General features: G+C 44.5%; 9 protein-coding genes and 2 long non-coding RNA genes across 22 annotated transcripts; 4 read left to right on the top strand and 7 right to left on the bottom strand.

Moving 5' to 3' along the window:
• Nucleotides 1-7,573: 7,573 nt before the first annotated feature.
• LOC137449102 (uncharacterized) lies at nucleotides 7,574-28,578 on the bottom strand. Of its 2 annotated transcripts, XR_010989311.1 has the most exons (6): nucleotides 27,430-28,578; nucleotides 25,975-26,158; nucleotides 23,085-23,180; nucleotides 12,434-12,537; nucleotides 10,625-10,683; nucleotides 7,574-10,255 (listed from the first exon to the last, which is right to left on the bottom strand). It is a non-coding gene; the product is annotated as an uncharacterized lncRNA (long non-coding RNA). The 2 variants fall into 2 exon arrangements; XR_010989312.1 differs by lacking the exons at nucleotides 7,574-10,255; nucleotides 10,625-10,683; nucleotides 12,434-12,537 and adding an exon at nucleotides 12,739-14,561.
• On the top strand, nucleotides 24,895-31,652 carry FAM3D (FAM3 metabolism regulating signaling molecule D). The gene is made up of 10 exons (XM_068154233.1): nucleotides 24,895-25,064; nucleotides 26,639-26,698; nucleotides 27,455-27,562; nucleotides 27,868-27,888; nucleotides 28,572-28,695; nucleotides 28,945-29,003; nucleotides 29,336-29,386; nucleotides 30,688-30,772; nucleotides 30,910-31,036; nucleotides 31,250-31,652. Exons 2-10 carry the CDS (start codon nucleotides 26,683-26,685, stop codon nucleotides 31,337-31,339), a joined length of 681 nt encoding a protein of 226 aa, XP_068010334.1. The 5' UTR covers nucleotides 24,895-25,064; nucleotides 26,639-26,682; the 3' UTR covers nucleotides 31,340-31,652.
• Nucleotides 31,653-34,055: 2,403 nt separating this feature from the next.
• FAM107A (family with sequence similarity 107 member A) lies at nucleotides 34,056-66,761 on the top strand. Of its 2 annotated transcripts, XM_068154235.1 has the most exons (5): nucleotides 34,056-34,549; nucleotides 47,684-47,747; nucleotides 58,148-58,322; nucleotides 62,764-62,920; nucleotides 63,236-66,761. In XM_068154235.1, exons 1-5 carry the CDS (start codon nucleotides 34,526-34,528, stop codon nucleotides 63,341-63,343), a joined length of 528 nt encoding a protein of 175 aa, XP_068010336.1. In that variant the 5' UTR covers nucleotides 34,056-34,525; the 3' UTR covers nucleotides 63,344-66,761. The 2 variants fall into 2 exon arrangements, with proteins under 2 accessions (XP_068010336.1, XP_068010335.1); XM_068154234.1 differs by lacking the exons at nucleotides 34,056-34,549; nucleotides 47,684-47,747 and adding an exon at nucleotides 48,542-49,174.
• A 2,037-nt stretch (nucleotides 66,762-68,798) lies between these two features.
• On the bottom strand, nucleotides 68,799-70,357 carry LOC137449099 (uncharacterized). The gene is made up of 3 exons (XR_010989310.1): nucleotides 70,173-70,357; nucleotides 69,898-70,021; nucleotides 68,799-69,554 (listed from the first exon to the last, which is right to left on the bottom strand). It is a non-coding gene; the product is annotated as an uncharacterized lncRNA (long non-coding RNA).
• On the top strand, nucleotides 69,712-88,473 carry ACOX2 (acyl-CoA oxidase 2). Its single transcript, XM_068154228.1, has 15 exons — nucleotides 69,712-69,822; nucleotides 70,539-70,813; nucleotides 71,951-72,113; nucleotides 74,590-74,741; nucleotides 75,217-75,324; nucleotides 76,006-76,125; nucleotides 76,676-76,791; nucleotides 77,625-77,797; nucleotides 78,907-79,069; nucleotides 79,755-79,945; nucleotides 81,046-81,207; nucleotides 82,167-82,272; nucleotides 85,175-85,392; nucleotides 86,990-87,122; nucleotides 88,093-88,473. The coding sequence occupies exons 2-15, from the start codon at nucleotides 70,666-70,668 to the stop codon at nucleotides 88,153-88,155; spliced, it is 2,016 nt and encodes a 671-aa protein (XP_068010329.1). The 5' UTR covers nucleotides 69,712-69,822; nucleotides 70,539-70,665; the 3' UTR covers nucleotides 88,156-88,473.
• A 2,004-nt stretch (nucleotides 88,474-90,477) lies between these two features.
• On the bottom strand, nucleotides 90,478-97,987 carry KCTD6 (potassium channel tetramerization domain containing 6). Of its 3 annotated transcripts, XM_068154232.1 has the most exons (4): nucleotides 97,558-97,987; nucleotides 92,360-92,468; nucleotides 91,113-91,180; nucleotides 90,478-90,989 (listed from the first exon to the last, which is right to left on the bottom strand). In XM_068154232.1, exons 2-4 carry the CDS (start codon nucleotides 92,384-92,386, stop codon nucleotides 90,494-90,496), a joined length of 591 nt encoding a protein of 196 aa, XP_068010333.1. In that variant the 5' UTR covers nucleotides 92,387-92,468; nucleotides 97,558-97,987; the 3' UTR covers nucleotides 90,478-90,493. The 3 variants fall into 3 exon arrangements, with proteins under 3 accessions (XP_068010333.1, XP_068010330.1, XP_068010332.1); XM_068154229.1 differs by having other exon boundaries at nucleotides 90,478-91,180; XM_068154231.1 differs by having other exon boundaries at nucleotides 90,478-91,180; nucleotides 92,360-92,433.
• A 144-nt stretch (nucleotides 97,988-98,131) lies between these two features.
• PDHB (pyruvate dehydrogenase E1 subunit beta) lies at nucleotides 98,132-103,144 on the top strand. Its single transcript, XM_068154227.1, has 9 exons — nucleotides 98,132-98,306; nucleotides 98,491-98,598; nucleotides 98,668-98,730; nucleotides 98,814-98,849; nucleotides 98,938-99,223; nucleotides 99,908-100,018; nucleotides 100,626-100,717; nucleotides 101,192-101,333; nucleotides 101,670-103,144. Exons 1-9 carry the CDS (start codon nucleotides 98,166-98,168, stop codon nucleotides 101,813-101,815), a joined length of 1,125 nt encoding a protein of 374 aa, XP_068010328.1. The 5' UTR covers nucleotides 98,132-98,165; the 3' UTR covers nucleotides 101,816-103,144.
• Nucleotides 102,948-141,647, bottom strand: PXK (PX domain containing serine/threonine kinase like). 4 transcript variants are annotated; one of them, XM_068154225.1, is made up of 19 exons: nucleotides 141,445-141,647; nucleotides 129,220-129,270; nucleotides 128,516-128,563; nucleotides 123,469-123,655; nucleotides 121,476-121,553; nucleotides 121,250-121,323; nucleotides 120,316-120,390; nucleotides 118,996-119,100; nucleotides 118,741-118,842; nucleotides 118,131-118,292; nucleotides 116,663-116,780; nucleotides 115,942-116,020; nucleotides 114,326-114,374; nucleotides 113,525-113,602; nucleotides 112,645-112,731; nucleotides 111,967-112,036; nucleotides 110,981-111,043; nucleotides 107,346-107,427; nucleotides 103,961-104,048 (listed from the first exon to the last, which is right to left on the bottom strand). In XM_068154225.1, exons 1-18 carry the CDS (start codon nucleotides 141,544-141,546, stop codon nucleotides 107,372-107,374), a joined length of 1,584 nt encoding a protein of 527 aa, XP_068010326.1. In that variant the 5' UTR covers nucleotides 141,547-141,647; the 3' UTR covers nucleotides 103,961-104,048; nucleotides 107,346-107,371. The 4 variants fall into 4 exon arrangements, with proteins under 4 accessions (XP_068010324.1, XP_068010325.1, XP_068010326.1 ...); XM_068154226.1 differs by having other exon boundaries at nucleotides 110,981-111,040; XM_068154223.1 differs by lacking the exon at nucleotides 107,346-107,427 and having other exon boundaries at nucleotides 102,948-104,048; nucleotides 141,445-141,646.
• A 2,060-nt stretch (nucleotides 141,648-143,707) lies between these two features.
• On the bottom strand, nucleotides 143,708-144,265 carry HTD2 (hydroxyacyl-thioester dehydratase type 2). The gene has a single exon (XM_068154218.1). It carries the CDS (start codon nucleotides 144,263-144,265, stop codon nucleotides 143,759-143,761), a length of 507 nt encoding a protein of 168 aa, XP_068010319.1. The 3' UTR covers nucleotides 143,708-143,758.
• RPP14 (ribonuclease P/MRP subunit p14) lies at nucleotides 143,988-147,040 on the bottom strand. Of its 3 annotated transcripts, none has more exons than XM_068154220.1 (5): nucleotides 146,708-147,040; nucleotides 146,535-146,619; nucleotides 145,714-145,790; nucleotides 145,020-145,098; nucleotides 143,988-144,075 (listed from the first exon to the last, which is right to left on the bottom strand). In XM_068154220.1, the coding sequence occupies exons 1-5, from the start codon at nucleotides 146,791-146,793 to the stop codon at nucleotides 144,052-144,054; spliced, it is 351 nt and encodes a 116-aa protein (XP_068010321.1). In that variant the 5' UTR covers nucleotides 146,794-147,040; the 3' UTR covers nucleotides 143,988-144,051. The 3 variants fall into 3 exon arrangements, with proteins under 3 accessions (XP_068010321.1, XP_068010323.1, XP_068010320.1); XM_068154222.1 differs by lacking the exon at nucleotides 143,988-144,075 and adding an exon at nucleotides 144,253-144,340; XM_068154219.1 differs by lacking the exon at nucleotides 143,988-144,075 and adding an exon at nucleotides 144,278-144,365.
• A 2,125-nt stretch (nucleotides 147,041-149,165) lies between these two features.
• Nucleotides 149,166-219,246, bottom strand: PRKAR2A (protein kinase cAMP-dependent type II regulatory subunit alpha). Of its 3 annotated transcripts, none has more exons than XM_068154217.1 (11): nucleotides 218,817-219,246; nucleotides 193,150-193,185; nucleotides 173,021-173,073; nucleotides 171,629-171,712; nucleotides 167,138-167,244; nucleotides 163,085-163,238; nucleotides 159,899-160,000; nucleotides 158,025-158,099; nucleotides 154,481-154,546; nucleotides 153,673-153,811; nucleotides 149,166-153,134 (listed from the first exon to the last, which is right to left on the bottom strand). In XM_068154217.1, the coding sequence occupies exons 1-11, from the start codon at nucleotides 219,085-219,087 to the stop codon at nucleotides 153,001-153,003; spliced, it is 1,221 nt and encodes a 406-aa protein (XP_068010318.1). In that variant the 5' UTR covers nucleotides 219,088-219,246; the 3' UTR covers nucleotides 149,166-153,000. The 3 variants fall into 3 exon arrangements, with proteins under 3 accessions (XP_068010318.1, XP_068010316.1, XP_068010317.1); XM_068154215.1 differs by lacking the exon at nucleotides 218,817-219,246 and adding an exon at nucleotides 214,770-215,679; XM_068154216.1 differs by lacking the exons at nucleotides 149,166-153,134; nucleotides 153,673-153,811; nucleotides 154,481-154,546; ... (6 more) ...; nucleotides 193,150-193,185; nucleotides 218,817-219,246 and adding exons at nucleotides 212,314-214,362; nucleotides 214,770-218,196.
• Nucleotides 219,247-225,694: the final 6,448 nt, after the last annotated feature.

Here is a 225,694-nt window from a genome sequence, read left to right as displayed (position 1 = left end):
GCATGTCAAAAATCACATGGCAAAAGTGATCTGTAGGCATTTCTGGTGATTCTTGTTCTAAGTTTCTACTTGGTTATATCCACTACTATTCCACTGTAGTTATTTGCAAGCTGATTACTCAGTGAATTTTTTAAGAATAATATATTTGAATGTCATAAAGTGAGCTTACTAAGCTCATTGGCAAGTGATTTAAAATTATATGCCTGTAAATTATATGTAATTATGGATCTCAGTTAATGAATATCCGAGAATCAATTGAGAATGCAGTTGTTAATAGTGACTTGGCATAGGATCAGATCGTGTATTTGGCTTCTGTGGCAGGTGCAAACATATCATCACAAATTGATTCGAGTAAGTGTAGCACTGAAATCCACAGAAAGACAGATACTCTGTTGAGATAATTTACTTACCCTGCCTTAGCCTGTTTCTACAAGAAGGATTTGTACCTGTCCTTGCTAATGCCACAGTCAGTTTAAAAGTTCACAGAATCACAGAATCATAGAATCAGTCAGGGTTGGAAGGGACCACAAGGATCATCTAGTTCCAACCCCCCTCCCATGGCCAGGGACACCTCACACTAGATCAGGCTGGACAGAGCCTCATCCAGCCTGGTCTTAAACACCTCCAGGGACAGGGCCTCAACCACCTCCCTGGACAACCCATTCCAGGGCTTCACCACTCTCATGGTGAAGAATTTCTTCCTCACGTCCAGCCTGAATCTCCCCACCTCCAGCTTCATTCCATTCCCCCTAGTCCTATCACTACCTGAGATCCTGAGAAGTCCTTCCCCAGCCTTCTTGTAGGCCCCCCTCAGATACCAGAAGGCCAAGTTCAATGAAATCATAATTTTGACCTTCAAAAACCAGGTGCTAGATTGTACATGCTTGCACATATCTAACCACTTCATTTTTAGCATCACTGAGTGATCAGGATCAGACTCTTGTGTCTGTGACTAGGGATATTTAAAATGTGGTGTTAAATTTTCTTTCATAGCCACATCTCTTACAGGAGTAGTTGCATGTCCTAGGACACCATTGTGAATTTAGACTGGGTCACTGATGCTGCTGAGATAACTGCTCACTTTGGAGGTGAAAAGAAAAATATCTCCAAAATCCTGGCTGCAAACTGGTGCCTTCTGTTTGTGTTGCAGAAGACTGCAGAGGGCCAGCAGGCTGTCTGCCAGTGCCCCTCTGGGCAGATATGCTTGTCCTGGCTTCACAGAAGGCTGTCACTAATGTGTCACAGACAAAAGTGTACCATTGGACGTCCAAAGCCTGGACAAAAGGGAGTCCTTGGAGACTCCATGCTTTTATCCCCACCTTAAATGAAATAAGGAGTCAGGTGACACTAGGTTCAGGGTAAGTCTGTTGTTCCAGACAGGTTCAGAGGCAAGTCCAGATACACTCTGTTTTCCTGTCAGTAGCACAGTAGTATTTTATAGGTAGGTCCTCCTTCTCAAAATCAGCAGTTTGGGATCCTTGCCCTTTGTGTTCTATTTAGCAGCTTTAAGTCTTCAACATTCCTGGTGTTGATTGCTGTAATGCTGTGAACACCTGTGGGCTGAGCAGCACAAAATGCTTAGCTACAAGGCCTGTAGGTTCTGCTCACAATGTTTTTCTTCATCATCATCCTGTGAACCTAGAACTAAAGCACTGCTGGCACACAGCATGCTTTTTGTTTAGCCAATTTGTCAAAGCCAGCATTTATGGCAAGTGATGAAGAGCACCAAGATTTGCTCCTAGCACTCATGTGCAATGTTTTAGTCCATGACAATCACATAATTCTCACTAGAGTGTGCTTTCCAACAGGTAAAAAGACCTATGTCTGAGCATAAAATTCCAGGTCAATGAAACTGTCTGTAGGGATTTACTTCTACTCTGCATAAATTGCAATTTTGGGGAACACAAATTTTTAGTAGTAAGGCTTCATTAATGTTTCTTAGATGTGCATTGAAGATGGAGGCATTGAAATTAGCTTGGGAGAGTTGCTGGAGTCACCAGATCTCATGTCAATCAATTGGAGACTCTCGGGCCTTTCTGTATCCCTTGCACATGTGAGGTGTGACCAGGCATCTCTGCTTTGTTTCCAGTTGCTAAAATCACAGTCAACCAGCTTGCAGATAGTTCCAGATGAGTAAGAAATCCTTAAAACAGTTCTTAGCCACAGCCCAGGGTAGCATGTTTCTGTGTTCTCCCCATTTCTCTCACTTTTTTTGCCTTAGGTCTATCTACTGAGGTTTTCTCCAAAGCCCAACCAAATAACCAAGTTCCAGCCTTTAGATCTCCATGGGCTGCAACAGTATTAAGTTGGAGCTCACAGACAGCCTGCTGGTACATAGGAGCAACAGCATGGACTCCTCCAGGCAGCTCTAGGACTTTGTAATCTTTGATCTTGCAGTACTGTCTCTTGTACCCAAGTGTCGTCTGTACATGTGAGCCTCATTGTGCCAAACAAAGAGCATAGTCTGTCCTAAGGAGCACACAGTAGGACATCAATATTGATTTTTCCTCTCTGCTGCTGTGGTTATTAGGTGAGAAAGCACGAACAGCCATGCTTTATTATTCATATATCCTCCAGCTGTAAAGTCTTGTGTTTAGGGACACATCCTCTAAACTTTGGGTCAAATGACAACCTTGCACAGGCTGAAAAAATGCTTGGAAAATAATTCTTTCATAATAATGCATTTCATATTCAAGTTATTTTCCCATGTTATTTCCTTATTTCAGGACAAGACATAGGGCTACATGTAAAATGAAGACAATCCAGTCTGTCTTTCCTGTGTGGTATTGCTGATAATCACCTCTTTTCTCGTGGTTACTATAGTAACTTGGCATCCTTATCTGCCACCTTTTTTGGCACCTTGAAAAAAAACTATTTAAATTCAGTTCCCTGATAAACTGAAAGCTTGGCTTCACAATACCCGTGGGACTATGTAAGTGCAACAACAATAATTGTCATGTTTTCTTATTCAGTGTTTAACTTGCTTGTTAGCAGCTGCAGGGGCAGCTCTGGCTGTGGTGTTTGGGGATCCTGCTGCAGGCGTTATAACCAGCCTGAATGCAAACGCCCTGGATGAAACCCCAGAAACAACTGTGAGCTCCCAAGGGGTCACATGCAGCAGCCCAGGATGCAAAAACCTGAGCAGGATTTTTGCTCTTATCATGCCACTCTAAAAGCAGTTCCATTTCCACGCTTACAGTTTTCAAGAGGAGACATCATCTGTGGATGTTCAACTACATGGTAAGAATTATTATGAAGGTTCCTGTGGTAAATCAGTGGTGAATCAACAGCCTTGTGATGCTTTTAATCCCTTTCCAAGTGTGTGCCATCCAGTCTGCATGACAAATTAAAGTGGACTTGGGCTGGGGATGCTGGAGAGCTGAGAGACATTTTTGGAGGTGAGTTCAAGGCCAGTACAAACACCAGGTGCCCCAACTGAGCGAAGCTCCCCAGCAGTTCCACTTCATTTTTTGCTCTAAGGGCACCAAAATGATGCTTGTCATAAAGGTTGTTCTTCTAGTTTTGTCAAAATGTGGCCAGATTAGTCCCTCTGCTCATGCAGCCCCTGTGCTGGTGTCCTTAAACCTCTCTGTGCAGAATTACCCTCATCACTGGAAGAGAAAAGCTGTCGTCACCTGAGCAGCTGGTGTTAGCTCCTGACCACCGAGCACAACAGCCTGGCATATCTGCACAGGGGCTGAACATTTTGATGAAGCCAGAGCATTTGGTGATCCATCCCTGCAGCTGTGACCTCTTCAGCAGATCTCAGGGTTTTTTCATTGTTCTTTGCCAGGAGTTTAGAAGAGCAGACAGGTTTAAAACACAGCAGAGGAAAAATGCTATTGAGAGCTGTTAAATAAAAGGCAGGTTTACTTTTGCAGCATGGCTGGAGTGGTCCTGGGGACTGACAGTGTCTCCTCACAGGCATCTTCCCCAGGCTGTGCTGACAGCAAGTCCTCTGTGCTGACCAGGTGCAGCCACAGTGATTTGCTCTCATAAGGAAACTCAGCTAGGCTCCTAGTAGCACTGTTACTGCACCAGTAGTGCTAGGGTACTTCAAGTGATGTTTACATTGCACTGCTTAGGATTTTTATCTATTAAAAACTTTATTATTGGATGATTGTGCATTTTATCTGCGTGGGAGACCAAAAAACCTTAGGTCATGGAAATTACAAACGTCGGTTTAGAGCGCTGCATATTTATTAGGCCATCTGCTACTGCAGTGCTCAAGGCAAAAATCTTCATACAGGCAATCTATTCACAGCTACTGTTTTACCACCTGATGTGCAAAATATCTAAGATCTGGATGCATTTATTATTGTGCTGAGTAATTTTCTAATGAATTCATGAAGCTCGGGAAACATCCCATGCAAGAGTTTCCTTTACATTAGGCTGCTGTTTTCTTACCAGGGCCTCTGAGGAGGAATCCTATCACGTCAATAGGTTTGTTGTGCTGAACACACAGCTGGGTGGCATTGCATTTTGTCATGCCAACCCCAGATTCTGGCTAGAGGTTCTGGCAGATACCTATGTGGTGTTTTCCATATATCCATGTGAAGCCTAAATTAAAATAACCATTGTTGTCCCAAGGAAGAAAAAAAAGTGGGAAGTAACCTGTCAGAAACAGGCAGGTCCAAAGTAGCATCAATGCTTGGGCAAGCTGTGTGACATTCACAAGAATATCAAAAGATGATCCAGCTTTTGAGTTTTCTTGTTAACCATTCTAGTAACTGGAGAGCCTTCACATCAATATCAACAGTTCCAGTGCAGCCCACAGCCTGGGCACCACTGCAGCCCCTTTGTGGCCTGAGCATCTTTACCCAAATGCATCCCATGTCCCCTGGGACCAAGTCAGGATCAAACCAATGGCTATACAAAAATTACCCTCGGTGCTGAGGTAAATACCTTGTGTTCAGAGACATGCTGATCATGGCATAGCAGCCAGAAATGGACAAGGGATGGACAAGGGCTGTGTGGGAAAGCCTGGATACCCACAGAGGGTCCACACCATCCCCAGAGAGCTGCTGGTCCCCTGCAGTGCCACATAGTTCTCCCCTAATGCATTGAGGTTTCCAAGGTGTGCAGCCCAGAGTTGTCTTCTCTGGGGTGATGCCAAAGGGACCAAAGCTAAGCATCTGCCTTGTGAGGCTCCCAGGGCATTGTGTCCTGAACAGCAATAATGTGTTATTTAGAGGGATGTGTTTCATAGGAGTCTTCTCTTGCAGCAACAGACCCTTTCCCTGCTCTGTTCACACACAGCCTTCAACCCCATGCCAAACAAGAGTCCTCTATCTCTGTGCTCAAACAGCTTCATCCTGCCTTTGGGTGTCTGCCACAGCAACAGAGCTGGAAGTGAGTGCCTGGCAGTTCTTGTGCTGTTGATACATTACTCCACAATGCCTTGATCTCTTGCATTCCATTGCACCTTACTTAATATGATCTATAAATCCTCACATGCCAATAGAAGGAAATGTCTGATTGGTCTGTGAGGTGTTCAAAGGACACATCTTTTACTGACATCTTCTGTTAACTTCCAGCTCGTAAGCAAAGCCAACACACACCAGGTGCTGAGACACCCAAGAGGAGCATGTCAGCTCCCATCAATCTGTCACTCCATCTCCTGCTGCAGCTTCCCCTCGAGAGCCACCTGCAAGCCACACAGACAGAAGGTATTTATACCTTCCTCCAAGTGAAAAATGAGGCTCAGCGTTACTTTGTGCACTGATTGTGTTGAATGTTACCGTGGGAACACTTTGCCACTGTTAGGAGTTAATGACTCGTTGTTTAAATGGAGAAGAGATGTTTAAAGTCAAAGTTGTAGCCAGAGTGGTAGCACTGAACCCCTGGCACAGTCCTTGTGGCGCTGAGCCACAGTAGTGTTGTGTGGCTCGTGGCAGTACAGCCCCGCTCAGCCCTGGCAAGGCTGCCAGCTCAAGGGAGCTCCTGCCCCAGCCTCACTTCCTGGTGCACACTGTGGCCCTCCCTAGTCTCTGCTGACCCAGACCCTATCTGCGTGCACCCTGGGGCACCCACAAACCAGAAAGCCTCAGCCACAGGCATTTGCAGGTTCACAGAATCAGAGTGGTGGAGGTTGAAAGGGACCTCTGGGCAGCATCTAGTCCAACCACCTAGTTCGCATGGATCAGGTTGCACAGGAACACGTCCCTTGTTCCTGCACAAATAGCTCCAGTGAAATAAGAATAACTGCTAATTAATGAATTTGCTTTCCTTTGTTGGCCCTCTGGTATCTCCAGCTGTACCATTCTTCTCAGCTGTAAACTCAGTGCCAGGAGATTAAAATGTACAACTATGTGACAAATTATAAACCACATAAATATGTACTGAGAAGGCCCCTTAACAATGAAGGATTTTGCACAAAATCTTCAGGCACCAATTCTCAGGGCTCTCTTTCCATTGCAGTGGGTATGCTGTGTGATTGGGAAACCTTGACTGAATTATAACTTTTTGGTCTTCTAAGGCAGCTCTCTTTGTTTTTCCCCTTGTCTGCAACAAGGTTTTATTTTCACCCAAACACAAACATTAAAAGCATAAGAGATACAAATGCGTTTAGTGATAGATTTGTTTCCTCTGGAAAAAATGTGTGACATTATGATGCTAGGAAAGCAGCTATTCATTTGGAGGTTATTTTAAAGCTAATGGACAATTATTATTCTGTGGAATATTTTTTCCCCCCCTCCCCAATGAAGAGTTTAGTTTGCTGAACAGTTCCTTTCCATTTGCAGTGCTGCTGTTCCTCTTCCCTTGCCTTAACATCTTACCATCCAGAACAAATGGCTGTGCTCCTGGCTTTGCATTTTTCTTCCCCATTTTTGACAATTGTTTTTTATGCCTTGTGTAAATCACTGTAACACCTGATAGAGTCGAGCACATTCAGTGCCTGTGAATAGTTAACTTACTGTTTCTCCTTTTGCAACAGCCCATAACTATATTTTTAAGCAGTTACAGTCTTTTATCAAGCACAGGTATTGGCACATTTTTGTAACTGGATTGCTGAGCATACTCTCTTAAGCAGCTCTGGGAGAGTAGCATGTAAATCCTTCTTAATTCACAGTTTACTGACCACAGTTGTTCTGGATGAGCATCTCATGCCAATTCCCTCCCATGGGCAGCGTGCCACCTGCTACCACATCACTGTGGAATTTCTCAGTGCTCCTCTTGAAAAACCACTCTGTGTGTTGCAGGCTGTTGCTGCCTCTGTAGGAAAGACAAGCTGGAGAGGTCACACTGTTTGCAGTGGGTTGGTGACTGGAAGAGCCCACAAATAAGCAGACAGAAGCCACTTAGTCCTGCAGGCACCCAATCAGCCTCAGTCCTGTGTGGAACAAGGGATTGGGAGTGTTGCACTCCCAGGAGCAGGAGGGTCAGGTCCTGGGGAGACAAAAGGTGGGGGACATGTAACCAGCCTGACAGCACCCATGTCTGCAAACTTCCTGGGGTCCTCAGTGAGTGTAGACCAACACCCAGGACACCATTGCTTCGCGCAATCTGCAGTCAGTGTGGATGGCAAGGGGTTATTTTGCTCATTTTATGGTCTGATTTATGGCTTGTTTACTTGGATGCCTCACCCACATTGCTAATGTTGTAATTAAACCTTGTTAAAGTGCTCAGGCCCCCCTCAGGCATGTAGTGTAACATTTTTTTTCCCCCTGAATGATGAATATTATATAGGGGGATAAAAACCTGTGTAGTGAGGAAGGGTGTCAGGCAGGCTTGGTTGTAATAAATACCTATTTAGCAGGCAGAGGATGTTTAGTCCTAAATCAAATTGTATATTAAAAGTGGAAATTGCTGAGACTGGTGTTTACCTGAAAAGCCAAAATTACTTTGTGAAGAAAATAATTATAGACAGAGGCTCTCTAAAGAAAGCAGTTGTGAGTCTTTATTAAGTAGTTAAGATGTTGCTGTGAAATGTGGTATCAGCACATCGTGTGTGGGTTGGCTTGGAGGGATCTCTGTGGCAGAAGCAAACAAGTGGGCTCTGTGTGTACATACCCCACAGGGCTCCACCCTGCCTTTTCTGGTGCATTGCAATGCTTTCCAAGTTTAAAGTCTTCTAGGAGATAACAAACCCCATGAAGTTATATTAAATCAGATGAAACAGGGCACAAGGGAGGAATCCCATTACCAGAAAAGGCTGATGGATTCAGGGAATTAGTGGAGGGGAAAAAAATGAAAACACATATTAATAATAGTTATTACCTGTGATGAGGCACCAAACACCCTAAAGAGTGAGCAGGGAGGCACAGTGCTCACCTATGGCCATGATGTCTGTTCTGCAGAAACCCTTCCCCTTATTTTAAAGCAGCTTCAATTCATCTTAACCCAGAGCTGGATTTGCTCAGGGACTCCTCTTCCGAGGCAGAGCCAGGAGTTACTGCCAGCAGACAGTATCTATAGATTGTATCTATACTGGTGCTTACCCAGCTAAGTGCATGTGAGCGCTAGAGGGCCAGGCAGGAGAGCCCTAGGACACTCTGGGGGAACCACACATACAGCACCTGAGGTGTTGGGGCCTGAGTGGCAGTGCTGATGGCTCCACAGCAGAAGCCCTATAATGCCTTACAAGGGAATATTTAAGACTCTCACAGGGCCAGGAAGCTGCTTGCTGTCACCTAAACCTGCTGTCTTCCTGTGGACACAGAGCCAAGAACAAGGTGGCCCTTTCCTGTAACTCCCTTCCAACACTGCATTATGAGATGGCTCTTCCAGGAACGGTCTCATCACACTCAAGCTTTATGGCTGAGGCATGCTGGAAGCTCACCAATGACTGCTTGGATGTGGCACTTTTTTTAGTCAACCCTATCCAAAAGAAGAGTCTTGGTGTTCCTCCTGAAGAGTGGTTTAAAGTCAGATCTTGGAAAGTCACTCAAAGGACAAAGATGCTGACAAGTGCCCAGGCAATGGTTTGGTCTGAAGCCTGTGCAGTGCATGTTGATGCAGTTGTCCAGGCACAGCCAGCAGCATTGCTTTCAGCATGCATCAAATGCTGGGTCCTGCACTTGGCTCACAGCAACTCCATACAATGCTTACACACTTTGGGAAGTGTTTAAGGAAAAGGGCCTGGGGGGAGCTTGGTGAACAGCTGGCTACAGATGAGCCAGAAGTGTGGCCAAAAAGGCCAAGAGCACCCTGGCTTTCATCAGGAAGAGCATGGCCAGCAAGACCAGGGAAGTGATTGTCCTGCACTTGGCACTGGTGAGGCTGCACCTTAAATTCTATATTCAGTTCTGGGCCCCCCACCATAAGACATTGAGGTGCTGGAGCATGTCCAAAAAAAGGCAACGAAGCTGATGAAGGATCAAGAGCACAAGTCTTACAGGGAGTGGTTGCAGGAACTGGGTTCAGGAATAGTGTGGCCAGGAAAAGCAGGGAAGTCATTCTGCCCCTGTACTCTTCACTGGTTAGACCACACCTTGAGTACTATGTCCAGTTCTGGGCATCCCAGTTTAGGAAAGATGTTGAGTTGCTGGAATGTGTCCAGAGAAGGGTAACAAAGCTGGTGAGGGGTTTGGAGCACAAGCCTTATGAAGAGGGGCTGAGGGAGCTGGGGTTGTTTAGCCTGGAGAAGAGGAGGCTCAGGAGAGACCTTATTGCTGTCTACAGCTATCTAAAGGGTGGTTGTAGCCAGGTGGGGGTTGGTCTTTTCTCCCAAGCAACCAGCAACAGAACAGGGGGACACAGTCTCAAGCTGTGCCAGGGGAAGGGCTGGACATTAGGGAGAAGTTTTTCACAGAAAGAGTGATTGGCCATTGGAACGTGCTGCCCAGGGAGGTGGTGGAGTCACCATCACTGGAAATGTTTAAGAAGAGACTGGATGAGACACTTGGTGCCATGGTTTAGTTGATTAGATGGTGTTGGGTGATAGGTTGGACTTGATGATCTTGAAGGTCTTTTCCAACCTGGTTAATTCTGTGTTTCTGTATGAAGGATGTGTATTCACTTATCACAATGTCCCTTTCTCAGTGATTCCTTCTGTAGAGAAATGTGACTGAGATTTTCAAGCCAGCTTGAACTTTTTTTCCTCTGCATTTACCACCAGGAAACATAACCACACTGGAGAAGATGCAGTCTTTGTCTGTCTGTTCTTTATGAAGTTTGTCTTGTGATACATAAGAATTGATTCTCACTTTCCAACCTGCCCCTCTTCCTGAAGGTTTCCTCTTCAGAGTTGGTTGATAAGTGAATGCATTTTCCAGATATGCTTGATTGGTTTTCCTCTTTTCCTTCCTTATGTCTGAAAAGGAGCAGTGAGGGGGAAGAAATGGTCTGTAAATGAGGCACGAAAGCAGAGATTTATTGAACGATGAGAGCAGACTCAAGGGGCCTCCAGGTAAAAATAGTGTAATTAGCATAACATCAAATGACTAAACAGCTCCTGCTCCGCCACCACCATTTTTGCAACCATCCCAGAGCCAGAGACAAGACCCTCACCAGCCAAGATACCACACAGAGGAGCTCAGCCCCAGTAAGGAGGCCAAGCCAGCACCCATAGATGATACTGGAGGGGCTATCAATATTCTTCCTACCTAACCGGGGGGCCACCAGGCCCCCCGGCCTTTGTTGTCACCACCACCGTCACCCAGTGTGCACCATGGGCACTCACCAGTGATGAGAGGAGGATCCTCCAGCCCAGATGGGCTCAGCTTGGGGCTTCTGCCTCTCCTGGGGGAGATTAAAAAGGGGAGTGGGTGGGGAGGGCCAAGTGGCCACACCTGGGGGGGGAGGAGACTCAAACAGAGCCCAGGTGCTCTGGGATTTGAGGTGAAAATGGGGCAGGTGAGGGCCTTTTAGAGTGTCAGATAATGATAGGACTAAGGGGAATGGAACAAAAAGTATAAGTAGGTAGATTCAGATTGGATGTTAGGAAGAAATTCTTCACCATGAGGGTGGTGAGACACTGGAACAGGTTGCCCAGGGATCCCTGGGAGTTTTTTAGGCCAGGCTGGATGTGGCTCTGGGCAACCTGATCTAATGTGAGGTGTCCCCATGGCAGGGGGGTTGGAACTGATGATCCTTGAGGCCCCCTCCAACTCCAAAAATTCTATGATTCTAGAACAATTTTGCAGTTTAGGCTGGAGGTTGGGAAGAAATTCTTCATAAAGAAAGTGATTGGCCATTGGAACGGGCTGCCCAGGGAGGTGGTGGAGTCACCGGCCCTGGAAGTGTTTAAAATAAGACTGGGTGAGGCACTTAGTGCCATGGTTTAGTTGATTAGATGGTGTTGGGTGATAGGTTGGACTTGATGATCTTGAAGGTCTTTTCCAACCTGGTTAATTCTGTATTTCTGTGATTCTGTGATTCTATGAATGGAGGTTGAGGCAAAGTTGGTGTCAGCCTCTTCTCCCAGGTTAACTACTTACAGGGCAAGAGAAAATGGCCTCAGGTTGTTGCAGGGGAGGTTTAGATTGGGTATTAGGAACAATTGCTTCACTAAAATGGTTGAAAAGCAGTGGAAAAGGCTACCCAGGAAAGTGGTTGAGTTACCATCCCTGGAGGTATTTAAAAGACATGTAGATGTGGTGCTCAGTGACTTGGTTTAGTGGTGGACTTGGCAGGGCTAGGTTAACAGTTGCACTGGATGATGTTTAGGATGAACCTAAATGATTCTATGATTCTATGAATAATGTGCTGGGACATTCACTGGCAGTTTGACACTGCCTTAAAAGTTATGTTGTTCAGGAAAGAATTACTGAGGTGTTAGGAACAGCAACTCCCCACCACAGTGCATGCATCCTGAGAGGCTCGTATTTTGTGAGCTGAAGAAATATGACTGTCTTCAGTATGGATCTGGACTTTCCTCTCCTGAGGATGACAGAGCCATGATGGCAGCTTGAAGGGGAGCATGCCACAGGAGCTGCACCACTACTCCACACAGTTCCTGAATGGATGCTCAGTAACTGCTGGAGGTGGAAAAAAAGGAGTGAGGAAAAAGGGCAATTTTTTCTTGTGGAGCTGCAAGAAAATAATTTGTTCTAAGTTTTTTCAGGCAATTATCCAGCAGTACCAGATGGCACATGGAATCATTCCTAAAAATGAACTGGTCACAGTGCTGCCCTGCGTAGAATTTAATGGATATCAAAGCCAGACAGTTTTCAAAGCGCTACAGACAGAAGTGCAGGCACTTTGCAACCTGCTTGGCACAGCTGTACACTATGTGAATGTGGGTGTGTGTTTGCTTCTTAAGGAGAACCATTCACTTTGGCTCCAGATCTCTAGAGTCAAACACCAGAGACCAGCTGTAAGGAAACCCAGCAGTCAGCTCTAGAAATGCCATTTGTTGACTGGAGAACAGCATCTTCCACTGCCTCAGTCATGAGGGAATGTCTTTAACATGTGTTACACAAGTGCCCCTCATGTTTAGCCAGTCTGGCCTAAAAACCTCTGGAGGAATTTACAGCTTTGCAAATTTTACCATTTCCTCTAGTAGCATCATCCGTTCCCTCCAGGACCAAACTGCTGCTGTGATGGCTTTGAACTGCATCGCTGATGAGCATCCTCTTGTGTACAGCAAACCTACTGGGAAAACATAAACTATTGAAATACAGCAGGCAGAAGAAAGCCTTTTCACACTCTAAGACAGTAATACTTGAAATGTTGGTGCATTATCACTGTAAAGGGCACTGGGGCCAGGGCACAGATCTTCACACTCTCCTGGGCACCTCTTTCAGAAAGTGAGGAAAGCGAGTGCAGCCTTTCACTCATCAAATCCCTCAGAGTACTTGCCTTAACCAAGAGTAAAGGCTAAATAAACACATCTAAACAACTGAAAATCACGTCAACATCCAACTTCAAAGTAAAATGCAGTGAAGTGTGAAATTATACCTCTTATTCCATAAATCTCCAGCAACTGGCACAGTTCTATAACTTGTATCACACTTTAATACTGGCAGAATTTAACATACCGTGCAAACCCCATAGCATAATTACATTTCATCTCAACAAAGAAACAAAATCCCAGCTCATTCAATCCCCCTCCATCTAAGGATTGTAGACAATTCAGTGCACATAGATTTCTCCTGGTGATAAAAACCAAAGCAGGTCACCAATGAAATGATAATGCAGGTTCCCAAGGCAGCTGATTTACAAGGGAAACTGGAGATGTTATTTGGTGTCCTTCAAGACAGTTTCACCCTGCTTTCTGAAACTCCCTGAGGTTTATTCTCTACATAAATGAAGCTTTACAATGTAAGTTTACCTTGAACAGACCATTCTTGGACATGGCAATTGCCTCTGTGCAAGTTGGTTATGTATTTCACACCAGGTTCCCATTTGGCTTTTAGAGTTATTTCATTTCTCAATGAATAGAATAGAATAGAACAGAACAGAACAGAACAGAACAGAACAGGTTGGAAAAGACCTTTGAGATCATTGAGTCCAATCTATCACCCAACACTATCTAATCAACTAAACCATGGCACTGAGCACCCCATTCAGTCTCTTCTTAAAGACCTCCACTGATGGTGACTCCACCACCTCCCTGGGCAGCCCATTCCAATGGCCAATCACTCTTTCTGTGAAGAATTTGGTTGGATGAGTGATGATGATGATGATGATGATGATGACAGAAATCCAGCAGAAGATACCCTTGGGCCCACATCTTGCAACACCAGCCCCAGAGGTTCAGGCACTCCAGACACACAGGTCAGGCTGGAATTATTTGTCATCAAAGCATGTGTTGGCTGTCCTTCTGAAAAACCAAGGGTATGTCTGTACAGAACAAACCACAATTAATTTAACTAATTAATCTATTAAGTGCCCTCAAATAAAGCCTCCAAACGTTAATTAGAGTATTGTGATTAAATGCAATTAAAACCCTTAAAGCGAGTCAACAAGGACTGCAGGCACTCTCATTTCCAAAGCCCAGCATGGTGCTAGAAACACACAGAGGAAGAGGTAACTGAGGGTGATAGCATAAGATATTTTTCCCCACCAGACACAAAGCAACACAGCACCAAAGACTTTCTACCATCCCCAATTCAGCCCCTGCAACAGCACAAGACCTTGGAAAGGAGACAGGACACAGTGGCTTCCTGAGGGATGGGAATGAGAGATTTGAAGTCCTAAAAGGGGAGATGAAGACAATTGCCTGACATGGTCTGTGTTGGTGCATCAGCTCAAAACACAATCACACCCCTCAACAGCACTGGCAGTGATGGGGCTCAGTGACAGCACAAACACAAAAGAAACCTGCACTTTTTTTCCTTTATTCATTTAATTCACCGGGCATCAGCTTGCTTCTCCCATGATGTTTACTATTTGCATCTCAGACCCAGCCTTGCTTCCTTGCATCTGACCCAAGCTGATTCTAATAAATGTTGCTCAGTGACGGGGAACATGGTGAGGAAAAGCCATTGCAGCTTCCCAGTATCTGATGCTGTGGTATAAAATCCAAGGCAGACAATGCAGAGAGAGCTTGCCCAAGTGTTTCCACGCTTTTTCAGATGATGACTCATGAATGTAGTTCAGTTCCTGGTTCACTCCAAGAAACCAAAGACTTGAAATGATGCACCCAATTGCATTGCCATAGTTGAGTCGTGTGCCTGGAGAGGTAGGAGAAACCACCGTGACTGCAGAGACAGAGAGGGCAACAGTGGCCATTGCAGCAGAGAGGATTAAATTACACTATGCATCATCTGAACACACAGTGGTGAGAGACATAAAATTTGATGTGAAAGTTTAGTATGAAAAAGTTCACAACCTTTCTGGGAGACTAGGAACAGTGGAAGACCAAAAGGAGGCAAAATACTGCAAGGTGAGCGCTAGTCAAGTTGCAGAGGGCAAAGAATTTGACGATATTGTGATCAAGTATGATGAAACAGGAAAACAAACTTAGAAAGGGCTCTGGGAGGCCAGGAAATGTCATTAGGCATAGGGTGGGCAGCAAGGAGGTGAGCAGCAAGCAAGGAAAAAAATCAGGTTTATATGTATAGATAAACCCAAGCCAGGTCACTTGTTCCAGCTCTGGTAATTTCTTTTGCCCTTTAAACTTTTCAAAAAGCTGACACTATGCTATAACTTTAACAACCCCAAACCATTCCTCCTAATGGCCCCTGTATTCAGATTTATATTCTGTAGTGAGCCAGAGTAAAAGGAGAGTTGCAATAGGCACCCCGCGGCACACCGGCCACCGCAGTTCGGTGTGTGTACGACCCCAAGAAAAACCCAGCAGGTGCAGAAGAGTTCCCCGAGTTATTTCCTATTCTCTGCCTAACAATAAAGACACAGTTGCACCAGGTGGTAACTCTTAGCAGATGGTGACTTTTGAAAGTTGGTTGCTGTATAAATGATACTTTCTGAGTTTGTCCCTTTTAATTCAGGTTCTCAGTAGCGCGCTCAAATGTCAGAGAGCATCGCGTCTCTACCTTTTTGTTTCCTTTGTGAACAAAAATCTTCAAGAAGTCTAGGAATTACGGCTTGGGAGAACAGAGAGGCTCTCTTCAGAGAGGTGATCTACTTTACAAATGTTACAGAATACAATAAAAACAGTAGATGCAAAAAGCCCCACTGGCTTTGTTCTCAGTGGAGAGTTTTAATTTCTATTACACTTCTTTAAAGAGACATTTTGTCTGCACCGCAATGGTTTACTGGATCAGTGAGGTCCATTAGCGGCACGAAGGCAGGATTTCCTCTGCTGTGAGTACAGGGAGATTGGAGGAGTGGGGCTGGAAGATAGCTAATTAATCAGCTACTACTGTAGGCAAACAAAAATAACAGGATAGTTGAATGAGTACCTTATTTACCCCCTGGCTACCTTGCAGCCCCAAGCTATGGTGGCTGCATGCCAGATTCCCACAGCATGCAGAGATTTTAGGGCTGCACATGAACTGTACTGGCAGACACAGGCCTTTAGGCTGTGCTTTAGCATAAACCATATTCAGAGAAACCAGATCCAATGCACTTTGGCTCTGGCTAGAAATTTGCAGCCTGTGCAATGACTCCTGAGGGCAAGAGGGCTTTTACATTGCTTCAAGCTACCTACCACCCATGGGCAGTGGGTTCACCTGCTTAACCACCCTTCTTTACTCATCTGAGCAACATGGCAATTCACTGTGGTCTCAAAGAGCTATACCTGTACCTGGAGGCTGCATTAGGTTTTTCTGGTTTTCTGCAAGATGTGTGTGCCTGTTGTCTTTCTGATAGTGGTGTAGCTGGAAAGCAGGTCCCCCACCCAATCTTTGTGGCAAAGGAGGATGTTCAAACCAGCATGGGCTGCTAACACAACATTTATGAGAATGCAGCTCTCTCTCCCAAAAAGGAGTCCCTGTGAGGGCAATGGTTTGGCTCTAAAAGCTTTGCTCATCCACCAAACCAGCAAAGCTTCATCTGTCAATAACTACATTATAATTTACTGCAATTTGATGGCACCACTGCCAGCACCAGGTGCCAGCAGCCTCTGCACAACCCTGTCACATACGCTAGACCTGGCCTGTAGGAGTTCTTCCTGGGGGAAGCATAAAGGAATAAATGAACCTCAAAAAAGTCCACTTCAGTAGCCAATCAGCATGCTGAGGCACTCCACATCACCCCAGTGAGGAATCCTGTACAGCCAGGAGAACAGCCAAGGGCCCAGACAGTTTTCCATCCCCACCAAACCACATCCCCACCTGTGGGCTTGCTCACTCAATGTCACTTTGTTTCCCACTGCTGTTCCCAGCATGAGATAGCCCATAATGTTCACTCTGCCTAATTACAGCAAGTATCTGGCAGTCTTGGAGCATTCAGATGATGCATCCCCATAGTCCAGCTCTGCCATAACCAATAAGCAAATCTGTCCAGCCCAGCACATAGGACTGCCGTATGCTCCTTCAAATACTGCTTTTCAATGACACAGGTGTATCAGAAGTGGCCACAAATAAACTCACCCCACTGACCCAGCACCAAGAACCATCACCTTCTACTAGCACCTGAGTATTGTAGAAAAAAGTGGAGGTGACAAATAGATGAAGCACCTATATGATTTTCATGACTGCAGACCCCTCACCACCATGGGACATGCGTGTGCCCCAAGCTCAGGGAAAGTGCACCAAAATTGGTGCCACTGTGCCATCAGGGAGATTCAAAGGGCTTTGGTGCAGCCACTAATTGGCCCTCTGCACTTCACCTCTCCTTAGAGCCTGTGTCTTTGCCTGTTTATTTATTGCACCTCATTGGCAAAAGAAGGAAAGACATCCCCTGACCAGAGGGAAATGTCTCAATTAAAAAGCAAACGATGCAGTAAAGCAGCAGAGGATTCTTGAGAGCAGTGGTAAAAGCAGCCACCTTTTGTCCTCAATTTGTGTTGCTCCCATCAGCCTGGGCATTATATTTGTGCTGACAAGGATCAGTTTAACCCCTGCCTGCAACCTAATAAAAAGCTGGCATGGTGGAAGCATGCATAATCCTTCTTCAATGTCCTAGGAATGGGTGCAATAAAAAACTTCTGCTGCTGCTGCTTGGTGGTTGCAGCCACTGCCTGGAATAAATTATTCACCACCCAATGCTGGCAGTGGGAAGTGCTTTGGATCAGAAGCTTCTTGGATCTTCTCCCTTTGCACCGCCTTAGCCCAGGGTGGGCAAATCATGTCCAAATAGATAAAAATGCCAGAACTGCTGTATGGGTCAGGCCAAAGAGCCTGCAATAACTCTGGAGCTTGTGGCCCGTGTCAGGGAGCCGGCAAACCCATCCTCTCCTCCTCTCGCACAGCCACGGAGCACTCAGCCTAACACCCCAGCATATTCATGTGCAGAGGATGTGGCTGGGGGCTGTCACCCACCGTCCCTCAGAATTTACTAGGGGCAAAGTAAAAGTTCCAAAGGCTCTGCCATCAGAAAATGACAGGATCTTTCTCCCTCTTGTCATTAATTGACCGAATCAGTGCTGCAGAGCTGGCATTACGCTCCACTACACTTTGTAATGAAATCACTGCCTGCGCCCAAGAAACAAATTTAATGATATAATACTAACAGGGTTGGAAATTTCCCGTGCAAATATTAATATAATTTATATCTACATCCCTTTTTTTAATACTGCTTGTAGTCTGTAACAAGAAAATACCGAGGTCTGCCACCCTCTCTCACAGATCTTATCTGGGGCGGGTGCAGCTGTCACGGTGCAGGAGACAGAGGCCTCCTGCACAGTTTCACTGGAGGTGCAAATTAGCATTTGGAAATCATGTCCTGGCCTGCAACCATGTTTCAGAAAAGAGATGATGCTTAAAGCAAGAGCACTGCTTGCATGGCACCAACCCACAACAGGAGATGGACAGAGAGCTTTGGTGCTGCCCAGGCCTCTTCCCATGGGCATCCTTCAAACATCTGCAGGAAAAGCCAGGGCTGCTAATTCCTGTGCAACAAATCTGGGCAAAATGACATGTGGCCTAGGGGCTACAGGTCACACCAGGCACCTCTCTTTGTCTTGAGGCAGCTAGCAGGGAAAGGAACATCCTTTGGGCCGCAGAGCCAGACGGATTTGGGGCTTGAAGGGAGGCATTTTGTTGGAGAAGTTGAGAGGGATTTGTGTTAAATGTCCTCTTTTTCAGCAGTAAAATGCATCTTAAAGGAAGGGCAGTGACTAGGGACCTGAGGGGTTGAAAGAGAAGCTAATTCCCTCGGACAGGCATAATTGCTGCAATTCAGAATGCTAAAAATGTGAAATTAGGAATAATCAATGGCTGTTTATGATCTGTGAATTCAGCTAATTCGGAGTAATTACACTCTGCTAATTCCTGGTATTTGTCATCGTTTGGTTGCAGAGGAGTCCTACAAAACAATAAAAACAGATTGGCTGTGCTGGGCCCACAGACTGGGGGCTTAGCAGGGCAGAGCTCCTTTCTCTGTTAATGGTAAAAGCAGTTTTGATTTCCTTTATTTATTTGCACTCCCAGCAGCAAAGCCTGCACCAGTGTGCTGTGCTGCCGCGGCTGCGGTGGATGCGCTACCCAACAGCACCCCCAATAGCCAGCACTGCTGAGCACACCAAACCCTCTGCCGACCAAGCATCACCTTCCTCCTCCCGTGAAACGGCTTTTTCACCTTTTTTTGTCCAATGTCACTATATCATCCCTGCTATCAAACTTTGTCCTCACACATCTCTTCTTCCAGCCCATCTGGCAGAAGGTAATCTCACTCTCATTTCACCTGGATGCTCAGGCAGCATCCAGTTGCCAGGGAGGCCTATGGGATGTGTCATTAATTTGCTGGCATAATTCACTCTTTGGTCAGCAAAACGCTGCTGTTCATTAACCTACACAAAAGTGAGAGAGGACAGGTGAGTACCAGAGCAGAATGGGTTGTTGGTGGAGGAATAATCCACAATGGTGGCAGAGGTGGGGAGGTGTGGACAGCACGGTAACCCTCATCCTCATCCACCTCTCACGTGCAGGGGATGCAAGTGGTGTCTAACACTAGATAGAGAAATAAAAGCCAGTTTCCTTTTAAGGGTGCTACATCTAACTTCTGCAGCACATGGTTTAGCCTGGCATGAGCTGTCTGAAACCATACAGCCACAGCACTTTTCAGGACAAAGTTTGCAAAGCAGCAGTCATGAAGTTATCCCAGCAAGCACCTTGAAAAGCACCATGTCCCCTGTAGGCACTGCAGAGCCCCACAGACAAGGGATCTTCATGGGGGAGTTTTCCCTCTGTGCTGAGCTTTTGTAGGAAACATTCCCAGAAAGCTAATCCTGCAGCCACTGGGTTTTCTGGCAGGAGCTACTAGCACCCCAATGCTCCCAACCACCCACTTGAGGTCCAGCCAGCACTGGCAAAGAAGCAGTAGGCTGACAAGGACAAGGATGAGAAGGAGGAAGAGAGCAGATCCTCATCCACCAGCTCGCTCCTGACGATCCTGTTGTGTTGCTCATCACAGCACAGTGGCTTTGTACCACAGATTATTCATTCCCCAGCCTGGCAGCTTTTTGATGTCACAGCTATCATTTTTTCCATAATTTCTCTGTTTCATGCAGAAACCTCCTGGGGGGAGCCTGCAGATGAAGCTGATCTAATTCCATTGTGCTGCACCAGTTAATTACTCACTGAGTTGAGACCAAGCTGACACCCTGTTCCCAGCACTTGATGTGTTATGTGTGACTTAAAAGAACCTTTCTGCTGTGCTCGTCCAACAGTAGATGGGCAAAACCTGGGCTGCTGCAGGACACAGGGACAGGATAGACCAGCACCACGCCAGCACCAGAACTTGGGCTGTGTCACAGCCATGTCCCATGAGAAGAGCACACAGCTCCCCATCCTTTCCTGTGGTTTCAGAAAATCATCTTGGCTGAAATGTGCACTTGCAGAGAGCAGAAGCACTTCACACAAGGTTTCCTCATTGGTATGACGAGGCCCCCCCTGGCCTTGCTGATATTTTTTGCTCATTTCCTTTGCGAGCAGCAGCAACATCTCCATCAAGGACCCAGGAGGCCTCAGGTCCTTGAAGCAGGAGGAGAAATTCATCATGGAACAGGCTTCCTCCAGGGCACTACAAGCCCCATGCCATGGGCCATCTCCTGCACAGGCAGGAAGCGAGGAATGGAGCAGAGCTGCATGCTGCAGCTCTTGGGGCACTTCGATATTGAGCCGAGCCAGTTATTGCCAGCAGCTAAACAAACTAATAGGAAGGATATTTCCCCAGAGAGGGAGGAGGTTTCTGATTTAGTCTGTGCTGTTTAAACCCAGACTCTCACCACAAGCTAAAATTTCCTTCCAAGGGCAATAATTATCCCCATGTAAAGCCCAGACCTATGTTTGCTTTTCTGCTGCCTGTTTGAGAGGTTTTGGTTCAGAGGCTACAGTTTCCTTTGGTTCACAGGCTGCATCCTGTACACCTTGCCCAGCACTGGGGACCAGAGCTTGGAGGAAGCGAAGAAAAGCTCAGGACAGAGTTTTGTGGGTATTAACTAAGGACCAAGGAGCAGCACTGGTTCTGCAGGGATCATTCTTCTTCAAGTGGCAGCCCCAAAGGCAGTACTGTCACTGCCAGCCCCACATCCCCTCCACTTTTGGATGAAAATTGCTTTAAAAGCTCCAGGAGAAGCTGTTTGTTTCTTCTAAGTTATAGGGATGGCAAAGAAACAGGAAAAAGGAATGGAAACACTTTTGGTCTTGGCTGCCAGGTAAATGAGGTTCAGCTCTGGAAAATGCATAGGGCCGCTAGCACTGACTGCAGGGCTGGAGTCTCCAAGGAGTGATTTCTTTCTCCAGAAACATAATTATAACAATAAATGATTAAAAAGAAAAATTACTAAATCTATGTCTACAGTTAACTCAGGACTCTTTTGGAGTTCAGGACTGTTGCTGGATAAATAAGTGCTTTTTTTGGAAAGGGAGCCTCCAGCTTCCTGCCCATGAGAGGCAGTGAAGCAGTGCTTAGGAGCAGCCCACACACCTGCAATGCAGCCCAGGGAACCCCCAATGGGTCAGGTTATTCCAGATTTATACCATATCAGGGAACACTGAACTGCCTTTGTGCCTACCTGCTCCCATTGCTGCTGCCCACCACCTGGCACGTTACCCCATCAAACACAATGCATTGGTTTAGTGCTAGCACAGCAGGTCAGGCTGGTGCCCACCCTGAAAGAGGTTTTCCTTTTCTGATACCATAAAAAACCAAGTGCCAAAGCGGAGAAAACTTCCCAAGGAAAGGCATGAGCTCACAGCCACAGGAAGGGCTTGTTTCTCTCCCACAGGACAGCTGCTCCCAAGCACTGTGGCCCACTATGCCCTGACTTGCTGGCAGGTTGTCCAGTGGAGGTTTTAGTTGTTCCTCCTTGTAGCATGGAGATGAAGGATAAACCCCATGTGATGGCATCCTTTCTGTGAGGTGCTGGTTTCATAGACAGAACCAATGACCTCCCTGTGTTAATGGCAAGGGTTAAATCCACATTTCCACCTCTGTGGGATATGTGGTGGCATCAGCTGTGTGATGTGCAAACCAGGTCAAACCTTTTTATCTATCATGGGTTTGGATAGATTTGCAGGGCGTTTACTATGCACAACCCTGGCTGTCCAGACGCCTCCCAGGTTGAGGACTGGGAGCCCTCATCATGCTGGTAGCCAGGGCTTTTCTACCTGCCAAAGGTGCTCCTATTTGTGCAGTCACTAAGAACCAGTTCCTTTCACCGTGGCTGCCCCATGGAGGGACTGCCACATGGCTCATGCTTACTGTGTGCTTTCAGCCCCAAGAACCACATCTTCCTAGCAGACAGCTTGTTGGCCAGAGCAGATCACCAACATTTGTGTCCCTCTTTTGCTCTGGAGTTTGGTACAAGCCACTTTGGTACAACCTGCAATCCACGGCATGGGAATCCCTGCCAAGCTGCCAGCCACCATTTCTGAGCTGGAGGGCACAAAATACAACTGCTTCCCTCCATCTTTCATCACTGCTGCAACTCTTTCTTCACTGCCTGGGGAAACCTCACTGGAGAGGTGAGCTCATAGTTATTTGGCTTCGTGCTCAGTGACATGTACAGAGAAGTGGACAAGCGGCTGCAACGACAAATAAGAGTGAGAGGCAGAATTGGTGCCAGCCACAGGTGGGTGATGCTCCTCTGGCAGCAGCAGGCATCCTGCACTCAGAGCAGGCACCAAAACCATTCTGTGCCCTTTGCACCAGCCCTGCAGACCACCTTCCCAGCAGCACCTCCAAGTGTCATGTCCCACCTCGGCTGCAGTCCTGCTCCTAAATGGGGCTCTGCCATCACAGCTGGCCCCAGCCCCACACCCCTGCCCGCCACACTGTGCATCCTGTTTGGCTTCTGTTTCAGGATCAGGGCCACACCTTGGTTAACTATTGACTTGTGCTGGTGGCAGTTTTGCCACCAGACTCTCCAGGTGTTTGGTGGATGCAGCAGCTGGCCAAGCATTTTTGTGAGCTCTCCAGTAAAGACTGTTCTCTTACTGAGCAGCTTGGTGAAGATCAGCCAGACTGACTCCTTTTGAGACTCAGATTAGCATTGTAGCATCCTCCATTCTCCGGGTGGGACCAGCCTGGACACACAGTGGATGCATACCCACCCTGCACAGGCCCCTCCTCTGCACCCCTGTGTTCAGTTTTGCAGGAAACCCCTGACTTTTGGAGGGGTGACTCACCAGGTCTGGGCACAGGTGACATCTGGCAGCCACCTTCTTTGGAGCTGCATCCCAACCCCACAATAAAATGATGTCTTGTTCATTGTCAGGGACCTACTGGAAGAGAGAGGGACACGTGAGGCTCAAAAGCAGAAGAATACACCATCAACTAAGACAAAAGTTGCTGGGAAAGAGAAATGAAGTTTTTCTGCAGCACTGGGAAGAAACATGCTGGAAAACCTCCCCACAAGGGCTGGGATCTGCCCAGGTCTCTTCTTGGCAGCAGTAGCTCAGTGCTGCCACACAGCACTTCAGTGTGAGCCGGCTCGGGGTGGAGCCTTTGCCCTGCAACACCACAGATCTCCTTAGCAGTATTTGTCTGAGAACCTTTTCCTGGAATGCTTTTAAAGCAAATAGGTTTCAGGTTTATTAGACAAATAACTCCGTCACCTACCACTGTTCCTTCCTTTCTCCCTCTCTCGAAAGTCACTTCCTGGCAGATCCCAGGGCACAGTCATATTTTTACAGCACAGCCCTGGCAAAAAGGGGGAAAAAAAAGCCACCACCAAAAGCTCAATCCAAACAATTACAAGATAATATAAAATAGAAATCCCAGGACAGGGCTACCCTCCTGCAATGCAGTCAAGTTTCAGGAATTTCATCACCCAGGGACTTTCCCAATAATTTTTCACCTGGGATTAAGGCGAAGATAAATAGCTCAAATAAATATATGCCCTCTCTAAAGCAGTAGTTTTTATCAGTTTATTTTCCCATTTCTCTGCCTCTGCAATGAAATCAATATGTGCATAGGGAAAAAAAAAGACACCTGTGGCAAAAGGGAGCCCTGTGCACTGGGCCCCAGTAAGGTCATTTTCTCCAGCAGTGGTGGGGAGAGTTTTGTAAAGCCATGACCCAGGTCCAAAGCCTCACCAGCTCCAGGTTCTGCTCGTGGCATTTCAGGGAAAGGAACTCAACAAGTTCCAAAGGCAAACCAATACCAATTCTGAAGACTTTGTAGCCTGCCAAGAGGGATTTTAAGGGCTGGTCTTCTGCTCCCATCACACTCATCACCAGGTCAGTCTGGGCTGGGAGACAGTGATGGGAAAGGCTCCTTGCATGTAAAAAGCAAAACTCGATGCTGAAAAGAGCAAAAGGTAAGAGCCCAATGCTGCTGCTCCAGATCCAGCCACAGGCATAATTTTTTTCTCCAAAGCCTTTAAGCTGTCCCATTTCAGGGTCTGATGGCCCTTCTATCAGCTCAGTGAAACGGGCCTGTTCATGCCAGTTCTGACACAGGTTTAAAACCCATTTCAGGGATCATATGCTGGGCTCCAGACAGCTGCACCACCATAGTGGGGCTGCTGTTCTAGCTGGGCACCAGGCACCCTGCCCAGCTGCAAACTTGCCCCAGGGTCTTAGGCCAAACAGGAAAGCAGTATCTTTCCTCTCACAATGCAGATCATTTTCCTTCTTGTTTTTAAGGCTGCTTAAAAGCCCCATAGGGTGATGCTGCAACCTACCCCAGGGTGCAAAGGAAGCCAATGGGGGCATCTCACCAGGGTGCTGAGGGAGGATGACAGGTCCCTTCCAGCCAGGGGAGATGTGGGTCCATCCTAGCCAGGGGGACAAAGGAGGACACTGCACCACAGCTACGGTCAGTCATGTGGCTGCTGGTGTTTTCCCCAAATTCAAGCCATGGGAGGGGACCCGGAGCAGGGCTGGGGCAAATTTCTTCTCTTCTTCCTTGTGACGCAGCAGCCTGAAATCAGCTTTCAGCCCAGCCCTGCTACAACCTGTTTCTCCTTATTTACCCTTCAAACAGGAAAAGCAACTCTCAGCGTGGCTCTTCAACAAATTTTCTGCGGCAAGCCCCAGTAGAAAGGCTGCTTTCGTTCACACAAGGCTCTCTGAACTCACATCTCACAGGTGACAGTTTGCCTTAGGACTCCAGGGTGATTTCCAGGACAGACATTCATCAAGCTGCAGCCACAAATTCTGAAGGTAGGAGTGGGTCCCCAGCCCCTGGGAGCCTGATGCATGGGGTGGGAGGTTTCTATCCCATCCATTGGGGTGACAGCAGGAGAAAGGGGGGCAGATGGACTCATTCAGGTAGGAAATACCTCATGCTCTGCATTCCAGCCACTCCCCATTCACATGGGTGAAGACACCACAGGGCTTGGATAACTGGAAATATTTTTGCCAAACACCCCCAAAGCCACCTGCTCTGCCCAGTTCAGCAGCACTGCCCTTCTCTTCCCTTTCTGCTTTTAAAGGAAGATGAACTTGTTCCTGCAGATTCCCCTGACTGGGCAAGACCAAGCCACAGCTTGTCCTCAGATCACATTTTGCAGCCCTTAAGATTTGAAACCTACTTTGCATCATCCGTTACTGAGAGATTGCACAGGGCAGGGGACAGTCACAGGGGAGGGTTCAGAGACTTAAAAATGCAGCAAGCACTATTAATGCAGCCTGCTCCAGTGCCACAGGAGCCAGGACTTCAACATCAGGGTGAGACCAAGCACATGTGCCTGATAGGAATTTCTACTTTAACGATCTCTTAGTTGTTGAAGACATCATGTTATGGGTAAGATCTTGTCTCAGAGTGCCAGGACTCTTACTGGAACTAGTTGGCAAAATTAACATTTCCCTCTATTTTCCAGTTCCTTGAATAAGGACTCTCACTGACACAGGTTCAGAAAGTTAAAACAATGAAACGTTTTAATGTATTAAAGCAACACATACAGCCAGGTTCAGGACTGCCAGTGTCAAGGCATTAACTGCAGGGTGATCTCAGGTTAATAAATCCTGGGTAACATCTGACACAGCCACAAACCTAAATATTAGATTTACTTCTAATATATAAAAGAAATGGAGCAAAAGTTAAGCCATATATTGAAGGTGTAATTCTTACCATGAAATGTGTGGAGGGAAAGGAGCACAGACCATTGACCATCATCATCTCTGCCTTTCCTTCCCATCTGCTGATGCTGCCGATGCAACTCTTCCTGCTGGCACTGGTGCTGGTGCCCCAAATGATGTTCTTCTCGTGGGTTTCATACCATAGCCCCAGCTGTCTCTGCCTTCTAGATGATGCTCTGCATGATTTGGGTGGAGAGTTAAGTAAGATAGTCATATATATGTTTAGCATTTGGCTCATTATCATACTGAGGGGTGTCAGCTTTAACATTAAAACTGCAGTTAACTAGGCAAAGGTCTTTGCTTGGGCACCCTAGCCTTCAAAAATCTGTTTCAAAGCTGGGTTATTTTAAAGTTTATGTTATTTCAGTTTCATCACTTTTAGCCAAAAAAGAGTTGTCTTATCTTCACAAGGCTCCCTTCTTCAGCCATTTGGCAGGCCAGCTTTGTGGATCTTCATTTATCATAAACACCTCTTGGTTGCAAATGACCTTGGTCCTGAAGCACACTATATCAACTTGCATTCCTATCCCACAGTCAGCTAAGCAGTTACCCCACAGCAGATATGCCTAAACATAGCAATTATTATTTCATCTGATATCTTCCTGGCTCTGGTGGGTTACAGGTGTGCATTACATTACCTCTTTCTTCTGCCTCAGGGTGACTATTGGCCATCCCCTCAGCTGTCCTCACTCTCCTGACCATGATGCGGGTGACAGGTAAGGAAGGAGACAGAGGTTTACTCTTCTCTGTCCATTTTCCTATAGTTCTTTATGCCTCCTTCTCATTTACACAATCTCTTCCAAGACCAGCTACCCTGACCCTCCCCTGCCAGGGCCATGGGAAAGGGACTTCATAGAAGTGTCAGGTTTTGAAAAGATTTGCATAAATTTCAGCCTGCTGTATCTTTCCCAGTGAAACCCTTTGCAGCTGGGAAGAGATGGCTATGGAGGTGTTTCTTGTTCCATAAGAGCCATTCAGCTGCAATATGAGTATATTTTTCTACTCTCTTTCCATGCAGGACTGGAACGTTTTGCTCCGATGAGCGCTGCTTTAAAGCCAAATGCCAATCACATTGGTATTAGCAGCTGCTCAGCTGTAGCTAGTGACTAATTGGGGGATAGCAGCCTTCCCAGCACTGGGAACATATGAAACACTTGAATTTACATAGCTTTCTGACTAATTATCAGATTCACTTTAATGCAGAGAGAAATATGAATAGTGTCTCCCAGTAGGAGGGTAATGCCTATCTGGGCATCGCCACACGCTCTGGAGGTATTAATTAAGAGATCAGAGCCCTCTTAGAGGATGAAGGAAGGAGTGTTAGCTGCCTTCCCACACCACACAAGCACTGTCACCCTGCACCTGATAGCCTGGGAACACACAGACCAAGTGCCCAAGAAGCAAGAGGGATGCTGTGGTCTCCAGCCCATGCTGCTGCTGTGCTCACCTGGCTGCTCTCCCACCGCTCGCAGGCCTGATCCGGTATGTGGCTCTGTTCCTCACGCTGCTGGGCACATGGTACCTCGTGCAGACGTACTTTGATCGGAGCTGGAAAGCCATCAGCCTGCGAAGCTGGATCGGTGAGGCACTGGCAGGATTCCAAGCAGGTCAGGAGGGAGGGTGCAGGGGGGCCCTTGCAAGCCAGACCTCTGAGCCACATGTAGTTGCCATGAACATTTGCACTTCCAGTCCCTGTCCAAGGCTATAGCCACCAGCTCCACCATCAAGTCAGCAGAGAATAGCGTGATGGGAAGCAGCGCTGGGGTGCTTACAGCCACAGGGAGCAGTTTTGGAGAGTCAGTGCCTGAATGGCTGCTCCTGGCTTGAGGAAGAGCCAGCAGCTCTCCAGGATGTCTAACCTTCCTCATTGGTTCCACCTCCACAGGTGCCATCAGCAAGTCTGACAGTGAGTACTGCTCTTGATTTCATCTTCATGACACAACACCACTCCAGGGCCAAGGGTGATGGTGGAAATGTGATAGCTGCCCTCAAGAGCAGCATTCCCAAGGCAAAAATCCCACCCTCCTAAAAATAGGGGAATTTTATTGCTGCACACAGCATCAGTGTCTTTGGTGGGCTCTCCAAGCACACAAAACTTCACATGATTCCCCATGCCCCCGCAGAAACATCCTCAAGTCACAAGCTATGGCAGGGAGCTGGTCACAGCCCTGTCTGGGCAGCATGGCACAAGTCCCTGCCCTGGCCAAGAACAGGGAAGCTGCAGGCATAGAAGCCCCAAGAGGCTGGCCTGCCTCAAATGAGTGCCAAATCCAAATGCTCCACAACACAAAACCCTCTGCAGTGCCCATGGCATCAGTGGTGCTGTCTCACTGCTCACACCCAGAACTGGCATCCGGCACTCTGGCCAGATCATCCCACCCCAAACCTTGGTACCATAAACCTCAGTACCATAAACCTCAAACAAGATCCCAGTCCCAGGGCAATCTTTCATGCAAGAAACTAGTTTAGGAACTGCCCACTTAATGGACCACTGTGCCCATGCCAGGCCTGCTCAGCCCCACAGGGACACAGACGGTGTTCCCCCATGGGGCCAGTGCCATGGCTTGCAGCTCCACTCCTCCATCACAGACAAACAACAGCCCAGGCACAAGTGCGGGAACCAGAAAAGCTGCCCCGAGAACTATTTTGCCTTCAAGATCATCAGCGGTGCTGCAAACGTGGTGGGACCCTCCATCTGCTTCAATGACGAGATGTAAGCAGCACGTGGGGGGAGTGGGACAGCTGTGGCTGGTCTGGGCTTGAATAGGGCAAGTTTGTCATCTACTGAGCATATCAACAGTCACCACAGGGCATTCATAGGAAGGAAAAAATATGTTTTCCTTGCTACCACTTCTGGAGAGATTTTGAGATGTGTGGCCACTTTGCCCCAACACAACTTCACAAGCACCAGCATCTCCAGGCTATCCCTGCACTTACTGCTGTTCTCTGCTTTCCTTCCCAGCCTCATGAGCAGTGTGAAAAACAACATTGGCAGAGGCCTGAACATTGCACTGGTGAATGGTGAGTAGGGCAGGCACTAATCTGCCTCTCCCCACAGCTGGGGTCAGCACCATGGCTGAGCCAAAAGCACATCAGTCCAATGGTGCAAGGGTTGCATACCCACAATTATGTTTGCAAGCACTGCCAAGGAGATGGGAACAAACCCACCTGGGTCATGCCTGATGGGTCCATGAACTCTACCAAGCAGGACATTCACCATCACAGCAAATATGAGACACACCAAGGGAAGAGCAAAGCACCTTGCAGCAGAACTCCAGGCTGGTGACCAGGCAAAGCCTGGAGTCACCCCAGTGGGAACTAACTGAGGGCTGTTTTAAACTTTAACCTTTCAGGAACGAACGGACAGCTCCTGACAACTGACACGTTTGACATGTACTCTGGAGGTAAGTGCTGTCACTTTGCTGCCTGGTGATTCCCAGCCAGGGCTCACACTGGCACTGCTGGCTGCTGACTATGTAGGCTGCTCCTCTGGCATGTGTTTAGTGATAAAGTTTAGTGGACTTTGACCAAGATTGCCAGCTCAGGCAGGGAAAGCTCAGCTTCCCTGAGGCCACTGAGCCTGCAGTCCTCCTAACTAATCCACATCTGAGGTTGGCTTCTCTCTCCTATATGTGTGAAAAATAGCATTCCACTAAACTGAACAAATCAGAGAGATCAGGCAGTTACCCTAATCCTGGGATTTTGCAACTTTCCACTCAGTTTTGGAATGTTGGTGGTGTCTAAGCAGCAGCTTGTTTCCCTGCCTTTCACAGGAGGATGAATGAAGCACTCAGAGCATAGAATCATAGCCTTGCTAGGGTTGGAAGGAACCTCAAGGATCATCTAGTTCCAACCCCTCTGTCATGGGGGATGTGGCCCTCAGCCCCAGCAAGGCTTGGCACTGGAAGCAGAGCTCGGTGACAGCAAAGTCCACACCCCTGTGGTCTTCAAACAATCTTCCTATCATAGAGAAGATGTCCTGAGCTGGGGCAGCACCCCCTCACAGCCCGGCTGGCATTGACTTGCAGGGTGCTGTAAATGCCACCATTGTTGCAAAGCTGTCACTGAGTCTCTCCAGAGTTTTGGCAGGACTCCCCAAATACACACTAAACTACCCCTACAGTGCTTCTGATTTGCCCTTTGCTGTTTGAGCCTTCCCCAGGGGTCAATCACTCTTCCTGCTTCTTGGGTTTGCAGCCTGTTCTCATTAACGCTAGAGTTTTAAGGAGAAACACTCATACTGCAGCATCACGGGCTGCTCGTGAGTGACACAGTGCGAGAGGCACTGGGAAGGAGAAGGCAATTGGCTTCTATGCCACTAGATGGGGTGTTGGACTCGAGCATCCCACCAGCGCAGGACGAGGAGTAATTTGAAGGCATGGCAGCAGAACAGGCAGCTCTGAGCTGAGCGGGTTCGTCTCCGGGAAGCAAGCTCATATAACAAGATTTCACAGTCAGTGAGAAAAGTTTAGGAGCTAGTCCACCCCTGCTGCTGTACTGGCAGGGGGAAAGCACCAGCCCTACAGGAGAGCCCAGGTGGGAACACAGGACGAGGTATGCAGTATCTGGGAGCCCACCTTTCCACAGACCCATGACCCCAAATCCAGCACAATCAGGATATTTCCCACTGACCCAGAGAAGGTTCCTCCCTCTGCCACAGAGCTAAACCCCCTTTTTTCTTTCCCCTAATGCTTTTATCTCCCAGACATCAACAAACTGGATACCTTCCTCCAGCAGATCAAGCGCGGCACCATTGTGCTGACAGCCAGCTATGACGATGCTGCCACAAAGTGAGTTTGCTTTGAACAACACCTGGCTCCCCCAGAACGAGCTAAGGGAGCTGGAGGTTCTGCTGCCAACAGCAGAGAGGGGACAGGAGGAGACACACACCTGGCACCACACTAACACTTCCTTATATTGTCTTAAGGATGAATGACAAAGTAAGGGCACATTTTGCAGAGCTGGGCAGCAGCCAGGTGAGCCAGCTGGGCTTCCGGGACAACTGGGTCTTCTTGGGAGCAAAAGGGCTGAAGAACAAGAGCCCCTTTGAAGAGGTATGTGGCCTTCCCCTACCACCAGCTTTGGAGGGTCCCATTCTGTTCCTAGCACCTCCTGAGCTATGTCTATCCACAGATGACATGAGCCACTAATGTTATCCCCCATGCCAAGCCAAGCTGCAAGTGTTGCCATGTTGCAAGCTTGCACTGTGCCACCAACATCCTTCCTTAGTTTCTATCTCTTCTTTTTTTTTTTTTTTTCTCCTGCAGCACATCAAAAATGATGTGGAGACAAATAAATATGATGGCTGGCCTGAGCTGCTGGAGATGGAGGGCTGTGCCCCCAGGAAGATGGATTAGCACTAAGCTCCAGCCTGTCACAGAGGCAAGACTTGTCACACAGGGATCCCAGCCCCACAACACTGACCTCAGCCACAGCTGCCTGCTCCCAGGGACTGGCCACTTCACAGCAGGGGCTGCACAGGGCTTGGAGAGCTATACAAGCCTCAGCAAACGCCTGGCCAGGCTTCAGGCAAGTTGTCTTTATCTATGGATTCATCTGGGGTATTTGAATTTTCTGTCCTTAAACAAAGCAAAGCAAAAAAGTGTAGAAGGTTTTTCAGATTTCTTAATTAAGATATCCAGTTATAAAACAGTGCTGTCACATTTCCTTTTTCAAGTTTAGTGTGTACTTTTCCCTGCAGGCACAGCATGACATATCCTTTGCCTCCAACCAGGCACAACCACCATCCATCCCACAGGTGCACCCCCTCCATACATGGCAGAGGGCAAAATCATCCCTGGGAATGCTCAGGTGGTTTCATCTGGAGCTCGTGCCAATCTCTCACTGTCTCCTACAGCCACAGTAAGGCCAGATGGCCACAGGGATGGCTTGCAGCAATGCAGGGCAGTATTTGCAGGCCAAAGCATTTTCCCCACCCCACTGCACCTTTCCTAGGTTGTTTCAGAGTAAAACCTTCCAAGACAAGTCTCCCAAAGGTTGTGATAACATCAGGAATGCACCAACGCAACTTGTCCCAGAAAAGAGGGAGGAGGGATCGACGGGTGGATATGCTTCTCATCAGCTTCAGCTGCAGCTGAAGTTGTGCAGCGTAACCGATAGGTGGGAGCCTTTTACCAGGAGAGCCAGAGCCAGCATCAGTCTGGAGCTATACAACACTCCCAAGACAGCACCCCCACTACAAGCACCTCCACACCCACTTTGCTCCAGGAGCTGCATCCCAATCCAGGGCTGGCTGAGACAGCCACGAGAGGAGAGAGTCCTGCCCAAAGCCAGGCCAGGAAAGCCCTGCAGATATCTTTCCAGGGTCATTCCTATACTGCTGCCCAACACTGAGAAGGTCCTGGGGAGTATGTGCTCCCAGCTCACATCCAGATGCAGCATCTGTCCAAAACCTCCCTAAGCGTGAGCTCTGCTGAGATCAAACAAGCTGCATGGGTGACAGCCCAGGGTTATCTGTTATCAGGGACAGGGACAAATTTGCATCATATACAGACTTTAATTTCCTATGATTGTATCTGGGTTTCTCCCCACTCTTTAAAGCAGACCAGCAGTTTTGCAGAACATGAGGGCAGAGCATTTCTGCTGGAATGCTGGGAGCCAAACAGAATACCAGGTTCTCCTGCACAGCCTTTTCTGCCTAACAGTAGGGTCTGCCCCAGCACAGCTTCTAACAGGCAATCACACCAGTTATCTGAGCCCTCAGCTTGCCCCTGGGAAGCAAAAGTGAGGAGCACTGGCAATATAAGGTCAGGAAGAGACACAGCCAGTCCTGCACCAGCCACCTTAGAGATGAAACCTTGGATCCAGAACCCAGCACCTCAAAACCAGAAAGGCAGCCAGGTTTTGCTGAACAAGGAAAACCCCTACATGAATTGTGCGACCTCTGTAAGTACTTCCAAAAGCAGAACTGAAATAAAACCCCAAAACAGTCATCACAGAGGTATTCCCCAATAGCTGTTAACTATTTTATCCCAGTTTATCCTCCTGTGCTCTTAATGTGCACCTGATCCCACCGAGGGAAGCCTCTGCCATAAATCGATCCCTGAATCTGCTGCAGCAGCAGCAGCAGTTAATCCCGAACGCTGAATCATCGCTACCCGCAGCAGCAGCAGCAGCGAGAAAGAACACAACAGACACAACAGCCCTCGCATCACACAGCCCTGCCCGCACCGCCAGCATAAATATGCCAACTATTTTAAGCCCCCTCAGAGGATTTAGGTTCACTCATAAGCCAAAACACAAACAGCCCAAGAGCTGTAAAGGCAGCTGCATGGGGCAAACCAGTGCCCAGCATCAGCTACTGACCAGGAACAACCAGCCCCTTCTGACCCCAGCAAACTCTTCCTAGTCCTTTGCAATGTACAGTAGAAATTTGGTTTAAAGCTAGAATAAAGGTAAATTATCTTTCAACAGGCTACAGGTGGTTAAAAGTAGCTCTGAATCCATCACAGTGCAGTTACTAAGGTTCATCACTGCTCTCAATAAATAGGGAGAGCTAAAATTGCAACTCCTGAGCAGGGTCCTTAATCAGCAGAAGGTGTTTGGAAGAAACATTCCTGCCAAAGTCACTATCTCCTGACAAATAGATAGGAGCTTTTCAAAAGTCCATAATCTGGGAGGCAAGGGAATAAATATGGCTTCAGGAGTCAAATTAAACTTGTTCATTTATAAAAAACCCAACCAACCAATCTTCAACGAGAGATGGGTGCAGGGACAGCAGTCCCCAAATGAGTATTGTTTAGTGCCTTGGCAATTTGAAAGCTGTATTACTGCAGAGGCAGGCACCTACCTTGCTGATTTTCACCGGGCCACATCCCCCAGAGACTTCAGCAAACACCAGCCCTGACCTGCCCGGCCTCCCATGGCACAGCTCCAGGTAACCTGGGCTCAGCTGGGGTCCGTGGTGGGCTCCAGTGCTGCAGCAGCAAACAGGCAGCCTGGGGTGCTTGCAGGAACAAAGTTTGCAAAATCCAGGGCTGCAGCAGGAGCCAAGAGCCAGGACACAGACAGGTAGCAGAGACATAATCCTCCTTTAGTTTTGGGGTACACAATTACTTCGGCAAAGCACCAAAGGAGCAGCTAGGAAGGACGCCAGCGGCGAGGAGCGATGGGTGCCGGGGCCCCGCAGCCGGGCGAATCCGCGTCCTGTGACATCTTGCCCTGTCAAGTGCAATTACTGTAATCTTCCACAGCTTCTCAAAATACGGATCCCAGCTTAGAAACCGGGCATCCGCGGCATGAAAGCTGCCTTTGTGCCCGGGCAGAGCCTGGGCGCGAGCCAGCCGTTAGGTGCATGAAGAAAATGAGTTCTCCACGTGCTGGGAGAAGGGAGGAAAACCAAGCTTTCCCGCCCAACCCTGCCGCACACAGCCTGGAGTTCACCCACGTCTGCCCGCAGCAGCCGGCGAGGGGCTGGGAGCCGCACGGCCACGCATCTCCCCAGGAGGAACAGAGCTGGTGACCGAGGCGAGCCAGCCAGTCCCGCACCCCGGGGGAGAGGAGCACGGCCAGCGCTGCGGACCATGGGGGCGGCTCACGGGAAAAAGGTAACGGCAGGGGTTTGTGGAGGGCCGCTCCGGCAGCGGCAGGGTGATGCAGAAGGCACCATCTGCTCACATGGTGCTTGTTTTGCCCCACGCGTGCTGAGGCAGCTGATGACAGCGAGGGATTAGAGGCAAGGGACCCACTCCTCAGTGTGGCTGTTGCTCGTCAGGGCCAGATTAAGTAATTCCATTTGATGGGCTCAGCACTGAGGCCTGCTGGGGCTTTCAGGACAGTAAGGAGGGTATCAGAGCATTGCAAGAGGACAACCAAAGTTCGGCTTTCTGAGGAGAGACATCAGGCTTGCTCTGAGCACATCGGGCAGCCTGCGGGCTGTCTCCCACATAGGCAATGCAGAGCAAGCCCGAAGTATTTCTGGCTTGTGACGCGCGACCAGCTCCCTCCCGGGACGGGGAGGAGCCAGGCCAGGTCCCACAGTACCCGTTTGCATCTTCCTTTCCTCCAAATTCTTCAGGGAGAGTGGTCAAGCAGCTCCAAAAGGAAACAGGGCTTCACGGAGACAGAACCACGTAGAGGCAACTGGAGATGGCTGTGCCACAGATGCTGTTAGAAGTCCTTTTGCTTTCATGCCTAATGACATCAGTGCCTAGAGGCACATCATCAGTGTTCAGTTGTGATGTCCTGATCTGATGTTAGACTTATGTAGCTTGTGTGGACTTTCTTCTAAAACCAGAGCTGGACACTGTTGCAGGAGAAACACATAAAAGCAACCCACTGGTAACTAGTGTTACCAACACCCAGAAGGAAAATCAGGGCTGATTTGGGACTAGTAAACATTTACCTATTGTCTTGGACCTCAGAGAGGTCCTGGGTACAAGAGGTGCTACTCTCAGCCAGCCCTCTGCTTCTCCAATATCCATCCGGGTGCCAATGTCGCACTGGCTGTAGCACAGAGGGGAGCCACAGTGGTTCCTGGGTCTCAGGGCTCCAACAGGACACCTGGAAGTAGCCACACTCTGCCCACAGTGATCCCCAGATCTTTGCTCAGGTGGCCACAACCGACACGTCTCGGCACATTTGTACAGGCATTACTGAAAGCAGAGAAATAAGCTGGTTAGGTCAGGCTTGGCTCAGAGCCAGTCAGCTCAGCCCTGCTGCATGCAAAGTGATCTGTGCCAGCCTCCAGACCACCAGACCGGACGGCTTTTGAACAGCTTTCCCCATTGCTCCCTCCTTCCAAAACACCATGATCCCACCACAAGCCCAGCACTGAAGGGGCTGGCTCTGAAACACTCCCAGGAGCTCAGGCTGTCCTGCCACAGCGGCTCACTGGCAGCCCCAGAAAGCTCCGAGACAGTTTTACTTTCATGGGCACCAAAAGGTCAGAAATTTCACTTCTTTTTCAGCCTCCCTAACATTTGCTAGGTTGACAAAAGCCTGTGCCACTGCCCAACTGGCATTAAGCAAGGATGGTTGACTGGCAGCTCCTGGGCCATTGCTTTACCTTTAGGCTGAAGCTGATGGGGGATTGAAACGTGAAAGCTCCTTTTAATGCACTTCCAGGGTGGACGTGACCAGCAGTCTCCAGCCTTCTGTGAGGACCAGACTGCATCCAGGTGACAGACAGGAAAGTTCACCTTCCCCCAGCCCTTAGAGAATCAGCATGGCTCAGGGCACAAGGAGCTGCCAGGCATGACCCCATCTACCAGCTACAGCCCAGAGAGGACCCTCATGAGAGCATGGAGTGGGAGGAAGGCTCAGCACCCCTCGCCAGTGCTGCCTGCATTAGCAGTCTCAGCTTCACCCCTTTTAAATTTAGACCAGAGCAGCACTCCAAGGGGATTACAGTAGTGGATTGTGGAGTGCAAGGCAATCCTCAGCTCCACAACAAAAGGGACCGGAAAGGCTGCCAGCGTGGCTCCAAGGACATTTATATTTTCAAAGGCTGCAGCTGCTCCCAAAAAACCTGTTCTGGTATCACCACTGTCCTGTGGGTACAAGCCAACAGCAGGGCTCCAGCAAGACACAGTCCCCCGCCAGGGTACCCATCACTGCAAGGCAAAGGCTTTGTCAGGGGCTGGGTTCAGGGTGCTGCAGAGCCTGTGATTCCCTGCTGATTCTTCTGCTCTGCAGAGCACCAGCCCTGCTGGGCACAGGAATGGGAATAACATCCTTCTAACCGCAGCACACAATCTTCAATTAACCCTGCAAGAGCCTGAGGAGATGCTCCCAGACTTCTGGCAGTGTAAGGGGTTGCTTCCAGCACCTGCACTTCCACTGCTTTTCTCCCCAGCTTCTCAAGGCAGGCTTTGCACAGTGACTGTTTCCCCAGGGAAAGTTTTCTGTCCCCAAATTCCCAAGAGTGTCAGTTTACACTAATGTCAGATGAGCTGAGATTAGCCTTGCTGCTGAGCAGGGAGCTTTGCTCTGCGGCTGGTTTAAAATAACAAGCGGCAGCACGCCAGGGAGAGAGGCTCTGCTTGTTCAAACCATGGTACCTGGCTGCTCATGTTGAAAACTGGGGCCTGGAGAGCATCCTTTAAATCCACTTCATGTGAGCATTGCAGAAGGATGGGAGCAGCATTGCTGGATGCTGCTGGGGGGATATCCCCATGAACAGGACTCACCCCACTGGTGAAGGTATCCCCACAACCTGGCCAGAGAAGTGCTTTCACCTGTGTCCCAGCTCACACAGGACATACTGTCTGGTCTTTCACCTTTCTCTTTAGGCACAAGGGGCCCAAGAATCGCACCATGTCCCTCAGCCACCATGGCTGGCCCAGAGCAGAGCCCCTTTTCTGACCACCTTTCACTTCTGCCAAGCTGCTCCACCAACACACTTACCTGAACCTCATGAAGTTTTCTCACCAGTGACTGCAAATGTTATTCACAGTATAACTGAGGTGAAGGCTACAAAAAAATCAACACTTCCACTCCAGAATATAAAGCAAGGCCTAAAAATATTCCTCTGCCAAAAGGTGTGAGGGGGGAATAATTCTTTTGCTCTGCCCCTTGTTAGCAGGAGGAGGTTCTTAAATAGGCACTGCTCATCCAGCAGCAGTGCTGCGGGTAACAGCAAGATCATGTTCCTACTAAGCATCCATTTAGAAGTCAGTCATCTGGTCTGTCAGGACAATGGTCTCAGCTTTGAAAAGCCATCTGTATGCTGCTGTCACAGGGCAGGGAGAAAATATGAGCTAAAAGTTGTGATTTTTTAGGGGGTTCCACTCATCCTGAAGGAGGCAGGAAGCAGCAGTCATATTTTCCCAACATCACTTAATGCTGAGCAAGGGACTCCTCTCCCCAGACCCTGTGAGAGGTGAACACCCAGAAACAGACATCCCTCTTGTGGGACTAACCCTGACAGTTCAGCTCTACAGGCATGTATGCTGCTTGACATCACCCCAGCACCAGATCTGTGCATGCAGGGCAACTCCAGCTACAGCAGCACCCACCATGCTCAGCACTGTCGCTTTTCTGAACTAGCACCAGCTGCAACAGGGAGCAGAGCTCCAAAATGCCAAGATAACATTTAAAGGGAAACTTTAAAATGTCTATAATACTGAATGAAGGATCTACATTGACCAAAAAGCTGGTTCTCAATATTCAAGAGCTTAGAAACTCTTATCCCCACTACAAAAATCCTAGGGTCTTGTTTTGGAAAGCACAGGAGCAAGGTGAACACAATGAGCTGCACCCATGGTTGGGAGGAGAGGTTTACAATGAGAAAGAAAAGGGTAGTTTCATGCTGGTGCAGCAAATGACAGGGAAGAAACTGCCACAAAGGGACAAGCATGGTGGCTGTCCTGGTACAGGTACACCAATTGCACAAGGCCAAAGGAGGCACCTCCAGGACTTGTCATCACCAACCCCTTCAGCTACCAGCATGGGCAGCAGTTGTAACTGAAACAGCTTAAAAACCAAGATGAGGAATAAGGCACAAATTGCTCCCAGAACATAAAGAAGAGCTTGACCACAGAAAGATAAAGAGGCATAAATGTAGCAACTTAAAACACCCAGGAAAGGCTCCATGGTCCAGCAGCCCCTCTCACATGAGAGAGGACACTACAGGGACACAGCCCACAGCAGCGGGCTGGGGCATGGCTGCCCCGTTGTGTTCTGCAGACTGGCAGGCACAGCAGGATTTTCCTGTCCCTCCCCAACAGCTATTTCAGAGCTGGGAGCTGATGTTCCTGCCAGCTCTTTCACAGCTATCCCTGTGCCCAGGCTGCACAAGTGCCCTCCAAGGGACACTGCCTGCTCTGCCACTGGAGCAATATCCATCCCCCATCACTGGCCAGGGCTCCTGCTATGCATTCAGCAAGAGGAGCTGTGGGTGCTAAGGGTCCCACCAACAGTCACTGAATGCCACCAGTTGTTTGGTGGCACTGGCCCTGGGAGCATATCCAAAAATCAGATGGCAACTGGGAGCCACGAGTTTTCAGAGTCTGAAGCATTGCACTGCTCAGGGAAGGATTTTGCCTCATGTTGCCTGCAACAAGCCTTGGTTCAGATGGACAGAAGAAGAGCTGATGACTGCACACCAGGAAAGTCCCCAAGTGTCTCATGAGAGTGGGGAAACCACTGAAGAAAAATCCATTTCTGGGCAAAAATAACATACACCCAGAAAACAGCAGCTCAGGCTCATGAGACAGAAAACACCTGTAAGTGCTCTCACCTATCTGACACAGCGTAGCTCAGAGTGGGAAAGCTGGGTCAGGGCTGGTCCCAGAACCTCCACAGAAGCTCTCTAAGATGTCTTTATCCTGCCTCTTCTTGCCTTCCTCTTCATTAGCCCTTTTAAGTCTCACAGGTGGTAACATCTGGAGACCCAGAATAAACAGAAACACTGCTTCAGGGTTTTGTAGCTTTCAAAGAAACTAAAATAAAATGCTGTAGCACCCCAGCCTCAGAAGCCAAACTCATTACAATGGGTTGTTCTAGCTCCTAGAAAGAGACCACAACTTTATTTCTTACCTCTTCATCCCAAGTACCTCGACAGCACAGGTAAACCAGCTCCAATGTCTAATTCAACCCACTCTCTGCCTCCATAGAAGCTGACATTTTGGTCCTGGGAGGGCTTGCACAGGCTTACTGCAGGCAGGGAACTAATTTGGACACAGCAGCCCCAGTTTAAGTTTCTGCCTTCCCCAGCCTTCGTGTTGTTCCTGCAGCTGCACGGGACCAGCAGCCTATGTGCTGCACCCTTCATCACAGTGCAAAACTGCTGTCATGGTAGCCATATGAATCTCTAAACAGTTGATTCTGCCCTGAAGCAGCACAGGGGTGTGAACACGAGCACAGGATATGCAGCCCACATGCCAGTAAGGCAACTGACTACACCTGAGCAGTCCATGCATGGGAAGCTGTGATATAGGGGGGCTTGATCTGTGGTTTAAGGTGCTGGGCAGGATGTAGAGGAGCATGCTGCCAGCTTCTCCAGAGGAAGGGCAGGGGCTGGCTGGCACCAGGCACTGCTGCTTACAGCATCTGAAGCTGTAATGAAGCCATGGAAGAGAGCTCAGACTGAAGGGAGTTGCACAATGCACTTGTGAGGGGACCAGGAAGACCACTGCATGGGAAATGCAGCAGCTGCCAGGTCTGGGATGGCTCAGCAGTCCTCAAATAAAAACAGATTACAGCAATTAAAGGCTTCACTGCTTTACTGCTTTGCTCTGCTCCTGTGGGGAGCTTGTTCAAGTGATGGCTGCTGCCTTCTCATGACCCCTGCAACAACAGGGATGCTTCACCTCCTCCTCTGCTGCCTCCTCTTTTTGCAGCCCATTGTGGCAGGCAAGCTGGCAGGTGGCATCTCATCCCAGATGACAACCAAACCTCCTCCCTTTTGGCCCCTTCCCTTTGGGGTCCCACCTGCACAGGACCTGGCTGGCTGCTGCTGGCATACACTGCCCACAGGGAACAGACCACCCTGCTCTGCCTTGCCACCCTGCTGACAGCAGTGCCTGGAGCTGCTGGGGCATTTCTGCCCTAATTTTTTACAAATCCCCTTTTTTGAAGCTAAGGACCAATTCTAGTGGCCATGGCTAGTTAAAAAGCATGACAAAGAGGCATCAGAGGAGCAGATTTCTGATGGCAGCACTATCCTTGGCCCCTGGCATAAAGTCCCTAGTTGTGAAATAGAGTAATGATGCCACTACAGCCTGGTGCCTCTAAGACAGCATGGCACAGTGCCAGAAATAAATATTGTCTCTATTATTCATGTAGCATAAGCCTTGGATTTTGCAAAATGTCATTCTTCAAGGCACTTTAGAGTGTCTTAATGGTGTCTCTACAGCATGACAGCAATTCGCTCCCAAACTGCTGGAGCCCTTTTGTGCCAGTGACTGATGCTCTTCCTGTGCAGCAGCAGCAGCCCCAGAAATAGTGGAGCAGTCTTTCACATCATCAGTGGTAGCAGACCTCCAGCACTGGGTGAAAATAAGCTCCTGAGACAGATGAAAAATGACTTATCCTTAGCAACAACTTAACTGCTGCTAGGAACAATGAGGTGGATGATGCAGGTATTGCCAACAGGTAGCCCTATGAGAATTTGGCCTTGTCCTGGCATGCAGCACTTATGTGCTCTGCACAGTGCAAGGGACCAGATTTAAAAGCACTCAACTACAGGTGAGGGCTTCCTTAGGATCAAGGGAGAAGAGCAAATCCATCAGCACCACACTGATGGATGGATGCACGGATGAATAGAAGCACTGCTCGGATTTGTGCTGGGGAGCTGGCGAGAGCCTCCCCCTGCCCTTCACAGTGGGACATCAGGCTTCACAGTCAGCTTGAATGCTGACAAATGAGCCTCACATGCTGGCTGCCGCGGGGCTGAGCCCTGTCACTGATGCTGTCATTAATCAGCAGGAAATTTTCGGCAGAGGTCTGGAGCGTTGCACTCCATCTCCCCACGCCGCAGCCAGGGAGCAGCATTTGCTCAGCTTCAGCGGGGAGGTCGGCAGGGGTCCCTGCCCCGCAGCTGGCGGCTCTGCAGAGCTCCCCTTCCCATGCTGTCGCTTCCCTTCTTTAGCCTTTCTTGCGCTGTTTTTCCAGGCAGTCTGTGAAATCAGACTCGATTTGCCAGCCTTCATGGCTGCAGGAGGGCTGGGCTTGCCTTCTGGGGCCAGCCCCACCCGGAGGATTTGGGAGAGGAGCGGCACTGGTAACAAAGACAGGCAGAGGTCAGCACTGCACTCATCTGGGTCAAATTGTGTTTTGTTTATGAATAAAATAACATCAAGTGCTATTTGAAGCATTTGCAATTTTCCATTTGACTGGGCAGCAAAGTGGCCACCTGGCTGGTGCTTCCCGAGAGCAGCCTGGGAGCTGCAGTAACGTGAGCCTGGCTCCCTGTCCAGACTGAGAGCTCAGCCTCCTTCTGCAAGCCTACATTTACAAACTGCATTTGCCAAAAAAAATCAAAAACCAAACCAAAAAATTTTCAAAAGAAAATCCCCCAGGCCGATGGTTGCTCTGGTGGAACAGCCACAAGCATCCACCCTCCTCCTCCCAAGAAACGCTGCAGACTTGCAGAGGTCAAAAGAGTGGTAATGAAATGTTACACCAATAACTTGATATTTCTCAGACTCCTTTGCAATACGATAGTGAAATCAGCTATGGCTGTGCCCAGCGACCAGGAGTAATACAAGCCCATGGCATCACTTGAAAAACCTGCTCACCCCGAGCAGGTGTGCTGTGTGCAGGGCTGGAGAAGGGCAGCAGGCAGCCTGGCACAGGGAGAGATGGGGCTGGGCACCGGGCTGGAGCAAGCACGGGCTGCCGTGGTGGTTCAGAGACCCTGCTGAGACCCCTTCCCATGACAAGGGCAGTGTCAGGGCAGCAGATTTCATAGCTGCTGGCTCAGGAATGCTGGGGATGTGCCTGGACATCAGCTCCTGGGTGCCTGCCAGTCCCGATTGCAAAACCTGCCAAAATAACAGTGTCTGACAATGAGCTGGGAGCAGAGGAATGTGCACGGTCAAGCTCCCTGCTGGAGAGTAACTCTCCTGAACCCAGCATCACTCTGCCCCTGCCAGAGAGAGGCACTTGCAGTTTCTCTCAACAGCCCCAACAGCAGCTGCGTCATGACCTCCACCAGGAGGGCAGAGCAGTCTGCCAGATCCAGAGGGGGACCGCTGCCTTTCCTAGCCCTCAAGACATTTTGGAAATTCATCCAAACTGCAGTGCTTTATCCAGCCAAAGGCCAGCAGGGAGTTAACAGTGATTAGGTGCTGGAGCATGCTGTTGATTGTGCTTCTCCTTAATGAGAACATGGTTTCATCTCAGCAAACATGTGTGCCAGCTTGCTGAATCAAAAAAGCCTCAACACATCACATGGTGAGACTGTGCAGCAAAACAATTGAGCTGACAGATCTCTGTGCATTGACATCACAGATGGGAAAAAGTCTTACTAATCCTCAAAAGTTTCTTCCAGTGATTTCACTGAGGTCCCTGGATCAGTCCCAGATGCTGCAAATGAACAGACAGACCAGAATTCAGCCATAACACAGGAGATTTGGGCAACAGCTTAGAGGTATCTCAGCATCCAGGAGCATGTAAGAGACATTTTTATACAGAGCACTGGGAGCAGCAAGAGCGTATTTGGAGCTAATTGAAAGCAGGGGTAGAGTACAATTTGGCTAACTTCTAAATGGCATGTTTTGTGGCTTCATCACACAGAGAAATGCTGGCTTCGATCTGCCAACCATCAATGCCTTGTTCCAGGTCATGACAACTTCTTTCACAGCCCCTGGGTTAAGCAATAAGACTATTTTAATCAGTTCATTCATTGAACACTGATGTCAACAGCTGCTACAGCTCCTTATGGGCAAAGTACCATCCTCTGAGCTCATGCACTGGGTAATTTTCAGCCCTGCTAATGGTGCTTCCTTCCCAAAACCAGGTCTGTAGGAGATTCACATCAGTTCTCAGTCTGGGTGACATTTCACCCACTATAATACCTCTTTATCACCATGATCTGATTGCAGCAATTTCTTGCCTAATTTATTAGCTCAAACATTGGCTACAGCACAATGTAGATGTTACAACACTGCACCTTAATGGCACCTGTATGAATCCGTACCTGCCTGAAGCCATCCTCCTCACCTCTTCTGTGGCTCACACTCTGACCACACCAGCAGCTCATTTCCCTAACCACTTGCATCAAAGCACAAACATGGTCCAAAATTATCAGCTATCAGTTTTGCTACAAGTAGATATTAGAGTGCCCACGTGTGGGACAGGTAACACTGATTAATGGTTTATCCAGGGAGGCTTGCCTTGAGCTGCAGCAGGAGCATTGCACTCCCTGAGCAGGGAGCCGTGGAGGCGGATGCCTGCTTAGAGCTGGTGGGTCCAAGCAGCCCACAGCTACAAAATTGCCTCCAAACTCTTGCTGCAGGAGTTCTTTGTATTGGAGTCAGGGCCAGGAACATTCCTGCTGCAACATAATGATGCCCAGGATGTTGGGAGTAACATAGAACAGTAAAAGCAGAACATAAGACTACCTACTGTCGATACTTCATGTTGCTTTGCTACATTTAACCCCACCTAATGGCCAGGCTATTTTCAGTTCAGGTGGTAGGGCTCCTGACTGACATGGTTGAAGCAGGCTGGGGATCTGAAGCAGGAGCTGGCCTTTGGGCCAGGGGTACCTGCTCCCACCAGCATGATCCCATCCAGGATGCTCCCCCTCTTGCTGGAGAAATTCCCTGGCCAGAGTCGCTGCGTTCTGGATGCTGCTGCCACCTATTGAAGCATCGTGTGGGCTTGGGGCAGTTCCTTCTCCATCTGCCTGGCATACTTCATCTGTTCTGCTCACCTACAGAGGGGCACAGTGTTACCATCGGATGCCAGGTTCACTACTTCCTACTTCTGGCAGCATGCAGTAGCAGTGGACACAGAAGCGGTTTTCACGTGGGGGCTTGGGGATGTTTTGGGAAGTAGGAGTCATTTACTACAGTACACCCTCCCTGTCTGAACCCTCACTGTGACAAAGGAAGATCTCTGACTCCTGTGGTACTCATCCTCCTGCCCAGCTGTGTTGGGGACAGAGTCCAGTCCCTTGCTTTGTCCTGTGGGGAGCAGATAAAAGTCTATCATCTGGGCAATCATTAACTCCCCTCTGTTAGCTGGCGAGGTGCAAGAAGCCATCCTGCTCTGCAAACACAACTCATGGCTTGTGTGGAGATTAGCAGAAGTGCGTTCCAGCCATCCCATAGCACAGAGGTGACAGAGTATCAGGGCAAAGCGCTGCCATTGCCAAGGTCACAGTACAACCAGTACAACTTCTTAGGTTGTAATGGAATTGCACCAAGTTTGTGCTGGGGCCCAGGGCACAGGAAGCCTTAGAAGGCAGGGCTGGGCCGCCTGGCTGGTCCCCACCATGACAGGCAGCATCTCAGCCACTGTCTAGCACGAATGCATCAGAGGAAACATTAAACCAGCCCCCAAGACCTCCCTACGGTGAGAGGCGAAATGCTGTCTGCCTTCAAGTCTCAGCCCTGGGTGACTTTGTTGGGGCCAGAATTTTGTCTGCAGATCAGGAGACCAGTCATGACTGGCAGCAGAGCTGCACTCCCAACCCCACACTGAGAGTGGAGATTTAATAAAGATAGAGACAGGCAGGGCCAGGCAGAGCTGTCTGCTCTGTAATTCACAGCTTGCACCCAGGCTCCTTGGCGCGGTGGCCAGGAGGACAGCAAGCCCAGCTTGGCGGCAGTGTTATCTCTCTGCTGCTGCATTCACATCAGCTGGCTGCATTACACAACCCTGGAAAAGCCACTATTTGTGTTGGGCACTCACTTGACATGTCTGGGGGTTTTAAATACACAGGAGACCTGTCTACACAAGGAAGCTCCTGGTGTCACAGCAGCTGGCTAGAGAAAGGACAGCCAGCAGCCAACATCATTTGGCAGAGTCACTCAGCAGTTCAAAGTCAATCTAATGTACAGCCACAGTAAGGAGGACCTGGGGTGGGCTCCCCCCCCCGGGGTGGGCTCCCCCCCCAAGCCACCTTCCTCCTCCCAGTACTCATTCATTAACCACACAGTCACCCATCAGTAACAGCCCAGGGGCACATTCAGCACAGCCATGACAGAGTTCCAGCCAAACCAATTCTATGATTCTGCCAGCTCCTGGCATGAGGACACCCACCTCATCCCCCTGCCCACCCCCCCTTTCCTCTCCCCAATTCCCCCTTCACCCAGATTATAGAATCATAGAATGACTTGAGTTGGAAGAAACCTTAGAGATCATCTAATTCCACCCCTGCTGCCATGGGCAGGGACACTTCCCACTTGCCCAGGTTGCTCAAAGCCTCATCCAGCCTGGTTTTAAACATTCCAGGGATGAGGTGTCCACAACTTCTCTGGCCAACCTGTTCCAGTGTCCCACCACCTTCATAGCAAAGAACTTCTTCCTAATGTCTAATCTAAATTTATCCTGCACTAGTCTAAAACCATTGCCTATTGTCCTATCACCACATGACCTTGTAAGGAGTCCTTCTTCAGCTTTCCTGTAGGCCCCCTTCAGGTCCTGGAAGGGCACTCTGAGGTCTCCCTGAAGCCTTCTTTTCTCCAGACTGAACATACTCAACTTCCTCAGCCTGCCCTCACAGGACAGGAGAGGTGTTTCAGTCCTCTGATCATCTTTGTGGCCCTCCCCTGGACCCCCTCCAACAGGTCCATGTCTCTCTTGTGTTGGGGGCTCCAGCACTGTACACAGTACTCCAGGTGGGGTCTCGGAAGAGCACAGCAGAGTGGCAGAATTGCCTCCCTTGACCTGCTGGCCACACATCTTTTGATGCAGCCCAGGATACAGATGGCTTTTTATGGTGCTAGGGCACATTGCCAGTTCATGTCAAGCACCTCACCAACCAGCACCCCCAAGTCCTTCTCTGCAGGGCTGCTCTCGATCCACTTGTCACCCAGCCTGTACTTGTGCTGCACGACACCTCGCCTGCAAATCCCCCACAGCACTCACAGCAATACAGGATCACGCTGAGCACAGTAGACATAATGAGGGATACTGGAGTGAGCTCCCCATGTCACCTTCTCCTAGGACATGAAGGTACACCATCAGGAACATGGGGGCAGTTGGTGAATGACGCAACTTGTCTGCAGGAGCCACTCCAGATAAATATCACCCAGCAATGAGCCGCCTTCACACAATAACTTGCAGGGAGCTACAGCAGGAATACAAAGGCTGTTTGTTAATCTCAGAGACTCAGGAGCACAGGGTGAGATTGCTTACTAATTTAGGTAGCAAAGACAATCGTTGTGCAAGGAGCTCCTAGCAAAACAATTTTGCCATTAAGAGTCCTTTGCTTCAGGACAGGAGGTCCTAAGCACCCTACAAACCCACTTCCCTGCAGAGAGGACCCCAGATGTGCAAGTGGTCAGGCACTAGGGCTTATCAGACAGATATGTGTCCAGAAATTTTAGCTTGCCTGTTCCCAAACTGTTTTACTCAGTTGAGAGAAGATGTTGGTGGATCACAGACCTTTTCTACTCCCACATCTACCAGCCATAACCACACTTGCTCAGGAGGTCAAGACAGGTCTACATTTACGCACACACATCTTCAGTGAACTGACAGACCCAAAGCCTAGCACCAGGTGTTGAGCTTTAGCCTATTCAAAGACAACTTGAGGGCAGACATACAAATGTGCATCTATCTCTTTTTCAGTTTAAAATTGAGCCAGGTGATTCTTTGGAGTGTCCAGTGAGCAGCCAGGCTACAAGGCAATGGGTGATGTGAGGGGAATCTACACAGCCATGAAAAGCTCATGGGGCACATATGGGCTGCAAGGCAGGTGCAGTTTGAGCAAACTGCACACCCTCCCTCCCTAAAGCCCTCTCCTCCACCACACCCTTGGTCTAGGGGCAAATGTTGCATGGTATCTTCAAAATCCTGTCTGTGTCTAACCCACAGCTGGTCAGGATGGGCTGACTATGCTTGCACAAGGACACGTATGCACTCACCAAGCACAGGGGAATGCAGACCAACCTGCCTCTCATCTCCTGGATCTGATGCTCCATGTCAATTAGATTTAACAGCTTCTGGTCAGGAGATGGAAAAAAAATGTTTAAGTCTCTAGTAGCAGATGACCAGCAGCTCCTCCCACGTTTCATCTGTAACAGAGCAACAGTCATTTTCATTTCTCTCTTTTCTTCTAGAAAGAATATTCCCTTCAGTCCAAATGTCCAAGTGGAAGTGGGAAGCCCAGGAGCAGCAGCTCAGGTGAGTGCCAGCAGCTTTGAGAGGTGAGCAGGGAGAGGCTGGGGTTTCTGGTCACATCCAGCACTGATGAGACTTGGCTGGAAAACAGGGCTGGAATGGAAGAAAATACTGGGATGTGGGGAAGAGCAAAATGTGGAGAGGTGAAAATAAGTGAACAAGCACCCCTGGCCTCTTTCTCCAGTCCTTCTCAGGGCTAACAGCATTAGACCAAGATGTGACCCATGCCATGCATGCACCCATGGGTGCCACAGCACGTGAATGTGACTGTACACATGCCAGTGCCCTCCAGCTTCCCTTATCCCCTTCTTCTGAGTGAATATGGTTTCACTCTGTCTCTGCCCACCTCCTGGGACCAAAATGCTGGCCATTTGTAGGCTGACATGGGGCAACTTGGGCAGAGCTGGACTGCTGCATCCACCTAAAAGACAAAAGGACCTGCTGGGGGAGTTAACTCCATCTTCTCCTCTAGCTTTGCAGCCTCTGGTTTCCCAGGCCTGTGGTAATTCAAAGCTAACGAACATGGTACCTTCAGCCACACTGAGGAAGGGAACAAGAAGCCAAATCCAGGCAAGGGCTGCATCTCAGAAGCATGAGACCTTGGGGCAGTGATGCAGGAGCATCACCCAGACCTTGTGCCAGCAGGATGCCCCTGTTTCCATGCAGGGCCTGCTTGTGCCTCCCGCAGCCCTAAGCCATGGGGTGCAGCAGCTGCTCCCCCGGGCCCGTGCAGCAGTCGGTAGCTGACAGGGTGTTGCGACACTCCAGGGAACAATCACGATAACTCGAGCGGTTGCCCTGGTGCCGGGCTTGGCTGTTGCAGTGGTTGCTAAAGAGAGTGGGCGTGCGGCTTCCTCTGGGGCGATCTGATTTCTCCAGGAGCATGGTTAGGGCATGCTTAGGAGGAGAAATCGTCCTCCGTGGAGCAGGGACACAACCTCTCTGCCGGCAGCAGCAGTTGTGCTGAGCGGGCTGCTCGGGCGCCTGGGCACGCACAGAGCTGTTTACTTTGGGGGAAACAGACGCTCAGCTTGTTCATCTGTCCTGGGAGAACATCATCCAGCAACGAAGAGCAAAGGCACAAAGTTTTCAGGGTGGCAGAGAGACCTTTGGGACTGAGCACTGAGGAGTGGGCAAAGCCACTGGCACCTGCCAGGTGAGCTCCAGCCCTTGGTGTGGTCCCAGTAGGGTGGTGAGAGCAGCAGAGAGGCAGCACCGGTGCAGCAGCCACCTCCACGTGATCCTCCGTCCCTGTTCCTGCCAGAGAGACCTGGCAGGAGCCAGGCAGCTTCGTTGGACCCTGCCAAAAGTCATGCAGGCGCGAGCACAGCCGAGCAGAAGTGCCAGCCTCAGCCCCTGCAGCCCCATGGCGTGGGGCACAGGGCAGCACCTTTCCCCCGGGCTCCCCAAGGCTGCTCTGCAGAAATCAGGTAAGTCCAGGGTCCCTCACTAGCTGCTCCAGGGTGGTCTTCACATTTCTGCCAGGTCCTCACCACAGGGACGGTCTGCTGGTCCCCATGGGATTAGTCTCTGCTGCCTAAGTGTTTACACACAGGTGACTTTGGACCCTGGCTTAAATTTTATTTGCAATATCGTGTTACTTTCATACTTCAGTAGCTGCTTCTGCTTCTCAGAATCCTTCTGCTTCTGCCTTTCAAAACAAACTCCTATCCCTCAAGGAATTTTCTAAGCAAAGCCACACTGCAATTCAAACCCACTGGGAGAGGCACTGGGCTGGACAGGGGGCTCCGGCTGATACAATCGCTGCAAATCAACGTGGGAGAATTTTCTCTGTGCTCAACAAAATACCTTTGAGCCGCGTTAAAACATTCATTAATGATTGATGTGCGTCTCCCTCAGGGGCGGGGAAGTGCACAGAGCAAATATTTGAGGAGAAATTAAAAGTAACTTTGTGACTGAGAAATGCTGATAAACATCTGTCACTGCCTGACAAAACCAAACAAGCCACTCCGCGTGGTGCCTGCAAAAGGCAGGGGGGGTGAGGTCCCTGGGGGACTGCTAACAGAGTGGGATCCCAGCCTTGTTATCTTTGCTTGGCATAGTCCAAGATAATTAAATGAACTTCAGGCTGAGGGGATCTTGCTGCCTCCTGACTGTGCAAGCACTTCGAGAACTAGCTGACATGAAACAGGGAACTGGTAACTTCTATGTAGCAAACAGCTCAGCTAGCCCCAGACCTGTTGGGATTTCGCTCTTCCAAATAGGTGTGCGTGAAGCACAAAGCTCAGTGGGTGACCGTGGTGACATCCAAGTTCATTTACATTTGCAGTGATTGCAGGTGGTGGTGTGCAAGCTTCCCAGACTGAGCCCAGAGACCCCTCTATGCCCCGCTTGGGTGGGTAAGGCGAGGGTGTAAATCAGGGACTCCAGCTGCACGGGCTGCAATGCTGGTATGGTATTTGGCTAGAGTAGGCAGGGCTGGGGGCAATGGCTGGACTGGAGGGACTGGCTATACTGGTGGGAGAACACTGGCTGTACTGGTGGGGAGCATTAGCTGTACTGGAGGGCAGTCCCATCCCCAGTGTGTACTCAGCAGAGAGGCAAAGGCAGGAAGAGTGGTGACATCCTGGCAGTGGGGCCAGGAACTGCAGAGCCATGTGCCCCTGCCTCATTTCACATTTCCATCAGGGTTTTATTTCTGTGTCCACCCTCATGACCTCCTGGGGTTTGCTCCTGAATGTTAGAGCTGAGAAAAGCTGAGGAGGATACCCAGGGTGTGCACACCTGCTGCCCTGAGGCACTCACCCAATAGCTGGGAACTGCTGCTGATGGTGGCCACTGAGTCACATTCACCCTATTGCATTATAAATACCAGAATTAGCCTTACTTAATTATTAAGAACTATAGATTAAAAGCAGACAAAGGCTCTTTGCTTCCTTTCCGGAGCACACGTATCGTTTGTCGGTGACACGGTCACCCGGTGACAAGCCATGGGGAGTGTGCCAGGTGCCTCCGTATGAGATCTTCCTGAGCTGCTGGCACCACAGGAACCAGAGGAGGGGAAAATCACAGTGAGGATGGGAGCTGGGATCATCTCACCCAGAGAGGACAATGATTAGCATCTGCCAATCTGGGCTCACCATATGATTATTATAATTATGATCATCATCATCGTTATTAAGATCACCATCCATCACCAGGGCAGTAAGCCACAGCAGCCATTAACCTGATGTGAAGGAATGGCTACACGACAGTAACACAGGGATCACTTGGGGTGTTAAGGCACATTTTTGGGGCTCAGCTGTTAGGACCCATCCATCAAAGGGCTTCCAGGCACTGTCACCCTCCCTGTCAGGCAGCACCCACATCTCACCCTCTGAAGTTAGCACCTGGGTGCCTCACTCTGCCCTGAATGTACCAACCACACAGAAAGTGACCTTCAAAAGCAAGTGTCCAGCTCTGAGGTTGAATCACTTGTCCTCCCAGCAGTATATCCAAAGCGGCTGCACACCCAAAAGTTGCTCTCACCACACAAAGCTTTGGGGCTCACATGCCAATGTTTCACTGCTGCATGATGCCAACCACAGCTGTTCTGTGTTTCTAGAATACAAATAGTTACCTATAGGAAAACCATGCAAATCAGCAAATGCCATCAGCAGTTCAAGAATCCAAAGTGAAAGACAAACTCTTAGCTTCCTTCTCTGTAGGACTGAACATACAGCATGACCTTTTCTGCCATTACACTCTCATGGGAAATGCCACAGGGCCAAACTCCAGCCCCATTTCAGACAATGGAAATGCACTGACTGAAAGTTCATGCTCTGAACTGGAAAAAAACTGTTAACTTTTGGTTAACAGGAAGGAGTGTGCATGTCCCAGTGCTTAAAAGGAGCTGAGGCTGGTTTAAAGATCCCACACATCACTTACACATGCAAACCCTGGTAAGGTGTAAGGGCAGGCTGGCTTCTCTCAGCCTTCCCAAGGAGAAGGGGTGTGAGGTATGGTTCCCTCACACTATTAGAAGGTGTAGCCCAGAAAAGGGAAGGTTCCCTCCAAGGATTGCAGTTAAATGTGTCAGAAACTCGCATTGTTTCCCAGGGTCAGGTTCCTTGTGTAAATAGCTTTAAACCAGCTCTGCTGGCCTGTATGGAGTGTGTTTGCTTTGCAGTCTCCTTACCTGCAGGATGTGTATGACCAGCTTCTTTCAGCAGCCCCTCATTAATCTGTTGGTTCTTTTAAAAAGACACATTCATGAATAAACCCCAAGCACCCAAAAACCAGAGGTTCTTCTCTGTAGCCATAGTGTTAAGTAATCATTTCTGCCCAGGAAATGGTCCCTTAGGTCAGTGGGTTTACAAACCTAGATCCAGGGGTTTGACTCTGGGTGTCCTGAGGATTTTGCTTGGTCTTACCCCTTCTACCAAGCGACAGGGTTTCACAGAATAACAAAGAGCAATATCCTCTGAAGTTAGATCCCATTCCCAAATAATGCCTTCTGCCTGCTTTGATGTGGGTGGTATTTGACAGAGGCCCATTCTCTTCCCAGAAAGGACACTTTAGTAATCATCTGCCCCTATCAACAAACCTCTCCCCAGATGCTCTGTTTGGAAAATCAGCTTACAAATGACACAAGCAGCAGAAGTAAAAGACAGCAAACTACTTTTGCATTATAGCTTGCACCTGAAGCTAAACACTGAGCTGTGCTGCAGAAGCTGGCATCAACAATAAGAAACAGATACTTAGGGATGTTGCTGCTGGGACACCATCCCTGGAGGTGCTCAAGAGGGGATAGGATGTAGCACTTGAAGCCATGGTTTAGTTAGTCAGGAGGTCTTCGGTGACAGGTTGGACTCTCTGAGGTCTTTTCCAACCTTATTGATTCTATGATTCTAACAGTTCTAGGCCCCTCAATTTAAGGGCATTGAGACTCTTGAACTTTCCAGAGAAGGGTAATGAGGCTGGGGAGAGGCCTCAAGCATAAGCCCTACGAGGAGAGGCTGAGGGAGCTGGGGTTGCTTAGCCTGGAGAAGAGGAGGCTCAGGGGAGACCTTATTGCTCTCTACAACTACTTGAAGGGAAGTTGTAGCCAGGAAGGGGTTGGTCTCTTCTCCCAGGCAACCAGCACCAGAACAAGAGAACACAGTCTCAAGCTGTGCCAGGGGAAGTTTAGGCTGGAGGTGAAGAGAAAGTTCTTCACAGAGAGAGTTGTTAGCCATTGGAATGGGCTGCCCAGGGAGGTGGTGGAGTCACCATCCCTGGAGGTATTCAAGAGGGGATTGGATGTGGCATTTGGTGCCATGGTTTAGTAGTCATGGGGTCTTGGGTGACAGGTTGGACTTGATGATCTTTGAGGTCTCTTCCGACCTTATTGATTCTATGATTCTATGAACAGCTTTGTGAGTGAAGGATGCTGACAACCAACAGGGCATCACTGCATGGGGCAGGGCATGCTGCAGAGCAGGGATGCAGTGCTGATGGAGGAGAAATGCAGTTTGCAGGTGGCTTGAAAAACCACAGGGGAAGGGCCAGCAGGTCACAGAGGGGCAGAATGGCACAGAGAGCTTGGCAAAATAAAAGTCAAAAGGTGAAGAGGCATTTCACATGAAACCCTGCAAAAAGCAGCTTGTGACCTGCTGCACCCTCCCTTCTCCTATACAGTCCCAAATTGAGAGGTGCTGAGTATGACCCCAGACCTCCACCCTACAGCTTTCTAAACCCACCAGCTATGGATTATTTTCTTTTCATCCTCTTTTGATTTTCTCCTTGAGAAGAACAGCTGGAGCCAAGCAGGCAGCCGTAAGCAGAGCTGCACCCCTCGGGTTACCTGCCCTTTCCAGGGCCATTAATCCCCTTAACATTCCTGGGGATTATTTCCCTCCCAACAGGACAGTGAAGCAGGCTGCCAGTAGCAGCACGGGCAGCAGCAGACAGCACTCAGCCCTTACAGAGAGGGGTTCACAGGGAAACCCACCACAAAGTGACAACTTGTTTATTCCTAAATAAATGCTCTGTGCAGGGCATCTCCTACGAGTGAGGGAAAACCAAAGAGCTGCAGCAGCATAGCTCTGCATAGCTGAGCTCCAGCCACAGCTGAGCTGTTCAAGAGGTCCCCATTCCTCAGCCTGGGCATGAGCCACTCCTCCTCTTCCTCCTCTCCAGGGGCAGGATAAAATCTTTCTCCTTGCCTTGGGCTGCACAAAAGCTGCTTAGCATCCCAAGCTGCACACCCTCCTAGTAGGGTATACTTAATGTATTGCTTTCAACATTCTGGTTTTCAAATACATTTAATGCTGCACCAAAACTCCCTGATGCCTTGTTGACCGAAAGACTGCAGCTGAGCATAATCAGAAGTGGAAACTATATGCCCCAGGATCGCAGGCTGATGATTTTCTCCCAAGGCTCCCAGAGACTAGGGTGTTTATAAGCATTTGCAGGCAGTCTGATCAGAAATTTAGGGGTTGCTTGAGGGCAGAACAGACCAGGATATTGAAATGTCATTTTTCTCCTCCAGCCAAACCCTCAGCTTGGGGCAGGAGGGTGGTTGGTTTCTGGGCCCTCTCAAAGATGTTGAATATTCCCTGCGGGGTCTCCTAGAAAACTAATCAAGACCGGGAGCTTCTTTCACAGCTACGGCTGGGAGAGGAGATCACACCATACATGTAGTGCAAGTACCTGCCAGTAGCCCTGTAAGCCTGGCCTTTTACTTACAGCAAAGTCACTTGGAAATGTGCCTTTCCTAGAAAGCTTCAGGTTTCTAGAAGTAAGGAAAACATTTAAAAGCAAGCAAACAACTGAGTACATTGGAGCAAACAGCTACCTTTTATAAGCAACACCTGAAAGCAGATCTCTTTCAAAGGTCACACTGCCTTTCTCAGTACAGCAGAGGGTATTAAAATTCACACTTTTTTTTTTTTTTTTGGTTGTGTAGATCTTGCCAAGAACAATATAAAAACGTCTAACACCTTTTGCTGATTTATGGTGGTGGCCAAGGAGGTGCCAGAGCAGAGCCTTGTTCATTGATCTACAGCTGAATCATGCAAAACCAGGCATCCTGCTGTAAATCCACTGCAGAGCCCTGGCTTGATTTATACCTCTAGCACTATAAATAATGACAAAAAGCAGCCTGATAGCAGTCTGTCTCCCCTTACACCGACATGAATTACATCAGATCTTGAAGATGATAGATCTATTACATGAGAAACATTTTGCACTGAGTCCCTATCTGCCAACCTGCAGGAGGAAGGATGCCCTGTCCTTACTCCCAGCATAACCCCAAGCTGTGTTTCAGGCACACCAATATTTTTATATTCTCATTTTTCATTTCCTGCTCAATGCAAATGAAGACATTCCTTGAATTGTTCCAGACTAAGGTCTTCTGGAGGTTTAAAGTGTTATTCTTGTAGTAAGGCTCCTTCCAGTCCTAGGCAGGGACAAGCTCAAGGTTTTGACTTCGTCCCGGGGACAGCAGTATGGACACCCACTGGAAGCCAAACCCTCCAGGGTCGGTGTCTGCACACTCCTAGGCACATCTAGCACAGTGAAACTAAGCTCAGAGCCACCTGCTGTGTCCTGGCCTCCACAGTATTGTTCATTGTGAGAACATGCTGATTTAACAGCCCCCTGGTCAGAAACACTTCCAGTCAGTTTCAATTCCTCCCACTCTTTCCTTCCAAGTATATTCATTTCTACTAGTCTCAGGAAAAAGCTCCCCATCTGCCTTCAGTGAATAGACTAATAAACTGCTGCTGCTTTGCAAGCCTCAGCCATGCAAGGTTAGGTTGAAAATAACCACTCTAGCCAATTCAAAACCTCCAGGCTCACTGTGGTGCTCCCCAAAACGTTACATAAGCAGAAGGTCTCCCAAGACAGGAGGGATCCTTCCCTGATCATCCTCAGTGTATGGGGGATGGAAACACCACAAGAACAAACTGAAGGGCTGGGTGACACTGTGCAACAGTGCTATACACTGCTGGGCATTAGCACTGTGTGGATGTGGGGACAGACTGCCCCAAGCAAAAATCCCAGGACCTGGGACTTGTAGGTAGGGAATAAGGGACTCTCACTCCTGAGCTGCAAAAGCAAACACGTACATCAAGAAAGCAGGGGGGAAAACGTACTTTACAAGCAAAAGTGCTGCACCAGTGACCCAAGAGCTAGTACAACTTACCAGCAGAGCCTGAGAGCTACTTGGTATAGAAAAAAAAGAAAACCAAACACCAAAGTCACTACAGTTACAGCCACTTACAGCATCCAGGCTGTTCCTTCAGGCTTGGTTGGCTGTGTAATCCTTCCATGCTCGCTGCTTGCTGCATTATCCCCTGGCAGAGCACCACAGGTGGATTTAAGATGGGCAAATCCAAGATCGATACGCCTCAGCCCTTCTGCCATGTGGCAGGAGCTGGTGTCCAAGCACACAATCACTTGTGGGCATCTCTGTCACCAGAGGCAGCTTCTGATCTAAAACAGTGGCACAGGAACAGTGGGGAAAGGGCGACAGGACAACACAGTGATACTGAGGCTTGTCTGTTGGCATAGCTGTCCAAAGCCTGTTTCCATTGAAAACACCTGGCATCTGATTTAAGTCACTCCATGGAGAGACTTTTTTGTTTGAAGAATTAAAACATTGCTTTGCCATTTGAAATGGGAGCTCATCCACTTCATTCATGCCAAAACAAACCATTGATTCTTGTACCTTGTTTCTTTCTGTCTCTTCTCCCATAGAAAGCAAACAAACAAAAAAACCACCACCAAAAAACCCCACCAGAACAAACCAAAACAGAGTAAGTAGAAGAGGGAAGAAAAGAAAAAGAAAAAAAATCAATTTTACTCCAGTGCAAACCTCACATTTTTCCCATTGCTCCAAACCTGGCTTTCACCTAACAAAAACTAGCCATGAAATTGTGCTGCATTAACCCCTGGCTGTTCTTCAGTCCCTGCATCTCTCTGGACGGCAACACTGAGCCCATGAGTTTCAACCTGTGGAGTCCGATCTCACAGGGGTCTGAGTCAGCACGGCACTTGCCATCAAACCACGCTACCTTCCCCTCTGCCAGAAGTGATGTATGATCCTAGAGGAAAATAATTTGATCCAAGAAATCACTGGTTCCAGCTTCCAAGCACCCTTTAAATATGTACTGAACTATTCACCCCAATTACACTCTTGTAATGGTCTCTGATTTGTTTTTCTTTGTTCCCAAAGCAGTAGGGCCCCGGTCACATTAACATTCAATGAGTTGTTTGATATTGAATCATTTCTTTAGCAGTATTATTCCTTACACAATTCTGTTTGATTGCAACCCACTTCACATTTGGTGAGCACTTACTGACTGTGAAAGAATGACCCAGCCTGCTTTCTCTTGCCTTTTTTATTGATTCCTTCTTTTAAAAGGGGTTTTATTCCTTTTATACATGAGATTGCAATAAGAGAGAGAGGCAACATTACCAAACAACTGTTTTCCTTGCTGCTCCATCAACCCATAAAACTTCACACTAGGCCCCCCAAAATACTGCAATAACGAAGCACTTACAGACATGGGAGCTGCCTACACCCTTTTCCTAGGACTTTTTGTTCTTACTGGTAAACGTCCAAATTGCTCAAGTGAATAGTCAGGAATAAATTGCCCTTTCTAGGCCCCTGATTAGACCGTACACTGAATAATTGTAGGCAGCCCCACTGTGCTCTGCATTTAAAGCCACAGCCCACCACATGCAGTTCCTCTTTGCACTCACTTTGTATCGGGGGTTTTGTAAAGAAGCAATGTAGAGCGCTTGAAAAATGCCAGCAGTGAACATGCCCTGCGGTTCGCCTGAAATCCAAGCTGCCATCAATCCCAAAGCAGTGGGCTCCTGCTCTTACACCCAGAACATGCCCATTGTTACAGCACGATCACACACTGCTGGGGAGAATTGTGCTTCTCTTGCCACGGGGCTTGATCCTGATTATTAGGCCACCAGGACAGCAGCAAAAAATCTTTCCTTGACATTTCAGATAGAGCAGCACTTCCTCAGGCTTGTTTTTTTGGAAGCCCTTCAAGTTCCACCACGTATTCTTGTGCTAAGGGACCCCTCAACCTTAGCCAGGACAGCCAAAGCAGCAGCTCAGCACAGCCCACAGCCGTGGCTGTTTCCAGTTTTAGTTAGACCTATCTTGCATTAATTAATCCTTGGAACTAAGCGCTGCAGCCACTGAAGCAAGCGGCTGGCAAGTCATTTAAGTGATCCAATTAATAAATATCTCATCAACAACACACAGGGAGTAGTTTTTTAAAACCTCTGAAAAACCCACAGCAGGCAAGTGCACACAGACATTGACACAGGTTTCGAGCAGCTGGGGCAGGCACCAGCTCTTCTGCTCTGTCTTGCCCAGGAGAGAAAAGCTCCAGCAGGCTCCCAGCTCATGGAGGGGTGAGATTTCTCACACAAACACCTCTCTTTTCTTCCAGCATCGATGTACACTGAACTAGAGCGGGAGCGACCAGATGGCGGGAATATCCTGACTCACCCAGACTACATAGATGGAAACCCAGAACTTATCAAACCTAAAAAACTCCTCAATCCTGTAAAAGCCTCGAAGAGCCACCAGGAGCTGCACAGAGAGCTGTTGATGAACCACAAAAGGTAAGAAGAGGTCACAGCTTGCCACTGCAGCGCTCTAAGAGGTGCTGAGCTGTTGGAGCTCAGCAACCAAGGCACAAGTGCCAGTGACAACCTGAAGGTTGGAAGGGCACAATAAATCCCTTCACTTGCAAACACACACAGCATAAAACTTGCTGTAGCCCTTTCCTCTTTTCTCTTAGGTGACAGTTTCTTTTAAAACTAAAGCAGAACGAAAAGCCCCTGCTCTGCCATCCTGAAGCACTTTCTGGTGCTGCTTGCTATTCCCATATTTGAGCCTCAAAACCTCAAGCCACAAGTGCAAGAAGATGCAAAGCATCTCTACAGCCCCTTGCTCCATGCCCCATGCATGTTTTCTCCCTGTTTTGCCCCTGGTCCTGGGTTTTTTTATATCTCCATCACTGACTTGCCAAATGCCTAGCAAGGTACAGCATTCTTTGTGGGCTTTAAGTTCAACCCAGAGGCAGTAAGAGCTGCAGACTGGATGGAGCCATTGAAAGACGGGGGAACAACAAGTTGAGATCATCTGTACAAGACCCTTATTTCTGACTTCTTATACACTGAAGCTTATAAAACTATCTCCCTAAAAATGAAACAGGTAAAGTTAGGCTGTTTTCATGGTCCTGACCTCCCACCCCATCACCCCAGTTTAACTCTTTAGGGGTAGAGATCTGACATCAGGAAAACGTCACCAATGACTGTGAACTTACAGCCACATCATTCCTCTGCAGCAGCTGTCTGAACATCAGTGCAATAAAAGCACATTCAGATCAGAAGCTTTTAAGCACAGCAGGAAATCTTCTGGCTTTATATTAACATTTTCTGAACACCCTGAAATATCCTGACACGATAGCGCTTTGGCCACCTAATTAAAAGGAGCACTGCCTCTGTTCAAAAGGACTAAAGTAATCACAAGAAGCAGACACATATTAATTCAGCAAACAATCAAGCCTGCCAGCAGGTTGCATTAATCAGTCCTGGCAATGGCTGGGCTGGGCTTTGATTTGATTTTCCCAGAAACAGAAGAATTACAGGACCATACCCAGGCTGTTCTCTGGCATCACAGCAGATACAACTATACCACCCAGATATTTTTAAAACTCTCTGGGATGACAGTGACCACATCCTGCCTAGGGATACTGCCCAGTTTAAAGGCCCACCCACCAGCATTGGCTTTGATCATTCGAGTTTAACCAAGATGGAACAAAGATTCAAGAAATCCCTGCAACAGAGGTAGCAGAGACAAATGGCAGCAGACAGAGTACAGACCCCTCGGCGTGTGACAAAGCTGAACTTCAAACTGGCAAACAAAAAGCACATCAGAACTTTGTACTCTATTTCTGTGCCTCTCACCACATTACATCCACAGGTGCTATCAGGTCCTGGTAGGAGGCAGCTCCACCAAAGCCATCTTGCATCTCCTGGTGCCTCTGCTTATAGTCTTGTATGGCTCAGGTGTTTACACCTGCTTTGACTCTGGCCTCCCAAATATTTTTCAGCAAGTATGTGAAACAAACCCTACTGCTGGCTTCTTGTCACTCCTGACTCTTCCAATTTTGCTTTCTGCTACAAGTTGTTAGAGAGGGGAGGAGGGGAGAGGGAGAATGATCTACAACTCACTCCTGTTTCTGCTTTGCTGTTGGTTTATTCCCTTAAGCAGCAGGGAGAAGCAACTCAAATTAGCACCTTGTGCAACAAACCCTAAATCCACAGGCAGCATTGCAAGCTGGATCTCCAGCATGCCAAGGCAGGTTTGCTTCCTCTGAAGCCTTGAGAAAAGCATATCTGCAGTATACAGTTCTTCCTGCCTTGAAAAACCATCATGACAGCTCTGAGGCCAACACTATTGGTACCTTCACTGATACTGCCATGAACTTTGTCCTGTCATAAAGCAAAAAAAAAACCCAAAACCAACCAACCAAACCACAAACAAATAGGAAGCATTGTTAAATGTGGCACTGGAAGGATGCAAGTACCAGTCCCCAGTGACAGCACAGAGGTTTGCTGCACCTGGAGAGTGTTTCCTTCTGCCTGCCAGTTCAGTTTCTGATGTGAGATAGCACCTCAGTGCTTGTCACTTTGCCAAGAAAGTTCTGTAGTCCACTGGGTTTGATATCTCTGCTTTAAAATGAGCTTGGTAAGAATGAACCAACCAACCTTTGGTCAACAGAAACCTCCCAGTGCCAAGGAGAAGCTTTGTGGTAATAGCACACCCTGACCCACCAAAACCTTAGCACAGACATGGGGAGGTCCCCGCTTCACCTCAAAGCAAACATCCACTCACAGGAACCAAACAGCTCACATTTTACAGCAGGGTGTGGTAAATGCTCTCAGCCCTTTAGTTCAAACAAATGTTAAACCCATCCCACAAAAGTGGTCAGGCCATACTGCTTCTCAGACCTTCAATTCCTTCCTCTCAAAAATACAACTTCAGTCAACTCATTCTAGTCCTACATTTTTTTGGAAGCTTGCCTTTCAGCTGCTGCTGCAGAAGTTAGATGAATAAATTTAGCCTTGACCACTTCTTAATGATCTATTCTTCAGCAACACAAAACTGTGCAGTTGCAATAGTCTGCCCTGAATTCATGGAAAAGACCTTAAGATCTTTGAGTCCAACCGTAGCCTAACATCTCCCTGTACACATCTGTTACACCATGTCCCTAAGCTCCTCATCCATACATCTTTTAAACACTTTCAGGGGTGTCCCACTTCCCTGGGCAGCCTGTTCCTGTAGCAAATGACCCTTTCAGTGAAGAAATTTTTCCTAATATTCAATCTAAGCCTCCCTTGATGCAACCTGAGGCCATTTCCTCTCATTCCATTACTTGTTACCTGGGAGTAGAGGCCAACCCCACCTCCTTTCAGGTCACTGCAATGAGGTGTCCCCTCAGCATCCTCTTCTCCAGGCTGAACAACCCCAGCTCTCTCAGCTGCTCCTCATAGGACTTGTGTTCAAGATCCCTCACCAGCCTTGTTCCCCATCTCCAGACATACTCCAGGACCTCACTGTCCTTTTTGTAGTGAGGGGTCCAAAACTGAACACAGTATTCAAGGTGAAGCCTCACCAGTGCTGAGTACAGGGGTACAATCTCTTCCCTACTCCTGCTGGCTACACTATTCCTGATACAAGGCAGGACACTGTTGGCTGCCTTGGCTGCTAATCACACTGCTGGCTCATGCTCAGCCAGTTGTTGACCAGCAGCCTCAGATCCCTTTCTGCCAAGCTACTTTCAAACCACTCTTCCCAAAACCTGTGGCATTGCATGGGGTTTTTGTGACTGAGGTGCAGGACCCACTCAGCCTTGTTGAATGGCATACAGTTGGCCACTGATCCAGACTGCTGAGATCCTTCTGCAAAGCCTTTCTCACCTCCAGCAGATGGACTTTCCCACTAGGTGTCATCTGCAAACTTGCTGAGGGTGCACTCAATCACCTCATCAGAGTCATCAATGAAGATGTTAAATAGAACTGGCCCAAATACCAAGTCCTGGGGATGTGAGTATCAGATTATGTTCAGCTTCCCAGGAGCTTCAGGTTTTGGTCTCTGGCTAGGGCTCCATAAGTACTCCTATGCTTTCAGAGGAGCAGAAGCTGGTGGGAAGGCAGCTGGGGTCAGCTGCAGGAGGTACATCTTAGTGTCCAAATTTAAGTGTGGCTATATTCAAAGTGTTAGGTTTATGACATCCATTTGGAGAACTTCTTTCATCTCTTTTCCACTTATTTGCATCTTGCCTGCATGCCCTTGCCATGCCTCCTTTCCCACGTTCCCTCACAGAACAGAGCTTGGAGTAGATCCTCTCCATCAGAGAAGCTTTGGGTGGCCGAAGGGGAGCCAGACGTCTGCCCAACCAGCAAAGGCTCTGGCTTCCAGAAGAAAGGGGGTTTTATTTTGGCCTCTTGACCCAAACTCTCAATGTCAACAGAAGGATCGCTAGTCCCCAGCTATAAAGCAAAACTGCGATGCGACGAGTAGGAAAGCAACGTCCAGGACAATCATTGCAGATCAATGACTACCCCTGCTGGTGGAAAAAAAAACCGTCCGTGTTTAAAATGCCCTCAACGCAGCTGAGTCTGTCACCGACATCATTGAAACTAGTGACTGCAGAAGCCAGTGGCGGCTCCCCTTTCCACACCCGACCCAGACAGCTGTAGCACCTCAATGAAATGGGACTAGCAAAACTTCCAGCATCAGAAACCCCACACTCAGACAGCAAACGCAGTGCCCACCCAAGGCAGGCAGCTGAAAGCACCATCCCAGCAGTAAGGTGCTCTCAGTAACACCTTTAAGCCTTGTGGATGGATTCATAGACCAGGACGTGTTTATGGACCAATGTCCTATGTTTCCATTTAGGACTGAGAGGAGTTTGGGGGTTGCCAAACTGGCAGTGGTTACTCTCCAGGGTGTAAGCACTCTGGCCCTGATTTACCTGCTTTTTATCCACAGAGGTTTGAGTATGGACAGCAAGCCAGAGCTGCAGCGGGTGCTTGAGCACCGACGCCGAAACCAGTTCATCAGACAGAAGAAGGAAGAGGAAGAGGCAAAGAAATTGCAGTCTCCTTTTGAAAAAGAGCTGTTAAAAAGGCACCAGAGGCTGGATCAGGTAGAACTAATTTTTTTTTTCCTATCCCTTAGCTATCCTAACTGCCTTGCACAAGGCACAGACCATGGGGGGAATGGGTGAGCTGAGGCTCAACCCAATATAAATGTTTCAGTGGGCCAGAAAAAGTGACTAAATGAAACATGGCTCTGGTGTAATGGTTTGGATAAAGACAGCACTGACATGCACTACAGACTCGTTCAACCTCAGGCAGTAATGACTGGACACTCAGCAATAATGAAGCCCACAGTTATGATGTAGCTAATGAACTTTTGTCCTTTGGCATGCACAGATAATAGTGGCCCTTCTTTCTTACAGCTGGAGAAAGAGCAGGAGAAGCAGGAAGACCATGAACCAGAATTCATTAAAGTCAAGGAAAACCTGAGAAGAACATCGACAGTGATTGGGGATGAGAAAGCAGCATAGCTTCTGCCAGCATCCAGCAGAGATCCTACCAAGGCCGGCGCTTACACACACATGCTGATGTCTCTGTACATGGTGGACATTCATGGATGCATCACTGGGGTTGCTTATGGTTATTAACACTTGCCCCAGCAGAAGGCACAAAAAAGGTTTTCCCAGCCCAGGAAGGTATCACTGTGGAAAAGGTGCAGTATTCACTGAAGAAGTACTCACACAAGGAGATATGGAGAGAAATTATGCTATCCCACCCCCCACCCCACACCCCCAGATTGTGGGTGCATGCTAACCTCCAGCTAACTCTTGGTTAACCCTTGAGACACAGTGACTGTTTAAGCCAGAGAAGTCTGTTTAAGCAAGGGAAATCTGTGGAGGGATGGTTTGGGGGACCCCTGCTTCTTCCTGGAGGCAGGTTTGCCAGGCATGGGGTGACAGGAGGGAAGCTGCAGGTCTAGAGACCCTCCTGGAAACCTGGCATGGTAACTGAAAGGGACAATCTGCATATTGCTGAGAACAGCCCACGTGACCATAACAGCTTTCCCAAGGGTCACCCATATTGCACCAGTGTGCAGGTCAAGCCTGGCTAAGGCTGCATGTCCCAGCAGCACACCCATACTATTAGAAACATCCAACTCTGTGTGCCCATACCACTGCAGCACAGGCAGGTACAGCTGCTCCTCACAAGCACCTTTAAATTGCATTTTGAACTTGTCTTTGGCAGTTCCATGATCAGACAGAAAATACACTGGACTATGCCCCAAGTGAGAGGCAAACACTGTGCAGAAAGCAAGGGCTGCTTGTTTTCAGCATGAGTGTTCATGGAAGCATTCAATGAACAGGGAGCAGATCCCTACAGATGTAGCAGACAGACAGGCTGCTTCTTGCCCCAGACTGCTGGGCTTCAGCCTATCACCCAGCAGCTGGACATGTGCTACCATAGAGACCCACAAGAAATGTCCTCTGCTTGAGAGGTGGTTAATGTGATAATGTCATGATGGGATCAGGCCATTGTTCTGTTAACCACCTGCCCATAGCTGGCATTGGCAGGCACCACGGGCTACAGGGCACATAGGTGCTGATGCAAAACTATTTGTCAATATGATCATTCCCTTTTCCAGGGGTCAGAGCTGCCTCATTTCAACTGCCACTTTGTGAAGTTAAAAATCTTCTTGCTGCTGGTGCAGCAAAGCTGAGATAGACAGTGCACTTGCACTTATAAGAGCACCCATGTCCTGAGGTGTCCATATCCAGAGTGAAAATTGTACCTTTAGGAAGATTTCAGCTTCTTTCTTCTCACATCAGCCCTGCTGCAAAGCCTAAACATCACAACTCACCTACTGCCTTGGAACGCTGGCTCCTGAATGGCAACCCTCAATGGGACCTAGTCAGCTGGGAAAGTAACACTTGGTTAAACAATATCTACTATCCACATCTTCAGTGAATCCATCCATACATTAAGGGAAACTGGGCTTTTATCACATATTTATTAAAAAGTTACTAATCCACTCCCTAGCCTCCCTGTACCAGTGGGGTATTTCACTTCAGATCAACCTGGCAGCTTGAAGGAAACATCTGTGCCACACCTCATGTCAAGAGCAGTGATAGGGGTATGGGACTTCTACAACATCTTAGACTATAAAAGCCCTCAACTCTATTTAAGTCTTTGAGAGCCCCATCTCACAGCAATGTCTCTGCAGTAGTATTTAAGCCCCTTGCTCATCATGCTTACTCTAAACATAGAATCATAGAATCAACAAGGTTGGAAAAGACCTCAAGGATCAGCAAGCCCAACCTGAAACAAGCTTTTATTTCAGAGGTGCCATGGTTTAGTCATGAGGCCTGTGGTGACAGGCTGGACCTGATGATCTCTGAGGTCTCTTCCAACCTTGGTGATTCTGTGAAATCCAATGCTTATGGTCACTACCTGGAAGGATCTATTATGTCCTTTCTAACTGTGAAGATTTTCATTTGGGTTTATGATCAAAACCATGGTGAAGACAAAGAATCAAACCTTTTTGTCAGGGAGGAGGGAAAAAGAAAAAAAAAGGAGCCATATTTCTCCAAGAAAAAAAGAAAAAAGGTGTTGCTAAGGATGCTTGTACCCAGCTGTAAAGAATGCAGTGTGACACTCCACTGGTAACAGCAGTTTAAATAACAAGCCAGAAATACTGTGCTGGTGTTTTGTGAGGGGTTGTGGCACAGGTTAAGTAATCCTGATCAAAGTGCTCAACAAATTTCAGCAAATTAATTTGTAATTTTGCCACAGATGGAAATGAACTCCAGGAGAGGCAATCTGTCACTCCATATGCACCAGTGAAATCTGTGTTATCAGCACACCCAGGCTGGGATGGGGGCTTTTACGCAAGTCTAGTGAGGTCTGAGTAAGATGAGTGCTCAGTTCAGCAAAGAGAAGTTGAAAATAGTTTGCTGCACTCAAACACACAAATATACATGGGAAAAAGAAAAGAACAAATCATAAGCAAGGTTATGATTTAGTGCTCACCAAGCACTGAATGAGGCTGCACACCAATGCAGTCCGTGATAGCTAAGGGGTATCTGGGTCATTTTCAGCAGGTGTCCAGTAGGGAAAGGAAGGGCCAAGTCATACTGTCCTAACTTGGGATGAGCTAATAAAGCCACAAAAAATTCCTCCAGCAGTGGAGAGACAGCAGAAAGCCCTGACCTGGCTGCCCGCTGGGATCCCCCAGGCTGTGAGCCAGGACCCAGCCACACATGCACACACTGACCCTCCAAACTAGCTGCAAGCACTCAGCAAAGGCAGCTCCCAGGGGGCCAACATGGGCTGTAGCAGCCAACGGCACACAGTGGGGCACAAGATACTTTGTCCCCAGCATGAACTGCAGGCTCCATGTGATGGCACATGGGAAATTATGCTTGTACTGTTCAAGCATTGGCTTAAAATTCACAACATTTGCCAGCACAGCTCTTCTCACCCCTGCACACTGGCAACTGCCTTCTGGATGGGCCCAGACCCAGAGCCTGTGCAGCTCTCACCAATGCTCTTGTGCTTCATGGCGTGGCAGCATGGAAGTGGCACCCAAAAACCTATCAGTATAGGCATCACCAGGAAGATTTTGGGATATCTTTGTGTCTCTTTTAAATAAATTCTTCCCAACATCCCTAAAACCCATTCCTGAATAAAGGTGATGTATCCAGAAGATAAAAGGTTATCAGAGTATTGATGGAAGGTAAGTTTTTGCACTGTGTATGTTGCCTATGTGGTGTACTGTCTGTATTCTGTGTTGGTGTTTATGCATTTCCATAAAAATATGTCATGCAACTCTACTTAATTAACTCACACTGTTTAATGTGGACACTGCTGAAGAAATAAACTAAACAATGATTGTACATTTTGCTCTATTCCACAAGAACAGCCAAATAAATGGAATAAGCATAAAACTCAGTGGAGTCTGACAGCAACACCTTTGTTACTGCTGTGTTAACTTACTCATCGACAAGCTGCTTTCATCATCTGCACCCAGTGCTGCTTATCCCCAGATTTCATCTCAATTTACTCAATTGTGGAATCAAGTTTTCTGCACTGAAACTTCCCTAGGTTTGACTTCTGACTGGCCACGGATGTCCACAGGTGTGGGTAAGACCCACAAAGCTCTTGGATTTAACTTTCAAGCTCAGATTTGAACTGAGAATTTCTCCTCCCACTAATAAGCACACCTCATTACTCACTTTAAAGCGTTTCAAAAGCATTTTAGCAGCAGCCGTAGACCACAGATTAAATAGGAAAAGGAAAATAGGACAGGAAAAGAGAGGCTGCTTCATGCATGCAGGTCACACACCCCATGTTCCCTGAAAGCCAGGTCTAAACCTGAAGGCTGCAAAGCAAAGGAAAGAACTTTTCTGTCTGATTACTGATATCCTTAACAGCAAAGATGCCTACCTCCCACTCAGGAAAAGAGCAGAGATGGTGCCTGGATGTGTCTCTCTGACACCAGGTATCCACTGGGGTTGCCACCCACACCCTGTGGCATCAGGGGTGAGGGCTCACTGACCAAACCTGTTCTTCGGGTCAGGTTTCCAAACCATCTTCCCACCTTGTTGCCACTTGTAACAACAGCTCACTTGTTACCCTACCACAGCAAGTTGTGTTCTTCATTTCCTGGCACAAACCACACAAAGAGAAACATTTCGCCTGGAGAGAGAGTGGCCTTTGGTGAGACATGAGACCAGGCAAAGCTTTGTAAAATGCTTTATCAACCTTTCACAGCCCCAACCAGCAAGGTTTCCAGGGGCTATGCTGCAAGACTGCTTACACTAATCACATACCTCCTCTCACACACAGATGCCAAAGCAGTCTTTCATATCATGGCAGTTCCTTTTCCGTGGAAGACAGGAACAGACAATCATTTCTGTTCTTTAAAGATATGCTGGCTTTTAGCTATGCACAAAGTACTACACTGCCTGGATTCTACTTTCTTTCCCCCCCCCACCCCCACCCCCCTTCTTTTTTTCTTAACTGACAGAGTTTTCAGTATCTGTTTTGCAATTTATCCAGGTCATGCTGAAGTCTCTTTTCCTATGCACTCATTCCTGAAGTGTTCCTTGATAGTTTGCTGCAGTTTAATTTCCTGATAAGGAACCCTTATATTCTACTGCCTGCTTTACTTCCCATTACTGCCCCAGAAGTGGCAAATTTTTGATTTCTTCCTCAGGCTAGCAGTACCCAGACTGGCTCTTGCTGAACATCCCTTCTCAAGAACTCTCCTCTGCCTATTCTAGGTATTTCTTTATATTTAGAAAATGTCTCAAAATTATCTGAAACTGCCACAGGCTAACCACAACGTTAATAAACACATCATAGGAAACTTGTGAGTCAGATGTGGTACTAAGGATATCCAGGCTTATGGGAATGGAGAAAAGAGTAACATTATCTGCAACATAAAAATTGTGGGGTGCTCCAACACACCATAACCAGGTGTTCCTGGGGATTTGTAATGATTCCTACCACAGCCCATGAGATCTCTGTGCACCCTGCAGGCATGAGAAGGTTTGCTGGGTCCTCAGATCCCCTAAGACAGACCTGGCAATGACCCACTCAGACAGCACCCAAACCAGCCTGAATATGAGCCTGCATAAACATCAGGTTGCAAACAGGTTCAGGCACAGGTTTCTTCCAACCTGTTTTCCCTCACTCTTCCTTCAGAAGACTTGGACCTGCCAGTACAATTTCAAACAGTGCTCAGGAAGCACGAGGCACAATGCTTCTGACTCCAGCAGAAGAACATAGCAGAGCAAACAGGGAAAGCCCATTAATACTTCAGAAAGATGTTACTGCCTCCCAAGTGCTGGCAAGCCCAAGTCACCCCAGGATGTGGTGCTGTGCTGTATGGACCTGAATGCCAAGCAGCACGTCCATATGACACCTTATTGCTCTAGCAGGATGACAGAGCCACATTAATCTAGCAGACTCATCCCTAACAACAACATCCACTGCCCATGAATACATTCACTGCATTACAGTCAACTGATTTATTGCTGTTTCTCATGACTTCTGGGCTTGGTTCACTCAGGCTCAAGCTTAAAATTATAGTTATATAAGTCTACATCAGATTTCTCATCCCTTCTTTAACTTCCCACGTTAAAGCAACTCTACAGTACAGTGAATTCTGCCCATTTCAACTGCTTGCCTGGTAAAGCAGTTTCCAGTAAGAGACAAGTCTGAAGCCACAGCACATAGACATCGATGCGCTGTGGGCAGGAAAGGCTCTTTCTGATACAGCCTGGGAGGGGGAAATTGACAGCTCCTGCCCTGAGGCACCAGGACAGCCTGCAGGCAGGATTGCTGGAGATGAAGGCAGCACACACTCCGTGGCAACCTCCCACTGCCCTGTGTGCTCCCATAGCACTTTGCGACACGGTTTAGTAGGCATGGTGGTGGTATGCTGACAAGTGGACTTGATAGTCTTAAGAGATTCTTTACAGCCTTACTGATTCTATGACCCAGCCTGCCAGTCACATCCCCAGTCTCCTGGCTTGCACCCCAAACTGCGAGGAGGGCCATAACCGAGCCGGGAAAACCCCGAGCAAGTCAAAACCGCAGGCAAAGGGCAGTGAGAGCCCGAGGAAGCTCTCCTCTATCCTGAGCAGACTACAAAGAAAAATCGATTAAAAATCCTGGGAGAAGGGCAGGACGTTCCTCGGTGAGAGCTGAAAGCGCAGCCTCAGAGGCACAAACAGCCTGAAGAGAGAACAGGAAAATGTCATTTTCAGAGCGCAGCGGCTGCGGCGCTCCCGGCAGCGGGAGCAGCGGCACCCTAAGCACCCTGAGCCCGGGAGGCGCAGAGGCCGCTGGGCCCCGGCAGCCTGCCGCGCACTCGCACACGCTCAGGGGCTGGGCCAAGCTGTACTGGCCCCGGGGACAAGGTCCCTGCAGCGGGGCCGGGGGAAGCTGCGGCCCAGGCAGGAGGGCGATAGCTGGACGGCTCCCGTAGGACGCGTGGGACAAGGTAAGTGCGCGGTTGCGTTCGAAAGGCGCAGACAGACAGACAGACAGACAGACAGACGGGTCTGCCTTGCGCTACCTCACGGAAGCGGGAGCCGGCGGCTGAGCCTGTCCTGGTACTCCATCGGGCGGTTCAAGGGCAGCTCCGGCTTATTTCAGCCTTGTGTGCTCAGCACGCTGTTCTTGCCAGGACACTGAGACACCTTCATTTAAGAGTCCGAATATCAGAAAAGAAGGAATTAGGAACATATATGCAAGAGTTACCAGAGTTTACATAGCTTCAGTATTAAAAACAGTTCGGAGAGGCAGGCAGCCTCTCCAAGGGAAATCCGTCTTTCTTCCCACACATCACACCTTTTGGGTTTTTTTCGTTACTACTATCCTGCAACAAATGCTCCGAAGATGGGAATGCCGAGGGCAGGAGCTGAGTAGGGCCCTGCGGGAAGGAGGCTGTGGCAGCAGGGGCAGTGCCTGTCAGTCTCTGCGGCAACCCACGGTGCACGCAGTGGCTGCACCCAGCATAGGGAAGCATGGGTTCAGGGTCGGAAACTCCCTTAAACATTAACGCGTAGTTGTTGGATATTCCAGCAGTAACTTCTCATAAAACACTGGGAACAGATTGGTGAAAGAAAGGGATTTTACATTTAAAAGAAATGATCATAAACCCTGCATTTTGAGTTCTGAAAGTGCCTTAAATTTTTATCATCCATTTCATTGCAGTGAGGACAAAACAGTGGTTAAATACTTGTGCAACCCCTGTGCAGAAAGAGCATCTTGGCCAGGCTGCTGAAACCACACCTCACTGTACTCACAGCCTGTGCCTCCCCAGAGCAGCTCAGCCTCCAGGATGGCTCTGCTGGACTTGCACGGCTCCGTCCTTGGCAGCGTGAATCCCGACCTTGCCAGTGAGAGGCAAACAGCCTCCTTCAGTGTGGAGAAGCTCACAGCCTGGATGGATGGTGGTGTGGAGAACACTCGGACACGGAGGGCAGTGGGTGAGTGAACCTTACACATTCCTTGGCCACAGGCTGGTACAGAACATGCCTACATCCCCGTTGATTCGGCTTCTCCTGTGCGGCACGACAGGTTTTGTGCCCCCAAGTATTTGCTATCTCTTCACGGGAGCATGGAGATGGAATCCCCTGTTAGTGTAAATCAACATGTCTCCTTCACAGCTGCTCCTGCTGTCTGAAACTTTCCTTTCTCCATGCTTCCATCCCCCCTACCTCTTGTAAGACTGGCTAAACTGGGATAGAAAGACAGGTGAAATGCTCCCACAGGTGAGCATCTTTGTGTGAGGGCTAACTCTGCTGGGCAGCAATGCACACCATGCATGAACTGCAGCCAATTGTCATGGTGTATGACCATAGCCAGTAGTCCTGGTGACCCTTCGTGGCACATCAGGCTCATCCAAGTGGGAAATTACTTGTGTCTTGGCTCAGCCAGGCTGCACTGCTCTCACTCACACTGGGCATGCCAAAAAATGACTGTGTGCTCTGAAGGAACAGGGGGAAAATAATCTGTCTCTATAAATGCATCCATGTTATATCCTTGTCAGTGAAAGCAGCACAGGACACTGGGATTGCACACGTCATGGTGCAAGTGGAGTTCAGCCTTAAATGTGAATGGACCCAACATTTTAAAGCAAAAAGAAAGCAGCAGGATCATTCAGGCTGACATAGAACAAGTAAGCTTCACAATGCTGTGCAGGATTGGTAACGTCCTGAGCTGAAGCATGGGTGCCAAGCAGCACATCCAGCAGGTCCAGCCCTTAGCCAGTCTCCAGGCAAAAGACAGCTCTTGCTGCTATTGATGCATGGGAACAGCAGTTACAGACAGGGATCCACAGCATTTTCTACCCGAGGCACAAAGTCACCTCTGATGCCCTACAGTGACAGTGACAGTGACTACCTGCAGGGTCACTATTTTCACTCAATAGACCTCTCTTAGGCTCATTCAGTCCCCTTCCTCTCTTCCTTCCCCAAACCTGCTGTTTTTCAGGATCAGGCAGCCCTATTAAAATAAAACCTGCCTGCAGTCACCCTGAAAATCACAGCACTGGTAGGCACAACCCCAGCTCTGCCCATGCTCCCCAGCTCCAGAAGAATCGACTCTTCTGTGTTGCTTTGCAGTTGAAGCCATCGAAAGTGACCCTGTGTTTAGCAGAGAAAATCAGTATTTCCAGAGCCAGAATGAGAGATATGAAGCAGCAGTCAGAAAAGCTGTTCACCTCCAGAAAAAGATGCATGAGATGGGGTGGACTGAAGATGGACCTGAGTATAAGTACATTTACAGGTGATTTATGTTTGTCTGGGCTTTCTAAACAAAAGGTACAACTAATTGTTTGTTAGAAGTTTTGTATGCCAACAGGAATCAGCTCTAGCAGTGGTTGGTAGAGGCCAACAGTTGACAGACAAGATTTTGATGCAAATTTACTGCAGGTTTTCACTTGAGCAGCATGCTCAGGAAAAGGGAAGAGGATGATACACATCAGGGAGGTGATCTATCACAGGTACAGCATGACACATCACAGCACTCCCTATCCCCAAGATGATATTTCCACCCTGGCAAGCTCTTTACCTGTGCTGCAGCTCTCACATTTAAAAATGTGTGAGGGGTAGCAGATGACCAGAATTGGAAGAAAACCCATATGATATTTAAAAAGGGGGGGGGGGGAGGAACCCTAAACCTTAATTTGTAGGTAAATGGAATAAAGTATTTTTCACAATCTTTTCCTTACAAAAACATGTCTCAACACTCTGTATAGGGTTGAGCTTCCACATTTTCATTTGCTTGCCCCTTTTTCTTTCCCCCTTTACTAGTACCAGCTTGCTGTTGCCCACTGCACACTGTTAGTGTGATGGGGTTACGTAGCCACTCAGAAGATGCAAATTCAAAAGCATCCTTCAAAAGGGCAATGCCCACACCTTACAAATCACTGCTGATGTTCAAAGTCACTTCCCAGTATTTCATCATATGAGATTATCTTTTTTTTATGCTAAGCTCTTTGCTGCCTACAGTGAGTGGTCCTGATAAAGGGGGGGAAAGCTTCCATCTACAGCTCTTTGGACCAGATCATTAAATTCCCAATAAAAAGCACCTCTCAATTCCTTCTGCAGGGGGGGAAGTAATAATAATAAAACACATCAGATTTTTAAACCTGACAGAACTCAGCCACCTCTCCCACTGAGACTTGCTTTTATCAGGCCCCCTGATGCCAGGGGCCAGCCGCATGCTGCCTCATTTTGCTGGATTAAGAGCACAGCTGCCTGGCAGGGCAGCTCTTCTCTGATGAAACACCAGGTGAGCACTGAGCTCTTAGTGACAAAGTCCTGGTGCCAGCCACGATGAACCCCTTGCACACATTTAAAAACCAGCTTACAAGAACTGCAGTTAAAGTAACATTATTTCTAGACAGGCTGCCAAGAGTTCATTAAGTATTGTTCTGTCAAAGCAATTCCCCTTTAACTTCTTTGTTCCTATTTTTGCCCCCCGACATTTTCAGTGTGACTGATTCTCTCTCATGGTTGATATGACAGAAAGGTCATAGTCTCTGGTTAATAATAAAAGGTATCCATCTAGAATGAGATGCTCATGGAGCACTGCAGTAAAGCAACATGCTAACAGCCATACAAGCCACTGAGAAGAGCAGAGCCACTTATTTTTATGAGCGCACACACACTTTTATCTGTGAGGTGACTCAACCATATTCTGAGAAATCCCAAGAGGAAGAACTATATTCCTTTTTCTTAGGATTTCTCTCTCTCTCTCTCACACACATTAAAAGAAACTTAAAAGAAACATTCCTGATTAGCCCCATGGAAGTTGCTGTACCCAGGCTCCCATTAGCAGTTTCTTGCATACTGCTTTTTAGGATGTACACAGCCCTGTTACCTGGGTTATGGTGATGGAACTGACCAGCAAATAAACCAGGTGTTACAAGGATGTATTAGACATTTTCCATGACAAAATCCCATCTCAAATCAGGTTAAATCTCCATGAACCCCAGTATTGATCACTGACAGCAAACACCCAGGGAGCAATATAGGAATGAACCAAATATACTGAAGTACTTCCCTGGAATGGGAAGGTTCAGGAAGTGCAGGTCTCAGATGTCTACATATGTGATTCAGTGTAATGTGTCCCACAGAGAATTGCCTGGCTTTGGGCATTTTAGGGTAGGGTGGTGGGTTGGTTTTTTTTCAGCCTTAAACATTGCTTAAATCCGGAGAAATTCTTCATAGAGAGAGTGATTGCCCATTGGAATGGGCTGCCAGGGAGGTGGTGGAGTTGCCATCATTGGAAGTGTTTAGAAGGAAACTTGAGAGGGTGCTTGGTGCCATGGTTTAGTTGATTAGATGGTGTTGGATGATGAGTTGGATATGATAATCTTGAAGGTCTCTTCCAACCTGGTTTCTTCTATTCTAAAAAGCTCCACAAACTCTGAAGCAGAACAAAGATATGAAGCTTTGATACAACAGCTTTGGGGCTGGGCTGTGCTTTTAGGAGCTCAGCATGTGCTACTCAACTGATAATTCCTTCAGAGGAAGTGAAATAATGAGCTTAAACACTTAAGCAATCTACATTATGAAAGAAGGGACACAAAAGCAGCTTGGAAGAGCAGCTTTGTGGCAGTACCCTGTTGAAGCCAGACAGGTACAACAACACAGAAATCCAACGGTGCCACTGCCTGGTGACCGCCACAGTGTCACTGCCTCATTCATCACATCCCTGGAACTTCCTCTTGTAACCCCTTGTGCCTTCTGTGCAGGGCAGTGGCAGGAGACGTGGCATTCCTCCTTCACCGTATCTTCATGAGAAGTATTTCAATGCTGGGCTCTGACAAACAGATTGCCAAATGGATTCCTCTCGCCAGCCAGCATCAGCTCATTGGAAGCTACGCCCAGACTGAACTGGGGCACGGTAAAGCTGCAGAGAAAACACAGCATTTCTGTAGGATGGAAGGATCAAGTCCTGATGCTCAGGGGAATGTAGTGCAAGCTGTCCATAGTTCACTAGGGGAGGGGTGTGGCTGTTAAAGGTTCGTGTCCTCAGCATTCCTCTGCAGGATAGAGATGCACTGGCTTTGGTTTTGCCAGTGTGGAAAAAAGAATGAGTGAGGGGGAAGGCTTCTGGTTAAGTAGCTATCAGTCAGCATTGATGGAGGGGATCAGCCAGGCAGTCTGCCCAAGCTGATGGTTGTCACCAAGAGCCAGGCAGCTTGTCTAAGTATCATGTAGCTCAGGAGATGGTGTGGGGTCACTGGGAGCATCGTCCTAGAGTTCTCTCCAGAAGGGTAAACCAGAAAGCCCTGGTAATAGCCAAACCAGCTCCAGGGATCCCCTCTCTCTCTCCCCCCTTATGATACACCACAATTCCTTTTAATATTTTTTTAAAGGAACTTACCTTCAGGGCTTGGAAACAACAGCAGTCTTTGATATCACTACTCAGGAGTTTATACTGAACACACCAAAGATCTCTGCCATGAAGTGGTGGCCTGGAGACAGTAAGTACCACACAAAATATTTTTGGCTTTGCTCATTTGCCTCCTTCAATTATTTGGACTACCCTGCTCAAGCTCTATGTTTGAGGACCAGGTGATAGCAGAGGACTTCAATAAGAGATGCAGACATCAAGAAGCAAGTAAGAGAACAAAGGGTTTTGTACGAGTTCAAAGGCCAGAAGAGAGCCACCGCCATCTGTCAAAAGCCTTTGAGTGGCAGGGCTGGAGAACTTCACTTAGGGAAAGTCCTGCCTCTGCAGGAATCAATCTTCTCTTCTTTGTAAATAATACCAGATGACCAAAAACTGCAGGGAGGTCATCAGCATAAAGGATTCAAGTCATCAGCTAGTCTCAGCACAAAGGATTTAAGCATGAAATGTAAGGCTTGCTTCAGGAAGTGTTTCACAGAAAGTAACTCTAATAGCTACAGCACTTCTCACTCTTGCAGCACTGCATGATGCAAATGCTCACCCAAGTCTCACAGGTAGCAGAGGCAGAAGGATGATGCAACTTCTGAGCAGGCTCAGAGGACAGATTTAGGCAATCTTCATCTTCCAGTATCTGTGGATCACACCTATGCTGATCTGTATGTTAGCAAGACCTAATAGGCACCAATTGCTGTTAACTGTGGAAGTATTTGTACTATGCCTTGTCCTAAGGCAATGGGGCTGTTTTATTTCTCAGTGGGAAGGTCAGCAACTCACACAGTGGCCTTTGCTCAGCTCTACGTCCAGGGGAAGTGCTATGGTGTGCATCCCTTCATCGTGCAGATACGAAGCCTTCAGGACCATTCACTCTGCCCAGGTAAACAGCCCCAGGCATTGCAGCACTTTGCAGGTGCTCTGCTTATTGTGTTCTTAAATGTTTCCTAAAACATGGAGCCCAGGAATCACAGAATATTAGGGGCTGCAAAGGACCTCTAGAGATCATCTAGTCCAATGCCCCCGCCCTGCCAAAGCAGGATCACAAGAAGAGGGACTTAAAATTGCCAAACCCAAACCAAGACAGGTACTCAAGGCATAGTTACTGTTAATCCCAACCTTTAAATAAAAAGGAAGGTTTAACCTATCCTCTGACATATCCCAATCAAGCCCTCTTAACCAGAAGCCTGGGCTGCTCTGAGCAGGTGGTCATTAACCCCTCATTCTGACCCTGGCCATCATGGAACAGATGGATCACCCAAACAAATTACCAGAAGGCATTTGAATGCCTGTTTCCTCACTCAGGCAAGATTATCCATACTGGGGAAGAAGCAGGGATGAACTTGCCCACCCTTTAGATCCCCAGCCTGACCCAAAATGGGGAGAAAAAAGTGCAAGTGGAAGTAAGCAGGCTGTGGTTTCTCCTGCTGCAGGCATAATTGCAGGAGATATTGGTCCCAAAATGAACTTTGAGCATACTGACAACGGCTTCCTCATGCTGCAGAACGTGCGTGTCCCCAGGGAGAACATGCTGAGCAAGTTCTGTGAGGTATGTACAGGCTCACTTCACAGACTCGTCTGTCAGACTCGCATCACACAGCCAGAGAGACAACAGGAACCTGCCTAAATTTAGGACAGAATTCTTCCTTTGAGGTGCAAGTCTTCGTGGTGGCAGAAATTACCTGAATCCTCAGTGAAACTCCTTGTGATGGATTTCACATTCCAATCTTGGGGATCACAGGCCAGGCAGAACCTCATTCACAGAATCACGGAATTAACCAGGTTGGAAAAGACCTCAGAGATCATCAAGTCCACCCAGATCATCTAATTGAGATCATCTACCACCCAGCACCATCTAATCAACTAAACCATGGCACTAAGTGCCTCATCCACTCTTTTTTTAAAACACTTCCAGGGACAGCGACTCCACCACCTCCCCAGGCAGCCCATTCCAAGGGCCAGTCACTCTTTCTATGAAGAATGTTTTTCCTAACATCCAGACTAAACCTGCCCTGGCAGGTTGAGACTCTGCCCTCTCATTCTGTCACTGGTTGCCTGAGAGTGGATGTGACAGTTTTAGGGTATGTCAAGCTTTTGTTAATGTGGGTGGGTTAAACCATCACAGAGCAGACTGACCCCCACCTGGCTACAAGCACCCTTCAGGTAGTAGTAGAGAGCAATAAGGTGTCCCCCGAGCCAGAAGCAGGAAGAGTTTGCCTCATCCAATGGGTAGGTTTCACCCATCATACATAAAAATACTTAGTTTTGCATTCAGTGCAGGATTTTGATGTCCATTTTATTCTATGCACAGAGGTCACACATCCATCCTAGTGCTGAAGTATTGAAGAGTGTGGCATCTAAGATCCTCTCTCTGCGCTCTAGGTTCAACCAGATGGCAGCTACGTGAGATGGGGGTCACAGAAGATTAATTACTTCACCATGACCTCGGTGCGCATCTCCCTCCTCTCGGATGAGGTTATTCTGCCTACCATGAAGGCTTGCACCATCGCCATCCGATACTCCGTGGTTCGCCGGCAGTCCAAGCTAAAGCCTGGGTAATGCCACTCCAGCCTGCAGCAGTGGGAGGGGACAGGACACCCTGTTAGCCCACACCAGTCTGTATTTCAGCTTTTCACCTTATCTTTCAACCCATCGCTGGCTTGTTGCCTGGCCCCGACAGGGTATTACAAACACGCTTCCCCATTATTTACATTAACGTGCTTCAGTCAAAGTACAAGGGAATGTTGACAGTTCTTTCTAAGAGAAGTTTCATCATTTGATTAGCTCAGAGGTTCACAGAAGCAATTTATTTTTCTTATAAGTGGCCTTCCCTTGTAATTGCATAACTTAGCAGAATCCAGACTAGGCAGACAAGTTGCTGAATTCGTACTCTTAGCATCCTTCTAGTGGGCACAACATTAATGTACCTTCCAATATCCACAGTTCCAGTATCCACACTTGATAACACTGCATTGTATTAGTCTGCTCAGAATCTCTGTTAATTTTTAGATAGATATTTTCATTTGAATGGCTTTCCAAAATTTCCACTTAACACTCCTTTCCAAAGCGAGAACATGGTTTGGTTCAAACACAAGCCAAACATGAGCGCAGCATGCTGAACCACTGTAGTAACCAATTCCATCATTTGAAGTCCTCATTGTACTAACCAAAGTGGTAAAGAACTTCCCCCCCCAAAAAAAAAAACAACTCAGAAAGCTTGAAATAATTTAGACTCAAATAGTTTCACAGAAATCTATCTACACCCAAGGCCACAAAGACTCAGTTTGAAAAGCAGAAGTGTTTCAGGGGGTAGTACCACCATTTCCACTGTAACACCTTAAAACTTGCTGTCCTTGAAGGCTTCATCCTTACCTACAGTACCTGTCCCTGCTCTGTACCAACCAATCACACAGAGCTTTTTCTACTCTGTTAGGCTGGTTCACCAGAACAGCAGAAAAACCACTTTTTTTTCCCCCATAGTTGTGTTTGCTTTTCTAAAAGCTTGACAAGCTGGGCAGATTTGCTGCCAGGACATCAGCTCAGTCCTGTTCACATACTGCTGCTTGATAGCAAAAAATACTGGGTTTCATTGTGCGATGGGTAAATAATCAGTGGGTATGTCCATGTCTGCACTTCCCCTACTTCATCAGCTATCCTCCAACAGTGCACAGGAAGCAAAAATCCTCGACTACCAGACTCAGCAAGAGAAACTGCTGCCCCAGTTGGCAGCAGCCTATGCCTTTTATTTCATCAAGGACTACCTGCAGGAGCTATTTGACACCGGGTACAGAGAGATCCAGAAGAACAACTTTGACATGCTGCCAGAGGTGAGCTGCAGCAGGATTAGCTTGTACAGCACTTCTCATCTCTAAATATCAAAACTATTTTAGCAAACTAGACAAGCATTCCTAGACAAGCATCAGTAGGTGACTGGAGAAAAAGGAAGCACTAAGAAACTGAACGACATGTCCTAGGTCCACAACCAGTCAGCAACTTCCTTTGCTTTACTGCCCCCAATTCTTTGTTTTGGGAACTATTGCAGAGTGAAAAGTCCTTGAAAAGCATGATGGTTTGATGAAAGCCTTGTTCCAAGCAGCTGGTGGCACAAAGCATTATTTCACAACTTCATCTACAAATGCACGTACAAATACTCACTTCTAAGCCAAAAGGGAAAAAGTGACATTTTAGGTAGAAGATTATGCAACTGGAAGCCTGAAACACAAACACTCTGAACAAGGGCAGCCAAAGCCACTGCTGGTTGAGAAAAAAAAAACAACCAAAAATGCATAAACTGACCACAGCATGCCCAGCATGAGGGCATGCAGCCTGCCAGGCAGAAACCAAAGGCCAGGCTCAGGGAGCTGCGGGTAACCTCCACAGGCAAAGGAAGACCTGACAGGGATTTCATACCCAGAAATGGCTCAGAATTTAAAATAGGAAACTTCCTCTGAGGATCACTTCAGAACACTTGACCATTAACAGTCTGCCTTTTTGTTTGTTTGTTTAAAACAGCTCCATGCATTTTCTTCAGGCTTTAAAGCTGTCATTACTCAGTACTGCACTTCAGCAGTGGAGATCTGCCTGCGGGCCTGCGGAGGACATGGTTACTCCTTGCTGAGTGGACTCCCTTCCTTGTATACTAAAATACTTGCCTCTTGTATTTATGAAGGGGAAAACACCATTTTGCTCCTGCAAACTGCCAGGTAACAATTCAAATCTGTTCATTTAAAACCCTCCCCCCTAATTTATTCAGCCTCTACCACTTCTCCAAAACCAGTAAAACCAGCTACACCTTTCTCACAGCACCTTCTAAAAATACAGCTCAGGACACAAACTATTCAAGTCTTCTGTCTCACAGGCATAGAGGTGTGTGGGAATCAGATTATCTCTTCTATTTTTGGGTTTGGGATATATGCAGGTGGTGTTCTGCATAACCTCATTTTCCTCTTTGCCTAGTAGTGCAGCAAAAGCACTGCTACACAAGTTTTGTGGTTCATTTTCTAAGCAACTGATGCAACACGATATTGGTGAAGTGAGGCTGATTCAGGGAAGGCAAAGTTACTGGATACTGAAAGTAGATGAGTCACACTCCCAAGAGCACTGCTTGCCTCCAAACACACAGACTACTGATTATCCAGAGTAGATGAAATACAGGAGAAAAACCACAGCTGCTTGAACTTTTAATAATGTGTGTTTTAACTAGAAGGAGAAAAGCAATGTGCTTCCCAGGGACAGAGGTGCTACCACATAGCTCTGTGCTTGCATGCAGACACTTCTGTACTCCTTACTTGCAAGATCAATAGCAAAGCCAAGAGAAATGCTGTAATCTTTTACTTCCAGAGCTAGTCAGTCTAGGTCATAGCAGAGGTGCCAAAAGAGGGAGTGAGGAATGCTTCTTGGAATGAGTTTAGCTCTAAGAAAGTGTCTCATGTTTGTCAACAGTGTGATTGCATGTTAGGGATCACAGAGGGTAAGACCAAACCACCATCAGGACTCCCACAGCATTAAGACTGAGGCTGTGAAGTTGATAATGTATCTAACCACTCTGCTGCTGAGACTGCTAACAGCCACAGCAAGTTTCTTCCTAAAAATTCCTTACTACAGATTGCTGTAGCACGAAATATGGTACAGGCTACCCCTGAGACCACAGATCAAATGACTGTGAGTAACACAGAAAACAAAAGGTCATTCCTTGTTCAAGTCCATTCTGGACTGCTGATCAGTTGTGTCACACCTTTTGCATGAGCATTTACTGCATGTGGATCACAACCATACCCTGCTCTGATTGTTACCCTCTTCCCAGGTTCTTGATAAAGTGCTTCATGGCAGCCAGTGCTGGCCAGCCTGTTCCACCATCTGTCACTTACCTGGCTGCAGTGAAACCCAGGAAGTGTCCAGCCAAGAACAAGTTGGATTTTCTCAGTGCAGATATTTACACTGAGGCCTATCAACACATGGCAGCCAGGTCAGTATGGAGGATGGGAGATGAGGTTTCTCTGACATCAGAAATGCATTAAGAGCTCACCTTCTTCCTTGCTTTAAAGGGAAGTAAAATAACTTAACTTACACAAGAATCAATATCATCTGCTTCAGACAAAGAAAAGAAAGACTCACAGAGGATTAACAGCCATAGCAAATGCTCAATATGAAGCCTTTACATCCAGAACATGAGAAGTTTAAGCCATGTGCTTAAAACTATATTCAAAAGAGCTGATTCTATACTGAGCTGATGGCACCATTCAAGACCAAATCACTGTGTTGCCATCCAGTAAAACCTTTAGCCCTGGACCCTGTGCAATTCTAACCAGAAAGTAAAAATTTCACATACCTGTGAACTGATGTTTGTTTCAGTGAACACCACAAACAGCCTCCCATTCTGCCTGTAGTTGGAACAACTACACATTGAACTACTCATTACAAGTAAAAATGGTATCATGAGTGGTCTCATTAGTGTTATGTGCAAAGTTATAGGCCATATAGATGCCCTCTCTGAAAACCAGGTAAAGAGACAACCCTGCTGTCACTCAAATCAATGTGAAAATAAAGCTGATGTCAATGGGAACAGGATTTGGATCTGTGTAGAAAAGTGGAAACATAATGTAACATCGGTCTACTATCACAACTTTATTTAGTTTTGCAAACTCTCCTTACATGCATACAACTCAAGAAAAATCCAGCAAGATACCCTGGTGAACTACCCTGGAAGCTGAGAAGGCAGAAACCCTTCAGTGCTGGGGTGGTCTGGATGCTTCTCCCAGCTGGTACTTAAGATTTTACATAATCTTAAGTTCACTCATACTGAGTGTAAATAACTTCAAATGTCAGAAATGCCATTTTGCCATATGATCACATACAAGTCTGAGCGTGAAATGAGTGCATGTGGGCTGCTATATTCATACACAATATGCTTTTCCAATTTTCCAGACTTGTAAGCAGCACAGCAGCTAAACTACAGGATTTGATTCAGTCTGGAGTCAAGAAGCACGACGCGTGGAACCAGTGCACAGTGCAGCTGGCACAAGCTGCAAAGGTTAGCAAGTTTTAATCTGCTTATTTCATGTTTGTCTTTATGATACAATATGGACAGAAACAGCATCATTAGCTTAAAGCCTCACTGCTGTTTATTGGTTTTGTTAGCACCTAGGTGACACTACAAAGACCAGGGCACCACTGTGGTCTGCATGGTGGAAAAATCGTAAGAAGCATTCCCCATACGGAGAATTTGCCACCTGAATAAGCCAGGCAGAAAAAGACTAGAAGGAGTAGAAAGGAAGGTGAAAAAAAACCCCAAACAAAACCATTCATGGTTATGCTGCCACTACTAGCAGAATCACACCTCCCATCTCCTGTAACAAGAACCTATGGTGTCTCGCCAGTGCTCACCTTTTTGCAAGAATCCAGCATTTCTGGCTTGCAGACAAAGCCTCCCCAGAGCCACCCTGCTGGAAGCTGGTGGAGTCACAGCAAGGGTGAAACATGCCTGGTATTTCTTACATCTGCTGTTCTCACAAGGAAACATAACTGCAGGGGGAAAAAAAACAACAACAACAAAAAAAGCAGTGATAAATGGAATGTTAATTACTACTGAAAGAAAAATCAAATCAAAGTCAATTTAATAAGAGATTCAACCCTAGCTCCCAGTTCACGTGGATTAGCTGCCTTCAGCTGAAGTGGGCTCAGGACAGCAGTATTTATTCCCCAAAAGTGGGGTTAGGAGGGAACTAAGCAGAAAAGAAAGCAAATTTAAATGAAAACCAAAGCCACTGATACTTTAGTATCTCAAAACACCCAGAACTCTCTAATGTGCAATTAAGTAGGATTCCTCTACAGTTAGGGTGATGGTCTTCCTTCCTTCCTTTCTTCCTAAGCCAAGGAAATGAAGATTTTGAAACAGATCCACAACTTATTTTAAATTCATTCAATTTTTAATGAAAAACATCTTGCTTGCAATCTACCATTCAGCCTGAGCCAATCCAAATTGAAATGGATTTAGCAAAAAGCCCCTGACAGGGAAAAATGAACCCTATACAAACCTAATAGTCATGATACTTTCTTGGTTATTTCGTAGCAGGGAACAGCCCCTTTGTAGTGTAGTCAGTCAATTAGGTAAGTCCTTGAAGAGTTAAGCTCTTCCTCAGCAACAGCTGATATCCTTCAAAACCATCAGAAATGTTGGTCTGCTCATACCAGCGAGTACAGTTACAGTCCTTCAAAGCCAGAGCTCACTGAGTAAGGGAGCAGACTTCATCTCAGCAGCAGCAGCATTTTGTGTGGTCACTTGTCTGTCATGCATCACCCCCCATTTTCAGTTAGAGTAAGCACAGAGTAAGGTTTGGGTTGGAAGGGAACTTAAAGATCATCCAGTTCCAACCCCCTGCCATAGAGAGGGACACCTTCCACTAGCCCAGGTTGCTCAAGGCCTCATTCAGCCTGGCTTTGAACAGCTCCAGGGAGGGGGCAGCCACAACATCGAATTACTCATTGGAAGCAGCAAGTATTCAATGCTGTAAGCTTGAAAAAACAAACAGGGGAAAAAAAAAACCAAACATGTAATTGCCTCAAAAATAATGGAGGCTACTTTTGAGAATTACTTTCCCAATAATTGTTTAAATGTAAATCCATTTTTAGTGGAAACGGAAGCAAAATGTTCCTATTGGAGCTTACCTCTAGAAAAGGCTCTGCCCAGCACTTCCCACACAGACCTGAACAAGCTGTTCCTTCCTGCACCCACTCAAATGGGTGGCCAAGGTCTCTGGACTGAACTGCAATCCAGCTCTCTGAGAAGCAAGGAGGAGAACCTAGACACAGAGCTAGTCAAAAATAAAGTACTTTGAAAAGCCTAATACATGCAGAGGCCTGGCTGTGGTACTGGCAGTGGTGATTGTGCTGCTGGACTTCTCAGAAAGTGGACCCTGGGCACTCAGATTTCTTACATGCTTCATCGAGAGGAAAAGTCACCCCAAACACTTGAGCTTCCCCTGTAACTTTAAACCATTGATAGCCTGCTGTGTTCTTGGGGCACTGATGTATTTACTTCTTATTCCACATCTTCCTTGGAAACTCAGCCACCCGACTGGCACAGCAGGTATATGATGAACTGATATCTGCCAGTGCTCAGCTGAGTGGCTCAGACACTGGGTATGGCTTTGATGCAGACTCCACATAGGTTAATTGCTTGAGTAAACACTCAGCTTCTCAGGCAGGTTCTGTAGTCCATGTTGGTCTCCACACAAGGCTTGCTTGACCATGCCAGCAAGAAGAGTTGCAGTGCAGGTGTGCCATGCTTTACACCCACAGCTGGGAGGAGAACTGTACAAGTGTGGGAGTAAACTCACACAGATACCAACAGTACCAACCATCTGCAGTGATGCCAGCACAAGTCACCTCTACAAACAGGTGGAGTCAGCTTGCTTCATTTGCTCTGATCCTCAGCTAATATTTCTGCACTCTACTGGTGTCTGACTTAGGAATTAATATTTCTTTTTAAACCACAAAAGCAGGAAGTTTGGTGGTTGTCCTGTGACAATGGACATTTTCAGAGCTGAAGCCCTATAGACACTGAGCCAAATATACCATGAGCCTGAGGTCTTCAAGAAGAGTTTTCTCCAATATACCAAAGTCAACACAACCATTCCATCACACAAACTCTTTCAGGAAGTCATCATAAATATTTAGATAAAGTAACTACCACGATTTCTGAAGTGGTTTTCTGGAGTTTACAAATGCAGCACTGACCATTCACAACCCCAATTCTCTCCTCTGCTGTTCCTGTAAGGCATGAATGCAAAAGGCCTGGTCTACCAATAGACAAAGAATACAGACTGGCAAAGGAACTGAAAAGGTTTTATATTCGCTGCAAGAACATTTGAGTCACTTGGCCTACTAAAAAGTGATGGGAGGTGCATTCACTGTTGATTGCATTTGTTTTCCAGGCTCACTGCCACTACATTGCAGTGAAAAACTTTGCAGAAACTGTGGAAAAACTCGAGACCCAGGCTGGCATCCAGAAGATTATGAAACATCTTTGTGACCTCTTTGCATTACATGGGATCTTCTCAAATTCAGGAGTCTTCTTGCATGATGGATACATATCTGGAGCACAAATGGACATGGTCACAGCATCGTACCTAGACCTCCTGCCTATCATTCGGTGAGCTGCTCCTGCATGGGAGGAGATACATAGCTATTCAGTTTGTCCCTGTGACAGATACCAAATGGTGCTGCTGTACCTATGGCAACATCTCCAAAGTCAATTGATCTTGTTCAGTTTTTATTTTCCTTGCCTGGCAGCACTAGAAATGATTTGAAACATCTACACAGAGCTCATTTTCATAGCAAAACAGACGTAAGTGCCCAGCTCATGTTCTGCAACATGAAATCTTAGATTATAAAAATCAAGAAATCCTGAGCTCATTCTACCATTTGCGGCAGAGCAAAAGCATGAAAAGATGTACCCAGAGCAGCCCTGGCAGGAAGCAGACACAGCAACCCATCACACTGCAAAATCTGCTTAAGCCACAGCTAATACAGCCTACTCTGTTGCCATGGCTGAGTTGCAAGTGGTACCCAAACAATCCTGCCTACGGCTAGTTCAGATGCATCTGCTCGACACCACTCACTACTACCTACGTGAATTCCAAGATAAGCTGAAGTTTAACTTACCACAGCACTCACAAACTTGTTGACAGAGTTCATCATTCACTACTGAGTGCTCTCCAAGGACAGATTAACTTAGGGTTCAGAGAATTGACCTGCTAATGAATTTAACATTCTCCTTAGGCCACGTAGGGAGAAACAAGCCTACACCATAGTCAAGAGCTGAACAGCAAGCATTTTCAGAGCTGATCACAGAAATCAAGTTAAGCAATAACATAAGTTAGCACAACATTTTCAAAACACATTCACTGCAGCTTCTCCATGTTAGTCCATACCTTGTTAACAGGATTCAAGAATGGAGTGGGTGTTTACCTGGGTAATTAGAGTCAGTTATTTGCAATTAGGAGAAAGGATACAAACAGTTCCCAGACTGGGGATTAGAGAAAGGCTGAGTCTTTGACACAGAGAGCCCTTCCCCAAAAGGAACTTGTAGGTGCAAATGCCAACACTTGAGCAAACTGCTTTTCATCCTTGTACCTCAAGTGTGGTACAACTTTCTACACCTAGGATAGTGGAAGGATGAGAGAAAAGAAACTATCTCCTGCATCAGAGATGCTGTCATCACATACTTGTTCTTATGCAATAGCTCGCTGATGCTGACTGCTGTCAGATTTGACCGTGGGACAACTCAGGGTTGTTTTGTTCTTACAGACACAAAGAATAGAAGACATTGACACCCCACGGTGAAGTAATAGAAATACTTAAAAGCAGATGAAGTTTAGAGATCAGCAAAGCACTTTATGTCAGTCTGGTGGCGACCTTATTCCATTTTGTAAGGCAAACAGAGCAGAAAAAAAAAAAAAAACCAAACAAAAAAGCCAAAAACCAAAAGCAAGAACTAGCAGAGTCTGCTGAGAAAACACCTGACATGAAATTGTGTCCTAAATTACTCAGGGCCTTAGTAGAATGTGCCTCTTGAGGAATCAAAACAACCAGGATTTTCCCCGTGGTGTAGGCAAGGGGGAAAACTGGCTCAGACTTTTTAGGCTGAGGACCCTGGACAACTGAGTTTTGAGTTTAGCTTTGCCTTTTCCTCCCTTACAAAGCAAGACCTGTTCCAGTAACATGAATGCCTTTCATCTGCTCCATAGAAAGGATGCTGTGCCACTAGTGGATGCCTTTGACTTCACAGATAAGAGCCTGAACTCTGCGCTCGGCAGTTACGATGGACAAGTTTACCAGCGGCTTTACGAGTGGGCTCAGAAGTCACCCACCAACAAGCAGGTATGGCTGCTGGGCTACAGCCAGGCCTCTCCATCAGCCAGAGCAGAAATTGTTTGTTTTCCTTCTACTAAAAGCAATAGAGATTAAAGGAGAATAAGAGCTTTTAATTCACAGTATCTCACACCAAATGATGATTTGCGATACTCCAATTATGCCACATCTAAGTCTCAGCTCAGGCAGCTGCATTACAGCCCCCAGAGTACTAGAGCTTGTACCAAGGAGTGAGACTGTCATATGCCACCCATGTGGTTTGGCTTTTAAAACTTGAAGCAGAGTACAAAGTAAGCTAAAATAAAAGTCTTTTTACATAATTGACATATTCTGGAACACCACCAGACAGCTGCAAGGGCTGCTAACTGCAGGGTTTTCCATACGCTTGTGATTTTTCTACTAATGCAATACTTGGGCTTTTAAAACATTTTTAACCAGAAAGTATAAATGTTAAATGAGGAAAATTTCATCCTTTGTGGTCTTCAGCACTTTACTTGCACTTCTTAATTCATCCCTATTGTGGAGCAACGTAAAATCCTACACGATGTAAATAGTTATTGCTCTGTTTGAAAACTCATTTTGCCCGAAGCAAGGTTTTTACTCTGATAATCAGTAAGCCTTTGAAATTCTCCAGCTGAAGACAAAATTTGCCTTCAGTAAACATTCAAATCCAAGCACTTTTTGGTTTTTTTTGCAGTTAAATACTGTGCTACCCCATTTGGGATGAGTATTGTGCACTGGTTATGAAGGACAGCACATACGAGAGGGAAAGAGCCCTTGCATGTAGCTGAAGTAGCTGATGGCTTAGGGTTTGGTTTTATCTTGTTTGGGTTTGTGGGGGGATTTTTATTTGGTTGGGCTTTGTGGCTGTTCTTCACAGTCTAGTTATGTGTATTTCAAAGCTCATTCTTAAAAAAAAAATAATAGCCTTTTCCTTAATTACCATTAATACTTCTTTCCACGTTTCCTTTTTGAACAGATGAGCCCAGCCTACGAGAAGTATTTGAAACCACTTCTACACAGCAAGCTATCAAAATTATGAAGACCATGACTTAAGTGAAGGCTGCACATTTCCTTCTGTTCTTTCTGCAGCACATTGATGAAGCATCAGTAATGACTAATGAGAATTAATAATCAGTTGCTTACTGGCAGTTGCAACAAGTTTGAAATAAGACTCTTTGCCAGCCATTTGCATTTAATCAGACAGAAGCCAAACAGTTCTGAGTGCTACCCACTGCTTCGAGGCAATCAAATCAGAAATAGCCTAGGGATCGGAGGGTTTTAACCTGAAGTGTCCTGATAGCATCAAAACTACACCACTTGGCTTTCTTGTTCTTTTTCTAAATCCACTATGTGGCAATTAAGGGGGAAAAAAAATAACCACCACCACAACAAGCACATTATGAGCTCCCCCCTCAGTGGGTTATAACTGCACAGTGCCTTAAGGAAAAAAAACCACCACATTACTGGAAAAAAATCCAAGGAAGGTAAAATTATGATCCTTGGTCTCTTCTCTTAGATTGTTAAGTATTTTAGAAAGTGTATTTGTTTGGACAATTAAAGCTGTTCTTGACTTGCTCAGGAGCCACTTATTCCTGAGTAATGAAGATTCAGATAAAAGTTGATGCCAGCTCCAGTCTGCAGACTGTGCTTTTCCATTAATAGAGAGGCTCATGCTGCCTTTCCATAAATCTTGAGCTCAAATAAAGTATTATTTGGAATACTGCTTCTCTAATTATTGTATTTCATGATTACAGAATGGCAGGCTGATCCAGGCCAGTCACTAATTTGCTAGTAAATGAAGTGCTGCAAAGAACATCTTGTGATTTTAATTCAATGCCAGTTAACACAGATATTTCTTACCACGTGCTGCTTTTCCTGAGCTTCATCAGTTCAGCTTTTCTCCCCCCGCACTGCAAGAAGAATAAAGCTCCCACTGCCTCTTAGTACAAAATTCCAAAACCCTGCAAGGTATGAAGATGGAGGGACAAAATATGACAGAGAAACACACCCTTGAGACAGGCATTTTGAGTGAGCAATGGGATGGAAAGCTCCCACCTTCAGGAACCAGCAGCTACCATAGAAATCCAGACCCCCTGTTACATTCTCACAGCCCAGAGAGCAAAGCAGTTGCATTAAGGAACATTTGTGGCAAGAACCTCACAGGAGAAGTGGATCCATACATCAAAATGGCTATCAACTCCCTTACTCCCAACAGCATTCAAGTTAGAGCACAACCAGAAATTCTATTAAACAACTATGACAAAGTGCCCAAGGCAAGCAGAAACAGCCATGTAAAGTTGAGCAAACCCACAGAATTTGAATGGCTTGAGTTAAACACCATCAGCAAATGCACTCTACAGTTAAAATCGCTGACAATCACTGAAACCAGGTAATGCTACTTAGCTACAGGTATTTAGGCTCCTTGTTTCCCCTATCCCTGCCTCTTTAGCCAGTACAAATGCCTGCCATCTTGCTATCCTAACAGCTGAAACAACTCATTGATATAGAAAGGAGAAAGCACATCAGTAATGGAGGAGAATGGAGCCCTACCAAAGCAGCTGAGTTACTCTGCAGCATGGAAAAACAAGCTTTGGGGTTTTAGGGTTTTTTTTAACACCAGACAAAGAGAAAATACAAAATAAGTGTTCTGTATTTCACATTTTTATTAGCTTCTTGCTGGCAGGCATTACACTTGGGAATAATATTGCACCAGGCATTAAAAATATGAATTCTACCACAGGGACATTTTGCATTTGGAATCCAATATAAATATTTCTAATCATATTCCATGGCTACAGATAATATTTGGTTGCTTGATTTATATGCATAGAAAGAAACAGTTGTCATAACTGTAAGAAACTGTACTTATCAAGTACTTTTTTAAAAGGGTAGGATTTGCTTCCCTAGAATATTACAATACTGTTTATTGATTTAGGAACTAAATTAGTCTACATGATAGCAGCTTTTCCCCAACTGCATTTGAAAGTGTTTCTTGCTCCCAGTGTCATAGCATTAGATGAATTAGAAACCATTTACACGGAGGTAATTTTAGCACTTTAAGTGGCGTCAGATAATTGTGTTAATGACACAAAATACCCTATTGGACTAATTCTTCGGACTCCCTCTTTCAAACAAAAAAGGTGTCTTAACAGGCACATGCATGGTTGGGTTGGTTTGTTTTTTTCTCTTAACAGGACAAAAGGACAGAGCTGCTAGAGAATGAAACTTCTCCAGTCCTTACTGATAAAACAATAAATAGTCGTATAAAATAAAAAAGAAAAGCCCACACTGCTGGGCTTTAGTCAAAGCCCAGACTCTCTTGGCTTTACTGTCCAATGGAGTTGCTCATCACTGAAGTGGCTCCTGTGGAGTCAGAATCAGTCATCTGTTTTCCGTGCCAGTCTACAGAAAGTCCAGTTGTGCTCCACTGTGTTCTCGTTGGCACGCTCGCTCATGTGATGGACTCTGGTATTCCTGATCGTGAAGCCTTGCTTTGTGATGTACTCCATCAGGTGCACTCTGAGGGACACTTCCTGGTGGTAATCGCACGGCCCAAACGTGAAGGAAACCTGGCAGTCCCTGGTGTCCATCATGTGCTTATTCCACTTTGTGAAGTGGTTTGAAATGCCTTCCAGCAACGAATGGACTTTAGTCGTGATAGTGAGCTGCGTGATGATAACTGCCACTGGGTTGGAGTACTTGGAAAGCTTCCGTGTGCTGGACAGCTCCACCACCTCTTCAAAGGTATCCACGGGATACAGGGGTTTGGGGTCATTAAGACACTGAATTAGCGGTTCGATCTGATAGAAGTCTGCTTCCTTGCGAAGTAGGTCAAACTCCTTAAAGTCCAGTGGCAAAGTGAGCTCTGAGGTCCTTAAAAAGTTAAGAACATAACGGAAAAGTGGTCCATCTCTGTCAATAAAGTAATTGCCCTGAGAGTCCCTGGCGGTGGGGAAGTCTCCCCTGAACATGGCCCCAAGCATTGAGTCAGGATACCTCGTTAGAGTCGTGAGGGATGTCGTATACATGTGTCCACCCACATTTAGTGTGACTGGATCAGTCATCTAGAAAGAGAGAAAGGCAGAGTTTATCAAGCCACCACAGGAAGATTTGATCACCTCCCCGACACACAAGGCAGAGTTCAGAAACTGCAGGCTTGGGAGAAGATCAGGCTTCTCCCATTTGAAGTCTTTAAGTGGTGCTTAAACCTGAACAAATCCAAGCCACCTAGCAACAAGGCACAACTGGCAACTAGACAGGATGATACTTAAGATTCAGAATGCACATTTCCAGAATGCTTTAGAAATGTTAACAACTGAGCTACTGTCACAGAAGCAAGTTTTGCAGTTAGGCAACAAGGTTTTTTCCTATTCTACCGAAGGGGAAATAAGAACAGAGATTTCCTGCAGAACAAGTTAGTCTGAATGAGGCCCATCAGTGTTCCCTACTTCACAATCTGTCTCTCATTCTAGAACAAACAAAAAAGGAGGGGAAAAAAAGAAAAGAAAGAGTCAGCTGAACGAATCTGAAGCCTCAAAAGAAGGTGACAGTGCAAGTTTAGACACAGGACCAAGAGATCACCCAGAGCATAGATTATTTTGATTGTAAGAGGTACTATTAAAACAAGCAAACAAAAAAAAAAAAACTTTCAGCTTTTAATTCTAAAAAGACTTATTTATTAGCAAATCAGTATGCTGCATAGAAGGGGGGGCAAAGCACAAACCAGTCTACATCAGCTTCCAGATAGCACACAAGGAAGCAAGAGAGAAGGGAACATAAATCCCATCTGGCTACCAACCCTAACAACTAGGACTGAGGCCAGCCAGAAAAGAGAGACATATGCACAGCAGCAGAATGTTTAGAGAAAGAAAGGAGAAGAAAAATAAGATGTGTTTGTCTAGTCCGAGACAGGGTTTACAAGGAAAATTCTTCTTTATAAATAAAATTACAAAGTCCTTCAAGTTACATGCAGGAAGCACAAACTTTCAGCTCTTGTGTGTTTGTAAAACACTAACAGTGAGCTTAAGGCATCAGTCAAGTATTCACTGATTGTACCTAGGAAATATCAATCTCTCCACACAAACACCGAGCGAGGCAAAACACTCCAGAGAACACAAGTAAGCTGTTGTAACATGCAGAACTTTCCTTTCCACATGACTGACACTCTGGAGCTACACAGGACAGACCTGGAAGGATTCTTACTTCATGATCTTGAAAGCCCAGTTGAACTGCACAGCACTTACCATATATCCCCAGTCTCCATTATCCATCTGTTCAATTGCTTGAACTGTGGTGCACCAAGTTGAACAGAAGGCTGCTGAAAGGATACAAGATACACCTCCTATTATTCCCCTGCAGGAAAAAGCACACACAAAGAACAAAACATGACAGACCATCAGTACCTACAAGGACAACCCAGGGGAATGCTTTCTAATCAAAGGCAGGCTCTCTGCCAGGAGAGCAATCAGCTACAAAGCCACATCAGCAGAAGAATCTACAAACAAGAGCTTTTCCCTCATTCTCCCTTCACAATACCCACAGGATTGCCTCTGGAGCACACAGGCCATCGCACCATCAGATGTCTCGGTGTCATCCCAGTTTTGTTAAATAACAACAAGCAATGTCCCTCTGAGGATAATACATGTTCACAAATGGACTACCTTTCACCTTGGAAACTAAGCGCTTTGAAAGACAGATGTCCTTTTGCCAATTAAAGAGTCTATTTAGCCACCACTGAGGTTATACACGGAATCCATTAATATTAGTCAAAATTCCTGTGTTCCAGTTTCAAACTGCACAGAAGAATAAATCAAGCATGACAGTCAATGGGCAGTAAGATGAAAAAACACATCTAACTGCAGAATTAATAATTCAGTAGTGAAGAACTGCAACTGATAGGAGGAACATCAATCTGCAGACAAAAGAGTACAAGTAGACCTCACACTCTTGAAAGAAATCTTGTTAGGGACAAGCCAGAGGACATGGAACATGTTTCCACAACTCTCCAACAAAAACAATTTGAGAAGTGGTTCAAGCTGTAACTTCCCAAAAGATGCTGAACTGCTGACTTGCATAACAAGAGAAGTAGCTCCACACGAGTATGGCAAGGGAAATCCACAGCCCAGGTTGTGCAACTTGAGGGGGAGGAACCAGTGACCCCAGACACCAGTGGAGATTTCCCAAAGGTGGCCTTTAACCATGTCAAGCAATGCATGGACAAGGCAGGCACTCATCAGTAAGCCTTTATCCTCTACCCAGAGCCAGCCTCTTTGCTACAACTGCTGAAAATTTAGGTCAGTCTGTTTTAAGTAGGGTACAGCTTCTCAGCTTTGTTTATTTTTACATCTTAAAGACCGCAGTTACCAAGACTTCTGCTCCTATCCTCTTTACTAGCAAACTTCAACACAGAGTCACTCAGCTAAAAGCAGAACCAAAATTTAGCCAAGCCAGAGCCTCACATTCCAAAACAACTGAAGGTTCACAGTTCATTCCCAGCCAAAAAGATTACTTGCCCTTCTCATTCCTAGTAAACAAGGTTGGTCTCATTCACCACAGAGCAAGGCAGCACATCCCACCTCTCCGAGCTCTGCTACCCCACCCATATCCACAGAGTAGGCACAGCAGCACCCAGCAGATTAGGCCTCCAGGGGCCAGCAGCACAAGCAGAGCCTCAGCTGCATCTCAGATGTATTGAAAAGTAGAAAACCCAAAACTGGTATATGAAAATTGTGAGGCCAGACAACAGGAGACTAAGGACTACTGAGATACAAAACCAGTCACACCAGGATCCTGTTTGCACAAATTAGAGATGGAACCTGCCTCAAGAAAGTACATGAAAGCATCCCCTCGAGAGCAGACAAACCCGGAGCGCCAGCTCTTTTGCCAGCCTCTATAATTATTTCCTTTTGGCTGCTCACAAATCAAGAAGGGAATCCATTCAAGTTTTCTTTACTTGGAAGTGCCATTCACATACAGCTCATTAACTTTTATCAATAGCCCAGACCTTTTCAATTTTAGCACTTCCAGGTGTACTTGACCAGAATAACAACACCTGTATAACCTGCAGAGGCATTAGAACCCTAAAAGCGACTGACATATGTTTCTGATATTCAAGGAAAAGATTCACTTGCAAGTGAAATGATCCAGACAGCCAGGAACTGCACTAGTAATCATGACAGAGTATTTATACATTCAAAGACAGAGAGATGTCCATCTGAGTTATTTGAACTGGTGGACAGATGCTAACCAAAATAACATCGTATCTAAGTCCACACACTACAGGAGAACCAAGACTTTATCTGGGAGAGAAACAGATGACATCACTTGTCTGCACAAGGGCACGAACTAATCTTTGATCACAGCACTGCTATGCAACACCAGAGTGAATGATTTAAGAGAGCAATTAGCTGGAACAAACCCAGCACTTGACATGTAAGTGGCATTGAGAAGTCTCACTGACCTTTGTGTGAGGACCCAGAATCATCAGGCACAAAAACCTCCCTGGCATAGCCAGCATGGGAGCAAGATGCACAACACAAAGCGATGATACTGGGAGGCCATCCCAAAAATGCTCAAGTGTGATTGCAACCACCTGCTGCTACCCTGATCATCCTGAGAGCTCTGAATTCCTAAGCAACTTCACAGGCAAAAATAGCTCTGTTTAGAGCTAATCTGAGAGAAGGATGAGCAAACTACAACCCAAGAAGGGTGGGATGTATGCCTTTCATGACATAAGCCCTTTCAATGATGCTTTAAGTTCTCCCTGAATGAAATGCAGTGATGCACTAGTGGAGGTGGGCACACACCTTCCATACCCTGGGGTAGGCAGCCTCAAGTCAGTCTGTGTGTCACACAACATACTGCATGGAGGGACAGCCTCACTAATGTGCCTGCTTGTATCCTGACAGTAGACAACCAATGACAGGCAGCTGTATCAGCCTGCTTTTGATAACCATGAGAAATAGTCATTTAAGATGAAATTCAGCTAAACTGCTGACACCATATAAGCCAAACAGGATGTCATCAATGAGAGCAGAAGTGCACCAACTGTGTCAAACCACAGTCCTGCTTTCATTACGCTGCTTCTCGAGCAGGGAGAAGACACCATCACTAAAACAGTCAGCACAGCTGCTGCCACAGCCCTGCACCAAGCACATCCAAAGCTCAAAACGACACAATAAGAGTACCTCTGAAGAAAAGCACTTAAGTCATCATTTTGTACTTAATACACCAAACAGGATACCTTCATTTTACAAAATGCTCACTCTTATAACTCAGAGTATTACAAAGCAACACTATTGCAACAGGTAAGACCCACCAGCTTCAGCAGGGCTTCTCCCACAACAGAGCTACCAACGTGCAACCATTTTGCGAGCTGGAATTCAGAGAAAGCAAATGAGAGGCAGCTGAACATCCATGTCTGTGAACATAAACAAGTTCAGGACAGGACAGGGGATGCCAGCAGCCCTGCCAAGCATTTGCACTGCTGGAACCACATGTCCACAGGCTACTCACTGCACCTGGAGAAAACTACTGCACTGGTGTCACACACAGTCACTTGAAGGAGGAGAAGAAATACACCTAACACTTAAAGAAGTCAAAGGCATGCACCACTTTATATTTGCTCTGAATGTTTTTAATCTCGTTTTGCCAACAAAAAGAGTTAAAGGATTCAGTTGTGGCACTAGTCTTTAATGAACAGTTTGGCAGCAACATTACAACACAAGTTGTATAACCTCAACAGTTACTTTAGAATTCTAGGTCTGTATAGAGTTGTCAGGAATTCTACCAGTGGCAACTCCAAAATTACAGAGAGTAATTCTAGGACTCAGCTTGCACAGACATATATTTAGTATTTCAAGCTACTCACCTGCTCAGTGAGCTCCCTGTCTTTTACATTTAAATCTCCAAAGGTGAGAAAGAAACTCCTGCCCTCAACACAGTTATGGTGTATACGGACAGGCTCTCTACTCCCCAGCCAGTCATAACCCTTGGAAGGCAAGTTTTTAACGCAAAACATGATCAGTGACTCATCTCAACCGACACAAACTAAGCTAGCACCAGTGATGTCTGCACACCACCAAACAGTACGGCGAGATGGCAGGCTGAAGAGCAAATCCAAGGCTCCAGCACTAAGCTACCCTAACCAAGGGAGCAAGGAGGAGGCAAGCTCTTAAAAACCAATTATCAAATGTAGTAATTCAGATCAGCTTCACTAAGGAAGGCATCCATCATCTTTACACATGTCAAGTTTATCATGACTAATACAGCTGATTAAAAATTACCTTAGCTCTTGCTTTTCTTTAGTTGACTTTTACTAATAGCTTAGTCTTCACCTCAGGCAAGAGGGAAAAACGCTCACAGCAGCCACTCAGCCCTTTCACTCCTTTATGTCCTAATTGCTTTACTATAAATTCCAAACTCCTTAAGTTTCCTTCCCTCTCCTGAGGAGCATTATGACACCCTGGTTTAAGTCCAGATTCCAAACTTTCATTTGAATTGCTACTTGTTTGAAGAGCCCATATCACAATTTCACTTTGTACCACCTTTAACATGTACCTAGCCTCGTCCTGCTGCAGCAACCCCAGGCATCCAGGCTTTCAGCACCCACGACCACGGCTGGGGTTTGCCCTTACAACTAACTAACCAGTCGTCGGCATGTAGAAATGCGTCTCCAAATAGTTTTGGAAGAAGGCAGACGTCAGAAACACTGAGCCTCTCTGCACACACCAAAGGAGCTCTGCATGGACCAAGGAGTGAAAGCAAGACAGGGGCAAAAATCCTTCCTGTGAGCCCTCGAGAGAGAGGGGCTCAGGCCTGCAGCAGGAGCCAGGAAATGCCGATTTCCATCACAGAGGAGCCAGAGAGCTCACAGTAAAAGAACTCTCCCCAGGATCACAATGATTCAGCAAAGATGCTGGAGATGAACCAAGACATTTTGCCTCTGCCCTGCAACTAACCCACAAGCCCACACCCTCACCCCCACGCCAAACCAGTGGCCCAGCTCCGTCTCCTCTCCCCGGTCGGGCAGGAGGGGTTACTCCCCTCGCAGCGTGGGGCAGGATCCCTATAACCCCAGACTGTCCCTTCCAGAGCTCACCGCCAGGCACGCCGTCGTCCTCCCTGTCCATCCCCCAGCCCAGCCGGGACCATCCAAGCACCAGCTGTCCCATCCTCACCCTAACACCGGGGACCCGGCACCCTGCCCCGCAGCCCTCCCCCAGTACTGAAACGCCCGGGGAGCCCAGCCCCGCACCCTGACCCTCACCCGGGATGCGACCATCTCATCTTAACGCTCTCCCCACAGTGGGGACACCCCGCCCTACGCGGGCCGCGGGCGCCAAGCCCCTCACCGCTCCCCCCAGCCAGCGCCAGCCCCAGGCGCCCAGCTCCGCACCCTCCCGCCCTGGGGTGGCCCGGCCCAGCCCAGCCAAGCACTCACGGGCGCAGCTCCCGGTGCTGAGGCAGAGCTCGCCGGCGGCAGCAGCAGCACGGACGACTGAATACGAGCCCGAAGTTGAGCCGCTGGCGCGGGAGAAGGCGGAGCGAGGGTGTGCCCTAACTAGGTCACGCCTCCCCGGTCACACCCCCGCCGGTCAGTGCTGGGAACGGCTCTGGGGGCGCATCAGCGCCGCCCCCGTTCCCCTCAGAGCCGCCAGCCGGGTGGCTGCGCTTAGTGCCCGCCTCGGACCCGCAGCCTGACACCCAGCTGCGGAATCACGAAGGGGGTTCGGAGGGGCCCGGCCTAGGCAGCCCCAAAAGGCGAAGCCGTGGCTGCGAGACAGGCGTGCGAGCCCGGGCCATGCGCCTCCCCGCCAAAGCAGGGCGGGCGCACGGTTAGCCCCAGCAGGCTCAGGTACTCCTACCGCCGCCACTGCGGGGAGAGCGGAAGTGACAGAAAAGACCCGCGCCGCGCGCTTCCCGCCGTCGCGAGCGCCGGCTCTCGCGAGAGAGGGGGGGGCGAGGCCTTTGACAGGGTGCGTGGGGCGGAGCCTTGTCACCGGCGGCGCGCGGCGCCCCACTGCCTCCTCACTAGAGGACACGGGCAAGATGGCGGCGTCTGCGGCGGCACTGCGGCACCTGGCGCCGCTGGGCGCCTGTCTTGGCCGCCTCTCGCTGCAGGGCCGCGCCGCCGGGAGACTGCTCCAGTCGCGCAGGGGAATCCGCCTTTCCGCGCCCGCCGCCGTACAGGTACCGGGGCCGCCGCTGGGAGGGGTGCCCCGAAAGAGTATATCGGGGAAATGTCCGGCTCCGGGACTGCGAGGCAGCCCGGGGGCGGGCGGCTGGTGAGATGACTCCCCACGTCCTTGGTGTGTGGGGAGCCTGGCGGCTGCGGGCTGTATCCCCGCCCTGCCCAGCTGTCGGTGCCTCGCAGGTGACGGTGCGGGATGCGCTGAACCAGGCGCTGGATGAGGAGCTGGAGCGAGACGAGCGCGTCTTCTTGCTGGGCGAGGAGGTCGCCCAGTACGACGGGGCCTACAAGGTATGTGGATGCCGTTTCCGCGCCGGGAAAGGGCCTCCGGCAGGCTCTTAACTCCTCTCTGCCCTGCAGATCTCCAGGGGTCTCTGGAAGAAGTACGGGGACAAGAGGGTGATCGACACCCCGATATCGGAGGTAAGGCTGCCCTGTCTCTTATCCCGGGGATCCCTTCGTGAGCCCCTCCCCTCGTGCTTACTCTGGGTTTCCTTCTCTTTCAGATGGGCTTTACAGGAATCGCTGTCGGTGCTGCTATGGTTTGTAAATTTGCGTTCCTCTGCTTCTGATCTGAATGTTTAAAACAACCATTTTTAATGCAGAAACTTGTTAACGTGCACTTTGTAGGCAGGGTTGAGACCCGTATGTGAATTCATGACCTTCAACTTCTCCATGCAAGCAATCGATCAGGTTATAAACTCAGCTGCCAAGACCTGTTACATGTCTGCAGGATCGATCGCTGTGCCCATTGTCTTCCGGGGCCCCAACGGAGCATCAGCTGGAGTGGCTGCTCAGCACTCCCAGTGCTTTGCAGCATGGTATGGGCACTGCCCAGGTCTGAAAGTTGTTAGTCCTTGGAGCTCAGAAGATGCCAAAGGTCTGCTGAAATCATCGATCCGGGACGATAATCCAGGTGAACAGAAACAGCTCATGGCAACGTCTTGCTCATAATCTTGAAGTGACAGTTAAAAGACTGTTCAACCCTAACACCCAAGGTTGCTTTACTGCAACTTTAGGGTATTTACAAAGGCACAGAAGCATTTACCTTGTTTCCTAACAGTCACTTGCTTTGCCAGCAGAAGACTAGTTTTGTATTGCTGCCAGCTGCATACCTTTGCTGCTAGTCTGGTACCAGTTAAGATGTATAGGAACATTTACGAATCTTTTGCAAAGTGGTAAAAAATACAAAGATGAGTCAGGAAGAGTTCCTGCATATCCAGGGCCTCTGTGACTCCTTTTTGCAGGTTTTGGAATAAAGGTGGTAAATGCAGAATGTCATTAAAAACAGGGCAACTTTTGTCTTTGTCACATACAGGCATGCAAAATCTAAGGCCTTTCTAAACCAAGAAATTCTTCTGACATGTATTCAAAGTTAAATACCTGATCTCATTTAAGACTAATTGTAGACAATCTTCTTAAAATATTCCAGCATTGAAGTAAAAACTCTGGTTTATTGTTTAAGTGCGTCTGCAAACATACCAAAGTCCTTGCCTGGAGGGGCCTAGTATCCTGAGCTAGCGTAATGCAGTACTACTTATCATCAGTACAGTCCTCTGCCTGCAGATGTACATGTTAATCCAAGTATGTTTTCTTCTAGTTGTGGTGCTGGAAAATGAATTGCTGTATGGTGTTCCCTTTGAAATGTCTGAACAGGCACAGTCAAAGGACTTCATAGTTCCAATTGGGAAAGCTAAGATAGAAAAGCAAGGTGAGCTGGGAATAGTTTCTTTCCTGATTGAACTGCTTGGTGGCTTTTCTTAACCTCTTGGCTATTCAGAATACTCCTGACATGGGGGCACAGAAAAGTATCTTGAATGTCAAACATTCAAGTGTTATTTTATCCAGTAGTATACCTTACTGTTTTGTTGCCCATATAGGGAAAGATCACCTGGTTCTCTGTGTCTCATCTAAAACTGTACCCTTCCAAAGGCTTTGTTCTGTAGCACAGAGATGAGTAGAAAATGACTCAAGTAGCTGCTAAAATACATTTTCCTCACCTTAATGTGTAATTTTTGTGCAGAATGCAGAGATCACTTTAGTATTTCATCCCACTTGTTTGTAATTTACTGCTAAATTATATGAATGTTTGAAAAGGATAATGAGAACTGTATTAAATATCTTCTTCAGTTCCCTGAATTAAAGGGTAAAGTTTGTGTCCTTCTGCTATCACTCTTCATGCTAAGTAATGGGTGTAAAATACTTAACATTTCAAACCAAGGCAAGGAACTTTAATTTACCTTGAAAGGAGCCCGAGGTCTGGAAAAAGCTTTACATCTTAAAGGTTTTGGTTTTTTCAACACTTGTTTCTGTTCTAGGAACTCATGTTACATTAGTGTCACACTCAAGACCTGTTGGACACTGTTTGGAAGCAGCTGCTGTACTTTCCAAAGAAGGTGTGGAGTGTGAGGTGGGTGAGGTTCCTGTGGTTTTTCTCTGAAGTGAGAAAACCAGCAGAAGGTCTTGTTCAGGCTCTGCAAAACTTCAGTGTAGTAACTACAAGGTTCTGTATTTGTTAAATGCCTTAACAGCATATGCATTTCATGTTTCTGCATTGAACCTTTTTGTCACAAAATTGAGGCAGAACTACATGATTTTCCAATTGACCCAGCTGTACGGTAGGCAGAACAACCACACTGTATATTAGCGTGGCTGTATCTCAGTAGAGCAGTACTCGCCTATCTGGGATTTTCCAGGAGCCCCCAGAAACTCTTCTGCACAATCTCTGCCAGAATAAAGAGTTACAAGTTTTAGTAACTTTTAAGTCTTGTCTTCACAGTCAGAATAGGCAGAAGTGCTGAAGGGCACTGTACCCAGACAGTGGTAATTGACGGGCTTTGATCATAGCAGAACTCACAGCCTGCACCCCTTTTCTTCTGACCAGGTTATAAATCTGCGAACCATTCGACCAATGGACATTGAAACAGTGGAAGCCAGCGTTGTAAAGACAAACCACCTTGTAACTGTTGAAGGAGGTTGGCCACAGTTTGGAGTAGGAGCCGAAATCTGTGCCAGGATCATGGAAGGTACTGAGTTTGGCAGTGTGCATGTTGATCTTATTTCCTACTGTAAATCCTGACAATTTCATGATAAAGCCAGGTGAAGGCAAAACTAGGGAGCTGTATCTTGGGAGCCTGAGCCTAGCTGTCTTGCTCCAGACATTTCCATAGGGTGGATCCAGCTCGGCTCCTCTTACAAGTAATCCTTAACGCTGGCAACTTGACTGTGCAAAAAGCAGGATGGAAATAAACGAGCAGGAACAGCTTTCTCTGGAATATTAAGAGCTACAGGATCAAAACTGTTTCAGTAGATTAAGAGAAAACCATAGTGCATGGCAACCTGAGAGCTGTCTTCTGTTTCAGGACCTGCCTTTAACTACCTGGACGCTCCAGCTGTGCGCGTTACCGGCGCGGATGTCCCGATGCCTTACGCCAAAATTTTAGAAGATAACTGCATACCTCAAGTCAAGGATATAATATTTGCAGTGAAGAAAACTTTGAACATCTAAGTTGTAAATATATGTTTTAAAATCCTGCTTTTCAAAAGTATTAATGTTGTAGGGGGCAAGCTGTATGTATAACTTTCATTGTATGGTTACATGAACTTCTGTACAGTGGGGAAAGTAGAGTGACCTTCCAGAATATTTATAGGGGGTTACCCTCTAAGCCACACTTCATATAAACAACAATGTGGTAATGCTTGCTTGTTCAGCAGTACAGGTGGGCTGGTGCTACTGTATGTGGTCTAAATCCAGAGCAAGGAAAAATTCCCCCATTTCTGCTTGGCTTGTAATTACTGGCTGTAGTGGCAGCTGAGTGAAGAGCTGTAGTGAGCAGGATGAGCCCTTGAGTCCAGCCCTGGAATGCTGTACAGCTCTCTGGGAGCCCATGGTTGCAAGGCTTGTTAAAGGTGAATGATGCAACTGGGGTGGGTTGAAGACTTGCTTTCAGTTAAGTGCAGCTCTGCCCAGAGCAGCTTTGAAAGCCTGTGGTATAGGATTATAGAGGGCAAACATGGTGAATTTGAAGAACAGTCTATTGTGCAAGAAAGTTCTGCACAAGAATTTAAATAAAAGATCCTGATCCTCTTCAGTAAGTGATGGGGAAACACTACCTAGTTTTTCTTTACTAGCTGCCATATACAGTGTTAAAAAAAGTCTTGCCCTGATGCCTTGCTTTTATGTTTTGGGGGTTGGTTCTTTTCAATCTCATTGCTACCAACAGCACACTCAAACTGCAGTTCCTACAATGCAAAATAAGTTACTTTATTCAGAGACCCTGTGTCTGGGTCTGAAGCAGCAGTTGTGTAGGTTGTGCTGGAACAGCTGAGAAGTAGTTACAGCATCCCTTTGGCAGATCACCACGTACCAGGGTGTAGCTTTGTTTAGCAGCTTCTGGTACAGAGTCAGTGCTGCCCGTGGGAGCCTGTGCAGTGTGGCTTGCTCTATCAGGCTGCCCTTTCCCTGAGCTGCTGGAGGGGAGACGCTTAACCTCTGGCAGCAGACAAGAAGAGCTCGGGTCCTGTTTCAGTCGAGGACCAGGAATACCTTTCAGAGTACTGCAGAAGTGCTACTGGGTTCTCAGGAAGCCTGGCTTGCAGGTGCAATCCTAGCTGAACACACCCACCACCACACTGCTGAAGGAATTCCATTAACCTTTTAATAAAAATGACTGAATATCACAGGTTACATGAAACTTTGTACAGACATTCTCTGCATAGTAACAAACACTGATGTACTTGAATTTTAAAAAATGGATTATCTATAATCCTTTAAAGTGCAATTTGTTTAAGGTTTTAAATCAAAAAAGGATCTTTCAATAAAGTTTAAGCAGTAGAATTAACTTGAAGTAACTTTGCATTTAACTAAATCAAGAATAATATCCCAGTGCCCTATTAACTCCCATTTCAACTGTTTTGTCATTTAAAAAACTTTCCCTTAAGAGTTACAGGTAGATGTCCATTTAAACAAGTCTAATGAGACAGCATTTTTACTCCACCAGCAAACATGGTGGCAATAAGATTTAATTCTCAGGTCCCTCACCTGTGCAGTATGCTTTAAGGTTGGGGGGGAGTGGATTACCCAAAACAAAATTTGCTGATTCAATGCAGCCAGAAGTAAGATGAGTTACAAATCCATGAAGAGTTGAAAAACTGAGCAGACAAACTACAATTCTATAACTGGGGAAAAAAAAGGAGTGGAATAGATCTAGGGAAAATGCATTAATGCACCATGGTTGTGGTCATTCCTATTTTCAGATCTTTATTCAGCTATACAAAAGTTGCTGTACTCCTCAAACTGTAGCTAGAGAACAAAATTCCTGAAACCAAATAAAGAATAGAGTACTTGGCACAGCATGGCAACACAATTCAGACAGGGCAGTGCTGCTACTCAAGGAAGGCTGAAATCTGGGTAAACAGCTGCAGTGCGATTAGCTGCTATGTGCTGGTAGATCAGTCACTGGTCGGGAGGCTCTTGTTCCAAGACAGCACAGGATGGGGAGAGAGAATTCAATCCTGGTGTGATGAGTGGCCTCAGCTGATCCTGGGAGCACTGTAGTCACACGTCTGTGTTTTCTTCAGAGTTCCTTTCTGAAAGTTTTGAATGGAGCTGAGTAAGGCTCCTCGGCTTGCACTGACATCAGGCTGAGGGCTTGGCTGCATTGGCACCTCTGTACGAGGAGGAGGAGGCGCTGCTGGTGGCAGGGGCGGTGGTGGTGGTGCTGGGGGTATTGATGATGCTCCTGTTGACAAGAAATGTAGTTTATGTCAGGGAGGTCCTGCAGCAGAGGGCTGTAGCTGCTTAGCTGGACTTGGTCAGTCCTGCACTAGTCACATCATTCCCTGAATGCCAGTGGAGTGTGAAAAACAGAACGGATGAAAAATGCCAGTGATCAAATCCCTCTATCTGCAGCTGTGTCCTCTGAGACACCTCTGAAATGAAGCCTGAAGTTCCTCAGTACTCAAGGGTGCAAAACATGAATCAAATGTCATCTTGGACTGAGTGAATTGGGGACCATTTAACAGGACATTCTGACTTGAGCTTCCCCTGTTTCTCCCCAGTGAAGCAGTTTGCTCTTTGGGTCACGAACAGCAACCAAGACTGGAAGCAAGTCTCACTACCTTCTCTTATTTACCATGAATTTTACACTCTTAACAAAGGATCACATCACTGTAGTGTTTGTGATGACTTCTTGGGCAGATTATACTCCATTATTGAAGTATTAACTGCAGATAGAGTTTTCTGGGAGTGTTTTACACTTCCACAGTATTGCCAGACTTTCTCCAAACATGTAACAAATGCTTGTTTCGCAGGCTGAATGAATCACAACCATCTGCCACTCACGCCTCTTGCCTGCCTCTCACGTTCCCACCACTTACATTTGCACTCTGCCCCTTGCTTCCTACCCCTGTCACATCCGTCTCATGCTGTTCATCACACCTCATCCTGACTCTGGGAAGCCAGAGCCCTCAGCAGTGCAGGCAGGCAGCTAGTCCAGCAGCAAGGGTCTGCATGGAGGTGCTTCCTGACAGATGCAGGCAAGTGGCATTGTTTTCCACAAGCAGCTCTCAGACAACTTGATGTTTTGCAGCATTGCTGCTGCACATTGCACCATCCTTTCTACTCAAGTATTAATCAGATACAGGCAGGAGTAAGAGCAAAGGGCTTTAGAGGTGACCACATGACATTCCAGAAGATGTGAAGGTGGAACTGGCAAGGTGATGACTTGCTGCTATATGGAGAATGATGGGCCTGTCTTAAATACCCTGGACTGAACAGGAGCACAGCAATTAGTATCTTGGAACTACTCAGCACTGAATTTTAACTCTGTCATCTAGATCATGAGTTATTGCACAGTATGACTAGAGAGACAAACAGCTCCTAAAGTCTTGATTTGCCTCTGGTAGCTCTAACCTACGAAGAGGAATGTACTGGTAAGTAGCAAGAGCTACTATAATAACGGACTACAAAGCAAAACAACATGGGGCCAACCATGAGTCTGGTTGCTGGAATAGAACTGCTTGCTAAAAAGTAAGCAAATACCAAGCACTTAAAGGACATTATACCACATGGACTCTAGAAGCATTTGATGAAGGACAAAGCTCAGCTACAGAAAACAAGAAGCTGGACAAGTTCTCTGTGCTCCCCTCTCAATTCCTCACTAGCACTCACTCTCAGATTAACAAGCAATAATAAAAAAGTAACAGCTGTAATCAAAACAAGCATTTATACCAGATGAAAGACCTAAATCAAAGCTCCCTCATTTTCTATTTGTACCAGTCTTTGGAGCAAAACTTTTTCCCTATGGAAGCAAGCTCAAAACACAAAGTATTCACACAAAGCATCCAATTTTGCCAGAGTACGTTAATACATGCTGTGATTGTCACACTTCCAACTCTTCAGAAGAAATTCTCCTTGGCATGAAAACCATCTGGGACAACAAAACATGGAAGCACATACTGGGCTCATCTTCACTCTCCTCTCTTCCAGGGGAAATACTCAAGCCCTAGCAGAAATATCAGAGGTCAGCTGAAACAATTTAATATGCCTGTTGCATGTGGATCAGCTGCTCTCTCTTAAATAATAAAAACATCACACAGTGTTAGCACAAATTGAAATTGCATATTGATGCCTTGGGGCCATCTAACTTTCCCACATCTACTTTCCACACTAGCCAAAGTAAGGCTGTTTATTAATAGATATACTGGAAAACCATCCCCTAGGTTAGAGGCTGCCTGTTTCTCATGTGTGTACAGATTGCCAGCAAATCAAAACTTGATCCTTTGCCAAAGGAAGAACAAGACCAAGAACAACTCAAGTAACCACTTCCGTGGTTAAAGTGGTCAGAAGGACTGGCATACCAACACTATCACAAAACTGATCAGATCAACTGCTGTAAAAAAGCCAGGACCATAATCATAAATGAAATGGCTTCAAAGAGATGCAAGAACTGCAGAGGACAAAGACAAGGGTTTGGGCTGGAATTTCAAGGTGAGGCTGAAGGCACTATGCAAGTAGCTGTACAAGATGCAATAGGGATCAACTGTGAAAAGAGCAGCCAGGATTCTGCACAGAATACAAAGACAGGAGTACTGTGCAGTGAAGGAGGGTGCACGTTTGCCAGAGAGGGGGGCAAAAAAGCCACAAAGGGCTGGAATCACTAAGTTATATTAGGCCAAAATTCCATACGTTATCTTCATATTTTGATGTGGTTATTTTACAATGGGGATAGAAAAGATAATCAATGGCCACCTTCCTTCCTGGAAACTTGTTTAATTCCTCAGGACTCACTATTATTGAAATTGAACTGCTGACAACAACATCATACAGTAAAATTCCTGGGAGACTGATTGATTACAAGCAATGGACCTCTCACACCTGAGCTCTCCCTTAAAACATAAACACACAGGTTTTAAAATGGTATTTGTCTAGTTATGGGCATTATGCAGAGCTACTAACCATTGGAATGTGCTGCCCAGGGAGGTGGTGGAGTCACCGCCCCTGGAGGCGTTCAAAAAGGGATTGGACGTGGCACTTGAAGCCATGGTTTAGTTAGCCATGAGGTGTCGGGTGATAGGTTGGACTTGATGATCTCTGAGGTCTTTTCCAACCTTATTGATTCTATTGAACCTACTCATTAAAAGCATGATTGTGAAAATCTGCAGTTCCATTTGTTTCAGTTCATTAATCAAAACCAAGCTGTCCTTCCCTTTCTGATATGAGTGGTGGATGCAAAGGAAATCTTAGTTCATGCTTGTGGAGTCAAATGCAGTTACATCTACAGATTAAATTGTTCTGTGCAACTGTACATTTTTTCCTGTATTTAACAAAAAAAAAAAAAAACCCAAGCCGAAAACCAAACAAAAAACCAAACAACAAACCCACACCAAAACCACAAACCAAACCAAAACACAACCACCACGTTTGTGATAAGCACTCAGACCATTCCAATATATACATGTTGGAAGAAGCTGCCTGAAAACACACATTGTGCTCATTCATGCACCTATAAGAACAAAACACTCAAACAAGAACTTACCAACGTTTTTTACAGGGACATTTTTGTTAAAAGAGTGTGTTAAAAGGAATAGGAAGTAAATCAGATGCTGTAAACTTGATGCCTGAATTGAAACAAAAACTTAATTATGAATTTCAAGTGACAGCAGTTGTGCAAACAGCATTAAAAACTTGGCTGAGAATGGGGTGCAAACAAAGTCATTTTAGTGGTAGAGTTTTTAAAGATGCTGTATTTCATTGAAGTAATCCATATGGATGTTCAGATCTTTTTTTTTTTTCCTTCTATTCCCTCCCAATACTAAGCAAGGTCAAGGTTTGGATTGAAGTTTCCCATAGAGAAACAGAGCATCTTTAAAGAGATAAATCAGCATTAGCTTACTTTTCCGAAAATTCACGTTCAAAATGATGCATGCTCTATTGAAAACAGCAGAGAGAGAGAGAGGACACAAGTTAATCATCCAGTTCTCGTGTCACAGTGAGAAAAACAGATACTGTTAGCTGAAAAGTTACTACAAAAACCAGTACAGTCTTATTCACTCACAAACAGGAGGGGAGCAGAGCAACTCTTTCATGTTACATATCCAATTCTTTTTCTGGTTCTGAATAGTGAACCAGAGTTTTCCATGCTATAAAAGCATTGCTATACTTGAACAAATACAACACACATGCTTTCAATTGCACATGCCTTAATTCAAGCTTTACAGGATTGAAGTGCATGTAGAGAGATTTAGCAAGAGATCTGCAGGAAGACTAGCCACAGAAGATGGCATCCATTCAGCTCAAGGACACACTTTCTGTTGTATTAACACCTCTGTTTACACTGCATGGGTCAGAGACACTCATGAAGAGAACTTACTAAAGCATTCAAACTCTCTCACAAAGAGGTGAAGAGCAGAAAAGGTGCACCATCTATGAAACATGTCTGTGAAACATGTACTGAAGGATTCAGAACAACTGGCACAGAAAAAGGTAGCTGAAGTTAGGTACAACTCTGGCAGTCCTCGCAGGGAAGCAAAAAGGGCACCCTCCAAACTTCTCTCTTTTCTAGAGAGCACTCAGTAGTATTTTAAGGGCTTACTTTATTTAGAGAAGATGCAGTGGATTTTTAAATTACCTATATCACAATGTTCTGAAACCCTCCTGATCCCAACCATAGCTCACAACCACAAAGTAAAATAACAGATTTTCAAGGAAGCAAAGGATTGTGCAAGTGGAGAAACAAGAATCAAATATTCAAGAGAAACGTCAGAAAAAGTGAGAAGTTACATTAGAATCACTTGCCACAATCTAAAAACCCCTATTTTAAAGATGCCACTGAGCCAAGTATCTGCAACAAAACCAGCCCACAGCTTTCTAGTCAAGGAGAATCTGCATTTCTAGTAGATACCTATCCTCTTAAAGCAATCTTATGGTCAGTTCTACAGCTGTGCCTGTCATTATGAAGACCACTGAAGCCAGGGATTGTTTTATTTCTTAGCATGTGTTGCACTGACTATACCAAAACCTGCAACAAGCTGTACCTTACAGGGCCTTTGTTCAGAAACAAAGCACCTCTCTACGTGTGAGAAACCCCCTGAATGAGGTTGCTTCCCCAAGGTATGTTAGCCTGAAGCCTGCTCCCCCTTGGCCAGTGTCTCTGGCTCTGCACATACACACACACCTCACTGATTTGGCTGGTTACAGGATAGGACAAGGACAAGAGCTTCTGTTGGGTGCATTTTTCCACATCAGCCTTTCATTTTCCTATGCACTGCATCAGCAGCATGCTTTCAGATGCCATGATTCTAACATAACAACCAAGCCAGCACTACAGACTGAAAGCCCTCTTTTAAGAGTCATCTCACCACACTGATACCCACAAGCAATTTTGATTTAGAGGTAAATATCCTGGTTGGTACCAGGAAACTGGAAGAGAGACATACAACCTATAGATGAATCAATTGTCACAAAGTCAGTCCTACCATGGGGCTAAGGAGTCTTTCATTGAGTCAGTAATAATGTACTTGCTTAGAATAACTAAAACGACAACACTGCTGGTGAAGAGAAAAAAAAAGGGGGGGGGGGGAAATCAGACACACTACATTTCTCTGAGAACTACTACCTGAAGTCTCTTCTATGACTTCTACTCACAAAAGGATTCCTAAAATGGCAATATTTGCCTTTATACCCCATCAAAAGGATCAAAGCCATTGGCACACTTTAGTACTTTCCAGCCTGGATGCAGGGCAGGGCCATGAGCACTGTGTCAGACACCAGCACACTGGCAGCAGCATGAGTGACACCCTGTGACAATGTGGTTTGAAAAACAGAGCCAAGGGCTGAGCTCAAACTTGAGCATTTTTAGCCACTCTGAACCACCTTTACACACAAACCTGCACCATATGCTCAAAGCTTGAAAAAGCCCCCAAACAAGTTCTAACAGGTTCAAGTTAAAACATAAGTAACAGACAGTTTTATTGCAGAAAAAAAACATAAAGTTTTTCTAAACACCTGTCCATTTTGTAGGCATAAGGTTTTCTTTTGCAATTTCAGCTACTTCCTTACTAAAGCACACAGAACTTGAAATAAACCCTCCAGCTAACAGGCAGTACATCCAGAAAACAGCACTGTTATTGTGCAACACACTAACAGTAATTATCTTGTTTATGCTGACTGGGAGTAGTTCATAATATGCACACTTAACATACCCTGAGCTTGAGGGAGAAATGACTAATTTGGCTTTCAGCATGACTGAGTTACATCACATACTGCTGTGTCCTCAGAAAGGCCACCCATAGCAAACATTACTTTGCATCACTTTAACAAGCTGTGCTGTGCAGAAAGTTTCTGGCATGAGTCATCATAACAAACAGCACTGCTATGGGCTCATCCCTTCAAGAAAGGAATTCCAGTAACACCTTTTGCTGTTGATGTTTTGCAAGGGCTCCTCTTCTAGCCTTTCAGGCTGAAGCACACCCACTATCACCCAATATTCAGAACTGGGGAGATTTATAGAGTCATAGAATGGTCTGGGCTCAATGGGACTTTCAAAGGTCATCCAGTCAGACCTCCCCACAGTCAGCAGGGACAACCTCAAACAGACCAGGCTGCCCTTGAATATTTCTAGGGAAGGGGCCTCAACCACCTCCCTGGGCAAGCTGTTCCAGTGCATGTATGTAGCCTAAGCCAATGAAATCGTCTCACCCAATATTCCTGACACTGCAGAACAGGCACAAAGACACAATAAACAGAAATGAGGGATTGACAAACATCATTTTGTCCTCAACAGACCAATAACATCAGAACAAATGCATACTGCAACATGAGGCCCAGAAAATGTTTGGAAAGTAGCAGTGTGGGTAGGACTGGAGTGATAGAGGTAAGTGCTTGCTTCAGAGTCTCTATGGATAAATCCATGTGTATACCATGTACATCTCAAGAAAGGTTATTAAATGAAAAGAGTGTTAAAATGCTGTCTATGGCCTTCAGAAGAGAGCACGTGCCCACACTCAGGCTGACAGAAGATAAAATGTCATCTCTGTGTTCCATCCTTGAAAAGCACCATCCCTTAACCATCCTTGGGAATAACAGCCACAGTTAAGGGACAGGGGAGGAGAAAGGGGGGATTTAACAAAAAAAAAGAAGACAGACTAACACTGTAAGGACTCTTGAACTTACCTGCTGTAGAGGGCGGAGTGGGGGATGATGGAGACGTTAATGGGGAACTCGCCCCAGAGCCTGCTAAATAAAACAACAGTCTAGTAACTAAAGCTGTGACATTAAAATTCAACAGTCAGACAAGACAGATTGTTAGAAACAGGCCAACTTTATTGACTGAAGATCCAATCCTACTTCCACTGAAATCTTGGGAAAGATTCCCATTCATAGGCCCAGTGTCACTCAGACCCAATCTGAACAGAAGCTTTACAGTACACAGTACCAGAGGAAGTCCAAACACATAAAAAGCACACTCAACAGCGTTCCCCAATTGCTAATACTCCTCTGCTGCTTAAGCTGTTGGATTTCAGCGGCCAAATTGTGTTCTCCTTAAGGAGTTGTGCCACTGCTTGGATTATTTTCAGTCAGTTGCTGTACTCCACAAGTTATTCTGATATTTGACTATTCCACAACAGGCTGATTTTGGACACATTTTAGCCAAGCAAGTCAATCCACTTAATCTATTCAGTAGTACTGACTGTTCCTTTTAACTAAATGAAGACCTGTTAAAGACTCTGTTGTTTTAGAATTTGGAACTGAAGCAGCAATTAAACATAATTTTCACATTCATCTTAACACCTTACTGCAGAACATAGATCACCTCAGATTTTCTCCCTGAAGGCTGCATTACCAAATGCCCCATTATTCAACTCAAATATTAAACAGAATGAAGAGACTGTTTTGTTTGGTTGGCTTTTGTTAGCAATGAGACACAGAAAAGAGGACACATTGCTTTAAATTGAGTGGCTGAAAAATCTAACACTGATGATACTTTTAAGGCCTTGATTTATCTATTATATTAAATACTCACACCAGTGGTATCAGGCTTTGGTAGTACAATATTAATATGTAAACTGATGGTGACCCTGGATCTTGTAAGCCAGAAAATGACAGCAAAAAAGCATTGACACAGCTGTGTAGAAGCAAGCTCTTCTCTCTGTAGTTACCTGAGTTATTTGAGTTGCTGTATTTTGCTGAGTGTTCTTCTCCACTTTCATAGGCAGAGCGTTTCGACTTCTTTACAACAGAGCACAAGAAACAGAAGATGGGAATGAATAATTGCTGTCCATGCTAAGGACTGACCTGACACACAGACTTGCAACAGCCATCCATTGTAGTGCAAGAAACTTATCAATGCCCAACCTCCCTCTCCCCACACCCAACATGTGCTGCCATGACGACAACAGCAGCAAGGCTGTTCTATGCCCAAACATCTCTAGGAGGGCAGCTAGACCCTCTGTCCATCAGGGTCATGTAGCAAACTGACCTACCAAAAAGGAAGAGAGATGCAGAGATGCAGACAGTGCACTGCCAGAGATGACTTAAAAATGCTACAATGCCCTCCCCATGCAGCAGGAAGCAACACAGATTGTCAGCTGTGTATGAAGTAATAACTTAGACTGTTTCCATACAACAGCCTCTCACAGGTTAAACCAATACACAAGTCAGCTACTATTGTAGCTGTAACTTCTCAGGAAGTCTGTCACTAAGTGAAAACAACCAAGGAGCAGTACAGAAAAACACAGGGCAGAACAGAGCAGTGTCACCTGTGGCTGTGCATGCTACACAGTCAGAAAAGACACACATCTTTTTCTCTGTGAGAAACCTGCTTAGAGATTGCTTACTTTTCGTGCTAAGATCTTCCTTTTCTTTTTTTCTTCTTCAGAGCCATGATGAGACTGAGCTCTTGTCAGTCTTCTGTGTTGGTGAATCTTTGAGAGGAAGGGAAAAACAGAACAAGACCATGGTAAAATCCTACATGTTACAGTATCGCCATGGTTGGAAGAGACCTCAAGGATCATCGAGTCCAACCTGTCACCACAGACCCATGACTAGGCACCAAGTGCCACGTCCAATCTCCTCTTGAACACCTCCAGGGATGGTGACTCCACCACCTCCCTGGGCAGCCCATTCCAATGACTGATGACTCTCTTGGTGAAGAACTTTCTCCTCACCTTGAGCCTAAACTTCCCCTGGTGCAGCCTGAGACTGTGTCCCCTTGTTCTGGTGCTGGTTGCCTGGGAGAAGAGACCAACCCCTTCCTGGCTACAACCACCCTTCAGGTAATTGTAGAGGGCAATGAGGTCACCCCTGAGCCTCCTCTTCTCCAGGCTAAACAATCCCAGCTCCCTCAGCCTCTCCTCATAGGGCTTGTGCTCAAGGCCTCTCACCAGCCTCAAACAAGGGATATGTTTGGGGTAAAAGAAAATACAATAGTCACTTTGTAGGTTTAGTTTTCCTTTTTCCCTTCTTCCTTGGTGTCTTTACTCTTGCTGGCACAGCATTGAGCATCATACTGCAGTTAACTTAGGAGCCACTGCCTGTGAAGCTGCATCACGTGAAACAGTGACATGCCACATAGTCACCAGATGTTTTCCAACTTTCCATATGAAAGCCTTTATGACTTAAAATCACTGCTGAGTAAAAACTCACTCTCCCCATGTAGAAGTGGTAAGAGCAAATAGAATGTTTGTAAAAAATATTGTAAAGAAATGCAGACATTACCAATTTCTGCTCTTCTGTTAATCGCTTTTCTATGCATTCCTTGGAGGTTCTCAGTGCCTCTTTTAGCTTAGTAGGAATCTAATACAGAATGGGGGGGGAAAGAAAAAATCACAGCATGAAACATGATAAAGGAAAACACAACTTCTCCACTCAAAACTCACCATTCATGTGATCATCTTGCTCATCTAAAGCCCCAAGTTCTGACACTATGGCTTTAGATGCTCTCTCTAGAAGTGCTTTGGGGCAGCTCCCTGGTGGGAGCAGATGTGGATCCCCAAAAGTTCCATCTCTGCAGCGCTGGAGCTGGCAACAATGTGCTGATGGACTCACTCAGAATCAATTTCCCCAAGTCTTAGCAATTTGCTGCCTCTTCCTGGGGGTTTTTACTCAGTGAAGTGTAGCAGCAAAAGGCCTTGCAAAGGGACCTGCAGGAGTTGTCTGGGCTCTTCTCAGTGTGCCCAGAGACAGGACAAAGAGCAGTAGGTACAAACTAGAACACAAGAGGTTTCACTTAAACTTGAGGAGAAATGCAAGCCTCTGTTCATAGAGAGCTTCATCAATGGTCACATAAATGAACTCCAGGACAGGAACTGCACTTGAACACTCATGGGTCACTCTATGACCCCCTTCCAAGGAGTGATATAATATTCTCAGATACAATGCAGCAAAGGATTCCAAATACTGATGACAATCACCATAAAACCATATTAAGCTACCTCTCTTCTACTCTATCTGCCAATTAATGCACAGCTGCCCACAGCCCGGCACTTCCACAAACAACAAATCAATGTCCAACTCTACCTTAAACTGTGGTTTCTCAGAGCTCGTTAGCAGAACATCGCTGAATAATCTGTGAGCGGATGAAAAAAAGCAGTATTAAAAATCAGAATATTAGTCCCAAGAGACAGAAGCACAGTGAGAACAGTACTGGTACTGTTTGCCTAATTCACTCTTTCTCTATTTCTTTCTCTGCCCTCACCCTCAGGCCACTGGTTGGGTTTTATTCCATAGGTTTTTAGGTACTGATTTTAATCCTCCAAGTGCTAATGTAAAATTAGCAGCATCCAACCCTCAGAATGTAGCCACTACTGATGGAAGAGTAAGCAAAACTATGTGAAGTATTCTGAAAGCAGGACAATTATCAAAGACAGAAAAGGGTTCCTCCAAAATAGAAAACCTTTTCCTTGAAAGCATATGAATTCTTTAATGAAAGAAGGGACTTCATTTTAAATTTCACCTAAACTAAATTACTGCTTTTTAAAGAAGACTCTCCTAACACTACTTTTGTAGCATTAACAAGAACACTGTGAAATATCAAAGAGTGAACTCAGCATCTGCAAACACCTGCATTCTTGTCTGTACTCTGGCAAAGGCAACTAAAGCTCTTCTCTCTATGGTATCAGAAGCAAAAGCATAAATGTTTCATCCTGTTCCATCCAAAACAAAGACACTAGAGGGCAATGGTAGTCTGAAAATAAACTGGTTAGTCCATTTCACCACACTTTGTTCAGGAGAACATACTAGAAAACTGTCCCAGAATGAGATGTCAAGCCTGGCTCAGAGATAAGTATTTCAGAGATCTTTTGTGGCTGTTCACTATGGAAAGTTACCACAAGCCTGTACTGCAACGTGTCATTTTTAAGGATATGACTCTGGCACCTGGTATGAATTAAAGGACTCTTTACCAGGAACTGTTTCTATGCTCAGCATGCTGGTGACATGTCACAGCACACTGACTGCAGAACTTCCCTGGTTGTGCTGTCTCCTAATTGCAGGCATGGTGGCAATACAAACAGGTATGATCTCCAGCTCAGTCATGCACTGACATTGCTTCCTTTCAGCATCCCAGTCTTGCTCCATACCTGCCCTTACCATGTCACTACATCACTAGGAGGACAGCCTGTAAGGAAATTAGTTTTCTGTATGCTTCAGAGAATCCTTAAGCTAACCCTGAAAGAAACCACCCAGAACTTTTACACAACATTTCATACCTAGGCCAAGTCTAAATGTCACTGCTGAGCAAAGAAAGAGATCCCTTTTATTAGCAAAAGCTATTGAAGTAGGTCTGAAGGGTACACACAAAAAGACTCCTTATTCTAAAGGCTTTAAAACAACCTGTACATGCTTGCATTGCTTTTAATAGCTGGGTCAATCTAATCCATAGCACCACGCTAAATAAAATGCGTTTATAACAGCCCCAACACACCAAGAGACAAAGGAACTTTAAATGAGCATCTGTCATATTCACAAGGGATGGGTTCTATAAAGCTCATCCATTTTAAAGCTTCTTTTGAGATGCATTACACAAGCCTCAGAACAAGAAGTAAACCTTTCTAAAAAGGAACAAGAGGGAAAAAAAGTTCTTCCCCTTAACAGAATTCAAAGCATTGCCATAAAACAAGCAAAACAGGACTTACGGCATCTGTAAGAGCCGCGAAACAGTTGGCATGCCATTCTTCAGAGCTTCACAGGTCAGAATGGACTCCAACACAGCAACTACCCCAGAAACAAGAACAAAAAACCACATTTTTGCACAGCAGGACAGCGAATGATTTAGAATGAATGTCTGGCACTGCTGCGCGATGTTCCCCTAAGTCCTGCCTCAGCTAAGCAGCGATGAAGCTGTCCGGCATGTGGTTTTTGTTATAATGTTACTATTGCACACACAAACTTTTCAAGAATGTTAGACATGAGGTGAGGGAATCCAGGCATCCAATTACTTACTACACACTGCTTTATCCCTCAGTTTAAAAAAAATCTAATTTAAAAGCAAAAATTAATTGTCTTTCTATGCTACATATTTTTCATGCTGAACACATTTGCTGTTTTTACAAATTATTAATTCTTTCCAGTTACAGGCTGCAAAGATCTGAGGCTGCTATTACAGAATCACAGAATTATCAGGCTTGGAAGGGAGCTCAAAGATCATCCACTTCCAACTTCCCTGACATGAGCAGGGACACCTCACACTAGATGAAGCTGCTCAGAGCCCCATCCAGCCTGCCCTTAAAAATATCCAGGGATGGGGCTTCCACCACCTCCCTGGGCAACCTGCTCCAATGTCCCAGCATTAGCAGCACTCCAGCTTAGATAACAAGCAGGAAGCCAAGACTGACACTTTCCAGACTGCATACTAACCAACAAACACTGATGGTGCAGGAGGGAAGTTGTCTACTGGAATTGTATCTGGGGGTCTTCCATATGTCATTTCATACAGTAAGTGTCCAAAGCAATGTACATCAACACCTTCTAAAGTCTGTGGTGGAACAAAAACAAAACAAAACATAGCTTGCTAGAATGAATCAGTTTTTCACAACTGGTTTGAAAACATACAATAACCCATCAAAGAAAAAAGAGTGGTCTTGCATTTGAACATAGAAAAGAGAAACCACTAAGACAGTTCCTAACCACAACCATTTCCCTGCATAACTTTAGCTCAAATGAAATCTTCCCGCCTTAAGCTAACAAAACTACTGCTGTCTCTCTGTACATGATGATACAAATGGGCTAGCAGAATAGCCAGTCTGTAAAAACATGTAAAGTAGTACTCTTTTCATACACAACAGCTGAGAATACATTGATGTGAATCACAACCAAGCATATTTTCCTGCCTAAGTCAAAGAGCAGAGAATGACATTCATAATATGACCAGCTGTTATTTTTCAGAGAGGAAGCTAAAAAGACAGCAAAATTACCTACCAAACAAACCTAGGAGAGTCTTTGTCACCCCTCCTTAGGTTGGTACAAGCTGTATATACATGCTTTGGTTCCAGACAGCACATACCTGAGATTTTTTAATCATGTTTAAATGGAAATGGCTCCTCTTACTGGAAGAGGTTTAGAGCTTTGATGGCACTAACAGGTTTGGACTAACCATGAACTTTTGATTGTTTCTTTGACAACACAGTAGAACTTGTTTAGCAAGGTCAGCAAGCAGCCGTCTCGTGATTGTGTACGGAATTCATTACAACGAGCACTTGAAGGCCGGGCAAGATGCTGGCTAAAACACTGCATTGCTGCAACACGAAAAAACTGGTTTTATATGGTCAGAGGAAGGTGATACTTTGCTCTGCAAGCCTGCAGTTAAGAAACACACGTCAAATAAGCAAAGTACAGCTTTTAATGGCTACATATCTGCAAGCATCTAATCAATTTCCACAGTATTCACTCCAGACAAGGCTGGTCGATCACTACTCCCAGCTAAGAGCCAGTAATAAGCTGTGTTTGTTGCACAGACATAAAAGTGACAAAGAGTGGTATGCAATATGCATGTTCCTATGAAATACAAGATCAGGGTGGAAAGAGACCTTAAAACAACTGCAGTTTACCTCTATTTGTGCCAGCACTGCTGTCACAAAACACTCTCCTGCACTCGCCTTCTACCTGCTTAGCTTTGGCCCCAGCCTCACTTCAGTGTGCTGCAACAAAACTTCTGTGCAGCCAGACAGAGAATTGGAAGAAGCAGAAAGAGAATTTGATGGAAGAAAGCTCAGATTAAAGGAAGGGGATTGAGGGAGGCTTTTTCTCATTCTAGTCAGTTCTCCACAAACAGAAGTTAAGGATAAAGGGATGCATGGGTCAGCTGAATTAAATGTCCGAATCTTACATTAATCTTCCGAAACTGTGAGAAGTATGATCGATAAAATGATGGAAGTCCCAACAAGGAATTTTCTAAATCCATTAACTTGCAGGTGTCTCCATCCAGCATCACATTGGCAGAGTGAAGATGGCCATAAGGAAATCCTTTCTCATGTAAGAATTTTAATACCTGAAAAAAAAATTCAACATAGAAGCAGTGAGGCAAGATGTGCTCTGACCATCTCAAGATCTTAAATGCTCCAATATGAAATCAGATGCATAACAAATTAGGCCCCTCTTTGGAATGCTTGCTCAGCTTCATCTTCCACCTACATCACCTTTGGCTGAGCTATTCACTTCCACTTCACTGCTAAGGTCTGTCACACAACAGGCATTTGATGCTAACGCTCAAAGCAGGCTTACTGACACCCCTCAAAGAGATATACAAACTCAAATGTTTTAGTCAGAAATGGCCTCACACATACACATCCAAACCCAACTCCCAACACCTAATCTCAATTTACATTTAGCTTTGAAGTCTGTTGCTGAAATAAAGCTTCTCTGCCCACTTTCTAGTTAAACCAGTGGGCCTCAAAATTAAAAATCATACAGGCTGGTAATCAAAGGAGAAAGAATACCTCTAATATTTGCCTTCCATATGTTTTTATTTGCTGAAGTTCAAGACCTTGAATTTTTTTAGGATTGCAATACTTCTTCAGGAATGGGTCTTTTGGCTTTGCCTTCAAAGGAAACACACATGTCAAGTATCATGCCCAGAAAAGTCAGTAAAAGTCTTAGTTTGCTTAGTGATAGATGGTAAACAGCTTTGTAAAAGATGGTCATTCCACCAAACATTCTTCCACTTCAACTGGGAGCAGGGGGGGAGACATTACCTTATAAATAAGGTCCTTTAGTGTCCCTTTTTCACTGAATGGTCTAATAACCAGCGCTGAAGATTCATTGGCAGTGGCAAAAGTGATTTTGTAAATATATGGATGCTGCCAAAAGGAAAAAAACTGTGGGTAAGTTATTGATGACAGATTCTGTAATTCATTTTTGCTGGATTCACAAGTAAGAAAAACTCTGCCTGAAATGCGTATTTAAAGTACCAAACTAGATTCTCGCAGTGACATTTGCTCAAGTTATTCAGTATTAACCTGGAATAAATGCAAAGAAAGTTTCTAAAGGACACTGTTCCATTTCCACATAAATTGAAAAAAAACCAAGAAACCTAATATATTTTTTTAAACAAAAGAGACTGGGAGTTTAGACAAGTGAAGAATCCAGCCCCATCAGCACTTACACATGAGCAGCTCTGCTGCAGGTTTAAGTCATGCTAAGCCAACAAATTCACTCATGGTTTTACACAGCTGAGGCACGTAAGGAAACTGGCATTAATAGATGTCATAACACTTTGATGTCTTCAGAAATTACTACAACTTCCTGCAACTTCGTGAAACCAAATGAGACAGCACAGTTGGGAATAAATGACACATGCAACGCATACGCTAATTGAAAAGACCTCCTGTTTAGGTCTTATTTAAAGCATCAGTTGAAGGCTGGTTTGCAGGCTGAGAAGCCTAATTTTAAAGCTCTTCTGTTTTGTGCTTCTGCTGAGCTCCAGGACTGCAGAGGTTTAGCAGTTTACATGCCAGTCTTCTCAGCCAGTCTCTCACATGATTAACATCCTTAAAGACAAACTCCTTTTGGAGTCAAATACCAGTTTTTCAGAGACATCTATTGGATTTCTAACATGCCACTGCAGAGCATCTTGATCTGTACAGCCCTGTTCTAGCTCCACTAAGACACTTCTGTCATAAGTTCAAAGAACACCACTCATCCCAAACACCTTATCCAGTGCTGCCTGGTAACATCCCCAGCACATGGCTTAGCAATGAACTTCTGACAGCCCTACCCTAACCACTCCAAAGTGGGGAGAAGCTGAAATAAAAGCTTGTCATCTCACAGCACTGCTCAAGCAGGGAAAAAAAATACAATTAACCACAATTCTGAATCTCCTGTAATAATCCTGCAGGACCATTATACGTGCTGAGAACGTTACCTCATTCTGTGTTGGAAATGTAATTAAAAGGTTTGCACATCTTTAAATTAAAGTAACTCTAAAATGACAAACTACATCTACTAGGCTACTTGTGCTTTTGCAAGATCAGCTCTTGACAACCACAACTCAAAAGTCTTCAAGTAGTACTCACAGAACAGGAAGAAAGAAGTTTTACGGCATACTGTAAGTCTTTGTCAGACAAGTACTTATCTGGGCCAAGATCAGCCTGGAAATAAATAGGAAAAGAATGGCATCGTTATAGATCTTGCATTCCATAAAGATGTGATCCATGTTATGCTTTCACAGATTGAGACAGCTGCTTGAAGGTGTGTTTTGAAGAGCAAGTAAGGAAATTACACATACAGAATGTAACTTGAAGAGGATGAATAACGCCCTGGTTTTACAATACAAAGTGTCAGACCATAAATAAGTATTACAGCCTCCTTCCTCCCCTGCGTCTGACGTGCATTTCTACCACTGAATGAACTCTGCCAACCCCAAACTAAGGGATTGTGTGCACTCCGAACTGATAAGACTTAAGCCACCACCCAACTTCTTCCTCTCCAGCTAAAAACCCTTCCCTTCTACTCCAAGCTTTAGTGATGTCTGCTCTGCAGTGAACTCTTACAAACAGCTATGCTTACCTAATTAAGATGGCAGCACGTTTCAGCACAGGAGCCTAAATGTGTTTAGCAACAACAAACTGTCTGGTGTTGATATATGTCTACCTTAAAAGAGCAACTTAAGCCTCTCTCACTAGTTTCTCAATACAACTAAAGATCAAAGCAAGAACCCCCACCACTTTAAAAAAGATCACCTTGTTATTTTCAGTGAGCAAATATATACTACAGGTGACAGCTACCTGATGTGCAGGAATGGGACAAATGACCAGAAACTTGCAAACTGGATTTGCCACCAGAGGAAAGAAATACAAGCAGCTCCCACACCACACATCCACTGAAAGGGCTTTCAAGGCTCTTTCAAAGCCTGAGCTTCAAGCGTATCACTCACACATGGGAGTCAATATAGATTAAATAAGCCAAGTTCATTAAGAAAGATTTGAGTATGAGAGAAAGTATATATACCCAGCTTAACACTAGCCGCTCCTTTGGTTGATTCTTAATCTTCATTAAGAAATATTTCTTACGTATTCGCCAACCTACACACACAGAAAAGAGAGAAGTCACCAGCAGCTTTACTGAAACATACAGCTTACAGGCAGGACAAGGTCTGTAAGCAAAGCTAGTACTGCAATCTTAGAACAACTCATAGTGGGGCAGACAAGCTTTCATGCATACATGTTCTTCTTACCTATGTCTTTTAACGGCTCCACCACTTCCCACTTTGGCTCTGATCGGAAGAACATTGAAACATGCTGTAAGGCAATTTCTGCAAAGAAAAAGGAGGAAGGAAAAAAAAACCAAAAGAAAAGAATCAAATGTTTTTAAGACACTATATAATGTATTTATCCACACAGTAGGTAAGTTGCAATGCCAGAAGGAAGCCTGCAGGAATTCAGACTGAAAGTCAGCAAAATCACTTTAATAAGGAAACCAGATAAAAAACACAGTTAAAGGGCATTTACATCTTTCAGTTGATAACTCAGACCCAGAGAGAAAACAGAGAAGGCACTGCCTTTGGAAAACTTAGCTTTCTAGTCTGCATTCTAACTGTGCTAGATCTATATTCCCAAGTCTAAATACAATGCTCACAGCTAAGATTTCCCACATGAGGTGTAGACTACATTAGATCATGAAATGCTTCTGCTACACCAGCAAAGTTCTTTTACATCTCTTTAATGTGATCTACATTGCTATTACTACATGTAAACTGTGTAAACTACTCAGTTCTGCTTCACTACACATTTTTCTACCCTTTTCTGAGCAGGCAGAGGTATTTTGCTAGCTATCATAATCCTACACACATTTTGTGGGGGTAAAGGAAGGACACCCTTCTGGTTACTGAATTCTCTCACAGCTGGGAACACAACTGGTTTATTCATGAAGCAGTTTGAGGGGAAATCTCAGTGAGAAGTGTTGACAGTAGGGGAAGAAAGGGAATTGTGCCAACAGGGCAGTTTTCTCTAACATGGCTTATTCTGGCATAACAAACACTTTGAAAAGGTAAGGATGCACTGATCTTTCTGCACTGTATCTTCTCTAACAATATGTCAGCAAAGAGAGAACAGTGCAGTATGGATCAGCTAACTGCTCCAGTATTTAAGCAATGACAAACTGATGGTGTCTTCAAAGATCACAACCGAAGTCTTGATTGCTACTGATTTCCCAGCAACTTGCAGAAAAAAAAGTCTTGATGAAAGCACTCAGAATTATCACAGAAGTCAGTGTCTCTTTGAGGATTCAAATTGCTTGGTCAGCACTGTGATTAGCCAGACAAACTGCATCCTTAAAGAGTTACTAATAATTTACAGCTCCTCCACATCTTGTCATAAACATCCGGGAAATGTCGTTTGCACTTTGAAGCCAAAGACAGAAGAATGTTACATAAAGGGAAAACAGTAAGGCAAGTGAAAAGGAAGCAGTAAGTTCCTGCTTCAGTAGGCTCTGCTCTTCTGAAAACATGCTTTGCATTTTGCAAAGAGTCAGTTTGCCTATGAACAGTGCCGTGGGTTTCGCCACTAAGAGGAAGTTTTTTTCGGTCTATTAGGGAAATGTTTAACCATGTTCAACAGCTGAAGCTGAAGTCAAACAAAGTCTAAGAAGAAACATTTACTAATGATGAGAACTGATCCCTGGGATAAGATTTCAAGGGATGCTGTGATTTTCCAGTATTTGCAGGGAGAGGGTGTGTGACTTACTGAAGCCCTGAAAAAGCCTAGCTCAAACAGCTCTAGGAAGTCTCACAACCCGAAGTGACAGACGAGATGACCACAATTGTTCCTGTTGATTTGAAATACCTCAGAACCATGATGAACACAAAATTCAGTGTTCAGAAGACTGGGTGTTTTAACAGAAGCTTACAAATGGAGTGACAAATGTAACCACACCTTACACTCTGGTAGACAAATTCAAACACCAACCCTCCCCATTTAGTATAAAAAAGTTCTGCTTATACAGATCCTGACTCTCATCCCTCCTCTGTAAAAGAATTCAGATATTTAGATTGGACAACCACCACATGATTCGTGCACAGAGCTGGAGAAACAGTACCATACACTATTACATGCACAGTATGATCGTTTGGAAGGTTGTTCCCCCCCATACTTCAGTGTAAATCCTTGCCAGCATTCATGGAAGATACACAGACATGCCAAAGTGAAGCTGTACTGCAATTCCTCACTTACCAGTGTAGTTTACAGAATAGCTGTTTGGATCCAAGAATTTTTTTACCAGTTCACAGTTAGATAGTATGTGATGGGTAGTAATGACATCAAGATAGGCCTGGAGTCCCTTCTGTCTTTCGGCTATAAATTCACGCTCCATATTTCCAATCAATTTTTTTGGAGGAAGAGGTAGACTTAGAGCTGAGATCTTAAAAAGAGAGGAAAAAAAATATATTAACCTTGCTTTGAAAATGCATCAGGAATATAAACTAGCAACACAGAAAGTAAAACTGAATAACTCTTTTTGTACTTTGTATAGACAAATTTTCATGCTTTTTCTAGGTACCGTTATCAAGGTGAGCTAGTGAGACCACAGCTCACACCTCGCTCTGAATTAAGTGGAATGACACTTAGCCTGGAGAAGAGGAGGCTCAGGGGAGACCTCATTGCCCTCTACAACTACCTGAAGGGTGGCTGTAGCCAGGAGGGGGTTGGCCTCTTCTCCCAGGCAACAAGCACCAGAACAAGAGGACACAGTCTTAAGCTGCACCAGAGGAAATTTAGGCTGGAGGTGAGGAGAAAGTTCTTCACAGAGAGTTGTTAGCCGTTGGAATGTGCTGCCCAGGGAGGTGGTGGAGTCACCATCCCTGGAGGTGTTCAAGAGGGGATTGGACATGGCACTTGGTGCCATGGTTTAGTAGTCATGAGGTGTTGGGTGACAGGTTGGACTTGATGATCTTTGAGATCTTTTCCAACCTTATTGATTCTATGACACTGAAAATGTGAGAGGGCAGATTTTTGCTAGTGAGTCATACACAAAACTTTCCAATACTAAATGGCTACGACTTCCAGCCAAATTTTCTGAAAACCTCTACCACAGCACAAAAGCCAATTCACCATTTGTAATTTTCTCCAGATCAGATTTTTTGTTTTCTTATTTCATGGAGTGCAGATTAATACAATTCCTCTGCCTCAACCGCCTTTACAGGCAATTTAAAGCCCTTTGCAGTCAGCAGTTTAAATCTGTAGCTTCAAGTATGGTGCAACTTTTCCATTTTCTCTTCTGAAATTGCTTCTCTACAGTTTTTAAACAGCTGGATGTCTTCCAACCCAGAAATAGCTGCAATTTACCAGTGGATACATGGTAGTTGGTTTATGATGACATAAGTGAACCAAAATATCAGATAAAATTTGAAATAGGACGATGAAAAACTGTAGAGAAATGCAAAGCCTTATGTAAGTCAGATCAAAGAGATCTTCTTCGGTGTTTATATCCAATTACATCATGTGAATTGCCAGAATACATTTTTCATGTTGTTAACACATCGCTGTCCTGCAAATCAAAGCAGCATACCCTGCCTTGGGTGTGCTGAATCTCCACTGGGAGTTATCTTTAAGAAATGTGTATTGCAGGAATCAATTACAGCAGTTGCAATAACCTAATTTCTACAGCAAGCAGCTCACCAGGGAGAAGAGAGGGACTTTTGGTGTTTTAACAACTTTCATTTTAACTAGTGGAAACAGTAAAGGATTCGTGCAACAAACTGGGGCACAAGAAGCAATCCTTCTCCCTTTTTTACCACCTCCTTTTGAACACAGCAGCTGTCCCTCTGCTAACCTTGGCACTTCTCCTAATTCTCCAGTTTGAGACTGCGAATCTTGGGCTGAAAAAGAACTATAACTATGCTGGAATTACAGAAGGTGTTAACAAAAATTATCCTATCCGCTGTGCATGTTTTAATGCTCTTTTACATTCACGGGGAACACACAAAAATATCCATGAATAAACCCAGAGGCACCACTTACACACAGTAAATTTACCACATTAGTTTCAACACCAGGGCCATACAAAACTTTCACTTGACAGACCACCCCAATTCAAAAATAAGTTTCTAAACAAAAGCTAAATCCACTCCTGGTATTACTCTTTTGAGAAGCATATCAATCATAATCACCTTTACCTTCCTGACCTGACAGCTAGACACCATCAGAGAGAAAAGGACTTTAATTCAAGCTGTTTTCAAACTACTAGTATTTATTTTAAAACTTCTTTCAATAAACCCCACATCTGCTATTTTTCAGCAGAAAGTAACATTGAGGTTTCTGTAGCAATCTGCCAAAACACACAGCACAGTGAGAACGCTGTCTGCCACAGAAGAACACCTCACTGAAGTCCTGACCTTGCAAAGACCTCGCGTGCTTTCAAAGATGAACACTTCTCAGTGGCCCCAACTCTGCACTACAGTCAGGATGAGCTTCAGCACAGAAAAACCTGGGAATTAACATTCTTATCTTCAAACCACAGCCTGCTCAGGAATGTCTGTTCAAAAGCTGCAATAAAATGTTTCACAAAAGCCAGATATCTTGCTGTGAATACTGCTCCAGTAGTTCATTTGACAAAACAGAAAAGCAGCCAATGATCTCCACAAATCTCCGTCAAACAGGCAAAAAGGAAGAAATGCAGGATGGTCTGGAAGGAGATTTTCCATCCAGTACACAGCTGAGAGTTAAGGGAATTTGGCTTGAAACTTTCTGATGCTGATCGGGGTCACAGGCACAGACCTCTCATTTTCCAAGGTGTTTGGTAGGACTCATTCCCTAGCCTAGACAGTTTTGAAATTCTCAATTCTTACTAGCATTATATAGTCAGCACCAGATTAACAGCAGGAAATTTGCATTTCAACTCAATTGCAGCTATGTGGTCAAACACAGCCACACAAATCTACAGTGAGGCTAAGTGTGCCACAAGAAGAATTTAGCACTTTACACTCAAAAGAAGCTCCAGCAGTGTTCCAGCGACATTTTAGTTCTGAAGGAAGGAGACTGGGGTTTAGTTTTCTTACTGTTCATTGCTTTATACTATTTTGGGAAGGGTTAGAGGTTTTTTGCTTAGAGGGTTGTTGTTTACTCGAATTTCAATATACACAAAATGCAGGTTTAAAACCAGTCCTGAATATTGGGATAAAATATTGTTGTATAGAATTCTGCATGGGCAGAAAACTAAGGAGTGTTGCAGGTCTTGATGGATCAGAAAACTTCAGCTACAGCATCAAAAAGAGCAACTTATAAAAACCTCCTGAACAGTGAGAGAAAAGAGCTGTTTCAAAATGCTTCTCACCAGCTACTGTCTGCTGCCCTGACGCAGGGAGCTGAGCTGAAGGAACAGGGGTGTTTGTCAAAAGCAGAGTTGTACATCTTTGACAAAGGCTTAAACCTCTCTTCCTCTGCGGGGCACATAATGAAAAAAATCACACCTCTTAGGGTGCTCTTCATACTAGCCAGAAAGGGCCATCTCCAGGCAGAGATATATCTTTGCCTTTCTAGACTGTGGAAAGCAGAAACAGGGTGTGGACATCAAGGGGCAAGCAGCAGTCTTCGCTGAAGCAGACCAAGTGCTAAGGAACACTGCCTGTTCATTTAGTTGCTTCTGCATCTCCTCCCATTCCAGTCAGAGGTATGTCCTGATGATATTGTTTGATCTTTTCTAGCCATCAAAGCAGGGGGCATTTTTGTACCAGATCTTAGTATCTTCTATCTGCAAAACCTCTCATTTCAAATTTCTCCTTGATCACTTTGCAAGTTGTTGCCAAATAATTTCCCAAACCCCACACTTCTATCATTCACTCCGTCTCAGACACAAAAGTCTTTTCTTTCTGTAGTACATCATACATAAAGTATTTACCTTTGTTTTCTAGATCTTCCACTTACACTTGAACTTTTGGTACCTGTCATTTCTGAATTTTAGTCTTAAAGGTCCACTGCCCTTTCTACTAAGGCTGCCTCATTTGAAAGTTAAATGAGAAGGCAACAAAGGTTTTTCATGTCTTAACACACTCTGTTACCCACGGTTAAGAGGAGCTTGCTATAGGTGGCAGCAGAAGTGAACTCTCTTCTTTTTAAAGCTCTCTCCAAATTCCTCCTCTGTGATTGCTGCCAGAACTTCACTATGGTTAAGACCACAATGACCAACTATGTACTGTGACAACTAGTACCATCTCATTTTCCTGTATTCCCATGGGCATTTATTTAATCTCAAGCCTGGGATTCCTTTGGAGCACAAGATATCTTTGCATTACATTTATTCAGCACACCACATGAGGTTTCTAGGTCACGATGAAAGTTTCTATGTGCTACTGCACGTTCAATAAAGTAACTCTACAAGGCAACTATGCTGCATCTGTTGAATGATGACTAATTTCTCCCTCGCCCATCCACCTTCTAGCACAGGAATCAGTTATAGCAGACTATCAGAGTGCACAATTCAGCACCCTTACATGTTCTTCTTCACTGAGGTTCATTGAGCAAATAGCTGATTTGACTGGGGGATGGGGAGAGGAAGTAGAAGCAGTATGAAGGAAGCTCTTGAGCTCACACATTTAACAGTAAAAAAATTTCAAAGTCACAAAAAAAAAAATCTATCCTCAGATTGCACAAGCATTCACTTTTTATCTTGTTTGCCTGGTACTGTGGAAACATCCAGTAACAAGTTTCTCTCCTGTAAATGCCAGTCACTGCTGTTTCCCCCCTGCTCCCAAATACACTCTCTATACATATCCTGCTTTTTCCCACACAAACTAAAAAGAAATAATTGTCCTAAAAAGCAAAAGAAAGCACACAGTAAGTCCAGTGTTTAACCAAGGAACAGTTTCCAGTGATACAGAAAACCATCACATGATAAGCAGCATCTGGTAGTGCTTCTAGAGCAATATAAATAATGAGACACATAGCACTTCAATGTTGGATTTCTAAGGTTGGTTCTGTCTTGGCTTTCTTCAAATCAAAGGAGGAGTGAATAATAACACATTAAACCGGAACAAGTCACAGTGCTGAAGGGAAAGATTCAGTATTTGCCAATTTCAATATAAATTGGTCCTGCTGATGCTAAAATTGCAAGACAAAACATGAGTGAAAAGTATGCATTCAAGTCACATTTGAAGTCACAGTTTCTTCTACAGCTAAGTGAATTTGTGTTTTTTTCTTCACTGCAACACATAGAAAAAAAAATCATCACAAGACATACATCCTTCTCAAAGACATTTGATATACATACCACAGGGGTGAAAATTACCTGCAAGCTATTGTTAAGCAAGTCAAAGTCACTGTATCGCCTCACAATCTGCAAAATACAAAGACAAAGCTCAGGAATCATATTACTTTTGTCAAGATCATTTTGTTCCTCACAATCCCATCAGAGAAAAGCTATTCCCATTTATAATCTTCTTTGAAGCATTTTTGGACAAATGCATAATTTGGATTTATGTCACACTGCCAGACAGCAAAGACAACCCCAAGGAGAATGAAAATACATTTCTAAACATTATCTTAAAACAGCTTAAAAAGTATTTGCAAGAAAAGCTGCCTGCAAACAAAGCATTTTTGCCACATCAGATGCAACAAGTTTTCATAGTCATCTTCATTACTACTTGTAGGTTTTATTGGTCATGCATCAGCAGGGCAGTGATTTCAGCCCTGAGGAAGGCAGACTGCCATCTGAGATTTTAAAATGATGGCTGTACCCACACACACTGACACGTGACAGACCCTTTTTCCTGGAATATTCACAATGGCATCAGACAACGTGCCTTCAGCTGCTGGCAGTAACACTGTTTTTCTCCTAGTTTCTGACCAAAAGTATTCAAGTACTTCATGTTCTCCATTCCAAATCAACATTTTCCCTCTCCAGCTCAAATTTTAAAAGCTAGAAAGAGACAATTTTCAAACTGTTCCTAAAAAGGGCATCCTGGTTACATGAACCACAGTTTAAGGAATTACCTGCCAGCTGTTTTCTGCTGAAACTCCTCTCTGAACACGGATTATGTATTCCTAATAAAAGGAGAAAAATGTTAGAAATGGGAACTTCTAAGCTGAAGAAAGTTATTAGGTACTTTGTCAAATATGACCACTCTCCAATTATGAAACATGCAGAAACAGAAAATTCAGATCCTGAGTTTAAGTGTCGAGGTGGTGGTCAGAACTGCATTTGCTTGGACCCATCACTAGTAGCTGTCCCTCTCTGCATCATGAAGTAGAAGTCAAAGTGAGGTCCAAGACTTGTGAAGCACTTGAGCAGTTTCATTTAAGCAAGAACATAGTAAGAGTATATTCAGCACACATCTAAACCAACAAGGACTGATGAAACTTCTCCTCACCACACCTCCACTATCTACAAGTAGCCCCCAGGAATCACTGCTACCACCATAAAAGAATGTATCAGTAAAACACTCACAGCTGCCAAACCTCTAATTATCTTGTACAGGAGAGGCCACCACAAAACCTTTAGAGTAACTAGAACATATCAGCTTCTTAGGATGATAATTCTTCATTTATAATGCATGCTTAATGTTAATTACATATTAATTATGCAGATATATCTAAATCTCAGTGAACTACTTTTACATTAGTAATTCTACCACCGCAGTTACATTCATAATGCACAATTCAGTCTCTTCATTTCAAGCTCCACTGAACCTTTTATAGACTAATACCTGATCAATACAGCAATATAATTATTTGGGACTTAGTTAATTATTATTATATTAGATATCAAGAATTTTGTATACCTACTCAGACCATACTGCAAGGAATCTGTTACTTTGTTTACCTCTACTCATGTGTAAGTTTGAAAAGTCATCTAAAATCTTTTGTCATTTAAAAGATCACAGACAAGGCAAGTCCTTTTCCCAGAAAGCTCACTATCTCTGTTTTAGATACTGTTTAATTAGCAAGGAAATAAAATGTATCTAGGCTAAGTGCAGTAACAGATATTTGCTTTACCATTTGCATACACAAAGCTGTTCTTGAAGTTTATTACACAGATTACCCCATGGCAACATAGCTTACATTGAAAAGCATGAAAATGAAGGGCCAAAAAGTAAGGTGCTGCCTGAGAATATGCAACTCCTAACACTGAAGAGTTGGAGAGTGTGTAGGCAGAGAAGGGGGGATGAAGCCATAAAGTTATCTGTTCTTTTACACTTCCCCTCTAATTGTACCAGTCTGACCTAGAAGGAGAGGTCTATGTCCCCAGTGCTTTGTAAGCACATACACCATCTCTGCTAGGCTGGGCCAGGGGTGGCAGGACCCATCACCACTGCTCAGAGTACCACTAAACCCCCAGGCTTCAAAACTGAACATGCTCACACCTGCAGCTACAAAACCCAAAATAAGAGCTCAAAATTCTAAGACAAACACAAATTCAGGCCACAGCTCAGAGTATTTTGAAGCAGTAACATGCAAAAAGCTCTCTGCATTTGTGCCCAGCGATGTGTGAGCAACCCACCCAGTTACTGCCTGCAGTGAAGCCAGCATCATATGATAAACAATTTGTTAGTCAGCTCAGATGACTTTGTTCACCCTGGTACAAACTTTCAAACATATTTTATGTAAAGTGCTCAATAATTCTCCCATTGCAAATGCCACCCCATTTTTCTGAACTGCTTACATCAATAGCAGCCTTACACAAAGAAAAATAAAGGTCAAAGCATTTTGTGCCCTTTTTTCAGGTATTAAAGTTAATGCTGCATTCCAAATGATCATGAATAGACAACAATGAAATAACAAATAAAGGCATTTCCAGCACCTTCAGTTTGTGCACAAGCCCTATGAGGAGAGGGTGAGGGAGCTGGGGTTGCTTAGCCTGGAGAAGAGGAGGCTCAGGGGAGACCTTATTGCTCTCTACAACTCCCTGAAGGGAGATTGTAGACAGGTGAGGGCTGGTCTCTTCTTCCAGGCAACCAGCACCAGAACAAGAGGACACAGACTCAAGCTGCACCAGGGGAGGTTTAGACTGGATGTTGGAAAGAAATTCTTCATACAGAGAGTGGTTGGCCATTGGAATGGGCTGCCCAGGGAGGTGGTGGAGTCACCATCACTGGAGGTGTTTAAGGAAGAGACTGGATGGGGTGCATGGTGCCATGGCTTAGTTGATTAGATGGTGTTGGGTGATAGGTTGGATATGACGATCTCGAAGGTCTCTTCCAACCTGGTTTATTCTATTCTATACCAAATTTGTTCATTCTAGAACAATAACTCTATCTGGCATGTACCTGTAGTAACTAGGTAATTCAATCAATTGCTCCATGAAATATTATAAATTCAGCTTCAGATTTAAAAATCCACAACAGGTAGTTATTAGTAACTTCTTTCCAGTACTGAGAAGCATTTTCTGGTTTTGGAACCTGCCTTCAAAACCACACACTAATTCTCCACTTTCAAATGAAATGAAATGAAAACTTGTACACTGAAAAACATATGTGCCATTGGATGCAAACAAAGAATCCCTCTTCTAACATTTACCACGATGAAAAGCAAGTACAGTAAATCAAGAACTACAACTATTCCAGAGAAGCAAAGGCATCTCTTCTCAGATGGCCCTGTGCTTTCAGCCTTAACTAATCTAGAAGTTATTTACTGAAGTTTCCTTCCAAAGCCCAACACTGCCCAGGCTAAAATGCTATTCCACTTTCTAAAATTCATTTTTAAAAGCCTTTATTATCAACAGCTGTCAAATACCTGTAGCACTTTTGAACCATCTAACCTTGAGAACAAATTCTACACCAGAAAGCATGAAAACCAAAGTGATTTAAAACACCTCAAGTCCTAGCTGCTTAGTTGGAAATGACAGAAATGACCAAAATACCTAACTATTACAGTGCAATTCAAGTGTCTGTTTTCAGAAAGCCAGCCTGACATGCTCTCTTCATGTTCTCTTCCCTTACTCATTTGAAATGAAAATTAAAGCCTTTTCCTTCAAAACAAGAAGCCAAAATCCTCATAAATAGCAACAAAAATCCACAGAGCTGATTGCAATTCAGCCAGCGTAATTATGTTTGGAAACTGTGAGACAGAAACCAATTAAAGGGACACCTGGAATCCCAGATTTACCACTAACGTGGCTTTTCCTGTTTTGTGATCATTGGGGAAGTAGGAAGAGGCTACTTCACACTCAGCCAAAAGAATTGCAGCAACAGCTTATTCAGCAAGTCTCAAAGGAACGTTGGTCGTTTCTCTGAACAGCCATGTCAGTGATGATTCACCACGTTCAGTCATTCATCTTTTCTAGGACTTTGAAAGAAGCAGAGTTATTGCTCAATCCCTTCTAGCACTTACTCTATCCAGCAACTAGCTTCTTCAATTGTACCCTCAGCAAACGCTCTCGGGCAAGCAGAACACACAGATTCTTTAGACAGACTGAAGGAGTTGGGGCTGTTCAGTCTGGAGAAGAGAAGGCTCCCAGGTGACCTAATTGTGGCCTTCCAGTATCTGAAGGGGGCCTACAGGAAGGCTGGGGAAGGACTTCTCAGGATCTCAGGTAGTGATAGGACTAGGGGGAATGGAATGAAGCTGGAGGTGGGGAGATTCAGGCTGGATGTGAGGAGGAAGTTCTTCACCATGAGAGTGGTGAGACCCTGGAATGGGTTGTCCAGGGAGGTGGTTGAGGCCCCGTCCCTGGAGGTGTTTAAGACCAGGCTGGATGAGGCTCTGTCCAGCCTGATCTAGTGTGGGGTGTCCCTGCCCATGGCAGGGGGCTTGGAACTAGATGATCCTTGTGGTCCCTTCCAACCCTGAATGATACTATGATACCACCATCACAGTATCTTATTGCACACAACCACCGGTCAATATGACAGTCTTCTCTTCTGGAGAGGCCGGTGATACAGAACTCAAGGCTCAGAGGTCATTCTCACAGCAAGACGATATTAAAAAGTCAGATTTGGGCCACAACTATTTTCTCCACACATAGTCAAGGAGCATTGCTCCATCTAGTTCTGGTTTGGAGTCCTAGAGCACTAATCAAAACCCTTCTTTATGTGATGGGGTTCACCACCTGAAAGAAGAGAGCATAACTCTTCAGATGCGGTTATTAGTTCTATCTGTACAGAAAAGCTAAGTCTGCACCATGCTCTTCCTGTCACCACCAACCACAACAAAGAACTGAACACCTCAGCCCTACCTTGTCAGTACAACTAATGAATGACTAAGTGGTCCTCTGGGCTTTTTTAGGCTCGGGAATAAAGTCTTTAGATATGGGAATAAAGTCGATAATGAGACTGAAAGTCAAAGCATAGCTACAGTAAAAAAAGCCAGGATAAGAAATACAATCCCATTCCCAATATCTGCCATGGCTACACATAATCAGCAGACCACAGTAAGCTGAGTTTTAGTGAGAAGTTGATACTTCCTATTGCCTCTGCACAGCAACAAGCTTGTCTCGGGATTATAATTAGCACCACTGATATACGCTTCCCATAGGACCAAAGAAGAGCTTTCAGCTCTGCAAGGCAAAAGCCTAAATGGGCATAAGCATTTATTACTCTGCCAATTCTGTTTTGTTTAGGGGGAAAAAAAAAATCTGGATTACCACAATTTTCTGAGCCAGCTTGATTTGATACTGGGACTGAGACTGTGCCCATAGGAAATAAATGAAAGCGCAAGGAAAACAGGCACACTAAAAGTCTTTCTGTTTAGCTGTGTCATCTAGCACAGGCAAACATGATGGAAAAAGCTTAAGAAAGGGCTAGTGATTACCAGAGGTCATTCCTGCCAACAATTTTAGGGATCAACAACCAGGCTCTGTGTGGTCTATGTTAGCTACACTCATGCAGAAATTCCCATGGCATCTTTCACTCCTACACGAATGGTTCAAAACCTTTCCTATGACTCAGTTTCCCAAACAACTTCAAAGAAGCCCTAACAGCTGCTGGCTGGCAAAGAAAGGACTCAGCCTGCAGAAGAGTGACAACTTCCCGCTAGTGATTCTACCCTGGGGCAGCAAGTCTACTGGATAAAACTACATTGGAGCCACCAACAACACAGGCCATAAAATCATTCCCCAAGATAACCTCTCTAAGTCACTCCAGGCTCCCATACAGGTAAGGCTTGTACATCCACTGCTCTTCCCATCAAAATTGCCAAGCCAGATCCTGCCACAATCTCAATATTCCAGCAGCAGTTCCATGCACATTGTTAATGATGCCAAGCAATGCAGTTTGACCTATGGGATCATTTTCCAGAAGGTGCTGGGAAGAGGAAGTGAGGAGCAGGGAAAGCTGTATGACCCCAGTTGCGTGCTATCATTACCTAAAATCTTCTTCCTACCACTACAGAGTGCTGGATAGTTTCTGAAAAAGAGTGTTTTCCAACATCCATATGGATCAGTGACAACCATGCTGCACTTCTCCATCCTGCTGCCAATAACTGTTTCACAATCACTGCCTGGGATTAAGGTTATCCTGAACTTACCCATTTTCACACACAGCAAACATTTAGGTGGTTCCCCCCACCCCCCGCCCCGGTATTCTAGCACTTACTAAAATATCAGCATCAGCAGCTCACAGCTACTCAGCTAATTTTGCTAACATTCCTAGGTGAAAGTTGCACAGCAAATCACCTCCAAATGTTTAACAATTGCTGTTTATCACCTCTCCTTGTTTTTGAAACAGAAAGCAAACAGGAAAGGCTTTTGCTGAGGTAAGTGGTGAATTTAGAGATTCATCTAATAAAATGCAGAGTCTTGCCAGTGTTGGGTAATACATTCTGGTTTACCAAGAAAACAGTGTCTACATTTCTGGCTCAGCACAGGCAGCCTGTTTTTTCCACAGATTTCTTCTTTACATCTGTTTAATCCAACAGGCTGGAAAAGCCAACCATTATAAAGATCCAGGTCACCTTCAGGTCACATCAACTGAAAGTTTGAAAGGGCTTTATTTTATAAGCATTAAAGAGAGGAAAGCCTAATTAAGCATGAATACAATCCCTGCTTAAGTAGGCTGGCTTGGAACAATTTCTAGTGAGAAGCTCTTTTAAATGTTTATTTAGAAAATCTCCCATGTGCAAAGTAGAAACAAAATCAGGAAAGCTGCTCAAGCTCAGAGACCTCTTCCTTACAGGGCACAGTATTTGCTATTGCACAACCTGCCATTAAGCCCATCTGAGGCAGGAGCATTAAGGGCAGCGTTCACCTGCACTGTAAACAATGCAAGTGTTTGTCCGGGGACACGACAGATTGCACATGCCCCAGTATCCTTGGTGCAGCAATGAGTGAGCCACTAGAGCACACATTTGCATGCAATGAAACCTACTGAACAAGAAAAGTTCTGGAAGGAGACATGAGAAGCAACAGCTCTTTAGTACCACCATGGCCTCCACCAGAAAAGCAAAATCCTCAGTGTTTTTCAGGAAATACCCCCCAGCCAATAAAAACATCCTAATTACACTGCAACAGTCTGCAGGGCAGTGGATTTACTAAGATATGATACTCTGGTAACATTTTGACTGTGATCTTTTGCTGGAGTTACACATGCAATGCTAATTTAGTAAGTTTGCTGGTGGAAACCTTCAGTATTGGAGTATCTGAAATTAGGTGTGATAAGACAGCTATCTTTTTTGAGCTCAAGCTAGAGGGGGAAGGTGGGAGGTGGTCAAGCTTACTTAGTAAATGCAATGGAAAAACTGCTTTTCCAAAACCTCTCTAAGAGTTCCCTGTCTAAAGCCACCCCTAGTTGTAGCTTCATTTTTTGTTGTTGTTCCAAAGTGAAGGCAACCTTGTAGAGATTGAATTCCTTATAAAGCAGATGTGCAAAGTCCTTTACAAGCTTTTAACATAAATCCTACTGCTCTAGAAACATATGGCTCCAGTTTTTTGTATCACAGAACAACAAAGGGAAGATGTAAATGATTTTTCAATGTTCTTCTAATCTAAAAGCTATGAGTGTCAACATTCATCATGGCTTAAGGAAAATGAAAAGCTCTGGAAGTGTGTTACCAAGGGATTTCTTTAAGCTATTCCTTTCCAATGCCTTTAAGACAACAATGTACTGTAGCAGAATTGGCTGCTTCACTACTTCAATTCAAACATGAAATGCATAAAAAAGGAAAACCACCTCAGAAAGTAATTAAAGAATGCTCAGCAGTCTCTTGCTAGTGGTTTCACTACTGTAAAGTGCTCTGAAACTTGTATGTACAGATGTGAAGTTCTTATTAAGGAATATGTCTAGATTAATGTGGAAGAAAGTAACATCCTATTTTAAAGCTTAGAAAGATATCTACTTTTAAATGTTGAATATACAGATGAAATATTGCAATGTGAAGCAAGTTCAATAGCCAACATTTATCACAGCTTCAGTGCTGAAAATGCCTCTGTTGTGAGAACACAGCCTTTTGGCATTAAAATGAGACACTTGCAAATGGCATAATGTATTGGATGTAATTCCACTCCTGTTGAATTCAAGGAATGCAATGGCAACAAAACAGCTTCATTTTCTGCAAAATGGTTGTACACATACCTGCCAAGAGCACCGAACTCTGCCTATGAAAAGCTGCCCAACACACTCCTGCAAGTTATCATAGTATCAGTCAGGGTTGGAAGGGACCACAAGGATCATCTAGTTCCAAACCCCCTGCCATGGGCAGGGACACCTCACACTAGATCAGGCTGGCCAGAGCCTCATCCAGCCTGGTCTTAAACACCTCCAGGGATGGGGCCTCAACCACCTCCCTGGACAACCCATTCCAGGGCTTCACCACTCTCATGGTGAAGAACCTCCTCCTCACATCCAGCCTGAATCTCCCCACCTCCAGCTTCATTCCATTCCCCCTAGTCCTATCACTACCTGAGATCCTGAGAAGTCCCTCCCCAGCCTTCCTGTAGGCCCCCTTCAGATACTGGAAGGCCACAATTAGGTCACCTGGGAGCCTTCTCTTCTCCAGACTGAACAGCCCCAACTCCTTCAGTCTGCCCTCATAGGAGAGGTGCTCCAGCCCCCTGATCATCCTCGTGGCCCTTCTGTTACACTCACTTGCTCTCCTCAGGCAGTGCTAGGGACAGAAGCGTGCAGCAAGAGACAAAATGAAGCTGACAGGGTTTGCTCATGTAATTTCAAATCTATTAAGTGAGGTACCTTTGGAATGCACCTGCTACACACAATATCTTTGGCTGTCAAAGTGAAAAAGACTTCATAAACAATTCTGTGCTACAGAATTGTTCGTATGTAAGTGCATGTTCCAACAGAACTCACGGCTGCTTGTAACACACTTAACTGGGAAAACAACTTCTGTTAAGAAAAGAAAAGGCTTAATTTTCATCTTCAGTTATCAGTGGAAATAAATACACAGAAATTACATCAGCTGACAATTTCTTTTGCTGCAACACAAAAGCATGAAGATTATGTACCAGCTGAGATGTCCTAACTCAAGTAAGAGCTGCTGAGCTCTTCTGACTTAAAAGAGACATCAAAAGCTCCTGAGAATGCCAGAAAATTTTGCAGTTGATTTCCTAGCAGTCTAAACACCACATTTACTAGGGGCTTGACATGCTCTTACTAAGCAAGAAGTCAAAATACTCAAAAATACTCAGCACTGGTTAGGCCACACCTTGAGTACTGTGTCCAGTTCTGGGCCCCTCAGTTTAGGAAAGATGTTGACTTGCTGGAACATGTCCGGAGAAGGACAACGAAGCTGGTGAGGGGTTTGGAGCACAAGCCCTATGAGGAGAGGCTGAGGGAGCTGGGGTTGCTTAGCCTGGAGAAGAGGAGGCTCAGGGGAGACCTTATTGCTCTCTACAACTACCTGAAGGGAGGTTGTAGCCAGGTGGGGGTTGGTCTCTTTTCCCAGGCAACCAGCACCAGAACAAGAGGACACAGTCTCAATCTGTGCCAGGGGAGGTTTAGACTGGATGTTAGGAAGAAGTTCTTCATAGAAAGAATTATTGGCCATTGGAATGGGCTGCCCAGGGAGGTGGTGAAGTCACCATCACTGGAGGTGTTTAAAGAAGAGACTGGATGGGGCACTTGTTGCCATGGTTTAGTTAATTAGATAGTGTTGGACTCGATGATCCCAAAGATCTTTTCCAACCTGTTTATTTCTATTCTATTCAACACTAGCATTGCCCCTTCTTAGGTTTCTGGAGAATTCAGGTTAAGCATGTAGTAGTTTCAGGCTTTGCTTTCACTTTTGTTTCTTTTTAGTTCTACCTTCATCCCCAGGAAACAGAAACTCTGCCAAGCACAGCCCTTGAGTCAATACTATTAAGTTTACACTTACCCAGTCTTTTGTATTAAATTTAAATTAACAGAAGCTGCTTAGAACAATAGACAAGCAAACTATCCATTTCACACAAGCTTTGGTTTTCTGCATGGTATTTCACCATGTCTGCAGAGCTTTTCCTGACATTCTTCACCTTTTCCTTAGCTGGCTCTCAGAAGACTTCAGCATCCATAGAAGGTTTATATTATCAACAGTTCAGATGCCATATTAAAGCTCTACCTAACCCGGACCCAAATCATCTTCATATGATCTACAGAGGGGGAAGAAAGAGAGGGGTGGGGAAATAACTATAAATGCAAGTCTGAAGCAGTTCTGGCAACACTAAGCAGCATTATAAAATTTTAATACACACTGCTGACAAACTAATAGAAAATTTATTCATGTCTGCCTTTGTACTGCAGCTTGAGAACAAGTTTAGCATGTGAAGACCTACTTCTTCAAACGTTAGTTTGGGATGAAGAGTTGTACAGATCTACAGATCTTTTGAAGGTATTGCTTTAAGGTGGAATGAGGAAGAAACCCAAGAAGCATTCAGTTAATGACAACCTGTTCTCCTAGATCTATAATAAAGTAATATACAGTCTTAATGCCCCACAAAAGCACTTCAACCCTTATTTATTTCTTAGAGGGGCTTCATTTACAAACCTCTTCAATCACAAGGATCCATTTCTGTGGCTTATTTAAACCAGGAAAGCTCAAACCAGGGCCTGCATCGCCTACCACTAAACAAAATGATTCAGGTACTAGAGACATAAGATGTGTCCAAAATAACAAAATAGTCAGAGCAAGTAAGAAACCAAGTCCCTGTTACAGCTTCCTGTATTTTGTTATTCCACACTGCCTCTATATAAACCATCTGTGCTACACACACTTCAAGCCATCTTTCAACTATCAACAGGGCTCCTGCAGTAAAACAAACAATTACTAATAGATGTATCTCAGAGACAGATTTTAAATCAAAAGGCACAGTGCTCCAGCATTCTGTTATTACCAAAAGATCAGAACAAATCAGTAGAGAATTTTTTTTATGAACATCCATTAGTAACAGAACACAGAGATGAAAGACAGAGGGCGGGGGGGAGGCAGGGAGGGGGTAGCAACATTTACTATCACACTCACCCAGAGAAGACAACACACACAGAGTTTGGATTGAAAAACTACTTCCAAGTGCTCATTCTGAAAGAATTTTGTGACTTTTTTTTTCTTCCCCACAACCAGTATCATGCAAACCAAAGGAAAGAACACAAAAAGCTATTGTCATTTTCATGAGGAAAAGAAAAACAACCCAAAAAGTGTAATAAGGCATGATGGAAATGAGTTAGCAGTGGAACTGTAAGCTGGGCTGCTACGTGGAGAGTATTAGGGGCGATACAGCATCTCACAGGACTTGGCACATGCACCCCTCAGCTACTGACACAGGTAGAAAGCACCAGGTTTGACAGAAAGCAAACCTCATTAGTTTTATTTATAAGAGTTGCAATGGTTGTAAGTCACAGCCTGCAGGATTCACAAGATCTTCTGGACAATTCCTCATCTGTAACTTCTGTTCAGAGGAAGACTGGAACGCTAACCAATAGCAGTTCCTCAAACAAAAATCCCACTTTTTAAGTGCAGATTACTTATAGGAAAAGTATTTAATAAGACAGTCTACAGATTAGTTGTATATCCAGTTATCTACAGTTCTTGTCATTCAGGCTAAAAGTATTCACCAGATGCAAGGACTCAGGAAGAGAGCTCAGCAATGCAGGAATTAAGAGCTGTGTATGGGGCAGAAGAACACCCTCTTCTCCATTTCAAACGTGCTTCCTAATAGCATATCTGCTGCTGAAGTGTCTCTGGCCTCCTTTTAGCCCAACATCCCAGCTCTCAGCTAAAGCAGGAATCAGAAACGACAGCCAGCTCTCTCTGATTCACAGTACTGCTTGGCCATAACACAAGCCAACGTAGTTTTGGAAATGGAAAATAACTGCAAGCAGGAGTTGTGAAATTTGGACCATTACTGCATGCTCAAAGACAGTACAGTTCCTATTGAGGTGCTGTCCTGACGTCCCAGAAGAACTGATGTGTGACCTAAAAGTCACGGCGAGGCTCATGGTGCTGAGCGTCCCCACTGCTCACGGCAAAGCGGGGCTGCACGCTCAGTCAGTCTCTGCAGCCCTCCCCGCAGCCACCCAGCCGGACCCACGGGCAAACGGTGCCCGTTCAAACGTACCCTCACCACAGCTGCCGAAATGAGGCAGACAGAGCCCACCTCTGCTCCAAGCGCTGTAACACACCCCAAGAAAAACAGAAATGACAACAACTTGTTCAGTCAGAAGGCACAAGGCCTCCCTCGGGGCGGACACGAGGCCGAGACAACCCGAGCCCCGCACTGACTGCACCCCCAAGCCCCAGACGGCACCGTCACCATCAGCGGGAGCTGTGGCAGGCTGCAGAACTCAATACTGCTTAGCAGAGAGGAGCGGCAGGAGCACAGCAACTCCCGGCTCGCTGCAGGAGACCAGGCAACGGCGGCACCGCCACCTCCCCAAGGCAAAGGCTCCCCGGGAGGTGAAACCGGCGCTCCTGGGGTCTCGGCCCCGCTGCCTCCCCCACCGCGTCACCCTCACCCACCCCCAGCACCACAGCAGCCGCCCCATGCCCCCACACAGCCCCGGCCCACCCCCCAACAGCCCCGGGCGCTGCTCTTGCCCACTCTCTGCCTCCTGTTGCCCCCGGCCTCGCTCCAGCCGGGCTGAACCACAGGCCCCCGCCCAGCCCCGCTCCCCCCAGCACCGCCTGTGCCCCAGCCCGGCCCTGCGCACCCCAGGCACCATTCCGGGCACCCCGCTCCACGCCACCCCTTTCTCGGCTCCCTACCGTTACCCCACTTCGCTCCCCCTGTCCCCCACCACCCCCGGCACCGGCCGCTCCCGCCGCCCCCCGCGGCCCGGCCTGCCTGCCGCCGCCGCTCACCGTATGGGAGTGCAGGCTCTGGCTGGCCTCGATCTGCGCTGTCAGCGGCACCGTGTCGTCCAGCAGCACCTTACCGGCCGGCGGCTTCTCCATGAAGGCCATATCGAGACGGAGAGCGGGAGCCCCGCGCCTACAACCTGCTTCCCAGGGCAGCTCCCGGCGCGGCCGCCGCTGTCAACACGGCACCGCCGCGCCGCCGGGCCTTAGCGCCGCCTGCCCGCTCGTCGCCACCGGCCGCCAGGGGGCGCCGCGCGCGCGGCTGCGAGGGGCAGGCCTGGCCGTGTGCGGCAGGGCACGCCCCCGGGAGCGGGAGGGCGGAGGCGGGTCCCGGTGTGTACTCTGGTCCCCGGGACTGATAACAGGGGCAGGAGCTGGGTGGGGGCGATAGAACGCCTGTGCCTGCTCGCTCCTCTGCACCGGGAGAGTCGCCCCCCTGCCCCGACTCTGCCCAGTCCGGCGCGTCGTGCTGCTCCGGTGGCACGAAGGGCTGCGCGAAAGGCATTAGCGCCGTGACGCTGCTGCTGTTCGCAGTGAAACTTCAAAGGGCGGGCGCGCCTGCTGCTCTTTATCTTTTGGGGTTTCTTTCAGTTATTAAATGATAAAACCTCCCAGAGCCTCTAGGACCTTCAACTCAAATCGAAGTTTTTTTTTCAACAACCAGATTTCAAATGGTTAAATTTAGCGTCATTCATTATAATTCCACGGCTCTATTGCATGGCAGAAAACTATTTCATTGCTACGTGGCTCTTGGGAACCTCCTGCACATGGAATGCTCGTCTGCCTTTCCCTTTCACAAGGCAGGCAGGAATTCATCTCACAGAAGATGCCGCAATCAGATGGCAGGGTGTGTCTGTGGTACAGCTCAAACAGGTGTTGCAAATAGCCTCATGTCACTTCCCTGCTGACAGGAAAAGGGGTTGTGAGCCCTGGTTAAGCAGCTCAACTGACGGTCGTGAAATATCAACCTTTCCCATCTACTCCTTATACGGTGACCTAGGGGGTTTAGAGTCATATTAATTATTGCCCCAACCCCTCCTCTACCATCTTATCCTCATGTTTATTTTGTTAATAGGCATCAACACAATGAGAAACTGGTTTGTATAGCAAAAGCCAGAGATCAGCAGTGACCCAAGGCAGAACAAAGGGAAATGAAGCAACTCAAACGAGAGAGGGGAAGCTCTCACCATGTACTGATTCCATGTTGCAGACAGGCAGATCCTGTGCTTTCAGAACAGAAGGCATAGTGAAATTAAATGTCTCTACATTACCCCTCCCTCAACACCAGGAGCTGTTGCCACAGTGCAACTGCACTTAACAAGGCATCACTCCCAGACAGTGTAACCAAGTAGCCTCCACCAGTTTGAGGACAGCTCTTGAGGTTATCTGTAGTCAGTAACATGTGCATTTCTGCTGCAGAGACAGAAGCATCCCTGAAAAATTTCTTAGTTTACAATAACCTCATGTTGCTGCTAATAGTTTAACCTGGATATTTGGCAAATGAATTTACCAACAGCCAAGGTACTTTCAGTGGGCTAAGAGAGACAAGCCATAGCTGATACTGAACAAAACTGCCTCTTTGTCTTGGTCACAGGAGCACAAAGTGCCTTTAAGTACAGGCAGTGACAATACAGTCCCTTAAAAGCCTCCTTCAAAGAAAGTTTCAGAGGCTTTTATCATTAAAGCTAACTTTCTTGTTTCCTTATAATGGGGTATTTTCAGATATCTAAAGAATTTCAGAGTAGAAGTCACATCTCTAGCTAAACCAGGCAGAGTACACTGTATGTGAAGGCTGGCCACTACTCGTTTGCAGAGCTAAGGAAGAACACTGCAAAAAGGCCCAGCTAGAGCTGCCATGGAGACAACAGATCCTGCAGTACCTGTGTGTCAGTACCTCCACTTCTGTTCTGCTTGTTAATTGCTCCTTCTCACCGATGTGTGTCAGTAATACAACTACTTTGTCAAGAGGGAACAAATTTTAACTGACCATAGCTAGTGTGGACTGCAATTTTGCCAAGAACAGCCTTGGTAAAAGCCCTGACACTCCAGGCTTCTCACTGTAGCAGAGCGAATGCTTCTCTAAACATGTCACTCCTGTCATAGTAAGTGCCTAGTTCCACTGGTTTCATCTTGGCAACTGGCAAGAAAAAACTAAAAGCTCCAAGTTCTACAAAGGTCAAGCTTGTGCATTGTCTGAAACGTTTGGGATGGATTTTTCTTGCCCTTTTACTGGATTAAGTGATGTAATGTAAAAAAAGAGTCAAAATCAAGAGCACATTTGTGGCCTTTATAGTAAAGCAGCACAGAATCAACAGCTCTAACTGTCTGGCACCATGACTTTCACCATCCCTTCCATAACAGTGGTTCCACTTTCTTTGGCTTTACATGATACTGAAATGTGTGCAACAGAACCCTTCAGTCGTTTAACTTCCGCTGCAGCTACAACTTCTTCACCAGTATACAAAGGAGCTGGAAATCTGATCTCCTGCGAAAGAAATATACAACCTTGACCAGGCATTTTAGTACCCAGAAGTGCAGAAATAAGTCCATTGATTAGAACTCCATGTACAATAGTTCTCCCAAACTTAGATTTCTTTGCAAACTCTTCACTCAAATGTAAAGGATTTGTGTCACCTGTTAAATCAGAAAAAGCAACAACATCATCCTGGGTAAAAGCTTTGCTAAGTTCAGCTTTGTCTCCAACTTTGATGTGTAAACTCTGTAGTACAGGATATCCAAGCAGCAAGCTCATAGCTGTTAGCTTTGTCAAGGCTTTTTGTTGGAAACCACCTCCAGGAATTCCATGCCTGAAGAGCTGCAACATCTCAAGTAACTTCTTCTTTGTACAACCACACCAGCAACTGCATTCAGTCCAAGACTAGGTCTCTGCTGTTGCCAGCTAATGCAAGAAGGAATGGAGATGTCTAGTTTGAGGGGAAGAAAAAAACAACACACAAACAAAAAGCAGCAATAAACAAACTAAAACATTAAATAAAACAAAAGTTTGCCATCAAGTGCACTTGGAAAATACTTACATTTTCCTTCTACATAAAGATTAAAAACTTAAGAGCTATGCCCAGATTTTTGTTTAGTCATCGCTTCAGAGACAAAGAACTCTTGGAACTCATTTTATTAAGCAGCATCTTCAGGGAAAAATAATCTCTGGAAGTCCATGCTCATGCATGAATTTTTAAACTATGTCAGTCAACTGCAACTATTAAGAAAGGGCAGAATGGGGCAGGGGAAATAAAAGACTGGACCAAGACATGGGCTGAGAACAAAAGTTCCCCCAAATTATTTCCTCACAGCTGTATTCATGAGATCAGGACTTTTCACTGGAATGAAACTATAAAGTAATCAGCCAGCCATTACTGGCACATTTTGTAAGATTCACTGTAAGAAGGGATTTGCTTAAACACAGGCCTACACACCTGCATTGAAAAGCATTTTAATCTCAAATCAGGATGATTTTTGTCCAGGCCACCTGTCTGTGAAGAAGCAGTGTGCTCAGCTAGCCAGACAGCCTTAGAGGAAGAACTGATAGTGGGGGAAGCCATCCAGCCCCAAGAAGGCTTTACCTGCAGCACTCGAAAGGCACACCTCTTGTTCTGGTAGAAGCCCAGCAATGTTAGAGCGCTCCACAGCCTGACAAGGCCACTAAGTGAAAAGAAAACACAATATATTAGTAAAATTAGTTTTTCTCTGTTTTCCCAAAAGAAAAATATCTTCAATAAAAAACTTCTTATATGAAGAGTGACAGAACCTTAACTGAGCTCAACAGCAGGTAATTTCACCAGTGAGCTCCAGCAGCAGCACTGTGCCCTGAAGGGTTATTGCACTGACTGCTGTCTCTTGGCCCAGACATCTATTGTAACCTTTTCAGGTTCAGTTTACTCACCCTGTCCTTGTTCTGTATCATAGTATCATTCAGGGTTGGAAGGGACCACAAGGATCATCTAGTTCCAACCCCCCTGCCATGGGCAGGGTATGGTTAAGTTCCTTCTTAAGTCACCTGCTGTTGTCTTCACCATATAAATACTGTAACCGTTCTCACCTATACTACAGAGACAGATTTAAAGATGCCTATTTCAGCGGTGCTTAGCTCCTGTTTTAAAGCAGGGATCATGTGGGTCACCACATTTTCACTATTTTTTAATTTCTTTTTTGCATGCTGTATCAGCTATCTGCAAATTAAGGCTTCAGAGACCATTCTTAGCTTGAGTTCTGTTTTCTTATGATAAGCAGCTGAAGTGCATACCTACTGCACCTTACCTACTAATAACTCTTAATATGGCAGACACAGTTTTTTCCTCATACGTTAAGACATCAACAGGCAAAGCTGCTCCAACCTATGAAAAACAATAAATTCTGAGTTAATAAGCATCATGCTATGCTTCTATAGTGGTTTATATGCAAGAGTCATACTCACTGCCAGCACATGACATTATTAAGGTGTTATGCTTAAACCTCACACGAGCGTTTTGGCTACACCACCACCTGATTTTACACAGGATTCTTCCTCTCAGAACTTTTTAGACAGAAGCCATTTTAAAATGCACACTACAGCTGAAGAAACAGGGACACAGCTGTGATGTGACTGGGTTAAAGCCACCCAGCAATACTGTAAACAAAGCAAGAATAGCGCTGTGGACTTCCTCATCCAGGAAGCCATTCCCTTCCCATAGTTTTCCTTTTAAAAGCTCACTACTATACAAACATCAAAACCCCAAACTCTGACAGCCAGACATGCTGGAGCCACTTGACTATAGGCGTCAATACAAACCACACCACCTCAGCTTCATGAGGAGCAAGTCACAACGCAGGCTAAAGAGCAAGGAACTGATTCCCGGAGCGGCAAAGCAAACACACTTATGCTGTCCCCGCACGTCCAAGGCTCCAGCCTGGGCGCTCAGCCTACTCTCCTCTCCCGCTTAGATACTGCCCTACAGCCAGACAAGCTCATTTCAGGGGTAGGGCCAACAGAAAACCGCCCGCAGAAGCCAGGGACTCGCTGTCTGCTCCCGCAAAGCTCTCCTGGGCCCAGCTCGAAGCCGTCAGGCAAGGGAAGGCGCCTGGCCCCGGTCCCGGCCCACCTCTCCATGAAGCTCCCTCAGGGCCGACACCACCAGCTGCTTGAACTGCGCGGCGGTGGGCCGAGTCACCCCGTCCGGCAGCTCCCTGCGGGGAAAGAGAGGAGAGGGCAGGCTGGAGGGCCGGGCGGCAGCGGCGGGCCGCAGGCCGGGAGGCGCGCGCCACTGCCACTCACAGCCGCACGCGCAGGTACTGGTACTCCGCCGCGCTCCGCAGCACGCGCCGCTCGAAGCTGGCGGCCGGCGGCTCCGCACGCGCCATCCGCCGCCCCCCGCCGCGCACCGCCGCACGTCCCTGCTCAGCCAATACGGACGCGGCACCGCCCGACCTTCTACGGCGGCTCCGCGGGGTCAGCTCCTCGGCGTCGCCATGGCGACCGGGCGCGGGCACCTTCTAGTCGCCGGGCCGGCTCCGACGTCCTCGGTCGCCGCCGCCTCTCCGTTACGCCGAGGCATCCGCTGGGGAAGGTCATAGCTCGCCACTACTTCGGCGAGGGCCGCCCTTGGGGAACGTCCGGCCCCGGAGCAGAGCAGCGTGCTGCTGCCGGTGCTCGGCGACTGCTCTCTAGGGGTAGGCTGGAGAACCTAGCTATGCCAGTGAGAAGCAGCCCTTGCTTCCCCCTTGGGTTGACCTCTCCGTGCTGCATCCTCCCTCTGTGCCCCAGGGCCCCTAAACCCGCCGTGTGGGAAATTTGAGCTTAGCCTTTTCAGGCTGAGGAAGGCAACAAGCCGTCTTCGAAATTAATCTCTGGGAAGCTGTGGAAACAGATGGTGTTTCCGAGTGCTACATGCTTTTAGCTTCAGGAGGACAAACATTGAACACTCCACAATAAACATGCTCTTGGAGAGGGGCTAGCAGGGATGATCCTTCCCCTTCCCTTTAAACCAATTATGTTGGTCCTGATGCAGCTCCCGGGGGAGCACCTTGTCTGGCACCATACCAGGCTACAACTATTGAGGGCATCATGCTCGCCTAGCCTCCTATTTCACAGATTTGAAAAGTACACTGGAGTAGGGTGCATCTCACTGTTCATCACTGAACAGGAGAGATAACTTCAGCACCTTATAAGTGAACTGAAGATTAGGGCAAAATAAAATATATCCTTCGAATTAAAACAGTAGAAAGTATGGAAGTAATTTTGCCAGAAATGATGAAACATCCTCCTCAGGGTAAGAACTTTGGAGAATATTGCTTCTTTTCAAATAAAAAAAGTACAATATTGACCCCCACAGGGTAACACTGCAATAAACACCCATCTGATGTGCTTGAGCTAGGGCCTAATTCTGATGCCTTTGCCAGCAAGCTGCTCAGTCTATGCAAAGGAACTTTAGAGTTTTCTCTCTCTGGATTGGGGGTTTTATCTGTCTGAGGTGCTGGGTAAACTCTGGACCTGAGCCCCAGCACACTGACAGCTTACTCTTTTACAGGGACTGATCTGTTCTCTCTTCCTACTGCTGATGCAGCACAAAGCCTGAAGCCAGGCTTTTTGTGTGTCAGCTAAAGCCCTTGGTGATTTTGAACAGGTATGCAGAAGAAAACAGCAATGTATCTCAGAAACTCCTCCCCAGGAGGTTATCTAATCTGCCCCTGCCTCAGCCACTGCAAGCATTCAGCAGAACTAGCTTACAACTGGGGAAAAAAATAAAAAACTTAGTGCTGAAAGAGTTCACACTGCCTGAACCAGTCTACTCCAGCTGTCTTCCAGGCAGATTTTTCCAATGCTTAATCAACAGCTTCCCTGCTGTAGCTTATGCACCCTATTAATAGACCTGTCCTCCTACTAATCAATATGAGATCATTCCTCCTTGTTTATTTCTTGCCTCCTTTCTCCTCATCCTCCCTTCTACAGAAAAAAAATCCCAGGTTTTCCCATATCCTTGTGTAAAATACAACACTTTCTAGATCTGTTTGTCATGCAGCTGCCCTCAGGCCCCTTCAGGTTTTAACATCGTGCTCGAGTTCAATTGCCCAGAGCTGAAGTACTGTATTCCTGCAGGGGCTCTCTCCTGTTCATTACAATCCACCTAAACTACTCTTTTAGACTAATTCAAGAGTCAAACATAAAATTACTAAATGTTTACAAATAAAACTTTAGCAAAGGCAAATACTGAATATTTGATCAGGCAATTTCACATGTACCAAAGTAATATCATTTTCAAATTGTTAGGTTAAAAAACAAACCAAACCAAAACAGGAAGCTTGCCATATAAAATTCAGTAGCTGTTAAGTGTAGCCCAGCAGGAGACCTTCAGGATTATTGTGCTTCTCAGAGGAACTGGGAGGCAGTTGCTCCAACAATAAATCAGTTCTGTGATAATTTGGCAGACCCGTGAGAGCAGCCAGTTTTACTGGGAGCAATAATGTCTACAGAAATTGGTATTATTTTTAAGATATTAGTAAAATTTTAATCACCAAACAGCAAAATTGGTGGTCAGGAAGTATCAATCTCTTCTGGTTATTGCAGTAGGACAAGCACTGTTGTCCATAAGGGTGAGAAAACAGACGCAGCAGTAACTCAGGCACTCCGAGTGAATCTAGCCAGCTGCTCTCCAGTCCACTCCTGATGTGAGCACTGGGGGGTTGTGTCAGCTGCAGTAAGTCAATAAAGAGCACACACAGGACTGTACAGGAAGGCTGGACACAACATGTCATTTTTTTATTAACCAAAAGTGAAGCTGAACCCCAGAGTGGTTTAACTTCTTAAAAACGGCTGTTGGTATGGCAGATATTTTTCTTTCATGTTCAACACTGTAGTGCAAGAACCAAACTCCGAAGCTGTTCGTCCTTTGAGAATCAAGTACTAAATGTAAAATGAATTAAAATAAGGGTCCCTCAATGAATCAATTAAAAAAAAAAACATTCAACTCAGAAGAACAGACCAATTTTAAGAACTGTCTCATTAAATCATCCCAAGTGAAAGACCTTTAAAAGCACTTGGAGCCTTGAGGTAGCAACTTTATGCAGAATTTAATTCCCCTCCTGCCCCACAGAGCGGAGGAAAATTAGTAGTGCATTATTAGCTCCAGCCAGCTAAGCAGAGTTGAGTGTTCTCCTGTGAGGTTAGTGACTTTCTCTTGCATCTTGAAAGAGCAGTGCAGTGCTGCAGACTGTCAGGAGGAAATCCACAGGGAAGGCCTCTTGAAATAAAATATACGGTTTGGAAAAAAAGTGAAAATAATCAGCAATAACCATAACAACAAAAACGATCTGGAGTGAAAAAAACCCAAAGTGTCTGTATTTGGCAAAACTGGTTTACAAATACATGTCAAGAACAAAACTCCATTTTCAGCCAACAGAAAAGAAAGAATGGAAATGACATTCAAAGGGGTTAGGGTTTTGCCCTCTGTGCAAAATTGCACCTTTGTTTTAAAGTTTTGCACTTCTGTTTCTAGAAAGAGAGCTCTGTTGCCCTTTTTTGTCCTTTTACATGGTGAAACCTGTGCTGTGACATTAAACAGAAATACCATATGCCAGGGTATTTGACCACTGAAAGCTCCTCTTACCGACTCCACAACAATCACAAGCGGGGAATTGCAGACAAGACACTTTATTTCTCCTCCACATCTCAAAGACTTTGCTCACTTTTCTGCTGAGTTCTTCTATTAAAAACCAGATCTCTCTCTACTGCCAGCTGCAGAGACTCCATGGCAGATATATTGGACACTGAGCAGTAAAAACAAAAAACCTGGGCTTGTTCTCCAGAACTGCAATGAGCAATCAGCATGAAAAGGAACAAGCTGAGATACAGCGACGTGGACAGATGTTCACTTCACTCCCTGGGCTTCGTATCGCTACTCACTCGCTTTCCAACTTTACCCATTGCTGGTGCTCTAACCAGATAGCTGGCAATGTTGAGTATCTTAATAGAAGCTTCTCTCACTATCTTCATGTCCCCAGATTGCATGGAACAGGTTGGTTAAACCAGACCAAACTAGTCAGGCACATTGCAAATTACAATTTCTAATGGATGAGCCTTCTTACAGGCTGCTTCTTTTTTAGCTCAGTATGCCTTTGCTTCAGGGAACCTAGAGAAATGGGATCCCAATCTTTTGATTTCACATTCTTATCTTTTCCTTTGACTTCTAGAAGCAACCTCCCTTCCAGGCAGAATCTAAACTACTTAAGGATCAAACATCAGCCCTGATTGCTTGTTGGGTTTTGTTGCTTAAGCTTCAGAGCAATTGCCATTTGCATATGCTGACGTATACAACCCTGTCCTGCAGAGAGCCAAAGGCTGTAGGAATTAGAATCCACCTGTAAGGCAGCTCAGCCTGCCAGGCTCCTCTGGATAAATGACAAGATATTCTGCCTGGCAGCAACAAAGGCCAGCTGATAATTTCACTGCAAGTTTCTCGTTAGTTCACATGACAGTTCAGGCAGCACAGAAACTCACATTGGCTTGGAGACGAGTTCATGTCTGGTTTGCAGGACAGTCATGATCTGGCTTCAGAAAGACTCACCTTGGAGCTCAAAGTATCTTAAACTTTTATATATTATTAATTCAAGGACCTGATGAATAGAGCTTTTTCACTTTTAGTTTCTTAGTTTGCTTTAGTTTGTTTGCTTTTTTAATTCTGTAATCTCAAGAATGAATTTTTTTTTCTTTGGTGTTAGAAACCTTGGAAGTATGAATGAAAAGTACTTGCTGCTTCTTTGGCTGTAAAAACTAACCAGCCTAATAAAGCAAGGGAAATTCACTGTTCTAAAACACATGCAGTTAGAACAGCCACTAGACATCACAACCAGGACTTTAATAATACGGAAACACCTCCCCTCTGTGGTGTCCATTACAAATCATTTGCATTATATAAAAATATTACTCCAATTACAGCAACTGGACAACAGCCATTCAAATTTACCATGTTTCCATCTTACTCATATTACAGGAATTGAGAGGAGCTCATCCATTTGGGGAGAAAAAAAAAATCGTCCAGAAATCAACTTAAAAGTTGCAGCTAAGCATCTCGTTGCTTAGCGTCCCCCGTGATAACTAGAAGCAGAGATTCAACGTTAGCATCCTTCTATTCTTGTTCATGTGGCCATGAAAAAAGAGCAGGTTCTGTTATACTAGCATCCACAATTAAAATGTTATAACCTCATAAAACACCAGTAAATTTTGCATGAGCTGCAGAAGAATGACGATTCAAAGGGTCACTAGATTGGATACCTACAAATTCAACGTCCTTACATAAATACTCAGGTTTGTACACCATAAAAATGTCCTTCTTATGGCCTGCTTCTTATTTAGATAATACTCTGATAAAATCTCAGCAGTATGCCAATTAAGGTCATTGAAGCTATAGAGATAGAATCTACCCAATAAATGCTGCAAATTTACTAGGTATTTTAGATAAACATTAGCTTAGTTATCACCTAAACCAAAAAGACTCCTCAAACACACCAACTGCGTGGTTAGCGAAGACATTTGCTTCACAAAGTCAACTGTCGCCAACCTCTGAAAAGTTTAGCAAATCAACGTGGTATTTGGAAGCATCCAAGTGTCTAATGAAGTTAGAATACTGTGAAATGTTAGGACTGGGGGAGCTCCTGTAAACAAGTACAGAAGCAATCTTCATTTTAATTACAAAACATTCACCCCCTTAAAAAGCTTTAAAACTGACCCAGTCAACAACAGTGCCCTGGGAAATCTAGCAGTATAAAGGATCTCTGTAAGCAAGAGAAGGTCATATATTGTGATCTCACCAAGGAGCAGGCTTGGAGAGATGACAATTCTGACACCTTTGGGCCATGTAATCTGAACCACTGCATTTTTTTTTGGGCAGCACAGAATAAAACAACGTTCTTTGCTGCTCAGAAAACACTTAAAACACAGTAATGCTCCATTTTCAGCATTTTGCTGCTAAGCAGACTCTCCCGTGTCCCCAGCTCAGTTTACTTGGTTTAAAGAGCTATAGTACCTGCCACTTTCAGCAGGTGGAAGAAAACTTCAGTGCCACCTTATGAACTGGCTCCATTGATATTTTAACTTCAAACCCAGATGCTACAATTAAAAGCAAATTTGACATGTAAGGAAAGCGTCAGATGAACGTAATAAGCCCATAAAAGGCTCACATTCCACAGGCTGCCTCTGCAGAACAGGCACCTTCCCACTACAGAATCTCATAAGAAAATTTATCCCAACAGTAACACCAGAAGGAAGGAGGCTTCTATATCTTGCACACTTTGGGTTTCATATGAGGCACTTGAACTGTTGGACAGATGCCATTCTGAACCAAGTAAGTGAACATAGGGTTATAATCATCTTTATCTAGGTCTAATAATGAAGTATCAGCAGAAAAGTGGAGGCAGGGAGTGAGCAATCCATCTGTGCTGAAACTTGTTTATTGTTTCAAAAATGCCCAAGAAGACAGCAGCAGTTACTGTTCTGTAGTGTCCGTTTTCCTTGTGAGTTGTGTTGCTGATAGGAGGCAGTGTCTTGAACTAAAAAGGCATTGAGGTACCCTGTGCCTAATTCCCTGGATCCATCAGGTCCATGCTAGAGCCAAACATTGTCACCAGCTGCTCCTCGTAATGTGTTATATTCCTCTTCATAATGTCCATGCAGGGTCCAAGCAACCTCTCAAACGCTTGCACATCCATGACTGCAAAGGAACAGAAGGAAAAACAAGGGTGTTTGTCAAAAAGGACACCACACACCAATCTTTTGGGTTTTTTAACTCAGAACACTGATGTCCAGTCCAATCCATTTGAGCTTGAGGCTTCGATAGAAGCCACAGAAAGAGAAATCTGATTTCCCTCGGTACCGTTTTTTGTAGAAACAAGATTAATGAAATACACACCTGATGTCAAGGGTAAATACACAAGCTGAATACACACCACACTGGCATTACAGTATCACCTGAAAGCTGTGTGTGACAAGCAAGCTGCAGCTAAGAAGCTGATGCTACTTACCCATAAAAGAGTACAGGCTACACAAGCAGAAAGACCAGAATCTGCTGGAAGGAAGCAGCAGCACTTCTCAAACTTGAATATGGAGATCAACTCAAGCCCATACTCCTAGCTTCCTGTGTCTGACCGCCAGTTACCACAGGGCTGGTAGGTTCTGAACAGCTGCTCACTTGAGCATGGTCCACAAGACAAGCAAAGCCCAGAAAAATGTTAACTAGAAATATTACTTACCTAAACATTTGACCTCCCCAACAGCATAGGCAGAGGCTGCTCTGGGTCTGTTGGTAACAAGTGCAAGCTCTCCAAAATACTGCCCTCTGTGACATCGGGCAATCTCCACTTCTTGGTTAGCTTCCTGACTCACCATAGTCTGTCAAATGGTACATTTTTATTATTTGCATCCAGATCTGTGCTTGTATCAGGCTGCAGTTAATCCCAGATACCTTACAGATGTGCTACAGCTCATTGGTTTAGGGCTTTTAAACTAGCACCTCCCAAGTCATGCCCTGTTTGTAGAGCACATTAACAGCATGCTCAGTTTAAGTTTGATAAGATAAGTGTATATCAGCTCACAAGTTTTGATTGGCAGATAGTTACTGTTACAGCTTTTGGAGCTGCTACTACACAGGCTTTATCATGCACAACACATTGTTCCCTAAGGCCACCTCAGACCATGCACAGATTGGTTCTCATGCCAACATCTAGTATGTCACTAGCAACAACAGACTCCACATTTTGCAAGTTGTGGGTTTCTATAACCCTAGCACAGAAGTTTCATCTCCACACTTGCGGCCTGTGAGAATAGCTCAGGTTAGTCTGTAGAGGAGCAGACACAAACAAAAGACTTTCAAGCCTTAGTGAAGTGATTTCTCACCACTTCAGAACAGACAGGGGAATTTACAGGCTACATCACCTGAGTGGCAATGATAAATATCATTAAATAAGATCTTAAAATGAGTCAGGGTTAGGCTTTTTCATGCTACTTGTACTAATCAAATCAGGAATTGACCTGAAGCCTAATCACCCACTTTGAACTCACCCTGCTTTTAATCAAGATTTTTACTTCACCAGATTCTACGATGTAGAAACAATCTGCTTTTTCGCCCTGTGAAGAGGAAAAAGTAAACCAAATTATTTTTAAGTTTACTGTCAAGGTACATAGAAGTGGTATTAAAGCTCTCACTCTGAAATAGGCTTTGTGCAGAAATCTAGTTGTCAAACACTCAAATTCTGAACATCGAAAGGTTACTTAATACCCGAGAGGACCCCACAGAGGAAGGAACTACTATTACACAGAGAGCCACGTGAGGGCAGATGGAAAGGAAAAAGCAAAGGAGGTTGATGATATAGAGCAAAATCACTTAAGTGAAAATCTTCTGATCCTGATGGAAGTATGCAACAGAGAAACTAAGCAGGACCTAGAATTTCCACAAGCAAGTTTACAGGAACCACCAATTTAGTGATTGCATTTCTAGATGTCAGTAGGAAAAAGTATCCATAGTAAAGCTAAGCATGAGCTCAGATAATCCAGGGTAAAATAGTGGCAGATCAGCAGAACCCGGAATAGCTGTATCTGAGGAGCATGGTCAACAGAAATTAAGAGGAGGGTGATTTACAGAAAACCAAGCCCATCTACATGAGGAATGATGCCACCACTAAGTAAAGGCAGTGAGAATGGTAAGGAAGAAAGCACTCTAACACCATGCCATTAAAGGAAAATACATCACAGAGGGCAAGCGGAAGACAATAAAACCAGACAGACTTTATATCAGGTTCTAGAAAGATATCTCAAGGTGCTGTTGAATAATTGATTGTGAAATAATAAAACATAAAAAAAGGGTTTAGTCAAAAGCAGCTGCTTCTAGGAAAGTTACTATGAGGGTTCTGAAGTCTCCAGCCTTTGGGATATTTCAAAGCAATTTGGACATGGTCCTGAGAATTGGCTCTAGGTGGCCAGAGGGATTGGACAAGATGGCCTCTAGAGTTCCCTCAACCAGTGTTTCTGTGACAATTTCCAATACCTTTTTCACATCCAAACCCAGCAGGTTGCAGACCTTCAACAGATCACAGCTTACATCTGCTATGCAACGCTTTGCCAGGAGCTAATATTTTGAAAGTTCTAGTTGCAACAGAGGGAACTTTTCCTCTCTATACCAACTCCTGTGGGGCATAGGACTGGACAGCAGAGTGGAGAGCCAGCATGTGTCTCCTGCTATGGAATCATAAACAAAGGGACTAAAAGGCTTCAGAGAGATAGAGGCTGGGTAAGAAACTGATAAGGCCATAGGAGTGGCTCAGCAAAAAACTGAAACAATGTGAGGAGGGAAATAAATCTGACATTAAGTCAAGCATGCAAGGAGCCTATGAATGTGACGGGAAGGATAGACAGATAGTTGCAACTTCAGTGTGAAACAGGCTGGGAGAATACAATACAAGATTTAAATATGGAGTTACAATGGAAAATAGGCCCCTGGCTAAGCTTCCTGAGGATGGTCATAAACCATCCTTCACTGTCCTCATCTATCACAACACTACTCAGCACACTTCTGAAAGAGAAAGCACTAAGAGTACAGGGTTTTTTGTTTGTTTGTTAAAGAATAAAACCAAACTGAAGGGGAGACATCCTCATAAACACCAGCAGGCACCAACAATTTTTAACTGCTTTAAAGCATACTGCCCTTAACTGAAGGGTCAAATTCCAGAAAGGTGACTAAAAGGTAAAATTACCCATGAGAGAGAGAGAGCAGTCATGGCAACTGCTGTAAGTTAAGAGCTATCACATCTTTTTCAAGCATAACATTTCATCATCTTTAGCAGTGTATTACTACCACTTGGACCTATCCAGACTATTAATTCTCCTTTTAAGAGTAATTACATACTTGTCCTTAATTCAGTTATTACAAAAGACTAAAACCAAGTGTGTAATTGGATCACTGATGGTCTGAGTTCCCAGTTTTGAAACTGATTTACAAGCTTTGATTCTGCTGAGAGTCCAGTTTTCTAAGGGTTTTAAGCAAGGATATTTTTCAACTTACAAAACTGAGGATATTTCTGGAAAGAAGTAATTTGGCAGCATTCAGTTATCAGTAAACTGAGGTTTCCTGCATTCAGAATTATCTGACATTCAAGGTAAATTCAAGACATTATCAAAGAGTCATATTCTGTTTGTAAAACAAGATAAATGCTGTTACCCAAAGCCATCAAAGTCCGGACTTTCTTGCAGTAACTTCTACTTGAACCAGAGAACTTTTGCATCAAACACAGCAAGCCCAAGCTAAAGTTGATCCAAAATTCCAGTGTGTTTTGTCAGTAACAGTGCTCCAAAAAAAGTTGTGTCCCAGACAAAAAACTTACACAGCTTTAGCTTGAGTTTGTCCAGCTTCATGTTCCATCACTCTGGCTTTGATCTGCTATAGAGGATAAAACATGTACCAACAACCAAAGGCTGCTGAAGTTGAGGCTAGACCATGCCACCGTTTAAGTACTCTTAAGAACATCAGGAAAACTAGTGGCTTTGATTAACTCTGATGGTTTCTTAGAATAGTTAACTGAGTTGGGTCCAACTAGTAAAATATTCCCAATCACTTATTTTCATCCAAATCACACTCCTGTCAAATTGTTTGATGTGTTTAGTCAGACCTAGGAATTAAGAGATGCTTGTGATTCCCTGTTTAATCTGGCTATAACTGCCTGTGAAAGGCTAGCTGGGGGCCTTCATGGCAAATTGCATAGACAGGCAGTTAGTTTCAGCTTTTTAAGGCATACTCCTGAAAAAAAGAAGAGAGAATAAAAGAACATGATGGTTTGGCCCTGGCCTGGAGGCCAGGTGCCCACCAACACCACTCTATCACTCCACCTCTTAAGAAGACAGGGGGATAGGGGCAAAACATATAACAAAAGTGAGGAACAGGATAGGAGCAATTTTAACAACAACAATAAGCAAACAGCAATAGACCACACAGAAGCACAAAAGCAGAGAGAGATGTTAGTCTCTACTTCCCATCAGCAGGACGACAGTCAGTCTCGGGAAGCAGGGCTCTCTAAGCTTTGTTGCTGCCTGGGAGGATAGACACCATGGACAAATCCCCCCCCTTCCTTCTTTCACTTCATTCTTTTATCTGAGCTGATGTCATATGGTATGGAATACTTCTTTGGCCAGTCTGGGTCAGCTGGCTCAGCCATGTCCCCTCCCAAGATCTTGCCCACCCCTCAATGTACTCTTGGGACTGGGAAATGTTGAAAGGACACAGCCTGGATACTTATTCAACAGTAGCCAAAACACTGCTGTGTTATCAACTACTGCTGCAAAACACAGCACTACAAAGATGCTGTGAGGAGAATTAACTCCAGCTCAGTCCAACCCACTACAGAGAAGAAAAACTCAGAAACGGAATTAATCGAACAAATTTGTAGCAAAAGACATACCAGGTTGTTCCACAAACATTCAAAAAGTGGTTTTAAGTAAACTGGAAGTACTAAAAAATTAAGTCACATATTACTCCAAGTAAGAGGATTCTGTAAGTCCATTTCAATCAGGAAATAAAGAGGCCTGGAAAGGAGAACAATGAAGAGAATTCAAGTACCTGAGAAATGATACGTTCCCCATCTTGAAACACTTTCTCCCCGATAACATCCACTATCTTCATGCGCTCTGATGGCTGCAACAAAGAAGAAAATTTAGCATCATTAGCTGTTATAGTAAGACCTCTGGTAAACTTCATAGCTGAGAAATGAAGAGGCATTCACTCAGCACACAAACACACACCATCTGGTACTGAAAAATACAGCCCCTGTGATGACATTGTCATACTGCACCACAGCTTTCAAGACTGCTATAACCAACAGGGAAAGAAAATTATCTGGTGCCTCAGCTGTGTGTTTTTCTTGCCCTCACATTTGAGAAATAATAGATTTGGATGCTTTACAGCAAAGAAAGAAAAATATATCACTTCTAAGGTTCAGCTGAAATTCAAACACTCAGAAAAAACACCATAAACCTCCTACAAATAGAATTCAATGCACAACACCAGCAACACATTTTCAAAGTATTTTAATCACAATATACTTGAACATGGGTAGAGGGACAGTGTTCCAGAACTCATTCCTAGAGTGGAGAGGGGAAAGGGATGTGAAAAGGACACTGGCTGCAACTTGTAAGCAGGCATTTCAACAGGATGCCCAGCAGCAAGGGCAACAGGTACTAATTTGACATGCCTTGAAGCATGCCTGAGCCTTCATAACTGGGAGAAAAACCAGTTACATTTATCTCCAATGTTTCTCACTGCAATGCAGTTTTATGGCTTCAAAGCAGTGTAAAAGACATATTAAGACAAGAAGAAAACCTTACAGTTAAAATTAGCATCTCAGCAGATGATTCAGTTGTAATCCATTCACTCCACAAATGCATCTTAATCTATTCCATGTCTGAGAAACTGAATTCTGATCCACACATGATTCAACTGCAGCATGTCATGCAAAAAGCCATCCAGTGCTAATGACTTATTTTTCTCTATCTTAAATATCTGAGTCATTTTTGTGCTCAAAAAAAGTCACATTGATGGAACTAGTTTAAGAGAAGCACAGAGGGAGAAAGTGTGTAATGCACCCTTTCTGCAGCTACCAACATATGTCCAAAATAATATGTATTAGAGGGTGCTACTGACATTCCGTGATGCTTTGCAGTTTTGTAATCTTCTATCAAAGAGATTAAAAACTCTTCTCAAATGCTAAAGATTAGTGGTGAAAAATATTCTTATGACAAGAAAACAAAGAAAAGCAACCGTATGGCATAAGGCAAAGAGACACAGACTAATTTCTAAGCACTTTGGTACAGATCCAAAAGTCTTCTGAAGATACAGTCTGAATCAACAGCTTAGAAGTGACAATTTAGATGTTGTTCCTAAAGTCATGCACCACACGCATCAGCATGACAGCTGTCATTTTGTTCCCAAGTGGCAGTGCTTCCCTTTAGCCCATTCTTAGTTTACTCCCTGAATATGGCTTAAGGCTAAAAAGCAAGACCTACTGCAGCCCACATCTTTGTCTCAAAATCTTTCATGGCTTATAAAAGCCAAATATCCCAGTGCTTGTATCATTACTTTACTATCATACCCACAAAGGAAACCACAGCCCTGAGCTCCAGTTTTCACCTCCATACCTGTTCGCTGACATACTTATCCATGTTTTTTGTTTGGTTGCTGTCTTGGGCTTTTAGAGACTGAGACAAAACTCAGCAAATCATTTACTGTGAATAAAGGAGATGAAAAAAACCCCACCAAACAAGCAGTGCACATCTTCAACAATGCAAATTAAGTTGCTCAGTAAACATGGTATCAAAGCAGCTCTTAAAATTCTGTCCTAAGCAAAAATTATACTGATTTCTGACACAGCAGAAACACTGACTGTGGAGCTAATACTAATGCAAGAATTTGATGCAGATGTCTCTGAAAGGCTTTACCTCCAAGCATTTCAGAAGGGGGACAGACTCAATGAATGACTCATATGTCTTCCTCTTCTTGGCATTGTTTTTCAATATAATTCTTCTGAACGTCACTCGATCCTGCAAGAAAGAGCACAGCGAAATACATTATTCCTCTTCACCAGAATGCTCCCTGTTTAAAGAATTGGCAAACATGAACTAGAATTTGCAACAAACACAGGGACTGAGAAGCCAGCTGTTAAAATGGTACCATATCCATCACAATGGTGATGGCCAACAGCTCTTGTGAGAGTACGTATTGCAACAACAAACAGAAAAAACATGGAGCTGTTAGACCTGGTCCTTCTCAGACAAGAATTCCATTTCTCATCTGTCCTGTCCTGTTTCTCAGGGCTGAGTTTCTGGGTTTGACTGTTAATGATTCTTTCATACTTCCACATTCAATGAAGAAGTTACACTGCTCTTGCTGAAGCCACTGGAAACTGGAATTTCCAACACTTGTTAAGACAACTGCAAGACTAAGTCTGAATTGGTTTCTTCTCTACATGAGTCACAGATTTCAAAAGTAAGAGATTTACACCGGTCTCAAATAGATCAGGAGCAGAATAACAAACAGCAACAAGCTCAATTCACCCTTTCACCTTTTTGGATCTGAAACTCAGGTTTTGGAACCACTGCTTCCCAATTGCCTGCTGTCCATGTGTACCACAAGCACCTTCCTGACAGAAAAACTGTTTGGTTTGTTTCTGAAGCCCAAACATTGGGCAGGATTCCCCTCACTGCCTGCCACTCCTGCTCTGGTTTTTTCTTTCCCCAGGCAGCAGCAGAGGCTGTGCAGGCTCCATGGCCACTGGGCGGCACTCGGCACCCGAGTGAAGGCAGAGCTCGCCCAGGAAGCGGCTCCTGCCTCGGTACCTGCAGCGGCAGACATGTTGAGCTTTTTGTCAGAGCTATGAACGAAATGTTGCTCATTTCCACACAGAAATGGCAGGGCTCAGCCACTGACAAACACCAATGAGAAAGGCCACAAGGGAGCTGCAACTAAACAGCAGAGCCTGGCAGAGGGCACTTGCCCGCGGGCTCTTTATGTTACTGTTTGCTTTACAGCAATGTGCATGGTCCCTGTTAGCACCAATTACCAACATCGAGTTACAGTTAACCTTAAGCAGGGCGAGGCCATGAGTGAGAAAAATCATAACAAGGAAGTCAAAGGAAAGGAGCAGAAATTTGGTTCAAAAAATGGGACTAGAATCTTTTATGTCTACATAAACCACAATTGGCAGAAACACTGAAGTCCTGAGAGCCCTTCCTCTGGAAGTCATTTCATGAACACATGAACTGATACCTCAGCAGAGATATTTTGAGGTGATGAGGTATTTTCTAGAGAACAGTTTTACCAGACGCAGGCTGCAGATGCTTGTAATTTGTAATGGTGACTGACACGAGTGCAATATAAAAGTTGAAGGAGGTGAAAGATGAAGGGAAGACAGGCATTACTATTATCCAAAGGAGAACAAAAGATAACAAAGCATGCAGCATTGTTTAAAAGAATTCTTCCGTGGTAGAAGTCTCTTCAAATATATATGGTTGGAGCTGCAGAAAGGTGCAGAAACAGTCAGGGGAATTGCAAAAGCATAAAATATTCAGAATTCGTTTGTTTGAGAGTATCAGGGAGGGAAGAGGAACAGCAGTATTTAGACAAAAAGGGCAAAGCAGTGAAGGAAGTGTGAGAGTGAAGTTTTCCCCAGGCATTCGCCAGCGAAAGCTGAGGATATTTCCCTGCTCCAGAGACCCATGTTTGATAACTGCTTCATGTCTGAGCCTTCCAGGCGTTTGTTGGCCTAAGTCTGCAGTGCAGCAGGAGTAATGCACATTCCCTGAATGACAGATAACCCATGAGCTTTAGCAACGACTTTGGCAGACCAATAAAAACATGTTCAAATTACATCAAGCACAAAATAGCACAATAAAACAGGGAAACAACAGAATAACTGGACAAAACAGTTTTAGGCAGGAAAATGCAGCCCTAGTTAATGAAACATCCACAGGACAGGTGACTAGCAAGAAGTACCCCTTCAACTACACCTTGCTAATTAAGGGAATGCAATCACAGAAACCCCAATTTGCACAGTTCTTTTCCAAGGCAAACTGGAACAAAGGATCATCTTCACATTTTCTTCCTTTTATGAATGAGCTCAGTTTGTAGGTAGCTGCTTTGTTCTGTCTCGTTCATGGAATTAGATTCTGACATTGCTCCCTGGTAGATTTACCAAAATCTTTTCTTCCAGCTCACAATGAAAAGGGAAGTGAGTTCTCTCAGCAAGTGCAGGGATTGCATAAGCACACTGTATGTAGCTGCTTATCAGTCCTATAATCAAGGTCACAACACATGGTCAACCCCCAGCAATAGTTGCCGAGGAGCCCAGCACACACAGAAAGCATACAACAGTTCTGGCTTCAAAGGCTTCGTTGATCACACAACCCACTCATTATGTGCCCTCACAGATGAGTAAGACAGCACTGTGAAAATAACCCCATCCAAATAGTACAGAAAAAAGAACTAAAAAAGGAAAGTAATGTCTATAGCTTGACATTCAACACTGCTGGACCGAAGACAAAGCAACATCATCATTTAGCTTGGTATCTCATCGGTCATGCTGACCTGAGAGCATCTTCCAGCGTAACCAAAGGGACCAGAAACATCATGACAGTTTATTTTGAAGGGAAACAAAACTTTGAGCAGACTTCCTAGCTCTTCAAACTACTGACGTCCTCAAGAAGATATTTAACACCTTCCCAATCCCCTTAAAGTAGACAAAATGATGGGAAGCTGAGTTGAAAGTAAAAGAACGTCATTCAGGTACTGTTTTCCCCTTCCATAAAATGCATGCATTAATGCCTCCATCATCCTCTGCAGGATAAAAACAAAGCCAGGGTTTATTTCCCCTAACAAAAGGACAATTTCAGCAAATGCAAAAAAGGACAAATAAAACTAGTGTGGCTTTTTTTTTTTCTTTAAACAGACAAGTTGTTTTAGAAAGGTGGCCAAAAAAATTTACACAATGGACCTCTTATGCCAGCAGGTGAGATAACAGATCAGGATAAAATAGCTATTAAGGCAAGGAGCCATACCCAGAGCAGCAGTGCAGACAGTGAGTTAGTTTTTAAAATATTATGCATATGAGAGAAACTTCTTTTCCTTACCAGTCCCCAAAGGGCTCCTTCTGTTGTGGCAACAATGGTGGCAGCTCTAGGAGTGTTGTACATCAATGCCAGTTCCCCAAAACTGCCGTGGTTGTCGTAGTGGCCTACACAGCGTGACTGGTTGTCTTTTGCTACAATAATATCATACAGTCCCCTGGAAAACAATGGAATAAATGCTTTTTCTTAGACAACATTCCAGTACAAATCACAAAACCAGCTTTTTGCTGTTATACAAATAGTCCTCTTACTGCTGGGTGAGATGGAATTTCTATTATTGAGCTTCCCAATAGCCTGATACTAAGCTGCTTCTATCTAGACTTTATTCACAATAATTCTCTGTTAATAAAGCATTTCACTCCTGATAGATCTGTGCAGGATCTACTTAATTTTCTCTGCATAGTATTTTAACATTGCTATTCTAAGTGTTCTGGATACAGTGATAGGTACAAAGAAATATCATGCCCTGAAGAAAAGCAGGCACAGAACACCTTCCTGGCTTTAAGCAGCTGAACATACATATAATTCTCCCCAGAAGTTTAGATCTCTGTCAGAAGGAATGTTATTATCTCCCAGAACTAGGCATGTAAGATAAAGTATCATCAGAAATGGCAGTAGATGAAACTTGTCATGGTAAACAAGAATGGGAAGAGACTGATTGGTGAGACCTGCCTAGTATTAACAACAAGTCTTTCAGGATTGCCTGATGAACAGCTCTGGGTTTGTTAGTTATATCTGAACACTGCTGCACCTAAACCAAAATGTACTGAAGAACAGCTTTATGCCACCTTCATCTACAGGAGATTCCACAAAATGAGCAATACAAGCATCAAACAAACAAGCAAAATACATCAAAGAAAGCAAGCTTTGCAGTGGTCTTTACTTGAGGGTCTACTGTACTAAAGCCTTCATATCCAGAGAAAAGTTTGGCTACTGGATGAATAGTAGATGGGCCAAATTCAGATATCACAGAAGATACAAGAAATTTAGTCTGTCACCCAAAAAGCTACATACTACATAGTATCATTACCAGAGGCTTTTAATACCCTACTGCTTACATCTAGGCGACAGAAACTGACAGTAAACTGAATAAGGAATTAGGATTGATGGAAAGTTTCACTAACTCTTGTAACATCCAATATCTATTTAATGATTCTCTGAGAGCCACCAGAGGCAACAATTTTCTGAGGGCTTTTCTTGACCTAGAAGAGTCATATGTGAGCACCTTAAGCAAACAACAATCCTCCTTCCCATCAGTCAGCCTTAAAGTCACTTATTAGTGCCATTTATTTCCAAATAACTATAGCCCTGTAACCTTCAGCCAAGAATTCATCTGTCTGTGTTCCAAGGACTAAATTGGTGAGGCATCACTGGATGACCTTGGCCTAGCGTTATTGAGAAACCTGTTGCTGAGCTGTGAGACAAGCTCTGCAAGATAAGAATAAAAACACAGAGTGAAGTGTAATTGTTGAGATGGTAATCGTTAGGAGCTCAAGGACTCAAAAGAAAAATACTGACATGAAAAAATACAAAACCCCAAGGCAAAAAAAAACCAAAAAGGGCAGAAAAGTAGAAGAGGGCAACTCAGCAGGATTGTGGATCAGTCTGTTCTCAGAGACAGAGGCCAATGCTGTCCCTCCTGACTGATGAGTGCTCAGTCAGCAGAGACTCATCAGGTGCCTCCTCGGCAATGATGAGCATCCTAATGTTTAGCCACACAACACTCTCATCCCAGCTCTCCCCTCCAGGCAATAAGTACTAAATAGCTGCTGCATCCTCAAACAGCATCTCTCCAGCCTGCTGTCCCTCCATGCATGGCAAAAAAAAAAAGTGATTTGGGGAGAAAGTATTACAGTCAGACAACTTTGGAAAAGAGAAAAGGTCTGTGCCAGAAAGCTTATTTTTCTATGCAGACAAGAACCTAAGCAGTTACATCTGCCACACAATGTAACTGTTCATTCAGACAAGATGAAACTAATCCTCAGGGGTATTTAAGGCATTAATGGCTTATTTTAGAGTAACAAGACATGCCTACTGATGCCTTGAAAAAGCCAGAGTCCCCTGAATTTGCAAATGCAGGCAAGCAGAAATATCATAGTATTCCATAAGCACCAGTAGCTTGCTATTCTTTAGCACAAAAAAGTGAGGGGGTGGGAGATGGAGGAGGATTGGAAATGGATAGAGTAGGACAGAAAATTTGTAACTGTAGAATTCTTTCTAGTAACAGACTAGCCTACATAAGAGTTGTACCCAAGTTAGTGTTTTACAGCACAGGCTGGTATGCTCCATTGCTACACAACACCGAGTTTAATTTCCCTCACTTTACAGCCCTTCTGCCACATACTTTTGGCAATGCAATTCTAGTGCATTATAATTCAAAAGTAAAAGAAACAAAGCTTTAGAAACCTGTCATCTTCCAATCCATTTATCTCTTGGTAGAAAAAAAGCCACTGTGGAATAGCATTACATCTGTAGAACATAGACCATACCTGAATATCAAATATAAGGTTTCATTTCACTTATTTTAGGTTAAAACTCAGAGCAGGAAGAGCTTTTAAGTAACCAACAGGCTAAGAGCCTTACACAGAAGCAAACTAAAAATAGTCTGACGGTATCTAATATTTTTGAGAGGCTCCCAAACTGAATTTAAAGTCCCTCAAGGCTAGCAACCACTGCTCTGAATACATGTCATCTTTGCAGAGTTGGTGGCTCTGGTTCCCAAGAGTTCCCATCTGCAGTCCCTTACTCTTGCCTAGGACAGCTTGATCTCCCTAGTGAACATGGCAAGAGAAGGAATTTGTCCTGTCTAGTCAAAGACATGGGAGTGGTCTGAGACAGAGCAGCTGAAGGGTGTAACTGAGTGCAGAAATGGAGCATTGGTTCAGGCTAATGGGTTGGTATGGTAGAGGACAGAGGAACAAGCATATGGTCAGAATATATCTGAGGTAGCCTCATGTTCTGTAATTCCACTAATCAGAAAGGGAAATGGCCTTAAAATGAAAAAGGATCATTTAAGACTGAAAATTTCTAACACAGAGATTACTTTGAAAATTCCTTAAAAGCAGTGTAAATGACATGTTCTCAAGAACTGCTTTGAAAGCTTCAATAGAATATTAATTCTGTCGTTAATTCAGTGATAAGGAAGACAACAGTGCACCCAAAAATTTGTTTGCCAAGATTGTGCTCCAACAGACGCTTCTAATTTGGTCAGTAATATTCTGTTCAATATTACATTTTTAACAGGAGGAAATATATCTATGTCCTTCATTTTTCTTCAAAAGCAGTGATTAAAAGCAACATCACCCAGAACTTATTTCAAGAGGGCAAAAGACACTCAAAATATGCACACATGTATCTATTATATGCCTGTGGCACACACATACATATCCATATGATCCACCAAATTAACATGTGAATTTGCTTTATACATGAAGTTGCAAAATGTCACCTTAAACACTGCACACATAAACCACATGACCAACAGAAGCAAAATAACCTCTCTGAAATCAGTGATCAAAATTAATTGGACAGTCCATGTCGTTCCATGGTAGCCACTAGCAAGAATTTTTATTGCCTGGATTGTCCTTCTCCAGTATAATCTCCTATCCCTTCCCTTACCATATGATTTCTTTTGCTGCTTTTTCCTCCCTTCTTCAGGAAAAAAACAATGTATTTTAGTCTAGAGACAACATGTAATCCAGCTGGTTTTAAGCTAGGCACGTGCTGATGGGCACAAAAGCTAAATTCAACAAATTCACAGGCAAGCTCATGCTGCAGCCCTTCCCTCAGAGAAGTGATATTTTAAGTTTTTACAGAGTCACATCAAATGTGCTAAAAACCAGCTGGTTTGAAATGTCCACCTGTCAAATCTGATGGCCCCAGGCAAATGATCCAAAAGCCACGAATGGCCTAAAGCGGGAAAGGGAAAGATCAAAGCAAGAAGCAGTGACTGCAAAACCCAAGTTTCCCTCAGAAACGGTCCTGCAGTAAGCATTCCCTGCCATTTCTAAGAAACAGAAAAGAAACACTTGACATTCCAAAATCACAGCTGCTTACCGCTCAATAACATAGAAGTTGTCACCATCGTCACCTTGGTCAATCACATGTTCCTGAGGTTCCACCTTCCTCTCAAACATGGCATCAAGGACCTGAGACATCTGCTCCTATAAAACAAATGGGGGAATATAAAAAAAAAAAAATCTCTCAGAAAATACAGCCTAAACATTATTGCTGGAGTCACAAGTTCATTTGAGTTGACCTGGGTAGCTAAGTGCAACATGCATTGCATCCTTTTTAATGTATGCAAACACAAGTAACACTGTTATTAAATGCTGACTTCCACGAGCACCTCACTTTTTTCCAGCTTATTAATGTAAGTTCAGTAATGCTGACAAGCATAGATACTTCCATCAAAGAAGAGCTATTACCTCAAATTTATGTCCAAAGGGCTTAACATATGCCTGCTGTTTCAGTGCCAAAGGACATGTGTACAGCAAGCTCTCACTCAGTATAACCTGACACAGTTTCACTGCCATGGATGTGTATTGATTTATGTCAACAGTATGTATATTTCATTATCACAGAATGGTTTTGGTTGGAAGGCACTTTTTGAAGGTCATACATAAACTCTAACCCTCATGCAGTGAGAAGGGACATCAGAATAGAATAGAATAGAATAGAATAGAATAGAATAGAATAGAATAGAATAGAATAGAATAGAATAGAATAGAATAGAATAGAATAGAATAGAATAGAATAGACCAGAAGAGACCTTCAAGACCATCACATCCAACCTATCATCCAACACCACCTAATCAACTAAACCATGCAACCAAGCACCCTATCAAGTCTCCTCCTAAACATCTCCAATGATGGTGACTCCTCCACCTCCCTGGGCAGCCCATTCCAACGGGCAACCACTCTCTCTGTGTAGAATTTCTTCCTAACCTCCAGCCTAAACCTCCCCTGGCATAGCTTGAGACTGTGTCCTCTTGTTCTGGTGCTGTTTGCCTGGGAGAAGAGATCAGATTACTCAGATGTATGTGTGTCCAGAAACTGCACCACAATTTATTAGCAACTCATTTGTATAGTCATCATCTAAGAGCCCCAGTCATGATCAGGATTGCACTGAACAAGACTCTGTACAGAGTTACTCCCCTAGCCTGTGTCATAGAGAACTTGCAATTTCAGTACAAGATGAGATCAGATAGGTACAGGTGGAAAGAACACATAGAAGATGGAATAATGCTGGTCTGCACAGCAGGCTCAAGCGGGGTTTCTCTGATGAGCTGTGAATAAAGTTTGTTTATAGCCAGCACAGCCAGTGAAGCTGTGAAAGCCAACAGAGATGATGCCATAGAAATGCCTTGCCTCAGTGCTGAGCTGCTTTACCATCTCTGTTACTCTGAAGTCCAGTAACAACAGAATTTCACTGCATTTTCAATGACTCCATGTTCAAAGCTGAAGATGCAGATCACAGCTGAGTTTCTAAAAATATACTGCATGAAGACACAAACTAGTCTTTATGTTTGCTGGATACACTTCAAATAATTATTGTGCTCCTTAAGCTGGGAATAATCACTGCAGCCTCTGTAGGCACCACTATATTAAAAATATTCCATATCTTCTCACCAGAAATCTATTGTCTTATGTTTAGAAACTATCCTGAGATTTAAATTTAAATCATTGCAAGCAATTTATTTCAACCACGTATTTCACAGTATGTACTTAAGCACCAGTTGTCAGAAAAGAAGGAAAGCAGATTTTATAAAGCTTTTTAGAATCATTCAGGCCAGAAAAGACCTTTAAAAATACTGTGTGTCATTAATGCTTTATTGGGATGTTGAACAGGCAAAGAGATCATTTTAAGTAAATGAAACACTGAGCTCTTTGTCTATAAAAGGACAAGATTCATCAGATTTCTGAACTGTAAAAACTCCTCTTGGTTTAAATACAGGTACAGAGCCTTCTCAGGGGCCTTTGCTGGTAAAGATAAGAGTCACTGCTGTCACCCACTACAAAAATCAGTTGTAACTAGGATTCTACAAACTCACAGCCTACGCATGACACATCATACAGCTTTTAAACAGGAGAGAAGTTATCTACGCTCCCAGCACTTCACAGTGAAACATCAGGTTTCTCATTCAAGGTGCTCAAAATCTCAGGGTTAAACTCTGTGACAAAATCTAAACTGATTTTGGTCCAAATTCCAATGTGAGCCTTGATAGAAGTTCCAGTGGACACTGGCTCTTCTGTGTTTGTTAAGTTCTCAGTATGACAGCAACTGTTCACGCAAGCGAGGATATTTAAAAGAGCTGTTGAGTCACAGGGCCTAAAATCAGCACAGCTCACCTAAATGCAAATAGTGGAAAAGGGAAAAATTTGGCCAGGACATTTGAGTCACACAATCATATATAATCCTAAAGGGGGGTTTTTATGCAGTTTTGTCATCAGGTTGGTTTGCTTAACATGATGCTCTTTAGAGGTTAAGAAGCAAAATGCTGTATTTCAAGTCTTGATTTGAAAGCGTTCCTCACAATTATTAAAGGATAATATACACTAAGCAAAAGCAGCAGCCATGCATGCTGCATTTCAGCAAGTATTCTACAGCCAACCTTTCAAACAAGTCACATTGTAGAGACAGTGTTAAAAAATTATTGGGAGGAGGGATGAAAGGCTGTGATTTCCACACTCCCTTTATAATACCCATTAAGAGAGCTCTCCCCTCCCGGCAAAATGTCCTTTATTTATAGATAGTCAATGTATGGACTGCAGTCATCTATTACAGCCATGTACTATCTCAAAGCTTGAGTCTTTTAACACATGCAGTTAAGATAATTTCACTGCTTCAGCTGCTCAGAAAGCTTCTCCCAGGAACAAGTGTTTTTTCAAGTCCACTTTCTCAGCTCAAGTTTGTTTTTAAAGGTTCTCTTTTTGCTTCAGGGTGATTTTGCTGGAAGCTGAAAAACTCAGACTACTTAATTTGAGTGATGATCACATTTTGTACAGCTGATAAATGTTCTCAAATAGTGGGTTTTTTACTGTACATAATCAGGTTACTTGCAAAAGGGTCCTCTAACATGTCTTAAGTAAATAGCTTTACAACAACAGTTATCCCAGAACAGTGAAGGGCCAGCCTTGGAAAGGAGAGCTCTCCAGGTAACATTGACAGAATGTGAATTCCTACAATCCAAAGCTTTCAAAAATCATTTTGAGATTGCAGTTCAATGACTTGGGTATTGTACAGCAACCAAGAACTGGGAGAAACTCCTGATTTTCCTGGAAACCAGAACACTGTTCTGAAACCATAAGCTATCACATCCATCCTTTCATATCTCAGGCAAAGCTCAATGATTCAAACCAGGAAGCTGCAGGGACTATTTGCCAGTGTTACATGTTTCATTCTTCCTCAACCTGCAGCAGAGATGTCAGTTGTGTTTTCATGGAAACACCAGATCAAAGAAGAGATGCATTTATTCTATGGCCTCTCAGAAGCTGGGTTAGAAGACCTCCAAAGGCCTGTTCCTGAGCTGTCCTATGATCCTCATTTAAAAAATTCTTAACAGGCACGAGTTAGAACACAGGAGGCTCCACCTCAACACAAGGAGAGGCTTCTTTATGGTCAGGGTGCCAGAGCCCTGGAACAGGCTGCCCAGAGAAGATGTGGAGTCTCCTTCTCTGCAGACTTTCAAAACCCTCCTGGATGCATTCCTGTGCAGCCTGCCCTAGGTGATCCTGCTTTGGTAGGGGGACAGGACTCGATCTCTGGAGGTCCCTTCCAAACCCTAACATTCTTTGATTCTCTGATTACAATTACTAAGAGCGAGCAATGAGAACACTCATCATTAAAACTCAAGTGCCGAGGCAGTAATTAATAACCAACTTCAGCAATAAAAATGAGTAAGAATAGGAAGAAGCTAAGGACATTACATTCATTCACAGAAAATTTGCTGACACATTGGCATTTGAGAAAAAGGTGCAGCAACCTGAAATCATGCACATGTGTATGGTGTTCAATATCACAGTTGTGTGAGTAAATTCGGTTTTAAATTGCCCATAAAATTATGAACAATTTCCAAGGGAAAAGGAAACCAGGTGCAATGGTACCCAACAGCAAGTATTCAAACATCAGCAAAAGAATTAAAAGTAAACAAGCCCAAACAAAGACAAAACAAACCAACCCTGAACCACACAACATCATCACCCACCCCAAAAAAACCCCAACAATCAAAAAACCAACCAAAACAACAACCAAAACCCCCAATACAGAACCAAACCACCTAAAGCAAACACAAACCCCACTTTCACAGGGGAGGGGAAAATAATTAAATAATGAACCTGACAGCCATGGTAACTAACAATTTGGCGTGTTTGTCTGCCTTGTGCATTGATTGTTGATCTCCAAACACATGGCCTAATCCAGACTGCACATAATTAATAATTCATGAACTAACATGATGCAAACAAGCATCTGGACTGTTAGATCATGCTATTATCCATACCTACAAAACATCAACTCCACTTAAGATTTCCTTATAATGATATTACCTGATCAAGGTTTTTGAAAAGCAGGATATCTTTACACGCTTCCTGGAGTCTGCGCCGCTGTTCGTCGGTTTTTGGATGAACTACCTTTAACACAAAGCAAAACAAAACTGTCATGACAACAGAGAAATACAGACTAAACCTTCGCTTCAGGGTGAAAAAGCAACACACAGCTTGAGAATGTCAAAGTAAATTGTTCTTTTTTGTTCTCTGCATAAACAGTATTTATAAATAAACAGTGCAGGAGAAAACGAAAGAGACGTAAGAAATATATTATGCTGACAATTAACACAGAAAGACAAGAAACAGGAGGATGCCTTTTCCTTTCCCTTTCCTTCTAACACAGTCAAGCCTTGAGCATGTGGAACAGAGGTAAAAGTCAGTTTTCTTTCTAAACTTTGGGTATATTACTCCCAATAGACTTTTTGGTGCCATATAGGTCGTTATAAGGGTCTATTCAGTGTCCAAAGTTGAGCACATCTCAGATCCTTCTTTCATAAGATAACTGAATACTGAATCAGCAACCAGGAAAATTAAGACTTTTGATGGAATAAATGTATCCAGGTTTCCAAGTGTTTGGAGGATCAGACACATTCACAGTATCACTAAGGTTGGAAGAGACCTCAAAGATCATCGAGTCCAACCTGTCACCACCAACCTCATTCATAGGGTTGTTTTTTTAGCACCTTATTTATGAAGTTCTTGGTGTTTTTTTTTTAAAGATAAATTAAATTGGAATGAAATTTTCATCGCAGAACTGTAAGCATCCTTGAGATGGAATCTGGGAATGAAACACCAGAAGTTCAGAGAGAAAACACTGGCCCTCAGCAGCCAGGCTACAGGATTTCCTCACATAAAAGCCTCTCCAAAGAAACACAAATGCATTATCTGGACTTGCAATTCCTAGAAACTCCCAACTTTCAGAAACAATAGAACAACAGGTGGCCACAGTCTCAAAATATTTCAACAAAGTATTTCTCCTGCCCAGGCAGAACAGCTTTGACAGGAAAGGCAGTAAAAAAGCATGAGAGGAATTTTAAGTACCCATGAAGAAACAGCTGTGGTAAAGCTTAACTAATTCTTCACAACAGCATCGATGCTCCATGAATTGCTTCAACAAGCCTTTGAGATAACTAAGAAAGGAAAATATCCCAAATTTTAAAGAAGATAGACTTAAGCACAGCCCTCAAGCCCTTTGAAGTAAAATAATATTAAAGCTATAGTGACTAAAAAACTGCATGAGACAAAGCAGCCCTCAATTTCACAGCAATGTCACTGTGTCAACGTCAGCATACCGCAGAACAGAATGCACAAGTGGTAGGGAAAAGGTGACGTACAGACATCTGCCTGTCAAGCTGCGGAGAGAACCGTGCAATGAGATTCACTCATTCTTACCCTTGGTTCTGTATCTTCTTCCTCTTCATCTGGATTGAAAGCTTCAGCACAAACTTGTAAGGAAAAGGGGAAATTAGTAAAAAGAAGCAATTGCAAAGGAGCATAAAAAATCATGCTTGAATTGCCTTCCCCTCTCTCCCCCCCCCCCCCCCCCTTTACAGGAAAAATGAAGTATTTTGGGGTTTTACATGGTTGCAGTGTCACAGGTTTAAATCCTCTCTATTCTCTGAGCAGGCACAGCATGGCTGTTCTTAAATTCTCATGCAAAAAGTCTGTCAATAGAAAATAATCTTGCCTGATGAGGACTCCAAAACAGGCACACACACATTTCCTTTCTATTCTTATCAAACCATAACAATCTCCATTCAGATTCATTTGCAAGCATCTTCTCTAAAATATAGGGGGAATATACTGTAGCTATATTGCTCTTTCTTTACAGTGCAATGTATATAGCAGAACACAGTTAAAAAGCATAAGGAGGCATGTAGCACTCCCTCTACCTGGTCAGATTTGCAGGCAAGTATCTAGATTGGGGGGGGGGGGGGGGGGGGGGTCCATGCAGACAATTTGCCCAAGTTAACTTATCTGTGAATGGGAACAATCAGCTTGACTATAGTGCATTCTATGACCATAAAAACACTGTTTATTCCCCTCCTCCATATACTCCTATATGTTACTGTATTTGAATTAAATGAATGTGAAGTAGTGACATAAAACAACTTTAAAAAGCACAAAAAGTTGAGGTTTTATCCTCTTCAGGAAATGAGAACATTTGTGGCAACCATACACTGTGGTGCACAGTAACAAGGCTCTGCCAAACATGATGATAAACACAGGATTGTAAGAGGCAACCATAATGGTGAGCTGCTAAATCATAGAATAGAATCAATAAGGTTGGAAGAGACCTCAAAGATCATCAAGTCCAACATGCCACCCAAGACCTCATGACTACTAAACCACAGTACCAAGTGCCACATCCAGTCCTCCCTTGAACACCTCCAGGGATGGTGACTCCACCACCTCCCTGGACAGCACATTCCAATGGCTAACAAGTCTATCTTTGAAGAAACTTCTCCTCATCTTGAGCCTAAACTTCCCCTGGCACAGTATGAGACTGTGTCCTCTTGTTCTGGTGCTGGTTGCCTGGGAGAAGAGACTAACCCCCTCCTGGCTACAACCACCTTTCAGGTAGTTGTAGACAGCAATAAGGTCTCCCCTTACAATAAGAGCCTCCTCTTCTCCAGGCTAAACAATCCCAGCTCCCTCAGCCTCTCCTCATAGGGCTTGTGCTCAAGGCCCCTCACCAGCCTCATTGCCCTTCTCTGGACACGTTCCAGAGTCTCAATGTCCTTCTTAAATTGAGGAGCCCAGAGATGGACAAAGATTTCAAACCATTTTTGTTAGGTTTTAGTACTTTGCAAAAGGTTTATCTTCGCTTATCTTAACTGCTACGCAATTTGAAATACTAAACAGAGACAACTTTGGCTGCCAAAAGCCCACAGCTCTGCCTCAGATCTCCTTATCAATTTGTGGACTTTTGTAGCTCTTAATGTCAAAGTGAACACTACATTCTAACTAGCTCTACAGATAGTCAGGTAAAGCAAGAGTCAGTCCTGTTCTCATCTCGTTCTGCTGTTGCTTCAATAAGGGTGGTCTTACTTCTGAGGCTCTACATGTAACATTTTACAAGGAAACCCAGACAAGCGGTTTTCTTTGTACTTTATCTAGCACTCTGACAATACTGAAGGCTTGGCAGAATGCCCAGGAGCTCACTGTAGTGACATCTAACCACTGAATGGACTTAGAAAGCATAAATAAAAATAAGGCAATTTTAACAAGAATAAACAAATAAATTCTAGAAGGCCCAGCATTCAGCAGCATGCAAAGGCTCTGAAAACACATACAGGGCTATTGGCCATGTCATGGTGCTTTCAAAGGGACTACAAAACTGCACAAGCCCAGCATCATTTGCTATGAAAAGATGTGTTTTGGTTGGGGTTTTTTTCCTGCCTAAAAGGTTCAGATCTCTCCTAGCAAATTAGATTTAAATTCTTTCCTTTCCTGGAGAAGGTGAAGAGACCAGAACTCAACACAAACATTCCATTTATCAAACCAAAACACAAACAGCAAAGCACATAACCATTCAGTGTTTAAGGAGTAGTTATTTCTGGAATGATAAACCCAGTGTTTCATTGCCTGCAACGCACATGCTTTTAGCTTAAGAGAAGGGTCCACCCACATTTAGGGCAGGTATTTCACAGAGGATAAACAGCATTTATTCACAGTGGAAAAAGAGGTATATTCCATCAAACTGTCCAAAGCTGACCATATAATGGGAGAGTAGATGCCCACAAAGCTGCAGAAATTGGACTGATAGGCAAAAATCCACTTAATATGCAATACAAAGGCACTAACAAAGAGAATGTTATTAGCACTTCAGTGTGAAAGCTTTCCTCCTCCTCACTTTACCATGAGGATCAAAGTCTATTGTGAAAGCTTTGGATTTTTTAATAAGGAACATTTTCTCAGAAGACAATGGTTTAAACAGCATGGTGAAACTGCAGGTAAAAATGTATCTTTATTCTTTACAACCAGCATATCTTACCAGTAACTGGAGTTCAAATATTTATTATGCACCATAAAATGCACTTCCATGTGCTTCTGAAAGTACCTGGCATATAAGCACATTCAAACTGTATTCAAGAATTCAGAGGTCACTGTACATCATGGTATAGAATGGAATGGCATAGAATGGAATGGCATAGAATGGAATGGCATAGGAATAGACCAGACCAGACCGGGTTGGAAGAGACCTTCAAGATCATCACGTCCAACCTATTATCCAACACCACCTAATCAACTCTATCAAGATTAGGCTGCAAATTAGATTTTGTTCCCACCTCAACTGCAGGGAAGTTATTGCTCTGGAATTGAGGAAATCCTCTTCAAGGTTTCCTTGGAAAAACAAGCTTAATTACCACAACTAGATGATAGTATTACAGCAAAACCTTATCTTAAAACATGCAGCAATCAAAACAACACAGCTCTCTACAACTTTAGTATCAAACAGCTTTGGTAGGGATTTGTACATCTCAGTCTTCTTAACTATCAGGGGTGAAAACAGCTTCAGAAAGCCCACTAAGGCTACAGACTACAACTTAATGCCCTTCCCTTACACATGGAGATCAGTTCTCTAGTACCCATGAATGGGCATCACAGAAATGCAACACAAGTGTGGCACAAAGGTACTATTTCTTCCCATGCTGTCACCTAGAAACCCTTCCCATTCTATTTTTCATTCTTCAATCTCTTGCTGGGATTTCTTTTTTCATGCAGAGATGGCAGGGCAGAAATTCTGGACTTTGACAGCTGTGATTGACAGGATTCTGTTTACTCACAGGTAGAGCTGCAACAGTTAATGTAACATATCTGTTGTGGGATGGTGCAGGGAAGGAAAAAAAAGGGCAGGAGAGAGACAGAAATGATTAATTCTGACCGCAAGCTTAAATTAATATTGCAACATGATGGAAAGCCCACAGAAAGGTTTTCAGCCTACTCACAACCAACAGCATTTTCCAAACATTTTAAAACATGACTAATGCAAAGAAAAGGCAAACATTACGTCAACTCCATCCTGCAGTTCACATTGCAATACATCAAATTCTTCTTTCCACTATTTTGATTTGGTAAATTAACTTGTGGGAGTCCTGGACTGGTGAACATATCACCTGTTAGTATCTGTGTGTCAGTGCTACCTTCAGTATGCCTCATGCTATCTGTGCTCAGGAGAGCTTCTCTGTTCTTCTGATTTAAATGAACCCGCAGAACTACCCTAAACTCCGCCAATCCCTGTCAGAAATCCATAGATGCTGATTTCAGGACTGCTGAAGGTTAGGCATTTGCAGGTTACAGTACAGCCAGTCCCAGTTAAAAAAATATAAAATATATATATACATATATAAAAACTTAATCTTCCATCTTGATAGAATGCAAACACACTTGCCCCACAATTTTATATGTGACCAAATTAACATTTTGACTATTTCAGTATTCCAGTAAAATAGGCATTCCAAGGCAAGTTTGTTCTCACAAGATTCATAGTATCATAGTACCAGTCAGGGTTGGAAGGGATCACAAGGATCATCTAGTTCCAACCCCCCTGACATGGACAGGGACACCCCACACTAGATCAGGCTGGCCAGAGCCTCATCCAGCCTGGGCTTAAACACCTCCAGGGATGGGGCCTCAACCACCTCCCTGGACAACCCATTCCAGGGCTTCACCACTCTCATGGTGAAGAACTTCCTCCTCACATCCAGCCTGAATCTCCCCACCTCCAGCTTCATTCCATTCCCCCTAGTCCTATCACTACCTGAGATCCTGAGAAGTCCCTCCCCAACCTTCCTGTAGGCCCCCTTCAGATACTGGAAGGCCACAATTAGGTCACCTTGGAGCCTTTTCCAATTAGCCTTGTTGTTGGCAGCATCTTTTCAGACTCACTGAAACAACAGTTGGAAGGCATCTCTCTCTGAAGGTCATCCCGCCCAACCTACCCATTAATGGGGAACTATCTCCAATTCTAGATTGAGGCTGACATGGAAACCTCTCTGGGCAAAGACTGCACATCTCACTGCCTAACCTGCTCCACTACACTCCTGGGAAAGCAGTTTTTCTTAATGTGCAACCTAAAGCTCACAAATACCTTGATACAATTTGAAGGGACTTCTGGAATCACACCTTTGCTGTGTGAGAAGTTTCAGCACAACACTGCCCTTGAGCAAACCCTAAGCATGAATGCATCAGTGAAAGTTATGTGCAAGTGTGACATACACCCAGTCACGTATTTGCAAAACCACAGCTTTATCAGCATCTCTCCTGTAGACCAAGCTTCCTGCCAAACCTACCCACATAGTTCAAAAAGTTTTGGAACATTAAAGCCCCCACCCGTTTTCAATTTTAAGCAGCTTTAAGCTAAAAAGAAATGCAGGCTTTTACCCTGCCATCTACACTTACTCTAACTTCTGCAGCTAGTTTAGCTTTCTGCTCATACAGCACCTTCTTTGGCTTTCAAAACCAGGCACATCTGTTAACACTTCTGAAGGCTCAGAAATGATACAACTTGATCGCTGCTTTGTTATGCAGGTGACAGCATCTGAAAGCAACGAAGATCTTTCTAGCTGCAGCAATGACATAAGCAGTGGATGGGTGAGGGGGAAGCAATGGGTGGAGAGAGAACGAGAAGCAGCAAGAGAAGTTTGCCAGTGCAAACATCACCTTTGCTTATGCAAGTTTTCGTTCCCAAGATAATATTGTTCTGCAAAATATCTGGTTTGCCAAGATCAAAGTCCTTGCACTTTATGCATATCTGCATAGTAATTCAGCATTTATCTCCCCTAAGCAAATAAAGCCTTGCTGAGGAATGCAAGCCGTTCTGGGAGCTCAGACAACACTGCTACCTTTTGTCAAAATAGTAGCTGAGAAGCTGAAGCCTGAAGACCTTCAGACAGACAGAAATCTGAGGGAAAAAATTCCCATGGGACTTGAAAATTCTATGTTTTCTGTAAGGTGAATGCATTTTTACTATTTCTGGTTTTACTGGAAGAAGTACCAAAGATGTGCCCTGTCATACTCTCTTTGCAGTTTTGGATAGCACCTTCTGTACTCTGGAGTGAAATCCTATTCATTCATCTTTACCTATGAGGATGCACAACCTCCAACTGATCCCATGAGACCCACTAATGAAAATCCACCCAGAGCAGTATGTGCAGAACAGCTTTTCCAGTCATCTATTCAGATTGGCAATCTTACACTATGTTTAAGGAGACTTTCTTTGCAGCTGAGTTTGCCAAAGCTTCGAACGTTTCACATCTGTCTCTCAAGGGACAGATGCACAGCCTCTTCTGGGAACAGTATGGCAGCTGGAAAGGTGACCACTTCCAGTGGCTTGTCATTCCCTTTGACAGCTGAGTTGCTAAAACAGGCAATTCCAAAACAATATAGCCAAGAGGAACCCAGGAAGCTTAAATAGAGTTCATACATAGGTGTCTGCTGGAACAGCTGAATGTGGTTTTTTGCACTTGGGAAACAAGTTTTCCTCTGACTTCAGGTGCTAGATAGCTAATTCTTTGGCTTAGAAATTGAACTTTATTTCCCAAGGTAAAGATCTCACCATGTCAAAACGGGCAACACATTCATACCTTGATCCAGCGAGTGGGAAACAGAACCTGCACCTTTTTAGCACTACCTGAACGATTTTCACATTTATGACAGTCAGAATGAAAGGCAACACTGAAACCTGAAAAGCAGATAAACCATCTGCAGGAAAATCAGCTCAGCCTTCAACTTGCTAATGAGAACTGACTGAAATCAAGTGTACATTTTTAGTTAAAAAGAATGTCATTCCACCAGCACAGAGCTCAGATCTCAGGTCTTAAAGACCACTCTTTCTCTTTTACTTTGTGTGCCAAATAGAATTCCCCAGATGCAGGAGTACCCACAGCAGTACCGCCTCCTGACTTCCTCCTTATTTCTCACGGAGGAATAACTGAGACACGACTTATAGTGACTGGGACTTGAGCAAACAAATACCAACACAGAATATTCAAACACCAAACAACTTGCATGGCCATATCTGTCAAATCAAGTGTGAGATTTTTCAGCTGAGAAATATCCATAAATAATGAATTTAGGTGGCAAATTAAAAGAATGGATTTTCAGTTCAGAAAATAGCTTCACATTTCATTTAAAGTCAAAAGGACACTAAAATGAAATCAGCTCCTAACTCACAGGCAGAGTTACTCCATGTTACAGATGAACTATAAAGTCACTTAGAATGGCCCTGCCAAACCAGCTCAGTCCAGCAAGGATTATAGCAGGTTCAGGCACAGCTCTGCATAGAGTCCTGAAGCCTGCTCAGGTTGGAAAGCTGCACAAATCATTTTGTCAGGCAAAGAAGTCTATGAGACAGATAAGCCTGTAAAATCCTGCACTGCCTCACCAACTCTGCAAAAAGGCAGCCTTGCCTCTACTGTTGTGCATACGCAGAAACAGGCGAGAATGTTCACCCAGTTTCCCAAAGGTTTGCTTGTACCCTAATTCTGAAGACTCACTCACCACTTTAACAGAGCAGTTAAAGTGAGCTCACAGGCACATCTTTTAAGCACCCACTCTAACTCATAGCTACCTCATAGCACAATTCTGGACAGGCTGTTTTGGGAGGTTGATGCATTTAAGAGAAGTGGATGATGCATTACAGTGCTTGCTATGCCCGTCTTTAGGAACCTGTGATAACCATTCCCTCAGCATCCTTAAGCACTTTTCTGGTAGCATTATCTAAATCAGACTTCTCCAGCCTGTGTTCTTTCCACCAATACAGAAATGCAACAGTTCCACTGACAGTGGCTTGTGATAAAAGTGTAATGCCACTGTCATACACTCCTACCTCATACTACACTTCAGTTAAGAGTTCAGAACAGACTGAGGAATCAATTAGAAATGCCACCTTTTATGATAATGTGGGGTTGGCAATCCAAGTCTACACGCACAGACATCTTTTCTACCCAGATGTCTAAGAACAGACAATATAATAAGCCCTTTAAAATGATGACAATTGGTTGACAGCTATTTCCACATGTACATTTGTCTAACATATTCTGAATGGATTTTTCAAATATTTTTACTAAATGCATATCAATTAATAAAAATCTAGTTTAAAAGGCTTTATCAGATACAGAGTAAAAGAATTTGGACACTGCATTGCGGTAGAACAGCCATCAAAATGATAGGGCCACAAATTAAACACACACCCCCTGCTACAGGAAGATTTGGCAAAGTATTTAAAATTCCATATCCCTAGGGGCAAGTGAGAACTTTCATGATGAAAGACCTAGAATAATAAATGGGAAATAGATAATCACAGTCTCTTTATTTAGTTATCTCTTTATATCCATTCAATGAAAGCATCGCATGCAGACACTGCTTCAACTAGATTTAAAAGACAAACATAAAGCACTTCTAACTTTCAATACAATGCATTTCTACTTTATTATTTCTAGGTGGGTTTTGTTTCATTGGGGTTTTTTTGCTTAACTTCTGCAACATACAGAAGCTAACAAGCAGGCCTTGCTTTGCCACAGCCATACCACCCATCACAGGGGCATACAGCACCAGAAAAATAATACACCAAAGGTTCCCTAGTGCCTTTTGAGAACCTGCTCCTGGGATCTATTATGGGAAGACATTTCCTGTCAAAGTAAGAGACAAATTGCAGGAGGAAGGCATCCTACTGAATTGCAAGGAAACTTCAGAAGGCAAACCAGAACCTGTATCTCTTCATTGAAGTTCTCTTCCTACTCAGGAGCAATTAAAGCCAAATTTGTGCTTGGTGTCAAAGCAGGCCTGGGGACAGAATTCTCTTAGGCTCTTCTTTTACCTCTTTGAGCATGAATGACTTGTGGTTTGGGGTTTTGTTGGTTGGTTGGGGCATATTTTGTTTTGGGGTCTCTTTTGTACTTAATCCAACAGCTGTTTAGCATTGTATTTGCTTTATGCAGCTGCCTGTTTAATTACATCGAGTCACAACTTTTATTTAATGTATGAGTTATACAAAGTGCTTTAGCTGGTCCTTCCACTCCGTGTGCTCACAAGTGGTTCAAGGGTCATATGCTCCCACTTCACAGAAGCCAGGTGCTGGAGAAGTCATGAGGCTACTTTCTTTCACAGCATAAAATACTGGTAAACATTAAAGAATAAAATGCCTCTAGATTGTCTAAACATAAATCTGTGCACATGCTCCAATAATTCCACCTAACTCCTAGACTGCAATTTTGATCATTTGATATCCTGCAATTTACATAGGGCTTACTATGAAATCACTCTGTAGATAAAATACAGTATTCTGTAAGTAGTGTCTCCTGTACAGTTGAAGCAGCCAAGGGACAAGACTACCTGATTTCACAGAAATCACCTGCTCACTAACCCACAACTTCTGCACTTTTGGCTTCTATGTCTCTATTCATAACAGCCCAATGTCCCATCAGCACTAGTGTGCTCTGGACCTTACAGTAATAAATAATAGAATAGAATAAACCAGGTTGGAAGAGACTTTCAAGATCATTGTGTCCAACCTATCATCCAACACCACCTAATCAACTAACCCATGCAACCAAGCACCCTGTCAAGTCTCCTCCTGAACACCTCCAGTGACGGCGACTCCACCACCTCCCCGGGCAGCCCATTCCAATGGGCAATCACTCTCTCTGTGTAAAACTTCCTCCTGACCTCCAGCCTGAACCTCCCCTGGCGCAGCCTGAGACTGTGTCCTCTTGTTCTGGTGCAGGCTGCCTGGGAGAAGAGACTAACCTCTGCCTGTCTACAACCCCCCTTCAGGTAATTGTAGACAGCAATAAGGTCACCCCTGAGTCTCCTCTTCTCCAGGCTAAGCAGCCCCAGCTCCCTCAGTCTCTCCTCAAAACAACAAAACATTTTCCATCATGGTAGAGGCCTCATTAAAAGCAAGAAAGCTTTCCAGGCAGCAATATCAAAGGAGTTCACAGCTCTGGCATAGTAACAACCAAACCCCAAATCCTGCCCCTCCCATCTCAAACAGCATTTTACAATTTGCTACTTCCAATACCCTTTACTACATTTAAACACAAATAAAGGCAGGAGGGCCTTCTGGAGTTAGATATTATTATTCCATGTAGTGCATCCTGAGAAATTCAAATGAAGCAAGCTTTATTCTTGCATGTTAAGAAATTAGAAGACTGAAATGGATAAACATGCTGCTGACCTTGTTCAAGCCTAAGAGAGCCTTACCGATGAGATAGTCATCCATAAAAAAGGTCTCTTGGAAAACATGATGCTACTACTATTTCAGAGCACCCAGATTCACAATTGTAGAAGTAAGCCTTCTGCTTTAATGATCTTTGGGTTTATCCCATCACATAAATCTTACCAAGCTTCTAAATGGTTATTGTAAGCAAGGCAGATAAAACCAGAAATTAAGCACCAGTAGCATTTATGTGCCTGATAAACACAGGGATACTTTATCTCAATTAAAAACAGCATAGAGAACATTCACTTCACATTCAGTCCACATCCTAACAAAAAAGTAGACAGAAAAGATAATCTGAGGAATAAAACAGAAAAAAAAATGTTCTGCCAGTGCAGAAATAGAAAATTCAGTTTCCAGACCAAGGCATTTTCTGTTTCTCTACCTGCAATTCTGATCTGTGAATTGCAAGGCTTGCACTGAGGCACGTTTCAAAAGAAACTGTGCACTGAAACACTTGTGTGTTACAGCAGATATATAGCAATGAAAATTACCCACATCTTTCTGACATCTATCATGACAGAGAACTGAAGGACGTCAGTGTAAAAATGCATTTCTGAAATTAATGGTTCTGCTACTTGGATCTGATTTTTAAAGACACCTAGACAATGACCAAACGGATTAAAAACCACATTACCCCTAATGGAACAAGTAAGGCCTATTTACCTGTAGTGACAGGGAATAGTACGAAACCAGCACGGCCTTGACACAAAAGGATTGCACGCCGAGCAGTGATGTGGAAGCCCCCAGGTCCCTGTGCTTTGAAACAACGGGCACACAGGCAAAGCAGGGACTGTGGAAACCTGCTGTTTCATCCCTTGAAGAAAATCCAGCAGCTGCTCCCATTTCTGTGCAGTTGCTGAGCAACTGGGATGCCCTGGTGATTGCTAGTAATGGGGAAGGTGCAACTATTTGGCTTGACACAACTCATCCTGAAGATGAGTCAGCTCTCAACTTTAGTGGCTCACTGAACAAGTGAATTTCATTTACAGGAAATACACAGCTGAGAGGTATGCTCACTGGTGTGAGAAACTGACTGAAGTTTCTGAAAATACATGGGACATCCTTTCATACTTAAATCAGGTATGTTTAAACTTTTCTGTTCTACGTGGACTATTCAATCCCTTCCACACTTCGTATGAAGTTACAGCAACATGAACTTGCCGTGAGTGCATCAAGCAGTTTTAAGAGCACAACATCTATGACTTTGTCTAGAACTCTATATTAAAAAAGGGATCATGTGCTACCTTATTTATTCACAGGAATAACACAAAGCACATCTAACTCCTGAGGTCACTCCACATACATCACAGCATCAGAGTTTGCACTTTTTAGCCCATGCATTTCTTTCTGAGCATTTGCTTTTTGTTTCTTGCACACAACAAACCATGTGGGAAGATTTTCATTTGGGCCATAACTCATATGTGAAAAAGGAGCTGGGGTTCAAAACAAGGCAGGAGGGGAAGACTAGAAGAAAAGCAATTCTCTTTTCCATCTCACCTCAAAGAAAAGGAAAATTAAATTCTATCCCATCAAAGGTTGAGAGAATGCCATTGTGGTTTAAAATCAACCAGAAGAAGGCTAATAGAGAAATATTTTTAAATGATCTAAAGATACAGACCAGCATTTATGTAGACTGTTTAAAGCTCTGTAATATAAGAGAGTGAATGAGAGTTAACCACCTGCACCTTTCGCCCTCTGAATACTTTTCAAAAACTGCTCCTTACTGCACTGCTTAATAAACATGCAAAGCTAGACAATATTCACCCACTATTAAGTGGGTAAATATTATTAAGGACAATTAAGGACTCATCTCAGTTAAAATATTTGACTTCAGATGAACACCTTTTATTATGTAAAACTGTAAGTATCAACAATCATTTGGAAACAGTGAGTGAAAAAGAGGAAAAACTGAATCAATCCTAGTCCACTGTAGGACTTACATTCACTTATATCAGCATTTTGTAGATTAATAATAATAAAAAAAAACCACCAGGTTGGAAGAGACCTTCAAGATCATCATGTCCAACCCATCAACCAATCCAGCCCACCTAAACAACTAAACCATGGCACCAAGCACCCCATCAAGTTTCCTCCTAAACATCTCCAATGATGGTGACTCCACCACCTCCTCGGGCAGCCCATTCCAATGGGCAGTCACTCTCTCTGTATAGAACTTCTTCCTAACATCCAACCTAAACCTCCCCTGGCGTAGTCTGAGACTGTGTCCTCTTGTTCTGCTGCTGGCTGCCTGGGAGAAGAGACCAACATCTGCCTGTCTACAACCTCCCTTCGGGTAGTTGTAGAGGGCAATAAGGTCACCCCTGAGTGTCCTCTCCAGGCTAAGCAACCCCAGCTCCCTCAGTCTCTCCTCATAGGGCTTGTGTTCCAAACCCCTCACCAACTTCATTGCCCTTCTCTGGACTCGTTCCAGCAAGTCAACATCCTTCCTAAACTGAGGGGCCCAGAACTGGACACAGTATTCGAGGTGCGGCTGAACCTAACTGAACTAGATTTCATCTGACCAGGTACTTCACTGACTTAAATTTTAAAGGCGGCCACTAAGTGTTGCAATTTTTTTTATGTCACTAAAAACAAATCCAGCAGTTACAAGCAGAACTATTCACAAGTGTGAAATCCAAGTCAGTGTGAAGTCACAACTGTTAATTTCCCAAAATAAGCTTTTCGTTAGTCACTGACTGCCAATTACATGACAAGAAATTTGAAGCGAGTCTCAATATTACAAGCAGAAAACAAGCTATTTGTTTTGTTTTGTTTAACAAAGAATGATTCAGGCACTTTCTTGCAGGAGAGCACCCACACAATTTATCACCACTTTCATCTCTCATCCCACACACTTGGCTTTTGCTCATATCAACATTTCTCAAAATTAATTATTTTCACTCCAGTTATGATACCAGCTTTGCAATCATTAGGGCTAATTAAAAAGAAATGGTAGAAGCATCAGGCTGTTGAAAGCTGAAAATGTGACTTTTTGAACTCAAAATTCTCATGCAATTTTTCACCTGCATGAAAACCTTTCAGCAGAAAGCAGTTTAGTAAGATGGTCAATAAGCACTACAAGAAAAATCGCTAAATATCTGCAAGAGAAGAAAACAGACCATGATCTTCAAGGCATTCTCTGATAATCAGAGAGTCTGGTAAGTAGAAACCAAAAACAATGGCACAGGGAAAGTCACTCAGTCTTCCTCCCCTGACGATTTGAAGTGATGAGATTTTATCACTAAGTAATAGATAGTGGCCTGCAAGAGAAAATGCTCAACCTCCCCAAGTGCTTGCTTCTTGCTTCAAGGCTACCACTCAGATATCCTAGTTTTACAGGATTCCAAAACTGTACTCTTTACCAAACACTAACATGCTGCATGGCAATAATTAATATAAAATGATATAAAAATGATTTTTTAAAAGCTGTCATTGCAAAAGGTTAAAAGCCACTAAAAAGATTTTTCTCTGCATAATGTTATCATATTCTGACATCTTCGACTTGCTGGGGTGTGAAAAAAAATGCTGCATCTCACTAGGAAGCCCAGAGAAATACAAGAATTTAACAACTTGTGTACTTCATAAGATGATTGCTCATCTTTGGTAGGAGCCAAAAGAATTAGTGCAAGGTAAAGAGTCCTCCACTGTCAAAATGACGAAGAACAGAAGCAGTAAGTTTGAAGAACCAACAGTCACACAGGTCTCTAATGCAAGTTCATATCATGAGGAAAGAAAAAGCTATAAACTGTCAGAAGACACTAATTTAAATATTATTCAAATACAAAATCCTCTGTCTACACTGGCTAAAAACAGAGTGATAAAATCAGAACATAAATTGTATGAAGGTGGATTCAAACAAACAAACCAAACGTAATCAAAACCACCAAAGCAACCACACTGGTGTATCAGATTGCTAGAAAGAAACGAAACATCAAAAAAGCTGATTTCAACCCCAGCAAGTGCTGTGGAAACTGACATGGCTAAATGTTACTACCTCAAACAAGGCCACTGCTCACTACACGCAGGAAAACAGGATACAGTAACATTTAAACAAAATTCTCCTCCACATATGTAAACACTTATTCAACAGTCATCTTAGCAAGGGGCTTATCACCCGATTCCAGGGACAGCAGATCTGATCCTTCTCACTTCACAGTATCACTAAGGTTGGAAGAGACCTCAAAGATCATCGAGTCCAACCTGTCACACAACACCTCATGACTACTAAACCATGGCTTGAAGTGTCATGTCCAATCCCCTCTTGAACACCTCCAGGGATGGTGACTCCACCACCTCCCTGGGCAGCCCGTTCCAATGACAAATGACTCTCTCGGTGAAGAACTTTCTCCTCACCTTGAGTCTAAACCTCCCCTGGTGCAGCTTCAGACTGTGTCCTCTTGTTCTGGTGCTGGTTGCCTGGGAGAAGAGACCAACCCCTTCCTGGCTACAGCCACCTTTCAGGTAGTTGTAGAGGGCAATGAGGTCACCCCTGAGCCTCCTCTTCTCCAGGCTAAACAATCCCAGCTCCCTCAGCCTCTCCTCATAGGGCTTGTGTTCAAGGCCTCTCCCTAGCCTTGTTGCCCTTCTCTGGATACGTTCAAGTGTCTTGATGTCCTTCTTAAACTGAGGGGCCCAGAACTGGACACAGTACTCAAGGTGTGGCCTAACCAAGGCAGAGTACAGGGGCACAATGACTTCCCTGCTCCTCCTGGCCACACTATTCCTAATGCAGGCCAGGATGCCGTTGGCCTTCTTGGCCACCTGGGCACACTGCTGGCTCATCTTTAGGCGGCTGTCAATCAGCACCCCCAGAACTTCACTGAGTCTCTGCTGCAAGCTGCCCTACAAAGGGACTAACTGAAAGAAGTCTGGTTCATTTGTGTTCTACATTAACAGGAAAACTGTCACAGATCCTGACATTTTACTTTGATGGTCTAAAAACATTAGGAAAAGAGCTAAAATACATTGCTACCCTATATTATAGAATTCAATTACTCTTTTTATATACTTGTTGAATGTGTAAACTATAATCTCATTCCTATACCATAGAGGCCAAAAGAAGATTGAGGAGGGAGCACAGGAGCATGTAAGAGAGAGAAAATCTACACCAGGTCACTCATATAAACAGAAATAAGTGGAGGAAAGAGTTGAAAACCTTCAGTCACGTGTATGGCATGGGTGTCAGATTTTTTTTTTCCTATTCCATGAAGAAGTCATCAAGTTTGCTGGAGAGTGGGTGTTTTGTAGAATGAATCAAATGTGTCTAGAAATGGCAATATAAAAATCTAGCAAAGAAATTCACTTTTCTGAAATATGCTGAAACTAGAAGAGGAGAACCTATGCCCAAGTGAGAACGCAGCAGGCGTTACACTCCTCATCCCCAAACCACTACTAACTTTCATTCATTTTTACACTGTCAGGAGCAGAACTCTCTTCAATGTCACATATCAGTTGTAACAGTGGGAGAAATATCAATGCTCTCTTCCTTCCAGTTTTGAAAAAGCTTTGATATTTTTACTTGAGAACAGACACATCACCGATTTCTCCCACCTCCCTGCACACTGTAGTCACTATCTAAGGGCTGGAGTATTCTCAGTGGTCTCTTACTACAGAAAAGCAATTAAATAGTTTGTCAGAAGTCCCTATGCTTGGGGGGAAGACCCAGAAATGTGATCAAGCCAGTATAAATTTCAACACAGGCTACCTCTTGGAAGGAAGGCATCTGTATGGTTTCCAGGCATCTAAACCAAGCGGGGGCAGACTGAGTCAAATCAGCAAGCCGTGTAACTCGAGTTAGTTACACTAGCAGAAGGCTCAGACGTTGCTAATTCACTTAACGCAGCGGCAAGACAACTGTCCTAATGGGTAATTAGCACTGTGATTGCCCATGGCACCACAGTCGATGGCATCCTATAGCTAGGAGAATTTTTAATGAGTGAGTTGGAGTTTTGTTTTCCTAGTTTCTACCTCGGCATAACTCATTTATAATTCTGCAAACAATATTATTGAAGCAAGTCAGCCACCGGCTTGTACACTAAGTGGAACTGACTGGTACGGTGCTTGGTGTTTGCATGCATGCCATGGAACCTCAACATGCCCAAACATGCTACACACAAGTAACCTATTCATTAGATGAATCTCTACAGGAATACCAAGTTGTTGCTTCTTTTTCTCCCTCCTAGCACTTCCTGGAAAAGGCTGTTTCTCTTCATGAGGACACTACTTTACCACTCTGCACTTCTATAAATAATTCCATGAACATGATTAGATAAGTCCCCCTTTTCCAGGACGACCCTCCTAACACAGCCTATAGAGTTTTTCACTACCTCCGCCACGGAGCCCTGTGTTGCTGGCTGAAACTCTGGATCAGCAAACAAAGCAATATTTCTCTGGTCAAGAAGCAAATGGGATTCCCTGCAGAGCCTTTATAGCTGTCAAAACTGCCTGGAAGAGTTTCATGCCAAGCAAGACAACCCTATCCCTCTCCCTCAGGGAACATACCAGCCTAGGAGACAAATAAGCAGCAAACACTGCAGAAATAGGGAGCGTAAGTGAGCAGAACAAGTCTCCATGTTCTCAGTACTACAGGGTGAGAAAGATGAAGTAGTATGTGAGAATGTGCTAGTATCACTTATGGGATATGAAAGCAGCATTACCACTTTTGATCAGTGAGTCAAGAAATGTAGAAATAAAATGTGTTCTTCTGGCCAAGAAGGATATAAATAAGGTATGTTTTAACATACAAGGTCAGCTTGACCTTTCTAATAGATTACCATTTGCCAAGCAGTTTTCTTACATCCTGACTTCCTATAAGTATTTTACTGAGCTACCACATAAGCTAGAACTGAACTAGTTTGCCCCAAGTTTTCAAAAAGTGTAAAAATAAACTTCCTGACCAATTGTTGCCACGTGTCAGAAAAACTGTATTTTTAATCACAACAGAATGACAGCTCAGTATTTACACTCGTTAAAGAAATATTTGCCAGTACAGCCAAGAGCTCCAGATTTAGATAGAATCAGAGAATGGTCTGGGTTGGAAGGGTCCTTGAAGATAATCTAGGTCCAACCCCCCTGATGTGGGCAGGGACATCTCCCAGTAGACCAGATTGCTAAAAACCTTGTCTAGCCTGGCCTTGGACACTTCCATGCCCCATCCATGAGTTCCCTGGGCAACCTGTTCCATTGCCTCACCACCCTCACTGTAAAGAATTTCTTCCTAATGTGTCCAGTCTAAATCTATCCTCTTTCAGCTTAAAGCCATTGCCCCTCCTCCTATCACTACAAGTCCTTGGAAAAAACGTCACTCCCCAGCTTTCTTGCAACCCCCTTGAGGTACTGAAAGGCCACTACAAGGTCTCTCTGAAGCCTCCTCTTCTCTAGGCTGAAGAGACCCAACTCTCACAGGCTGTCAATTCAGTAATCATTGTAACAGGTGTCTTTCCTATGGGTTTATTTAGCCTAAGAATTTGCATTAGTGTACCAAGGGAATCATGATCATCCAATTATCTTTAGGCAGCTAATCACAACTGATGAGGAGTAATTTAATACCAAGAACACTAATAAAGCACTTTAAAAGAGGCTATGTATCAGAGAGGGTCATAAACAATTGTTAAGTCTCAAAGACTATGTATCCAGTTGAATCATTGACCAGCACAATTATTAGCCTGTCCTAAACTCTCCCTGTAATGTGGACAATTACTTTATTATCTTTTCCTCTAACTAGAATTGTGTTTTTTCTCATTTTCATTCTTGACCTACTGAACAATGAGAACAATGCTCTCACTCCCTAGGTAGCCAAATGCTTAAAAGAAACATCACTGTTTGAAATTTAGACTTTTTTTTTTCAGTATGTCCAACACTGCTTTGTAAAAATTCTTCTCCTATTTTGTTCTTCCAGAGTACTAAAAAGCCACAGTTTTGTGCCTGTAAATCTTTATACCAACAAACAGTTCAGTTCTGCTCTTTACTCCCCTTACAAATGCACTGGAATAGCTGGTAAGACTGACAAGGTTCAACACAGACTAGCAGAAAGTTCTTCTGGACAGAAGACCACAAAAGACTACACAATTTACAAGTGAAAAGACAAAGAAAGGTGCTAGTTTTTCTTCTCCATGATTTGTTCTGCTTTACTCAGTTAAAACCAGATACATTTGGATACTACACTGAGTAATGCAAAATGCAATGCTGGGTGGTTATTTGTTGGTTTATAAAGAATAAACTAGAAATCCTGTAATAATTGCAGAAAGAAAAGTTTCTTAAAAGCTAAAACATCTAACAGGGAAATAAATTAAATTCAGAGCACCAAAGCCAACAAATCAGTCACTCATTTTATGGAAGGGCTAATAAAACATGGTTGGCTGTGGCAGCAGGGGGCTGAGTTCAATAACCCTGGAGAACCTGCCAACTCCTTCCTATTTAGGTAACTTCTTGACAGACGCAGCAGGAACAGAGTGCAAAAATACCCCAACCAAACAACTCCCCCTCACCCCAAACCAGTAGGTTTCTGCACTTTTCCTGCCAACAGGAGGAAATGGGGATCTCCTTGTACATGCATGGCTGCTGTTTGCATCTCTCTCGCATTTTAACAAATCCCACACTGATCCTGCCCAGGGCAGTTTATATATAGAATGTAAGGAAAAACATTCTTTTCATTGTGAAAAGTATTTAACACAGTTTGTCTCCATGAGAATTCTGCCATGTACTGCAAACTCTGCTTCTCCAAGAAGAGCTAGACTAATTCACTGTTATTAAGCATCTAAGCAGTCCTCCTCTAATCTAATTGTGCAAATTATCAATTCCATTTTACATTTGCTGTTTAGTTGTTTACATTAACCTTTAGACCTCTTCAGTGAAGGAATATACATACATACAGAACCTGGCATACCATAGCACAGTAATATGAGAGCACCAATATCACATTTCAGTATTGTAGATTGAAGAAGATTACAACTACCCTCTGATTGAGGCTCAACTCTCTTAATTCAGCAATAATTCAGCCTTTAAGTTTAAATCTGAGATATAGTCACTTCTCATTTGTAAGATTTTACTCCATCAGCTGGTTCCAGGATGGATTAGTTCAATTAGCAGAGAAATGAAGATGTCTGAGGACTCTCCAGATTAAGATACACTACAATGTATGACTTCCAATATTTACTACCAGAGTATTAAACTCCATCATTCAGGCTAGTTTAGCCTGGCCTAAATAATCATGTAATAAAATACTCAAACTACTGGGCCTGGCAACTTTTAAGAATTATTAAGTTCTCATTACGACCACAATTACTTACATGTAATGGAGTAAGTACACAGCTACACCCTTAATCATATCCAAGCAACTAGTAGTAAATCAACTGACTGAATGGGTATTAGGACATTTTACACATGCATTTAAACATTTCTCTCATATTTGTATACCATATGTATGATATCAATAATGCCCCAGTATACCAAAGAGCAGTTCAGATAAGAGGCATTACAAATCAAATTAATTAGAACTGAAAACTAGAGAGAAAGCCCTGAACACATTGGCATTTGTATGAAGAAATTTTCCAAATCAGAACCATAAAAACATCCTAGACCAGCTGAATGTTAAAATTAAATATATGAAGGCAAAAAAGAAAAAGCAATCCACCCTGCACCTCAACTGAAAAGCAACGCAATACCTTCTCATCTACACATAGCATTTGATTCACTTGACACTGTTCAAAACCAACTTTAAAGAGAATTTGTTGGGAGTACACTTACTAAAGCATTTAATACTGGTTAAGATAGAGAACAAACAATCAGCAGCTCTAGAACAAGTGAACAGCTGTAAGTACAACAGCTTTAAATACCAGCTGCACAAGCAGCTTACGAACGGGGGACACCTCCTATTCTCTCCTATTTACGTATTCTAACCAAAGAGAAAATTCTTAGCAGCATGGAAGGTTAGGAGATGTGTTCCAGCAGAATGCAGCTGCCACTTTTTCAGCTCCCTGCAAAGCGAGCCTTTACCATAATTACTACATTGCACAAAAGTTCTGAGCATTTCTGGACAGAATCATTACTGCTGCTGAAGTTGCTTCCACAGTCTGTGACCACCCACAGAACCATTTTCTGAACTACTATCAACGCATTGCCCACTGGTTTTTACAGAGAATTAAGAAACAATTCTCACTATTGCAAATAAAAATACTCCAAGTATCGGAGATAACATATGATGAAAGCTAAGGTTGTTTTTAAAGGAATTCCTTTAGTGAAACACACATTTAAAAACTTTTTTCAGCAACATGAAGTTCTTAAAAGGAAATCCTACCTGATACTCTTCTGCTGTATTGGTTAATAACTGGAGCTGCAAAACAAACAAAAAACAACAAAATTACAAATGCTATTTACTGTTACAGTGCCATCATTTTGACTAATCATGATACATCTTTATTACACAAATCCCACATAAATGTGTTTTAAAACATTTTTACATACTTCAGCATAAAGCTTGTATACACTTAATCCAACAGCCAGTACGTGTGTACTCAAAACTTGGTTTTCTAGAATCATAGAGTCAATAAGGTTGGAAGAGACCTCAAAAATCATCAAGTCCAACCTGTGACCCAAGACCTCATGACTACTAAACCATGGCACCAAGTGCCACGTGCAATCCCCTCTTGAACACCTCCAGGGATGGTGACTCCACCACCTCCCTGGGCAGCACATTCCAACAGCTAACAACTCTCTCTGTGAAGAACTTTCTCCTCACCTCAAGCCCTTACATGCCAGGTAAACAGGCTAGGGGTTTGGGTTTTGAAAAAAATATACCTCTGCAAGAGATTATCCAATTTTAACCTATCATCAATTCCCAGCCCACTTGACTTAGCATTATTACAAAACATTTAAGAGCTTTACATCACGTATACCTACTTAACCTATGGATCAAAAGGTGCTGGAACCTGCCAGCTAAACCATTCTATACACTCACACAACACAAGCCATGTAACTGTTCAGGGAGTGCTCCCATACTAACTCCAGCCATCTATCCTTCACCAAGGCTACCTTCCGCAAGGACACATGTTTCAAGTGAAAACTTGTGAGACAGAGGATCAATTATTTCATTGCTTCCTTGTTCATGCTGCTAGGTACACAAGATATTTAAACTTGCTCTTTAATTTGGGATGAGCTTCCTGACCATGGATTCTTTTAGAATCCTATTATAACCCATACCAGGGTTCAGTGTCACAAAACACTGCATCAAGTTTTCCACAGTGTTAAAAATGAGAGAAAAAAGCCCAACATAACCTTTTAAGGACAGTTAGGAGAGTACTATCATTCTGCCTCCACAAAGCTCTTAAGAATAAAATGATAGTTTGCTTTTCTTATAGCAGTGACAGTTTTAATACGTATAAAATTTCAGGTTCACTTTTATACGTTGTCAGAAGACTACTATTTTTATGCTAAAGAGATAAAATCCAGCATTTCCTAGTACAGAAGATTAGCATTTTTCTTTTGCTCTGGCTCACCAATGAGAAACTCTTTGCTTACAACTGTTTTCTTCATTGCACAGACAGCATAGCCACTCCTATGGCATCCTTCTGTTTTGTCATTAGAAGTACACGGAGAAACGCCTGGCATCACAGACTGCTGAGAGAACAACTCATGAAGGTCCCACATACACCTCCATTAATTTGTGGACAGATTCCAAAAAATTAGTTGAGGCGGAAGGGACTGATGCATTTACGGTTAACCCAGCCTATTTCCTACACTGGACACTAAAGGGCATCTAATTAAAAGCACTAGTGATGGATGCACTAATTGTAATGCCTGACACCAGCACAACCATTAGAGCACACCTCTGCCTACGCTCTAACAAGAACACAGTGAATCCAGCACTTCAAACTGGCACCACCCAGCAGAGCGTATCTTCAACAATAAAAAGGAACTGCTGCTTTGAAAGAGGAAACAATTCAGTTGTTTTGTACCCACGTTTAGCATGTCCCTCTTGCACGCCAATGGGCCACATGTCAGTTACACATTAGCTGCAGAAATCAGAAGATTTTCCTGGGAGATGGTTGCATGTAAACTCTCCATTATGCCAAAACCTCGGGGGCAGCAAAATTCAGAGCTCTGACCTTTGGCACAGTCCCTGCCTTTACTTGGCTCGTGGGAGTTAACTAATTGGGTAAACATAACAAAAACGGAGGTATATTAAACTGCTGCACCAGAAGAGAGCAAACCAGCCCAGTTTCCTCCCTGGCAGCCGAAAGCAAGTGACACCAGCAGTGGAAAGACAGATGAAGCTGTGCATTCCACAGTTCTTCCAGAATTGTCTCACCACAGCAATCCTACTCCACTGCTCAAGAAAAATCAGGAATGTCTGCTGAACATGTGTGTATTTTCCACACTGTCAGGAGTCACAGACTGAATTAGGCACCAGAAAGGAAAACTCAACAGGGGCTGTTTCAGATTGGAAAAAAAAATATATAGATTTTTTTGGCTGTAAGATTCTTTTTCATTTACAGCTGCAATTTCTAGAACCAGTCAGTTCTCTAGTTTAAATCAAGTACTTAATAAGTAGTTGTCAGCTTTATGTCTGCATCACTTAACCTCATTCATCATTCCCCTTTGTCTGCATTAGGGGAAAAAGAAAAACCACACCAAACACACACACAAACCCAGAATGTACATATATATACATACACATAGACCATGAACACTCAAAGAAGAGCCAATGCTATGAAGGTGCTCAGCTTCCCAATGCAAAACTCTCTTGCACTATCTTCAAATCAGCCAATTCTGTAAAAACTAGTCACATATTTGCTAATAGAAAACTGCACAACCTTTCCTCCTCAGAGTAATGATGTCATTCCATTTATTTAATAGCAATCACCTGAAGCATTTGCATTAATAAATCAATACTGTACAGTCTGTTAAATTCACAAATGCACCTCAAAGAGAACTGCAGCCATGCAGCTATATTACCACTTGGTTTGACACCATACCATTTTTCTCACTTGAGAGAGGAATTGCAAAAACAAAGACTGGTGTCTGATAATGCTGAGAACCACTAACCTCAAACACAGATTATTACTTTTTAGATACTTTCCAAAAGTGAAAAATCAGGAATTTCTCCAATATTCTTCAGTTTGCTTTGGAACTGAGATTTTCTCTGAAATACCTGATGCTACATTTTGTCTTGCCATGCTTAACTTAGGAGAGTTCTGACTAAGGGTTATAGGCTGGTGCTACAACTAATCCCCGCAGGTGAAAAAGTATATAAAAGAAAAAGGACACTGATACTACATTTTTAACCTATGCTTTCAAAACCAAACTAAGAATTAAAGTATTTAAGCCAAACAAGAGACAGTAAAATTGTTCCCCAGCTTTTCAAATCAGCTCTCAGACAAGGCTTTTGCTACAGCGTGTGGGATCCATTCTTTGTCAGTGTACTGAAGAGTAACTGGTGAAACACACAACTACCTGAGAGGTGGTTGTAGCCAGGAAGGGGTTGGTCTCTTCTTCCAGGCAACTAGCACCAGAACAAGGGGACACAGTCTCAAGCTGCACCAGGGGAAGTTTAAGTTCAAGGTGAGGAGAAAGTTCTTCACCGAGCGAGTCTTCATCATTGGAATGTGCTGCCCAGGGAGGTGGTGGAGTCACTGTCCCTGGAGGTGTTCAAGAGGAAATTGGACGTGGCACTTGGTGCCATGGTCTAGTCATAAGGTCTGTGGTGACAGGTTGGACTCGATGATCCTCGAGGTCTCTTCCAACCTCAGTTATACTGTGATACAGCAAGCTTTTTAAGTTACAGGACAACCGTAATAGTATATATATAGCAGTAAGCTATTTCTCTATACTACTCATAAGGATTGCACTCTATACAAGACACTAAGGATTGGAATGAACAGAAAAATTACAACAACCATTCCACCAGCTATTGCTATCATCTTCTTACACATACAAGAACATGAAATTGTTACAGAAAGGATAAATAAAACTCAAAAGATCAGTTCAGGGTCACAGGAAAAAAACAAAACAAAACTCAGGGACAAACGAAGAACTAGCATTCCAGGCATGAGCTTAGAGCACTAGATGTTACCACCCTGTACCTTGAAAACTTAATTTCTCTTCCTCCACAAGCACTTTGCTTTTTACTATGACCTATGAACAATGCCTAATTACAGCAAGGGGGGGGGGGGGGGGGGAAATCCCCACATGCTGATTGTTTGTGATACTGCTACAATTTACAGCAGCAGATGAAGTTAAGCAATTCAGTAGAGATCTTTCATGTAACACTTCAACATTCAATTTTTTGAAGGACTCCTAATGAAAGATGGAGCAAAATTTGTTACAGGTAGTATAAAATCAGTAGTATAGTACTCAGTTCATGGAGCACTGACAAAAAAAAAATAGCATCTTTATGAAAACAAATTAGCAGAAACCAGTGATTTGCAGAGTACTTCCCTATCAAAGCACGGCACAAAAATCAACCTACATGAACAGCGACAAGAAAAAGCAGAATGTAAACTGTTCTTATTTAACAAGTCAATTAAGATTACCCAAACAATAAGTGAGTTAACACCATAAACTATTAAAGCTGGAATACCAGAAGCAGAGTGGAACATAAAACCAAGGCGTGACTGTCTCTATGGAATGCCATATCAAGTTACGATAAGGAAGTGCTAGACTACAGCTGTCAAACTGTTTCTCTACACACCAAGATGTTAATGGACTTACAAGAATAAGAACCCTTGCAACTGTGAGAAAATTTGAAAATTCAAGTACAAACTTTTTAGGATTCCTAAAACACTGATACTATAGCGGACACAAGACTTTCATCCGCAGACACACAACCATACTTTATTAAACAGAAACTTGAACTTGCTTTTCAACGAGTGAAATAATGGATTTCCCTGTTACTAATGTAATAGTTACAGAGAAATTCTTCCCTTCAGGATCTCCTTTCTGGTCAGTGGCATGTTCCACTAACCCCTTCTCTGCTTGATAAGGTGGGGAGTGAGAGTGGGGCTATGAACTAGTAGAATTTTTTCAGAGGCAGTTCTGGAACCCAACAATCCCCCATGTTTACATTTATTTAGAAGAAAATAAACCAATAAACCTTTATTTAGAATAAACCAAACCAGGTTGGAAGAAACCTTCAAGATCATCGCGTCCAACCCATCAACCAATCCAACCCGCCCAAACAGCTAACCCATGGCACCAAGTACCCCATCAAGTCTCCTCCTTTCTTTCAGAAAAGCAAAACAGATAGAAAGGGGCAAGGGTTTTACAGGTGACAATGGTTTTTTTTCCATCTATTCCCTCTCCTCCACACCAAGAGGGTGGTTAGAGACAGACAGAAGAGATTCAGATGGTGTCAAATGAAACACGCCAGATGTAAGAAGGAAGACAAAAGGTCAGGGAACACTAAGAAAGAAGCGAGTTATTTCAGAGGAAGAATAGAAGGAGCACAGGGGAGCATTAGGGGAAAAAATAGGAGACACATGGAAGCCCTGGTTCAGGACTGCCTGTGTACATACAGAATCACCAAGGTTGGAAGAGAGCTCAAAGATCATCAAGTTCAACCTGTTACAACCTGTCCAACCTTGGTGATTCTGTAAAATACACTTTTCTGTAAGAGACCTTCACATCTATTAAGTTGGAAAACAACAACACAACCACATTAATACTACAGTTTTCCTCTCTGCTGCAGAAGAATTAATAGATGCTTAGATACCTTTGCATTCCCACTATTTAAAAATAGCTCTCATCAGTAGCAAGATATAACAAGATATAAAAATAAAGGAGCAACACATCCTGGTCTCAAATTAATTTCTTCTTTTTTTTTTTTTTTAAGTTAAAAATTACTGACACAAAATGGAAAGCAACCACTTCCCAGGAGCCCCTGATCCTTGCTTTCAGAGGGTTAGAACCTCTCTGACAGAAAGAATGTAATAAATATTTCTGAGGGAAAAGGCTGAGTCAACAAGAAAGGCATCCATATCAGTTAAAAAAAAAAAAAGAGAGAAAAGATATTTTACCAAGTTATTAAAGCTGTTGTGCTATTTTGGGTTGGTTCTTTTTCTTGTTTTGCTTTTTAAAGACAGAAGAAAATTTAATATGCACTCTGGAATGGACAAACTTTAAACAGCTGACAACTTCGAGAAAGAGAAACCTTTCCTTGACTCTGAAAGAAATCAGGGTGAACCTCTGGTTAGGAAAGCATTTCTTGACTAAGATGTTAAGTGTTTTGTTTGGTTGTTTTTAGATTAACTACACTTTATGAAAGCATATCACTATTTCACTAATCTCATTCAACAATTGAATTTGAGCCACCCTGCACTGTACCATTTTGATGATGTTTCTCAGTAGATATTAATTTAACACAAAAAAAGGGATCACAGCCCCATTATGCAATGATTTCTGTTCTTAGAATTCAGGAGGCAACAGCCTGACTGAAGTCTAAGTACAGGGGTATGGATACCTATCAAGCAGCACTCCATGTTATCTGACATTGCAACGGCATGATCCACACAGCTCTCCCCTATTTCTTGCTGACATGTCTCAGATCTAGCCAAACACAGCACTTTTCTTTTTGGTGTTGATTTTTTATGAGAGTAATCTATATTAGGAAGATCAAAGAGATAGCAAGAAGGCAGGCATTTGCCTTGCAGACATGAAATCAGACAAATTCCCAGTGCTGAGGTCAAATCTCAGCTGAAACGACACATTTCACAGTGATTAAAGATGTAACTGTATGCTACAATGGAGAGAGCCAGGGATCAAAATGAAAGACTTGGCAATTCTTTTCAAATATTAGAAAGACAAAATTCTACACCACACAGAAAAGAAGGATGCTGCAAAAAGCTGGGAATTAGGAAGCAACTGACAAATCTTCAAAGTACTGTTAAAAGAAACAAAACACTTGAGAGTATAGCAAAGCAACATACAAGAAGTGAATAGGGGAAATGTGCCTAGGAATTTAGGAGCAAGCTTAAAGAGGAAGGCATTTCAGAGACAGGGAGGCAAAGGAGCCACATTCGTAGTATCACAAAAGTTTTAAGAGCCAGAATGACCTTAGGCCTACATTAAGCAATGGTAAGTAAAGTTTCTTACTATATTTGGAAATTATTTTCATAGGGATTCTGTGATATCAAGAAAGCCAGAAAGGGTCAAAGATGAGAGTAACAGTAACATCACATGAAGGAGAAATAACTGCAGGTTTCCTTAAAATAAATCCTACAGGAAAACATAGCTGCATCTTATGTAGGGAACCACGAGGCACTTCCCCATCAGTAACATGAGCAACTCACCCTGATGTCTAGGTGCAGTGCCAAAGGAAGGACAGCACATTCCTTTTCCTGGTGTCTTGACTCTTCCCTCCTATCTTACCAGTTCTGCTTTCAACCTTCAATTCTTTATTTTACCATACTCCTGCCCCACCAGAGATCAGAGATGTATTAGGCAGGAGAATTAATACTTCAGGGTATTTAAGATCTTTGAAATGTAACAAAGACAAATTTTGTCTGAGATCTTTTTGGTAGAAACTTCAGAACTGCTGTTTAAAGCAATGATTGATGGACAAGTAGAGTTCTGTAAAGAAACACTTTTGTATTTCAATTGATCTTTTACTACAGCTCTGATTTCTAAGACACCTAGAAATCTTCTAAGCCACTTCATAACTTCCTATCTTTTAAAACATCAAACCCTAAAGACTCTTAACCAGATTTTTATTCTTTGATGGGTTTAATGTGCAAAGTCACTGCTCTATGTTACAAATGAACAATAATTAAACCTCTTCAGGCCTTAATCAGAAAGCTGAATTGCACCAAACATACTTGGAAATCCTGGAGACAATTTCTAAGACAGACATAAAAAATGTCATTTCACTAAGTCTAGTAAGCTACTCCATGAATCAGACAAGAATTTATACATTTCACTGTTATGAAATTTGCATTCAATCACAGCACAGAGTCACTGTTAAGGTGTGTAACTCACTGATCCAAAGAACATAGCCATTCTCTCCATCTTATCTGCCTCTGAAATCAGCCAAGATGACTTGGTTTTCCATTTTCAGAAGCCTTTAATTAGGCCTTTTAATTAAGCACCACCATTATCCTGAAGGCCTCTCGTGACAGGCAAGTCAGATTCATCAGGCAGTTTCTACACTCCTGCCTAAGGGAAATAGCACCCACACCTGTGGTCTGGGACAGAACCATCAAAACCAGTCTTTTACCAAATTAATATGATCCTCAGGAACAGCACACAGCCCACTTCTATGAAAGCACATGTAGAGCACTTAAGTAAGTACCCCTGCTGAAGCCAGGAACCTCTTCACAGCTAGGCCAGTAACTCTGAGAGAAATACAAGCCAGGCAATATAATTACAATGGTCAAACATAACCCACATGTAGATCTAGGGGAAAATCTTCATGAAAGTAATATGGATGAAGTGGAAAATGCTACTAATGACACTGGCTTCAGTGTTTACACAGACTCAGGTATAAGCTATTGTAAAATTAAGTGTGAAAAGGGTGGGAGATGAACACAGAATCAGAGCATTAATTTTGGTTGGAAAAGACCTCTAAAATTGTCCTAACACCACCACGGCCATTAAGTCACATCCTGAAGTGCAATGTCTACATGGTGTGTTTTTTAACACTTCCAGGGATGATGGCTCCACCACCCACCTGGCCACTCTACTTGAATGCCTGACCACTTTTTCAGTAAAGACATTTTTCTTAACCTCCAACCTCCCCTGGCACAATTTGAGGCCATTTCCTCTCATTCTACCACTTGATGCTAGGGAGAAGAGTCTGACTTGAATATCACCACAACCTCCTTTCAGGTATTTGCAGAGAGCAATGAGGCCTCCCCTCAGCCTCCTCTTCTCCATATGAAACAACTCCAGTCCCCTCAGCCACTCCTTGTAAGACTTGTTCTCCAGACCCTTCCTCAGCTTCATTGCCCTTCTCTGGACACACTCCAGGACCTCAATGTTCTTCTTGTAGTGAAAGGCCCAAAACTGAAAATAGTATTTGAGGTGTGGTCTCACCTGTGCCAAGTACAGGGGCACAATCACTCCTCTACTGCTGCCCACACTACTCCTGATACAAGCCAGGATGATGTTGGCTTTCTTGGCCATGTAAGCACACTGCTGGCTCATATTCAGCCAGCTTTCAATCACCACCCTGGCTTTTATGCCAAATGGCTTTCCAGCCACTCTTCCCCAAGCCAGGAGCATTCATAGGGTGGTTGTGATCCAAGCACCACACATAACATTTGGCCTTCTTAACCCTCATACAACTGACCTCAGCTCATCAATCCAGCCTGTGCAGATCCCTCTGCAGAGCCTTCCTACCCTCAAGCAGATCAATGCTCCCACTCAATTTAGCATCACCTACATGTCACAGCTATGGCAATGACACTAGTGAGTTAGGTGTATGAATTCACGTATTTTGCACCTTCTGTCACTGCTTTTTCTATAACCTCTTCCTTCTCTATACAACCACCCAGCCCCTTCTCACTCACCTGATTCTGCCTGAGAGGATAAGGCAACTGCAGTAGCAAAGAGGAAAGCTAAAACTCCCACTTACACAGAAATCCTTCTAATAGTGTTTCAAAGCCACACTTACCCTGGTATTTCCAAGATATTGAATACAGTCCTGCTATTAAGGCTTCACTCCATATCTCAAGGACTGAAACAAACACATGGTACATACTTAAGTAACTAATCCACACACTCTCAGAGCTGGATTCTTGCTGTTTTCTGACAGCTAACTCCATGTTTGCAACACACTGCCTTGTGGTGCACCACTGACATCCTTGTCACTCTTCAGTTCCCAGTTTTATACTACCAGTCCTATGCAAGATGAGTTTTTCCTAACACACCTCCCATAACATCTTCAAATCCCACCTATGAATATTTTCACACAGCCTTTCTCAATGAAGAGCTCCTCATCTGGCACACATCCTATGTGCATGCATTTCTAAGATTCTTCTAGGTATGTTTGGCATTGAAGACAACTTCAATAAGGCTGCATTTTAATTTGGATGCATAAAGAAGAGTTGATTTCCCCCTATATGTAAAGAAAGATGATGATGATGATGATGCACAGATAGTGTGCTGTTTTAGCAGGGAAAAGCAAAGAAAAAAACAGAACAAATTTGACTGCCTTGGTTTTCACCAGAAAACCAACCTTAATTTTACATTCACTGCATTGTATTTTAAAGAGATTCCATCTGCTCTGTCTGTAGCACACATTAATATTCAGAAGACATCTGCAGTGTGCAGAACAAGCTTTTAATTGGAATCATGTCACAGCTACCATCACACAACACTGAATGTAAATGTTGGCTATCTGCACTTGGCAGCTGCTTGGCAGGCTTATTATAAAGTCCTACTGAGACTGATAGTGTCTTTAAATAATGTGGTATCAGGACATAAAAGGTATCTTAAAAAAATCAAATATTTACTATCATGAAATAGTTTTACAATGCCATCCATACCTAAGATAATTTACTAGCACCTTAAACTATTTAAAAGCAAAATGTTGTTTATATTCAGCCATAATTATCAGAAAGGGGGGGGGGGGGAATGAATATAACACAACGCTCACATCTTTCATGATAATAGATATTAAAGCAAACCTAACCTGTACACAAAAGAGAACAGAAAACCTGAGCTTCAGTGCAACTGACATGGTGAAGAGGAGCTTGAAGCCCTTATAAAAATCTAAAATTCTAGCATTGCTAAGCACATGAGAGTGTCTGAGTAACAGAATGTAATTAACAGGTGTGCTCAGTGATTTAAGACATTTTGCTACAATGTCAGACTAATTATTCTAGAATGAACAATAGTCACCATTTTTAAGGAAAAAAAAAACCACCACCACTGAGTTAATAGCATCATCATTTGCTTCAAATCTTTGCCAAACCATGGTAACATAAAAATTACAGTCTCGAATCACCTGCGTATTTTCAACTTGTTCTCTTCTGCAAGCTTCTGACAAATGGGGCAGTCAGCAGCACTCTGCACAGAGCGCAAGGTGTGTGTACATATGCACACAGCCTCAGGTTTCCTGGCCAATACAAGCAATTAGTTCTCACACCACCAAACTGATCTTACTGACCTTTCAAGTTATTTAAATCTTATCAGTAAGGACAAGGGACACATGAACTCCAAGAACAGCTAGAGTTTTCATGAAAACCACGTTGTCTTGGCGAATTTGCCTTCCACAGATGCATAACACTTTGTCACAAAGCTATTGAAACTTCAAGACCACTGTCACAAAAGTAATTACACAAGTAGAGAGAACATCAGAACAGAAAGTCATCACGATCCAACTGCTGTAACTCCAGTGCTCTTCTCCAACAGACTAATTGGCTTAACAGATACTGCTTAGCTTCAGCACAGCTTCCAACACAAAGACCTGAATTACACAGAGAGGGAAGATGCAATTATCTGTGCTCAGGGCACACATACATGGTCAGTCTCCAGCTTGCACATCCACCAGCATCATGGGGGAAGAGCAACAAAGCAAAAAATAAATGTCAGTGAAGAGAGCATGGTTTCAGTAGCAAACCTGAGTGCACATAATGAGCCGATCGATGAACCTCGACTGTAGCAGCATATCCAATCTGTTTCAATGCAAAGGGAAAAAAGGGTTGATCTTGGGTTTTTTCATGAGTGATATACAGCTGGTCTGCTCAAGTTTTCATGAGAACAGAAAGCATTAACACAGGCAGTTAGGGATAAGATGCTGTGTAAGAAGCTTTTCCTTTTGCCTCTTAGCTATTTACAGTCTTGGATAACACAGATCGGAGTCACTCTCACAATCAGGTATCATACCCCATGACAGACAGTAAGAGACAACTATAACTGAACTAATTCTACATGAGAGAGCAATTTAGAAGAAAGATATGGAAGAGGCAACCTGAAACTCAGCAGAAAACCAGCAACACTGACAGGGCATGGTGTTTTATATAGCCAGCATGGATGTCACACAGCTATACTCAGGTCAACCTGAGCTCACAATGGGTATAACTAGGGGTACCTAAGTAGGATTTAAGAATAGCATCTGACAGCTAAAACAGGAGGCACGTAAAAGCCCATAGTTCTTTGGCTGGGTCATTTCTAATTTCATTATCAATTCCTGCTGTCATTAGTAATGTGGATGATTAAACACAGGGGGGTTTTACATAGAACAAAGCTGGACTGGGTCATGCTGTCATCTGATTTGATCTATGTAGAAGAGCAAGGAGAATTTCAATTAGAAACACCAGCATCAAGCATCACTTCAAGCTGATCCAGAGCCTAATCTCACACATCCACATTTAATTCAGGGTATAAACACACTTGCAAATGTGAGGCAGGACATGCTGGTTTAATGGTATCCTGAGCTAGGTTAGAATCAGTGCTGCCAGCTTGAAGGAGGTGGTCCTTTCCCTTCTACTCAGCCCTAATGATGTCACACCTGGAAAAGTGCGTCCAGCTCCAGGACAGGGACATTCTGGAGAGAGTCCAGCTAAGGGCCACAAAGATGATTAAAGAGATGGGGCATCTCTTCTATGAGGACTGGCTGAAGGAGCTGGGACTGCTAGCACAGAAAATATAGAGCTCAGGGGAGTTCTTGTAAATACCTGAAGGGAGAGTGCAAAGACAATGGAGCCAGGCTATTTTTAGTGGCAGCCAGTGACATGATGAGAGCCAAGGGACACAAACTGAATGACAAAAGGGTTCATCTGAACATGGTAGAACACTATTACTGCAAGCAGTGGTGCAAGTTGTCTAGAGAGGTTCTGGAGTCTCAGTCCTGTGGGATATTTAAAAGCTATCTGGACATGGTCCAAGGCAACCACTTTAGCAGCCCTGCTTGAACAAGGGAGTTGGTCCTACAGAGGTCATCAAAACCTGTACTCTGCTTCTAGTTAAAGTTCCAATGGCAAGAGAGCAAATCAAAGTAAACTTAATTTGCAGACAGATGCAATGAGGGACCTTTTCCCAGCTAGGTAACAGTATTTCAGACATCCTTTTTCCAGGTATAGTAGGTTTTGGGCTGTTTGGGTTCAATCTGTTTGACTTTTTTTAAAGGAGGGAGGTGGAAAAGGTGAAAAGAGAAGAGACTGATAAACAGCCCAGGCTTCTACAACTTCTTACCAGGGGCACATTCTCCACATTTGCAACCTGAGCACTCTCTTGGGCGTCACGACCCTACTGCAACATACTAAACAAGTTCTTACTCTATTAATGCCACATAAAAGCCATCAAGCACCCACATCCTGGACAAGCCTCATCACACATACCAGCCCTCCAAGCCAGCATCACAAAATGCATCTATTATCAGCAGATCATCTATGATAACCTCAGCATCCTTCCTCATGTCACTGTTTTCTAGGACTTAGCACTCTACCCTGTAAACGTCATCACCACCAAAGACTGTCTTGTCTGAACAGTTAGTGAATGACCTTTCTCAACCCCCTTTTTTTCCCCCTCAAAATGCCACATATTTGAAGAGCTGTCTCAACTCTTCTTGAAGTCTGATTTTGACAATTTTCTTAATTAGGTGCTTTAAGAAAAAAAAAAAAAAAAGAGAGACTGAAGATGTGTTGATTTGTGAAATAAAAAAACAAAAATCATGTATTCAAAGAACCAATGTCCCATATGTGTCATGTTAAAAAAACAAAAGGGGGGGCATTTGGAGGGAAAAAATAAAATAGTATCATGCATTCTGCCACATTTGCTAATAACCAAAGCCAGAAAACTTTGGTCAGTTGATCCTAAAAAGTTCTACATACATTTGCAACTGAAGTTACTGGTTTTCTAGTTTAAAAACAAACAAACAGCCCCAAACCAAAACCAGACACAACAATCCCACACCAACTTTTGTCCTATATACAGATTTATCTCAGTGAAAAGGGGCAGAAGAGGGGCAGAAGAGGGGCAGAAGAGGGGCAGAAGAGGGGCAGAAGAGGGGCAGAAGAGGGGCAGAAGAGGGGCAGAAGAGGGGCAGAAGAGGGGCAGAAGAGGGGCAGAAGAGGGGCAGAAGAGGGGCAGAAGAGGGGCAGAAGAGGGGCAGAAGAGGGGCAGAAGAGGGGCAGAAGAGGGGCAGAAGAGGGGCAGAAGAGGGGCAGAAGAGGGGCAGAAGAGGGGCAGAAGAGGGGCAGAAGAGGGTTTGACTTTAAAAAAGTTTATACTCCTAATCTGGGCAATTTTCAGTTTCTGATATCCAACCAAATTAACAAGGAATAATAACTTTTGTACCACATCTCAATGTATTGTATAGCTTTTCTTCCTTCAGATTTACACCTCTAATAATATTAAGTCAACATTCATCAAACCCACCCAGACAGTTCCAGCAATTGTGCCCTATGCACTTTCACAGACAGAGGATTTGGGGGGAAGAGGCAGGGTGATGACAGACAGATTTGTCCTGTTTCCTAAGAAGCGATAACAGTAAAAGTGGGTATGTTCTCCTCAAACAAGGACAAGTCCTCTTTTATGGAATCATTTAGGTGGGAAAAGACCTTTAAGATCGAGTTCAATCATAAGCCTAACACTGCCAAGTCCATCACTAAACCATGTCCCTAAGCACCACGTCTGCAATGCTCACTGAATGCTTGAAGGCCCTGCAAGAGTGCACAAGTTAACATTCATCCTAACATTCAGATGCAATAACAATAAAAAGAAATTTCAAGATGAGTACTTGTGGAATCTTACTCCTACCCTTCCCCAAAAGTGTCAAACACAGAAGACTGTATATTAATCTATTTTAATGAGACATATTTCATACCTTATTCCTGAGAAAGCTTTGAGTGCTACAAATACTATGAATTTTAATCAGAAACGTTGACAACATGAAAATGTCAAAATACCTGCTTCAGAACAATTGCTTAAAAGGAAAAGAGAAAGAAAGGGGGGGGGGGGGAAAAGTTAACTCCATCATCTTTTGATTTTCATTCCAGGGCTGTCCAGGAGGCATCCTTCATAGCAAAGTATTCCCCTCATGCGTGACAAAGTGAGATTGACCAGTTCCTCACACTGCAGCATGTCCTTCAGGAAGCAATTCCTCCTGAATGATCAGGATCAACACAAGTGTTGCCACAGAAATTAAGGTGTTTACTGGGGCCCAGACAGGAAAAGACCCACACAAATATTTTTATTTTTCTCTTCTTAAAATCCCTTCCATGGAATAGAATTTTCCCAATAGGAAGCAGAGGACAATATGCTATCCCAAGGGAGGAAGAACCAAAATGGAAATGAAGGGCCACTGTGACATCCTGCTTTATAACAGCCTGTCAATATGCAATCACCAAGAGCAAGGAATTTGGCAGCACAGGTTACTCAGAAACACATAGGAAAACTACAGAAGAGATCCTGAAATCAGTTTAGTCTTCACACAAACTCCATACATGTTTTCAGAATGCTCTGCCACAAGAGCAGCAGCGCTTTAAGCTTTAGAACCCTCCACTGCATACCACTGAAACCTAACATCATGGCAGTTGGAAACTGAATTCCCTCAGGCAGCACACCATTTCTGAGAAGTAAAACTGCTCTTCAAGCCACCCTCAGAAAGTGAACAGGAAATAAGAGGGAAGAGCACGGGTTAATTAAAAAACAAACAAACCAACCACCAAAATTTGTTTCTTGTTGTTTTTAAATTCTCATAAAAGCAATGCTACAGAAAGAATGTGTGCAGTCCCGTGTACCTTTACGACGGGCTGCTCCTAGAGACAGCATCCCCCTTCAAGGGCATTGCCAAGTCTGTACTCGGAGCAAAATTGCCACTACTCATAATCTGCAATTTCTACAGCAAGAAGAAATGCCCTAGTATGGAAAGGGCTGCCTGTGAAACCGTTACAAAGACAATGCTGGGCTTTATTATACATAACTTACAGTATATTTATGAAAGAGAGGCCAAATCCTAGCAGCATGATTACTGTAAGACAGGCTTGCTTTCTCCTAAATCTCCTCTAAGTATCCTACCCATTAAAGCACAGAGAATACTGCTGCCATGGCCACAATTTTGACAGCTTCACAGACAAATAAAGGAACACCAAGCAGCTGCTCGTTCTGTGTAACAGCTTCTGGAGTTTCTACCTCACAGTCATTCATTTAGATCATTACTTTTAAAAAGAAATGGATCTTTCTACCAAAGAATCTCATATGCACATGCCCTTGAATAGAATGAGTACCTTGGAGCAAGTGTCTTTTATGTATCAGTGTTCCATCTCAAATTCTCCACCAGTCACTTTTCTAACCAATGTTCTTATGATTTACCTCGTCAGCTTCACATTACAGTGACACATAAAGACACCAAAAACGCAGAGTGCAGCAGAGTACACACCATTTGCTGGGGAATTGATGGTACCTCAGGAAAACAAATAAACCAATATGAATCAAAGAATATTGTTACATATCAAAGAAGTAGTGATGAAAAGTCAGGCACGGAACACAGAGATGCAAGTGCCGTAGCGTATCTAAAGGAATCTAAAGGCAAGAATAGCATTCCTCTTAAAGAGGAGCCAGTATCTTTGTTGCATTTGTCACTGCCTCCCTCTCCTTTCACAAAAACCTATGAATGATCATTCATGAAGCTGAAAATGTTACTGAAGCAAGTAAGAAACATTCATAGCTCATCTTGGCTACACTTCTAGTCTTCATCTGACTAATGAGCAACTGCTCTTTGTTAAACATTAATGCTTTTTAATAACTCACTGCTGAATAATTTGAAGTGAGCTTGTTCTCTGTTGTCTCCTCCTCTTCCCCAAGATCTCCATTGTTCTATTTTAGGTAAGAGGATACAACTAGACTTGAGTATTGGCAAAAAGGGGAGATGGCACTCTGCAATGCTGACAGAATTGTCTCAGCACTCTAATATTAGTTTATTAAATGAGGAAAAAATAGCACAGTTAAAAAGAAGATATTTTTCAGTACAATATTTGGTACTGCAATAAAATAGTTTCCTCTAGCTTAATTTTGGAATCTGCTCTAAGCATCTAATTTTAGAAGCTTCATACAATTTTTCCTTAAAAAGAAAACAAAAAAACCCCACACCTCTTCGATATGGAAACACAAGTTACTAAGAATTCAACAATTATTTACTAAAGCTACTTATTCACTTCCTTTACAGTTAGTTGCACTCTTTACACAGCCAGTACAGAGTAATGCAGTTTCTATTTACCTGAAGTAACAGCAGGATACTAAAAGAGCAGAAACTGAGTCTAGAATTTAATTCAGCAATAGTTATAGCTAGTACCAAAAGCTCTTTCAGGAAACATCAAGCTTAACAGCTCAATCTAAAGTTACCAGCAAGCCACAGACCACAAACACCAATTTAAAATAAATTTAAAACAAACAAACAAAGAAACAAAATTACTGCTGTCTTCTTCACGCTTAGGGTGATCAGAAGGAAAGCAGAACAATTGTGTCAAGACACTACGAGTAAAGTGGAATAAGAGGACACCTTTCTGGAGAGATTATAAGACCTGTCTAATGGATGCTATAGATGTAACATCCTGCCATCAGCACTGTTGTTATAAGTAACTCTATTATGTCAAAACAGCAAGAAACTGATGTTGAAAACTAACATAGGAGTTCCTCCTTCCTGATATACATTCAGCAATCAGCAGTGGTATCTGCAGATTTCAGCTAATTCATCCTCAATTCTGCTTCTCAGCCACGCCAGCAGCAGCTTCTACTCCTTCACTTCATACTTTCAGTTCTTTTACTCTCTCAGGCAACAATAACATATTACAGCTGTATTTTAATTAAATGTTCATTTGTAGTGAAGATTACTAATGAAACATTCCTTCAGACTCCACTGAAATACAAATGGTGACATCTTTAGAGCTACATGACTTAAAGAAGTCCTAGTCTAACCTTGTAATACAGCACGTACAGTCTGAGGAACAAATGCTGAAAAGCCAGTCTTGTGTGATAAAGCAAATACAGAAGCAAAAAAAGAAAACAGCTTTAGACACTTTGCTGAAGCAATGAGAGAAGTGAAATCAGTCTTCCTTAACACTTAGTTTATCTTCAAAGTTCCCTTGTGTGAACAAGATAAATATAGGGAGTGAGGTTCCATCCCTGTTTAATCCTTCTGCTGCAAGTCAGTGAGATCTGTCTTCGCAAAAGCAAACACATGTGCAAGCACAATGGTCGTCTTTCACTTGGTATTTTTTCTATTAAACACATTCAATGGATTACACAGCCAAAACCTGTCAAAATTAGAAAATTAAATGTGAAAATACACTCCTCTTAAAACATGGGTGCATCACTAATACTTTACTTGGTAACTGATTTCAAGTTACTGATAGAGACCAACGAATAAATAAAACTAAAGCTTCTTCTACACCTTCCGGGTGCTAGGCTTGCTTACATAAACTTTAAGCCTGTTACAAAGCATGCATATCTTTTCCCTTCTATACTAAACTGAAAGGCTTAATACAATTAGATCATAACCTAGAGCTTCTTCCTCCATCTCCCTCAAAATCAAGAGACTACTTAAATAGAGCACAAAACACCTTCACTATCATGCTAAAGGGGGGGGGAAATGCAACACTAGTAATTATCAGATGATTAAAGTGCCTACTGTGCTACCTGGATTTGAAACAGAGTAGCTGATCTTTGGCCTGAGTTTGCATCATACAATAAAATAATATTGACCCAAGAATATATATATATATATCTATATATATATATAACTATGTTCAGCAAAGACATCTTCTTTTAATGTTAAGGACTAAAAAGAAAAAAACACCCTATAAAATAACAACAGTAAGAGAGAGCTACTGTGCTTTATTCACAGTAAATTAACAATTACAAGGGAAGGTAGATGAAAGTACTAGCATGAAGTTCAAAGTACTTTCATTGTGAAGGTGACAGCATCGCACAGAACACCTTCAATAACCAATGAATCAGAATGACATCTGAAAACTTGGAACAGTATTCCTCAGAAGCACTACCATTCTCTGCTAGCCCTTCAAAGGTCTTAATGTCATTTGACTTTTATCATTCAATAAATCTCCTTGAATTATTTCAGGAAAAGAGCAGAGAGTTATGCCTGACCTGTAAAACTGGCATAGACAAAGCATAAATGCATTATAATTGATGGAACACAGCAGCTCCTGAGGAATTCCACAAGTCATATCAGCCAAGTACAGAATAGGAAAACATAAGCAAGTAACACTTTAAAAAAAGACTACAAAACCATTTTAACATTAAGCACCATGTCAACAATGAAAAATATTAAGGATGACAAAGATTTCTGTATCACATCCAAAATCTGATGATGTCAAAGAGCACTTCCCTACCCTTTCTGCTCATATATTCTATCGATGTTTTAAAGATGACAGTTAGAAAAAAATCACTGAATTTCAACCAAGAAGCTCAGTGAAGAGCTGAACAGGATCTTCTCATCTGTTCATCCAAATTCACATGCACCATTTTGCTTCATAACAATAGAGCATACTGAAGAGGACTGTTTGATAAGCAGTACATTAACAGGAGTTCTCTTTTGCTCAGGAAACAGCTGAAGAGAACACAATCTCTCCAGGGTGAAACCCTGGGAAGGAAAAAAAAATCTATTTACACTAAAACACATGCCATTGGTTAAAATCTCTGAGTTGCTCAAGTTAGTACATATTCCAAAAAGTTTTTTAGTTCCAGTGGTAGTTATATTTAGTATCTCCAAGAATAAACACTGGTGGGTTTCTTGTTAACTGACTGCTATGACAAACAAGGAGAAATATGATAGAAAGTTAGATGCGTGGCACCTTGTACCTTTGTGCAATTGCCTCCGCCAGCAAGGAGGGAAAGCTACCGGCCTTTCAGAGATTCAGAGTGGTTAGAGTCGGAAAGGACCTTGAAGATCTAGTTCCAATGCCCCTGACATGGACAGGGACGCCCTCCAAAAGACCAAATTGCTCAAGTCCCCATCCAACCTGGCCTTGAACACCTCCACAGAGGAGGCATCCAGAACCTTCCTGGGCAGCCTACTCCACTGTCTCGCCACCAATGCTGTAAATAATTGCTTTCTAATATCTAGTCTAAACCTACCTTCCTTGTGCTTCAATCCCTTCCTTCTTATCCTATCACTACAAGCCCTTGTAAAAAGTTCCTTCCCAGCTTTCTTATATACCCCTTTCAGGTTCTGGAAGGCTGCTATAAGGTCTTCCAGAAGTCTTCTTTTCTCCAGGGTGAAAGTCCCAACTCCTGCAGCCTGCCCCCACTGGGGAGGTGCTCCAGATCCCTGATCATCTTTGTGGCCCTCCTCTGGACCCATTCCAGTCATCTGATGTCCTTCTTATGACAAGGGCACTAGAGCTGAGAGCAGTACTCCAGGTGAGGTCTCATGAGAGCAGAGGAGGGAATGCTTCTTGCAATGGGTTTCTCATTAGAAAAAAAATAGCCATTCATATCTAGACAGTAATTGCAAACTGCTTTTTAATTCATTCTGACTGCACATTTTATTCTTGTCCTCTTTCAAGTTTCATGTCCTCTTTAGGGTGTGTATTTTCAAGAGGAGAAGCTATGTTTTACCTTGCAAAGTTCCCAACCTGAATGGGCTGCAAAAACAGCTGGTACTCTCACTGTTTCCTTAACAAAAACAATTACTTGTTCCACAGTTTAATTCCTTCTTGTTCTCCTAAACGCTACTAACCAAATAACAAACATAAGAGCACACTGCATCCACAGGGTGACATACAGTAATTGCTCTAAAAGAGGAACCTCTCTCAATAAAAGTCAGAAACCTTTACTCACATTGTAGGTCAAGGGCACAATACCTCCAAATGAGGGCACTGAAAGTTTAAGGAAAGCACACCTTTTCTTGCCCCCTGCTTTCCTCTTAACTTACTTTCTAGTAAGGAGAGAATATTCAGCAATTCCAGGTCCAAAATTCTGGATGTGCCAAGAAGTACCATTCACAAAGCTTTTAAGTAACTTTTTGCAACAAAGTTCAGTTACAGTCCAAATTATAAACACTGCACATTGCACAATAAACACAGTACGTTTTCACAGAGTACAAATAGAAGTATCATAAATGGAAGTTTCATTGCCCAGCTCAGGCATGTATCTTTTCCCTCTTAAGAGAGTTACAGTATAAACAGGAGTATACAGGTGGTTTTGAATTCTTGTTGTTTAGTAATCAAGTTATTTCAGTGCTTCATAATAACCACTTCAAATATAAAACAGTGGCAATAATCATCCCCAGCTTCAGTGGAAAAACAAAACACACTTGTCCATAATGATTTAAAGACAGAAATGTAAAGATAAGTGCAGAAGAGATTGCACAGTAACACATGATCTTCCGTATCACATGCTTGGCAGTGTGCTCAATTCACTCTGATAACCCCGGCCAGACCCCAGGCGTAGTTCTGTCCGCTACACGGCAGCTCTGTGCATCTGCCTCCTGACACTTCAACCAGGGAAAAAGCCTCGTATTGGAGTCCACCGACCTCATGCCAGGGTGAGCATGGGTTCCCCCCGAGATGACACTTCTGCAACCCTGCGGCTTCCCCACCGCACAGCCGACACCCTGCAGAGCCACCGAGAGGGAGGGAGCGAGGGGGAAAGGGAGAGAGGAATCCCGCTGACGGCGCCCGGCAGTGCCCGCCGCGGTGCAGCGGGAGGACGCAGCCGGAACCTTCCCCCCCGCCCCATCCATCCCGCTCGCTCTCGCCCTACAGCCCCAAGCCAGGGAAAGAGCACGGAGGACGGGGCGACGGAGGCGCCTGGCTGCCCTTCCGGGCTGCTTCCACTCCAAGGGCAGGACCTGCTGCTCCCCGCTCTTCCTCGCCGCCACGGGCAGCCCTCCGCCGCCGCCCCTCACCGCCTCTCCCCCGCTGCCACAGCGAGCCGTCACGGGCAGCCCGTCACAGCCTCTCCCCCGCCGCCACGGGCAGCCACGCACAGCCTCCACCACCCCTCACGCCCGGCACTCACGCTCGAAGTCGGAGTCGGAGTCCTCGTCGCCGCGATCGGGCTCCCTGTCGCCGTTGGACCCGGTCTGCATGGGTTCCTCATCGAAGGTGACAAGCAGCCGGCCGTCGCCGGCCACCTCCTGATCGCGGTCATCCCGCAGACGGGTGAAGTAGTCGGCGGCGAAGCTCAGGAGGTCGGCCGGCCGGTGCCGCAGCACCTCCACCGTGTAGCCCTGCAGCAGCTCCGTGAGGCCCGGCGGGATCTCGATGTTCATGGTACCGGGGACCGAGGAGGCCGCCGTCAACCCCCCTCTGCGGCCGGCTGTGTTGGGCTCAGGGCCTCCCTCCGCGGGCGTTAACTGACTCCAACCGCTCCGGTCACACGAGCCGCACCGGAGGGGAGGGGAAGTGGGGGGGGACACGGAGCGGACACGGGACGGGAGCGGCTCCGGCTGCGCACGCGCGGGAGCGGGGGCGGGGCCAGCGGCCGCGCACGCGCCGATTCGGGAGGTGTGTGCGTTACCGTGAGGCGCGGCGGGTGGTGGTGGCGGTGGTTTGGGGATGGCGGCGGCAGGGGAGTGCAGGGCGGGGGCGGCACCTGAAGGGGTCCAGCGGGAGCCGGGGTCCCGGGAGCGGTGCGGTGGCAGTGCAGGAAGGGGACGGGTTCTTGTGTGGAGTCCGCGCTTCTGCCCTTGCGAAACGGGGTTGAAACCCGCAAAAATCGTATCACTACAAGCCCTTGTAAAAAGTCCCTTCCCAGCCTTCTTGTAGACCCCTTTCAGGTTCTGGAAGGCTGCTATAAGGTCTTCCAGAAGCCTTCTTTTCTCCAGGGTGAAAGTCCCAACTCTTGCAGCCTGTCCCCACTGGGGAGGTGCTCCAGATCCCTGATCATCTTTGTGGCCCTCCTCTGGACCCATTCCAGTCATCTGATGTCCTTCTTATGACAGGGGCACTAGAGCTGAGAGCAGTACTCCAGGTGAGGTCTCATGAGAGCAGAGTAGGGATGTGCTTCTTGCAATGGGTTTCCTAATGACATCACTCAGTCTAAAACAGTGGAAAGACAATTTCTGTGGCTTTAATTACACAGCCTTAATACATCCATTCAGAGCTTCTCAGTTAAAATTACAAGTGTCATGGTCAAGGACACATTTAAGAATACACATCCATCCTTGGTTACATCCTCAGCCTGATTTTTGAAGTTGTCACTTTGCATCTTTTCCCAACTCTACATAACAACTATATAAAGGCTCCACAGAAAGGTTTTCCCTCTGTGCTATGCTCATTTTCTTTACACTCATTCCTTACACTCCACTCTGTTGAACAGCCACATCCTGACACAGTGAAATTAACTGAAGTCGTTCCTAAATTGTCAAAGACAAAAAAAGGGCAATCTTAATAAACAGTACTGGGGTGTGTTGAATGAGATCATCTGAGACTCCCATGCTCTGTGCTTTCTACATTTTCAAATAGTAAGGAGTCTATAAGCACACAGCCTGTAGTCTTCCACAAGGTAGAAGTCTTGAACTATCTATAATAGAAAACACAAGCTATCAGAACCTCTGACTTAACATTTTCTTGACAATAAAATCTTCTGTGACAGCAGTCAAATGGGACTCTAAAAAACACATACCCATGGTTGACTGACACCCTCGCTGTTAAGGCAAAAAATAATTGTTTCCCTGATCCCACAGAGAGACCCTGGCCTGCTGTCAGACAGAACATGGCTCTCTTCGTCCCCCAGGTCTTTGAAGCTGTAAGGAGGGAGCAGCATGGCTTTTGAGTTAAGAGGCAAGACAGCATTACTGACAGCACCACTTGCCTCAAGGGCTCTGACTATAACAAGCGACACTGACCAGTCTTCGTAATTTAATTTTCTCCCTAAAATACAAAGATGATGAGCAGAAACTTGAAGCAAACAAACCACCCTTATGCTTAGGGCAGCCTCACCACATAAAGCTGTATTTGAATAGGTGCTTGCCACTATCAATTTTTTAGATTTTTATCTGAAAAGATTTCATTTCAGAGGATCCTTTCAGCTGCAGCTGCCAACACTCATCAGGAAAACTTTACACTTACTTGCCTGAAAAAGGCCTTTCAAACCCTTACCAAAAAAAAAAAAATATATATATATATAAACAGATTGAAAAATAGCAATTTGCTATGGCACTAAAAGATCCAGTGGCACAGGGCTGGGTTTTGGTTTGTTAGTTTGGCTGGATTTTTAAGGAAAACACTCAGATATTGCACATACTTTAAAAAATAATTACATCCAACTATCAAGAGCAATTTTTCCAGTCTAGAACTATACTTTGAAGTAATATATTTTAAAGGAAACTAAATTCTCATATATTTAGTGATGCTTGAAAATATTGCTGGCATGAGCTGCAGAACAAAATAATTTGTAATTGTTATCACAACTCTATGTTCACACTTGCACATCCCGTGAACTCAAATGTAGTCACTACCAGTGTAACCTTCACCCTTCATCTTGTCTCATGCCCTAAAAAGAATCTGTCTCTCATTAGAAAAAAATAACCATTCATATCTAGACAGTAATTGCAAACTGCTTTTTAATTCATTCTGACTGCACATTTTATTCTTGTCCTCTTGCAAGTTTCATGTCCTCTTCAGGTGGTGTATTTTCAAGAGGAGAAGCTATGTTTTACCTTGCAAAGTTCCCAACCTGAATGGGCTGCAAAAACAGCTGGTACTCTCACTGTTTCCTTAACAAAAACAATTACTTGTTCCACAGTTTAATTCCTTCTTGTTCACCTAAGCGCTACTAACCAAATAACAAACATAAGAGCACACTGCATCCACAGGGTGACATACAGTAATTGCTCTAAAAGAGGAACCTCTCTCAATAAAAGTCAGAAACCTTTACTCACATTGTAGGTCAAGGGCACAATACCTCCAAATGAGGGCACTGAAAGTTTAAGGAAAGCACACCTTTTCTTGCCCCTTTCTTTCCTCTCAACTTACCTTCTAGTAAGAAGAGAATATTCAGCAATTCCAGGTCCAAAATTCTGGATGTGCCAAGAAGTACCATTCACAAAGCTTTTAAGTAACTTTTTGCAACAAAGTTCAGTTACAGTCCAAATTATAAACACTGCACATTGCACAATAAACACAGTACGTTTTCACAGAGTACAAATAGAAGTATCATAAATGGAAGTTTCATTGCCCAGCTCAGGCATGTATCTTTTCCCTCTTAAGAGAGTTACAGTATAAACAGGAGTATACAGTGGTTTTGAATTCTTGTTGTTTAGTAATCAAGTTATTTCAGTGCTTCATAATAACCACTTCAAATATAAAACAGTGGCAATAAACATCCCCAGCTTCAGTGGAAAAAAAACCCACACTTGTCCATAATGATTTAAAGACAGAAATGTAAAGATAAGTGCAGAAGAGATTGCACAGTAACACATGATCTTCCGTATCACATGCTTGGCAGTGTGCTCAATTCACTCTGATAACCCCGGCCAGACCCCAGGCGTAGTTCTGTCCGCTACACGGCAGCTCTGTGCATCTGCCTCCTGACACTTCAACCAGGGAAAAAGCCTCGTATTGGAGTCCACCGACCTCATGCCAGGGCGAGCATGGGTTCCCCCCGAGATGACACTTCTGCAACCCTGCGGCTTCCCCACCGCACAGCCGACACCCTGCAGAGCCACCGAGAGGGAGGGAGCGAGGGGAAAAGGGAGGGAGGAATCCCGCTGACGGCGCCCGGCAGTGCCCGCCGCGGTGCAGCGGGAGGACGCAGCCGGAGCCTTCCCCCCCGCCCCATCCATCCCGCTCGCTCTCGCCTTACAGCCCCAAGCCAGGGAAAGAGCACGGAGGACGGGGCGACGGAGGCGCCTGGCTGCCCTTCCGGGCTGCTTCCACTCCAAGGGCAGGACCTGCTGCTCCCCGCTCTTCCTCGCCGCCACGGGCAGCCCTCCGCCGCCGCCCCTCACCGCCTCTCCCCCGCTGCCACAGCGAGCCGTCACGGGCAGCCCGTCACAGCCTCTCCCCCGCCGCCACGGGCAGCCACGCACAGCCTCCACCACCCCTCACGCCCGGCACTCACGCTCGAAGTCGGAGTCGGAGTCCTCGTCGCCGCGATCGGGCTCCCTGTCGCCGTTGGACCCGGTCTGCATGGGTTCCCCATCGAAGGTGACAAACAGCCGGCCGTCGCCGGCCACCTCCTGGTCGGTGGCCGCCGCCTGGTCGCGGGCATCCCGCAGACGGGTGAAGTAGTCGGCGGCGAAGCTCAGGAGATCGGCCGGCCGGTGCCGCAGCACCTCCACCGTGTAGCCCTGCAGCAGCTCCGTGAGGCCCGGCGGGATCTCGATGTTCATGGTACCGGGGACCGAGGAGGCCGCCGTCAACCCCCCTCTGCGGCCGGCTGTGTTGGGCTCAGGGCCTCCCTCCGCGGGCGTTAACTGACTCCAACCGCTCCGGTCACACGAGCCGCACCGGAGGGGAGGGGAAGTGGGGGGGGACACGGAGCGGACACGGGACGGGAGCGGCTCCGGCTGCGCACGCGCGGGAGCGGGGGCGGGGCCAGCGGCCGCGCACGCGCCGATTCGGGAGGTGTGTGCGTTACCGTGAGGCGCGGCGGGTGGTGGTGGCGGTGGTTTGGGGATGGAAGCGGCAGGGGAGTGCAGGGCGGGGGCGGCACCTGAAGGGGTCCAGCGGGAGCCGGGGTCCCGGGAGCGGTGCGGTGGCAGTGCAGGAAGGGGACGGGTTCTTGTGTGGAGTCCGCGCTTCTGCCCTTGCGAAACGGGGTTGAAACCGTCAAACAGCCGTCCCGGCGGTCGGAAGGTGTTTGCAACGCTGCCAGCCACAGCTGGAGGTGTCGGTGTGGGGTGGGTGAAGGTCAGCCCCGGACGCTGGTGCAGACCCCACCCGTGACCAGGCAGCGCTTGGGCTCTGCAGGGCGTGTGCGCGCAGGGCGGGGGGCTGCGGCTCCTGCTGCTTTGTGTGTTGAGTTATTTCACACCAGTGACCCCGTGGCCTGTTTTCTTCTTTATCCTCACGGTGTCTGCGAGGGTGTTTCAGCCCCACCCCGGAGCTGCAGTGCTTTTGTCCTCGTCGGATCTAATCTAGAGGTTGATCCAGGCCTTGGATGGGATTAGATTTAGGGTCTGTGACCTCTGATTCCATGTCCGGAGTAAATTATTCCAGAAGTATTTACACGATTATGCCACAAAAATGATCAGAAGGCTGGAACGCCTCGCCTGTGAGGTCAGGCTGTTCCGCCTGGAGAAGGCTCTGCGGGGACCTTGTTGTGACAGCCTTTCAGTGCTTAAAGGGTCCTCTAAGAACAATGGGAACAGTCTCTCTAACAGGGTCTGATGCGAAAGGACAATGGGTGTTGGTTTTAAACTAAACAAGGGGAGATTTGGACTAGATATAAAGAATTTATTTTTTTTTTTTATGGTGAGGGTGGTGGAACACTGGAACAGGTTGCCCAAAGAGGAGGTAGAAGCCCCGTTTCTGGAAACAAGTGAAGTTGAATGGGGCTCTGAGCACCCTGATGCAGTTGAAGATAGCCTTGCTCACTGCAGAGCGGTGGGACTAGATGACCTTTGAAGGTCCCTTCAATTCAAACCATTGTATGATTCTGTGATGTTCTTAAAACTAGTGAGCACAAGAGAAGCAGCGTGAAGGTCTTCACGCCTCATCTGTGAAATGGTGGCAATAGCATTGATCTGCTTAATGCTGAATGACAGGAGCACTGGAGAATTTCAGAAAAGCAAAACACTGAATCACAGAATGTGTCTGGTTGGAAGAGACCTGAAAGATCATCCAGTCCAACCCTAAACCCAGCAGCACCTCACTAATTGCCTAAATGCATAATGATCTATGGAGGTACCCATTCCTATGTGCTTTATTCAGGTTCTGGTTTGTATTCTCTCTATGAAACCTGGAATCTGCTTGTGTGTGCATGGAAGCTTTGGTAAATGCCCAGGGGCCAGCAACAGGCAGTGTGGTGTGGAGCCACCAAACCTGAAGGTTTGACATTGCTGAAAAGCTTGGAAGAAAATGGGCTTGTGCAAATGTGAGTTGAGGGGAATTGGGATGTTGGCTTAGTGACGCTGCTGCGTGTTGTCAGTGTAAATGTTTTTATTTAACTCCTTTTGTTTCAACAATAAAAGAGCAGAAATAACTTTACTCAAAATAAAAAATTTCACCTAGGAGCTCAGAACTGGCTGAGCCAAATTACTTTGTGATTTGTTCTTATTTGTTCTGGTGCCAGAGGGGCCCCTAAGTTACTCAGATGTTTCCCACCACACTCCTAGACAAAGATAGGCTCTTTGCTGCATGGCACAGAGGGCACAGCAATGGATCACAGACACCCCATTCAGTGCTGACTTGGTTCTGAATGAGGGAGGCAAGTTGGAAATCTTGTGGCACATGCTACAGCACCCAGCCACTTTGCTAAAAGGTGTTCTCTGTTGTACAGCTCCCCTGTTTTTATGCAGAGTAAGATGACATCTTGTGTCCATGGAAAATGAACAAGAACAATGATAGGGGGTAGATTTGCCTCATCAATTTTATCTGGAGTTCTGTATGAAACTGTTTCCCCTCTTTTTTTTTTCTGCAGCAGGCAGAATTGCTATATCCCTTTTCCCAAAAAATAGTTTATACTGATTTTTCATTTGCTGCTCCTACCAATCTCAACACAAGAACACATTTCACTCCTCAGTGTATGTGATTTAAGTGCTGGTGGAACTTGTATGGGAAAATGGTTCTGACAAGAAAACTCTATTTGGCTAGTCGCCCATGAATTTTAAGACTTGATGAAATCTTTACCATTTAGGTGCTGGAAATATTTCTGGTGGTGAAGTGCTAAAACAAAATGGAGGGGAGGAGGGGAAAGGCATTGGCCAGTGAGGTCAGGGTCAAAGGAAGAAAGAGTAAGGCCAATTCCAAGGGAATACACTTAATTAATTTTTCCCACTCTTGCACAAGAGCCAGCCACCTGACAATTGCCTGCTTTTGGCATTAGTCAGCTCTTGCATTAGCTTTTAACATTTTTATTGATAATTTTCTCTCATCTGTGCCTGTGGATATAAATCTGCTTGTTTATATGAGAAAAAATGTGTTACCAGTAAATATTATTAGGACTCTGAAGAGCTACATTGCATTACCCTTCTGATATTTATATGTCCACATACAACTAATCGGCTCCAGAGGGAAGTAAACAGAAGAGATCTGTTTAGCCTCTTTCTCAAGGTCAACAGGCAAAAAAATGCATCCAAGGTCACGTCAAGCACATTTTCAAGCTGACCTACACCACAGTTTATCCCATTTCTGTATATATCTTTTGTGAGCATCAGAACTGATGGCACATACACACAAGAGACTTGTCTTTGATCAAGTCAATGATAATACTGCCGGCTGCTTTTCTGTACAGCTCGTCGTATGTTTGCTTTCACCCTGAATTTGAATTACTGTCAAAATTATTGCTATAGCAAGCATCAACATTAAACTAATGTTAGAAAATCATTTAAGAAATGCACTTGCAGCCTTCATTTGATCCCCTTTATAATAACAGCTTTAATTCTTGTGGCGTGACCAATGCAATTTCTTTCGGCTGGTTTCATGGCATATTCAGCATCCAGTATGGAATTACATAAGGCTTGTGTAATTGATGAAGCTAGTCATAGTAACATAAAATCACAGAATCATTTAGGATGAAAAACACCTTTAAGGTCATTGAGACCAATGGTTAACCCAGCATTGCCAAGTTCACCACTAAACCATGTCCCTCTGCACTACATGTGGTCCCTGCAGTTGTCTTAGCAAAATACATGGGTTTTTTTTCCAGTATCCTATTTTCTCCTAATAATTTCTTAGTACTTAAAGCTGTTCCCATATTTATCATCTCTGTGTGCTCCTAAATGTTGAAGTCTCTTTCCTTCACTCAGCCCATTCTGCTCAGTGATGTGTGACTTTGATGCAGCCTTGGTGAAACGATGATGGAGCTTCGGTGTTTATCCTACCAGCAGGAATAGCAAAGTTGCAAGCTGAAAAGCAAAATAGTCTGTGTAGTCTTGCACTGGGGAAAAATAATTAGATTAAACCTCCAGACTGGCTCCTTAAAAAGTAAAATAAATCCATTTATAACAAGTAATAATTTACTTCTCATAAACCTATCAGCACCAACCAGAGCTCAGACACTGTGTAAACATCCGTACATCTTGGACTGATTACACTTGCTTTCAAATCTGCTGCAAGTAATTCAGTCCAAGGATAATGCAAGAAAATACTAAATATGCTGATAATTGGTATTAGAAAACACAATCTCCTGTTTAAGCAAAGGTAGGTTCATTACCACAAGTATAGCCTTGGTGTGTTGTTATCAGTGACACACTAGGAAGCCCTTTCAAGTCACACAGTCTCAAAGCAGTCCAGGTTGAGGGCCTTCTGCAAGCCAAGCAAGCTCCTGCCTTTGCCCTGCTGAGCAGTGCTGTGGGATGCTTTTGGCACAAAAGCATGAATCGATGAGGAGTAGATTAGCAGTAGCTCTTCTCAGATTTACCAAATGCTCACTACTCCTGCCATATTGGGGTTTGGTGAATGATGGTTCTGCATGTATTTTATGTGCTACCTTGGGATTTTGTAAACTTTGATCTTACCTTTCTTCAGCCTTCTCCAAGTTAAGACCTCACAGTCTTACCAGTCTCTCCTCCAAAATCATCTACTTCATTCCCAGCATCATGTTGAATGTTCTTTACTGTACTTCCTCAAGCTGACTATGCCTTCTATGAACACTGTGTGCAGGTCTGGTCTCCACATCTCAAAATGTGGTCTTAGCATGGTTTTACACAGGAGAAAAATGATACTGTTTGACTTGTTCTCTATACCCCTTGGGGTTTCTTGACAGCCACACCATAATGAATTGAAGGCATCCAGTCTTTACCTCAAGATATACAAATATTAAAACATTCCCACTTCTCCTAGTCTTGTTTCTCCAGTGGCTGACCTCCTGTATGGTAAAAAACATATGCTGAGTTTCATTTTTTAATTGTCTGTTTAAAAGTTCCACTTTGTTTTTTTTACCTACTGCTTGCTTCTGTTGCTGTGAATGTTCATATACACTACATAACTCTGTGCCTAATGTACACAAAACTGCTGACTTTTCATTTTAGCAGGGGAAGTAATGTTAACAAAAGGCAAAGTGATCCTGGTCTTGCCTACCAGGATGCAGAGATCCTTCAGTGCACAAGATAAAACTGCTTCTCATGCTTGTGTTTGGTTTTCTTCTCAGGAAAGTACTAAACCTCATAAAGCAAAGCTTTGATACTCCAATGAGGCAGTTTGCTCAGGGAAGTAAGCAAGATTCAGCATGTATTTGCCTTGTTAGCTTTCAGAGTGAGTAGCTTTGAGTACTGTGCATTTCAATAAATTCTATGGGACTGTCTGTTACTGGTGCAAAGAAAGGAGAAAAATACCATCTTTTTAAAATAAGTATATATCAGTACTGCTGTCAGCTGGAATATGTTACTTTGCCACTACCTTTAGTCCACAAAAAGTATTTTGGATCACTCCAAATTTGAATTAGGAGAAACATCTGTAAAAATATCCAGATTTCCATTGGCATAATTTGGTTCATGAACCCAGAAAACACTGATTATGTTGGTAACAGTTGCAATTTTTCAGGCAACACTGGGTTTGAAAGACCTGATTTTATTAAACTTTTGTCCCAGCCATTACCTAGGTGTAAAAGGAAATATCTCTAAATATCAGTCATGTCATACTTAAGACGTAAAATGGCACATGCATGCATCTAGATAAAAGTAGTCTCTGCAACGCAAGACGTGTGGGATGACTATGTTGTTTGAACTACTCTGAGCAACACTATGCAGCAGATGCAAAGTTTATGGTTTCCACGTCAGAGAAGCCTAAGCAACAGCTCTCTGCTGTGCAAGCAGGGGGCATTCAAATAAGAACTTAGCTAATCATTTGCTTCTCTTGCATACAAAGTGGAAACTCTACCTGCTTTGGTTGTACTTTAGTTTCTGCCCCCAGTGCTAAAAATATTACATGAAGAACATCTTCTCCCAGGCAACCAGCACCAGAACAAGGGGGGACAGTCTCAAGCTGCACCAGGGGAGGTTTAGACTCGAGGTGAGGAGGAAGTTCTTCACTGAGCGAGTCATTCGTCATTGGAACGGGCTGCCCAGGGAGGTGGTTGAGTTGCCGTCCCTGGAGGCGTTCAAGAGGAGATTGGACGTGGCACTTGGTGCCACGGTCTAGTCATGGGGTCTGTGTTGATAGGTTGGACTTGATGATCCTCGAGGTCCTTTCCAACCTAAGTTATACTGTGATACTGTGATACTGTGGTGATTGGTAGCAATTCCAGGCAGAGGGAGATGGTAGGAATAGAACTTTTTGTATGTCCTATGGTAGCCAGTCTCTTAGCAGGTAGCCCTGACCCTTCTGGAAGAGCTTTGTCAGCATTACAATACATGGGAATTGCTACTCAATAAAGATAGAAAGTTTTCAGCTTTTCTTGTAAGAGATGGCAGAAAATGAATCTTCATGTGTGTTGTTCAGAAACACATCTGAATCCCAAGTGTCAATTTCTAGTAGCATTTTCCCACAGAACTTGTTCAAACAACAGCTTGTTGAAGTTAAGAGGTGTGTCCCACAAAGAGCTCTGAAATTAATTTCTTCCTTGAGCCTTTGCTTGCAAATCTGGGATTGTCTTTTACTGTATGTACACACTTGTCCCTTCCTTCTATATCTTCTCATATTTCTACCATACACAGTTCAGGTTATCAGTATTTCCACAATGTGATCTGGTCCTGCCACTGCCTGTCCCAGGGAGCTCTTCAGGTAACTACCATTCTATCAGTATCACCACAGCTGCTGTTTTTACATCTTTTGTTGTCACCTTTCTCCATCAAATGTTATTAACCATTTCTCACACTTGGTATTTTCCTGTTTGTC

Source organism: Melanerpes formicivorus, unplaced genomic scaffold (genome assembly GCF_026170545.1).
Source record: "Melanerpes formicivorus ecotype bairdi unplaced genomic scaffold, bMelFor1.0.p_v2 SCAF_28, whole genome shotgun sequence".
In the NCBI taxonomy this organism is placed as follows: Eukaryota; Metazoa; Chordata; class Aves; order Piciformes; family Picidae; genus Melanerpes; species Melanerpes formicivorus.
The sequence above is the reverse complement of the archived record's forward strand: the minus strand, read 5'-3'. Positions and strand labels throughout refer to the sequence as shown.

What these genes read in the sequence shown, in the direction of transcription:
- FAM3D (XM_068154233.1), top strand. An exon ending in CAGCCTGCGAAGCTGGATCG is followed by an intron (nt 27,563 to 27,867) that starts GTGAGGCACTGG and finishes CCACCTCCACAG; the next exon opens with GTGCCATCAGCAAGTCTGAC. An exon ending in ACAAGAGCCCCTTTGAAGAG is followed by an intron (nt 31,037 to 31,249) that starts GTATGTGGCCTT and finishes TTTCTCCTGCAG; the next exon opens with CACATCAAAAATGATGTGGA.
- FAM107A (XM_068154234.1), top strand. Translation starts at nt 49,057, where the DNA reads ATGCAGGCGCGAGCACAGCCGAGCAGAAGTGCCAGCCTCAGCCCCTGC. An exon ending in GGCTGCTCTGCAGAAATCAG is followed by an intron (nt 49,175 to 58,147) that starts GTAAGTCCAGGG and finishes CTTTTCTTCCAG; the next exon opens with CATCGATGTACACTGAACTA. An exon ending in CTGTTGATGAACCACAAAAG is followed by an intron (nt 58,323 to 62,763) that starts GTAAGAAGAGGT and finishes TTTTATCCACAG; the next exon opens with AGGTTTGAGTATGGACAGCA.
- ACOX2 (XM_068154228.1), top strand. Translation starts at nt 70,666, where the DNA reads ATGGCTCTGCTGGACTTGCACGGCTCCGTCCTTGGCAGCGTGAATCCC. An exon ending in ACTTTGACATGCTGCCAGAG is followed by an intron (nt 79,070 to 79,754) that starts GTGAGCTGCAGC and finishes TGTTTAAAACAG; the next exon opens with CTCCATGCATTTTCTTCAGG. An exon ending in AGTCACCCACCAACAAGCAG is followed by an intron (nt 87,123 to 88,092) that starts GTATGGCTGCTG and finishes CTTTTTGAACAG; the next exon opens with ATGAGCCCAGCCTACGAGAA.
- KCTD6 (XM_068154229.1), bottom strand. Translation starts at nt 92,386, where the DNA reads ATGGATAATGGAGACTGGGGATATATG. An exon ending in ATGGAGACTGGGGATATATG is followed by an intron (nt 91,181 to 92,359) that starts GTAAGTGCTGTG and finishes CTCTCTTTCTAG; the next exon opens with ATGACTGATCCAGTCACACT.
- PDHB (XM_068154227.1), top strand. Translation starts at nt 98,166, where the DNA reads ATGGCGGCGTCTGCGGCGGCACTGCGGCACCTGGCGCCGCTGGGCGCC. An exon ending in CCGCGCCCGCCGCCGTACAG is followed by an intron (nt 98,307 to 98,490) that starts GTACCGGGGCCG and finishes GGTGCCTCGCAG; the next exon opens with GTGACGGTGCGGGATGCGCT. An exon ending in GATCCGGGACGATAATCCAG is followed by an intron (nt 99,224 to 99,907) that starts GTGAACAGAAAC and finishes GTTTTCTTCTAG; the next exon opens with TTGTGGTGCTGGAAAATGAA.
- PXK (XM_068154223.1), bottom strand. Translation starts at nt 141,546, where the DNA reads ATGGCCTTCATGGAGAAGCCGCCGGCCGGTAAGGTGCTGCTGGACGAC. An exon ending in TAACAGAAGAGCAGAAATTG is followed by an intron (nt 112,732 to 113,524) that starts GTAATGTCTGCA and finishes TTCCTCTCAAAG; the next exon opens with ATTCACCAACACAGAAGACT. An exon ending in CACTCCGCCCTCTACAGCAG is followed by an intron (nt 104,049 to 110,980) that starts GTAAGTTCAAGA and finishes TCTTGTCAACAG; the next exon opens with GAGCATCATCAATACCCCCA.
- HTD2 (XM_068154218.1), bottom strand. Translation starts at nt 144,265, where the DNA reads ATGTTGCAGCTCTTCAGGCATGGAATTCCTGGAGGTGGTTTCCAACAA.
- RPP14 (XM_068154219.1), bottom strand. Translation starts at nt 146,793, where the DNA reads ATGGCGCGTGCGGAGCCGCCGGCCGCCAGCTTCGAGCGGCGCGTGCTG. An exon ending in CAGTACCTGCGCGTGCGGCT is followed by an intron (nt 146,620 to 146,707) that starts GTGAGTGGCAGT and finishes CTTTCCCCGCAG; the next exon opens with GGAGCTGCCGGACGGGGTGA. An exon ending in GTGCCTTTCGAGTGCTGCAG is followed by an intron (nt 144,366 to 145,019) that starts GTAAAGCCTTCT and finishes CCCTCAAACTAG; the next exon opens with ACATCTCCATTCCTTCTTGC.
- PRKAR2A (XM_068154215.1), bottom strand. Translation starts at nt 215,673, where the DNA reads ATGACTGGAATGGGTCCAGAGGAGGGCCACAAAGATGATCAGGGATCT. An exon ending in AAGGAGCCCTTTGGGGACTG is followed by an intron (nt 160,001 to 163,084) that starts GTAAGGAAAAGA and finishes TCTTTCTTGCAG; the next exon opens with GATCGAGTGACGTTCAGAAG. An exon ending in TGGGGAGGTCAAATGTTTAG is followed by an intron (nt 153,135 to 153,672) that starts GTAAGTAATATT and finishes GTTCCTTTGCAG; the next exon opens with TCATGGATGTGCAAGCGTTT.